This window comes from Argiope bruennichi, chromosome 3 (genome assembly GCF_947563725.1).
Source record: "Argiope bruennichi chromosome 3, qqArgBrue1.1, whole genome shotgun sequence".
Taxonomy (NCBI): Eukaryota; Metazoa; Arthropoda; class Arachnida; order Araneae; family Araneidae; genus Argiope; species Argiope bruennichi.
The window spans coordinates 20,958,104-21,246,461 of NC_079153.1; the positions used below are offsets into that span (position 1 = coordinate 20,958,104).

At 30.1% G+C, this 288,358-nt stretch overlaps 3 protein-coding genes across 8 annotated transcripts; 1 reads left to right on the top strand and 2 right to left on the bottom strand.

The window, feature by feature from the left end:
• Positions 1 to 7,780: 7,780 nt before the first annotated feature.
• Positions 7,781 to 9,514, bottom strand: LOC129962776 (piggyBac transposable element-derived protein 4-like). The gene has a single exon (XM_056076771.1). The coding sequence runs from the start codon at positions 9,512 to 9,514 to the stop codon at positions 7,781 to 7,783; it is 1,734 nt and encodes a 577-aa protein (XP_055932746.1).
• Positions 9,515 to 50,045: 40,531 nt separating this feature from the next.
• On the bottom strand, positions 50,046 to 114,440 carry LOC129964234 (uridine-cytidine kinase-like 1). Of its 6 annotated transcripts, none has more exons than XM_056078961.1 (14): positions 114,285 to 114,440; positions 73,429 to 73,682; positions 71,422 to 71,528; positions 70,626 to 70,796; positions 68,950 to 69,021; positions 67,170 to 67,359; positions 65,784 to 65,845; positions 65,419 to 65,435; positions 63,704 to 63,896; positions 59,834 to 59,896; positions 58,294 to 58,416; positions 53,355 to 53,520; positions 51,495 to 51,593; positions 50,046 to 50,756 (listed from the first exon to the last, which is right to left on the bottom strand). In XM_056078961.1, exons 1-14 carry the CDS (start codon positions 114,335 to 114,337, stop codon positions 50,716 to 50,718), a joined length of 1,611 nt encoding a protein of 536 aa, XP_055934936.1. In that variant the 5' UTR covers positions 114,338 to 114,440; the 3' UTR covers positions 50,046 to 50,715. The 6 variants fall into 6 exon arrangements, with proteins under 6 accessions (XP_055934936.1, XP_055934939.1, XP_055934937.1 ...); XM_056078964.1 differs by lacking the exon at positions 114,285 to 114,440 and adding an exon at positions 100,699 to 100,839; XM_056078962.1 differs by lacking the exon at positions 114,285 to 114,440 and adding an exon at positions 95,231 to 95,339.
• On the top strand, positions 103,199 to 152,644 carry LOC129964235 (cytochrome P450 3A21-like). Its single transcript, XM_056078966.1, has 14 exons — positions 103,199 to 103,661; positions 117,198 to 117,294; positions 118,477 to 118,535; positions 123,320 to 123,416; positions 126,725 to 126,841; positions 131,530 to 131,618; positions 134,619 to 134,764; positions 136,769 to 136,893; positions 136,985 to 137,126; positions 140,856 to 141,016; positions 142,649 to 142,737; positions 147,300 to 147,443; positions 148,852 to 149,014; positions 152,460 to 152,644. Exons 1-14 carry the CDS (start codon positions 103,594 to 103,596, stop codon positions 152,559 to 152,561), a joined length of 1,599 nt encoding a protein of 532 aa, XP_055934941.1. The 5' UTR covers positions 103,199 to 103,593; the 3' UTR covers positions 152,562 to 152,644.
• Positions 152,645 to 288,358: the final 135,714 nt, after the last annotated feature.

Consider the following 288,358-nt stretch of genomic DNA (forward strand, 5'->3'; position numbering starts at 1 on the left):
TATTTAAAGGTTTGTGTTTCAATAAATTTAAAAATATTGGTAAGTATTAATAGATATATTTTTTTTGTATTTTGTGCTACCAGATAATGTAGGTTTATAATCCAATAGTGTTTACAATGCTGACTAAAAAAAATAAGAGTTCCATTATAACTAAATACTTAACTTTCAAAATTAAAGAATTATTGCAGTCATTCGTTTAATTAGGAAATAATATTTCAGTTGCATCAGTCTTTTTTTAAGAATAAAAACAAAATACTATTCAAATTTTTATAAATATGTATTCATTTGATAAAAAGGGAAACAAAACCAAGAATATTCTAGTAGAAAATATAACATAACAACAAACAATTCAATTTTATTAAGAATTTCAATGAAATTATATATTTCAACTTATACGTAGGTATAATCAATCTGAATTCTATTCAAGATTTAACATTTTAAAAAATTCATGATGAACGGGAGGTATATATGGTAATAAATCCACCATATCCTTGTATTTTTCAGATGTAATAAATCTCCTTTTTTCTTACATAAAAGATAATTTTATATTCCTGAAATTACTTGGAATTATTTACCTTCCTCGTTGAGTTGACAAATCGATAATTTTAAATTCAAAATCTCGTTCTATCGAAGTTTTGTTGAACATTTTGTATGGTGCATCCCTTGTAAATCTGATCCAGCATATAGTTAATCAATTCACGGTTTCTCCATCGGTATTTTTCTTTCTTTTTAAAACCGCTTTTTCCAGAGATTGGGTTGAAAATAAATTTCCATGTTTAATTTGATGTACTAAAAATTTATTACGTTTCCGACAATTTTGTATTACTTTATAGTAATCCTGGGTAATATGCAAGGAACTGGTTTCTGGATTGAATAATTATTGGATTAATAATTATAATGAATAGTTATAAGATTTTGGAGTGGATAGTTCCACTCCAAAATCACGATCGTTCGGTAGAAATGAATGTCCAGACAATAAAAATTTGTGATCAATGCTATTTATTTCATTGTCACTGGACTAAATAATCGGTGATGGAAGTAAACCTTATTATCGATACACAAAATTAAGATATACTTTTTATTATTTATAAAATACTGTACAACCACTGATTTTCAATATCAAAAATAAATAAATAGAAACACCCTATATTTCAGACATGGTGTCAAATGGTCACATTTCCTTCACCACAGAGCAACCGGAGCTAAATTTTGTCGTAACATAATCGGTCTAAAGTATGTTCAATCTAAGATGGATTTGCACCACTTTCAAAATAAACAGATTTTCAATACTGTTAAGAGTTAAAACTTCCATCTCCCAAATACTAGAATCTAAATTTTTTTTACTATAAATTTTTTACTCATAAAAAGATCATAGCAAGTTTTATCTATAATTGCCATTATCTCCATTTTTTTCAAAAATTCACTTGCCTCACTTTCAAAATAAGCGGCTCATATATCGAAATTTTTTTTCAGGAACCTTGGATTTTTAATTATTAAATAGTTCTTATATATAAACAAAAATTATGTATGCCTATTATAATAAAGAGAGTCAGTGATTTCCTTCACATAAATAAAAGAAGAAAAATTCGTTTCATTGATATTTATAAGAGCAGATTTTCTAGCAAGACCAGAAGTTGATTAACGCTAGATAACAAAACTTTAATCAGTGTTACTCTGTAATTATTCAACTCATCGACAATGAATATACTTTTATATTTATTCCTCCGTATATCCTTTATTTATTTTTTTAATGAGTGTAAGGTTATTGAAGTATTGTAATACTTCAAATAAAAAATGTATAAAAGTGAAAAAAAATATCGTTTGCTTTATTGGCAGATGTTAAAATTGCTTCTTTGTAATTGCTCTTGCTGCAATAGTTGTGTACATACTTTATCATTCTATATTTATTATCATGTGAGAACATGATGTTGTTTTGGTTTGAGGTTTTTGAAGCCTCAAAATGCGTAAGCAACAAATTGGCGATTATGCTTTTGAGGCATCCAATTTTCACTTTTAGTTTGGTTTGGTTTAGTTATATTAACGTCCCCTTGTAAAGCAACACTAGGGCTATTTTGGGACGGACCTCGTCATTTTGAACCGCGGTCAGATGACGAGGACGGCTCCTGAACTGGCACCCCTCTCTCCACGCCACACCAGCGGGAGGACGTTTGGCATGACGGATTTAACGTGCAACAGACCCCCTTACACGACGGTTCTTCAGTGGAATCGGGTCGCGAACCTGAAACCCTACGGCTCACAAGCTGAGACCTTATCACCAGGCCATGGTGGCCTTTTTTCACTTTTAGGGTTATTAGAAAATAGTGCAGAAGATTGTCACATTTGGCAATTTATCGTCAGCTAAAGTTACAACTTGATTTCTAAATTATTCATTCTCTGAATTCTTACAAATTGTCTTAATTAATTTAAGTCATTAACCAGTTTAAACCAAGCACAAGACTTCTCTATCGATCTCTTCCCCCCCCCGCTCTCTTTCTAGAGACTTAATTTATTGAGACAAATTGCACTAAAATTAATTAAGACAAATGATGACTTAAATAATAATGTTCTCATATGATAACTTGAAATTTTCGATTGTAGATTTCCTTTTCTTTTAACCTTTTAGTATTTTTTTTTAATTCTGTATTTGTTTGATTTGTTCTCTAAGTCATCTTTTATATTTAAATATATATATATTTAGAACAGTATAAAATGCAGAATAAACACTAAAATACTCACAATGACCAATAATAGAATGAACAAAAACTTCAACATGTTAACATTAAATATTCAATCGTTAGTTGACGATTACAGTAAATCTCAAGAAGTAACAAATATCATCTTTAATCATCTTTAGTAATTCATTTGTTTCACCAATATGAGTGAGGTAAAATAATGCAACAGAAACATTTCGAATTCGCAAAATTATTAGTCTATTAGATGATTCCAACGTGTTTTAGATGATCCGTCTACAAGATTAAGAAAAAGCAAAAGGCACTTGCCAATGAGTCATATATCATTCATACGATAGATTTATTTCCTAACTTGTAGCGAGATTTCTTGTTCAAAATTCATTTTGATTTTAGATTTCTTACAATGAGTATGGCCCTTAAAAGTGTTGATTTTCTTTTTTATAATTACTGTAGATACAATTTAAAATGTGTTTAACATATCAAAATAAAATGAGATTCATTCACTTTCATTTTTAAAACTTATGACACAACGAGACATCATCAAAAACCAAAGTCAGAATTTTCTATATATATATTTAAGAAGAACTGTTGCCAACAAAATTAACATGAAAAAGAAGTAAAATATAATATCAATACATATTTACAAAAAAAAGTTTGAAAAGTTCATACTAAGCCATTACAAACGAAAATGTTTTAAGTAAGGAAATGAAGGATACTAAAATGAAAAATAAAGACACCATAAAAATTTATGAATTTTCAACCAGTATGATATGAAGAATTTTGAAAAAATTTTTTTGTTTGTACATTTTATACATAAATTTATTTGATAGCTTGATTCTTCTAAGTCTTTCTACCCTAAAAATGAAATATGTATATTTATTTGCATTTAGTAAGAAATCAATGCAAAATTTGTAATATATTTTTATATACATTGAAATTTCTATATTACACAGGAATTTTTTAAATTCATTGTATAGAGTTTCGATTGTAATCCTATGTTTCGATAGGAAAAAAAAACCTGTTTATTGTCTTCATTCGTTCTTTTTCTCACTATATCTTTCAATGAGATAAACGAGGTCATTTTTTTCTCCGATTGAGAATAGTTAGAGTAACTCAAACCAGAAACAAGATTTAATCACTCTCATGAGATTACCCAAGAACGAGTAATTTTTTTCAAGGTTCAGTGCTCGGGGGCCATTCACTAAATGCCTGATGCTTTACCAATGTGACCAGAGATCCCATATTAGACGAGGCAGCTCCGTTGTAAAAATCTTTATCATGGAGAGAATAAATAATTTAGAAAGAGGATAAATTTAAATACTCGTTGTTGTTGTTGTTTCTAATGGCACTTGCCATGGACAAGCTCGCTGACGAATTTTAAGCCGAGGGTGCGTCTCTTGTTTCTAGTCGCGCCAACTAGGACCAAGAGTAAGTTTTAGCTACTCACGCATCGCATTCACTTGCACAGCCCCTTTTTTCAGGTGGGCACACTCACACATCTCACGGATAGAACAGATGAAGAACAACCATGCCCGAACCAGGACTCGAACCTAGGACGCCCAGATCACGGGGAAGATAAAGCGACCCCTATGCCAGGATGCCGGCAGGTAAATATTTATCACTGAAGAATGATAATTTGAAAAAAAAAAAAACTCTGTATTGATCTATTGCTCATACTAGCCGTCTTTGGTGACCAGCTTGTTCGCCCTGATTTTTGACTTTCAAAGTGTTAAACGATTAATATGGAATATATTTTTAAAATTTTGCTTTTTATTTGATACTTGTGAAAAACGCGAATTTAACTGAATATAGAATTTATGGTAGAATCAATTAAATTCATGTTTTTTATTCAAAAACTTCATTGCACTTCGGTAGGAATTGCAATATAGGACCAAAAATTCAATAACGGTATTCGGTATTTTTTAGAATACCGGTAGTAGGAATTTTAGAAAAAGAAAGAAAACACAGGAGTTTCTTTGTTTTTTTTCTGCCAGTTTTGTTAGAGAGTGAAAATATCACATAAAGTTATATCAACTTATGGCAAATAAACAACTTTATTTGCAATAAGTTGAAATTGTAACTTATAAATTATAACAGTATATAAAGAATCACAAAATAGTAAATGAACATCTTATTTATTTAAATCACAAAAAAGTGTAAATATTACTATTCAGCCTGTGGTACTATTACAAATTTTTGAAATGGGATCTTACAAAACATAATTCAACAATTGTATCGCCATTAAACTTGGAAAGCAATTTTGTGCAAAAATGACCAGCTGTCGAAAACGCTTTTTCGGCATCTACGCTGGTTGGTGGTACTATTTGCAATGCGCGATATACTTTTTCCAAGCATTTACCTCTAAATCCCTCATCTTCAAATAAATCGATTTCTCGTCGGATGGTTTTGGATATAGCTGATTTCTGTACTGTATTTTGGTTTGTTGATTTTTCTTTTTTATTTATCGCTAATTCTAATTTCTGTTCTGCCATTTCACTATCGACATTAAAGTCGTCATAATCTTCGATAACTGTACCGAATTCTTCTGAATAAGTTTGTGGGTAAAACATTTTAAGAAAATTTACTATAAATTTGATCAGATTTGAATTGGTTAGTCTCTTTTCTTCTTTTTCATTTTCATTTTTAAAATCATTATAATTATGTAAATACCATAAGACATTTTCTATTTCAGTATGCCTTTCTTCTGAGCGATTTTTCAATGTAATATATAATTCTTCAGATAGTGATGTGTGCTGTTCTTTCAGTGACTGCAACATGAAATTTATTGTTGCATTAGCTGTTAATAAATTAAAATCTCTCCGGCATAATGCCTCAATAGTCAGTTTTATTGGAAGTAGAGCTGATACAGTTCTTGATATTAAGTCGAATTCACTATCTGAAAAATTAATTTACAGGTTTAAGTCGATTATTGCTTTTTGGATTGGATTTCTCAGTTTCAAAAACCCTCCCATCATTAGTAGTAAACTGTTCCAATGTGTTTTGGAATCTAATATGAACGTATATTCTATTTTATTTTCAGTTAGTATATATTTTAGTAATATGTCATTCTTTATAGGGGAACGTTTAAATATCTTAACAATTTTCAAACTTTATAAATTATAGGAAACAATTCTTGATAGGTTAATATTTCATCCTCATTAGCAATATCTTCTTCAACAATTACATTATTGTCATTCTCACTCTCTTTCGGAATCCGAAGTTTCTGCATCCACAGTATTTCGATTCTTCTGTTCTTTATTTTTTTGGTATAATACATATATTACTCATAATTGAATTCCATGAGCATAGCACAATTGCTGATTTGCACCAATCAACTTTCCAACTTTTTTCATAACTGTTGCTCCATCAGTCGTTATGGATACAATGTCTTCTTTCGGGATAATCCATGTTTCGCTAATTTAGATTTAAGCACTTCCACACATTTTTCGGCTGGCATACTTCCCGAGACATGTGTAACTCCTATATTCCATTTTTTTTTCTGAATGAATATTTATATTTAAATAGCATCTATTTCTTACACTTGTCTTTTCACCAAATGTAAGACTTAATTTTTCACCATTTACTTTTCATTGTATTAGCTCGTGTTTCAAAGAATTGCGAACATCTTTATTGTAGTTTATAACAGTTCTTCTTATAGTGTTTATTGATGTTGGTAGATTTTTATAACCTCTGGAGGATAGTTATTTTCTTAATTCAGTAGAAGTACAAAACACTCGAAATGGCAAACCATCTAATGCTGTCATTTTACTTAAAATTTCATCCAAATATTTTTTCAAAATAATCTAAAATCCCTGATGGCTTGGGCTTAGAAACTGTGCTTAAATTTGTGTCTTCACCGCAATTAGATTCTTTCCTCTTTAAGAAATTTGTATCATGTTTCATTTTGAAATGTGTATGGAGTCCGTTTATACTTCCTCTGTTCACTTTAATAACTCTTGAATATTTTTTACATTTTAACGCCATATTCTTTTCCTCATATAAAAAAAACAGACCGAAGTATTATCAACTGAATTTTATGTTCTTTAAAGTTATTCTTATTCATTATTAATAGTTGTTATTTATGAGTATATATATATATATATATATATATATATATATAAAATCTGAAAAATATTTTGAACCCTAAAGTATGACATGCAAATACAATGTGAATAACAAACTCACGAATTTAAAAAATATCGAAATATTACGTACTTTCTTCACAACTACAACCTTGTTTTCACAGATACGAATATCTGACTACGAATCCTGCGCGTGTGCAGTATCGCTCGGAGCTGTAATAGGATAGTTTTGACCCGCCTCTTTGAATGATTCACATATTTTATCACTTCTCTTGATTGTACGATGCAACTTTGTATTCACAGTCTAATTAATTTTGTCCGTTAGAGAGACATAAAAAAAAGACGTATGCTATTATACTATTTTGGCGATTCCTGAAATAGTGGAGACAATTAAAAAACTTTCAATTAAATGCCGAAAAAACGGTATTTAAACTTGTGAATACCGGAATTACAAAATTGTACGAATGGCTCAAAATACCGGTATTCGGTATCCCGGTATACCGGTATTGCAATCCCTACTCTACGGCAAACTTTTTAGCCTCTGAAGCGCCAATATATACACAAATATACATTCATCTTTATAGTAAGGACAAATAAAGAGGCAATTAGGCGCCTTAACCGACCAACTAGATCGCCAAGATTATTCACGTTTTAATATGTTAACCCGGCAGGACGCGCGCTGTGAAACGCAACACGAGGACGCGCATGGGGTGTCAGCACACCCCAACCATAATAAATGGCATAAAACGAAAGAAATCAATGGAATTCTATAAATTAATGAATTTTATAGTAATTATACCCTTTTTCTTTAAAAACGAATAACAAAAAAAAAATTTCATGTAAAAAAATAATAAATACACTCAACTTGTTTTTTTTCTTGATGAAGGGACTTTTAATGATATGGACTCTAAAGATTTTTTTTCTTTTTTGCTTATAATTTTCACTATAATCGAAACTTACGCATTATTGTGAATAAAAAGAGTAATATTTATTAAATTTTCAAACCTATTAGGGTGTACATGGATCAGAAACATTGGATTGTTTGCAGTTTGTACATACCGCTTCAATTACTGAATGTTCTCGACATATATTTTTTTCACACTTCAAACACGTAGTTTTTGATTTCTTGTCCTTTTCTCTTGGACTCAAGTAGCATCTACGGTAGCTTAATTTTTGCTTTTTTGCTTGTGGTTCATCCAGAAACTCTTGTTGTTTTTGCCTTGATTTCATATGAGGTTCTAAAAGTGAAAACGCTAAATCCTTCAAGAAATCCCTCCTGTTTCTGTATTTTTCAGGTGGGGTTTTGGTCGATAACAGCAAGATCCTTGAATTTATCCCCGTAATGTTTAGCAGTGAAAAGAATATCACCATAGGCCACCGGTTAGATATTCTAGCAACAGAGTAAGATCCTCCCATTTCATCGACAACATCTATTGCTCCTTTCGTCATGTTATAGAATGTTATTACCTCCGGGTTTTTTAAATCTCCTGTACTTTCGGCAATGTGATTATCATCATGCATGGTTGACAGAAGATTTACACAATTATTCTTTTTCGTCATGTAAGAAAGAATCATTATATTCTTTTGAAACCCGAAGAGAGTTGTATGTTCTTCTCTATTTTTATGCGAGGCAAATTCAGGTGGGATAACTTTTCTATTCTTACGTATTGTTCCAACAATAGAATTTTTTTGTTTTTGTAAAAATTCGGCTAATTCATAACTGGTATACCAATTATGTGTGGTGACATTTCTTCCAGAATTGTATAATGGAGCTAGCAAGCGTTTAGCTATTTCGCAGGAACTGTTATCTGTCTTGTAAGGGCCATCTAGCTGCTGACCTGCATATATTTCCATGTTGTACGTGTAAAATGTCCTAGAATCGACCAAAGCAAATATCTTCAAACCATATCTTGCTGGTTTCTTTGGCATATATTGTCGAAAGGAGCATCTGCCTCGAAAAGACTCTAGTTTTTCATCTAATGTTACGTATTCACCTACATGATATGACTTCTGACAGTTCCTGATAAAATGTTCAAACAAGTTTCTTACTGGAGCTAATTTATCAATCCTTCGTCTGTCATTCCGAGTTTTGATATCATCAAATCGCAAGACACGAAGTATAAAAAGAAATCGCTTATAGTTCATAGTTTTACGGAAAATATCTAATCCTGTGCCATCTGTCGCCCATAAGTCTCTAACATTCACATGAGAAAATTTGTGCAATCCAGCTATATATAATAGTCCTAAAAAAGCGCAAAATTCTTCTTTTACTAAAGGTTTTGCATCTCTTTCTCTTTTGAAATTACCAGAAATACTTTCTACATAAGTATTAGTGCATTTCACAATCATTTCTATTATTGAATCATCAAATATTAGTCTCCAAGCATCGATTGGCGAAGTAACATGTTGAGAAAATTGCGTATTGCCAGGCAGTTTTTTGATTATATTTTGTACAGGTATGCGTTTCTGATTTCTGAAAGGTTCTTTCTGGCACTTTGTAGTTTTATCTTTTCCGACAAAAAAGCTACTTTGTTCAGAAACTTCATCATCTGAAGATCTGCATTCTTCCTCTGATTCAGACTGGTGCTCGCTGAAAACGTCTTCATTATCTGAATCCTCTGTTTCTTCTTCAATGGTTTCTTCATCTGAGGAAACCTCTTCTAATAACTTCCGAAGTCTTTCCATTTCTTCATCATAAGTCAAACGAGGAAAAGACCGAACTGAACGACTGCAGGAAGCCATGCTATTGCACTGAAAAATTCTAACACGACCGCGCGCAAGGGGTGTCAGCACACCCCAGTTCGATCTAACAGTCTAAAAATAGTTCCCAATTTGCTGTTTACTTAAACTATCTGTGGAATGTGACCTTGGTAACAGGTACTGATAGACCCAACCACTTCGGTTCATGGGGAGGGAAGGTAGAAAAATATTTTCAGGCGTGGGGTGCCAAAACACCCCGCGCGCGTCCTGCCGGGTTAAACAATCAAATCGCTCAAAATATTCGAACTCGAGATTTGGATGAATCTCCACATTTTAGATCTCCCTAAATTCGAAAAATACATTTTTGGAAATCGTCCGTACGTCTGTTTGTGAGAAAAATAATTAAAAAAATGCTTTGATCTAGATAGATTAAATTTGGAATAAAGTACACCAAATGTGTATATTTCTATCAAATTTTGTACAAAATTTTTTCAGAGGAAGTCTGTCTGTCCGGCTGTTCGAATACCAATGAATCAATTGTATTATTATCAAGAACATATAATTTCAAAATTCCGAAACTCTATCACATACTGAAACAGTTCAAATATTAATTTCAATTTTCAACTCCTAGAAATATGAAAGAAATCGTGTTAAAAAACTGCCTGTAGAAATAAAATCATTGACCCCATTAATAAAATTGCGCATTTTACTTAAGGGGGGGGGGGAATCGTGTTTGAAACCAATAAGTCTTTCAACATTTACGAATTACTTTCGCACCGTGACTCAGCACGGCTAAAAAGGACTTGTTGTAGTTGATAATTTTCACAGGAAGGCGAGGTTGTAAATATTTCGATATTACATAGAGGCAATTGTCCCCACTGAGCTGCTAAAATGTTCCATCGGCATGTGGTCGATTGATACCCAAAACGTTTATTCTCTCCGTTAAGATATTGTTTCTATTTTCACTGTCTCGTGTACGAAGTTTAGAGAAGCAGCGTAATCGTCAAAAACTTCGAACTCGAGATTTCGACGAATCTTCTCACTTCAGATCTCCATGAATTCAAGAAACACGTTTTTGGCATTAGGTCTGTCGGTAACAAACATACCTAAAAAACACCTCTGAGCTAGACGAATGAAATTTGACATACGATCGTAATGCCAAATTTATAGATTTCTGTTAAATGTTGTGCAAAATCTCTTTAAAGGAAGTCTGTCTTACCGACTATTCGAATATAAGTTAATAAGATAACTACTAAACAAATAGAGCTAGATGGATAAAATTTGGTTCACAGATTTATCATCTATTGTCTGGATACCAATCAAATTTTGGGCCAAATCCAAAAGGATGTTGACCTCTGTTGGTCTGTACTTTCAGAAAAAAATAAACGCGATAGCTCAAGAACGCCATAATTTAAATATATCAAATTTGATATGGGATTTTGGGACGACAGTTGTAGTTTTGTGTCGAATTTTTCATTCAATAGAAACGCATCTAAAACACAAATTCGATTTTCGGATACCATTAACCGCATGCCAGGGATTAATCGCCAAAAAATTCGCCAAGGATGCTTCGATACCTTCAATAAAAATGGTAAATTCACGCTAAAAGTTGATATTTCGTAACTATTGAACGCCAATGCTATGAAGGGGGTCTTGTGGGACATGTTTATTATAAGTAAGTGAGAAAACTTTGAGGATATCCTTCCCGCTGGTTTATCTTTAAAATTACTGTTATAGATTGTGTATTAAATTGAATTAAAAGATCTATAATAAATAAATAAAAAAAAAATCGGAATCGAAATAAAATTGATGCCATTAAAAAGATATTTTTTAAAGTTTTAAGATAATGCAAATTAGAGTTGTGAGATGACAATTTCCATGGATAAGTCATAGTGATTACCAATCTAGCGGCGACTACTAATCCTACACTCACGTTCAATGAAACTTTTTGCTTGACACCTAACGTTTTATTTCTTTTACATCTTCTTTCATTTGACTGAAAAAAGTTTTTGGCGAGCTATTTTCAGAGCTTTTTTTAACAATATTTTTCAGCTCAGTTAATTAGTGAAGAGTTTAACTAAGAACATTGGTAAAAAAAAAAGTTAAATTAAGCAATCTGAATTGTTTATAAAGCGAATTGTTTACATTCGGCTGTTGCCATTCAACAATAAGTAATAAGACAGGTTTCTGTGTTAAATATGTTAGCGTTTTATATAAATAGATTTACCAGTGGAAGCGGTCTCCACGACACTTTATAGCATATTATCCGATAAATGACATTATATAGTCCCCTTCCTCCCTACATAAAAGTTATGGATTTTATGTCGCGAATGCCTAAGATTTGTACTTCTAGATTCCCGTACATAAGCGTTTTGTGCTCCTTAGAGCAATAAAGCAAACCAAATACGCATTTTGATAGTCTTTTTATCAACGGATTAGCACGGAAGTTTGAAAAGGGAATTACAATTTTTGTAACAAGACCACATGCGGAATTTCATTTGTCTAAATTTATTACTTTTTTGAATTATCGTATTTATATGCATGCGAATGTATATATCCACAAATAGTCAACACTTTGACGGATTTGTTTCCAGATCTGACACATTTTGGATAATAAAATTACGTATCAATTCTTTTTATCAAGCTTCTTGCTCTTTTGAATTGTCGGCTTCATTTGCACACCAAAATGAGACAAAGAACACCATTTTTAGTAAAATCTCATGCCGAATTTCGTTTTTCTGCACTGTTGAGATATCATGTTGTATCCAGGCAAATGCATGACCGACAGGTATCGTCAATTCCTTGACGGAATTGGTTCATGAACGGGTGTAGGTCTATATTCGGGACATTAAAATATATATATCAAATTTTATATATCTGGCTGTTTGCATTTCGGAGTTATAGCTTTCATTTGCAGTCGCGCAAATAAAACAACAGATAGACAGAAAAATCAATCCCTTGACGGATTTGAATGGGTTCATTTAATTTAAATATTAAATCTGTTATCAAATTTTATACATCTAGCTTCCTTCATTTTGTAGTTACTGTATTGTTTTATATTAGGCATTCCTCTGAACAAACGAAGCTCAAATATCTCTTCATAAACGAGAAAGTAAAAATAAGCAATATTCGAAACATAAAATTTCTTCAAATGTTATTAGTTTATGTAGAATCGTTTAACTCTTCTGCTGACTTTTACCTCTAACATATTTAAAAAAGTTCTCTGAGTGAAGGACTGATGAGCAAGAGGGTAATCTGACAGTTAGAGATGCTCAGAAATAAACTGCGGGGATAGACTTTCCAAAACATTCCTCATATACTCTCTAGAAAATGTAAATTTGTGTTTTAGACGCATTCTTTCCCAATTCAATGAAACCAAAATTTGATGATTGCAATCACAAAATCACTTACCAAATTTGATATATTTAAGTCATTGTTTTTTCGAGATATCGCATTGACACGCTTCTGAAAGTTCAAACCGACAAATAATCCATCCCTTGCCGGATTTGGCATAAAATTTGAGAAGTGGCTACTACAATGTAAATGGTAAATCTGTGCACCGAATTTTTTACATCTAGCTCTCTTTGGTTTGTAGTTAATGCGCTAACTTATATTCAAACAACCGGATAGACAGACTTTCTCTGAGTGAATTTCCTTCAAACTTTCATGAAGATCTAACAATTTGATCTGAGATAAATACAAAATTTCATACATCTAGTTCAAAAGCCTTTTTGAGTTATCTTTGTCAGAGATAGACGGGCATTTTGAAAAAATATGTGTTTCAAACTCAGGGAGGTCCAAAACGTGAAAATTCGTCAAAATTTCAAATTTGAATTTTTTGCAGATTACAATAATTTCTTCGTACTAATAAGAAAAAGTAAAAAGATTAATCAAGAGGTAATGGAAAAAATAAAAGTTCGAACCATTATCTTTGAAAAGTTTAAAGTTTTATACCTAATTTTGATTCTAAAAAAATTCATGATCGGATTATTCAAATGAATTTTCCTTTGATTTCTTTAATCTTTGTGATACAATTTCTCTTTTATTATCTAGGAGCAAATATACTTATACGTTAGCTGTCCTACATGTGCTCAACCAGATAAATAATTAGAGCAATCAACTTATGAATTATTTATTAAGAATGTAATTATGCCAGATACGATTGTATTGTATCGAGATTAAATAAATATGGAAAGAGAATTGACAAATTCACGCGAAGAATCGGAAAAAAAGGCGCACTTTCTTTTAATACTTTTTCGTATACGAAGTATAGAGAAAATATTAGAATCATCAAAAAATCGAATTCTAGATTTTGACGACTTTCCACGTTTTGGATCTTCCCAAGTTCAAAAAACACATTTTTGGATAGTGTAGGATTTTTGGATAGTGGAACTAGACTATGAAATTCTGTAAAGGGTTTTGACACCAAATTTGCGGATTTCTGTCAAATTTCGAGTAAAATCTGTTCGGGGGAAGTCCGTCTGCCTGTCTATTTGAATATACGTTAGCACGATAATTACAAAACAAGAGAAGTAGATAAATAATATTCGGCACAAAAAATTAATATCTATAGTCAAATTTGTCAAATTTTGAATGATATCCAAATACGGGTTGATTGCCTGTAGGTCTGTACTTTCAGAAGCATTTAAAATTGGCGACACAAAAATGCAATGATTTAAATATATTAAATTTGGTATATGATTTTGTAACTATAACTGTAGTTTTGCATCAAATTTTGTTTTCGATATTTGAGTGAAAACGCGTCTAAAACACACATTCGATTTTCGAATACTATTAACTGTATATCAGACATCATCGCCAAAAACTTCGCCAAGAATAACACAATAAATTCGGTAAAAATGGTATGGATTCGGATGGATGGATTTGGTATCACAGCGGATTCGGTCATTCACGATAAAGATTAATATTTAGTGTAACTATTGTACGCCAATATATGTACATTTAATTAAAGAGTATGCGAGAAAGTTTTCGGGAGAGCACTCCAACGAGTTACTTTCTCGTTTTTCTCGTCTCGTCTCGTTACTTTCTCGTAAATATACAAGGGAGAAATATCGGAGGTTTCTAAGAAATTCCTTCTATCTTGATAACACAGAGATCTAGATAGAAGATTCCTTCTAAATATGTAGATTCTTAACGTAGATATAGATTTGCATTCTATATAAGAATGCAAATCAATTTCTTTGTTTCAGATCTCTGCATTTGTATGCATCAAATATCATTTGAATGTTCGAAATTATGTACACACCTATATACATAAAAGAGCATTTTCAGAATTATGTCTATCTGTCTGTGGGCAAGATTACTCGCTGGCGCAGCGGGCTTGAAAGATGGGATTTGATATGTGGTCTTTTCATTACAACTGTTGATTTCTATCAAACTTTCAGCGAACTTCATAGAAACAAATTCAGCCCGTTTATCTGCCATCGTGTAAGAAATGATGATACCTCGAACTTGTAAGAATGGTCTCCCGAAATTGTCCCGCATATTCTAAGATAAAGGTGCTTTTCCCCTCTCCGCCCACGCATGAAATTATAAAGTCTCAGGCAAGGCTGTGTGCAATATTATAATTAAGCAATATAAACAGCCGGTGTGAATCTAGCATTTTTACAGAATCTATTATTTTATCTTTGGCAATTAATTGCTGGCATGAGTTAATGGATTAGTGCCAGAGATTCGAATATGCATTTTGGGCTCCTTTTTACCATTTGAATAAAATCGAAATTCGACATGAAACTACAATTATAGCCGCAATATCATATACCGAGTTTCATTTATTAAAACCCCTGCATTTTTGAGTTTACATGCCAACGAAAGTACATACCGACAAGCGGACAACTCTATGACAGATTTGGTTTAATATTTAATAAGAATCTACATTTTAGATATCGAAATTTTGCATCGAATTGTTTCTCGATTTACGATTTGCAGATATCACGCTCGCTAATACTTGGACATCCGCAGAGACAGACTTCTTCTGAATGCGTTTCATTCAAATCTAGTTGAATCACATCTTGAGAGAAATCTATAAATGAATATGAATACACACCTTTCTTTATCCAACTAGCTCAGAGCGATTTTGAATTATCCTTTTAATAGACAAACAGCCATAATTCCAACAAGCGGGTACTCCCCGAAGATTTCTCGCATACTCTGCAATAAATTTTTGTACCCCCCTCACTCCGCATAAAATTATGGACCCTTCATAACGCTTCGTATAATTTGCATATATTGATGATAGATCTTTGACGTGAAGCAAGAATTTTTATGAAATCTGTCATGAGAATATGTATTTTGGATTGGAGAATATGTATGTGGATAATTCTGTGTCAAATTTCCATTTTAATCTGTTTAGAAAAATGCGTCAAAATATTAAGTTTTGTAAACAAACAAAGAAAAAAAGTTGTTTGTTTATTTGAAAAATTAATATTTCGTAACTATTGTATTCAATGGCGTGCAAGGCATTCTCTGGGATAACGCCTTCATTAGAAAGATTTGGGTGAACCATACCTTCCGGTTAAATGATGTATTGAAATATAAAACTGAATGGCACCGTTGCTGAAAGACCGTACCATCATAAAATGAATTGCCAAAACATTAACCACGGATCACAAATTCGATAAAAATGGTGAATTCACGTCAGCGGTGAACATTCCGTAACTATTGTACGTCTATGCCGCTCAAGGCACTCCCTAGAATAACACCTTTATTAGAGAGTATGCAAGAAAGTTCTGAGGAGACTGATTAATCGTGTATCATACTGAACTATAAAAATGAATTCTTCTTTAAGGGAAGAGGAGATCATCATGAAATTAGCCTAGGGCCGCAAAATGCTGAAATCCGCCATCTGGATTAATAATAATAATGCGAAAGAATCGAGCAGATGAAGAAAGCGAGCATCTCCGCTGGTTTTTCCAAGAAGTGCGGGGTTAGGGAGTCCAAAAGCTGCTGGAGCTGTCCTGGCGAGACCCGATTTGCGCGTTTCGACCGAATGACCAGGATAAGTGAAGAGAAACAAAGGAAACCTGTCACGGTTGACGAGCGATACTCACGGCCCGGGCCCGTGATTGATAGATTCTTCGCTCCTCTGCCCCACCATTGGAACAGAGGCGGTTTCCGCTGGCAGAGATTACCTATGAGAACACGGATCGCACACAAATCATCCCCGATATTTCATTCGGAGGCGAAACACTCTGTGGTTCTGCGTCGGAGACGATCTTTCTATTTCCGTTTTAATTGATTTGTCACTGAAAATATAGAGCAGTTCAAATTTCAACAGGTGGTTTTAAATGTCCATAAGTTTTGTCACAATCAATATCCGTTTTTATTATTATTATTATTTCATATACGCAACATAGAAAAAGTACAGTAATCGTCAAAAAATTCCAGTTTGAAATTTTGACGAATCTCCAGGTTTTAGACCTCCTTGCGTTCAAAACAAACATTTTTGAAAAATTTCCGATGGTCTGCCTGTGACAAAGATAACTCAAAAATAGTTTTAGTTAGGTAGTTGAAATTTGGTAAACGGTCTTCAGGCCTTGTGGCATTATAAATTTCTATCAAATTTGGAGTAAAATCTATTCAAAGGCAGTCCGTCTGTCCGGCTATTCGAATGTGAATTAAAACGATAGCTATAAAACGAAGAGAGCTAGATAAATAAGATTCGGTACACAGATTTGACTACTATAGTGTACCACCCTGCAAAGTTTGAGACAAAAGCAACAATATGTTGACTGTCTGTCAGTCTGTACATTCAGAAATATGTTAACGCGATAATTCAGGAACACAATAATTTCAATAAATTGGATATGGGATTTTGTGACTACAAGATTTTTATAGTTTCGTGTCTAAACTTTGTTTCAGTCGTTTGGAAAGCGCTTCCAAAACACAATTTCGATTTTCGGATACTATTAACGGCATGCTAGGGATTAAAAGCCAAATAACTCTCCAAGGATGGCACGATAGATTCAACAAAAATGCTAAATTTCTGCCAAAATTTAATATTTCGCAACTATTGTACTCCTATGTCGTGCAAGGTGTTCTCAGGCATGACAAGTTTATTAGAAAATATGTGAGAAAAGTTTTGGGGAGCAGCAGTGGTCCTGCTGGTTGATTTTTTTAATCTTTTCAATTTTAGAAACTGGAAGTTTCGGAGTTAATTGTGAAGAGACTTTAATCGACTCATTTAGTACAATTTTAACTGATTTATGCATTGGGCATACCAGAATCACCTATCTTCACTTATTACTGGTTGAACAGCCACCACTGTGCTAGCAGTATAGCTATCAAATGTTTGTCCAACATGTGCTTATAATACCTGGCATACCAATCCCTTAATAGTGTGGTGAATAGCATATATAAGCCAGTTAACAGCTCTTCTACCGAACAATTGTTTTGGTATAATGGTTATGTTACTGGACTGCGAACCACAAGGTCCCAGGTTCTATCCTCGCGCATCCCAACCGCTACATTGCTGACCTCGGACAATGAATCTTCAACCTTCGTACAGCTGTTGTGGCGCCATCTACCCGCAACCAAAGTCGTCAGACTCACTTGACGCAGCAACCATTCACCCACACACACTCACAACTCAACTGGGTACAGGCCTATTAAAAAAAAAGCTAATAATGCATCACCACTCAACATCCATACCGTTTGTTGCACCTCCGACTCACTGGAGGGAGAGTCAGTGGTGAATAGCATATAAGCCAGTTAACAGCTCTTCTACCCCAACAATTGTTTTGGTATAATGGTTATGTTACTGGACTGCGAACCACAAGGTCCCGGGTTCTATCCTCGCGCATCCCAACCGCTACAATAGTATCCAAAAGTCGAATTGGTGTTTTAGACACATTTTCCTTAACCGATTGAAAGAAAAATTCGATACAAAACTGCACTTGCAGTCTCAAAATCCCATACCAAATTTGATATATTTAAGTCTCTGAGCTTTTCGCGTTTATAAGTTTTGAAAGAACAGACCGACAGACAGTCAACCCGTATTGGATTTGGCTCAAAATTTGACAGGTGTCTGCATTGTAAATGTTAAACCTGAGTACCGAATTTTATCTGTCTAGCTCTTTTGGTTTTGTTATTATTGTGTTAACTCATTTTGGAACAGACGGACTTTCTCTGAACAGAATTACTCTAAATTTGATAGAAATCTGCAAACCTGGTGTAAAGACCGTATACCAAATTTCAGCCGTCCGGTTCAAAACAGGACAGGCAGACAGACGGACATTTTCCGAAAATGGGTTTTTCGAATTCAGAGAGGTCTAAAATGTGGTAATTCCATAAAATATCTTGTTCGAATTTTCTGACGATTACTATACTTTCTATAAAGTACGTATCCGAGAAAGTAAAAAACAACAACAAAAAAAAAACATAAATCGACAAAAACTGAGTATTTCAGTTGCTGATGTTCTCCTAAATCAATATTATATGTTTTTCTGAGAATACTTTATATTGTTACAATTTATTACAAATGACAAGTAGTGATTGCAAATATACTGATTTATTCCATTACTGATGATTTGGTAGAATTTTCAGAAAAACTGTATAAATTACAGGGAATTAATTAAATGGCGAATATAAAATAAAAATTTATAAAAAATAAAATACTGTATTTGATTCTTTTACGCCGTGATAAAATTATATAAAAATAAACCTATCCTATGTATAAAAAGTATTTAAAAAATCGCCAATTTTATAATAAATTTTAAGCAATATTGTGAATTTAAATAATTATTCACAGTGAAAACTATTATATAGTATATATTCAGTGCAAGACCTATTTGTCAACATAGTTTTAAAAATAAACATTGTATAATAAAAAAAGCATTTTTTTAGATTCTATACTTGTTGGTCTAATAATTATTAAAGAAACAGATATTATTTAAATAAATGTCTTTCTGTTCAAAATACAAATTCTTTCTCATTGATTTTATCTGTAATTTTTTTTTGCTCCGAAAGTGAATTATCATATAGAATTTCAGTTTTTCTTTTAATCTAAAATTTGAAAATGATCAACAGAATTATTTCAAAATCGTATTTTAAAAACTTGGATTTCTTATATGCAAAATGAATGATTTTTTCTAATGAACAAACTACAAATGTTTTGTATTTCTGTAAGGTTTGCTCATATCTAGGATATTATATTCTTATTTGGGATCTATATTATAAAAAAATAGTAATATTCTGATGATATTGTTGTTTTCAAGGGGTTTTTTTAGTGTTTTTAAGATTAAATGTCCTCAACTGTGAAACATATAATTGATTAGTGTGATCTTTTATTTGATTCTTATATTTGCTCAATGAAGTATAAATACATTTTTGTCTGTTTATTTTGTGAATCGCGGTTTGTTTTTATTTCATTTTATTTGTGTGCATTTTGTGTTGCACCGTTTATTTGTGTATCTAATGGGTAACGCGCCAGTTAAACTGCATTTTTTTTTCTCTAGTGCACTTTCTAAAGTAAACAAACAACATAAAGGTAAATGTCGGTTTTTTTGTATAGTTAATTTTCGGAATCGGCAAAATTTATTATTTGGGATTTTAGCTTTGTTGGCCGTTTAGTATTTATTGTACGGATATTTATGTTCAATGAATTACGCAATAATATTTTTATTATAAGTTTACTTGCTTTATTGTATTGCTTAGCTTTATCTAAACCTTACTATATTTTTTTTATTTCGGTGCTATTAACTGGCCTATTTCTTTTGGATGATTTTACTTCGCAGAAGGGGATGGGAATAGGCAGTGAGTAAGAAAACCCATTTTCCTAAGTTCTTTTTAAGGCGCATTTTCCTTTTAGTTTTTCTGTTCTGTTGTTGATTTTCATTTTTCTAATAATAATATTTTATTTTAATTCGAAATTTGTGTATTGTTTCTATATATTGCTTGTAAAAATATAAGCGTCTTCTTCTCATCCATACTTTCATCTAATGTTTGTTTTGGTAAAATAGCAATCGATTGGCGCATGGACAAAATCGAGGTCAAGTTCTATATCTAAAAACAGATAATAGCTATAGTGAATGGCTATGTTTATACTTTCAATCACAAAGCGTCTCTATTATTGTTTACCCATCAATACTAATACTATTGCATCCGCACAAACAAGTATAAAAAAGAATTTTATAGTTGTGTACATCATATACAGAATTATCTGTAAGAATAGAATGAAATGACCTGTAAATTTTTGAGATTAAAATGTGTCATTTACCTGTGAAGCCATTCAATATTATATCATTCCTTATTCGGAAGTTTTTTTTATTTATTATTTTATTTATTTTATATTTTTTTATCTATTTCTCTTTTTCGACACTATTTTTCCTGATTAAAATGTTAAATACCATATACAAATATATATGTTTACCAAATAGGAAATGAAATCTGACCTCCAGGCCGTATATACCCATCAGTATCAGTCAAAAGAGTTCACATTTTTGAGTTATAGTTTGCAGTAAGGTAAAGGGTTTTTTTTTAGAACCGAAATCGAGTAATTGGATAACCCGATCTCTAAAATTCTGCTTCATACCGGTGTGGCGTGGTGTGGAGAGGGGGTTGCCAGCTCAGGTGTCGTCCTCGTCATCTGACCGCGGTTCAAAATGACGAGGTCCGTCAAAAATAGCCCTAGTGTTGCTTATAACGGGACGTTAATCTAACTAACTGATAACTGCCTCATACCATAGCGGTTCTAAGTTGAAATCGGATTTCGAAACCGAAATCTTCCGAGCCCTAAGGTAAAACCTTCCTGCCAAGCACTCCCAAATTTTTAGGAGTTCAAATATTTCGGATTGTTACAATTTAAATATCTTGCAGCAATTTATTTAAAAAATTGATTTTTCTTCCCAATTTCATACCACGTTTTTTTCGCAATTCATCTCGGAATAGTTCCTGGGTTAAAAGCAATGTAAAATAATGATTTTCTTGCATGATTTTGTTTAAAATTGTTAATAATTAAACGAAAAACTTTAATGCATGAATCAGAGAACAAGACACCAAGGACAGATTTCCCTTTGCACACTAGTTCTAGAAAGACAAATGTCACACTCTGAAAATTTCAATGTTTGAGACTCTTATCGCGTATTTTAGCGTTCCTTTTCTGTTTGTCTGCTTGTTTACTTTAGAATTTATTGACCCTTTTGACCATCATTTGCTGATTTCCCCCAGAGGTTATTGAACTTTATGCCACATTACAAAGAGAATATATTTCATTCATTGTTTGTATAACGCTGTTTTCTTTATAAAACTTCTTTCACTTTTCCCCCTTTCGCCTTTTTCCTCTCAAAATAACATTTTTTTATAGTTTTTAAAATAATTTTGTATTTGGATTTTGTGAAAAAAGTAACAGGTTCTTCGATTTTCAAATTTTCTTTTATTCTTTCAAATGGAGTTTACTTCCTTTTCTTGAAAAATATATTATACCAAAACACTTTTTATACGTTAGAATACAATGGTACTGCGATAATCCAGATCCTTAAGAATCTGAAATTTTGGAAGATCCATATAATATTTTTTTGAACTAATTATTTCTGAAGTTTTTTGTACTAAGCCAGTGGGAGTGGTCTTCTCCAAACTTTCACGCATATTCTCTAATAAAGATATTCCCCGCCAACAGCATAAAATTGTGTACCTTAAGAAAGGCCTTGAACAGAGTCTGACTAAGACAGAAGCATACGGGACAGTTGCCCATGACCCCAACATCAGAGAGGGGCCCCCAAATCGAATGCAAAGTTCATTTTACGTTTCCTTTTTCAAATTTTGGCTCTTCAGATGTGCTATATCATTTTAATGATGGCCATAGAATGATGGAATAGGTCAGGAAATCAATAAAATGGACAGAATGATATTTCGCCTGATCATTGGAGGGGGGGGACTTTATAGCTATTTTAGGTTCTAGTCAATTTCCTTATGATATATCTATAATGAGAAATAAAAATTACCTCCATAAAGTTCGTTCTTCATTACTAAAGTAGTAATCAGAGGGGGCCCCCAAGGAAGTTTCTGGCAGGGCCCTAATTAGGCTAAGTCGGGCCCTGGCCTTGAATACCATGAATGCTCATAATTTAAGTTCCAGACTACACACATGATAGCCAAGTGCTTGAATTTTTAGTGCTAGAGCAATACGTGAATGAATTTAAAATTTTTACTAAATCTAATGGGCGATCTTTGGCACTTAATAATTATATATGTGTTAATGCGGAAGTATTAGGAAATATTACGCGAGTATACACGTAGTAAAATATGCAAATACTGGAATATGTATTTTGGAGGCTTTTTTCCTCGACCGATTGAAACAAAAATACGGCATAAAACTCTAGTTGTAGACGCAAGATCAAGCACAAATTCATTGCGTTCTAATTTATTGCGTAACTAAGCTTTGAAAAAGTACAGACTGACAAACAGTCAATTATTTGACAGATATAGTTCAAATTTTGCTAGGAATGTATATCTAGATTCTAAAATTATGAATCAAATTTTATTTACCTAAGTTGTTGATTATTTGAATTATCGCTCTTAGAGACATGCAAAAGTACACACCGATAGATAGTCAAGCTTGTAACGGATTTGATTCTAAATTTGATACAGACCTAAAGATTAAATGATAAATCTTAATACCAAATTCTACCTATCTAGATTCCTTCATTTTATAGTTATCGTGTTCGCATCTATTCGGATAGCTGGACAGACAGATTCCCTACGAAAAGTCTAGAATTTGCCAGAAATTTTCTAATTTGATGCGAAGACTATATACTAAATTTCATCTATCTAGATTCAAAGCAATTTTGAGTTTTCGCATTCACAGACAGATAGGCAGACCTTTTCTTAAAAAAATACGTTTTTTGGATGTTTGAGAGGTCTAAAACATGACGATTCTTAAAAATCTCAAGTTTAAATGTTATTTTCTTTGTATTTCATATACGAGAAAGCAAAAATGACCGTAGAAAATAACTTATCTTCAACAGTGGCAAAAGAGCGAGAATCATGAATATAATTAGTTAGAAAATAAGCCGAAAATCAACGGAAAAAAAACTGTAAAAGGCATTTAAATTAATTTTTATTAATCAAGTTTCATTTTTACATAATGTTGCTTTTAAGTCTTTCTTCTTTACTTTTTTTTAAAAAAAAATCGTTCTATTCTTGCTCTTGATTTTTGACTTTACTTTCAAAATGTATTATATTTAAAAAATTTTAAAGTATATATATATATATATATATATATATATATATATATATATATATATATTCAAAGTTCCTTTTCACATACAAAATTTCATTTATATAAATCAATGCCTTTTCGTGTTTTTACGTTTGCATTCATGTAAAAGTAGACTGATAGATATATAATTGGGTTTTGTCCAACTCCCCCACCCCCCAAAAAAACCTTATTTTGTTCAAAATTTTATACATATCTATATTTTAGATACTAAGCTGCACGCCAAATTTTAAATATCTAACTTTTTATTTAATGTTTTTTTTTGTGTTCATTTGTCCCCGGACTGATGGGCAATTAGACTTCCTCTGATTGGAATGCGCTCAGAATTCGACAGAAACCTAACATTTTAATGTCAGGATCACAAACCAAATTTCATAAATTTAGCTCAAAATACCATGTTTATAAACAAAACATTGTGTGTGTGTGTTTTTTTTTTCAAAGCTTTGGAATCACCGTGTTTATAGACAGACAGGTGAGTAAATAATTCCAAAAGTATCCATTCCGAACTAAGGAAGGTATGAAATGTATAGATTTTTCAAAATCTTGAGGTAGAACAGTTTTGACGATTACAATACTGTGCATATTTCATACACAGGAAAATAAAAATAAAAATAACCTTCGGGATTTAGAGATAAAACTATTGTTTATTCCTAATTTAAAAGAAGTTTAAGAATGAATATAGCTCCTCAACTTGTAGAAAATAAATCGGTTATCTTCGTTCGATGTTGTGAACTAACCTGATCGACGACGTGATGTTGCGTCAGCCCTGCTCAAACATGAAATCTATCGGGGAATCGGTGAGTGCTGTCGAAAGAGCAACGTATACAAGATCGGTGAATTAATACATACTCGACTCAAGTGGATTAGAGAACAGGTAAGATCGACCTTGCCATTTTTAAATCCAGTAGGCTATATTTAGAACGCGACCTCATAATAAAAGTGAGTCTTTTTAATACACGGTCATTATCCTTAACTTGTTTTGTTTGCGTACGGCTGCACTTTACTGTGCGAATTGTTTATTCTTCCTGTACGCTGTCGCAAAGCAATAATTTACAACATATAGTATACCGAGTATATTTTACCGAATTTCCCAGATAATATGAATTTTCTGAAATTCGGACAAAGATTATTCAATTAGCTTGAATTCCTAAAGTTCCATTATAAATCATAGCTGATTACTTGGACCCACTGAATTAGAATGACCGGACGCCGCTGCAGCATTGGTGAGAATTAAGGTTGAATCCATCACCAGCCACGATGTAACCCCTCCCATAAAAAGCACATCGCGTCATCGTTAGGGAGGTAACCGCTCCACACCATTTCTGTAGCCACCAGGGTAGCGAGAATCAACCACTATTCTGGAAGCTTCTTATCCCCATATCTGATGTGTCTTCCGGAAGAAGGGGAGGATATATACTAATATATTTAACAGAATTCTAAAGAAATAACTCGGTAAAAACTCTAAACCCTTTTCCAATTTTCTTTATTAATTTAGGAATGAATTCAGAAGAGAAGAAAAAAAAGGGGGAATCGAACGACTCATTTGAAACATAGTAGCATGCTAATGATTCAGACTTAATTCGTCTATCATTATTTTTTATCATTAAAATTATCCGCCTGTGGCAATAAGTACGTTTAGGAGATTAGTCGTGTTTCATTCTTATTTTATTCCTTATGCAAAGCTTTATGTCCACGAATCCCTTAACAAGATATTTTTAATGTATTCCATTCTGATAGACATTAAAATCATGTTATTTTAACTTGAAATTATGTCACCTCTGTTGTTAACTTGACATCTGCTATATTAATTGTATGCAAAATTCATCTTTATGAAGGCATAAAATCAAAATCCCATTGTTAGGGTAATCCTACTTTCAAAATCATGGTGAATTTATTGATTAGGTATTTTCACTTTTTTTGTTCCTTATGCAAACTGCGGAAGTTTGTCAGATAAAAACTGATCAGTAGAATTTTCCTTTCTTAGGTTTCAACAATGCAAGGACATCTCATGGTTAAATGTTTGATGAAACAACGAATACGATTTGTATATTAAGAAATCTACTGTTAAAAGCGTTGCAAAAAAATGTAAAAGTAGAAGAAAGAAGTTCAAGATTGCTAAATCAGTGTCATTAGGAGCAAATTATTTGAGAATTTGATGTCCAAACTATCTGGGTAAATATCTAAAGTTAGTTTAGTTTTTAATTAATTTAAATTCTAATTAAAATTACAAAACTCGCTCCGAGATGCACATTCAGACTAACCAAAGCATATCTGTGCCATATGTAGTAAATGGTATGGTTTATAGAAAGCTAAGAGCCAGGCAGCACACACGCATAATCTCTTTTATTATTAGAAACGGTATAGATTTACTCTGAACTTAAATAGCAAAAAATTTTGAACACAAAAAATGAATTTAATAACGTCGCAATGCAAGTGAATATAAATACACTAAAATAATTAAAAGCATTGCTGTGATGTGTATTTAGAAATACGTTGAAAAATTCATTGAAATGAGAGCAAACATTCTATGGAAACAAAGATAAGAATCACAGAAAAACTTGTTTTTTTGAGTATTTCAGTGTTTTTGTGCTAATAATATACTCCGAAGTATTTAAGAATTTTGATAAATTCTTCATTAAAATTTTAAAAACGCTTTTTTTAATGAACACCTATTATTCAAACGGTAACTATCAAATAATTAAAATCAAGAATCGAAGCTGTGAAACATTATGGACGATTTTTAATCACACAGATCGCATGACGTAATTTACGAACAGTAATTATTCTAAACATTATTTTTAATCACACAGATCGCATGACGTAATTTACGAACAGTAATTATTCTAAACATTATTTTTAATCACACAGATCGCATGACGTAATTTACGAACAGTAATTATTCTAAACATTATTTTTAATCACACAGATCGCATGACGTAATTTACGAACAGTAATTATTCTAAACATTATTTTTAATCACACAGATCGCATGACGTAATTTACGAACAGTAATTATTCTAAACATTATTTTTAATCACACAGATCGCATGACGTAATTTACGAACAGTAATTATTCTAAACATTATTTTTAATCACACAGATCGCATGACGTAATTTACGAACAGTAATTATTCTAAACATTATTTTTAATCACACAGATCGCATGACGTAATTTACGAACAGTAATTATTCTAAACATTATTTTTAATCACACAGATCGCATGACGTAATTTACGAACAGTAATTATTCTAAACATTATTTTTAATCACACAGATCGCATGACGTAATTTACGAACAGTAATTATTCTAAACATTATTTTTAATCACACAGATCGCATGACGTAATTTACGAACAGTAATTATTCTAAACATTATTTTTAATCACACAGATCGCATGACGTAATTTACGAACAGTAATTATTCTAAACATTATTTTTAATCACACAGATCGCATGACGTAATTTACGAACAGTAATTATTCTAAACATTATTTTTAATCACACAGATCGCATGACGTAATTTACGAACAGTAATTATTCTAAACATTATTTTTAATCACACAGATCGCATGACGTAATTTACGAACAGTAATTATTCTAAACATTATTTTTAATCACACAGATCGCATGACGTAATTTACGAACAGTAATTATTCTAAACATTATCATGTTATAATTTATCAAAATTTATTCTCCGATTTACATCAGATAATAATATAACTTCAGCCTTCAGACCCGGACCTACAATTAGTTGCAACTGTAATGACTTCTTTTAGACTAATCAAATTTTGCTCAGAAATATTATGAAGCATAACCAGCGGGAGTGGTTTCTCTAAAACTTTATCGCATAATAAAGGTTAATTTGCGTTTTGGAAGCGTTTTTTCTCAACCGATTGAAGCAAAAATTTGTCACAAAACTACACTTGTAGTCACAAAATCCCGTACCAAATTTGATACTTTTAAATCATTGCCTGTTTGAATTATCGCGTTTACATGCTTCTAAAAGTACAGACAGACAGACGGTCAATACCTTGTTGGATTTGGCTCAAATTTTAATAGGTGTCTACAATATATATGTTAAGTCTCTGTACAGAATTTAATTCATCCAGCTCTGTTCACTTTGTAATTATCGTATTAAAGTATATTCGAACAGCTAGACGGACCGATTTTCTCTAAATAAATTATGCTCAAAATTTGATAGAAATCTACAGATTTGATATAAAGACTGTATACCAAATTTCAAACATCTAGATCAAAGCTTTTCAGTTATTCTTAACACAGATAGACAGCATTTTCCAGAAATATGTTTTTGGAATTCAGTGAAGTCTAAAACGTGGAGATTCGACAAAATCTTGAATTCGAATTTTCCGACGATTACTATATTTTTTATAGAAGAAAGTTAAAATGCTTTAGTGTGAATTTCATGGCAATAGTTATATTTTCATTAACTCGAAACTATTTTTTAATTTACTGAAAAGATTAGTTTATCTTTACTTATACTATTTCTACGAAATCAAAGCATTATAAATATTTTAAATTGGAACTCTTTTCTTTCTGAGATTTGCCACTCTCAGTGTTTAATTCAATTATTTTTGTTATTTTTTAACAATGACATATCACTAATACTCATAGCTCTTCACCATCTTTCAGTTTCGAGAGAAATCCCCAAAATAGTTTCCATATTTCGCTCCATAGGTGAAACCCTTGATAGAGTCCTCCACTCATAAGCAGTGAACAAATTTCAACAGTTTTTATTTCATATGAAAATCATGATACCTAAATACATTATCGAATGTCGTCTATCCGTTCTTTCCACCATCCAGCATTTTGAATGATATCGCAAAATAAATGATAGAACCCTAACCTCAATAATTGTGCCAGTATAACCAATTCGCATCTTGACAAGCATAGCTAGTAAGAAATCATATATCAATTTCTTCCTTTATTAAAATTTTTTTTAAACTTTTCAATTATTACTTTTACCTTTATCAATGTTATAAAGTAATGAATATAAATTCCTTATGACGAATTTTTTCAGTTGAAAGAAATTATAATTGATTTTAATTTAGTACTCTATATTTATTGAGCAAGTATAATTTAAAACGATATTCTCTTGTTCCTGTGATAAGATAGGTCTAAATTATTGCTTGTAGGTTAAACAGCTGATCGCAGAAGATGGCTCTTACTTATTAATATTTTATATTTCTTTGTAAAAAAAACAAATATTTGTTAAATGTTGTTGAATTTATAAATTTATATTCCGTCCCTTATTTTGTGCCAGAGAATAAGAGCATTTTGTATTTTTTAACTCCCACATTATTCTTTTATTGATCATAAAACTATCGTGACCTTATTTTCATCCGAAATTTATCTTTCTATTGCAAAATTGGGCGAAAGGAAGCAAATAAAAAGAGAAGACATTTAAAATCAGCAAATTTATCTAAATTAAATTAAATTAAATCAGCAAAATTTATCTAAACGTTCTAAGTCAAAATGCTTACACACACACACACACCCTTTCCCACTATGAGAAAATCTGAAAAAAAAACATGGTGCCGTAAAAAATTTCATGCTGTTGTTAAATAATTCTAAACTGCCAGTAATTTAAGAAGATCAGTTGTTATTGGTGCCAAAACTCGCCAAATGTAGCACCAAAACGTGCTAACCTATGAGAACGCTTCTAACTTAATGAAAGAGAAAAGCTTTTGTTTACGCTCTTACTCGCCAAACTCGCCAACCAATCGCCACTCTTACATCATTTTTTATTCAGTACCAGGTGATTTTCTATAAATGAATAACCGATTAAAGCAATTGCAAAATTATTGGAAATATTCGATTTTTTCCCTGTAAATTTGTTAAGTTTTTGTAAAAATAAAAATAAAATCTTCGGTTATTCATTTTTAGAATTCTAAAGAATAAATAAACAATGAATTTAAAGACAAATAACTTTAATCTGATAAATATATAAAAGTATAAAGGAAAATATAAACAACTTTATTATTAGTGAAACGAATTTTATATCATTGACAAACGATAATTCCAAAACAATTATTAACAGAAACAGAAAAGACGAAATAAAAAAAATAATAAAATTCAGTTTCTTTCTTTAATTATTTTTTTTAAATTTCAATGATTACTTTCACCTTTACCACTGTAATACAATAATAACGATTCCTTTAAGGGGCTTTTTTTATTGAAATAAAAATATAAATTTAATTGATTTTTAGTTTAATATCACCAATTCGTTTGATACGTTTTCATTCATTTGCTAATTAAAAAAAAGCCACATATGAAATAAATCAAGCAGAAAATTAACTATTATACTCCAAATAGAACAACCTCGTAAAATCAATACATTTTCATTTGAATAATTTCATCAACTAACAAAAAAAAGTAAAACCAAACAGATGGGGATTTCGAAAGAGGGGTTGCTTAATTCCCCTAAGCTCCGCGTTGTGTTCTACTCACCATTCCGCCTAAACCACTTCACTGAAAAGTTCGATTTTTTTTTTTTTTTTTCCATTATTAACTTTTACCTCCAACCCTTATCCCCCGAACAACTCATCTCAATGAATGATGTCACCAGCGTCCTGGTGGATTCACATGCATTCTGGGTAAATTAAGTACTGTTTTGAAACTACACGAACAGTTTTTAAAACCTTTTGGGTGTCCATAGCATAGAAAAAGACCATGTTTATTTTTTCACGAATAGTAAATATACATTTCATAGATAATACTGCATCGAGTTTTTGTATCTAATAATAGAATTTTTTAACCTGTTATCCAGTTATTATTGGTAAAAAAAAATTTAAAAAAATATTTATATACAATAAATAAATCGTGTATTTTCCATATTCCATTATGGATTAAAATGAAAATAAAATTTAAAAATAGAATGCTTTATCTAATTAACTACCTAAGGGGGCTCAGTTGTAATAAATGGTTGATAAAATTATCAATTAAGTATTCTATGTAGTTTGTTTTTTATAGCTTCTTCAACAAAGCATTTTTTTTAATTTTATAGGCATGGAACACTTTAAAAGAGTTATATTATTCCATTCACTGTACAATGCATATTCCTAATTTTATGCCATTTAAACTTTAATTTGAAAAGTGGAATTATTAAAACTTGCAGTAATATGAAAACTCCCTTACTAAAAGAACATTTTTATCTAAAATATAAAGAATCGTTCACTACTGAAGTTTTATATGCATTGTGCATTATATTTTCAATAAATTATATTAAAAAAATTATCCTATAAAAATGGCTTTGATTCAACAAAAAATTCATTGCATTACAATAAGAAAGCGATATTCAAGAGACGTTAATTCATTTTTATACATCCAATCCAGAGCAGCAGAGTTTAAAAATGAACACACTTGCCAACTCGTGAAGTTATTTTTTTTTTCTTGTAAAAGCAAATTTAAATTTTTTAAAAACTTTTAATTGTGGAGATATAAGTCGTATCTTCATGCTTTCATCCTCAACACGGAAAAATAATCCAAAATGTTTAATAATCCAAATATTTGTAGCAAAATGAAAATGATTTCAGTTTTACCTTAATATACGAAATGTATTGTAGTTGAATATATTTAAAATTTAGTGAAAGGCAAATTAAAAATTATACTGAAACTAAATTGACATCATTAAATTTTTTGAAATTTAAAAAAGTGTAAAAATCATTTTTATTATACTGTGATAATTTCGGAAATTATAATGAAAAAAAAAAAAAAAACATGAAAATTTTGCTTAATTTTTAATTAATGAGATTTTGTTAAAAAAAATTGTTATAAGGTGAATACCTCTACCTTCCATAGTATATTTGTATTAGATTTGATCATTCTAAGCCTTATAATTTTCTATAGAGCGCGACACACCAACACTCATTTTTATTATTGTAGAGGTTTGATAGATTGTTAAAGAGTTAATGAATAGCTGTTTTTCATGCAAAATCATAATGAATAGCTAAAAAAAAAACATTTATGAAAATTAATTAAAGTAAAAAAAAATATTATTACTTAATAAATATACAAAAAAATTAAAAATATATTTTTAAAAAACATATATTAGTAAAAGCACAAGTTTGGAAGAAAAAAATTATTAAAATATTGTGGCAAGCGCGAACTCTGAAAAGTAATGTAAATATGATCCATTGAACGATAAAACAAATAAATTTATATAAAAATCGCTAGATATCGTAAAAATATTGCAGAATTAGTACGCTAACGAAAATTTATCAATCTCCTAAATAATAAAATTTAATTCCCCAAAAGTTGAAATTCGCGGTAATGCTTCATGTCTGTATATATATAAAAGAAACTGCTGCCTAAAGGCTATTTCTAAACTAAAAAAAAAAGCTTTATAATAAAAAAGAAATGAAAATAAAAATCATGGTTTTGTTACATTTTTAGTTTGTAGTTTTGAAATGCAGTATATATATATATACCTATTTAACAGTATCCGCTTTGCATTGCTAGCTAAAATTTTCGGTTACAAAATACTATTTTAGTATATTTTTATTAAACTTAATTGGACTGGCAAATTTACTTTACAAATCTTTTAAACTGCAATAAACTTTCTGAAAATATTAATGATTTCTTTTCAATGTTATTAAAATTAAATAGTTTCAACTTTAAATTTCATAGTTTATAAATAGGTATTTTTATTTAAGATTATACTGTTTTATAAGGTGTAAATCTCTCTTTTTTTGTGTGTGTGCGCTTATTTTGTGATTCATAATTCTTTATTTTATGCATTTCCCTTTTTTTATAAATGTATTATCTTTTAGTTTTAATTAATTTAGTTTTAACTTTAATTTATCATGTGATATTGCGATTCAATTTTATTAGTAATGCGATTTCTCAAATAAATAAATAAACAAAACAAGATGTATGAAAAAATGGTTGGCATTCTCAAAATCAGGCAAGTAAAATTTCAAATTTAAGAACGATTTTCTGCACAAGTATAAATTTACTAAAGCGAATAAATTATAAAAACATTGTTATTAAAGATATAGGCCAACTCTGCAGCCTTTGTTTTCTTTTACCAATCCACTATTAATACCTACCACTTTTTCACTGTACCCTGTTTTTTAATATTATTTTCTTTCATTTTCTCACTATAGCGAGCTTAATAAAGAGGTATCTTCTCACTTTCCCAATGCAATTTCAGGACGGTCCTTTCTTCGAATTGGTATACTGTATAACCTATTAGAAAAGTGCGTAACCACTGTTCCGTGAGATCGTTAACAGTAGTTACGTCATCCTGCTTTGTTATGGTAGGTTTAGATTGAATCAGGGCATGACGTCACTTTGAAGTACGTGTGCAATGCTTCATTTTTGCTTTATCTTCGTTTCTCTATTAGTCATTTTACCACGGTAGAAGTTTTTTACCTGTTGCACATGTCAAATTCAGCTTAAAAAGATGAATTATTATTACATACCGTTTTCCCATTAGTAATTCAAAAATTATCCTGTCGATACTGCTACGTTCAGTGGTGGCAGGGTGGTCGGCTGTACGCAAAAACAAGAACAAGTAATTCAGAAATAACATTTATAATCTGTTATTTGTGTCCCTAATGTTTAACAAAAAGAAAAATTCTCTCTCTCTCTTTTTTTTTTTTTTTTTGATGCTGCTTTTAGAGCAGAAACAGTTGTAACATGTATTTTCAAAAGAGTCATTCTTTAACCGCTTTATGGAGGGGAGAAGCTCTTACTAAATAACAATATCCATTCTATGCAGTCATTAAAATAACAGGGACGCATTTTGATATTATAAAACCCTGGGCAGTTTCATATTATAAAATACTCTCTTTCAATAAGACGATAAATGTAGTTTCAAATTTCAACACATTTTTAAACTGTTAAGATTTTATTTCAGGTTAATCTTTGTCAATTTCTTTTTATCTTTTCGGATATGTATTTGCTTTTATTTATCTGTTATGACACAAGATAGACCATCATTCCAGTGTGTACACACTATTATAGACAAATGCTTGGTTTTATAAATATTCTAATAACTAAGTGAATGAAACACATAAAAATATTACCAATTGTATTTGATAAAGAGGTTGATATTATATTAATATTTTTATCATTCATACAATTTGTGATTTTTACAAAGTTATTTATTTGGTAAGTTGGGAAATAATTTTTTTAATCGACTTGTTTGTGGCCCCTTCTCAGCCAAGCTGTCCTAGGCAGCTGCCTATTTAGAAATCAGCTGCTAAGTTGCGAATCCATATTAAGTACAAAATAATGAAGCATTATTACATTACAAGTATAGACAAAAATAATTCTTATTCATTATTTAATATTCAACATACATTTGATTTTCATGCCATTAAAAATCATGCACATTTAATAAAATTTTAATTTATTGATACATATTTTCATTCAAAATAGTATTGCTAAAATGACCTACTAAAAATACATGTATTACTGATTTCATGTTTAAAAAAGAATATTTAGGTTTAAGTCATAAAATGGCTGACTAAAAATACATGTACTACTGATTTCATATTTCAAAAAGAATATTCAGGTTAAAGTCATAAAATGGCTGACTAAAAATACATGTATTAACTGATTTCATGTTTAAAAAAGAATATTCAGGTTAAAGTCATAAAATAGCCTACTAAAAATACATTTATTACTGATTTCATGTTTAAAAAAGAATATTCAGGTTAAAGTCATAAAATGGCTGACTAAAAATACATGTATTAACTGATTTCATATTTAAAAACGAATATTTAGGTTTAAGTCATAATTTTGCAGAGGTTAAGAAATCGCACATATTACCAAATATCTGAATTTCAGTCTAGGTAGAAAGTAATCAACTTTGGTAATGGAACTTTATGTAAAAATCAAGTTGATTTCATAATCTATTGTTTTTCTTCTTGATGATAATTTACTACACTTCCTCTTTAATTCACTGAATTCAATTTAGTTGAATTTCATCATTTCTTCAGCATCGAATTGATTTTTTAAAAATTTTGTTGACGCTGATTTATTTATAAGAATTTTGCATTTTTTTTTTTAAATGCGCAGAAATCTTTTCCATATCATTACTGAAACAAATCAATGAAAAAAGATTCAACATTTTTATTTCACTTTTTTAATGTTCATTAAGATGGAATTTTTCAATCTCTTTCCTCTGCGCCAGAGTTTTCAAATTTTTTTTGTACTTGAATTCTCTCGATGCTACTATTTTAATATTTTAAAAACCTTATTATCATTTAATTGATTTATTTTGTTCATTTTGATTTCACACGTGTCGGATTTAATAAAAATCAGCGCCAGTACTCTCCAAAAAAGCTTTCTCGCACACTCTCGAATAAAAGTGTTATCCCAGAAAACGTGTTGCATAGCATTGGCGTTCAGTAACGAAATATGAACCTTTGGCGTGAATTTAACACTTTTATTTAATGTATCGTGGGATCTTTGGCGTGAATTTAACACTTTTATTTAATGTATCGTGGGATCTTTGGCGTGAATTTAACACTTTTATTTAATGTATCGTGGGATCTTACGCGTGAATTTCACACTTTTATTTAATGTATCGTGGGATGTTTGGCGACTTTTTTCGGTGATTAATCCCTAGCATGCGTTAATAGTATACGAAAGTCGAATTTGTGTTGCAAATGCGTTTTTGGAAACCGATTGAAACAAAAATGTGAAACTAAACTGCATTTATAGTGATAATATCCTATAATAAACTTAATATATTTAGGTCATTACGTTTTTGAGTTATCGCATTTACATGTTTCTGACGGTACAGACCGACACACAATCAACTCTTTCTTGGTTTTGGCTCAAAATTTGATTGGTATTTATCTATACTAGAGATATTAAATCTGAGCACTCAATTTTATTCCTCACGTTCACTTCGTTTTATATTTATTGTGTTAACTTCTATTCGAACAGCCGGACGGACAGACCCTCTGAATCGATTTTGCTCAAAATGTGATGGAAACGTACAAATTTGATGTTAAAACTATACACCAAATTTCATCCAACTAGCTCAAAGAGTTTTTGTATTATTTTTTTCACATACAGACAGATAGACGAACATTTTCTAAAAACTTGTTTTGCGAACTCAGGGAGGTCTAAAATGTGGAGATTCGTAAAAATCTCGAGTTCGAATTTTTTGACGATTACAATGCTTTCTCTGTACTACGTATACGAAAAAGTAAAAATGGAAATGCCAAAAATAAGGATTTGTTATGAAAATTCCGTGCCTTCCAGATAGGTTGATTACTAAATTCCAAGCTTTATTTGCAAGCAATAATAAAACTCGCTTTCAGCAAAAAGATAATGTACGCTTTTCACAATCTGCGCTGCTATTTCGTCAGTCAGGACTCGTATCCTTCCTCATGCCACTGTTAAAATTTCAAGCGATTTAATAGAGCTACATATAGGCTGTTAAATCAATAGATATTCAAACTTCCTTTTAATATTACCTTTTATAAAATAAAGCATAATATGGCCGCCAAGAGCTCAGTCGTGTATTGGGCCAAAGTTGTGAAATGTGGTTTAATATGATTATTTCTCTCATACTTCCCCCTCCTTATTTCGAGATCCTGTCTCACCCTTCTTTTTGGTAAATATGGGCCTAGAATCGGTGAAAGAAGTGTATGGGTTGGTTCTAACCTCTGGAAATTCTCTATCTTCCTAAACCCTTATTACTATTTATACAATTGCTGAAAGGCGGAAAATGTAAATTAACTAAAGGCTTTGAACTGGTAATTGCTATTGTCTTATGTGGATTTTGTTGAATTTTATCAAACACGGTAAACAATAATCAGCAGTCAAAATGCGAATTCTTGTGTGGCACATGGGATAAATTGTAATGTAAGTAATAGTGCTTCCGAAGAGCATATCACTCCATCATTTTGAAATGTCCTGTAACAACAGATGGTAAAAACGATGGTTTTAATACAATTATTCAGCATATTCAGGTATTATTCAGCATAGGAATATTTTCTTACTTACTTACTTTTCTATACTTGCAAAAAAAAAAAAAAACTATAATAATTTCTGTATTGTCAAAATGACATGTTTGCAAGATTCGACCATTTAGAAATTAGAAAGATAAGATTTGATTATCTTGTCTGTTCATAAATGATCAAAGATGTTTAACAATAACATGAAACTTATTTTGTTGTTAAATTATCAAGTATGTGTTTACTGATACTTATTCAATATTTGTTGGCTAGATTCATATATGTAAGATTTGAGCTATTTTACAATCTTAATACTTTTGTCAGTAATATTTAACCCTTGCACTACTAATGTGACCATGAAAGTTCTATACTAATGTGCTGTTTGGGGACGGTTTCTGTTTCAAACGCGGGCTGCAGGATGAGAAAGAAGGAAAAACTAAGGATGTACTCGCTTTACATCTTGAATTCTTCGTTTAAAAACGAAACCCACTTTAAAACGATCCATTAGTATAGAACTTGCACGGCCGGGTTGAACGGGGCCTCCGAAAAAGCAATAAAATCGTTTTTATAGCGGCGACACCGGATTGAACCGGTTTAGTAGCGAGAGTGTTAATGCAGTAACAGGTGATAAGCATATAGATCAACTTCTAGTTTTACATGCAAATACATATGCATTTTGATTCATTAAAAATTGTGTGATAAAAAAACATGTATTAAATAAGGCAGTTTCATACATCGATGTATAGTCAGTTTAAAAGAATAAAAATCAACATAAAAATGTTGCAGAAAATAGGATCGATGATTTCAATAAAATTTAACGAACACGTCTCAAAACATTTTATTTTCTTCGCCAAAAAATTTCTTCAAAACAAGTTAATAATAAAAGGGGTTGCCCTCCACCAATCTTTAATGAGCCATAAAAAATGCAAGAATAGAAAAAAATTAGTTTATTAAAAGCCATTGATAAAACTTGATTACTTTTCGATTTAATCGCCGTTAAAATTATTGCATTTGTCATATTGATGGACCAGGTCTTATTTCCTTTTCGAACCAGTGATGTGAAATGGCTTCAACGTTCTTCCTTTGAATTTCTTCATTAATCTGGAAATTCTGATCTACCCATTCTTCGATTCAGAGAAGAGATGAAAATCAATGAACTACAGTCTGGATGAAAAGAGACTAGGACGCAAATCTATTTCTGCAAAAGAGCTTATTCAATGGGTTAATTAAGCAATTCGAAAGAAACGGAGCTTCCTGGAATATCAAGGAAAACGAGCTAGCTGATTAACATAACAAAATTGCGATATTGTAAGGTGAATGTTTAAATATTCCCGCTCCATTTGTTTATTTAAAAGAAAACTAAAATAAATAACATTAATGAGTTAATAGAAACGTTAATGAGAGGTTTCAAAAAACATCTAAAGGCTCATTTCAGATTGAAGCAACATTCCCCGAAATAGGGATAGGTAACCTAGTCCACCAACATGTAAAATGCTTGAAAATTCATGACTTTTACGTCGAAAAGTAAACATGTTTATACAAAGATTTTTATAATAAGTTTATTTCATTTTCTCTCTATATTTTTTATGTTCCATAGCAGATTTTTTTAAAGGCCATTGGTCTTTTATTTCTGGGTTTGCACGTGTTACTACAATACGTGTTTCATTCCAATCTGTTGCCGCCAAAATTGGCAATTCTCTTCCAAATTTGGTAATTGGCTGCTCCTCCCAAGTTCATATCTATCATAACTTTCTGATGAATCAAAATCTGAGACAACGGCGAATTTGCGACTAGGCCACTGCCAAAAGCAGCTGGGTGGAAGGTGTCCGAAGGCAGATCGATTAAAAAATATTTTGATTTATTTGCTAAATAAATAAATATGTAAAGAATTTGAATGAATTATGAATAAAAGTTTTTAAAGCTTTATGAATTATAATATTTTTTCTTCTTCACTGGCGCGATAGCCACCGGTGGATCCATTCCATGCAACCCTGATCTTGGCTGATGCTTTTTAATTTAGAATGATAAAATATTAGAGCTATACTTTGCGCTAACAATGAATTTTTAAAATTGTTATTTAATAAATTAAAATGTTATTTAATAAGTAAAATAAATTATTTATAATAAATTGGAATATTGAGGATTTAATTGATCAATTTATATTTTAGTCAATAAGTTTTATAAATAAATTAATAATTATTTATTTATAATCTGTCATAAATAAGTTAATTCTTTAATTTGTAAACAATGAATCATTGAAATCATTATTTAATAAATTAATATATTATTTAATAAATAAAGTCGTTTGTAATAAATTAGAATATTGAGCATTTAATTGTTCAATTTATATTGTTACAAACCTGTAATTTTTGTTTCCCAGTACGAATAGTGTCATCGTAAGAAAGACCGTTTTACGATCAGCCACGTGGGTGCTGATCGGGTGCCGCGTCAGTAATCTCAGAGCTTGGCGACATAATAGAAATCACTGGAAACTTTCAGAATTTTATCGATTCATCCAATAGGAACTGAGCCCCCCCCCCCCCGGAACTTTAAAAGGCCGGCAGTCACAAGCTAGAATGAATTGAATTGGAACCGGAGTTGGGAGTCATAAACAAGTAACGAGTCTGCGAAAGGATAGTGAAACAACGGCGGTATAGTCCGGTGATGTGCGTTGTGTGGAACTCAAGCGATTGCTGAACTGAGCTGTGTACTGAATCCTTGTGTTTATTGCGGAAGCAGCATCGAGTCCTCTGAGGAGTAGGGAGTCGTGTAGTAGTTTGTCGGCAGTTGGCGACGGTGCCAGAGACTAAAGCGAGGAGACAGTGGATAATTTCAGCCGTTTGGAGAGACATGAGCATGGAGGGAATCTACGAAGATTCCCTCCCCTGTTGAATTCTGTCTGGCCGTTTTGTGTGCAGTGGTTGTTATTACTACCGTTTACGACTTGTAAGCTACTTTTTGCTGTAGTGTGCTGTCCTGTGTTCGTCTCGACTGTATATATTTGTCATCTGTGTATTCCTGTTCAGTAAATGCCGTCGTTGTTTTCCACTAAAGGACTGTTTCTTTCTGCATCGACCATCAAATCTTAACCCCGACGGAGGAGGAAATAAAATCCGTAGCAATATTTCACTTGACAAATTTTATGAAGAAATTAATAATTTTTAAAGCTTTATTTGCTTACAATCCATCATAATAAATTAATACTTTTATTTGAAAGCATGGAAATCATAACCTGATACCTATGTTTAATTTGTTAATGATACCTTTTTATTTCAATAATTTACGTTTCAATGTTAATAGATTAAATAAATAAAAAAATATGAATACTATCTTCTCATTGTTTCTAATATAAAAAAATTAAATGTATTTAAATCATTAGTATGTTAAAAACTTGTTTCAAATGTGAAATAAAACTGATTAGTTATTAAAGTAGAGGTCTCATAACGTGCAGTGCCTGGGACATTCAAAATGCTTAAATCCTCAATGGTTTAAAGCATCAAATTTCAAAAGCGACTTATTCGAATATAAACTCTTTATAAGCTCGTCGACTTTTAGCTCTTTGCCTTCTGAAATCAATAGTCATTGACTCATTATTATCAATTTCTTAGTGTTAAAGCAGGCGAGGCTGATTTCTATAACATAACAATTGCTGCTTGGCATTGTTTTGAGCTTATTTTTGGAAAAGAACGGACATTTTCATTTCATTTCTGAAGTTTTGCTTATATCATACCCTAAAATAAGAAATATTCGAAATGTGAGAAAAAAAAAAATAGGGAACCGTGTAACTTCTTGTTTGTTTGTTTGTTTCTTATGGCACTTGCCACTGACAAGCCCGCTGTTACGAAGACAGCGATTTAAGCCTGAGGGGGACGTCTCTTATTTTTTATAGCAGCGCCAACTAGGGCCAAGAGTACGACTTTGCCACTCACGCATCATTCATTCGCTTGCACAACCCCTTTTTACAGGAGGGCACATTCACACACCTCACAGATAGAACAACAGAAGAACAACCATGCCCAAACCGGGACTCGAACCCGGGACGCCCAGATCACGGGGAAGACGCGCTACCCCTATGCCAGGACGCCGGCGTGTCACTTCTAGTTCAGGTATGTTGAGATAACATGAGATTTTTACAGTACGAACATTCTGCAGTCATAAGTGATGAAATGTCGAATTGCTATATTGGCCGCTTTCCTTACGACAACTGGAAGTTTCATTATAGATTGATGTCGAGATGACATAACAAATTTCATTCATTTAAATCGAAGCACTATTGTTTTTAAAGAAAACATAATTTCCAACGTGCTCGCGAAACGTGTCTTCTGATTATAAAGATGAATGCTTGCTTATGTGTGTCTCGACGTTCTATAGGTGAGATTGTTTCATCTAGAGCTACCAAATTTGACACATATTTACTTAGGAGGATGAGAATGTGCACTTCGGAATGATTTTAATTAATCCGAAAATAAGCGAGACTTTTACGTTTTTTCGCGGTAACTTGAGAAAATATTCCCGTAGAAAAATGATTTTTATACCATTTTACACTACTCCACTAGCTTGATTGGACTATTATCGTAGTGACAGCAAACTTCAGGAGCACACTGAAGTAGATTTCATCCAAAAATGGACAGAAATCTTCAATTTTAAGAACTTACATCAAATTTTCTTCTACTTTGCTTTACTTTTATCTAGAAAATATATATATTCTTAAGGATACTTTTTTAGGGCTCGTATTAAATGCGTAGATTCATTAAATCGAGACATCGAATTATTTTACTCTTAAGAATATTTTTACTTTCTCGAATAAGTAGTATAGAAAAAGTATAGTAATCGTCAAAGAATTCGAACTCCAGACTTTGATGAATCTCCACGTTTCAAACCTTTCTGAGTTCGAAAAACACATTTTTGGAAAATGCCCGTCAGTCCGTGACAAAGAAAACTAAAAAACGCTTTGAACTAAACGTTTGAAATTTGGCATACGAATCTTTACATCAAATTTGCTGATTTTTTTTAAAATAAAATTTTGAGTAAAACCTGTGCAAAAGAAGTTTGTCTATTAGGCTGTTCGAGTACAAATGAACACGATAACTACAAAACGCAAAGAACTAGACAGATAAAATTCGGTTCACAAGTTTAGAATCTAAAATATAGATACTTAAAAAATTTTGAATCAAATTTGTTAAACGATGGCTCATCTGTACCTTCGCCTACAAATAAACGCAATAATTATAAATGGATTGACTTACATCAATAGAAATCGATATATTACCTTGTGACTACAACTATCGTTCAATGTCAAATTTTGGTGCCAAGCGGCGAGCAAAAAGCCGGCCAAAACACATATTTTCACGATAGATTCAATAGAAATTGTAGATTCGTAAAGATGATTTCGTAATTATTGTTTCCAAAGATGATTTCGATATTCCAAAGATGATTTCGTAATTATTATTTCCAAAGATGATTTCGTAATTATTATTTCCAAAGATGATTTCGTAATTATTGTTCACCAATCCCAAATAAGGAATTCGCATCCTTACCGAAGGTCTACAATTTTAGAGGCATGAAAAGGGATAAAGGCATTATGCGAGAAAATTTAGAAGAGACCACTCACTCCTTTTCACAAACTTACTTAGTACATGAGAAAATTTTTAAAAAAATGCATTTATAAATATTGATATATTTTAAGTATTTGAAAAATTGTATATATGTTTCAAAATTTTGGTAATTCCAAACTTGAGATTTTTATTATAAAGTACAGTAATCGTCAAAAAATTCGAATTCCAGATTTTGAGGTATCTTCACGATTTAGACATCCATGAGATTCAAAAAACACATTTTTCGAAAATGTCCGTTTGTAACAAAAATAACTCAAAAACAATTGAACTAGACGTTGATACGGTTTTTATAGCAAATTTGTTGATTTCTATCAAATTTCCGAATAAAATATGTCCGAATATAAGTTAACGCAATAATTACAAAACGAAGACAGCTATATAGATGAAATTCGGTATGCAGATTTAACATCTATAGAATGGATATATGCGAAATTTTGTGTCTACGGGTTGACTGTCTGTCGATTTGTACTTTCAGAAACATGCAAACGCGATCATTCAAAAACATAATAACTTAAATATATGAAATTTGGTATGACGTTTTGTGATTACAAGTGCTGTTTTGTGCCAAATTTTAGTTTAAGTCGGTTGAGAAAAATGTGTCTAAAACACACATTTGATGTTTGGACACTATTGATGCATGCCAGGGATAAATCGCCAAAATATTCTATAAGTTTATTAGAGAATGTGCGAGAAAGTTTCGAGAAGACTACTCTCACTGGTTTATAAACAATTTTAAACATTTAAATTACGAAAAAAAAATCATTTAAAATATCAATTAAAGCTGGTCACAAAAATTTGCACATTTCATTCCAATTTATGGTGCATTGAACTGGAGCAAAATAACAAACAAGTAAATGGAGCAGTATTTTTTTATTATTATTATTATTTAAAGAATATTTTAAAAGAATAAGAACGAACACATTTTGTAAACAAGTCAATTTAACTTTTCAAATTGAATGACCCGTAAAAGTATTTACTATAATCAACTTTTTTAAAAAATTGAAAAAAAGTGAAAGGAAAAAGAAAAGAAAAAACCTATCTTCGTAAACAAGAGAATCTAATAAATAAAAAAAAAATATTCAGTTCATTAAATATGTTAAATAAAATAATATTGACAAATTAAAAAAAAAACAATGAAGACGATTACAGTCACGTCTGTTCCGCAAAGTTAATGAAGAGTGGTACATATTTCCACCGAAAGTTATTTATAATGTTCCTTTGACATCCAAAAAACAACAATATATTCAAATTTTTTATTTATTTATTTTTCCCTGAGAAATTAGCTTTTAAAATATGTTTTCCTCCATGCTTCACATGTTTTTTCTCCTTTAAAAAAAAAAAAGTTCCTCGTTGCGAACACAAAATAGTAAGTGGATGGTTAGTAAATAGTTTTAAAAATAGCAATGTCAAAACGAAACTTCCGTCATTTATTCTCGGTAAGGCGTTTAAATCTAGATAGTGAATCAAAACAACCTATTACAGAAATCGTAAAGCATATGATTGGGCGAAGCGCGTGTACGGTTGTAGCTAACCAAGCGAAGAAACAAGCAGGTGAACTGAAAAAAAAAACTAGTTAAGAGTGGAGAAGGCGTGGCCCGAAGAAATAGTTTACGATATCTCTTACGAAGTGTGTTAGTAGGTGAAGTTAAAAACACTACGTAACGAAAAATTTACTTAAACGTTTAATAGATTTCTGCGTTTATTGCACAGAATTGAGTATTGCATGCATGATTTGGTTTCATTTACCGTTACTGACATTTTAAGTGGACAAATGCAGCGGAAATGATGAAATATATCATTTCCTATTGTTAAGGGGACAGTGGATTCTACTAAATACCTTTGGGAATTATTTAGTCACGATTATGAAATCTTTCATGCATATGTATTATAATATAAATATGTCAAATTTCTTAACAAAATATTTTAAAATTAAATATATTTAAAAAAATTAAAAGTTGTATAGTTTTTTAAAATTTTAAAATATTCCAAACGTCTTAATTTTTAATTTTTTCTATTATTTTCTCTTATTACTCAATGTAAATTTATTTGGAACAAAACTGAGTATAAGTTTGTAATTGCAATTAAATGCTAATTTTTTTAGAAATATTTTTATGCACACTTACAGAATTTTCATAGTTTTTGTTTTTCGGAACTAAAATTGACTTTTAACGAGCTAAAAAAAAAAAAAAAGACGTATGAAATGTATGCCCCATTTTCTTTTAATGTTTGACCGAAATCTTTATTATCGATTTCATTTAATTTCTTCCAAAATTAAGACACCTAGAACATTTGAACGATATTTAAATCTAATTATAATATAACTTTGTGAAAAGTCATTAAAATGTACTTTTTTTCCTCTTACCTCTTCAAATATTTATTTTATTGAACAGTATATTTCATAACACTATTTTAGTGGAATATAAATATATATTTTGGTAATGGAACGATTAAAATAAAATTGCACATTTTTGTCCATATTTGTTTATTTTAAAGTCCACCGTCCCCTTAAATAATTCTAATGCTTTGAAATACAATGAGCCGTCTTTGGTAACTAGCAGACTCTATTGAATAAATCGTTGCTAAAAATTTCAATTTAATATCTTATGTAAATTCGATTTCATGGCTTCCTTAGGTCTCTGTTCAATATGGTTACAGAATAACATTTATACATCAAAAAATTGATATCAACTATAAATTTTAATAGGCATGTAACATATGCTAATTTAAAACTTGGCACCGTTTTGTTCATTGAGATACGCATTTCACTAATTTTCTATTTATATCTTTATACATCCAATTACATTATAGGAAAGAACAGTAGTATTTAAAAACGGATAGTCTTTTACTATTTCTTACCATTTGCTTATTCTGAAAAGCTTTCATTGTAAATACAACAAAAGTACGTTTTACTGAGCTTACTAAACACGAAACCAGAGGGGGTGGTCTCCAAAAACTTCCTCGCCTACTTTCTAATGAAAGGTGTTAAACCCTGCCAAAAAATGATGGTTTGGTTTGATTATATTAACGTCCCGTTTGAAGCAACACTAGGGCTATTTTGGGACGGACCTCGTCATTTTGAACCGCGGTCAGATGACGAGGACGACACCTGAGCTGGCACCCCCCTCTCCACACCACACCACACCAGCGCAAAAAAATGATGGATCTTGAGTAAAGTAGAGAAAACTGTGCATAGCAATGACATACAATAGTTACGAAATATTAATCTTTGGCGTGATTTTAATTTTTTTACTGAAATCGATCGTGTCATCTTTGACGATTCATTCCTGATATGTGTTAATAGTATCCGAAATTCAAATTTGTGTTTTAGACTCGTTTTTTTCCAACCGATTGAAACTAAAATTTAACACAGAACTACACTTGTAGTCACAAAATCGCATACAAAATTTGATATATTTAAGTTATTGGGTTTTGGAGTATGAGTATGACAATATTTCTCATTACTTTTCCATTATACCGGCGCAAATCTCGCCAAGCAGACATTTTTGCGACAGCACACAGTCGCTGGAACAAATCGCACCAAGCAAGAACACAGTCGCAGTGATATTTCGTTTGGCGTCCGTTGCATCATTATTGGCGACTTTATCGCCTGTGCCGTTATAAAGGAAAAGTACCTTTTTCTCTTAACGAATTCTTCTCAATAATTCCCTTTTTATGGCTTAATCATAGCAATCCTTAAAGCCACTGATGACCTCTCAAATCAGGAAAGAAAAAAATTACTGTTACTGATAGATAATTTCACCGTCCTATCAGCCTTAAAAAAATTATCTTTCCAATGACCAAGAATTATTTAGAGAACAGTCACAAGAAAACTTATTTAAAGCAAGACTGAACCAAAAGCTATTGATGTGAAAATATTGTCATATGTTACAAAAAAAAAAAAAAAAAAAAAACTTCAAATATGCGTGAAGTTTATGAAAATAACGAGTAACAGGAAATTCCTGGTACTTTCCTTCCATTTTATCCGTTATTCTATAGCTTAAAAATTAAAAAAGAGGACGTAATAACAACATGTGTAGTACGGTTGGAATTATAATCATTTGGATAGTTATCCAAATGATTATAATTCCAACCGTACTAAATAAATTCGGACTTGCATAAATAAATTGAAACAAAACTTATTGACACTCCTGCAATTAAGAAAATGATATTGACCCTATTCTGTTTGAAATATACAAATCATAGGATAAGTATAATCTAAATCAAATATTAAAAAAAAAAATGCAAAACAACAAAAAACTATTATTAATAAGCATCCTCTGCAAATTCTTCTCCGACATTACTAAAGATTTTTACGTTATATTAACTTTGATTTCTTAAAACTACAAAATTGTCATTGCTGGTAAATATACTTCAGTACTTTTTTTTTTTTTTTTTACTTTCTTGTATAAGTAGTACAAAAAGTATAGTAAACGTCAAAAAATTCGAATCGAGATTTTGACGAATCTCCACGTTTTGGATCTCCCTGAGCTTAGAAACAGACTTTTGGAAAATGTCCATTTCTTCGCCTGTGACAGATATATTTCTATCAAAATTTGAGTAATATCTGTTCAGAAGAAGTCCATCTGTCCAAATATAATTTAACAGGATAATTATAAAATGAAGAAAGCTAGGTTGATTAATTCAGTACACAAATTGAGCATCTATAATGTGGACATCGTCATTTTGATCCAAATCCAATTAAGGATTAACCGGTTGTCGGCCTATACTGTCAGAAACATGTAAACGCGATTTTTCAAAAACGCAGTGACTTAAATATATCAAATTGGTACGGGATTTTGTGACTCCAAGTACACTTTCATGCCAAATCTTTGTTTCAATCGATTGAGAAAAACGCACCAAAAAGAATTCGACTTTTAGATATTATCAACGCATTCCAGGGATTTATCGCCAATTTACTATCCCAGGATGGCACGATAGATTTAGTCAAAATGCTAAATCCACGTCAAAAGTTATTTCGTAACTAATATACGCCAAATTCATATAAGGCGTTCTGTGGCATGTCAAATTTATCAGAGTATGCGAGAATGTTCGAAGGAGACTACACCCTCTACTATTAAAAGAAATTATTAAGTATATAATGAAAAGAGTTAAGTCTTAAATTAAGAGTAGTACTTCTCATGATACTGTTAATCTTTTAAGTTAAAATTTAATCCTCTAAAAAAGCTATTCTGAACTTAAAAACTTCATGTTTCCCCTATGGCCAGTTGTATGCAGCCAGATTGACCCGAATAAAATTTTACTCGTATACACAAAATGCTTGCACAACAAGCTTTTCTTCTTTTTTTAATGAGGATTTTTTAAAATAGTAATCAATTCTGTTATGGATTCAATACAAAAACCCTACAATTTAGAAGTGTATCTGTTTTCCTTTTACACACATATATAGAGAACAATTAGATGCAGGCAGAGTTAAGAATACAACTGCAAGTAACTTTTATAATTTTTAAAAATTTTAATTCATTATTTTTTGAACTGGTTTAATTTTGTTCCTTGTAAAATTTAAGAACATATCTTGTATAAATTAAATTATTCATCCCCAAACAATTTCAGGTAATGTTTTTAATTTTGCTACTTTTCTTTAAATTTCTTTTATAAACTAATAAATTATGGCTACATATCTTCATCTTAGTCAGTTCATGAAATATCCAACAATTTTATCTATGAATCGCTATTCATTAAATCGTATGACTATTTTCAGACTACACTAATTTTTTTTTTATCGTGAAGTATTATTTGAATAATTTTGTATATCTTGTACACATACTTGCTAGTCTGCAATAATGTGTTTTATTCCCGATTTTTTAACCATAGTAGTCTTTTTAAGCCACCTAGACATAATTTCAGCAGAGAAATTGTCTTTCAATTTTATGCAATATCACAATAACACTAATTTTAAAAGAGAAAGTAGTGAACCAGTAATTGTTGCGAGAAAACTATTTATATGGATATTATAAATATTGTACTCCTGTGTATTTTGTCTATTTATCTCATTTTATTGGCTAGATTATGTTAGAACTCATATATACCTAAAAAGACTTGCCGTCTCTATAACATGAACTGGTTGCAAAAAATCTTTTAGGACTCTAAAATGTTTTTAAAAGATAAAAATGAAATTCAAAATGAAAATTAAACAAATTTGATAGTTGAAACAAGAATATTTTTTATTTTATGGTGGATGATTTTATAGTACAGGATGTATCACTTTTTTAGTACCCATAGTGCTTAACATCACAATTAGAAAACAACATATTGCACTTAAAACAGTCGAACACATGGTTGCTGGGGGGGATAGTCTGCCATCAGATAAGCTTCTATCCCCCCCTCTCCAAGATATATGAGGTATAATTCAGCATGTACATCCACAAGTGTATAAAAAAATATAGAAAGTTGTCAGTTATCATCGATACATAAAGGCCAATGGTGGCAAAACTATGCTGTTGTTGAATTATCTCCCAATAAAATTATCTTACGTTTCATTACTACATGGGAATTTGCATCACATGGTCAGCAGAAACTTTCCATGAGTGCCACATAACTCCTGCTATATATTTTTTGCTTTATTATAAAACAATTGTATTTATATATATATAATTAATGTTTAGTTCTTGATGGCCATGGCAGAGCATAAGGTTACGAGACTTAGGCTGTTTTACCTTCCTCTACCCAGATGGCAGGCTCTGCATGTAAATAGTGTACAAATTCTAAAACCTATTTGCAGTTTCAAATGCTGAATTAAAGATATTTCCAGGTTAACAACTTAAATTATATGAAGATAAAATATCAGTATCCCATATTTTTAAAAGCTTTTTGTAAATAAACCACATATCTTTGAGGTTACTCACTTTCAAAAACCATTTGTTTATATTATATATATATATATATATATATATTATATATATATTTACACACAAATTAAAAATCAAAATTTCTTTTTTAGATTAAATATTACAATTCTGTGCATATTTAAGAATTCTAAAGCCTAAACCAAAATTTCAAGAAATTCAAAGAAATGTTAACTTAAAAAAGTGAAAATCAGGTAAAATTCAATAAAATTTTATACTATTAGTTCAAAAAATTAAGCTATATGTTTTTCACTAAACTCACAAGAAAATTCCATATCGTTTATTTTGCAGAAAACTGAGTCTTAAAAAAATTTCCTTTCATTTTACAATTCAAATTAAAATATAAAGATTTTAATAATTTTCATGTAAAGATAGTGTACACACATTAATATAAATATAAAATGTAAGTGCAATTAACCTTTTGACAATGTTTGAAAAAAAAAAATGTTTAGAGCTTTTTGCCTATGAGAATGAAGATAAGTATAAATAAGACATATTAGCAATTCTCAATTTTTCTACCAGCAATACTTAAATTAGAAACAAAGCAAAACAGCTTTACGACCAAAAAAGTATTTTCTTTTTCTAATATATAAAATTTTATTATCATGAAAACGTTTTTGTATATTCATAATATTTAAACAATATTTGCTATGAGAAATGTGCAAAGCTTAGCTTAAATCAAAATTACTAAAGAATAATCTGCAATACAAAAGTTTCAGCATATAATTTTTCGTAGGAAAATAGGTAGCATTATCTAGGTGACTAAGTATGAAATTTGTATACCTGTTCTTGTTCTACAACTGGTATATATTACAAAATGTTTCAAAGTAAACTTAAATAATGAGTGGGGTATATATTTCTCATTAATGATCAAGTTGAACAAATGTGAAGCAGTTTATACACCATTAAGGCACACAAAAATCATTTTCACAGCATTTATTTTACACAAGTTAGTAATGTGGTATAGTTCTGTACAAATCTACAAATACTTCTTCCACCAATATCGGTTGAAACTTCCAAAATAATAATAATAAAAAAGATGTCCAATAATGGAATAAGTTTTTGATAAACAATTGAGAAATGCAACAAATATTGGAATTCTATAATATTTGGCATTCAAAAAAACAAATGCAAGCATATCCGTTATCCATCATTCTTTACTTTCAATACTTCTTTCTTTCCCCATTTTACTAACAGACTAGAAAGATCAACAATAAAATTTCAAGGAGGAAATATTTTCAAAACAAAGACTAGAACTTTTAAATTTCAAGAAACAATTGACAAGAATGAATTGACTGAAAAAATTATCAAAAGAAGATTTGCCTCTCCAATGAGATTTAATATTTAACTTAAACAATGATTTTTTTAACAGTTGATCACGGAAAGGCCCTGAATATCAATTGTTTTTATAATATTTAATTTTATCATATAAGATTGTGTATAGGGGGAAGAGGTCAATAACAAATTGATAAATAGAAATAAATAAATATACTTTATACAAAGTCAACACAATAGCAATTAAAGGCCAGGGTCTTGGTCAAACTTGTTTTTCCTTTATACATTACTAGTGGTCAAAAGTAGCTATCACAGTCTAAAAGGCTTCGGTTCCAAAATATCGATCACCAAAATTTCCTGGAATAACAGAAAGAAAATTTAAAAGTTACATTAAATCAATGTTTCTTTAAAAATGCAGCTTATTTTAGGCAAAATATTCAGTGTCTTCTAATGTGAAATACATATATAGTAAGTTTATAAATGATTTTTTAAATTAAACACTTTATAGGCTTTAAATAATTAGCATCTCAGTTTTAAAGCAGATGTAATAATTTGTCAACATAAAGAATATGATCATTATTATGTAATAGAAAAAATTTCAACGTATGAAATATATTATTTGTTATGAATTGCAGAGTCAAAAAGAGTAAATTACGCTGTATATATGTTTGTATTGAAGCACATAATCTCAAACTCTTTCTTTATACAGCATTCATTTCTGTAAATAATTTTACTAATAACCTTAGATAAATGCATGTGAAAAGGGAAGAAAATTCTGGAAAACAAGTAATGAGTAATATGTCAGGATCTGCTAAAAATGAGTCACATTCACTTTAATTTCCCATTTTGAATACGATAGTGCCATTCATAAATTAAATTACAGAGAAAGAAAATAAGAAACTCATTAAAATATATGACAATTCTTAAGTACAAACTGCAAAGTAGACTGTTGACTTCACATAACATCTCATCCAATAACAATTCATGTTAAACTAATTTTAAAGCTCAATGCATGGACAAGAACTCAATAATATAATTCAGAAAAATAAATATGAACACCAATAAAGTAAATAAAAATAAAGCAGAACTAATTACCAATTCCAGGCATGATATAAAACCTATCATTGACTTCAGGGTCAACTTCTGAAGTAACTATTTTCACTTTTGGAAAGGCATAAGCTATTGTATGAACTCCTGCAAGGAAACATGTAAAATGTTAACACTGCATAAATATCTTTAATAATTTGAAGATACATTTCTCTTAGAACAATATAAAATGCATCAACTGTTTCAAAAGCAACCATTATTTTTAACCAAAATAAATGGTCTATTAATATTTCTTTAAGAATAGAAATATAACATGAACACAAAACAGTATACAGGTAAAGCCGTAACTCTCCTCCCTCCCCACTTAAACTTTGATTGAAATTAACTTTAATTGCAATAATTCCCATTTCTGAGAATCCCTCCAAGAACGATTTTCTGCATTAATGAAAAGGAATACTAAAAATCTCATTTGATGTTAGTAATTTGATATCTGATTTTTATTTGATCTTTCTAAAATTTAAAATGAGAAAACTTGATTCATTTTGCAATAGAATTCAAAGAATATTAATACAACAATTATAGCATAAAATCAGCAGATAAACATGCAATATTTCATAGGACATTTATTCTCAATTTATACAGAATGATATTTCTATAGAGTTTTTAAATGATAATAACTACTCAGAATTTAATATCGAATAATGAGGTAGAGAATTAAATATAAAAAAAGAACGGAATATGGCATTATTATAAAAGATTGATATACAATACTAGGGAAGTATATCAATGTCTCCACACACACATACTTCAGAACTGCACAGAAAATATTACTAGAAACTAAAAATTAATAGTAAATGAGAAAGAAAATGTTTCAAAAACAAAACATTAATTTATTTAATAAGGATTTTTGAACATTAAAGAGTACAAATAATTAGTAACATCAGAGTAAACTAATTAAAGATTTTCATAACCAATATTCTGTGCACAATACTTTAAAGAAATAGAAGATTATTAAATTCTTTTGCAACATGGATAATTGTCTTCTATGAGCAGCTGAAAACAAAAACTCTTTCACATATGTGATAAAAACACCTATGATTTTCAGGAAAGGGTCACAAATTATGTTTACATTATTCCCATTAATTTAATTTATTCAAGGCAAAATTACTCATATTTCAGTACTATTAATAAACATTATTTCCAGTCTAGAAATTATAAATTGACAGTAATTGAATATGAAAATGTTTCAAAACAAAAAATCGATTTAATATGCACTTTACATCCGGCCACTGACATTAACAAATAGTGAGTATCAAACATGTATTTTACAATCCAATACAAAAACGGAATAAAATAAACCTCAGTTTTTGAAGAAATGGGAGCCAAATGGAATACATAATTGAAACTATTTATAACAAAAAAAAAAGGCAATACAATGGAAATCAAATTAAATTTAAATCCTTTAAGGCTACTAAAGACATCCTTGTATCTGTGTGTGTGTGTATACACTATCATCAAAATAAAAATCTGCTTAAAAAATAATAGCTGGTTATTAAAACTAACCACAATAATTATTGTTAACATATGCAGCAGTTGTTTTTTAATCATCAATTTTGACTTGCCCCAATAAATGTGTATTCTGCAAAACAGCACCTTTTGCCAAGGCTCAAAAATCAAATCAAAATCTCAAATTAAGTTAAATTTTTATATATTACAAAATTGTGCATGCAATCTGTTTAAAACTTAATAACAATTAGTAAATTATATTATAATGCCAAAAAAGGTTTTACAAATAAATTTAATCCAAAAAAATATGGCTAAATTTTTTTTGTACAAAAGTAAAAAACTATTATTCCAACAAAATGAAGCATATATTTTAATAAGTAATTTAACATAAGTATTTCATACCAGATTCAGCCATTAATAAAGAACAGAGCATTATATTTTCTTCCGGGACATCATGGTCAAGTAGAACTCGAATGGCCATCATGGCAGCAGCACCCGTTGCCACAGTAGCATCCATAAGTATTATGAAATAATCCTTAATGTCCTTAGGCAGTCGAAGGTAATACAGCTGCACAATTAATATGATAAATTAATATTAAAAATGATAAAAATAAATATTTAGCACTTAAATTTATATAAAATCCCATATGGGAATTTATATGAGATTAGTTCAAAATGCATTATAATGCATTAGCTCAATTAGTTCATAATGCATTCACAATTGCAAACTTTTCTTATCAGAACAAAAAGAAAAGTAAATATTATAAATGTAAAAATTTAGATATACTTTGAAAGAAAATTTAATATTGAATCCATAATAAAAAAAATAATTTATTACAAAACAAGTTTGTTCCAATTTAAATTCATAGGTAGAAAAAAATATGATTGCTTTTAAATAATAATACAAAGCTAATGGTCTTGGAAATCATTTAAATAAGATTTTGATTATTGTATCATACCATTTTGAGAGTTATTAAATTCAATAAGTATAATTTTCTTTGTTCGACATAAAAAAGTAATTTTATATTGAACTGGTGATTAGGTGAAATTCTTGTTATATATAATTAAATAAGTAATCAAGTATGAGAGTAACTGTAGAAAAGTACTTCAGTTACATTTTTTATAATAAAATAGCGGCAATAAAATAAAAACAATATAAAAAGAATCTCTTCTGACAGAGAGAAATGAAATTAACGTTTTCTTAAATTCAAAAATAAAGAACAGAATGTTATTAGACATTGGATATCACACAGGATTTCCAGAAACTATACTTTTGCATCTTCAGATATATAAGAAATAAATTCAGTGAATGAACATCTTAACTGGACAGATAACTAAAACTTTATCTGATGAGAGAAAAATATTCTTATTTGAATGTTATCAGTGAAGAACACAAAATAATAGATTGACTATATTTCAACTTATGCAAAGAAATACAAAGCTATTACAAATGGAAATAAAGTAACATTTTCATTTAGGGATATTTTTCTCAAAAACACATCCTTTCTTTTTCAGTAAGACTATGTTCTGGTAAAGTAAAACAAAAATACATGGTAACTATGCACATTATAACTGCGAAATTTTTAAGGATAGGCATATACTTTCCAATTGGGAAAAAAAGATCAAAATAGAGTGAACCATATTTTGTCATTTAAGTTAATAAATATGCTTCTGAAAACATGCACATAGTTAAGTCCAAATATTATTTATTCAGTTATTAAATCCTAACAGTCAAATTTAGTAAAACTCCTTAATATTCTAACATTTTACATAAAAAAAAAAAACCCCAAGGGCTTTCAAAGTGGTCTAAAATCATACACATTAATGATATTTAAAGTTTTATAATTTATTTCATTTTGATCACCGAAGAGAGAAATTTTTTCATTTAATATATTACATGCCAGGAATATCTTATTAATAGGGATTGCAATACCGGACCAAAATTTCAATACTGGTATTCGGTATTTTTTAGATCTTAATACCGGGATACCGGTTTTAATACCGGTATTAGAAATTTCAGAAAAAGAAAGAAAACAAGGTGTTTCTTTGTTTTATTTGCCAGTTTTATTAGAGAGTGTAAATATCACAAAAAATAATTTGTAACTCATAATAATAAAGAATCACTAAAAAGGAAAAAAACAACTTATTTATTTAAATCACAAAAAATTGTAAATATCACTATTCAGTCCGTGGTACTAATACAAATTTTTGAAATGCGATCTTAAAAAACATAATGCAGCAATTGTACTGTCATTAAGCCTGAAAAGTAATTTTGTGCAAAAATTACTAGCAGTTGAAAACGCTCTTTCGGCATCTATGATAGTTAGTGGTGCTGTCAGCAATGCACGATATACTTTTTCCAAGTATTTACCTCTAAATCCCTCATCTTCAAAGAAATCGATTTCTTATCGGATGGTTTTGGATATAGCTGATTTCTGTATTGTATTTTGGTTCGTTGAATTTTTCTTATTTATCGCTAATTCTAATTTTTGTTCAAGAGACAATTCCTTTTCACTATTGACATTAGAGTCATCATAATCTTCGATAACTGAACCGAATTCTTTTGAATGTGGATCGGTTTGTGGGTAAAATATTTTAAGAAAATTTATTCTAACTTAATCAGATTTGAATTGGTTATTTTCTTTTCTTCTTTTTCATTTTTAAAATCATTATAATTATGTAAAGACCATAAGACATTTTCTATTTCAATATGCCTTTCTTCTGAGTGTTTTTTCAATGTATATATATAATCTTCAGACAGCGATGTGTGCTGTTAGGAGTAAACTGTTCCAACGTGTTTTATAATCTAATATTAACATTTATTCTGTTTTATTTTCAGTTAGTATATATTTTAGTAATATATCTTTTTTATAGGGGAACGTTTAAATATCTTAAAAATTTTTCGAACTTTATAAATTATAGGAAGCAATTCTTGATAGGTTAATATTTCATCCTCATCAGCAATATCTTCTTCAACAATTTCATTGTCATTGTCTTCATTGTCAATATCACTCTCACTCTTACTCTTTTCAAAGTTGGAATCCGAAGTTTCTATATCCACAGTATTTGGATTCTCCTGTTCTTTATATTTTTGGTATAATACATCTCTTACTCCAAACTGAATTCCATGAGCATAGCACAATTGCTGATTTGCACTCATCAACTTTCCAACTTTTGTCATAACTGTTGCTCTATCAGTCATTATGGATACAATTTCTTCTTTCAGGGATAATCCATGTTTCGCTAATTTAGTTTTAAACCATTAATTAGTTAATTAATTTCGCCCGTTAGGAAGCATAAAAACGTATACTATTTTGCTATGTTGGCGATCCCTGAACTTATAGTGGAGACAATTTTAAAAATTTCTAGTAAATATCGAAAAACCGGTATTTAAACTTGTGAATACCGGTATTACAAAATTGCACAAATGGCTCAAAATACCGGTATTCGGTATCCCGGTATTGCAATTCCTACTCATTAAATATGGCTAATTTTGTATTTCTTCAGCAGTCTCTTTATTGATTTAAGTAACATTAAATATAATTCTTCGTATCTAAAAATTACCTATTAGTGTATACTTAGAATGGATATCATGTATAGTTGGAATAGTTAATTACAAACAACTACATAATAATTGAATATTACCCCATTATTTGCAATTCATCTGTTATTGAATAACTATACAATAATAGTTGAATTGCAAAGGAAATCCCTTACAGACATTGAAAGAAATTAAATTTGAAACTAATTAACAATATTTAATCACATTTATAAACCGATTAGAAACATGAATGGTATATTTCAAACAAAAGGCAATTAAGATATACCATAATTTATGGCAGGTACCAATAAATAGCAAAAAAAAAAAAAAAAAAAAAAATCAAAGCATTTGTCAGTTGAATAAAACTGACTATATTGCTGTTATTAAAAACAAATTATCTTATTAAATACTTATTAACTATAATAATTTATGCCAATCTCATCAGAATAATAAAATACGGTAACTGCATAAATTTTTTGAAATTAACATTTTTAATCTAGATAAATTTATATTAATTTCTGTATTCATATTAAATTTCCTTTAAAAATACACATAAATAATTAACATTAATAAAACATTTAATTTTTTAAAAACATATATTAGTTTCATTGCATACTTTCAGAAATGATGGACAACAAATTCTGCAATATAATTATCAATTATTCCTTAGAATATTTAAAAAAGAACTTAAAACTAATTTTGCAAATCATTTTTAATAAAAGGATGCAGAAGTCAAAGACAATTACAAATTAATAAATGCTTTTATAGTATTTAACAATTAACAGAATTTATAGTGCCAAATTTTAGGACTAGTTAAAAGAAAAACCCTTGAAAGATGGAAGAAATCTAAATCCAGAAAAATAATATAAATGTTTATACTTTATCACAGCTTAATTAAGAATTCACTCCAGTACAAATGAATTATCAAATATTTGAATATTTAAAATCAATTATAGAAAATTCGAATTTAATATTCAGCTGTTTTAATGCAATAAAAATCTTCAATAATTTACAATCCCTTTACAATAATAACAGTTTATTTTAATTTTAAAAATCAATCATAAACCAATTAAACAGTTATATCTATTTTTGCATGATAGATAGGGACTATATAAAAGAAATCACACACAAATATTCAAAAACATAAATAGCTACAACAAATAATTTTTTACTGAATATTCGAGAATTTGTTTTTTATGTGATGAAAGGAGATGGTATAAAAAATGTCTTGCTCAGTAAATCTGTTGAAAATTTACAAAATAATGAAAAAGTGCTTTCCAAATATAAAATAAATAATTAAATTACACAAGGTAGCATTTTTTTTTAATTCTCATTTTAAGCAAGGAGAAATTTTCAAAATGCACAAAATTCAATATTACTTGTCCCATTTCAAAACGTGTATCTTCTTGTGATGAACTGGTTCAAAATCACTTTCATCACTTGAAGATATTAGAGTTGATTCATTTTTGGAATATATTTTATTTTATTTTGGTATATTATAATCAGTTCATATAATATATAAATACATAGTATACTATATGCATTGTATTAGTGTGCATATGTACACAGACAGAAAACATTACAACAGTATCATAATACCAAGAACCTTAGAGTCCGTATACTACATAAAAAAAAAAATCCCACAAATATAAAATCACATAAAAACAAGTTTGACTGAATATATATTTTTTAATCAATCCCAAAGCCAACAAACATACTTCAATGCTGCCATTATAAGAGATATTTATATATTATTTCCTTATAATTTTAATGAATAAATATGTGTCATAAAATTCTTACCTCAGGTTCACCAGTATCTTGGTTAGTCTGAATGAGGATTTTACCTAACCTCACATCCTTCAAAACATCGCATAAAGCTTGTTCCATTGTTTCTCCAGCTCGCAAAATAGAAACACCACAGATCTAAAGAGGATCATAAAACGTAAATCCACTAGTATGAAAATACAATAAAGACACACAGATATCAAAAATCTTCTAAATGACATCTTATGCAAAACACTAAAAAACAATTTTTTTATGTTATTTTATTTAAGATGTCATTATATTTCCTACTAAATATTTCGTACTCAATTTAAGAACATCAAGGCAATGTATTAGAAATCTGCCTTTTGCTTTTTTTCAGTCATAAAATAGAATATTCTTGAAAAATAAAATTCTAAAAACATTTGTAATCTATCAAATTCATTTTACATTATATGCTATACATTGCACTTTTCTTCTTTATTTCTATTTACTACAAATTGTACTTGAAAGATAAGAGTAATTTTAACTCAGTACCACATATTTTTTAGATATTTATTTACATTTTTCACCTTAATTATTAAAATCTCAATAAATATACAGCAATATGGCCTAGATAAAAAAAAAAAGAGAGAAATAATTTATACCAATTTACTTAGAATCTAAAATGAAAAGTAAGGAAAGTGAAATCTAATAGACTTTCAATTTAAAATAAAATTAAAATATAAATACTTCCTTGTACAATTCCAATTCAAATAAATAAAAAAATCCAAAGAAAGCAGAAATCTGATAATGAAGATAACCATTTCAGTTTCTTTATTATCATGACATAGAGAACTATGAGAATTACATTTTACTACATCACCTGTGATAAAAATTTTACTAGGGATATCTATTTAGCAGTACTAATTTATTTCCTTTTTTTTAAAAATTATTTTATTTATTTTGCTACAAAATAAAAAAATACTAAATTGAAGCTTATAAATTAAATAATTCCTTTAGTTAAAGCAAGGCACGTTAATATAAAATTTATTTCAGATATTTTATTAAATGTAAAATTCTTTTTAAAGACACAAGCAGTCATTTTATTAACTAATTCATTCATCACAAAATAAACTAACTAATTACATAGAGCAGTTAAAAAAAATTATTGATTCACAATTTGATTGGAATAAAACAAGAATATAAATAAATTTTGGATCAAAGGAAAAAAAAAATGAAATAATATTTATAATAACAGAAATTCAAACACTTTGCGAGACCAAAACAGAAAACGAGGCCTCAATTTTCATAACATACTAAAGAGAAGATATTTTATTATTATATCCTCATTATATCCTATGTTTTCCTTCTCAAGATTTATATGTATTAATCAGAAAAGGGGGAAATGGACTTATTTTATACAAAAGATAAAGTACAACTTTTCCATTAGACAAAAATATATGTTAATCATTCCTAATCCTACAAGATTGGATTCTAAGTCTCAAAATTGTTAAACTACAAGATACATAAATATAAGTCATAACTACCCATTTCCTAAAATAAAAAAAAAAATTACATAAAAGAAAATAAATCTTACTTTTTCAGTGGCAATTCGTTTTCCCTGATAAGGAATACCTTGTGGTGTTTCAATGGTAATTGCCTAAAATTTGATCAAGTTAATAAGTTAGATCAAAATTATTAATGGAATCCCATTGAAAACCATGATGCATTTATAATCCACCCATGAAAGCATATTCATATGACATAAATAACTGATTATCATGAATATAAATCATTTAAATCAATGTTTTCCCATTCCATTAGGAGCTATGTAAAAAAATATCCAATGGAAAAAACTATTTGTTAATGCCTGCCATCAAAACTATTTCTTTTGAACTTAAAGTAACAATTCGACTTCTATCTTATAACTTTTCTTGTTAATTTTTGCATCTATTTAGTCATCAGACTGCAAGAATTTGAAATTTTTTATTGAATACTATACTGCTGTGATCAAACATTCATTTCAAAAGCATAAATGGAAAAGAAAATAACTGAATAATCTGAAAATTGTCTGTCAACAATATCTTAGTTGTGATTATCAAATATTACCTAATAAAACTTGCAATAGGAAATCTTCTGCACATTGGCAATGCTTAAGAATTACTTTTAATTGTTATTGATAGCATATTTCAGAAGTAAATATATAGAAACACTGAAAGTTTTATTTAGTTGCAATGAGATCCTTCTATCCATAATACTCATGAACACTAAAATCAAAACCAATTCCTAAAATCGATTTGAATATAAATAAAATAGTGAACTTCAGCTCATTAACATTTGCTACAATCTAGCAATAAAAAAAGCAAATTAAATGTGAAGTTTATTGTTCTATTATGTGAAGTATTTTTTACTCTTGCGCAGTTTATTTGCATATATCAACCAATTTTAAATAACAAAAAAAAAAAAAAAAAAAAAAACCTGTCTTGCAAGCCAAAATAGAAGTTGGGATTCTCAATTTAATAAAGATTCAAACCAAAAGAATGGAAATACTTTTTTGCATAGCATTTACAGATGGCAGTGAACAATTAAATATGTACCAATATTTTTATTTCAGTCAAAATGTCAAAACACAAAAGGTCCTTTTTCTTGGTAAAGAGTAAATAGAAAAGTTTCAGGCAGAAAATATAAATAAATTAAAAATTGTATAATATATGAATTTTAATATCAATTCATCTGTAGCAGTTCATTTTAATAAAGTTGCAAGAAAAAACCAATGCAAATACTTCAACTGAAAGTCAAAAAAAAAATATTTATACCAATTTTTTTCCCCCTCATAATGCATTTATCATGAATATCAAAATAAATTTTTTCAGACCACAAAATATGTAATCTAGAATAAAACAAAGAGTTTAATCTAGATTACATGCAGATTTTGAGACATGCTTTTCTCTCTCACTCTAAAATAATTATCAGCCATGAACAACAAAAGAAAAGATTAAGAAGAAAGACATTGCTGCATTAAAAAAAAAAAAAAAAAAAAAAAATTCTAAAATAACAATTTCACATTGCTGTAACTATAATAATCAATGAAAAATGAATATTTATTATGAAACCTGATACAATAAAAAAATCTTGTCTATGTAAAAAAAAATAATTTTTTTAAAAAAAACCTACCATAATTTAAATATCAATTAATTTTATATTAACATAATAGTTTTGAAAAATAGTATACAAATGATAATAATGATTTTTTTAAAATTCCATGACAGATCAGTTTTCTACTCGGAAAAAGATAGCATTTCATAATAAAAAGGAGCTATATATGTTAAGTAGTGGGAAGGGGAAAAGCATGACCCAAAAAGATTAAAATGAACTGTTTTGAAAATTTTAATTGAAATATAATTAACATCAAAACATTTTAAAAGAAATAATTAATATTAAAGATATGCAGTTATTTTTTTATTCAATGATTAGCTTAATATTCAATCTATTAATATTTTAAAATTTGGGGTGAAGTGGGGGAGAGCCAAAACTAACTATTCTTAAGTAAAACTTGATTTTCTTGTTAGAGTGCAATTCCTACAAACAGAAAAGTTTTAGATAAGTTAATATATTCACTGATTGATTAAAAATTATTACCATTTAAATTTAATAAAACATTTCCAGTACTAAATATAAATAAAAATTTTATTATGTAGTCCTATTTTGAAATTGATAATAAATAACAAATTTAAAGTGTGATGTTTAATGTAAAATAGAGAGAATGAATATTATACAGGAATGCACTGAATTAAAATTTATAATACAGGATACAAAAACACCAAATTAGAATTGATGACAAAGTCATGAATCTTGCAGAATATTAAATAATTTCATGTAAAATATATATGTAAAACACTTTTTAAGTTAGGCAAAAGTAAACACTGGTTTCATTAACAAAACATTTGATTTCTTATGGTGTTATAGAAAGAGTTTGTTTTTTATCCATTACTAAGATTTTTTTGTAATAACAAATTATTGGTTATTGATATATCATTTTGAAAATGTCGACATTGATGTAGAGGATAGTTACCAAAAATTTTATATTTGAATTTTTATAAATATAAAAACAAATAAAATTCAATATGGCTGAAATGGAAAGCAAAATTTCCTCACATGCTAACTCACCATATTTAGCAAACTAGAACATTTTATTGGCAACCTTATATAGTTAAAAGCCAAAGAATTCCATGAATGGTGACTATCGAAAGATTTGGCAAAATTGTCACAAAACTGATAACTGAACAACAAACGCCATGTTACAATTGAATTTTTATAAAATTTTTTTTTTAGACAAATAAGAACAGCAGCATTTACAAAATGGTCAGACTATAAAAAATTATCTAATCACTTCTTATTTTTAAAATTTAATTTTTTTTTAATTTTATTTTTTTACATTCCACATTTTGAAAGTTTGAAAGAAATCTGCTTTTTAACATATATGGGAAAATAAAATTCTCATTTTAGCTTTAAAAAAATTAAAAAATGAGATTGCATATTTTAAGAAATGAAAATGATTTTATAATTCCTAATTATCATAATCAAAGGAAACAAATTTACGAAGTTAAAAAAGAAGCTAGCTCAGCAATTAGTAGGAAAATGGAAAAAAAGGAAAAATGCAACTTGTAACATTCTTAAAAGGCATTTTCTAAAGCCATTGTGAGACAATATACCATACAGCCTCAAAATTTAACAACGCATATCAAGGGAGCAGTCTTGTTTAATGAAGTACTTTAAAAACCTAATTTAGAGCCCCCCCCCCCAAAAAAAAGCATTTTTTTAAAAATTACAGTATCAACAGTGGTAGAATGGTAAGTGGTAACTCAATATTTCAATGCTGTTTTTATTTTTAAGTTCATTATGATAAGTAATCATTATTAAAATAATGTCCAAATGCAAAATTTTATGTTAAATTTTAATGTTTTTCAAAAATTTCATTTATTCAAAGAAAATTGGTATGATTGAAAAGATCGAATGCATAACAGACTAAAGAGGCTTCACTGTAAATGTCAGATTTATTGAACATGAGAGAAGCTGCTTTAACTCTTTAAAACGCTAAATTCATATTTATTTTTATTTTCTGTTGTTCGAACCAATCTGAGTATTCTTCTATAACAATACATAAAATATTAGATAAGCATTTTTCAAGCATAACTGAAATAAAATGTTCATAATCTAAAATATTTAAAATTGAAATTTGAACCTTTGTTGAGTCACAGTAAGTTGATATATTTTGTATTAACTTTGGGATAACTATTCCAACATTTCAATATATGGGGATGCACATTGTTCAAAAAATGAGAGCAGGAAGGGGTGGGGGATATCTTAATATGGGTTGATTGTATTATCCATGTAAATATGCTTTCAGAATGGGTTTATATCTATAACTGAAACCAAAGACAAAAACAAATATGATGTTCAATATTACTTTGAAAGGAAGCAAAGACAGGGAGAACTCTATAAGAAGCCTCATGAGCCGTTTGGAATAGAAAATAAACTCATCACGGGAAGTATTTTTATCCCGAATGAAGGTGTAGAGGCCTTTAATTTGAGATGTGGAAGGAAGAATTGAAAGAGCTTCCGGAAGAGGTTGACCTGAATGACACTGGGCCAATTTTGTTCTGGAAAGAAAAAGAAAAGCACATATAACAAATGAATAAGTATAATAAATCTTTTCTTATATGAATTGCACTGGAAATCTTCATCATTTTATTCTTAAATATTGGTTTAAAAAAAAGAGAGAGTAAAAAGTATAGTTAAATAATGGGTAAAAAAAAAAGTTTTTAAATGAAAAAGTCTGCAATTTTTGAAATTCTCTTTCTCTCTCTTTTTTTTACTGTTTCATTAAATCTTGCTTTGATGTATATATGAAATGGCATTTTTGGCATAGATAGAGACTAAAGTAACAAGCATAAAAAATGAATATAGTCTAAATATTTAAAAAACAGTCTACAGATTTTATAAATTTATTTTAATTACAAACTAACTGAATTCTCAAAGATAATTTTTTTTTTAAAAAAAATTTGAACAACTTATATCTAATGCAGAGTTTCTTTCTTATGCATTACTCAATACAGTTGTATAAGATGTTCTAATTTCAGGTAAAGTACAAATTAGAAGCAGAAATGCCTGAACTAACTGAAGACTAACTCAGACTGAACTATTATCCTATCAGTGATAACATATAATGCGAGCAGGTGAAAATACAATTTGTCTGATCATAGTTTCAATTTCTTAATAATCAGCATAGTTCCCGAGCATGCCAAACTTCAAATCATTTATATAATATAACAAATTACAATAGCAAATTCTTTGTTGAACAAATTTAATTTTCAAAAGAACTTGTTTCATAATGCTAAAGAAAAATCTTATAAAATATTAAACAGCCATGTTTGCTGGAATAAATAAACACAAATAATTATTGCTCACATTTTTTTCATTATTATTTGCCCAACATATTCAAAATTATATTATATATATATATATGAGCAGAACTCTCTTATTACATCAAGTAAAAATAATTAATGTACAATATTTCATTTTGCATTCCTTTAACTATTGAAAAATCATGAAACCAGCTTTAAAAATTTGCAAAAGAATGTTTTCTTAAATTTAGTTGGATGAATTAAAAAAAATGATAAAACTATCATCAATTATAAGAAATCTAAACTGACATTATAATTATTGATTTAAATTGAAACTGACATAATATATACAAGTTACAAGCATACATAATTAATACTCTTACCTTTTCCTACAAAGTATTTATTGTTCAAAAAAAATATTTATTAAAGAGCAAAAAAAGATAATATTATAAAAGAAGCATTTTGAAGAAATCTGATTGCAATTTCTTTCTGAATAAATTAATAAGTATGTTTAAGAAATTAATTAATATTATTTTTAAATTAGAAATGTATTCTAATGTAAAAAAATAAAACTTAATATAATTTTTAGAACACAAAAGAAATAATAATTTTTAAAAACTATCAGAAAAATAGTAAAATTAGAACTCAAAAGGTCCTACTTGAATTCAAGAAATGTTTCTCTGCAAAAACAATAAACAAAAAGCATTTTAATTAAGAAAATATTTTTTTTTAAATTTTTACAAAACAAAAGCACTCTTAATAAATTTCAAGGGCTTACCTTAATTTAAGGCCCCTCTAAAAAGAAAAAAAGTAAAGAAAAGCTATTAGGGTGACTGTTTAAAAACTATACATATATATTTCAAAATATACAAATAAAACAGTAATGTTTGTAAATTACTTCTGCAAACAATTAGAGAATAACACACTACTTTAAAATCCATTGCAACACAATTGTGTAACAATTCTATACTGTTAATTTTAATAAGGGAATAAAGTCTTTAGAAATTTTATGTTATATCAAAATTAATATTATAAATATTTATAGTAAAAATGTACACTTTACAAAAATATGTATGAAGGAAACATAGAAAAATATTGATCTTCAAAAAAAAAAAAAAAAAAAAAATCCCTAGTTTTACTCACCAGTTGCAATTGCGTATGAACATGCTGAACAATTAGAGAAATGGCAATTTCATTTTCACCTCCTAAACAAAAAATTTAAATTGAACTTACAGGGGGAAAAAACATAACTAAGATCATTTACTACTTTTACACCATTTATTTCGAAACAATCTAATATAAATAGTATATTAAACTGGTTGTATCTGATAGATAATTATCTTCTCTGATATCTGCTTATATGCTATAGATTTAAAGCTCATAAAATATTAGGTTGGATGAAAACCTAATTTCAAACTAAGCATTACTTTTGCATATTATAAAATATTTCTTATAAAAAAAATGAAAAGTTGATAACACATGAAATAAAAATTTAATTACAGCAAAATCTTTTACAGAACAACTAAGTAGCAGTAGTTCATTAAACCTGTGACAATTGTTTCAACATTTGTGAATTAACTCTCTCTATTTTTAATAACAAGCTAAAAATTAACATGCAAGCACAATATTATAAACTTCAGTAACATAGAACATTTTTGCAGTATTGAATTTACAAACATAATGTTATTATTTTTTAATCATTTCCGAGTTATATTAATTAGTTTTCAAAATTATACTTGATATGATTTTTCTTATTTTTAATATTTATCAACATTTAACAAATTTCAAACAAATAATATTAAGATAATAATAATTGCTACCAACAATTTTATTTCAAAACAAGTATTAAATTCCTTTAAAAATCAGCATTTAATACAAAAACCACATTTTTAAAAATTTTAACCATTGCTTTATTTTAATTTTAGCAGGTCTTAAGTTCTCAATTAGGTAAGTAACATAAAAATAGCTTTCAAAACCTGCTCCTCAAAAAAGGCATTAGTATATCAAATCATACAGCAAATAAAATATTTAATACAGAGATTAAGTTAAGAAAATTAAATTTTGGTCTTTCTTCTCAAATAATACTTTCATCATCTCATTCAGTTTGATATGATAAAAAGGGATACTTAAATTCATGAAAAACAAAAAACAAGGTGTTTCTTAGATAAATATTCTTAATTAGTGATAAAAGTTTAAAAACAAAAATATTTAAAACGAAAGAAACAAGTCTTTACTTTGTCATGCCAAAGGATTCTTCATACACAAGAAAATTTAAATGAAAATAAGAAAATTGTTACAAAAAAAATTTAGTACTTTTTATTTTTGAGACTTCTTAGTCCTTTTTTTTTTTCTTTTTTTTTTTTTTTCTTTTTCCCATAAACATATAATCATTTTCAATTTCTAAATGACATGCATCACTTTCAAGGAGACTTTTAGAAATTAATGCATCTGCAGCCATTTTATTTGCTACTGACGTTTTCCTTATAGGTTTTTAATAACATAATTTAAAGAACAGATCTTTTTACTGACCTCTGGGGACGATAAGATCTGCATGAACTACAGTAGGAGCTATATAGTAGTCAAAAGCAGGTTTTACAAACTTCTCATACTGCTTTAAGACTCCTTCAAGGTCACGTCCCCTTTCCATGATATCTCGTCTCAACCTCCTGGCAAGCCGAATATCTGAGTCTGTTTCAATATACACTTTCATGTCCATCATCTAAAAGAAAAGAATAAATGTTTAGTATGCCTCTTGACTAGATATGAATATTTATTATCATAATATTTTAAAATTTTTGATTCACCAACACATATTGACATACATGAAGAGGTCACAGATCATTACATTTTTCACAATTTCCATGTGGAAAAATTTCCTTTTAATAAATCTTCAGATAATTTTAAAAAGACAATATTTTTAAAACTTTCTTTTCATAAAAATATAATAACTAAAATTCAGAAATTTTGAAATCAATGATTCTACACACAACAAAGTATCTAGCGATTAATAAATATATCTTTTCCTTTTTCACAAATTTTATTATGGAAACATTTGATTATTTTTTAGATTCTAGAAAAAATAAAAAATAAAAAAAGAGAGAAAGAAAGAAAAGGATGATTTAACATATCATAGCATACATAAAATATAACCAGATATTATTTTTGACAGAACCAACAAGGATGAGAAAAAATGCACAGTCAAACTTACTCAATACTGCAAGGCCAAAACTATATATTATAATGACAGGGCATTTTGAAGCAACCATGTCTAGCTAAAACAACATTTTACAGAACACCACAACTCCTTTATTCACGAAGGTTGCTAAGTAAGCACGCAGCATAGCAGTAATACATAATATCTAATTTATCAAAAAAGTTTGTTGAGTGTAGCTTTAACAAAATTTAGTTGGATTGAGTATATTTTTAAATTATATTCTTGGTACATATTCTTCATATCCAAAAAATAATTATCTCTTTTTAATTAAGGTAGTTGTAATATTCATGATATGAATTCAAGTGTTTTTACTAACACTGATAATGAAATTGCATATCTAAATAACAAAATATCAATGAATTCTCTCATACATTATAACATATAAAAACTAATAAAATACAAATTACATTCAATGAATTGTAGTTGTTAAAGCATAAAATGCATGGCAAATAAAAATGAACACATATCAACTAAATAATATTAGCATATCATTCATATATATTTCCAATAAATCATGTTTACATTTTAGAGATTTCAGGTACCCATAGTTAAAATATATAAATATCTTTCATATAAAAGTTCTAGTATTTCTACAGTCATGTGTTGAAATTTCTATACAAATTACTTCTTAAACTCTTAAAAGATATCACATTAAATTGCTATTTCTATAGAGTTTTTTATTTAATAATTACAATTTCACTAAAAACAACAAAATCATGAATAAAATTTTAAGGCAAAATTTTTATGTCTTACAGTATATAAAATAAATTCTTAAAGGTAAATAAACCTTTATGCTCAAATACCTTATTACAAATTGAAATACAATTGAAACACAAAACGATTAAAATTAGCAAAATGATTTAAACATCAATACAAAAAGCAAACAATATAGGGGAAAAAAAAAAAGGTATTAATTTAATGTAATAGAGAAAAAAGGAAATTTTTAAATGGCATTTCCTAAATAATGCATAAAAATTTAACAGGACTGATCATAATATGTATCAAATTAAATACTAGAATAAGAATCAAATTGTAAATAAATATTTTAAATTCCAAATATAAATTTAAATAAACTGTTTTTTAACATATACTTACTTCAATTAGTTGTTTATGGGCAAATATTAGAATGCCTTCAAAGATTATAACATTTGCACCATACATTGTCTTCTAAAAATAAAAAAAGAACACAGATTATTCATTATATTATTAGAAAATTCCTTCTTTAATTTTATTTTTTTCAAGCAGCTTTTCAGATAGATTTTAAATTTTACAATTACCATCACATTCACTAATTAAATATTTATTACACAGATAAACTAATAAGAGAACATACTTTTACAGCAAATAATCATAATAACAAACTATGTGAAGCTGATAACAAACTATTCCGAAGTAAAAGTTACTTCGGATGTATTTTTCAATGACAAAAGAAAAACACTTTATTTATAAAATCATTTTACAGGAATGCAAACAGCAGGAAAGTGGTTTAAGAAATCAAAAATACATTATGTATTAAAAATATATTGAAAAATCAATCATTCTGATTTCACGAAGTAAAACTCAAAACAATTAACTACCCCATTCCCTATAAAGTATTATTGTGAAATTCTTGCCACATATTCAGTGATATCTTGATTCATTTACTATTATTTTATTTTTAGAATTCACTTTTAATTATACAATATAGACTGATTTGTATATATATCATCGTTAAAATTCAGCAAGCATATAAGCGTGGTTGCTAAAACATTGAAAAGTACTATAAATAAGTTTACATAAAAATAAGTTAAAAATTCAAAGAAATAAGAGGAAAATTTATAAAAATAATATTGGAATTGATAAAAAGCTTATTATTATTATTTTTAAGAAATTGGGCAATAATACGATCTGAAGTTATTGAGGAAAAACATAAAATTCCAAATAAAATTTAAAATCGAATAGAAATTTTGAAAAATCTTTGTTAATGGTAACTTATTACCCAAAAAATAATTGTATCCAAAATTTGACAGCTTTAGGTACAACAATATGTCCCATAGAGCATTTAAAATGCTTTTTGCATTAAATACATTACAGCATATACACCAATATTAGTTACCAAGTCATCAGTAGCACTTCTAAAAAACATATTACATATAACATAACAATAAATTATTGAAAAATAGATACTTCCAAAAAATTTTAATTAAAAAATATATTTCCAAACATTACTCAAAATTACTTAACAGATATTTATTACTGACTAATTATATAAGAGAAATAATCTTATTTAAAAAAAAAATCACTCAAGATTTTGTTGATCTAACAAATTAACCTATTGGTATTCACATTTTTTTTTTTTTTTTTTTTAATAAATAGCTAGCATTTTTACTTTTTAAAGTCATCAATGCTCAGTTTAATATCATAACAAATTCACATTTATATTTTGGTAATCAGGGTCAACTCAAATATCTTTATATTCATGTTAGAACAAGATTTTTTTTTTGTTAAAGAATTTTTTACATTGCTGCGAGTAAGGATTTGGAAAGAAGGTATTTTGACACTTTTGTAGTTTTCAACATATAACCATAATTCTGTATTTTTCACCTAATTTCTACAGCAACTACAGAAATTCTGTACCTGTTGGAGAGTATGCAAAAGGACATAATTTCCATATTGCATGCCACTCTATAAATTGACTGATTTAAAATTCAATTAACATTCAAGTTATGTTTACTGACTTGATTTAAAGTTCAATAGATAATGAAACAACAACAGATAATGAAAAAAAATACCATTCTTTTTTCCCTGGAATGAGAGACAAAGTTATAAATGGGAACATCAACACTTCTTCCTTCCTTTAGCTTTCTCAGAGTTTCAATAAGTAAATCAAAATCAAAAGCATCTGGATGATCAAAGTTATAATCATTATTTTTGGCCTTCCTATGATGTTCTTCATCCAACACCTGGAAAAAAATTTCAGCAACTACAGCTTATAATATACAACTAAAACTATAAAACAAATGAAAAAATACAAATTTAGTCTTACAATGCAGGAAAAAAATAAATAAAGCAGAAACTAAACACTGCTTTATTTATTTATGCCATTTTTTTATGCCATTCATGTCATATTTTTTTTTATGTTATTCATGTCATATAATTTCTTATGCTATTCATGCAATATAATATTTTATGCTATTCATGCCATGTAAATTTCTGTTTTAATTTCATAACCCATCAATCAAATTTGGCTACTTCCATTTGAGGAAACAAATTATTTTTAAAATCAATTAATATAAAATAGCAACAAAAGAAAAAATTACATTAAATAAAATTACGTATTTTTTTATACATTTATTATATGCACATAATAGAAATATATATTTTTGATATTTAATATACATACATTACTTTATAAAATTATATATTCTTTGATTACAAAAGAAGCTTCTTCCATTACATTATATAAAGCTAATGTAGTAGTTATTTTCCAAAGTTTAAAGCTTCCAGTATAATTGCAACCATTTCGAAAGAACAATTTTTCATCAAGAAAAAAACATTCACAAAAAAGGTATTATTTTTAAAACTTACTTTGTAAAATGAGTCCATACTCAACAGAGTTACCCAAGGAACATCTAAAGCTTCAATCACCTTTCTGGCTACAGTTGTCTTACCAGAAGCACTGCCACCACAAATTCCTAAAAGGAAAATGTACATCAGAAATGTCAAAGTGAAAATTTCAAGCATATTTTTCAACAGGAAATGGTAAGATTATAATGCATTCCTACAACTCATTCTTTCAGTTATTATATGCATTCATTATGGTACTATGCGAACACTTCACAAAAGCTACATTATTAGAAATGTTGCTGGTGTGTGCTCTGTATTCAATTATATCTTTTTCAATACCCATTGAATTGTGTAATTATCAATTATGGCAACTATTACAGCAAAAACATGTACTCTAGAACCACTTTTATATACTTTCCAACAAATAGATTTATCAGTCATACCAGTGATTGACTGCAACTGTGTTTATGTCAACCAGTGTGGTGGTTATAATATTGTAACTGTGTTGCTCAAATGTAAATAATAAGCTTGCAATTCCAAAAAATATCTACTATTCTTTACAGGTAATTTTTCTGTCCTTCAAGCCTTGAAAAAGTTATCTATAAAATCTCCCAACAGTTATTTACAGAATAGCTAAAAAAATTCTAATTAGAGCTGATGATCTCAACCAAAAAAAAAATCTTATTCATTTGGAATCTAGGATATTCAATTATTTCTTTGAATGAAAACAAGAATTATTTCACAGAAACAGTCTTGGAATTAAACCCATACTTTGAACAGATTGCTATTGAAGATATAATCATTTACTAGAAAATCTAATTCGAAAAAATGCACCAAATTCATCAAAATAACAAATGCATAGAAACAATAGAAGATATTACATCCATTCTATCTTTTACACATGGTTTAAAAAAAATGGATATGATAACAATATACCTAATAACCTGGATGATGATTATTCCAGCTCTTCTAGAAATATTAGTATTTTATAATAACCTTGTATCTCCAGTAGCCAAGAAAATGGCATTAAATACAATATCTTGGGCAGTATTTGAAATATTCCATTTGGAACAGGCTCATTTTTAATCGCAAAGAAATTTCATCTCTTATCTAAATATCCGAAAGATTATTTTTTGTTAAATATCATCTGCACATTTTTTTTCAATCACTGAAGTGTTTTGGCATCAATAAATAGCAATTCTCTAGCATTAAAAGCCTTTGATACTAATGATCTCAATTCATCTATTTCTATAATAATAACTCAGAAGTGGCTTTAAAGATCAAGTATGATTTATAAATAATACAATCTATTTAATGGGCATATTACAATTCAATATTAGATTTACTCAAACTTTGTAAAAATTTCAATATGATGTAAAGCCCCAAAATTTTTTTTAAATAATTTTGAAGCCATTATTAATAAGAGTAATACACATAAAAAAATTATAACAATGCTTTACTAGAGAATGAGTTGCCTTTGCTAATAATCAATTCTATTTCAAGCCCATTTCAAATTATTTCTTTTAACTGAAATTAATTTATCATTAATATTCTACTTCCATGTTTGAAAATAGAAAATTATTTTCATGTTTTAATAAACTAAATGTTTTGTAAAAGCCATGATTACTATCATTCACAATGTTTAAAAGAAAAAGAAAAATTGTTTTATTACCATGAAAAAGATATTCTGCAAAATGGCAGAGAATAGGTGCCAAACACAAGTTAGAAAACATTTCTATAGTAATTCTTGTTCCTTTTTGTGGTCCATATAAATTTAGACTTGACTTACTGGTTTCTGCCAACATTTGTGATCAACATTTTTGATTTACAAAGGTATGAATGCAAAATCAAATTAATCCAAAATACCACAAAAAATTATTTAAAATTTACATAAAAAGAAAAAATACTAAGAAAATTATTTATCAAGCATCTTAAATGCATGTATCATTACACCCTAGAAAATTTATAATACACAGATAAAAAGTGCAAAAAAATTTAATTTAATAAGAACATATTTTTAATATTTACCAATTACAAATGGCTCCACCAGTTGTCCTTGAGTGTCATACCACGGTGGACGACCAGCTGTGTAGATGGTCCTCTGTCTTGTCCTGAGTACAGGCTCTCTTGATACACCTGATTTTGAAGATGACCATGTACGTTCTCGTTTCTTTACTCTGTGAGAAGGGGAAGTAATGGGGGAGAAACTGGGAGAAAGGGGGGATGATTGCATTTCATCATCAGCAGGGACATCTTCAAAGTTCAACTCATCTCCACTACCACTATTTAAGACAGAAAAGAAAAATTAGAACATTTTCTGTATATTATAAAATACATTTGTCTAATCACCAATCTGTCAAGCATATGATACATGAAATAGGTTTAAAAAAAATAAAAGCAATACATCAATATATATGAAATTAAATAATATAAAACAGTAAATTTACACAGAACTGAAATTTCTTTTAAAAAAAGATATTTTTTTCATCATATACAATTATTATTATTATATGCTTATAAGCATCTGCTAAATTTGGAATCAAGAAAATTTTATTTTTTCCTTCTTTATTTTATTTGCAAACTAAACTCCAGAAAATAACATAAATAATGGTACAAATTAATGCTAACCACACAAAATATATGATAATCTATAAAATAAGTTTTCTAATTACTTAAACAATATTTTAAATAGAATTTAATTTTTTTGATAAAATGCATTCAGTTTATTTATATTTAAAACTTATATGTAAAAATGTTACATCCAAGAATGAGGTAAAAATATACCTTCCTATTAATAACTTTCATAAAAAAAAAAAAAAATATCTTTCATGAACAATATATATACAACTCACTAAATTTTTAAAATCATTACTGAGAATGATGAAATATTTTAATGATTTTTCCACTTCTACGTGAAAAAGTAGAAAAAAATTATGCCTAGAATACAAACTTATTTCCTTACAAGTTTATGTAACACTTATGTATATCAAATACATTGTTATCAGAAAATTAAGATAATAGGCAAATTGTAAACAATTTACTCTACCAATAAACATATTTTAAAATCAAAACATGCAAAGTAATATATCTTTTATATTTTTTTATAGTAAATGAAAGATATAATAGTTTAAATAATCCTACACACAAAAATATATTTTTCAATTATTAAGAAAATTTAAAATGAAGATCTCATTTTTAATTTATACTTCTTCAAAAATTATTTTTCATACATACTTTTATGCAAATGCAATTGAAGCTAAAAGAAATAATCTCAATAAATTATCATAAATTTAAGAAACTTTAAAAAGTAGAATCAGCATTTTCCAAAATGAATGAATGCATAAATAAAAAAAATAGAATGATAAAAAAGTTCTAGTATACAAATGTATAATTTTAAATATTAAAACAATTACTCGATATTTCATTAAAATCCTCTTTCTAAATTAATGACTAATATAAATAAATAGAAGAAAAAATTTAAAAAAATTCTAGTACTGCATGAGGTATGCGGCAAGATAACCATTGTCATAAATTCTAGTTTTTTTCTCCAACTACAAATACTACTAATAAATAGAAGCTGAATATTTTTAAAAATTAAACACAAAATTACAGATATTTTTTGAATTTCACTAATTGATAAAAATTACAGTAGCATAATACTAGATTAGTAATAAAGTATAATGTTTCAAAACATATAAAAAATTAAACAATTAACCTATCGCTTCGTTGCATCGGCACATTCAAACGCGAAGAGGTACGTCTTCCGGTCATTTTCAATCCACCAAATTAATCATATGGAAAAGGTTTCTTCAAGAACATACAATTTCAATCCAAGAAAGACAAAAATAAAATTTTGCAACGCGTCATTTTACCGCATACAAACCACGTGTCTTGCCAACATCTTCTAAACGAAAAACACTAAATATTTCTCCCGAAAATACAAATTTTTATCAGCCGGTAGATAATCTTTATCAGTTCTCACTCATTACTAGAATTCTGGTATGTTTATAACACTTCGTTCTTTTTTTCCGCAGCAGAGAACAGATGTCTTTGTTGTGGGTACAACGTACATATGCAAGGTATGAAATCGATAAATCATAATTACATAAAAATACACATTAAAATATACAGAGTTGTTTTAATAATTGTGCTACATTAACTGATCGAGTATGCCGAATTTTGTACTTACTATACACGCATTTTCTAACTTCTACAGGAACAATAAAGGGATCACGAAATATTTCATCAACACAACGTGTGTTATTAACACCGCCGGGAAATCTAACCAATCACATTACAGGGATATCCCCGACCTCAATAAGAGTTCTCATTGGAAGAGGATACGGATCAGTGGAATTATGAATCACAACCTAGTATTGGTTTTGTTTTTCTAGCAGGTTTATTTTTATTTATATTGCTTTTATAATAAATTCAGAGCACAGGTGAAGGTCGTACCTATCTGAACTAGCAGAGCTAGGTGGATCGCTGAAGTATATGTTCGCCATTACCATGCAGAAAAGGAAGCACAACCTACGTCCAATTGCTAATTCTTGAGTAAAATTCGATTCAAAAAGTTGCACTTTTCGCGAGCAATTTGGCATTAGAAAATACCGGTTTATTCCAATGCTTCTTAATAAATTCAAACGAGGAAGTAGTTCAAGGGTAAAGAAGATAAAAATGGGAAAACGAAAGTGAGGCTCGGATTTCGTGTTTTACGCTTTGCGTAAAACAACTAACGGAAATAGAAAAAAACAGAAAAATTAAGAAAAAGTATACCTGCGTAACGCGCTAAAATTTGAAATTCGTTGTCGTCGAGTTATTTAAAATAACGGTTAAGTATAACCAAATCTGTTTTTAAAGAATTTTTAAGCTAGAAACTATGTTATTTTAATTTACTAAATTGATTATAAATATATTCAGGTATTGAAAAATGCTGCACTTTGATATATATAAGTATTTATGATTGTGAAATAATCGGTCAATTAAAAATAAAAAGAAATTGCCAGCACATGATTGCGGAACCATAAAAATAAATTATAATTCCTTATAATTAAAAACAATAAATAAATCAACATTTTTCGTAAAAAAAATTTTTTTTCACTTTTTGAAAAGTATTCAAATTAAAAAGTCAGTTATTCAAAAATGCATCTTTTTTCACTCAGCTTTTCATTTGTTGTTGTAAAATAAAAAATGTTTAATAGTTCTGAGCTGTCTGTTTTTACGGAAAATTTGTTTTTAAACTAGCGACAACAATTTCAGCTTGCACCTGATGGGATACAATAAAAACACATTTTGATGCAAATATGTCTTTGATTCTTAAGTTGAATACTATTCAAAACTGTTGAAAAAATAGCTGGATTTTGAAAACAATACAATAATAAATACAAATTCGTGTAAAAGTCGTTCCTTACTTAGAGAAACAGCCAATTAGTTGAAATTGATGAAAATTGACGAATGCTGATTTCAAAGAACAAAGTTATGTGAAAACTGAAATTTTGTGAGAATGTTTATTTACATTATTTATTTTTATAGTTTTTGGCGAAATTTTTAATGTTTCCGAAATAAAACTTTCAAAATAAAAGCATCAAAGGCAAGTCAGTGTTTGAGGCAACATCATCATCAACAAAAAAAATTTATATGAAATTTAAATATTATGTATCTTACAATATTATACAAAACAGTTTGAAATTTTGTGACATATAGTTGTACTACTAAAGTGACTAATTTTCCCTCAGTCCGAATTATTTATTTTAAATGACATGGTAAAGAATGTGGTGTTTTAAAGAATTTCCAAAATGTAAAGTCTGACAAAAGCATGCAGCATTACAGAATAATAAGATTTGATGTGCCAAAATGGCAGCAGCTGCTGCTCTTAAAACACATTAAAGTGGTTATTATTAGAAGTGGAGTCAATGATCAATGAAAATAAAGATGCGTTTCGTAGTTGTTGGTAGCTCTAAAAATAACCCCATTTGAGTAATGTCTCAAATGATATGTATTCTGTAATTAAAAAAAACATTAATTTTATTGACCTTTTTAAAAGGGAGTATAAAAATTTTCCTAATAATCAGGCCATTATATATTTCCTTGAAACATTTAAATTTGTAAAATAATAGAAAATAGATAGTTAATCGTAATTCTGTTTAAAACAAATTATTTTTATGAAACCTTTATACTAACAATATTTAATTAATTTTAATTTTTCACTCTATTAATAAACTTTAAATACTGAATTAGCAAAATATTCTTTTTGCCCATAAATAAGATATTTTGTAAATGTTTTATTTATATAAAGAAATATTAAAATCGTTCAAATATTTTTGAAGTATTTTATTTAAGTATTTTAATGAAGTAGAAATAAGTAAATAGTTAAAAGAACTACAAAATATAAATATTTTGTACTTTAAACATGAGTGCCTACATATAAGCAAATTAACAAATACATAATTAAAAATATCTACACTTATGAAAGAAAGTAACATGTGTGTGCAACATATATAATTAAACATAAAGCTACCTATCAAGTGATCTTTTGAAAATTTTAATTATTTACAAACTAAGCAATTTTTTTTTCTTCGTCATAAAAAATTAGCAAAAAATGGATTTTTACACCATTTTAAAATATAAAAACTTAATTCTCAACAAATACTTCTTGTTTCTTAAAACAGAATTTTTTTCTCATCAAATATTTAAACGTGCGATTTTTTTTCCATTATTAAATACTCCTAAGTATCCTCCTTAATTATCTCCATAGTTTATACAATAAATTTGAAAGTGAAATTACATTAATGCAAAAAGAAAAGAGTCAAATTTGAAATGAATTATCCAGACAAGTTTTATAGCACTATGATGTCATGGGACTCAACTCCATTAGGAGGTTCATGTACAAAATAAATAGAAAAGGTACAAGTCCGACGACGACGTTCTGGGTATTTCAACGAAGCACCTGGACTCGTAGGTCCTTAACCTCCGAAACCTTATAATAACTTTAATAATTTACTAGTATCTATGATTTAAACATGAATATTTAATTCCTGGGTATCTATTGGACTCTGTAAGGGAATATGGTTATTAAGATAAAGAAAGATAAAAAAAAAATGATAACATGCATAAAAATTTTATATTACTAATTATGATATATAACTGATTAATTTTAATTAGGTATCCATTACCTGCTGTAGGCACGCCTTCGTCGATTCTGTCCTGTCCGGTTAGGTAGTCAAAGGGTTATCAAAGGGTTAATGATAACGACCTTTAAACAAAACGACTTTATGCCTCTAATGCATAAAAATATTTTGGTGTGGGAATCATGAACATCGAGTTAAGCATAAAACATTTAATTGAAAATATAAATCAATGTCCCCTCAAACTAACTGGTCACTCAAGGCAACTAGTGTATGATATATTCATTGATACTAATACCAATGCGTTTACTTAAAATTTAATTATTCAGTTACGCATATTTAAATTCCATTTTATATAATACATTTTGGGCAGAGAAGCGAATGTTTAGATAATCACAAGTTGACTATTCCGACCGACCCTGAGGTACCTGGAAAAATATAAATGATCTAGGGCGGGAACTGAGGTTGTATCCTAAGAATCATCTCCGACCACGATACAGCACCTCCCGTGGGAGGTACGTCCCATACGCCCATGTCCATGTTTGGTGTGGTATCCGACCCCCAGCCATTTCTGTACCATCCGGGTGGCAAGAACCAACTACCATACCGGAAGCTTCTTATCCTCATGTCTGAGGGGGTGTGATGAGTGTTTAGGGGAAAGAATTTATTTTCCTTGATGGAGATTCAAGGGTTAAAATAGATCTCACATTTCGGTGTAAGGAATGTTAGCAAAATTTCATTAATCTAGTTCGAGACACTTTTGAATTATCGTACTATACATGTATATAAAATCACACCATTTCTTTCAACCTGCTTTACATCTGAAACAAAACAAATTATATAGAAAACAGTGCCTTCTTTTATTATACTTTTTTGATAGCACTTTTGGTCCAATTTTGTATGTTCTGGTAATTGGAATAAAAAATAATCTTTCTCAAGGAGTAGTTATGCGTTTACACTAGTAATAATAAACACTTATTGAAGAAAAATTTGTAAAATCTTGATATAAAACTGATTCTGTTTCCATAGTGATAAACTTTTTATAAATAAAACAAAGAGCAAATACGATTTCAAATGTGAGTAACGAAAATGGCAAATCTTTAATTTTGTGTTTTTATTTTTAAAATTATCATTTCAACTCAAGATTAAAAAACATACAAAAGTCAAATAAAAAAGAAAAGCAAACATATGTTAAAGTTGTTTAAAAATGTAAATTGAATGCAACCCTGGAATGATAAGAGTGATAAAAGAAATGAGATAAAATACACACATTTTACAGCTTTGAAGTGTGAATAAGAAATTAAACAAATTGCTAACTGCTGAAGTGATAAAAGAATGACGTTACGGAGAATTATTGACTCTTTTTTATTCATGTGTATTAGATTTGATAACGCCGAGTTTTTAACTGAGTCAGATGAGCAAAGTCTTACCTAGATACTTGGCAGCATTGGAGCAGCTGATGATAACGCCCCAATTTTTTATAACATCTTTTAACCTTAAGGTATCCGACTAGGTTGCAAAAATGCTTTTTCATGAAAAATTTGTTGTTTTTTTCCATTATTATTTGAAAATAAAAGTCCAAACTTCGCAGATTCTAAAACTTTGTTTTTTATATTGTATGATAGAACCAGAGATACAGTAGTTTCAATAATACACAACAAATAAAAATAAAATCAGAAACAGTGGTATTTTTAATCGAAAATGTGTCATTTATATTATTTTTACTGTAAAATTCTCCAAAATAATATTTGATATGAACTCTTTACCAACTCAGCCGTAGCTTGCTTAATTTTGGCTTTTCTTTTTTAAAAAAACCCTGAAAACTACATTTGTTTCTAGCGCATTTGGATGAACTAGTTTACAAGTATAATATCCAAATGCATTTTCTGAAGAATGAATATTTCACTGTGATTGATTCACGGAAAACATGATAAAAAAATCTCTCAAAATCAATATACTAAAATTTCATGAATTTTTTTATGCATGTGTCCAAAACCTTGAGGACGTCATAGACCATGGATTTTAAGATAGCATCATTTAGACATGTTTTAAAACTTTTTACTTTAAGTTCAAAACATAGACAAATTTTGACAAAAAAAAATCATTAAAGGCAACTTCAAATGCTCGAAAAATTTTTACTTATTAAAATATTTTTTATTTTGTGATCTGTTACATTTTATGCAGTTTCAGCTATATAAAAGTAAAATAAAATTTAAATATTTCTATTATTTTTAAACTTATTTTGCTTTTTCTAACATTAAAATTTTACAAAATATTCATTAAATAAGCAGGGTTTTTCCCCCTCAAAAACTAAAGCCAATGAGTGTATTTTTTTATTCTAATAATGACCTTTCAAGTCTGTTTTAGCTGTTTGGTACAATAAAAAATGTTTATGTATCATTTTTTTTTAAATTCGTCTCCGAACCCAGTCGGATACCTTAAACACTTTTGGGTTCTCACTCGGAGGCATCTTACTACTCTTAACTAGAGACTTTGGAAGCATCTAAACAACAAATGATAATGTCCTTACCATTTATTATTTCTCCCAAACGTATCCAATTATCCAAACGTATCCAATTATTAGGCGTAATTATATACTTTGCAGAATCGGAACAAATTATGCCCTTATTTTTTATTATATCTCTTACCCTTAACCACTTTTGTGTTCTCACTCGGAGGCACCATACTAACCGTAATGAGAGATTTGAAAGTATTGGGAAAACAGATAATAATAAGGGATCCTTTTATATCTCCCAACCTCAAAATTGTTGAATGAACTTTTTATGCTTGGGACCATAGGGTACTCTACAGATTTCCCCTGTAGTAATTACGGTCTTGCAAATTGAGTAAGGAATAATTTCTTTTAAAAGTTGATTATAAAATACTACATTTTTTTTTAAAAAATTTAATTATATAATTTTAATAAAAGTTTACAGATAAAAATAGCAATGGAAACAGGACGAAGTCAACTATCCATTAAGGAACAGCGATATTTCTAATAACATGACAGAATATTAGTAACATAAGAAATTTTCTATCCTTATTCCTTTGCAAATTACCCATATGTTAAAAATAATAGAAAAACTGGAGCAATTTTCTTAAATTTTTTAATTTGTTATTCCGTTAACTAAAAATTACCCATTGTCTTTTAAGTAACAGAAGGAAAAAAAAAAAAAAACCCGAGATTTTGTGGAATTTTTTAATTTTTTTTCGAGGTAACTTCTGAAAATAATCCTGCATAAAAAGGATACCAATTTTATAGCTGTTCAAAAAAAATTTCTGAATTTTGTCAATTATATATGTGGGAGCTGCTAACAATTCTCATATCCTGTATGGCGCCATGTTGCGTCATTGATCACATGACGCTTTCCCGCCATAACTGGTAGACGAGAGCTTGACGGTGAGATGTTAAGACGTACTGCTCATGCTCATGTATATTTTTTCATCTAAAGAATAAGCGACGCCCCACTAATAAATAAGAACACGAACAATAAGCGACGTCACAAGAGTAAAACAGAGAGAATTTTTCCTTTCAGAGATTTTAATATGAGATTTTGATAGAGATTTCTTTGCCATGTGTCGATTTAGGGAAGGGAATCGTAGGTATCTTTAAAAGAATCTTGTAAGCATTAGGGATTTTTATCCTTTCGCTCAGAGTTTGAGCTTACTGAATTCAGCAGTCTTATAGAGCGCGTGTAGAATTAATTTTAAAAAAGTGAGAATTGGATCAGGAAATATGAGAACGTTTTAGAATGAAATGAATACAGGCTTTATATATATATGTCTAATTTTCAACAAAGGGTTATCCAAAAATTCACACCGTTTTCTTTGCTTCTTCAAATATTTAATAGCGGGGATTTCTTCTATAGCTTAAAACGAAGACCTTGTTCACTGGATGTAAAGTGAAAAATATATAGCTTCTGTACCCGAGGGTAATTATTTTTGTAAAAGTATTTTCGTTTCTACAGTCAACAACAACAAAAATGTAGTTTTTTTTCCTTTCTTTTTTTTCTCATTTGTATATAATAAATAAATGTGTATCAAATAAATATTTTGTAAATTTAAAAATTATGCGTCCTTTTAGCGCAATTATAAACCTGCTGGGTGAAATCTGTAACATAATAATTTTTAAACAGATTTTTATTTTCGATATTCTTCTTCATAACAGCTATAACAAGGCTGAAATGAGGTTTACATTGTTATCATTTATTTCAACTCAAATGCTCTCAAGGTCATTTAATGAGGCGCTTATCTACCTTAAGCTTTTCTTTTTCTTTCTTGCCCCTTTTATCTACGCAAGCGGTTATTCTTAAACTTTTTGTCATTTCTGCATTGCAGCGTCATCAGCTGATGGATGCATTTTGCAAAAAATAAGCAAGTGGTTTAGAAAGTTTTCTTTGCAACGGAACGTAAATTCAGACACTAAAAGATAAACTAATTAATTTGGTCATCAAGACAATCGAGATTGATGAAGTGTATCTGTCCGGCTTGTTTTTAATGGCCGATTAGCAATCTGTATATAGATCAGCAATTAGTGTTTTTATTTTCTTCTATAACGAAGATACACAAAAAAGAAATTATTGTAATCGTCAAAAAAATTCGAACTCGAAATTTCGACAACACTCCACATTTAAGACATGTCAGAATAATGAAAAACACATTTTTTGAATCATCTTTGTTAATGCGATAAGTCAAAAATGCTTTGAGCTAGATGAATGAAATTTGGCATGTGGTCGTTTATCAAATTTATTGATTTCCATCAAATTTAACGAAATTTATTCTCAGGAAGTCTGCTGTCCGGGTACAAGTGAAAACAATAACGATAAAATATAAAAGATTAAATTGATAAAACTGATTACATTTGATCAAAATAGATACTTATCAAATTCTGAACAAATTCGTCAAGAAGTTGACAGTCTGTTGATCCGTACTTTCGCATGTGTAGAGTAAACAAAGAAAACTAAAAATTACAGTGGCAAGAATAAATGAAATTTGGTATATTGTTTTAGTGTCTAAAGTTTAGATCCTTACCAAATTTCGAATCAATCGAATTGTTCATCTGCTGATTCATACCTCCGCGATATAAAATTGCCAGCTCAAAAATGCACCTTGATATGCAATCTTAGTGCTAAAATAATGTGCCAAATTTTGTTTTTAATTGGTTGAACGGGACACTGAAAATAAAAATATGAGCGTGGCATTTAAGACCATTGCTCAAGGTATGCAATTTTATACGGATTGACGGGGGGGGGGGTGTTTATGTAATTTTATTATTTGTAATTTTTGTTTTCATTTAATTATTTTATTTGTATTTTTTATTCTTTTTATGGTTATTAATATAGTAAATATTAATTAGTGCTGAACATAGATGTCTCAGTATGCACTAAACCATTTGTATATTTGGAATGTGAGGGAAGCGCCTTTAAGCACCCTTTATTGTAAACACTTCAACTTGAGGGATGATGTGAAACTGGTGCAAGGAAGCACCGCTCGCTCTTTGTCAGCGGCAATTTCCATATTTAAAAATATATTTGTTATCTATGTGATCATCGTCCATGTGTGTTGTTATATATGTGTGTGTGCGAAAATAAGAGAAAGACAAGAATGGCATCTTTCCTTGGATTAAACACATACATCCAGCTACAGGGGTTATCAACACCTTTATTAGAGAATAGCAGTAGATATAAAATATCAGCGAGACCACTACTGCAAGTTGATAATGTTACTGGCTTCGCCTGAAGGGCACCTGAAAGGGCGTAACATCTTGAAGGTCAATATTATTGGCTTTAAAGTTTAGTATAATTTTTTAAATACTAAATATCTCTATCTATCTATCCTTCTATCTATCTTTATATCTATATCTATATCTATCTATCTATCTATCTATCTATATATATATATATATATATATTTGTAATTTAAATATTAATTCGCATTTAAAAAATGCTCGATTATGACATTTAAGTTCAGACAAATAACTTTTAAAGAAGTCATCATCTTATTTTATATCATACATACAAGATATTTATTTGGTCCAAGCGTTTTAAAGCAGTGGTTCTTAACCTTTTTAAGCCGCTACCCAAATTTGAGAAATATGTTCATGTCGCGACCCAAAAAAAGTCAAAATTTTTTCGTTGCTTTATTTTAGATCGTATTTTTAAAAAATCTTCAATCCTACGATGATGATTTTTTTTAACTTACAAATTTTTTATTTATTTTTTTAATAATAAAGATAAACAAAAGTACTTTTCGATCCAAGGAAAATTTAATTAATAATCAAGTGTTTTTAATAATTTTTATTGACCAAATTAAAATATATTTATAACTTTTTGAAAATAATTGACATTTTAACTTATTCCTAAAAAAAAAGAAATATCAATGCATATGTTAAGTCTTTTAAATTTTAAATGCAAGTCATTCAGTTTTAATGAGAACCTTGTGCTTGAATACATTTTGAAAGATCTTCAAGCCTCGGTTGAATGCTTGTCAAGGAGATCTTATATCTATTTCAGGATTTGACTTGTTCCGGTAATTGTTTTTGATTACACACAGAGCCGAAAAACCAGCCTCACACATATATGTTGTTGCAAAGGGCAATAATACTTTTAGGGCTTCTTTAACAATTATTGGCTTTTCGGTTTTTAATTTTAAACAGAAAGCACTTTGTATTTCTATTAATTGTTCTTGAAATGGATTAATATTAACAAATTCCTCATGCAAATCACTTACATCAAAATTAAATGGCATTCAAATATTTGGAGCGCTTCTCTTGTACGCCCTCGCCAGCTTTGTTCCATTTAGTTCTCACCGTTATTATCATCACACGTACTTTTTTTGCTCTCGCTTTTTTAATCAGCTGATATTTTTTGATCTTGTTAATCACATTCATTTTCGATTGTTGATATTTATTCAAGTCGTCATTTCTAAAATGTCTGAAATTTGGTGTATTACTAACTTTTTTGGTTTGACTCAGCGCGACCCAAGAAATATGCTTCGCGACCCAATTTTGGGTCGCGACCCATAGGTTAAGAACCGCTGTTTTAAAGCATAATTATTAAAAGTTTTGCTTTCTGAATTAGATTATCCGTTCTTAGTGAGATTTGAGAGACTCTTTAAAATACTCCATGTGTGCTCCGTGAACTCCATGAGTGCTCAGGCCTTTATTTTTGGCACATGAGAGCAGTGTGATTGTGAGTTACTCGGGTTGAGAAGGAGGGGATGCGTAAGTTTTATTTTGCTGTTTTATGCTTACTCTCCCGAAATAAGGATGGAGAGGGCTGACTAGGGGGTAGGATCATGAGCTTTCAGAAATAAAAATGAGAAAAATCTCTGTATTAGATATTTGATTAAATTGCCGTAATTAGGAAACATTGTCAATATTTTCTGCTTTTTTTTTCCAGGAAAGAATGAATTTAAAGTGTTCTAAAGCTGCACTTTGTGGAATAATATACTCAGAAGTAAAAGAAAAAAAAAAGCCGTAACATTTTCAATTTATTTTTAATTAATTCATACTTGAAAAACCATTTCTTACTGAGAAACTTCTACCCAATCAGAAACTATGAATGAAATTTGGTAACTCTAAGCAATAATTTGCTCTGTAGAGCGTTTTGTCATTTTTGTGTAATGCTACACACAATTACAATAACAACTTGTAAATATTTTCATGATAAAGAGTTTATTCCTGGGTCTTTATTGTCTGAAACATGATTCCAAAACTAGAATAAAGAACTTCTAATGCATTTAGAAAATGCCAATTATTTTTGGATAAATCAATCCAAAGACAAATTAACATATCGTTGAAGTAATATCGTATTTCTATTTTCAATTTTTATAAAAGGAAAAAAATGAAATGAATTTTCAAGACCAAAAATGTATATGATTCAGTATATTTATTATTGGTTTTGAAACAGTTTAATTTTTTTTTCTTACTCTAGTAAAATTTGAGAATTAAAATTGGTGGCATTTCTTGCTAAAAGGCGATAAACGATATTGAGAATCTGAAAGATTTTAGATGGATACTCAATCAAAAATAATAAAAAAATATCCATCTCAATAAATAAAATATTTCATCGAAATACATTTCGAAGGTAAATTTATTCATTGTGACCTAGAGAAAAGGCAGACATATCACGATTAAATGTCTGAAATGCATTGAAGGAGATCGCAGTAAATGTTGACAGTGAGTCATCTGGCCGCAAATTTTGTTTATTCTCTTTTTTTCTTTCCTGTATGAATAAACAAAGAGTGGAAACTGCACGATTGTGTTTAACTTTTCCTTTTCCACCAGATGGGAATAATGTTGTGATTCCATGTGACTAATGTTGTTTTTCAGTTAAACAAGTTCTACGAAAATACATTCACAAAGAAAAAAATTAAACGCAAACAAAACGATATTTTAAATAAAGGTCAAACAATAATGATACCGGCATTATTTATAAGTCAAAATGTTAAATAATAAATATATTAATAATTTAGAATGTTAATTTATTTATCCTTTAATGAAAAAATTTTGTTTTCATGTTTTTGAAATTTTTAACACTTATTTGATTTTCATTTTCAATTTGTATATAATTGATTTCACAAACCAGCTGCAGATGGCAATAAGAATAAACTAATTTGTCTTTTATTTTAAAAAAACCTACATTAAAATGATTTTTTTTTATATTTACAAGCCATCAACTAACAGTACAGCTAACAGGTATCAACCAAGCCAATAGGAAAACAAATTAATGAATTCTTGTTATTTTAATTGTTATTCCTCTGAAGGAAAAATCACACATATCAATATATCATTAGTATTGGTATGCATAGTATGTAATGTTCATACACTGATACGCATACGCTGATATCTATTATAGAAAAACAATTTAAAATAGCATGAGCGCATGAATATTTTAATGTTATAATGTTTGTAGATGGTACATTACGTGTAAATTGCGCCATGTGTGATGAAAAAAATTTACGGAGTAGAATTTTGAATTTAGGACTACCAAATTGGCATGAAATTACTTTTTGGGTAGGCAGTAGGTGCTCTCTAAAAATCGATTTTTTTCACATTTTAACGTCGTCTGGGTTCTGTGGTGTGAATGATTTCGAGGAGGTGGGAGGGGGGGGGCGAATGATTACATATATTTACAAATATATTATCTTAAACTTTTTTACAAATAATAAAAATGATTCTGATTTGTAAACTAGTTCCAGGTAATGTGTTTGAAAATATATGAAAATGTTAAAGCTGTTCTTTTTATAAATAGCTATAATTTTTAACCAAAAAAATCAATCGAAATTTTTAATTTTATCAACAACTTTAAACATATAATTGTACAAAAAACATTTTTTTTTTTTTTGCTCCACTCAAAAATACAAAAACTAAGCCTTACAATGATACTAAGAAAAAAAAAAGCAGATATGGATATTTAGAAAAGATAAGTGATTATAGATATTAAGATAAGAAAATATGGACAAATCAACCGGAGTGTTCTTCCTGAAAATTTCTCCATAGTCTATAATAAAGAAGTTATCACTTCTATTCTACCCCACTCAATTAAAATTGTGAATTTGGACAAAGCGGTCAACGCCAATAATGCTCCGAATTTTATTTCCATAATCCAGCACATAAGAATTGTGAGCTTTGTAGCAGAGTAAAGAAAATCGACTTTTTTTCGACCCTTTGAAACCAAAATATGACGCAGAAATACAATTTTAATAAAAAGATCACGTATCAAATTTCTTTTATATAAATCATTATGCTTTTATGTTTTGTTCCAAAATCTAGACTTTCAGACAGCCATCCCTACAACGGATTCAGTTCAAAATTCGATAAGAATATCTCTAGAATTTAGATGATGATGACGTGTACCGATTTTTAAATCCAGCTTCTCAAGTTTCGCAATTTTCGTGTTCACTTAGAATCGAACAGCTGGACAAACTGATTTCCTCTGAATGGATATTATTTAAAATTGAATAAAAATCTTCAAATTTGGGTTTAAATACATGTATCAAATTTTGTACGTCTAATTCAATAAAGTTTTGAGTTATTTAATTTTTAGCACCTCTGAAATTATTTTTTAACATGGCGTTTCAATTTTTTTTTTAAGACATGTTTTTGCTTACTTTTTCACTAAGTGTCCGATGATAAATGAAAATGGAACAAGAGAGACTGGTTCCCCCGAAACTTTCCCGAGTACTTTCTAATAAAATTTTCCTTCTCCTCTTCCTCGAATAAAAGATCGTGATACCGAGACTTCATATTGATTTTTGTTTTCATACTTGAGAGTGCTTCGTAAGGCAGCAAAGAAAACTGGTACTTGTATATTAATTACATGACAATGGTGAGCAATAGTTATGAAATATCTGTCTTTGGAATAAATCAAGTGTTTTTACTGAATGTTACACACAATCTTTAGAGATTTATTGTTGGCATGCGGTTAATACACAAGCACCAGAGAATCGAATATGTATTTTGTGTGCCTTTTTCCATCTGATTGAAACCAAAATCTGACAATAGGACTACAATTGTAGTCCCAAATCATTAACCAAATTTTATTTGTTCAAATCATTGCGTTTTTACTGTGTTTCGTATCGCGAAATTATAGATCTAAAAACTATCAACCCATCAAGGGTTTAGTTAAAAATATGATGCGAAACTACACTTTAGAAGCAAAATCTGCTCACCAAATTTTATCAATATATTTCTTAATGTTTTTAGCTATCATCTGAACAGGGATGGATTTCGTTCAAAATTTAATAAAAATGTTCAAATTTGATGTAAAGACAACATACTAAATTTTAATTTTCTGGTTAAAAAATATTGTCTAGTGTTTGAGATATCGTGTCATAAACATTCAGATTTATTGATAAATAGATAGTTAATAATTCCAAAAACGACTTTTTCGGATTCATTGCCGTTTGAAAGCTGAAGATTCAACGAAATCTCGAATTCAAATTTTCTGACCATTTCAATATTTTTTCCTTGTATATCTTAGAATATGAAAAAAATTATAAGATATTAAGAATATCTTAAAAAAATATTAAGATTTGATAAGTTCTAACTCAATTATAAAATAAGAAAAAAAGGGTAAAAAATTGACTTACTGAAAAACATAATTCTTATTATGATATATTTCGCAAATCTGAAACGATGCACTTATTTTTTTAAAAAGATATGTGTTCATTCTCAGAAGGCGATCTTTTTGTATGATCGATAGCGTATAGTGGAATAATCGATATTTTTCGATATCGATCTGTACCTTCTGATTGTATAGGTAATATTATACTTCTACTGGTTAGGATGACCTTTTTTAATGCAGAGAATATCAAATGACCAATGAAGTTGAAGTATCGATTTGTTTGCTGTAGCTGATATTTCTAAAAAAACATTAAAAAAAATGTTGAAAATAAAAAAATATTCACTTTTTTCAAAATCATTCTTCAATTCGCCAAAAATATTTGTGAACTAAAAAATATAGATGTCAAAAAGTGAGATTTTTTAAAAAAAGATTCTATGCAAATTGGAATCTGACGATAATACCTATAGGTGTTTACAAGGCCTAACGTTTTACGTGTAAGATATTCTTTTCTGATTCTTCACAAGTTACCAGAGGATAAACAGAATAAGTGTAAACGGGAAACCATTTAATACATACATAGAGAAAAATACTCACAAGAAACGGAAAAAAAAAACATTTTACAAATAAACACTATTAATATTACTAGAAGATGAGGTCTTCATTCAAAATATTTAGGTTTCTGTCATATTTTGTGTGAAATCCATTTAGAGTAAATTTATCAGTCTATTTCCTAGTGCAAGTGAGCGCGATAAGTAAAAAGTAAAAAGCTAGATGGATAAAATTTGGTCAGCAGCTTTAGTATCTAAAGTGTAGATCTGTATTAGATTTTGAGCTTAATCTTTAAAAGGGCGACCATCTAATTATTAATAAATTCGCATGCATGGAAATATAACATTTAAAAACGCAATGACTTAAATTAATGAAATTTTTCAGGGTGGCCGTCATTTCTTCTATTTAAATTTCCATCCCTTTTCTCTGATACTTCCCTGTTTTTTAAGAAATTTCCCTGACTTTTTTCGAATGCATTAAACATTCTCTGGACGTTGTAGCTTTATTTTCTTTTCTTTAACTCTTGCACAAAAAATTGTTCTACCCTTTTAATTAAAATTAATGTAAAATAAAATTTAATGCTCGAAAAAAAAACATAATTTTCACTTATTGAATTTTAGATAAGCTTCACTAATTATTAAGATATAATATTTTTGTCAAGAACTTCAAAGAACACGGTACAATTTCCACTTAGTACGGCAAAATCGAAACAAGTTAACAAAAACTCACCAAAATCCGGTCTCTTGTACTGTGTTGGTATTAACTTTCACGAGAGGTTCGTTAAAATAATCAACTTCAACGACCAACATTATTTTTAAACTGGGGCTCTTGCACATAAACAAGATGACGTATTGCTGTAAAAATCTCGTGCTTTTACGTTTTCGACAAGACATCCATACTTTTGATAAAAATATTAATCAAGAAGAATTAAAATATTACACTATGAAAAGAATTAAACTCTTTATAATTAAAATATGAATATTATTAATGCGAGCTAAAATATTTAATATTCTAGTTGCAAGTAATTAATCAGCAGCTGTAGATAAAAAGATAGTATAAATTGTTATTAATAATGAGCTCTAAAAAGGAAATGACGGTAAGGAAGAATTATCAAGCAGAAATTAACCAAGCATAATTAATAGCAATAAAGCGCGCCAAACAAAAATAGATTATGACATCACACCTCAGAGAAAATGATACAGGAAATGAAAATGATGCATATATTGGGGGGATTATTAAATAAATAATAAAACTCAATACTACTAAAATATTAAATATTCTAGCTGATAAATATGGTGTAGCGCAGAATTAAAATAATTACTTTAGTATTAAATATTATAATGCCCGAAATCGTTTTATCATCTGAAAGTGACAGCACCATTGATTAAAATTATGAGTATTTGATCAAAGTATTGAAAAAGCATTGTCGAAATTTTTTTTCTCCATATCAATAATTATATTTAATATTAGGTTGAATAAAAAGAAATCATTTATTTTTATGTGAACTTCAAGACTTTATTTAACATGTTTCGGTTTATCAATTTTGTTCAAATATGTACCGTTTTGTTCTATAACTTGTTGCTATTTTAAAGACAACTTCATAATGCCTCTCTCATAGAAGTCTTGGTCCCTATAGGCAAAAAACTCTAGTAATTGAGTTTTACAATCTTCTTTTGAAGCCATTTTCTTATCACTAAGGAAGTTTTGCAATGCAAGAAAAACATGGTAATCGCTTGGTGCCAGGTACAGACTATATGGTGAGTATATCAAAACTTCCCTACCATGCTCCCAGAGTTTCTCAAATTTTTTCAAATATATACTTGTGCGTCCTGATAGAATACCACACCTCTCTTGTCGGTCAATTCTGTCTGTTTCTGGTCAATCGCTAGCTTCAAACGGTTCAGTTGGAGACAGTAGAGATCCAAATCTTAGTGTTTTCCCATATGACCGCTTGAGCTGCTTCATTGCGTTTTGACCACGATCGTTTTTGCACAATGTTGTCATATGTGAACCATTTCTCATCCCCAGTCACCATCCGTTTAAGAAATGAGTCAATTTCATTCCGCTTGGTCAAAGCTTCGCAGATCGGAATTCTATTCATCATGTTCATCATCGTTTTTAGCATCCAAATACCTGAACGGAATCGACGAAACCAAAATAGCACGTAATTTGCTGTTACAGTATTGGGACCATAAACACCCCCTGGCTTGCATTTTCACCTTTATCAAAGAAAAACTGTAAAATGTACAGAATTTCTTCTTAGTTGATTTTGATTTTAACACCCTGTTACTCACAACTGAATAGACCAAACAAAAAACAACAAAAGAATTTTTTTTTAGTGTGAAATACTACCTTTTCAACGAGCATTTGTTTGATCGATACTTTACGAGATATGGATTACTACAACCATCTATCTAAAAAAAATAATTGATTTCTTTTCCTCCCAACTTAATACAACTTATTAATCATCTGTTTTTAAACCTTTCTTGTTTTTCTTTTTTTCTTTTTCTAACCTTTCTAAACCTTTCTTTTCTGTCTTAAACCTAGTAAATTTGACTTCTAAGACCACAAAAAGATGGGTTATAAAAATAAACTAATTCATTTAATAATTTTATCTTACTGGTTTCGACTAAAGTTTCTTTTTTATTGTCTAACAATCATGTACAGCCCTATCAACTTCTCAAATGGAATTAACCATATATAGTACACAAAATATCGTCTCCTGTCAGGGGAAGATCTTGGTCTCTTCCCTCCCCCTTGTATCCGCTCCTGTCTACATTTCCTTTCAGAAATTTCTTCCATTTCCTTACAGACGAAACTCTTATTTCTTATCGACGGTGTGAGGACGCAATAGCCCTTCCCCTAGCGTCTCGTATCTAATGACCATGGGCAGTCAATCCCGGATAAATATTAAATACTTTTGTAAGTCTCACTTCTGAAGTCAAGACGCTCGGAAAGGAAAAGCAGTGCAATCTTTGGCGAAAAAATTAATGACATAAGATAAAAACATTTTATAAATACTTTTAATAATGTATTGAAAAAGAAAAATATATTTTTTTTTTATCTGTCAGCGATCAGAATCAAAAATTGTAAAAGTGTAAGACGCGCAGAACATTAGGAGAAAAGTATAAAGCCACTATGAAATGTTATAAGAATCGAAAAATTCAAAACTTTCATTGTAGAAGAATTAAAATATATTATAAATGCTACTAAAATTCCAATTTACATAAACATTTCTATCATTTAATGAATCTTGTTTAGACCACCAGAATTTAGATGAAAAATAATTTTTTTTATAATGCTCACAAAAAAGTATTTATTAAAAAATTGTTTACGTATTACTTACTACAAGGAGATGTTTGGGTAAAGAAGTGATAAAGATGAGCCATTATCATCGATGCTAAAGCGTTTAAAACATGGATGAATATTTCAACAATTTACTTTTTTAGAGTAATCTGAACTTACTAGTTTTTAGGGCTGAAGATAAAACAGAGAATTTTTTTAATAATAATAAAAAAGATCATTTATTCATTATGAAAATTTTCTCATACACTACTTTTCAAAAAATATTTTCTTTATTATAATAAATGCTAAAATTTACATGAAATTACAATATACAATTTATAATACGCTACAATTTCAAATGCAAAAATAAAAAATAATACAAAAATAATCGATATTATAAGCACTAGTTAATAAAAAATTTCGATTAAAATTATAAACACATAAATTTTGCTTTTCGTAAATTAAAAAAAGGTACTCTTTTGTTTTTTAAATGACTCTATGTTAACAAGAAACGGACAAGGAGAATTTACAAAACTAAAGGAAACTTTCTATTGAATAGACTTGTAATAAATTGATTTAAAGTAAATTAAATCAAAATTAAATTTTAATAAATTAATTGAATTAATGGACGTAATTTGCTTAATGAAGGAAATATGAATGGGGAAATGAATACATCGAGAAAAAAAGTTTAACATGCTTTTTATGTTTTTCAAGAAACTGATTTATAAAATTACATTAAAGCATGAATTCAAGCGCAATATTCAACTCTAAACTTCCATGACATTATTAACCTTTATAGGACTTTAGTTTTCATGGATATTTTTGCATTCCAATCAGTTCATTAAACCGAGCGTGTACTGCACGAGTAGAAACAGAAATATATAAAGCATTCGCTTTTGTTTCATCTAAATATGGAAGAAAATGGTAATATTTATATGTGTTATTTATTTTCGAAGAATGAAGCATTACTACAAAAAAATGCTATGGATTAAGAATATAAAATGATTTAAAATTTCATAAATTTTAAGATAAAAAAATTTAAAACACCTGCCATCGTCTGGAGAAGAAAACTTTTTTGTTTTGTTTAATAAATGTTTTTTTATCGTTATTGCGGATTTCTACATAAATATACATTGTTATATAATCATATTTTTTTTGCAATTTATTATCATATTATCAACTTTTTAAAACATTCGATAAGAATCTTATTTTTAACCTTTTTAAACCTTTATTTAAATTGTATAAGCACACGCAGATGGAACTATTGCATAAAGAGTCATTTATGAATCTTCTGCATTTTTTTATGCCATGTGCATTATTGCAGTGATATCTTTATGCAAAATTTGTAAAGAAAAACCAAGTAGCATTTGTGACAAAAAATAATAATTTTAATGACGTCTAACATGCAAAATATTGTGTAGAGCAAATGCATTTATTAAAAAAGCCTAATAAAAATTTAATGTTATATTTTAATGAGCATGGAACAATTTGAAATTTTACAATATGCATTTCATTTAATTCTTAGCAAAAATTAAAAAAAAATAACGAAGAATTTTTTTAATCTTTTACTACCGAATAACGATTTAAAAGTTTCAAGCTAACAATTCAGAACTGCAAATAGAAAAAAAAAATTTTTTTGAGAATATTCATTCTATTTATTACATAAAATAATTACAGTATTTTTTTTTAAAGATGTAGGCCTTTAGAAAACGCACAAATGTAATTTAATAGCAATGTGCAATACAAAACTCATTTTTGTTTAACATAATTTTTTTTTTATAATTGTCACAGATAAGCACTTACTTTTTTTTCTGAGAATCATGATGGGCTTCCGACGGCATAATATGGAACCGCGCAGTTGACAGTTTCAGTCAATAATCAAACGATATTCAATTCAATGCCACAACCGTGAAAGCTGTTGCACAAACTACACGCGCTGACCCACAAAAAGAACAACGCGACGAACTGAATGTGAAAGTAAACACTCGGACGTTTTGGCCTTGGAATAATAAACAGACCTAAAAGTATTCCTTTTTTTTTCTACATTTTTTTGGGTTATTTTCTGTTTCGCCGAAGTTCAGAGCGTGAAAAAAACCCAGACATTCCAGTAAAAAGAAAATTCGAAGAAAAGAATAAATAAATAAAAAAAAGACTCGCTAGCTTATCTTTCGAACTTGAAGGTATTTGAATGGTGGAGAGGTCACTAGATTAACATATTATCGATAAGTTAAATAAATGAGAATACAGCTTATCATATTTTTTTAGAGGGGCATATTTCTTTTTTGTTATCGGTAGTGTATTTTTCATTAATTTTTTAAAAGCGAAGTATCGGTCAATGTCAGAAACACTGACATTGAAAATTTATACAGTTCCTTTCCGAAAAGGAATGTGAAATATTTTTCCAAAAAAAGTCGAGAAAATATTTTTATACAAAAAAAAAATGCTATAACTAATGCTTAATATTCTTTGCAGAGGTAATAAAATGAATTATTTGTATGAAACAAAACATTGTGTGAAAATAATAAGGAAACCCATAAAATATTTTTGATTTATTCTTAGAATTAAAAATATTTTTTGTCCCTCTCTCTCTCTTTGTATCAATGGTTGATGAAAACTGGACATGGATAATAAGATACTGCGCTGAATTCAGCACATTTCCAATAAAAAAAATTGATTAAAAGTATGTAATATGTAATAAAGAAAAATATGTAACTTCTCAATCAATTTAGTTTAATCTAGTTGAGTTACATTAATGTCCTCTTTAAAGTAGCACTAGGGCTATTTTGGGACGAACCTCGTAATTTTGAACCGCGGTCAGATGATGAGAACGATTCATGAGCTGGCACCCCCTTTTCAAACTTCCATATCACACCGGCTGGAAGAAATAAGCAATCTAATTATTTGTAATAACATAATAATATAAAAATGATTCCTTACAATTAGCATTAAAATAAAAAATAATAATTTATTTTAATATGAGGCTCATATAAATTAAGCCTCTTTCTGAAATAAAAAATATGCTTACTGACACCACTGCTTCCAACATGGCATTTATTAAACGAATTCCACAATTCATTTAACTATTTGATTAATTTTAACTCTGGCTTTGAAACAGTAGCCTAAAGTTTTAAAATACAGAAAGCAGTTTTATTTCATAATTTATTCAATTAATGATTCTATTTAATTAATTAAATTCAACAAGAGTTGGTCAGCTGAAAAATGAGTTTAAAAACCAGCAGTGAATGTTAATCGATACTAAAACTCAGAGTTGATTTTATTATGAAAATCAGTATAAAATATGTTAGATCGCTAAAATAGAATATAAAGATTCTGAAGAATAACAAAACGATAAACTCCCAATTATTCGAGGAATTGCATAATGCAATTTCGGAAAAAGGAATTCTAATGTAATCCGAATAATAATCCGAAAGTGGCTAAAAAAGGGGAAAAAAATCAAAGCAATAATGTTTTGTTTTGAAATGTTTTTGAACAATTTCGTTTTCCGTCAAGGATAATTAATATAAAATTATGTTTTACTAAGCATTAGATATGTGTATTTATAGATAAGTTTGTTGGTTTATTATATCTATAAAAAATTCGAGCAAATGTGTTTTTATTACTTCAGCATGCTAGTACTGATTATATGCTGTTATACTATATGCAAAATGCGATATGTATGATTAAAAATCCGACAAAATATTTCAAATGGGTCATTGGATTTAACTGGAAAATTTGGTAAGCAATTACTTTTTATGTAATAGGTACATTTTACTAAAGAAGTTTCACAAAGATTCCATTAGATTTTTAATAAAAAATGAATCTCAATTATAATGTTTCCTTCAATGACATTATAGCATATTAATGCCTTAAAACTATTTTTGTGTCAATTTAAAATTGAAAAAAAAATAGCTATTCATTGATATCACTTTTATTTCCAAGCTTAAAATGTTTTTTTTTTCTAATTTTAATAAAATTTTAAATATTTTGTGCATATTTTACAATATTTTTCTATTTCGTTACCGTATGACACATACATACACAATATGTCAAGTTTAAATATATATTTTTTTTTGTACACGTTGTTGCTACTTTGTAATAAAGAGTGCATTTTAAAAATAAAATAAGCATATGTACATGCGAATCAAGTCAAAAATATCAGCACACTTCGAATTTTGGACTTAACCTCGAATTCCTTTAATTGTGTTGTTAAAATGTTTCTTTAATGTATGGTTGAAATTTCTTAGAAACATTTTGGTCAAAGAAAAGCGCAGTGTACCTCGAGTTTACAGGATGAGAATTTTTAAACTAAACATAAAACATACAATTATTGAAATGAATAGCTTTTCTGGTTGGTAATGTAAACGTCAAACGAAGGACATCTATCTTCGTTATATAGACAGCTGAGAGCAGCTGCATAAGCAGAAAAAAAATTCATTACAATTCCAATAATAAATTTTAGATATGTTTTTATTTCTGTTAGAACAGTCATTGACCTAAATTCTTAACTGCTGATAATAAAGTAAATTAAATGTTTTCATTCCTGATAGTAGGATTAGTATTCAGGTGTATGTGTTTGTATTGAAAATAAAAACATATTTATATATTAGACCCGATTTGTATTATAATTTTTTAAACTGAATTAAGAAATTCAAACATTGATTAAAATGCGGAAATTTTATTTTGGTAACTTAATTTAATTTCAACACTTTTTAAACTTTCGAATTTTTTTTAATAATTTTTCTTTCAATTTCAAAAAAGGAGTTAAAAATCAGAAAAGTATTAAAAATAATTATGAATATGAAATTAATATACGATTTTAAAAAACATATTAAGTTTGCCACTTCTTTAAGCTGGAATGTTTCGTATGCGATCATAGATATTTTGGAAAATAATAATAACATCCATAAATGTTGTTAATAAATTAAAATAATTGGTCCGTGGCTGAGTTTTGATTGACCAAAAAGAATGCCTGGAAAAAGCATTTATAAAAGAATAAAAATGTAATACATGCTGAAAGTAATGTTAAGAATTCTAAACTTGTTTCAGTTAAGGGATAATAATGAATTAAAATATTTAGTTAATTTCGATTGTAAGAGATGATGACGTCAATAAAATCAAATCAGATATATAGAACATCCAATGAGATGTGCATCCAAAATAATCCAAAAAAATACATCCAATCTCACTGGATTAGAAATATTTGTTCAAAAAATACATTTTAATCAAACGCTATTTTATTTCATGAAACGTTATAAAATGTACCAAATTATATAAAAAATACTTTATTTGTAACAAATAATATAAAAAATAATTTAATTTTATATTAAAAATAATTTTAATAAAAAATAAAAATAATTTAAATAATTTATAATTTATTTATATTGCTAACAGTTCACGGAAATCCGCATTCAATAACTTGTTTGCTCTTTAACACGACCCTGTCATCCATGTCGCTGGGCTTTAGAGAGACGCCGGATTATTGAGAGTATATTATGTTCATAAACTATGTGTGAGGGTACACTATGTTCCAAAAAATATTAGAAACTTTGATTAATTTTCGACTTTACAGATTTTTTTATATTTCTGTTTCAGTTAAGTAATTTTTGAAACATGAAAGAATTTTTTTGATAATAAATAACATGAAAAATCAGATGATTCGACAAATTGGATTAATCCTTATCCACTATTGAGAAAAATAATCCGGATTTGCACCGCTATTACAACTAATTTTCATAACTTATAACGATCTGTGAAGATTCGAGTCCTGTCGACTCTTTATATGTAAAACATAATTTTTGAAACAAAATCGTGGCCGAGGACAGAGAAGAAGACTGGATTTTTAAATTCGCTTTATTGCATCCGGAGAGGCATGATTTATGAACAAGCGGAAGCGACGAGCACAACACAGAACGGCACAACACGAAATGAGGAAAAGCTAATGAAAAATGTATCCCTGTGATCAGTATATACGATGAGAATTTAATAGGGTTTTCCAACACGGGTCGACCACAGGCAAGGGAATCATGGCGATCTTTTAGAAAAATGTGCTAGGCTTGCCATTTTTTATCCTTTCACTCGGGGCGTATGAAAGTGCAACTTTAAGCATTTTTACAAAGCTGCTCTTCAGTTAATTAAACAGAAAAAGTGGAAAGAAATCAGGAAACAAGAGAATATTTTAGAATAAAGTTAATAAGTGCTGAATTGAGCTAAAAATTAGGAAATTAATTAAGTTTAAATTAGATTTTAAAATATCATTGCATAATTTATAACTCTTCTCTACATAATTTACTCTAAATGGATTTCATTCAAAATCTGATTGGAACCTAAATATTTGGAATAAAAGACCACATACCAAATTTTATTCGTTTAGTCCAAAGCGGTTTGAATTTACTGCATTCTCTAAAAGAGGACATAATTATAAAAATGCATTTTTAGGCCTCAAAGACATCTGAAACAGCAATAGATTTAATTCAAAATCTGATTAGAACCTAAATATTTGGAATAAAAGACCACATACCAAATTTAATCCATTTAATCCAAAGCGGTTTGAACGTGCTGCATTCACTAACTAAGGATATAATTATAAAAATGCATTTTTTGGCTTCAGTGACATTTGAAACAGCAATAGATTTCATTTAAAATTTGATTGGAACCTAAATATTTGGAATAAAGACAACGTACTAAAATTTTATCCATTTAGTCCAAAGCGGTTTGAACTTACTTCATTCGCTAATAGAGGACATAATTATAAAAATGCATTTTCAGACTTCAGAGATATTTGAAACAGCAATAGATTTCATTCAAAATTTGATAGGAACCTAAATATTTTGAATAAAGACCACATACCAAATTTTATTATTAGTAAATTATATTTTAGTTTACCAAATTATATTTTAGACCACATACCAAATGTATTTAGTCGAAAGCGATTTGAACTTACTGCATTCACTAATAGAGGACATAATTATAAAAATGCATTTTTAGGCCTCAGAGACATCTGAAACATGGAAATTCGTCTAGATTTCAAGGTCAAATTATTAGAAGATTATAATACTTTCTTTCTCTTTGTATATTTTTTATATGTGAAAAGGGAAAAAAAAAAAGGAAGAAATGATATCATTAAGATATATGAGGCAATTTTTTATAATTTTTCTTAGCTATACATTTGACTATGTATACAATAAGAGCACAAAAAGCACAGATAAAATATTGCAAACATGCCAAAATTCCAGGCATATTCTAGAAAGCATGAAAGATATTTTAACTATTACCTTCTTCTTGAGATAAAATTCCAAGCATTAATACAGAAGATATTTCTTTTAAGCGACTGCTATATTTACTTTGCTTTACTCAATATTGTTTACGTTCAGTCTAGAAGAAAAAAGTATCTCCAACTGGACTGATATGAAGGAGAGAACGTTCCGTGTAACAATATTTTTATCTTCTCATGAGCTCTGTTTAAGTCAACCAATTTTCATCCATTTTAATTAAGAGTTTGACATTTATTTGTTAAGTACAATTAAATATTTAGCAAGATGTTTTTGCAGACGATATTTCCGGTTCGTAAGGTTAAAGAACTTCAATGAATAGAAGTGCGTTTTAGAAAGGGACAGATATTGTTAAGCTAGATTTCTTGATTCTAAAATTGGAGCATATTCCTTAGAATTTTCATAATATTATGAAAAGAGAGAAAATCTTTTAAGAATTTTTTTTGTTTATTTCTTTCATCATGCTATCTGAGTGGTCTATGGTGTATAACGACAAGAAGATAAAATCTATATATTTTAAATAATTAAGAAAATAAAAAAAGTGCTACAACACCCTTGTTTGAAAAAAATTTAAAAAACACTACTTTTCTATACATTCTCTATGAAGAAAAGATCATGACAATGATTACCAGACCCAATCATTGCAGCGATTTCACTATTTTTCTATCATTTTATAGTTATCTTTAGGTTATCACCAATGATCCCCTTCTTCCCTTAATTCTCTTGAGGCGTCGCAAAATTAAATTTTGTGGAGCTCCCAGACTAAACAGATGGATTGATTTCGTCAATTTTTTCCCAGGCTATTTCTCCACTTTGTGTGTACATAGGTAACCAATAGGAATGCTTAAAGTTTATTGCCGAAATGTAATCCAAAAGAGCATTTTGTGTGATAAGCTATTTTATCAAAGCTGGTTGACACTACTAAATGAATATTATTATTATAGCAGGAGAAAAGCTGGTCAACGAAGATGGTTAGCCAATGATAATAATAAAATAGAATTACTGCAAAGCACTCAGATGAGTGAATTCTTTAAAGTCCTGTGGACCATCTTCTATTTCGTTTCTTGCATAACGTTTTAATCAAAAAAATATCATTCAATTCAATCCAAATTTTTAAAAAAGTGAATAATTTTTTTAAAAAAAATCTTAAACAATGAAATAATTAATTAAAAATTTTTAATAAAAATCGGAAAAAGGTAAAATACTATAGATAATATATTTTATTATAACTTTTGCAATTTTTCGTTTAAGCTATTCATTCAATTTGTATTAAGAGGGTGATTTTTCTTTACCTGGAATAATATTTCAGTACAGTGTGAGTGCGTGCTCGCGCGCATAAACACACACACACATACACAAAAACACATTTCAGATTGTTGCTACATTGAAATCCAATCTGTGTTTAAATCATTGAAAGGTGCTTTTGAAATATATATATATATATATATATATATATATATATATATATATATATTATTCTAAAAATTTCTCTTATTTTTTTATTCAAATTCCACTTTTTTATTTAATTATTTCTAACACACGCTCTAAAAAGTAGATTACTGTCGCAATCTCTCACGCACCGAAAGCAAAAGAATAAAAATAACTATAATCTAATTATACCTTTCAAAGGTATCTAAGATTCCCTTGCCTAATGTTACATATATCAAAGAAATCCCTATCAAAATCTCTTAGTAAAATCACTAAAGAGAAAAACTTCTTGCTTTTGTATCACGATGTAAACAGATGTTAAAACAGACAGAACAAACATTTTTATCATTGGCTCTTACCGTGTACAAAATATGCTTTCCGTGATAAAATAATTCGAATTTTTTTTCAAGTTTTTTCTCTGATCACGCTTTTGAAAAATTATGTTTACAATATTATTTATATTTATAAAATGGAGAAATCAAAAAATAATTAAATTTATTTAAACGGTAATTAAAAGTAATTCAAATAAAACCGATATCATTAAAAACAAAATTGAATGGTCCAAAAGTTTGTTGGAGCGTTATGAATGATGACAAAGTTTTTAGAACTCTTTTTACCGTATAGCTTTAAATGTTAATTTGTCATAAATATGCTACTTGGCAAATCTCAGTGAGTTGCTGTTTCTGGAGGTAACCAGTTTGTTTATCCAAGTACTACAAAATTCCGTTCCTCGTAGAGCATTTTGACCGATTTTTCCCCTTATTTTTCGCAATTTACGGATAGTATAACAAACTATAAACATAACTATCTCTATAATTTTACGCTCATGAATGAAAGACATGTTGCAATTCATAAATCTTTGTGCAACATAAATAGGAAGCAGAACAGGATATAAAATCAATGAAAGGAACACCAAATATTTTTATCAGCAAGTTCCGATTTGAATATTCCATTATCTTATCATATCACCCTATACAAGAAAAGCTTTTTTAATAATAGAAAGATAATGTGATTGCACTCCTTGCTTGTTTTGGACTTCATCCAAATGTAATTCTGAAAGACAGGATACACATCTTCTGTCTAGAGATAACTTGCACCAGCGCAGGACCTAGACGTAACTGCATATGAAAAATAGCTTTTCGTAGCCCCATCCGGTCCGAAAACAAATATCCGTGATTTCACGGCGAGCAGTTATTTTTCAGGAAAGAAACTTACTCGCCGCAAAAGTTATCAGCTGGATCAATACGGTTTCTGGCGTCACACAAACCACGTGTCGCATCGTGTGACATTGAAAGCAGACGATAATTTTTGTTCTTCTTGTTGACATTAAAGAAAGCGACAGAGAGAAAAAAAAGAATGAATAAAAAGAGGGATAATTGATGTAGGAGTGCCGTGTGGAAATTTGTTTAAGTTTTTACAGTAGAATTTTTCTGTCAGTGGGAGGGGACCTTATCACTTTGTGGCTCAAACATGCTTGAAAATTCTACTTATACTTGGATAATTGGTGGCCTTATAGTTCTTTTTATCTATATTAGATGGTAAGTAGATAAAGCTAATTTCTTTTTTTAAACATTTTAATGACGTCCATGATTTTCTTTGTGCTGTAATTACTTTTTTGCTTATTTTTGTCCAGATGTTAGCATTATCTCTAGACAGTTTTTTTTTTTTTTTTTGTACTGAATATGTTTTCTTTAAATTAGTTTATCTTTTCGACTTCTTTTTATTTCTGTTAACATATTCGATTTGTAACTTACTGCTAATTTTATAAGTATTCCCTTCGGTTTTTGAGGTTTGAGACAAGTTATTATCTGTCTTAAATTTATTTAACGATAAAATTTTTCGCCTCTGCATTCATAAAGATAAAATGTAAAAATAGCCTGCTTGTTAAAATATCATAAACCTAGACACAAAATAGTTATAATTCATATCATAATTTAGGAAATACTTAAACAATGAAATAATGTCAAGTTATTTATTTCATATTGTGTGTTTTAAAGGCATTCAGGAATTACGGAATTCTTAATACAGATCTTTTAAGAGATTCTTGCAAATGTAAACATTGCAATGTTATTGTTGTCGGTGTCATTTATTAAACGATTGACAAATACAGGCGAAACCATATTTTGACTCTGTAAACAGAGGGAAGGTCAATGGCGGAAGATTTTCATGCTTTATCGCATGTTTATATTTAACTTGTTTCATATTTGTAAAGATGGAGTTTCAAAACGGGGCCAGTTTGTGAAATCACTCCTTTTTGTTCTTGTCCTGGTGTACTTGATTTCTGAAATTTTATTCAGTTCCATGATTTTGATTAATATATATATATATATATATATATATATATGAAGTAAAAGCATTTTTTTACAAGTGTTCAAATTATTATGAGAGAAATACTTAAAATTAAGATTAAAATAATAGAAAATAAGTTACGTAAAAGAATTTAAAAGTATTTAGAGAGTACTTCAAAAAGTTTTTTAATTGGATATATATCACACAAAAGAATTTTTGGAAGTGTACGAATTATTGATGCATAAAAACAAAAATAATTATTATATTATGTGTTTCTTAGAAGTGTACAAATTATTCATGTATAAAAGTAAAAAAAGACTGGTATGAACTTTTTTGAAACCTGTGCAAAAATTCCAATTGAAGAATAAAATTTATTATTTCATGAATTTAAACTGGGCTACGTTTACTCTTGAGCAAATTCTTCTGTTGTAAACCTTATCATTTGCAATTTTTGTGGTGTTTTCGTTTTTCTCTATAACTAAAACACCCTTGTAAAAATAAAATAACTCTAAAATTTTCTAAATAACATATTCTCTAGTTCAGATATTGCAGAACATATTGGAAAACGTTCATGCCATGTTTGAACAAAAAATGTGCGTTAGATTTTAATCTATGAGGGTTTTAATATGAAAATTTTACCAAAGATTAGAATTTGTGAAAATTGCATCTAAAGATATAAAATTGCATTAAAATGTAAGTAAATGCAAATTTAAAAATCAGCGTAACTTCCCAAAAAATAGATTAAGAAACAAAATTTTGTTCAAATATTAAGAATATTAAATAACAAAAAATTCATAAATTCGCAAAAAAAAAAAAAAAAAAAAAAAAAAATCATCAAATTTTTAACGTAGGTATCTTAAAGTATTTCTCAAAAGAAAGTATATATCTCTAAAAGAGTTAGAAATTAGCTGTTGTGCCCCGATTAGAGTGAATATCAATATATCTGCATTAAAATGCAAACCAAGGTGATCGCAATTTTCTAATTGTGCATATCAATTAACGCCGTCATTGTAATTTCGAATCATAATTTATCGGAATAGTATCTTCAACTATGAAATAAGGAAATGTTTATTTTTAATGAAAGAATAGCTAAAAACTGTTATTTGTTTTCAAAATTTCCGAAAAAGACATGTCATTTAGTCGATGAAATATGAGCGAAATATTACTTACAACAGCATCCTGAATGTAAAATGCCATTCCATTTCCTCATTTCGAAATTTCTCTTCATTTGACTTATCAGAAGTGTTTTATTTAAACAGGCAAAGCATATTTTTTATAAACAATCGTTCTAAAAGGAACGTTTTTCCTTTTTTCCGGTAGATAACTTTGATATGATCAAGAGTGAAGATATGTTTTTAAAAGTTAGATATTCGGATGAAATCGCCATTGTGGTTAATAAATATATTGACTAATGTGTTGAAAAAAATCATTATGTCTGAAACATACTTTCAAAAATTCAGTTTTCAATAATAATAATAATAATAATAATAATTTTCAGAACTTCAAGAAAAATGATCGAGCCTCAGTAATCTTTCTATTTTGCATTATAATGGCTGATTATTAATTTAAAGTTGACAACTAAGTTAGAAAGGCGATTTTTGGCGAAACTATCAAAATTTTTTTAATTAATAATTTTTTGTTTAAAGCCGTTGAATTAAAAAAAATTTTTTATTCTTTTGAAATTAGATTATTTATATTTGCATTGTTTACGTTTTAATGCTACTTACATCTTTAAATAACATTTTACGAGATTCTAAATTTTGGTAAAATCTTCTTCTGAAAAAACACAAAAAATAAATTTTAATGCATATTCTTTTTACAAATTTGGAATAAAAATTTCCCAATGTGTTCGTCGATTCCTATGGCATCAATAAGCAATCAATTTATTTAAAATTCATTGTTTACAGATGCTTTAATTCATCATGACACGAATGAAATCGATTGATAGAAAATAGACGCATAGATAGATAGAATTGTGACCTTATTTCTTAGTTCAGAAACTAGGTAATATATTTTTATCAAAAAATTTTTTGACAACTCATTTCGCAAACTTCTAAATTGCCACGTTTTTGTTTCATATCTTCTCTATAAGACGTACAGTGAAAGTATGGCAATCGTCAAAAAATTGGAATTCGTAATTTTGATAAATCCGCACGTTTTAGATTTCTGTGACATTGTAAAACACATTTTTAGCCATATGTCTGTCCGTGTGTCTGCGACAAAGATAACTCAAAAACATTTTACACTAGAAGGATGAAATTTTGTAAACAATCTTTGCACCAAATTTGTAGATATCTATAAATTTTGAGCAAAATCTACCTGTCTCTCCGGTTGTTCCAATATAAATTAATGCAAAAACCACAAAACAAAGAGAATTGGATGCATAAAATTCAATACACAAATTTAACATCTATATTGTATGTACCTATTGAATTTTGAACCAAATCCAACAAGGGATTGGCCATCTGTTGTGTTTACTTTCAGATGTATGTAAACACGATAACTCAGAACGCAGTGACTTAAATAGATCAAATTGGGTATGAGATTTTTGTGACTGCAATTGTAATTTTTGTGACAAATTATGGTTCCAAACGGTATGGGGAAAAAAAAAACGTCTAAAGCAAAATCGATTTTTGGATGCTAGTAACTAACTGTATGCCAGGGTTTAATAGCTAAAAAAACTCACCATTAGTCACACGATAGATACAGTACAAATGATAAATTCACGGCAAAAATAAATATTTCGCATCTATGCCGAAGATCTTCTCTGCTTTACCCAAGGTCCACAATTTTTTTGCGGGGGATTGGGGATAACACCTTTATTAAAGTGTATACAAGAAACTTTTGGGAAGACTATTCTTTCAAGTTAATAATACACAGGGTATCAAAGAAAAGTGAAACAAATGTTTATTTCCTTAACTTCTGTAGTTAGACACTTTCAATTAGAAAGTTTCATCAAATAAGGCACTCAAATGTATGAAAATATTTTCTCTTCTGTACAGGAGGAAAATTAAAAATAAGAAAAATGAAAATTTTATACGATTTCTATATTGAAAAAGTGTAAAGAGTAAAACGTTTTTATTATATTCATCTATAAATACACATGCTTCTATCTTTATAATTTGCTGAGATATTAAAAAACAATTTTATTGACTTGGACCATTTTTCCATACCTCTTAATGCTGTTTGAACCAGATCTTCTTTGTAATTTTCAGGGATAATATACATATCATAAAAGATTATTAAAATACTAAATCAAAGAATAATAACATATTTATTAGTTTTCATTAAATTTTAAGAAAATGGCATCATATTTATTAGTTTTCATTAAATTTTAAGAAAATGGCAACATATTTATTAATTTTCATTAAATTTTAAGAAAATGGCAACATATTTATTAATTTTCATTAAATTTTAAGAAAATGGCAACATATTTATTAATTTTCATTAAATTTTAAGAAAAGGGCAACATATTTATTAATTTTCATTAAATTTTAAGAAAATGGCAACATATTTATTAATTTTCATTAAATTTTAAGAACATGGCCAAATAATACATTAATGGAAGTGCTTAAAAATGTGTTCAAAATGAACAACTTAGACACTTAATACAAAGCAGCAAAAGTGCAAAATAATCTATAATAAAATTCTAAAATAAAAATTAAAATAAGTTCAATCTAAAATAAAATAAGTGCAAAATAAATTATAAAATTAAAGAACAGGAAATTAAATTTTAAAATTAAACATCTTATATAACATCTTCATTCAATGTGAGTGGCAACGCACATGTTCATTTAATCTTTATAAATGTGACTCATTTTTTTATTTTAACAATCAGCTCTATTTTCTGTACATGAGAACACATCTTCCCATTGACTGACTCAAACCAATAATTTATACAAATAAGCAATTCTGATATAACTACCACATGCTAAATCTCATTAACTTAACTCACTGTGTTTTTTGAACCACCGACTTCATAGATAATCACGTCAGTGTTAGTCTTTTCGCTTTTAGTTCAATCTATAATACCAGAATTTGGAAGTTAAATAATTAGATGATCCTGATACTATTTTTATGTATATTTCGAATACGAAAAGGTAAAAGATATATCGAATATTGTACACATTATTTAAACAATTGCACCTATTATTAGTGATTATAAATTCCTTGCAAACAATGAAGGGAATAGAAATATTGAAAAAGGGAAAATCAAAGTCTTGTTTGCGTGCGTAATAATTTATTTATGTGGTTTTAATTAATCACAGGGTCAACATTTATGCAGTGCCCATTTCATACCTGACATTGCGAAGCACACGCACGCTTTGCATGTAATTATTTGAAACTGTTTCTTGTGTTTTCATTTCATTGAGATTTGTTGCAGGCTTTGTCTTAACATCCACTTCGCACGCTTTAATCGGCCGTGGATTTTCTATTAGGCAGACTAGGCTTCAGTCTAGAGCAGGGATGGCCAACCTTTATGGATCAATGCAACATTTTTTCTGAAGAAATGTTCAATGAGTTTTAGACGCGCCGTCAAATATTTTGACTTGTGATTATTGGGAAAATAATAAAATTAAGTACTAACAACTCAAAACTCTTTCTTTACTATGAAAAAATGCATTTTGCACTTTATAGTAGTAAATGTTTTAGTTATGTGTAATTTAAATTAAAGTAACGTTAGTGTGACTTCTGTTGCTGCAGATTAGATAACAAATATCTTATATTAGGATTGTAAGGTGTTACTTTTAGCAGAATGTATGCTGAATTGGGAGTCATCTGCCAAACAGTCTCTAAGCAAGTCTTTAATGTTATTCGTCTTTGTAAATAATGACTCGCAGGCATAAGTAGATGAAAATATGGTTAAAATAGCATGAGCCAGCTTCTTCAAACAGTTAAATTTGTCTGGAATCGAATTCCATGTTTCCAAAATTTCGTTACTGTCATTTTAACTTATATTGCTTGTTAATCTTTCTGTTTGAATCTATTCCAACTTTTCTCCTCTTTCAATAAATTTTTAAATCCATATTGAACTAGACTAGAAATCAATCAGTTGCATTTCAAATTCTTCTATTTCTAAACAATCGAATTGGGACAAATTCAGTTTATCAAATGAAATCACATCGGGATACATAGTAAACTTCCGATAATTCTTTGAATTGAGAAAATCTGGCTGAAAATTCCTTGAGTGAAGAATCAATTATTGAAATAAATTCTTCAATGACTTTTTTGGGGTTTCTCATACACATCTAAATTTGATTTTAATATTGATATTTTTTTCAAGTTTGGGAAGTAATATTTTTGATTTGTTTTCAAGTTTGTAGTTTTTTTTAAAAATAATATCGTTTCTGAAAACACACAGTTTAGTGGCAAAAGTGCGAATAATATCCATCATGGCGACAATTTTTTTTATTTGTGCCTTGAAGTTTTACGTTCAATTGATTGAAATATTGGGATATGTCTGTAAAAAACAGCAATTTTGAAAGCCACACATTATCCAACAATTGTAGGTATTGTTCAATTTCTCCCTCATTTTGCAGAAAGTCTGATTTCTTTCAAGCAGTCAACAAAACTTTGAAGTACGTTCCAGCGGCTCAACCAGCGAACATTATTACCCATTAGTAAGCCAGTTGCCAGTACTGAGTTGACTTCATTGAACAAAGTCTCAAACTTTCGCTTATTTAAAGCCTGTGACGGTATGAGGTTGACTATTTTTGTCACTAACGCCATTACATTATCAAAACATGTTGAACCACTCTTAGCACACAAGGCTTGTTGGTGAATAATGTAGTGAAATTCCAGAATTGAATGTCCTAATTATGTTTGAAATAAACTAATGAGACTACTTTTCCCCCCACCATATTTGGAGTACCATCAGTTGTTACTAAAACTATTCTTTTCAAATCAATTTCTTTCTCAGCACGCGATTTTTGAACATTCTTACAAATATATGTGCCCTTTGTAGTTGTTTTCTTCAAAACATAGCAATATAAAAGGAGTGGAGTTAATGTCATCTATTACATTTCCGGCCAGTTTTAATATTCTTTCTTTTATTGTGTTTCTTGATTGAGGAATATTTTTGATGCGCTGAATTATCTTACCTTTATTATCAAAATCCTCTAAAAGTGAAGACGCGCATGCTAACCAGGCTTCCTTCAAAAACTCGACCACTTGAAAAGGCTTACTATGCCAATCAATGACATTTACAGTCAAGTAACTTGCCGCGCTCATATGACAATTTTGCTAACATGTTTAATCTCAGACATTGATTGTTTATTTCTGTCTTTTATTGCACTTGAAGGGAATGGGAATACACATTCCGCCCACCGCGACCGATCATTCGCGTTTGTTCGAATTACTTCATAGTGAACTTAGTTATTTTGAACAAAAAGGCAAACTGTTTTGATCGGTGGCGTGCCCAAAATATTGTGTCGCGTGCCATCAATGGCACGTGTGCTACTGGTTCGCCATCCCTGGTCACGGCAATAAAAGGGAGCTGCAGGCAGTTCTTTAAAAAATATTAGGACTACAGTGTGAGCATACGTCAAAGATTTAAAATGATTAATTAAAAAATAAATAATTGCTTCTATATAATGTATTGGTATTTAAATTATTTATTAATGAATTATATTATATTTCTAATGAAAGGGCCTGTAAAATAAAAGTTTTCATGTTATATTTGTTTGAAATTTATTTGCTTCTTTCATAATTGTAAAATACTTATATTTGTAAATAATAAAATCCTTATCAAACAATTATAATTAATTTTTCAAGAATTGTATTATTTTACATATTTTTAGAAAATTATCAAAATAGGAAATGTCTAAAATAAATCATTAGCGTATTAAAAATGCGTTTAAATGTGAAACTAAATTAACCAGTTATTAAAAGCAGGGAGGGGGGATGTCTTCATGTGCATTGCTTAGGGCAGCAAAATGCTAAAATCGGTTGCTAATGGTGATGAATGAACTGAAAAAGCTGAAAAAAAAATGAAGAAAAGCTCAGACATGTGTATTGTTTGTGCGACCAAGAAAAGTCACATGAAACAATTATTACAGATGCATTCTTCAGCATTTTGTTCATAGTTTTTTTCTCTCTCTGTTTCCCCTATCATTATTTAGAAGAATGGTAGAGGGCATCTCTAATTGGTACAATTGTTATTTCTGTAAATATCTGTTATTGTAATTCTACACATACTTCCAAATCGAATTCAAACGCGATTCATTTCTGTTATGTATGTCAATCGGAAAGAAAATTTTGAATTTCACATTATTTTAGCTGGAAAGAAAGCAAAAGAAAAGGCTTGACCAAATTTTAATTTTGAATTTTTTATTATTACTCGTCAATCTCTTATCCAATATATGAGCCGTTTATTTTCAAAGTGAGGCAAGTCCATTTTAGAAAAAAATGGGGATAATGGCAGTTTTAGATAAAACTTGTTATGATCTTTTTATGCGTAAAAAATTTATTGTAAAATAAAATTTAGATTCTAGTATTTGGAAGGTGGAAGTTTTAGCTCTTAACAGTATTGAAAATCTGTTTATTTTGAAAGTAGTGCAAGTCCATCTTAGATTGAAATTATATTTGACCGAATATATTACAGCAAAATTTAGCTCCGGTTACTGTATGGTGAAGCAAATGTGGCCGTTTGATATCATGTCTGAAATCTAGGGTGTTTCTATTTATCTATTTTCGATATTGAAAATAGGCAATCGTAGTATTTCATAAATAATAAAAAGTATATCTTAATGTTGTGTGTCGATAGTAATATGTTTACTTCCATCACCGATTATTCAGTCCAGTGACAATGAAAAAAATATCATTGATCAGAAATTTTTATTGTCAGGACATTCATTTCTACCGAACGATCGTGATTTTGGAGTGAAACTATCCAGTAACTATTCAATCCAGAAACTAGTTCCTTTCATATTTCCCAGGATAACTATAAAGTAATACAAAATTGTCGAAAGCATAATGAATTTTAGTACATGAAATGAAGCGTGGAAATTTATTTTCAACCCAACCACTGGAAAAAGCGGTTTTAAAAAGAAAGAAAAATACCGATGGAGAAACTGTGAATGGATTAACTATATGCTGGATCAGATTTACAAGGGATGCACCATACAAAATATTCAACAAAACTTCGATAGAACGAGATTTTGAAGTTAAAATTATCGATTTGTCAACACAACGAGGAAGGTATATTATTCCAAGTAATTTCAGGAAATATAAAATTATCTTTTATGTATGAAAAAAGGAGATATATTACATCTGAAAAATACAAGGATATGATGGATTTATTATCATATATACCACCGGTCCATCATAAACATTTAAAAATGTTAAATCCTGAATAAAATTCAATTTTATTATACCTGGGTATAAACTGAAAATGTATAATTTCATAGAAATTTTTAATAAAACTGAATTACTGTTATGTTATATTTTCTACAAAAATATTCTTCGTTTTGTTTCACTTTTTATCAAATGATTAAATATTTATAAAAATTTGAATAGTATTTTGTTTTTATTATTAAAAACGGCTGTTGCAACTGAAATATTTCCCAATTAAATGTACGTTTACAATAATTCATTAATTTTGAAAGTGAGGCAAGTTCATTTAGTAATAATAAAATTCTTATTTTCTTAATCAGCATTGTAAACACTATTGGATTATAAACTTACATTTTCTGGTACCACAAGATACAAAAAATATATCTATTAATACTTAGCAATATTTTTAAATTTATTGAAACCGAAACCTTTAAATATCTCGCAATAACTAAAAAATGGACTTGCCCCATTTTCAAAATAAACAACTTATATATATATATATATATATATATATATATATATATATATATATATATATATATATATATATAAGCTAATTTAAAGAATATATATATTCTTTAAATTTAGTGTCCACATATTATATCAGTAACAATTTTACACGGAATTTAGCTTGAGTAATTAGTAAAATCAAAGGTAATGAAATTAAAAAAATAATTTCATTTTTAATATTTCATTACGATTGCAAATTTTTTCACTTCAAAAAAATTCCTATATTATGTTTTTAAATTAATTTTTCTATGCTTTGTACGTTATGGGAATTACATTTCAATATTAACCAGCATTTCAATACATTTCAATGTCCCCACTTAAAATATTGGTCCTTGAGATAATTCGTGAACGCCACGAATATTCAGATTTTTATTTGCAGAGTTCTGCACATGAGAGTTTTGCACTGCGCAGTTTAGTAAATATAACACAATATGCAATCGGAACGATTTTTTTGACTGATTAAAACCAATATTTGTCATAGAATTACCTTCTTACAATTCTAACACACTAAATTTCATTTCTCTAAATCGTTACATTTTCTGCGTCATCACGTTCGTTTGGAAGTAAATTTACAAACAGACCTTAGGAAGATTTGTTTAAGATTGTGATAATCACTTGATCTTTAAATACTAAACCTAAGTATTAAATTTTATACATGTAGCATTTGACACTTAGTAGTTGTAATCAATTGTACTGTATAGATTGCTGGACTGATAGACATTCTGTGAATGGATTTCGTTCAAATTTTAAAGGCAAATTTGGTATAAAAACCTTTCATCCGTTTAGTTCAAAGTGTTTTTAAGTTATTGTGTTCATAAACAACTAGCCATAATTAGTAAAAATGTGTTTTTCAGACTCAAGTAGGTCTTGAACGCAGAGATTCGTTAAATTCAAAATTTTCAACGATTACGATACTTTCTTTTTGTATATTTCATATTGAAGAAAGTAAAAATACGCGAGATACGAATGACTAAAAAGCAAGAAAATTTTTACAACGAATCATGAAAGGTATAAATGTTTGTACTCACGCTTTCGTAGGGACATCCGGGATGTCATCCGAAGTCTTCTTTCTCTTGCTCATGTTTCAAAATCAGCTACTTTAAAGAGCGTATCTACCCATTCGTTGCGAAACTGTTCACTTGAAAGCCAGCTTTTTCGCCCGAAAACCAATATTTATTCCATTGTGTCTGAAGGACGCGGGCAGTTGTGAGAATTATTTTATCGAGCGCAATAGGGGTTAATTTATTTTTCACTGGCTTCGAGCCGAAACTGTTCCTGTAATGCGAGAAAGGTCACAACACTGTGGATTGTGAAAAAGGAGAAAGACGACAGTGAAATTTTGCGAAAATCGTTCTGATGTCATTAATTATTTTTCTTTTGACTTTCGAGTATTTGATGTATAGTGAAAATAATGTAACCGTCAAATAAATCGAACCCGAGATTTTGATAAAACTCCACATTTTAGATCTCCGAGTTCCAAAAATAAATATTTAGCATTATGTCTACCTGTTTGTCTGTGATACAGATCGCTCAAAAATGCTTTAAGCTGGAAGGATGAAATAGGGTATAAGGTTTTTACGCCAAATATGTAGATTACTATCGAATGTAGAGCAAAATCTATTCAGAGGAAAACTGTTGTCCGGTAATTCGAATATAAGCTAACTATAGACTGAAGAGAGCTAGAAAAATTCTGTACATGGATCTATAGTGTAGACACTATTAAATTTAGAATAAAATTCAACAAAGGATTGACTGTCTGTCGGTCTGTACTTTCAGAAACATATAAATACAATAATTCAGAAACGTAATGACAAATATATCAAAAGTTGGACTACAAGTGCTTTTGTGATTACAAGTGTCGTTCTGTGACAAATTTTTGTTTCAGTGGGTTGGAAATAACACATCTTAAACATGGCATCTATTTTTGGGTACCTGTTGCTAACTGTGAGAGATTAATCGCCAAAAAACTCGCCAAGGATCACACGATAGATTCAGTAAAAATGCTAAGTTCCCACCAGAGGTTAATATTTCGTAATTATTGTAAACCAATGCAGTGGAAACCTTTATTAGAGAGTTTCCGAGACCGTTTATTGAAGACCATTTTTGCTGCTTTCATATACAAAGTATGCTATGGTAAGAAACAGTAAACATCAAAAGTTTTGTCTGCAAATTTTGATAAATCTGAATCCTAGAAACACATTTTTGTTTTAGTTAAGTGTGTCTATCTCGGAAAAAGGTAACTCAAAATTGCTGTGTATTAAACGGATGAAATTTGGTATGTCATCATTACATCAAATTTGTAAATTTCTTTCAAACTTAGAAAGAAATTCATTTTCAGGAAGTTTATCTGCCTATTTGCCTTTTTTTCCTTCAAACATCTGCTCGATTTCTTTCCGTATTAATATTCATATCGCGTGCAGTGAAATTTTATTTGTGTATTGATTATTGTCGACCAAACGATAATTTTTTTCATTCTTATGATCTTTTATGCCGCAACATATATTTTTGGGAACGTTATGCTCATTTTAATGATTCTTATGTTTTGAATTAAATCAAATGAACTACGTTACTTTGTTATTGACCTCCAGCCATTTCCTTCATCCAAGGAAAATGGAATCTACAATATATGTTTTCTTTGACAAATCTTCAGCTACGAAAATAATGCACGTTAGAACTTCCTAAAACAGAAATAATCGGAGATATACGGAAGAGAAGGTAGATTAGAAACAGCAAGTCTTCTCAAAGAGACAGATCAGGTTGCAAGCAAATGTTAAAATGAATATAGAATGAAAATAACCAGGAACTGCAAAAGAACGAGAACACAGACTGTAGTTGAATATTGAAAGGGGAAACAAGAACGTAAGCTTGAATTGCAAACTTAAAAAGAAAATCATCAAAGAAGATGGGAAATTACTAAACAACCAGAACGCAAATGTGAGACAGATATTTAAAGGGAAATGGATTGAATACAGAGAGAAAACTCGAAAGCAACATAAGTTTTCAGGTTGAAGGAAAAAGACAAGTTGAACAACAAAGAAAGTCTTGAATTTTCCGTAATGGCATATGACTATTTACAATTGTCATTCCAAGCCTGTTTTGGAATATTAAAATATTGTAACTATAGAATCAATTCCAAATATTTGTTCATCTTTCTGTGTGAATAAAGAAAGGTTTAAAGAATCAATTGCTTTGTTTCGCAGTAAATGAAAGGTGCGGCTGCTTCTGTTTCTAAAGCAGCAAAGCCTTTGAAATAGTTTATTTACTGGCAACATTTGATCAGTTGAATTCGACTACAAGGGATTCAAAAAATATTTATGTTTATATTTATTTTTTATGTTTAGGATAAAGTTAGAAACAATATTTTTAGAAAGAAGTTGAATATATAGAGCGATATATGAAAATATCTGAACACCGAACAATGCAGGGTTGTCAGTTAGCATTTAATATTATTGTATTATTATTATAATGTAATTTGGCATTTTCACTGTGAAATCAAAATAACAGATAAACATTTAATTGAATATTTTGATTGTGTTGAAAAGTTCAGGATAAAACTAATTTTAGGGTAACAATATATATATATCATTTTTGTGAAGCTGAAATCTTTGTAATTAATTTTTTATTCCTTTTCTGATATGCTATCACTTCAAAATGTTGTACATTTAAATGTTCTTGATAATACTGTTTTAATTTAATATTTTCAGATCTTGATTAATATTAATCGATTATTTTGATTAAATATTGATTCAGCACATGTGTCGCCATCTGTCGGTGAATTTTAGAAAAAAACTTAATTTAATATGCCATAAAATTCATCTTAATGAGTTCTAAATCAAACAGTGAAAAGGAGAAAACAGACAAAATAAGAAAATTCTACTTTTGAGTTCACTCCTATAAAACTGTATTTTTAAAAGTTTTTAAATTCCTGACGTATTTTACAGGTACCTTAGCAGTAACGATGACTACTGGGAGAAAAGAGGAGTGCCGTATCTCCCTCGCATGAGCTTTTGGACCTTGCTATACATGCCTTTTACAAAAGTAAAATTTGTTTAATAATTCTTTCAACTCTGAATATTATATTTGTTATCTATGTCAGTTAAACGAAGAATATTTCCCTAACATATCTATTAGTCAATATATAGAATAAATAATAGATTAAATATAAATGATATAAAAATTGCTAATACAAAATAAATAATAGATTAAAATGCAATATAATCTGCAAATTTTTTAAGAATTGTAAAGATTTATTTTCTAACAGAAATATTATTTTATTATTTATTCTTTTATTTTTGCTCTTAAATGTAAAATATAAACATTCATTTTGTTATAGTAACATTTACGATTATTTACCACTACATAGAATTAATCCCTCAAGTAAATTTCTTATTATTCGCTCCATGTAAATATGATCGAATAATATAGATTGTATATTACTATTTATAATTATTAGACAAAATATATAGTTACTATAATATTATGATTATTATAATTATTTTAGATAAAATCGCTAACATATGAAATATATTAATATTAACTGTTCTAAATTAAATGTCAACTAATTCTTCTATTGGCCCAAGGGGTTTTCAATTGATTATTCTGCCATTTGAAGATTCGAAAATAATTTTAGTCTTCATCGTTCTGCGATATTGTAAGTTAAATGCATGCGGAATTTTGAATTTAGACTTGTTTCAATAATTATTTTTATTATCTACAATTTGATTTTTTAAATACAAAAGTAATTTTCGATCATTCGGCTGATTAGAAGACTGCTGTATTTACGAAACCATTATGTTAGTGGAGGTTCCTTTAAAATAAAGACTTTTGACGGCATAACCTAAGTTCACAACACTTTCGCCTCTGGATATTATGCCTCTCCTATTCGGTTTGATAAAAATGTAGGGAGATTTCATTAGAAAATATTATACCGAATGTTAAACTGTATATCTCTATAATAAGAAATATTTTCGAAAAGCAATGTTTGTGTGTTTGTATGCTGGTGATCTACCAGGAAAACCATTCGACAGCTATCGAATACGGCAGAGATATATTTAAAAAGATGGGAATGTAAACCTCAAAGTGTCGTTTTCATTAGAATTCTGTACCACAGGCAAATGAATTAATATATAAATAAAAGAAAGATGATCATTCAACTAAGTTTTAAATATTTTTCTCTTTCTCTCACGTTTCTTAGTTTGTCTCTTTAATATCTTTTTACAGAGTATCATGGAGGTATTTGAAGATATGATGGTAAAACATGAATTAGGACGAGTATTTGGGTATGTAAGCAATTTTGATATCTTTATATTTTAGCATTATATCTCTGAATGATTTTTAAAAAAAAATCTAGTATAGTTCTCATTTTATAAGCAGTGTCTTCAAATTTTTTTGCGCTTTTTACTTCCTCGTATAAAATGTACAGAGAAAGTATAGTAATCGTTCAAAAATTTCGTTTTAGATCTCCCTGAATTAAAAAAAACAACAACTATTTTTAGAAAATGCCTGTCTGTGAGAAAGATGACTAAAAAAACGCTTTTAGCTAGATGGATGAAATTTGTTATACACCAGATTTGTAGATTTCTATCAAATTTTGAGCAAAATACACTCACAGGAAGTCTATCTGTTCAGCTATTGGAATATAATTTAACATGATAACTACAAAATGAAGATAACTAGGTATATAAAATTCGGTACACAATTTAACAACTATAAAGCAGACACGTGCCAAAGTTTGAGCCAAATCCAGTAGCTGGTTGGCCATCTGTCGGTCTGTGCTTTCAGAAACATGTAAACGGGATAATTCAAAGATGCAATGATTTGAATGTATCAATTTATAATAGGTTTTGTGACTACAAGTGCAATTTTATGTCAAATTTTTGTCTTAATCGATTAAGTATAACGCAACTAAAAGACAAATTTTGTTTTTGGTTGCTATTAACTTCATACCATGGATTAATCGCCAAGATGATTACACGACAGGTTGAGTAAAAATGTTAAATTCATCCCAAAAATTAATATTTGGTAATTGTTGTGCTCCAATTCCATACAAGCTGTTCTCAGGGATGGCACCTTTATGAGAGAATATACGAGAAAGTTTTAGGGAGACCACTGCCACTGGTTCAGAATTAGTGGATAATTAGTGGATTAATTGACTACTATTACTGCAAACTATGGTTGGAATAAATAATTTACATTCAAAATTGTTTAATAATTAAGAATTTCAAACTAATACGAAGAAAGTTTCTTACTGGTCAAAAACATAGAAGAAACAATATTGTTAAACAAGAAATGGACAATTTTTCTTGTTTTTCTCCGAATAATGTAACGTGATGTCGGTTAGGAAAAATAACATTAAAACTAAAACTGAACTCTGGTTTGTATCAATGAAAACAAGAATAACTTTTATAAAAATATTTCCAATAGACAGAACTGAATCTAATCGACTTTTCTGTATTATTATCAAAGTGCTAGTAATATTTCATGAAATGTTAAAATTAGGCTTGGCTACATTTTGCTTGAGTTGTTTAGATTTAGTACTGGAATTCCTACGCAGCTTTAAACAGCTTTAAAATGGCAATTCCGGCCATTGCCCTCTTTGCGTGTCTGGAAGTAATAGCTGTAAACAATAGTTTTCGTATTGTTTGTAATAAAGATATATGAATTTAAACGATTGACATTTTGTAGAGAATATAAATTCTGAAAGAGAAAAAGGAAAATTTACCTATTTTAGAAGTTTTTTTTTGTTTACCCGTTATTGTTCAAATAATGTGTTAGAGTTTTTTTCTTCTTTTCAATCGCTCACTTTAAACTACAAGTTCTTTTTTTTTCATTCATAATTCAGTCGAAAAACTTGCATAAAGGCTCTTGACCTTAATGGATTCATTCCATGTTTATGTATACAATTAGTCAATAACAGTAGAAGATACCCTATCCAGTTTAGTCCGTTAAACTGAAACTAAATTCAAAGGAACGTTTCAGTAAATTTCGTTTAAAATTATGTTAAAAGTGTAATGTCAAGTTTAGGATAATTGTAAAGAAAAATTAAATTTTAAAAATTATTTTTGGCTTTGATTAAAAAATTTCGAAAAGTTGTAAAAAGTCATTTTAAAAATATATCTTGCAGATAAGCATTAGAAGATTTTAAAACACAGCAAAATATGAAAAAATAAGGATTAGTTTCGCATTTCTTGCATTATTTCGAAAACAAATCAAAACGAAAAGTAGACAGGAATTTGACATTGGCATTGAGGGATAAATACTAGTTGTAAATTATTAAAGAATTTTGATTACATATGACTTGATAGAGGAATAAAAAATGAAACAATGGACTGTCTCGGATTATTCAAGTAAGTAGAATCTAGTTGACTTTTATATAGGATGCCGGATATCAGCAGATTAATTTCATATGCCTCAATATTTCGTTTCGAAACTACATGAAGTATATTTTGGAACACTCCTATTAATTTTGAACAGTATTCATATGACACCTGAAGCCACACTCCCTTTTAAACTTTCGTGCCATATCTAATCTAACCAGAAGATCGCGGTTTTATTGAATAATCATGTCCCCACGAATTTCATTATGGAGATTGAGACACACACAGAATATATTTTACTGCTTACTTCTCACACGTGGTGCCTTCTCACGGAGGTATATTTCGTCAGCAGTGATAAAATTGTTAAACAGTGACAAATACCATTAATGTACATCTAAAAACAGGCAAAAAATACTTACACTATAGTTTCTCATCCTTATATTTGAGGCGCGTATTTCGCATACATGACGAATTTGAAAAATAGATAACGCACATTTTTCCCCTCTGATTATTTGCTATTCAATGTTTCTTTTTTACATGGGACTTGTCCATAGTAAATATAACTTCCTTTCTGATTTGTTTTCTTTTTAAATAATTATCCGCACTTTATATGCTTCAATGTCTTGACAATGCAGTATATCAAGTAACATAGATGCTTTAATATAACTAATAAGTGTAGCGGTGTTTTTAGGCATTGAGAAAAGCGTTTACTTCAGTTCACGAAACGTCAAATTCATAGAGCACAATATCATATTTCTGTGACTGTAACCATGATCGCTGAATGGGCATGAAAATATCACATTTATTCAAGAGTAGATCATCTTCATAGATAGATAAGAAGAATAACATAAACGAAAATTTCGCAGTATGGACATTTTCTTTATAGGACATTGATTAATAAACACCATCAGATCACATATAGAGAACATCAGCATCAGCATTGTTTAGAGTGCCATATCGATCACATAGAGAGTCACTCATAGGATATTGCTGACAGTATTAGTCATATTTATGATATTGGCATCAACACCATTAGACAATATATTATTGCCTTAAGTAGGATTAATTCTTTACACAATCAAGCATATACATTAGAGTATTCAGCATATGTTTCTTCATCTGTGGCATTGATTAACACAAACTAAACTCATGATCAAACCGTTAGCAGAAAGATTTATTGGAAACCTCTGCAGATGAACAATATTCCGTTAATAAATCGGAAATATGAGATGCAGAACCTTCAGAACTATAATGAGGACTACTTAGAGCACTCATCATATGCAAGACAGCAATGTTTCCACACATGCTTTGCTCACCAGTTATAGCTCCTACAAATTTCTTTGCTTCCACAAAGGTGACAGTACATCGGAAAGCTTTCATTTCTCAGCTGTTTGCCGAAATCCAGAACGACATGCAGAATTTTTGGCATTCACTTGAATATTATGAAGACCATTTTCCAATAATTGAAGAAAGGTGAGAAATGATATATTGTTATATAAAATTACTATTTCGAAGATGATAACAATCAGATTTGAATTTTTAATGTAGTTTTTTTGTCAGCACATCCGACACAAAGACATTTAATACATCTACTCATCACATTGAATTATTGTCTTCCTTGATTCAAAAATAGAATGCCTTAAACTTATTTTCCAGTAATATCTTAAACAGAATGCTTCTAAAATAAAGAAGACACATTTTAAAGATAATTAAAGCTTACAGTAACCATAACAAATTTTACAATAAAATATGGGTTTGCAAACATAAAGAGTGAACATTGCAGGGCACTCTTTGTTAGTGAATAAAGCATATGGAAAGATTACACAGATTTAATGGAACACAAAATCACAATAGTACAGCAACACAGTTGCATAAAAAAACATCCTTGTAAATCATGTATAGCATTGTAGCTAGAAGATAATTACAAACCTTTAAGATTCTTAAAGTATGTCCGCAAAAGATTTGTTGTCTAAGATGCACACGTTTTGCATGTTGTCGTTGTAACGAATCTGTAATGATGTTTTTCTGCAACAGTAATATAATCGGTAGATACTGAATATATATTAAGCCAATGATCCCTGATCTTGACGACAGATATTTGAATTTTGGTCTATCTCTAATAGGAATCGAGTTCTGAAGATTTTTCTAGAAAACATTTGTGCTAGAAAACTATAAAAAACGAAGCATTCACAAGAGGTGTAATTAATAAGGAGTGTTATCGCACTGCGAGATAGTATTCCAAGCTCTGTTGTGCTATTGATGTAATTTAAGTACCAATTTAATGCCTGCCTTGTGTTGTTAATTTCTGCTAGTGCTATTTTCTGAATATGCTTCGAGTTTGTTTTCGTTGCGCTTTGTGTTTGTCTTAGAATAAAACGTCTTTTGCCATTAACTAGCTTGTTTTATTAGATTCCTTCGTACATTTATAGACAATTTCTGTAACATTTTTTATGCAACTGAGTTGGACCATTTTAAATTTGTGTTGTATTCTTTTTCTAGTGCATCATTTTCTTTTATTTAGTTCGTCTATAAAAACTTCCCTGTAGAAAATTACTGTTTTCGTTTTGATCCCATGTCCTATCATATGAATGATTTATTTCTATATGCCTAATATACCTTGAAAAGTATATTCCATGATTTTAAAATTCTTTACTTTTGTTTTCAATTCCAAATTAATCTTATGATGTTGAAGCGGTGAAAATTTTTTCGACGTATGCGGATATGTTTGTAATTTAAATCCTTTACAGTGGTTTTGAAGGCACTAAACCGAACCTCGTCGTAAATGATCCAGATCTTCTGCGAGACGTTTTGGTGAAGGATTTCCATGTTTTTCCTTATAGAAGGGTAAGATTCTAGTTCATTAATTTTTTTTTTATTCAATACACCATTAAAAAAGAAAACTTAATTTTGTATTCCGGCCAGTATATATGATGAATCTTTAGTAGGAAAAAAGTGCATCTAAAATTTCTAATCTGTGTCTTCACCAGCAGACGGTGACTGAAGACAAGAAAAAGGAATACGAGATTTATTAAAATGTTGGTAAATTTAGAGTGATTGGATATATCTCATGAATCTTAAAATCATAATAAACAATCCAAATTTTGGACAGTTCTCCTAAGTTTTATATTCGAATTGAAGAAAGAAACAAATTTATTTACGACTGCCTCATTAATAAACAACTCTTTACAATGTCGCTTCTGACTACAAGTGTGTCAAATTACAAAACATTTGATATTGTCAGTAATTAACTCAAAATATCATTAAAAAATTAATTTAAAAGAAGAAATTCGCATAGACACACTTGAATATCTCAGTTATCATTTATATTCTTTTATGAGTTAAAATAACTACATATGTATCAATTAAAATTTGTTTTCCAGTGAAAAAGTTAAATGAACTCCTAGATCAAAGGGTTTGACATATCCATGTCTGCAATATTATTGAAAACATGTAAAAAAATCCAAATAAAATTAATTAAGAATAGAAATATTACTTATGCAATAACTATCATGACACGACTTCAAAAAAGTTTTCCCCTGGTATTCATCGGATGCACAAGTTCATATATATATATATATATATATATATATATATAATATTACTTTTCGAATGCTGTCGGCTTTTTAATATGTAATATTATTTGTTGTGAAGCAGGATGCAGTTGTGACCAGCAGTGAAGAGACCTTTTAACATTTTTAAATTCTTTTTAGTATCCATTGGGAAAGCATAATTATTTACAAGCAGAGACGCGGACAAGACGTCCGCCACAGAGCAGTACAATAAGCCGAAGTGGGGAAAAAGGGCCGAAATAAATTATCCCTCGCCTTATATAACCTTAGATTTTGATAGGGAAAATATTTCTTCACAGTGCCAATATATTAATAAGATTCTGATAGGGATTTCTGACGCATGTCGATCACATGTAAGGGAAACACAGGGATCTTTTAAGAAAGAATGTGCTTACTGGACATTTTTACCCCTTCACGCCGAGCGTGTGAAGATATCGGCGTTTAGCTGACTAAGCAATTTTATGAAGCTTCTCTTGAATTAATTAAGTAGAGAAAGTGGAATTGGAGACTGAAGACTACGGCAGGTGACTATTATTTTGGTGATGATGTAAATCACCAGTGATATTTTGAAAATCTGGTTGATTCAATTTAGCACTGGAGACCACTGGCGAGTATTATATTGTGGTGATGATATAAAATGGAAATGACGTCGAGATCGGGATTATTCAGCACAGGTAAGGAGCAAGAAAATTTTTATGATGACAAGGAGCTCCAACTCTTTGAAGATATAAGGAACACACACATGACAACAGTGTTCGGATGAAGTCACAGATTGTGGAAGGCATAGGATTCAACGGGAACTGGACCGGATCCCGGACTACGGTTTGCGTGAAACAATGTGGCCGGAGGCAGCCGAAGCAGACGGCGGTGAAAACATCGCAGCTGGGCGAACCTGGACCGAAGTCATCTTTGGAGCACGGCGAGCGCATTGCAACGTTGAAGTCTGGCCAGTCGATTTAATTTTAATTCTTTTAGTTCTTTTCATAATTTTCACAGGAAACTATCCTGTCGACTTTTTAATATATAATATTACTTTTCGAATCCTGTCGACTTTTTAATATATAATATTACTTTTCGAATCCTGTCGACTTTTTAATATATAATATTACTTTTCGAATCCTGTCGACTTTTTAATATGTAATATTATTTGTGGTGAAGCATGATTCAGTTTGAAGGCAATGAAGATACTTTTAATTTCGTGACGTCGTTTTATTTCTTTTTGAAGAAGCAAGCATATGTACAAGCGACGAGCACACAGAACGACACAGAAAGGAATGAGGGAAGAGCTCTCGGACATTTTATCCCTGGTCTTATATAACCTATGAATTTGATAGGGAAAACATTTCTTCACAGTGCTAATGTATTATGAGATTTCGATAGGGATTTTCATTACAGGCGCCGTGAAGGTAGGGGAAACAAAGGGAGATTTTAAAAAAGAATTTGCTTGATCAGCGGTATGTTATCTCTTCACGCGTAGTGTGGGAAAGTTAGATTTTAGCTGATTCAACAATTTAACAAAGCTTCTCTTGAATTAATTAAGTAGAGACAGTGGAATTGGATCACAAAATAAGAGAATATTTTAGAATGAAGTTACTATGGGCTAAATTAAGATGAAGTTATTATGAAAATTAATTAAATTGAAATTAGAGTTAAAATATCATTACATATATATACATATATATATATATATATATATATATATATATAATTAAATGTCTTAATTCTCAATTATTCTTTTAAATTAACCCATATTACTTCATTTTAAAATTTTCCTTTATTTCCAAATCCAAATCCCACGTTTTTTAAAAAATTTAATTGTTTCTTACATGCACTCTTAAAATTGTTGACACTATAGTTTCTCACGCACCGATCGAAGGGATAAAAATCTTTAAAGCCTATAGTATGACTTCGAAAATACCTAGGATTCCCTTTCCTAAATCGGCAAGTGTCAAAAAAAATTTGTTAGTGAAAGCGGAACTACCAGAATCTCTTTGAAAGTGTTAAGGGAAAAATTTCACTTTTGTCCTTGTGTCACAATGTGAACAACGGATACAGAAACAATGATATTGTTTCTCCCTGTGTAGAAATTGTGCTCTCCCTTACAAAAATTAATTTAATGCAATTACAAATTTGCTTCATTTCGGCCCAAGCATTTGAAAGCAATCCCATAATTCCCTTATTATTGAAGATAAAAATATAATTGAAATGAGTAGTATTTTTGCGTTATCATAACAAACCATTTTGGAATTAAAAGTTTTTCCAAATTTCAAAGTTAGGGAATTGAAAGATATACGACTTTTATTATTTTTTTTTTAAGCTAAGCTCGGAAATGTTAAATCAATTTCATTCCCTGCCACCCTATTTCAATATCGCAGCTCCAACTCTTACGAAATAAGAGTAGAAAATGGCGGAAAGAGTCCTTGCATCTCAGAAGAAATAGAATCTTTTACCACCTTCCGGCTTGCCTACAAGAATTTCTTTATTACTTTTAAATGACAATTTGGATTTAGAAAAAATGATTATTAGAGCAGTTTTTTTAATTCTTTCTTTATTATTAGCCTCATGGTTTTGTTTATGCTTCAGTTGATACCAACTGGGGATCCAATCGCCGACAGCATGGTTACCGTGGTAACCGGAGAAGACTGGAAGCGTATAAGGACCATCATCACTCCAGCTTTCACTTCCAAGAGAATGAGACAAGTAAGTCAGGCATTAAACTACTTTTTACTTTCTCGAATACAAAGTTATACCAAAAAAAATCGCCAAAATCGAAAATTGTAATCGCTGAAACGTTTGAACTCGAGATTTTGATGAATCTCCCTATTTTCAAAATACATTTTTGTCATTAATACATTTTGTCATTAAGTCGTAAAAATAAATTTTTGTCATTAAGCCTGTTTATTGCTCTGTTTCTCAATTTGAAACTGACCAAACGAATGAAACTGAATACGAGTTTGACGTCAAATTTGAAGATTTCTATCAAAATTTAAACGAAATCATCCATGTAGAGGAAGTCTAATCGCTCATCGAAATTCAAGTTAACATGCTAGATACAAAACGGAGAGAACAGGCTAGATGAAGTTTGGTACTCAGATTTACCATCTTAAATTTAAATTCATGTTAAATATTAAGCCTAATCTTACTATGGATTGATCATCTGTCGGTCTGAACTTTCCCATGCATATTGCCGCATTGAAAAGAGGCAGTCGACTCTCCATGGCTGAATGGTCATGGCACTGATCTCATAATCAGATCGCAAGTTCGAATCCCGCTAGAGACAATGCGATTCGCTGTTTGTGTAAATATTTAATTCCTTGATTTTATCTTTTCCTCTATTTCATGTTCCAGCAGATTTTGGAACTTTCTTTAGTTTACCAGATAAGTGCTCTGAACTTTTCTTACTGTCTCCAGAAAAGTATTCAGAAATTTTCCCTGTTAGTATAAAAGCAGAAGATGTGTCAATCATTGTGTTCTCAGTTCAGGGTCAGTTCAGTTTTAGTTCTACTTCTTGTGTGTGTCATTGAGTTCCATACTAAAGTACCTACGTGACAATATAAATGCGAATTTAAGAGCGCAATAACTTGAATAAAGGAAATTTAGCACATAGTTTTAGCATCTAAAGTGTGTGCCCTATTTAAATTTTGTATCAAATCTGTCAAAATGTTGGAAACCTGTTTGTCTGTACTTATAAACATGATAGCTCAAAAACACGATGATTTAAAAAGGAAATTTAATTCGTGATCTTGTGATTACAATTATAGCTCTGTGAGAAATGTTGGTTTAAATTGTCGGGAAAAAGGCGTCCAAGATACATATTCAATTTTCTGTTACTTGTGTATGATCCCGCATCCCAGTGATTAATAATCAAATAGGATCGTCATAGATTTCATGCTCATAGGCTCTTTGATAACTGTTATTCGCTAATGGCACGTGATTAATAATACACAAGTACAAATTTCTTCACTATATGCTACGAAGATACTTCTGTGATGCTTTAAAATTAAAATATGAGCAAAGTATTCACGGTCTTATCCACAATGTACAATTTTATGCTGGTTGGGAGGATGGACAATACTTTCAGTAGGCGGTATGCAAGAAAGTTTCGGGAAGACAATTCCCGTTGGTTTTGTTGAATGACATGTAGTGAGTGATAACTCAAACAGAGAGCACCACGCAATGAATACCTCTTTTATTATTTTTTGAGAAATAATCTGAAATACGATTTGAAATATTTAAAAATAATCGATATGTGATCTATCCATTGAGCTATCGGTCAAAATTTAATTTTAAGGACCAGTAAGGACTACGCGTTTCCATGTTTAAAATGAAATGTTATTTAATTCCATGGAATAGTCGCTATCATTTTAAGACGCACAGAAACACGTATTGCGCCACTACGGATGACGGAATCTTTCATTGTAACTTATTTAGCCGAAACCGCCGGAAGTCCGAGGTGCTCCTCAGTCAAATGTGATGAGTTCGCGTGCCATTTTGATTAGTCATTATATTTTAAATGTACGCGTTGTCAACTTGAGTTGAAGAACGATTGAATTACATTTCGGTTTCAATAATAATAATAAGATGAGGAAAATTTTAATATAGCTTGAAGTAAACTTATGCAAATATTATTTTTGTGGAGGGTAAATTGTAGCTTATATTGTAAATTGTAGCTTAATTACATAGTAAAATTTATTAATTCTTTAAATGATCTCTAAGTAAGATAGGCTGATATTAAAACGCCTTACCGTTTTGCATTACTCTTGTAAAATTTTAAGAATTATTTCCATGAATTGGAAAATAGTTTAGTTTTCATTTAATTCTATACACGTTTATAAAACTATATTTTTTAGTATTTATTAAAAATTAGATTTCGAAAACATGGTATTTCCATGTTTTTGCTTACACTTCCATGATGTTCGACACTTTTTACATTCGTATGTATGTGCCTGTATGTATGTTGGCGTTCTACAGGCAGACCATTTGAATGAGAGCTACCATTGGATGGGAATATACACCTTAAAGCAATTTTTTGACTTTTTAATTAAATAAAATTAAATTGTATTTTGGCCTTTTTCTAGAATAAGTTTGAAATATTATTATACAAAAATAACTTTTACACCATTTCAATATTTAAAAAAAATGCTTTTTAATGATACCAATTGTTTTTAATGATACCAGTCAATTGCTTGTTATCATCTGAGAACATGATGTTGTTTTATTTAGGGGGTTTTGAAGCTCGTAATCGCGTGGGCAATGAATAAAACATAAATGGCAATTTTCATCATCATCTTTTAATCGCATATATTTTTTTCCTGCTTTTACCAGTATTGCATTATTATTATGTGTGCATTATTATTCTCTCTCTCTCTCTCTCTCTCTCTCTATATATATATATATATATATATATATATATATATATATATGTAGTGACGAGCGCCATCTGCTGGTTGTTAGACGGGGTTGACGCTGGTTAGACGGAGAGCAGATCAGACGGATCTGGACGAGAGTGAAGACGTGTCAGATCAGACGGATCTGGACGAAAGTAAAGACGAGACGCGACGCATTCGACGAAATCTACTGAATGTTCAATTCTATTATGTTAATGTATATATATCCTAAATGTTCTAATCGTCCTCAATGTAATTAAATGTGCGTTCTAAAATAGTAGTGATTTCTGAGTCCTACATATATATATATATATATATATATATATATATATATATATATATATATATATATATATATATATATATATATATATATATATATATATATATATATATATTTAGGGAGAGAGAGGGAGAGAAGTTTTGTGACTATTTCTAGCCGGTTTATGTTTGTTAATGACTTAAATTAATTAAGACAAATAATGACCTAAAAGATAAAATGTTCTCACATGATGACTTGAAATTTGCGATTGTAGATTTCATTTTAATTTTTATTATTATTTAAATATTGCTTCATCAAATATTCAATCGCATCATTTCCTTGCATTCTTGAAAGCTATAAAGAAGGACCCTGTTTAATAGCTGTACAGTTTACTAGACTAACAAATAAATGAAAAGTCAATACCGCAGAATTTAGAAGATAGGTGAACCATCCATTTGCATTTTACTTTCTCGTATACGAAATATTGTAATCGTCAAAAAATTCGAACTCCAGATTTTGACGAATCTCTACTTTTTAGATTTCTCTGAGTTCGAAATCCACAGTTTTTGAAAACTTCCGTTTGTCTGGGACAAAGATAACTCAAAAATGCTTTGAGCTAGATGGATGTAATTTAGTGAATACGCCAAATGTGTAGATTTCTATGAAATTTTGAGTGAAATCTGTCCAGAGAAAGTCCGTCTTGAATATAAGTTAACACGATAAGTTCGTTCGCTGCTTGAATATAAGTTAACACGATAACTACAAAACGAAGAGAGCTAAATAGAAAAAATTCTATATATGGAATTAACAACTATAGTTCTAGACATTTACCAAAATTTTTAGCCAAATCCAAAAAGGAGTTGATTATCTATTGATCTTTACTTTCGGAAACATGTATACGCGTTAACTCAAGCATGTATGACTTGAATATATCAAAGTTGTTATGGGATTTTGTGACTACAGTTTTGGTTTCAATCGGTAGGTAAAAGCCCGTATAAAACACACATTCGATTTTTGGATAGTATTAACCGCATAGTAAAGATTAATTGCCAAATAATTCGCCAAAACGACACGATAGATTCAGTAAAAATACTCATTTCACGCCAAAGGTTATTATTTTCCTAATTATTGTAGGCCATTGCTAGGCGTTCTCTTGGATATCACCCTTTTTAGAGAGTATGCGAGAAAGTTTTGGAGAGACCACTCTCGCTGGTTTAATAGCGCTTCAATATCATGCTACTATTCTCAATTATATAAGCTCCTGTACTCAATAAAGAAAACCTATATATGACAATTAAAGCCTACTATATATGAGTTTAAAGTTTTTCAATTTTACAGAATCATGGGCAATAAGTTATATCTAAACTATTTAACTGAGATTAAATATAACTAATACCCTCTGCGAACCAGTTGGTTGCCAATGGCGACTAGTACATAATATTATTATATAATAATATTTTCAGAATAAAATTACCAGTTAATTAATTTAGTTTAATAAAATGTTATTTTTATATGCGTGTCATCACTTGAGAATAAAAGGGAGAAAAATCCATTTTGAGGTTCCAAAAATGTATGTATAATCATAAATACATATATGTTTGAGAATATATGTATTTTTTATACACAAAATATACAGAATCAATAAATTATAAATTAAAAACTAAAAAGTAGAAACTAATTGAAATATAAAAAATACCTTTCAGTACTCTAATTAAAGCTGTTTTTAAAATTTTTTTCAGATGAGTGCGATTATGAACGAATGTTCAAAATCACTTATTGAAGTTTGCGAAAAGCAGTACGAGAAAGGAGAACCAGTTGACTGCAAAGGGTAGGCAAAAATGTATCTTTTCGATGCATTCTATATTCATGATTTTGTTATTATAATTTTTTGATATTTTATCTGCTTTTTTTTAAGAAAGTACTCATTAACGTTGCAAATATTTTAGAAATAAAACGTTTATAGATATATTGTGAGATTAATAAATCTCTATGTCTTCTTATTATTTTTGCATCATTTAAATAGTTATTTTACAGTGGCAGTTAAAAGTATTCGTACACTTAAATTACTAACTTCAAAATTGAATAAAAATTGAAATTGCGCAAAAATTAATAGAAATTTTCAAAAAATCTTAATGTCTTTCAAGTTGTTGCATGAATGATTTGAATTTTTAAGAGGAAATTTTTAAATTTGGTCATAAAAAGCTTCTCGATAGAGTGAGAATTTGAATTTCACCACTAAAATTTGTACTTCAAAAGTATTCGTACATCCACATTTCAAGTTGTAAAATAATAAAATTAAGACAATTTGTGCGCCAAATATTGTTTGTGGGACTATATTTGGCGAGATGTTATGTTATTCTTACTTTTATCGCGTTATCTGTGTCATTCTTATGTTTACTAGCTTTAAAACTCGCATTTTTTGTTGTTAATCATACAGCTTTAAGTTGAGATGGCTCGGAAGGGAAAAGAAACTTCTCTTGCTGAAAGAAAACTGATAATGAAACTACATAATAACTGTAACTCTTTAAGAAAGATATCACTTGCTATTGGAAGACCACGATCTACAGTTCTACAGTGCAGACTGTTATAGATCGACATTGCCAACGCAATACTGTTGAAAATATTCCATGAAGTGGACGCCCAAAAATACTCAGCAGTAATACAGACGTTTACCCGTAAGATTGATTAAGAAAAATCCAAAATTGAGTGCCCCGGCAGTTAAAGCAGAACTCCTCAAACAGGGAATTTCGATCTCGGTAAGTACTATATGCCTCACTTTTAACGAATCAGGATTCCATGGTCGAGTATCTCGAAAAAAGTTTTCTGTGTCGGAAGTTAATAGAAAGAAACGTATGTTTTTCGCCAAACAACATGTTAATAAAAATCCTGATTTCTGGAACAGGGTCATATTCTCGGATGAGAGCAAGTTTAACGTGTTTGGATTTGATGGCAGACAAATAGTGTGGCGTAAAAAGAATGCAGAGCTACAACCAAAAAATTTGAGTGCGATAGTAAAGCATGGTGGTGGTAACATTCTAGTTTGGGGATGTATGAGCGCACAGAGTGGGTAAATTGCATATCATTGATGGAATTATGGATCACAAAAAGTACATTGACATTCTAAAAAGTAATTTGAATTCTAGCGCTTCACAAATGGGTCTTCAAACTAACTACATATTTCAACAAGACAACGATCCTAAGCATACAGCTCATAATGCTAAGCTATGGGTATTATATAACACTCCCGAAAGACTCAACACACTTCCACAATCACCAGACATGAATCCTATTGAACATTTGTGGAGTATTTTAGACGACAAAATCAAAAATCGACAAGTAAAAAATAAAAATCAGCTGAAAACCGCCATATTGGAAGAATGGGCATCAATTACACCAGATATCACAAAGAAGTTAATAGATTCAATGCCAAGTCGAATGAAAGCAATAATTAAGGCGAAGGGGTATCCTTCTAAGTATTAAAATGTGATAAATTATATAATTTTAGGGGCATTTCTTAAGTGTACGAATACTTTTGACACAAAAGTTTTGATCATTAATTTCTATTTTTTATAATTTTTTTTTCTGTAATTGTTTTACAAGAAAACTTTTTTTGATGAAATTGCTCAAAAATAAAGGATACAAGGCCTGGTATCTGTGTTTAATGGCGTAATATAATAAATAAAATACTATGAAGCGATGACCACTTCAAAATTTGGTGTGCGAATACATTTGACTGCCACTGTATGTAGATATTCTTCAACCGTCATTATTATTTTTTTTACGATGATAAGCCAGCGTCCTGGCTTAGAAGTAGCGCGTCTTCTCCATGATCTGGGCGTCCCGGGTTCGAGTCTTGGCTCGGGCGTGGTTGTATTTCTCTGTGTTCTATCGGTCAGGTGTGTGAATGAGGCCCCTGTAAAAAGGAGTTGTGCAGTCATGTCTTCATTTGAGCTAGTAGTCAGACTTCGGCCCTCGGGTGCTCAAGGGTTTTTACCCTCAGATTCTACTGCACCCCTCTTTCCGTGACAACGCGGACAAGATATCATCACTATGACAACGAAATTTTGTGAAAAAAAGTTTCTTTAAAAAAAAATTTCATATTTTTTTAAAGTTTTGGATAGAGCATTGTTCTGCTTCATTCAAGTGATAATGAAACCAATTTTCATTGTTTAAATACTTTATCAAACACATATCCCCCTTTATTATCAATAATAAAGGGGGATATGTTTGTTTTGGCGCTTTATAGGTCAAACTGTTGATTCAGAGCTGCCTAATTTGGCACATTAACCTTTATTATCAATAATAAAGGGGAATATATTTGTTTTGGCCAACGGCTCTAAAACTCAAGTAATCATCTAAACGATTATGAGAACTCATTCTTACTGCAAACTGGCAAACTTGTTTGTTTTAATGCAATATTCACAAAACCTACAGACAAAAATTCCAGATGTTTAAACGATCTAATTGAAGCAGTTCTGCAAAAACTAACGCTAAATCAATTCTTTTTCTAAATCGAAGGTTGAAATTGTGTTACTCGTTCATAAAAATGTATAAAATACAAATTCTATCAATTTTACTGGAAGCAATTTAGAATTATTTTGTGACCTTAATTTTGGATATGAGTGTATTTTCTTGGGGGGGGGGGACTCATGAACATTATGTAATGCATAAGAGATTTAATTGAAAGAAACATAAACAATACTTCCAAAGGGGCTAGATTATAATATAAACTAAAAAAATTAATACATTTTAGTTTGTTTAGATAATTATCCGGTACTTTTGAAATATTTAATCAAAGTTTTTATCAAATTCTTTCTTTCCTTTGCAGGTTATTTGCCGCCTTCACAATGGATGTGATTGCCAGATCCGCTTTCGGCACTCAGATTGACGCTCACAACGATCCGCAAAACGAGTTCGTCAGGAAGGTCCGAGAGAGTTTCCTCTCCTTCACCATCCCGCGCCTTATTTTCATAAGTATGTATCGCATTAGAGGAATCTGAATTGTATAAGTGTATCCAGATAAGAAGGAGACTACAATTATATCAAAGCAATATGTGGATTTCAATCCACGCATAATATTAGACCATAGAGGCTACGAAGCATGTTTTTAAGCACCGTTTTGAAATTCGAACTCCTCAGTTCTGCAGTTTACTTTCTGCATGGCGCATTGAGTGCTTGCATCTGCTGGGTAGTTACAGACGGTTATTATAGATGAAAAGAGACTACAATTATATCAAAGCAATATTTTGATTACAATTCTGACGTAATATTATATCATAGAGGATACGAAGCATGCTTTGTAAGCACCGTTTTGAACCGACGTAGCTCTGCATCTGCCTTTCCGCGCATGCGCGTTGTGTACCTGCATCTGCTGGGTAGCTACAGATGGTCATTATAGAAGAATTTGACCTTGTTCATGTCTCTTTCAGAGTATTTAAATGTCTACTAAAAATTCCGCTAGTTATGAAATGCACTTCGACATTGGTTTTCTGATTACAAAAGATGTAAAAGCAACTGAAATTCACTGACAGATCACTGAAATGTATAAAGGAGATATTATGATCTAATGACTTGTAAGAAAATGGGTTAGACCATTTAAAGATGGTCACACGAATGCGCATGGTAAGGAACGAAGTGAACTACTTTCTGTCATTACTGATGATTTGGTGGTGAAATTTGTATGAAAAGTCAGAGAACACATGTTTTACAGTTTCATTTTTATCTAATGAATATCCTACATTTAAAAAAACATTCCATTGATTAGTACCGCAACTTTCGATTATCTCAAAGTAAACATATTTCAGTGGGCTATCATATGAAATAGTAGATTTCTATGCGAATGGGATGCAAAAACTAGTTGTACGATTTGAATTATTTTTTAATATTTGTGGATACTGTATTGAAAAGTAGATTGAATTATAGGTTTTCATCTAAGAATAGGCGCATTTGTGTGTTTTCACTTTCGAAATTGTAACTAGTTAAAAACACTCCTCGTAGTATCACAAACAAAGTGTTTGGCCTGAAAACAAGTCTTACGTAAAATTCCACTAAAATCGACGGGTTCACTGTAGTGGATATATGATGACACAGTAAACAAACCTCACTAACAAATAAGGATGCTTATTAACATGAAGGCACGGATATACACTAAACGACAAGACTATCAAACACAGCCCAAACGCACACAAACAATAAACAGCAGCATTTCCAGAAATCAACAAACCACGAGTAGTAATCGGTAGTGAACAACCAAAAAGCACACAAAACGACCAGACAGAACTCAACAGGAAGAGAGAATCCGAAGCCGTTCACTAAGGTCTCTCCAAACATCTGCTTCTCTCTACTGCCTCCTTGCATTAGCTGTATCGAACTGTCGATTCATTACTGTACGATTGGCTATTCAACACACGACTAGATGCTGCTTCAATACTTTTCTCCAAGATTATGTGCATGACTCAGTTCTCAATCCACTAATCGCTTGAGTTTCACTGGACTTATCCAATTAATTCGACGATAAATATACGACTGACGACGGCTTAGTCTGTCGGCTTTTTACAGCTTCCAGAGCAGGGTGCAGAAGTTTGTCAAACAATCAAGCATAATTCGCAACCTATTGAACCTATCACCTGAATTCCTGAAGCTCTATTATCATCCATTTTGTTGTAAAATTCGTCGCCAAGTTTGTTGCCAAGCTCCGGGGTCATTCATATGGCGTCCGATCAGCATCCAACAGAGCTGTCTATAAAATTATTTTTCCAGTGAAGGAATTAATTGTGCTAGAAAGCAACATTACAGATACATAACACAAGTTTATCTTCACTAATTCAAAAATTTCCAGACTTAATCTTCATCTAAAAGCGATATTTTCGAATTATTTAAAACAAAATTACAATTTTTGTTTATTTTAGCCTCTTTTATCATTTGCCATGTACTTTCGTAGCGCAATATCCGTTCTATTGGATTATTTTCCTTTTTTAGTGTTGATTCCATGGTGGATTTTGAAGTGGTTTCCAGCCAGCCTGAACCCGATGCGAATGGACAAAGACAATTTTTTCAAAAATGTCACGATGAAAGTCATTCAGAAAAGGAAAGAAACTGGAAGGGTAAGTGGTTTCTTCTCTCCACGCTCTCATAATCAGCTAAAAGTACATCTGTATTTCTTGGACATTTATTTATCCATCTTTTCTCTTGAAGAGGTACAATGATTTTCTGCAACTCATGATGGACGCAGCCGAAGAAAACGCTCAGTCCGAAAATAAGGAAGTGATTGAAGACGAAACGGATCGTTTTGGTAGCATCACAAGCAGCGGAATTTCATCATCTATTAAGTACAAAAGTGAGTTTCATAGCCTAATGATCGGTATATTATTAAGATAAAATCATAGCGTGTCTATAAAATAACGAAGATCAACAAGGCAAAATAAGTAAAATAATTCTCAAAAAATATTGCTCCAAATTTCAAATATATCAAATCTCGGTTAGTTTAAAAATTTTATTTGCTTTAATTTGTTTAAAAATTTACAGTATTCTAATATCATCTTAATACTAAATTTAAACCTTCGTGGAGCTCCAAGATTTTTTTAATCCTAGATTATGTTCTGTCCAAGTACAAGTTTCACTTTGCATAAATTAAATCAGTTGGGATGTTAAGTTTGGAGGAGCCATCAGATGACGTCCCAGGAGATTCCAATGGATTGAGATTCGAGAGGTTTGGGAGGTAGGGCAGTAGTTGGAATCATATGTCATATACTGCTCTTGAAACTGCGTTGACACATTCTTGATCTTATGTTGGGAACATTGCCTTTCTAGATCAGTCTGTAATCTTGAAAAAAGAAAAGACATGAATAAAGTAGCCGTTGAAACAAATAGACTATATAAATAAATGTAACTGTTATCGAATAATATTTACGTGATCCATAAATTTCAAGCTGGTCTAAGATTGATTATTTGATTATTTGCCACATCAAAGTAATTTGAGCCCCAGTACGTTTTGAGGAGCCATTTCGTAATGTCTCAGAAATATCGAATGAATTAAGTTTGAAGGAGTTTGGAAAGTAGGGCATTAGTTATAACCATGTGTCATATTCTTTTTTAACAACGTTGACGCATTCTTGGTTTTGTAAGAGGACAATGCTTTGCTGGCTCTGTCCTTGGCCCTTGAAAAAACAGACAGTATGAATAAATGTAACTGTTTTTCAATAATATTTAGATGGTCCATTGGTTTTATAGTGTCTGGCCATAGGACTGATCAGTTTCCCATAATATAAATGATTCACTGGTAAGTTTGGAAGAACTTCCACTTGATGCCCCAGAAGAACTGAATGGATTGAAATTTAAAGAGCTTGGGAGGTAGGAGTAGTTGGAACAATATGTCATACTCTCTTAAAACAATATTGATACTTTTTTGGTCTTACAGGAGGGAACGTTGCCATGTTGGATTAACCAGTTACCGTTGGGAAAGCATAAAGCATGAATAAATATAACTGTTATACTGTTATCCAAGAATATTCAGATGGCCCATAGATTTCAGGGTGACTGGCCCTAAGAGTGATCGTTTGATGTTTCCTACAGCATTATTGAGCCACCGCCATCCTGAATTGTGCTGGTTTTATAATGCCCAGTAGATGCTTCTCTGGCCGATGATTTCAGATTCTGTCTTTGATATAATTATCAGATATTTGGTTTTATTTGAAAAGAAAATAATTTCAGCTGTTCATGCGTTCATTCCAATGCTCACGAATCTACTCAAATTTGAAAGTTGTTTATTAAGTAAAGAAACCTCGATGGATAAGCGGTAGTGGAGCTTTCTATATATATATATACGAGGGTTATCCAAAAACCAAGTTTCGTTTCCAGTTTTTGCAGTGGAATCAGATATCTCTAAATCATACTTTCATCATTTTACGCATGCGCATCCACACGTTTACGCATGCGCATAGTCATTATAGCCCGCTGAGTATTGCGTCGGTTGTATGTTAAGCATTTATTACGTTAAATAACTGAATACTCACCGCATACGAGTTATTTTCTTTCAATCGTTCTCTCAATGCTAGGAACACCAATTGAAATTTACAGACAATACGCCATGAGTCATTACGCAATTCGATAGTTAGGAAGTGTATACAAAGTATCAAACAAGGGTGTGAAAATGTTCACGAAGAGAATAGTAATGAGCGGAGGTCTCTGATGATGATTTACTTACAAAAGCTGACGGGGAGAAGAACCGAAGATTCACCATTACGACTCTGTAAATGCATTTTCTACATATACATCATCATCTCAAGCGGATACTTCCTACAACCAAGTCATACAAAATATCATACCCCTCTAAAATAAATTTCAAAAATGAGACAATTATGTCGGAAAATAACCTAAGCATTGTACCTTATACAATAAAAGTGTTTTCTGCATAAGAATTATCTTTTTCATTTAATACTTAACACTTGAGCTATTTCCGAACATTTCTGCTATGCTGTGAATTAAGATCTGTGATTAACTGAGCAGTGGGATGGCAGCGACTGCACATAACGAAATACAACAGTATATGGGGCGCTTGCTGTCTTTGATGAGGTGTATTTGGCCAATGCCTTGGCTTTTGCTATCACTGTTATTAATCTATTTTTCACTATAGTGATTATTTCACTATCAGTAGGTACTTATTACCAAAGCATGAAAACAATCGAGCAACTCAACTTAGCAAATACCAATTCCAAGGTATTAGATTATGTAAATTTGTTCTTACTGAAGCTCAAATATCGGTTTTGTTCCATAATGAAAGTAAAAAAAAAAATCGATTGATACACCCGTCCTCCTATACCTGTTATTAATATTTTCATATCGAAGTGCGCGTCATTGTATCTTCAATATAATGTTGATTATGTCAAATGAGTTGATATAATATCAATGTAATTATATTCATAGATTGGCTACTATTTGAAAACTTGCGATCTATCATGCGCGATTGGACCTGCATGATATAAAAAAAATCACTTAAAATTTCAGAGCAAACCTTTGGATCTAGAGCTACCAAACTAGCATGTTGTAGCATGTTGTCTTGGGTAGTAGTGGCTCTCTAAGAAAAAAAGTTTTCAAATTTTTAATGATATTTCTAATAATCGAAAGATGACACTTTTTTCGCACTAACATAGAGGCATACTATTTTTCACAGGCTATTTTTGCATCATTTTAAAATAAAAATAAAAAAACTTTTCAGTGACGTGAGATGTATTTCCGTATATTTTTCAACTACTTTTAAGAGATTTTAAAAAAATGAAATCTATGATCGCAAATTTCAAGTTATCATGTGAGAACATTATTATTTTTAAGTCATTAACTGTCTTAATTAATTTAAGTCATTAACCAGTTTAAACTGGCTTGAAACAATCACGAGACTTCTCTATCGATCCCTATCCCTCTCTTTCTATATATAATGATAATTTTTTTAAACTTTTATTTTCAATTTTTCTAGCTGGCAAACAAAGTTTTGAAACTAGACCGATTTTGAGATGAAATAACAGCTATGATGTCATAGTTCTACGTCAGCCTTTTAAAAACGCATCTGCTATCAAAGAAGCATACGTAATAATAAATCAATACTGATAAAAGCAGTTGAACCTTTTAAAAACGCATCTGCTTTCAAAGAAGCATACATAATAATAATGTAGTACTGGTAAAAGCAGGTAAAAAAATATATGCGATTAAAAGATGATGATGAAAATTGCCATTTGTGCTTGATTCATCGCCTCCGCGATTTTGAGCTTCAATATTCATTGCCTACGCGATTTCGAGCTTCAAAACCCCCTAACTAAAACAGCATCATACTCTCACGTGATAAAAAATATTTTAAGTATATTTTACTGTGATATTTTCATTTAGTTTCAGCGTTTTTGTATACTCGGACATAGCGATGCGTTATACATTTTTCTTATGCACAGAATCGCTGTTATGTAATTAGAAGTACATTTTTAAAAATGAAATAAAGATAATCGAATCAAGCTTATAACATTATCATATTACTAAAGCTCCGGCTGAATTCAAATCGTTTATATATATATCTAATTTTTAGGTCTGACTGACGACGAACTGTTGGCTCAGTGCGTTTTATTTTTCATGGTCGGCTACGAAACAACTGCGAACATTCTCACCTTCGTCGCTTATTGCCTGGCCGTGAATCCGGAGTGGCAAGAGAAGCTGATCCGAGAAGTCGACGAGGCTTTTCGAAAGCACGTGAGTCGTTTAAGAATGATGGTAGAAAAATTAAATTTATTATTTGATGGTTTTTTTGGAACGCATACTGAGTCGTATACGATAAATGGAGGTGTTTACATTGTTTACGAAATGTTTTGGGTCTTTTCTGTAGCGGAAGTGATTCTGCTTGTCTCTTCAGTTAAAACGTTATTTGAAAGTACTTTTAGCATGACACATCACATACATAAACGACAAAGAATGTCTCAGGAAAACAGAATAAAAAGGAGTGATAAAATCACATACCAGTATATATTTATAAGAACTCTAATAAGAACAATGTATTGAGGTTTAAAATGGGAGCAAAATAAGTGCTTCGACTATAAATACTGCCCGATTACTTGTAAATGAGCTGCAAGATTTTAAATGTTACCATTTAGAACTATGCTATACTTCAAACATTCTCAAATGTGAAGGTAAAATAAGATTTTTCCGGTACTGCTATACCCGCTGTGTTTAAGGTCGTGTAAAAACTTGGCCCTTTTTGGTCATGACATGCAGTATTTGCACGAAATAGTGATCTCAAATTCATTTTTACCTGTTTTTAAATAATGTTTTAATAATGGATAAAAATGCATACTGATTGCAAGTCGTATTTTAAAAGTCTTCTTCACTGTACTTCTTCAAAAATTATGAGTTATTTAACAATTTTTTATTTTTATTTTACCGCATGGTTGTGTGTGTAACTACAAATTCCCCTAGGTTGAAGCTACATCCTTTTTGCAGCAAACCCTTCAATTGATAAGCAACCGTTTGGGAGATTTAGTTCAAATTTTGATACCTATATTTTAGATGTTGAACATGTGTATGAAGTTTAATCTACGTAACTCTTTACGTTTTGTATTTATCGAGTTCGCTTGTACTCAAATAGACAGCTTCCTAGAAATGGATTTCGCTCAAAGTTTGATAGAAATCTAAACATTTAATCATAATTCCATATACCAAATTTGAGATTTTGAGCTCTACGCGCTTTGAAGTTATTGCATTCAAAGACAGTAAAATGCCCAAAATGTGTTTTTTGATCTCAAGAGGGCATGAAACGATGAGACTCATCAAAACATCAAGTTCGAATTTTTTGACGAGTACTTCCTCTATATTTCACATACGAGAAAGTATAACTCTCGAAATTTGCCACAATCTTTTTCCTTCGGAAGGAAAGCTTTGAATGTCTATAACTGTGAGCTACTCGTCTGTATTAAATTTATTTTATGTGGATGAAACTGGGTTTGAGCTTTTGTTTTCATAATATCTTTGTCATGTTCAGCGGAAAATGGCATAATTCTTTTACATGTGCAAAATTTTAAAAACTTCTTGAAGTTTTTCAGCGTAATGATTTGGAATCGACAAGGAAAAATTCTTGTGTTGAGAAAATAATTTCAATTCATTAATTTTTTTATTCATTTCTTTATATTTTGTTTGAATCTTTGTAACTATTGTATAATTCTGTGTTAGTATCAGAAAAATCTTATAATAAGATAGTCTTTCTTAATTGCCATTTAAAGCAAGATCGCAGTAAATGATCTTAATTTAGAAATAATATATTATCCGATTAATTGTCTTTTATAATGATTATCAACGCTTGAAAGACTTCAGCTGCTTTATTTATCCTTGCAGGGAGAAATGAGTTATGACGCCGTGCGGGAAATGAAGATCTTGGATGCCGTGGTGTCTGAGACCTTGAGGATGCATCCAACCATAACTTCGTAAGTTAATCAACAGCAATCAATATCATAATTAACAAAGTTAAATAAATAGATTCAATTTGTGCTTCTTTTTAAAAGCTTCGAAGGATATTTTATATACAGGGCGATTCATATTGAACGAGACAAAAAGCATAGTACAAATTCTGCATTTGATTCATTTAGTTGAAACAAATTTATTCTGAAGCTATAATTGTATGAGTTTTATCTGGTAATAGCGAAAATTGTTCCAGTAACGAAATCAGTGCTAGAGAAGTTGATAGGAGAAAGCTTTTGTCACTACCATTATCAAAATGACATCCTCCATGCAGGAGTCTTCTGTATATTGAAATATGCTGGATTACTTTAGTTTATTTATCATTCAGATACATTTTCGTAAGATATTTGGTAATGAATTATCGCATCATCACCACATAAAACAGTGTATGAAGCAGTTTCAGGACACGAGGTGCGTATGTAAGAAAATTGATCCAGAAAAGGACAAACGTCAAAATGGAAATGGCCGAGAAAATTCATGAAATGTTTCATGAAATCCCTAAACGTCAACGTGTCGGACGAGTGCAAAGCTGAATGTGCCTCATACAACAATGTGACATGTGTTACGGAGATATTTGTTAAATGACGTATTGGATTCAGGAGATATTCCAATACGATTGTGACATGAATTGGAATACTGTAAAAATATTCGCTGTGTCTTTGGAAGTGTACAAATAGAACAGCTAAAGAAACTTGGATAATTGTAGTTTCATAATAAATTTAATTATAAGCTTCATAGGTATATTTTGTTTTTGACCCTTTTAATATGAATCATCTGATACATAACACAGGTTTTTCCATAATGATTGCATAAACTTAGCAAGATATGATTCTTTATTCTCAAAGGATGACAATTATCCAGAGTAACCTTAATACCTCTATCATTATAAAAATGATGAAATCATATCTGATCCGATGCTTTGCTTGAGACATGAAAAACAGCTGCGTATATATGAGGAATAATATTTATTGGAGAAACTTCTAATTTACCCCTCTATAAATCTAGGCAAGATTTTGCGTAGCTTGGAGAGAAAAACTGAATCCAGTCCATCAGAGAGATATTAACAGATGAGCCATTAGCAAGGGAAAGAGGAAGTAAAATTGCTTCTCATTTAATTAATGTCCGATGTATAAATTATTTGAAATGCTCTAAGGAAAAAATTCACTGTTGTAGAATTGGAACATCGCATAGCTAGTTCTCCGGGCGTCTACGTCCAGTAAGTACATTGTTCTGATTATTCAATTGAATAAATGGGTAAACCTCTGCCAATGCACCGTAATATTGTATCCGAAGATCATGCTGTTACTCTATTGATACATTGTCGAGTTGGTACTTTAACGGCAAATGCATGTTTGGAGAAATGCACATAGAATCTGATGTGAATCAGGTTGAATTATTCGATTTCATTTACGAAACTGGATGTTTGCTGACTCTCCCAACTGATGACTGATTGGAACCTCATATTATTCAATGAACACAATTTTATTTTACGATATTCGATATTTTGAATGCTGTGGAATATTTCATACAATAGCAATGTTGTGTAACATTTCCTGGTATTTCAAGACTTTTTTGAAAGTCAAGATTCCCGTCAAGTGTGACGCTAGCTTCATTTATCCACAGTTCGTGTCTAGTGCCCAGTTGTCGGCTTATGATCCCATAATATTCGCAAACAGAATTCGCTGCATCGATGGTAATTCAATTTAATTCGAAACAGACACTTCTCGAAACTCAATTCATAATATCAAATAGAACGAACATCTGTTCATATTGATTAAGTTACCTATGCCTACCTGTGACTGTATTTCAGCTTTTCGTAATGATGATTCTTAAACATTAATAAACATTAAAAACATTAATATTGCACAGTGTTGGCGTATAGTATAAAAATTGGATAAAAAACACTTCCTGTATGTCACAGTTTGTTATCTAGGATGGGAAAGGGGTTTAATATAGCAAGATGTCAACCTTTTTGTTAACGTCTCATCACGTATTTCTGTTATTCGCTATCGAGTTTATTGATATTCTCACCATATAGCCATCAGACACATTTCATTAACAATATCGTTGAAATATGCACAGTATCTTGAATTATTTGATGGATGATGCCAAGAAAAAATTTCCCTCAACACTGGCATATTCGCCAATTAATGGCGATATTCTAATTTTCCCCATCTATTTCTCTTTTCAAATTTCTATTGATTTTGCATAATGTAGATGTTTTAAGTGAACCGATTCTTGTAATTCATCTTATAAAAATACTCAGTATTGAAGATACAAGTTCGCTTAACCATGCACAGAAAGACTGAATCCATCACTCACCAATCACCATCACTAAAAAAGAACAGAACGTAGCTATTCAAGTGAATTTTTAACTTTTGCTATAAAATATGTACTAGAGCGCCATCTATTGGCCGAGCCTCAAATTATCTTTTATAATCGTTTAAAATGTCTCTTTTGCGTAAAAAAATTTTTTTGAGGTAAATGATATGTTTGGAATACCTATTATCAGATTATAAGCAAGTATTGAAATGAAAAAATAAAAACAATCTTATTTTGCGTTGGAAAAGTTAATAAACAATAAAAATTAGTATTAAATATCAAATCAGATTTAAGACGCGTTTTTCAGTAATCTAGGCTATATAATCTGTATCTGAAGCTCAGAATTGAATGCTGTAATTTGATTCACGGCAAAAGAATTATCAGTTAATCAATTAATTAATTTAAATTTGAATTTTATATTAATAGCCGTTTTACATACCTTTATTTCATTCGATTTGTTTCATACTTGTGAAGTATGAATTTTGTATCAATTTCTCATTCATTTTCTAAAAGATTAAATTTTTCTATCCTTATGTGCATATTACAAGAATATAAATATTAGTTAATCTATTCATTAAACTGAATTTAGATTCTGTATCTTTTGCATAACTTCGTAATCAAGTTGAGAAAATTTGTTTTTAAATTGGAGAAAAAAGAATTATAAACTTATCCTTATTGCTTCCAAAAAATCCAGTATTTTTTCTCATTCCTCTTGTCAAGGATGGGAAATCCACATAGATGATGTCGTTTATTAAACGATCATTTCTCAGGAATAAGTTATGTAAAAACTATTTTTTCCTTCTTTCAGCCTACGATGGATCTCAGTAAAATAGGCTATGGGGATCCATCGAAACAAATGATTATTTGAACAAATGAATGTGTTAACAAAAAAAGTGAATATATTTTGAAGGTATGTACAAACAAGATTACTTTTTGATATAATTGCCGTGAAAATTCACTCATTTGCCCTTTTGGCAGATCGGGTTTTGCGATTCACTCTGCGAAGAACGTTACTCTATTAACACAAGATATCGTACAATATCACCACGATATTGTCCGATATTTTGAATGCAGCCAAATCATGAAGATATCATAACAATGCTGCTAGGCATTTTCTGCTAATAGGGCACTGCCAGTGATGTGAATCCTTTGAATCATTCCTTTGATCCAATCCATTGGTTGATCTATTCATTTGAATCATTCCTTTGATCCAATCCATTGATTGATCCATTCATTTGAATCATTCCTTTGATCCATTCCTTTGAATCATTCCTTTGATCCATTCATTTGAATCATTCCTTTGATCCATTCCTTTGAATCATTCCTTTGATCCATTCATTTGAATCATTCCTTTGATCCATTCATTTGAATCATTGCTTTGATCCATTCCTTTGAATCATTCCTTTGATCCATTCATTTGAATCATTGCTTTGATCCATTCCTTTGAATCATTCCTTTGATCCATTTCTTTGAATCATTCATTTGAATCATTCCTTTGATCCATTCCTTTGATGCATTCCTTTGAGTCTACTTATTAGTTTTTTAAATTTCTTTTAAAGAACAAATAAAGAACAAGAACCTTCCGAACCTTCCGAAATCGCAATTTTGGATGATGATCAGAGAGTTCGTTGCTTGGGATCTCTCCATCTTCCGTTTCTTCTGAATCGATTAATGATTTGATATGATCTTCTGTTGCAATAGATTAGCAATTCTTATCTCCCTTCACCGAGAACGCTGTTTAGAGACGAGTGATTTTTTCATTCTTCCCGTGACCATTTCATTTCCCGTAATTAAAAAATAGACTAGGAGGTTAACACTTTCAGGCCATTGAGGAAATTTAAAGAAACAATCCATTTCATCTTCGATGGGGGGGATCGGAAATCTTGTCGACCAAAATGACAAATGCATGAATTTTCATGGCGAAAGTAATCTAATTTTTGGTTACAAACTCATTTTGTTCTCTACTTGTCTTTTATTTATGGTACACTGAAGATTTGAAAGTAGGAAGATATTGTAGCAAATCTATTCTCATAAATTAAAGACAACAAGAAAACAATTTAAATGAACATTTCTGCTTGCAAATATGAAATGAATATGGGTATGAATCCTGGCCAGAGCAAAACAATGTACTTCAGAATCATGGATCAGAGGATTCACTGTATTAAAAAAAATAATAATAAGCTAATAAGTGGTTTCTTTCCCGCAGAGGTGAGAGAACGGCGGTGGAAGATTACGTGCTGGGAAATACAGGTATAGTCGTAACAAAAGGCATGCGGATCCTTTTTCCCACTTTGGCCATGCATTATGACCCGGAGTTTTTCCAGGATCCTAAGACGTTTAATCCCGAGAGGTAATTCGAATTTTTATTAATTTTTTTTCAAAATTATCTAGGTTAGATTTTAGACTATCACTTACCTTTTTAAAAATGAGTACAAATCTTATTCATGAAATGTATTCTTTTTTCTCGTGGTAATTCGGTGGAAGCTTCTGTCAGGAGTCATATTTCTGTCATGTGATGGATTGTGATTTTTGATATAGTAAGATATCGTTTACTATTTGTTGTCAAAATGCTTCCAGATTCGTTTAAATTATTCTATCTATCTATCACACTATTCTATCAGATCCTATCTCATAAGTTGACTATTTATGGTAGTGTAGTAGTGGTAAAGAGAAATTAATGAGTAGGAGATTTAATGTTTTATTTGAACTGAGAACTTGCATTCTACTTCTAAATTGAACTGTTAGTCCTTAACCATTTTGAAGTGCGGTCCTATGTCTTAGATATTTCCTTCTTGTGTCTCATAAAATTCAGTCTATTATCATAAGGGTTTATTTCTTGATTTTTCTCGACAAAATTTGGGATATATATATATATGGAAAGCAGTACTTTGGAGTAATTGGGAACGGACGCTAAAATGAATTCTAAAGCAATAGGCAATAGTTTAGTATAATTTCTAATATATTATCTTCAAATCATTTCTAAGCTATGATTTAAAGTAAAAACAGGTATTCCCAATTACCCATAGTTTCTAGAGGTAATAGGAAACATACAGAGGTAATTATGAGCGTTGTTATAATTGAGATTGTTTAATTAATAAATCAATTTAAAAAACATATTGTTTATTGAACCCTCCAGAACATAAACCCTTCAGAACATAATAGAATATTTTTCATCCCATACGATAATTTCAAATCGAAGAAAATGACAAAGTCTGCAGATTTCCTTCCCAATTACTTAAATTGACTCTAGCGTAAGTGTGTAAGAAAATTTTTGTTTTTCTAATGCTGTTATTTCCGATTTTTCAATGGATTTATATTATTGCAAAACCGTTTGAATTCCCAGTATTAATATAGTATCAAACACTTCTAATAGCCATTGAAAATTATATTTTTATTAATCATCTGATCTGGCACCAGTTGAATAACATCGTCAATAATTTTTAACCTTTTTAAAAATATTAATTGGTTATTATCTTGATATAGGTTTATGAACTTAAAATAGTAAATCATCAAATATCGAATTAAATCATATAATATAAAATAATCCCTAAAGCAGATTTTTTTAATGAAATATTTTCTTGTATTTGTAATTTGATTTAAAAATTCATTGGAATGTCAAAAAATTCTGTCCAAAATCGTTCAGAAGCAAGCCACACCACAAATTAAAATATTTAATACTTGAAGTAATTTACCGTGCTTGAAAATAAAATTTTATTATTATTATGAATAATATTATTAACACCATTGATTTTTTTCAGATTTATGGATTCGTATGAACCAAAGCATCCCCAGTACGCTTATCTACCGTTTGGTGCAGGACCCAGAAACTGTCTCGGAATGCGGTTCGCTCTGCTAGAAATTAAGATGTGCATAAGCAATCTTCTCCGACATTTCAGACTAAAGCCGCACTCTACGACAAAGGTATGAATAAAAGTTCTGTATAAATCTATGAATATAAATCCGGAATAAAAATATGAAATAAATCCGAAATATGAATATAAATCCGAACTCCCAAACCAATAGAAATGGAAACTTGAAATTTAGCCGGAAATATTTTCTTAGGCAAATCTTGAGTTATCACTTAAAGAGAATTTTTCAAAATTTTTATTAATTACGATTAACTCCAAACTTTTATGCTTTTCAGCAATAACTTCATTGCATATAATTGTTCCAAAATTAATTTTATAACATCCTAAAAGTGAAAAAAAAATCAATAGCTTTATTTTCATTTTCTTACGAAGTGTTACGTAATTTTTATTATTTTTTCAAAATGCTTTCAAATATAATTCGAAAGATTACTTTCTAATGTTGTAATGAAATTGAAACCAGTTTTATGATTTCATTGAATCTTTCATTCACATGCTGCTTTGCTCGAAACATAGGTCGCTGGAATTTTCACCTTTGTCAATACTCATGATCATAATACATATATGCAATCATGTATGACATTTCATGATCATAATGAATAATGCACAGAAAAACAGACTGTAATTTCTTTTCATTTATTTATTGCCACACACGTGGTCTCCCGTTTCAATTCTGAACTATTTTCGTGACGTCACATCTACAATGCTACATCAGCGGCAGCAACGCTTTCAAATATGTAGTGGCCAGGCACATCATTTAACAAATTTTTTCCTGTATTAAATCTTTGATAAAAATATTGTTTTCTGTGGTCTAATCCTGATTGAAACTTATTGGTTGGTAATAATATTGATGATTAATGAAAATGTTGAGAACTTGACAATATGATAGACAATACAGAATTTATTGTTTTTACCTCTTTTTCTTTTTATGTTGTTTTTATTGCTTTTTCATGAAGAATTTTACTATTAAAATCAGTGAAATAGCACAAAAAATACATTTAATTTAACATTTTTTTTGGAATTGTATCGGTGACTAGATTTCTTAGGCGAAACGACAATACTGAATTGCGAATTTAAAATGAATCATTTTGGCTTAAAATTCAACTTCTGAGTCAAATCACTGGTTTATGAAAAAATGACAAGCATGAGACTTCTATAAGTTAAATGGGTTAAATATTTATCCCTAATTCTGATTTTACATATTACATGTTCTAAAGCTTTTCAAAAGGCACCAAAATAAAGAAAGCTTCCATCATTACGTCCAAAGAACAGAATGGTTATAATTAAATTTCGCCTATGAACATCATCCTACAATGCAAACGGAAGAACGGATTGCAGCGAAATTTGGTATATAGATTATAAGCGAGAGGCGCTAGTAGAATTTAAGAAAAAAAAATGTTCCAAACTGTCCACCAGAGGTGCTTTTTCCGTAAAAACATTAAATTTAGCAAAATAAATGACCAAAACGGAATGCAGAAACAATATTAACATTTATTGACTAATTTCTGATCACCTTGTCATCGAAACATAATAAGTAAAGGCAAGGAAAAAATAACAGTACGCTGTTTGGGGGGGGGGGGGGACATTTCAGGTTGCAGAAACAAGAACAGATTAGAACGAAATTACACAAGAGAAGCAGTTGTTAATCATGTCCAGGGCGATATAGAGAAAGGTGCTCCCTGTGACCACCCTCATTCGCCCGCAAAATTTATGACTTAATAGCTGTCTTGACGGCATCAACAAGCAATGATGTGACAGGTTTACTCCTATTGTCCCCGTCGCTTCAAATCTCCCAATCATGGCCCGAATACCTTTAGTAGACACTGGTCCACGTCGTAGATTCTTCAACAGAAGCATTCCCCTTGTTTCTGTAAAACAGATTCACCAATAACATACTTTCAACTAAAAAAAAAAAAAAAAAAAAAAAACGTTATTATTACAGCCTGAAACAACGACAAAAAAACCTAACAACGTCTGCAAACGTTTCATATCCCAACCCGTTTTGCATAAAACTTCCTCTTCTTCGCCAGCATGCAAATTTGGACATTTTTTCCCAAGAACTGACAGCTTTTCCCAGTTTTAAATTTTATTACTCACAATTCTTGTTCTGGATTGTTAATATGATTTCTGTACTCCGTTTTGGTCGTTTATTGTGATAAATTTAATGTTTTTCCGGAAGAGGTGCCTCTGGTGGCCATTTTGGAACTAATTTTTTTTTTTTTTTTTTTGAAATTCCGGGAGCACATCTCGTGTATAGTCTATATACCGAATTTCGTTGAAATCCGTTCATCCTAGATTTCATCACTAGATTTTCATCTATAAATATCAGAAGCTACTCACTGACTGCTTCATCAAAAAAAACTCCCAGTATCAAAGATTTGTAAATTACGATGTTGTAAGTGCTTTCCGAGCACAGACTTTTGAACACGCAATTTTTACTTTAGCCATTATTTCCTGTGCATAACGCATCATGCAATTGACAGAGAGTCAAAAATATTATCGTATAAATATAATCTGACTTTCTTTAAAATTGAAAGCAAAGAAATGATTTTTTTTAAATTAGCTGGATGAAAAGCATTTTATTTTTTCTCTGATTACTTTCATCACAATTTATAAACCTTTTGGATATAGTTGTTTTTTAATAAAATTCTCTCACTGGGTGGCAACTTTAAAATGAGGATGGAAAGCTTCCAGTATGATGGTTGTTTCTGTCCAGCCTGATGGGTACAAAAAGAAGCGGGTATTGGCTACCTCCCATCGATGATAGCACTTACTTCCCAAGGGAAGGGTTGTCACTTGTCCAATGATGGCCCTCCTTGTGCCTACGGTCGGATCCAAGTAATTAGTGAGTGATCTTAAGTTAAAATGACGATGTTGATAGACTGAATTCAGTGTATAAATTAATGTAAATTATGTTATTGATCAAAACTCGTTCTGAATTCTCTGCAAGGCAGACAGCATTGATCGAAACGTCGTTATTTCTTGCCTGTATTCATTCTTGAATAGCAGGTGCTAGAAGTAGTTTCAAAATTTTAATTAGATTTTACCTAAAATGAATCAAAATGCTAACATTTTTTATCAATCATTTTGTAAGATGTTATTGCAAACACACACACATTTTTTAACCACTTTAAAATTCAAAATATAAGTGATTCTAATTTTATTTCCGTAAAATTTTGTTTCTTTAATTTTAATAAATTTAAAATATTTAAGAATATTTTACCGCATGACTTTTCACTGTTTTAATTTTTTTGTTAATATTTACGTGCTTCTTGATGATGTTCAATTGAATTTCTTATTCCCTCCCTATCAAGGCTATAAAATTAAAATTTGAAAATTTTATAAATTTATTATAAATACTGTAGAATTATAAATTTAAAAATTAATTAAAGTTAGACGAATCAAAAGCCTAAAATGTTATTGTGTGACGGTGTTTTGTAGAAGAATTACTTTAAACCATTCATTCATTTGACTGATAACAAGTGCATTATTCTTTTCAGGTACCGCTGGAATATAAAAAAGGAATGATACTCCTTTCGATAACTGATCTTCCCCTCACTATGGAAAAAAGGACGGATGTGAGACAGTTATCTGTGATCTAAGACAAGAACAAAAGAATCAATTTAAATGACCTTAGAGCTTTTTTATTTTTACAAAAAATAAATGTTTATGTTTTTGTTTCCAACTTTCTTGCATGGATGAAATTAATAATTTAATTAATTTCATGATGATTTAAATTTTACTTCTTTGATTAAGCATGGCTATTTGTATACTTCATGTCGGACATGATGATCACTCTGATCCATGTTTTTTTTATCTACAATATAATAATCTATAATCTTCATAACGAAATAGCAAAAATATATTTATTTTGGGCAAATGAACCAATTTCCACAATATTGCATGATTCCAATCATTGACCTTGCAAATTGCCCTCTTTCCCCCAAGAATGTATAATTTTAAGAATATCATGAAATTAGAAAAAAAAGACAATGACATTCATTGCACCTATTTTGGATAATGTCACAATTTCGAACGGAATTTCATTCAACGCAATATATCCAATACTCTTTAATGATTTCAAAGGGAAAAACATAATAAGAATATGCCGGAGCAGTCTAAAAGATCCTTCTTCTAGCAAGACTTGAAAAATACTAAAATATTTGCTGATTTTTTACAATGTTTGAAAATGGATCTTAAATCTGGCAGTTGCTTTTTCAAGGAAAAATACTCGGTGTTTGAATTAAATACACTTTTATTCACTTATTTTGTGCGGTTCTGCTAGTGTGAGAATCAGCATACGTCCCGCTGGAAAATTTACTTTCTTAGAAAGTTTGTCTCAGTAACGCGTTCTGTCTTGACACCGCATAAACTGATTTTGCTTTTCTGCCGCTACAATCAAGTCTGTGTATTTACCTATCTTTTAAAATGAGAATTCCCAGATTCCCCAATGCTTGCTGCTATCTAAACACCTTTTCTCTTTCCTCGTTTTAAGTCATCGTGTTTATATGTATTTATTGAATTGACAAAATGTTTGTTCTGCGTTTGCTTTAGAAACCATCGTAATGTTTTTAGAGAAAGACTTAAAAGACGATTCAAATTCAAAGTAGTACTGAGATTCCATCTACACTATGGAGCGTGTTATAGTGGAGATTGCTATGGCAGATGGATTCAGTATGTAGGGAGAAATGCAGTTATTTTTGGTGTATCTTTGAATGAAACAGAAAAAAAATAACGAAACAGGAATCGCCATGGATCCTTCTAAAGCAACTCAGCAATCTAATTATTGTAGGCAATAAGTCCTTGTAGGAAATTTATCCTATTAGCACAAGACATTAAACGACTACTCCAAAATGTTATTGGATATTCTGAATGCTGGTTAATATCGGGTATACAGCTTAACAATCTTTTTGGGCATTTTGTGCTAGTAAAATATTATACAGACGAATGAAAAATATGCTTAGAACTTCGGTGTATATCACGCAATGCAGATTTTCCGTGGTGCAACTGTTGGAATCATGAGCATGTGAGCTTAATCGATATGGCATGAATGGCATGAAGGTGTATATGAGGAAAAGTTTGGTTTAAAGCAATTAATAGTAGTGTATCGAGGTATGAAAAAAAAAAAAACTTTGCGTCATGCACGCAGTAATCTAGTTTTTGTAGGCCATTGATACTTGAGGAACATTTACTTTCGAATGAAAAATGTGCATAGGACTGAGAATGCGTCAAGAAGAGCAGTTTTTTTTTTTTTTTTTTTTTTTTGTGTGTGTGTGTGTGTGTGTGTGATGCAGTGAATTTAAATATAAGCATGCGAACATAAACGACAAGCCAAGAAACAGGTTACGCATGAATGGTTTTGATTAATATAAAAATTATTGTATCATTAGGAAACTTCACTTCATAACATACACTCTGTATGCACAAATTCGATTGTAGTTGTCAGTTTGGCTAATATTTATTACTAAAAATAATTTATTAAATGAGTTGAAAAGACCGCCATGGTGTGACTCTTGTTTTTTTATTTACGTTCATTTAATATGCTGCAGCATTAATAACCACTTTTTATTAGGTATTTCTCAACATAAGCATCCATCTAACAGAAAAGAAAAGTTCTTTCTGCCATGTTGAATAATGTCCCTAAGTCACGGAAATACTTCCATTTTTGTGAACTTTATACAATCATATGAGTAACGGACATCACAAAATGCTTAAATTGTAATTTATTTGTTGAAAAAAGATAAAAATAATGATTTATCAACATCGTGATGATTTAACGTTACCAGAAATGCACGGATATTTAAAAACTGCAATGGCAAAAAAAGTTCAAAGAAAATTTTTAAATGAGATAGTTTTCTTGATGAATGAATTTTTAGTTTGATTGCCTGCAAATCTATGCCCAATTTATTGAAGTGTCCAGAGAATGCTGTAAAGACAACAACAATATTCATATGTTGTTTGTAAGAAGTAATGCTGAAATTGTATGAGAAAGTTAATGCTGAAACTAAGTACTCTGATGTAGTGAACAAAAACATCGAATATATGATAAAAATTCCGAATCTGGATCTTTCAACTTTGCCAGTGCTAATATCGTCCTTGTAAATTAATACTGCACCTAAGTATTTTGTTATTAATGGATGATGCATTGAATATGTAAGGAAGAATTCAGCTTTGGTACTCCCAGTTTTCAACCTCGAAAAGAAAAAATATGCAATCAAAGCTAAAAGGCTTATGTACATGTGTCAGTGTTATTTAGTGTATCTTTCAAAAAAAAAATACTTTAAATAATTTTTTGTACTTTTGTATATATGCTTTATGCTTTCAAATAAAATTTAAATTTTTATTTAAATAGTCGTTTTTGTTATACATTTGCTTTGAATATAGAGTTGTTCCAAATGTAATTTATAGAGAATTTTGTGCTGGATTATTCACTTTTAATGAAAGTGGAGGGAAAAAATGATTTAATATTTTTGAACACATTTATAATGTCACTTATAACTTCGAAGGTATTTTAAACCTAAACTTTGTATTCACAGGGTTATTTGATAGAACTGACTGACAATCTTGTTAATGACATACTTGTTTAAATTTTTTCTGATTTTAAAACAGAGACTTTTCACCAAATGACACTAACAGTTTTAATGAATTTTCCGGATTTATAGAATAATCTATTAATTTAATTTTTATTGGTTAGTAGAACTGTATACTTGAGAATAGTTCCAGCCAAAGTTCTCCAGAGAATTTCACATCAGGCATCACGAAAGTAGGAGTACCTAGGAATTTTGTCTGCATGCGTTCTTCATCTTTTCTGTCCATCAGGAAAAACCTTTGCTTCATTTTCTTTCGAAACATATCCTTTATCTCTCTTCTTTGAGTGGCAAACACATACCGCCCACAAGTAAGTAAGAAATCCAATCCACCAGAAAAACTGAGAAAGATAATAATGAGCTGAATAAACACAACATGATCTTCAGCTCGTATATTAGTGCCCACAATTAATGCCCCAAGAATTGCCATACATGAATAGAAATGGACATAAGATACAAAAAAAAGATGGCACAGAAAATATTTTAATGAGTTGTGCAGGATTGTTGATTGCTGCTTCACATTTTCAAATATCTCTATAGCTGTCCAGGACGTGACACCGATGTGATCTCTGTGGAGATCCCTGGATGGTTTGTAGTATCTCTCTTTCTTTCTTCCATCTTGTACTCATCCAACTGGTTAGATATCTCAGTGTTATAGGCAGCTGGGACACAGGATGGTGTTATGTTATGTCTGAGGACAGCGAATTCCAGCTGTGGACAACTTCTAACATTGTCTGCGATATCACCGATCCGTCTGACAAAGAATGCAAGCATAGTGAAAAATACAATAGATAAACCAGATTTGGCATACGTCGGATTTATAAAACTATGCAAGACATCTCTATCTGTGCAAGATTTCTCTATCAATTTTAGGTTGTTAATCCGAATTCTAACGTAAGAATTGATATGAATATCATATAAGTTGTGGAATCAATCTTTTTTTTTTAAAAAAACAGCTTGTCTTATTACGTCTACGGACGAGTATATGAAAGGTAAACTGTATGTTGAATTGAAAAGCAGCTTCTTAAATTTGGGGCAGACTAATGATCAATTCTTGAAAACAATTCGCAGAAGATCTGATGAATGTTCTGTTTTCTTTCTTGTGTTATACCAGATGAGAGTGCTCAAGAAATAAGAACTATCATGAAGCAGTAATAATTTCCATCGAAAAGTTCTTGCATGAATATAAATCATTGTCAATTGATATTTGCCAGAGCAAAAATACGAGAAAACACATCAAACAATATACTATTTTCAGATTCAGAAAACACATCCATTCAGCAAAACATAGCCATGAAAAACATACTTACTCGTGAAAGATTTCAAACATTGTTTAACTTTCCTATTTGTAGCCAAGCATCTCATGATATGTTCTTTTTAATTTATCTTGATCATACACGTTTTTTTCGGGCATAAATTAAAACACATCTGGCATCTCCATTCATTTCTTATCAGAAAGCATTTATCTATATCGAAGAAGTATCGATTTTATTTGTTAGAGAAACTGTTATTGTTAACATGTTTGTATATAAAAAAAAATCTAAAAAAACCAGCTTTATCACAGACGATCCCTTGCACTAATTACTTAAAATTTAATTAATTAAAATTACTGGGTGCAAATATTGATTTTTTTTGCAATCATAATACATTCGAAGTATCACTAAAATCATCCATCATTTTATTACCACACAAGTTTTTGTCCTGTTTAAAAAGATGACGAACCAGTCTTCTGAAAAAACCATTAAAACTAATTTTCCATCATTTTTAGCAGGCGAAAGTGAAATATGCGATTTCTTTCGTTAAAGTTTTAGCAAGATTTTGCTTTGCTTGTTTTCTTGAATCTCTTTAAATATTTTGGAGTCTTGAATCTCTTTAAATATTTCTTACGTCTCTTAAAAATATTTTGAACTCAAGCTGGAAAACTTAATCTATTTTTTTGCTATTATATTGGATTTTCAAAATATAATCTTAATTATAACTATCCTGTTTATGATATTCACACTTTTATTTACCATAGTGAAGTCAGATTGAAAAAATATTAAGAAGAACTTAAAAACAAAGCAAACTACTTATTTTCTTATTTCAAATAATATTGTACTTTTCTAGAACATGAAAAAAACTTTTATATAGAATTACCTGCTTAATACCTTCAATACACCTTCAAGAACTTAATCATCTAGCACTAAAAAATAGGTCAATTTATTGTTGATTAACAAAGAAAATTGTACATTTTTGAAAATCTAGTACAATAAGTTATTCAATGGAATCATATTTTTCAATGAGCATCAAATGCCATTAAGATGAAAATGTTCAACTATTTAGAAATGCAATTCATTCAAAATAATGATAAAAAATTTTAAGATTTATTTTCAAAGATAAATACATGTCCCTTTTAGAATTATTTAAAAGTACAAACATGACGTAAAAGTCATAATTTTGCTCCAACAAAGTTTTATTGAAAAAAAAGCAGTAACATAAGATATAAAATTCCTTGCATAATATGATATCACTATATACTCCACAATGATGTCATTACATGCTTATATGCCAAATGTGATAACTGGATTCTTTTGTTCAATTTGACATTATATTCGCTTTCTGTTTCAGCACCGGCCACTATATAAACAATAAAAAATTGTCGTCTACTATGGTTTTATTCTAATACACAAAAAGTGATTTAAGGTGCAAAAGTTGGGACAAATCAGCCATCGATTCCAAAACCACGTGGTGTAATTGATATTCAGAAAAATATTGCTATATTCCTGATTGTTAAATGATGCAGGAATCAAAGGTGACACTTTCAATCAGAAAAGATTTTTTTTCATTGTGCGAAATTACTAGTGCTGATTCCAAAACAGTATTCGAAATACTTCGCAAAGAAGCACTACCTTAACAAACAGAAATACGTCTTGCAAATAAGTCTGTAAATCCACATGGGATATTACTTGCTACTGGAATTTTAATACATGTACGAAAGAAGTGTATAACTAACTAGGAACGCAACTAAAATTAGAATGGTACTTCTTTTGAAATAAATAATATGGCAACCAGATAAGATAAAAACGGATCTGTCATTTAACCTTCTACCATAATCAATTTCATCTTCTCTTTCCTGAAGTAGCAATCTCTGTTCCACCTTCTTCTGAAACTCTGCTATAAATGCTTGCAACTCAACTGGCAGACCGCTCAGAATCCATAAATATGCCAGAAGGCTTAGGGCAGAGTAAGAAAAATTTAAAGAGGACCAAATTAAGTCGATCAAACTGTGTAATTCAATTAACCCTTTAAATTCAATACAGCAAGATAAGAAAGTGACCATGTAGAACAAAAAAAAAGTGAAGTAGAACGAATCCTGCAGTTTATTCAGAATGCCTCAATCTTCCGCTTGCGTCTGAAAAGATCAGCTTGTTTAGAGATGGTAAAATCTTCCGGCGAAACTTTCGAGATCTCACACGTCAAGTGTCGAATTTCGCAGCAAATCCGTCGACCCAGCAAGCAAAGAAAGAACAAAATTAGGGTAAACAATAAACGGTATAGAACATCACTGATAATGACTTGGAGAAGCAACAGCAGCATTATCATCTCAGGGGATTCAAAAAAGTTAAAAAATGTTAAAATCATTGAAACATTATAAAAAACTAAAAATATAGAAAAGAAATGACCAAAGCAAATTCCGTAGAAGAAAAAAGATGGTTTCTTCTTTACTACCCAGGGTCGAACTTATTGAAGCATTCGTAGAAGGGTGGATATGATCTTTTTCTTCAATCTCAATTCAACCAGGATCAATAATCCGCTGATGCAGTTGAACATGTAAATCCACACCTCTAGAGAAATAAAAAGATAGATCGCTATTAAAATTGCAGTGAAAACACCACAAAGAAATACTAGTAAAAAGATCGCCAAACCGGTGCGCTGAATTATCCTTCTTTTGAGAGTAGTTTCTGAATCTTCCAGAAGATCCATCCAGCAAAGCAAGTTCAGAAATACATTGGGTTCGTTTGCATATTTATGGTACCATTTGGTATTCTGTGCGTGACGTGTATTCCTGAACTGCTGTCTCTCGCCAGTCATCTGCTGAAGTATTGAATTGCTGCTTATTATTTTTAAAATAATAATTGAAATAGTAAATAGTAATAAATTATTTCTTTCACTCACTCCTCTAGTTGCTGTTTAAACAAAGACGAATTTAAGAAGATTTTTCAAAATTAATAATAAAAAAGAATCTATATGTTAGAATTTTCTTATCGTATAGCTTTACAACAATTTTTTCTAATTAAATATCATTTATGTTGAATAAAATCGTTCAAACTTTTTTTGATACCGATATATGGAATACTGGAAAAAGCTTCCGTTTGAACAACTTTGAGCAGCAGTAGAAAGATTGTGTTTTTAAATTACTTCATTTCAGTGGTTTAAAATATTTTATGATGTCTTAATAACAATTGATGGTTTAGTCATTATTCGTGAATTTTAAATTATATGTAAATGTAAAGCCAGATGGAAAAACAGAGTGTCAACTATTCAAATATTAAACATGTTTCCTAGACTTTGTTTTGCCTATTTTCGAAATATTAATGAGATTGGTACTATAAAAGACTATTTTCCTTTTCTATTAGTGGAAATTTATTTTTTTTATTCCCATTAATCATATGAGTAATACCGGAATATATTTTCATAATAAACAAGTGTCCAAACTGCATTGAACAGAGAAGAACTTTATTTCGACTGCCCTTCTTTATCATTGAAATAAATGCACGAATAAAAAGTTCAAATCAATCATTCTCAGCTGCATTCAAAACTTCTATTAAAAAAGAGACTCTTTAGTTTAAGATACTTTTAATGGATGTTTTAGAGACGTCATTAAAAATTTAGGCTCTTTTATAATATGATTCGTGATCATTCATTTCAGAATAAATCGTATTTATGGTGATAGCAATGCCTGTCGCATTAATAGGAATTATACTGATATGAAATTGAATTTGAAACTTAAAATCATCTGGACAATTAGTTCAATTCGCGCTTTTGAAAGCATATTAGTTTTAATTTAAATATTTTAATGATTGAAACAAACAAAATCTTTTACATTATAAAAGCAAATGTGATTTAAAATTTATAAATTTTATTGGAACCCAAAGTGTGGATGTTGCAAAATGGCATAAAAACTATTCGCACTACCTTTAGGTATATTCATATTAGTTCACATTAGTATAGGTGTTTAGATTAAAGGTAAGTAAATGGTGTATGTGCTGAAATTAAATGCAAAAAATTCAAACAATTGCGCACAATGGCGACCTCTTTAGGCAATTTTTTGAACTTCTAGGAGAATTGCAACAAACTTCATTATAACAGCATTGCTCATTTGGTACTTGATCAAACAAAATAAATTCCTTTTACACAGAGTAGATGATAGTCGAGTAACAGTAACCAATTCCTTTTAAAAGAAATATGATACTTCCAAATTTATTAAATGACTGTATAAATAAAGTTCCTTTCTCTTTAATAAAAACAATGTCAAAAGATGAACTTTTTAGTTCAATCTCTCCGTCAGTCCATACACAAGTACAATATATAATTTTTTACATCCGAGTGTTTCTAAAAAGTAACCAATCTTTTTAAACAGAAATATGATATTTCCAAATTTATTAAATGACTGCATAAATAAAGTTACTTTCTTTTCAATAAAAACAATGTCAAGAGATGAACATTTTAATTCAAACTCCCGTCAGTCCATCACACAAGGACAAGATAACATTTAAAAATTTGTTTATGCATGAAGTACTTTAAGAGAAACTGTCGCAATCATCGAAAAATTCGATTTCCAAATTCTGAAAAATTCTCACGTTTCAAATCCAAATTCCTGAATGAAAAAAATACATTTTTCAAAAATTATATATGGTTGTCTGTGAATTTGAGAACTCTAACATTTTTTTAAGCGAAATGGATAAAATTTGTAATATGGACTTTACACCAAATTTGTAGATTTTTCTCCAATAACGCATGAAATCTTTTCAAAAGAAATCTGTCTCTATGTGTGTGTATATAATTACAAAACGAAAAGAGCTAGATGAATAACATTTGGTGCACAAATTTATAATATAATCTGCAAATAAGTCTCAAATTTGGAGCTAAATCCACCAAGTGATTGGTGGTCTTATTGAGGTCTATATTTTCTTATGAATGTAAATACAATAATTCAAAGAGGCTGTAACTTAAATAAGTGAAATTGATATGCGACCTTCCCACTTTAATCATACCTGTATGGAAAACCCGACAGAGAACTAATATACTATAGTCTTGTGTTAGCGAAAATTCTCTAAAGGCACGGTAAAATGATTCTGTAAAATAGGTTATACTCAAGTCAAAGATCGAATTTCCATAATTATTTTCCAATAAAGATATGAATTTTAAAAAATGCAGTTCATTTTACAACGAAATGCATATCTCTCATGAGTGAAAATAAAAATCTGAGTACTCGTGGGTTCATGGTCTTTCTCAAAATCTACAATTTCTATGTTAAGGGAGGGAGATATTATCTTTATTATATGAAAGAAAATTTGGGGTTATTTTTTTTATTAGTTATGACTTGTTACTAATTTTCTTAAGTCATTAACCAAAGAAGGCCGTGCTTATAAGATCGGTGAAATGGTACAATTCGAAAGGACGAATTCGGAATGATGAATGATCCAGTATAAATTCATTTATTTTGGAATTTTAGGATCATAAATATTTTAATCCCTACTTTAATTTTAAACTCTTTAAATATTTCTTTATCTGTTATAGTTAATTTGTATTTTCGTTTTAAATTTTAAATTTTTAAATAACAAAAACAATTGTATCATTTAATTAAAAATTTCAGATAATTTCACAAAAGTTTCTTGTTGATTCTTCTGTTTTATTACTTCAAAAGTCTATTTTTTCAGCACAGTATTTTTAGATACAATTTTTATAAAGATTGCAAAAGACATAAGATGAAAAACTTTCGAAAAACGTGATAATATTTTCTACGAAAATGCAAATACAAAGGACATTGAAAGTTATAATATGCTTTTGATTCATGCCAATTTTGACTCCACACCAATAGACATATCCTGTTCCATTAGATTGTTTCTATCATTATAAATATAGGGTGCCCCAAAATTAATACAAGATTTGAATTTTCCACTATTCGTGCAGTAAAATATTTGCAACCCTATTAAAAACCATTTGATAGCTGAAAGTTTAGGGTTAGTATAAATGGAGCTTTACACGATAGAACAAAGTGTTTTGATAGTTTGAACAATATTTCAAAAATAATGAAAGTCTGAAGGCCATAATTCGGGAATTTGAGAACTGGCCACCTAGATCGTGAGATTTAACATCATTGGATTTCTTATTATGGGTTTATTTGAAGTCAAAGTTCTATGTCCAACAAACTCAAAAGTGCGCATGCATTGATGGAGGAAATTCAATGATGCATTAACTAAATTCAGCCACATTTATGCAAAGTGGTCATGCAAAATTTCGACAAAAAAAGTGCGTATGTGCCAGCAAAGCTATGGAGACCAATTGCCATATGTGTTATTCCATACATAACCCTATCCCGTGTTCTTCATGATTTAATAAAAATATAACAATTTTAAGGGGAAAAAACTGTGTATTTTTTATTTAATTCAAATCTCAGGTTATCGTGTAACACTCCAACACTCCATTAACTCTAAACTATTAGTTGCCAAATTTTTTACCTACACTTTGCTGTACGAATTTTTGCCTACACTTTACTGCACGAATGGTGGCAAATTTAAATCTTGCGTTAATTTTGAGACACCATTTATTTGTTTGAGGGACATGGCCTTTCCTCCTAACCGTGAAAAGATGTCAGTTATATGATGAACAGTCAATTCTAATGGCAATTATCTGAATCTGAGAGGAGATTTTGTTGAAAAATGAGATATTAATGTGCAAAATGTAATGTAATAAATATATAAAAAATTAAAATCAAAACTTTCACATGTATTGATCACCTAATTAATTAATTGTTCGAAATACTAGAAAATTACTTGCAATAGACGGGATCTTTCAGTTATGATGGAATTCAAGCAAAAACTTTTATTATTTCCATTTGTAACATTTTTAACACTGATTTGATTAAATAATTGGAAAAATTTTGTTAGAGCTTGTGTATTTTTTTGAAGAAGTTTGTTTTTCAGAGGTAAAATGGAGTAACAAGATTCTCAACTGAGTACATTTCTGACAAATAACAGAGGATATTACATTTTACATTGGATGCATACTATTGATATTTTTATGCTTGATTAAAATAAGTGTGTTAGTTATGATGGATGCTCCCAAGGCTAGTAAGAAATTTCTTTTGAAATATAAAATGCCGCAACCCGATGATACAAAATTTGACCTGTCATTTAACTTTTTGCCTAAAATTTATTCTTTTATAGCTACTAACTCTCAATCGGCAAAGTGCTGAGAATCTATAAATTTCGCATTAGATGGAACACAGAACATGAAAATTAAAATCGAACGAAGTTAACAAGAGCCAATCATCTTTTAAATACATTTATTTTTATTAACTTTCCAATATGAGTACAGAAAAAATAGAAATTGACCATACACAACAAAAATGCTGAGAAATAAAACAAATTTTGCAGTTCATTGAGAAGGCCGCCAATTTTTTGTTTAGAAATTGTCAATTCTTCTGGTCCATCTCTTAAGTCAATCGACCAATTTCGCAGCATGTTGTTGGCACAAGAAGCCAAAAAAAAAACGATAAATCTATGTTAGGAAGTAAAGGATATAAAACACTGTGAGTATTTGAGAAATGCTATTAATATTTGAATAACATGAATGTTATGTAAAGGTATGCTGAAAACTTTGCCACTGAAGTTTTGTAACTAGAACACTACTCCTAAATTTTGGAAATAACATGAAATAAGTAGATTCCATAGAAGAAAATAATGATTCTCTTCTTTTCTACGTAGGGTTGAATTTCTTGAAGTTTTTGCAAAAGAATGAACATGACCCCCTCCCTTTCCTGTATCATTTCTAGGGGCATGAATAACTCGCAGAAGTAATTAAACATGTCAATTAGCGATTAATGGAATCAAGTAGAATCGATGATTGCATTTAAAACTGTAATGAGAGAAACACGGAGAAATATCGATCAAAAGATATTTAAAGCGATGCGTTAAGTTACTCATTTTCTAAGAGTTGAGTCCGAATCTTCCAGCAGACCCAGCCAGCAAAGAAGAATAGAAATACATTTAAATCTTTGGCAAATTTGAGGCAACATTTATTCTTCTACTCTTCGAGAGTATTCCTTAACTGCCCTCTCTTACAAATAATATTCTATTTCTGTTATAAATGAATCAATTCTGTCAAGTTTTTTTTAAAAAAATGTTTTTAGTGATTTGTACATGCTGGATTAAGAGATGCAAGAATTAAGATAGGGAATTTCAATCTGAAAAAAAAATTTTTTGCATTATGTGAAATTACTAGAGCTGATTTCATAGCCGTACTCGAGAATTTTCAGTGAAGCATGTCTTGCAGAGGCAAAATGCTCTAATAAACAGAATATTCTAGAAAATTAATTTCTGAATCCACAGGGGATATTCTTTGCTGTCGATATTTTAATGCTTGTGCAAAAAAGACAATAAATCACAATGAAAGTCACTAGTATTAGAATGGAACTGTATGGTAAATAAGTGGTAAATATATGGAAATATATGGTAAATAAGTAATAAATATATGGTAAATATATGGAAATATATAGTAAATAAGTTTGTGATACCACATAGCATATTACTTGCGACCGAGATTTTAATGCCTGTACAAAAGAAGTGAATAAATCACAATGAACGCTGCTAAAATAAGAATGGAACTTCTCTTAAAAAATATAATATCGCACCCTGATAAAACACAAACGGGTCTGTCATTTAGCCTTCTGCCAAAATCGACTTTATCTTCGCTACCCTGAAGTATCAATCTCTGTTCTACCTTTAGCTGAAACCCAGTTATAAATGTCTGCAAATCAATAGGCAGGCCACCAAAAATCCATAAACACACCAGAAGACTTAAGGCAGAATAAGAAAGATTTAAAAAAAGGCAAACTACCACGAGGAAACTATTTTTTTCTAGGTTTGTATCTACTAACCATAAAATTTTCACACAGCAAGAAATGAAATTGTTCAAGCAGAACACAAAAGATATGAAATAAAATAAATCCTGTAGCTTATTGAGAATGTCCTCCAGCTTTTGATAGCGATTTAGAAAATCTGCTTGTTTAGAGATAGTGAAATCTGTTGGCAAAACTATTGAGATCTCACACGACAAATGGCGAATTTCGAAGGAAATCCGTCGGCATAGCAGGCAAAGAAAGAACAAAACGAAGGTCGAAAATAAGAGATATAAAACACTATTAGCAATGACAGTGAGAAATACCAACACTAAATTGAAATAAAAATTGGTTTCTATGTAATATTCAATGCGTCTAAAAATATGAAATGAGAGTAAAAATATAGAAATGAAATGAACAAAGCAGATTCCATAGAAGTAAAATGATGTTTTTATGCTTTCTGCGTAGGGCCGAACTTCTTGAAGCATTTGTAGAACACTGGATATCACCTTCTTCTTCAGTCTCATTTCGGACAGCATCAGTAATCCACTGATGCTATTGAACATGTAAATTGGCAACTGTTTCGACGTGGACTCATAGATCGCATTTAAGACAGTAAAGATAGCACCGCCTAGAAATGTTAATAAAGACATCACCAAAACCATGCGATGCGCTACCTTTCGCTTGAGAGTATTCTTAGTATCTTCCAGAAGATCCATCCAGCAAAGCAGGTTTAGAAATACATTCGGTTTATTTGCATATTTGTGGTACCATTTGGTATTCCGTACGTGGTACGTATTCCTGGTCTGCTCCCTCTCGCCAATCATGTTCTCACCAATTTGTATCAAATGCTATATAGATTTCTGACAATTATTTCATTAATACTTTTAGAGCTCCTTTGTTGAATATTCGCAAATGCCGAATTTTTCTGTAAAATGAATTGCTGACAGAGTAACTTATACAATCTGTAATTCCACAAATGTTATATTTACATACCTTATGAAATACATACATAACTTGTGTGTTACCTTTTTTAAATTAAAATATGCTGTTCCTTCTTCAGATATTGGAATTATTCAATATTAATAAATAATTTTATACATTTTTAAATTAAAAATGATCAATAAAATTTATATGCTCTCAATTTACCATGCTATAGTTTAAAAATAATCGCTTTATTTGCCGCTTAACAATGGTTGTATTGTAGAATCTACGATTTGCCATTCTAAACAAGCACATTTAATGAATTATAAAATCATTTTCGTAACAGTTACTCTAGTTTGAAGCTTTCGATATCTTTACGTGCAGTTGAGGAAACGTGAGTCAATTGTTCAAATATTAAAATGTTTAATAGATTTTACATTATCAGTATTCGGAACATTAATGAGATTGGTTCCATAAGAAATAGTCTTCCTTTTCTATTAGTGGAAAATCAGTTTATATTCGCAGTAATCATATGAGTAATAAATGAATATATTTTTTTAATGGTCAAATGTCCAATGTCTTTGAATACGAACTTCGGCTTGACTGAATAATTGATTTTTACCTCTTTATTACTGAAATGAAAAATGAAATGATTACATTTCATTCGTGAAATGATTACACGAAAGAAAAATTCAAATCAATTATTCCGAGCAACATTACAAAGTTCTAATAAAAAAAGTTTATTTTGTTTAGGATATCTTAAATGTATATTTTAGAGACTCCATTAAAAATTCAAGCAGTGTTATAATGTGATGCGTAGTTCATTTAAAAATGAAAATAAATCCTATTTATGTTGATAGCATTGCATGTCACATTAATATGAATTATATTGAAAGAAATTCAATTTGAATCGTTAAATCATCCGCATAATTAAATAAATGCGTGTTTTTAAAAACATATTAATTTTTATTTAGATATTTTATAGAAAAAAAAGCATATAAAATCTTTTTTTCGTTTAAAACAAATGAGGGCTAACATTTATAAAATTTATTTGGAGCGAAGTGAAAATGTTGAAAAATTATTGACACGGGTTTTAGGAACATTCGCACTCCCGAAGGTGTTTAGAATAACTGAGATGACTGAAAAATATTTCATTATAAATCATTAAGGGAAAAAAAGTAGTAAGGAATTTAAGTGCTGAAAGTGAAAAAGGTAAAGAATTTAAAAATATTGCACACAGAAACAACCTCATTATACGGTCATTTGAAAATATGGAAAATCACCATGTACTTCATTATAAAAAATTTAACACTTGATTAACTAAAATAAATTGCTTTTACATAAGATAGATGACATTCCAATGTTTCTAAAGAGTAAAGAATTTTTTTTAAAAGTTATATGCCACTTTCAAATCTATAAAATTACACTATATATCTAAAGATTGCTTTTTCTTCGATAATAACAATGTTAGTGGATGGACTTTGGAGTTCAAAATTCCGTCAGGCGATCGTATATTGGTAAAATATCATTTTTTCCCACTTTTTCGTGTTTGAAATATGGGAAGAAAAACTGTTGTAATGGGCAAATAATTCGAACTCCATATCTTGAAGAATTTCCGCATTTCAAATCTCCTTCAAATCCAAAAAACATTTTTTTTTAAATTATATATTTCTTCATCCATCTCTCTGTGAACACGAGAAATCAAACACTTTTTAAGCAAGAGGATAAAATTTGTCATACGAGAAAAATCACCCTAAAAATGCAGAGCTATGCCGCGTTAAAAATCCATTAATCTGTGTCCTATTTTCGGGAACTTTTGAAACGCAGTCGAAGACAAATATCTTTAGACAACCTTTTTTTTTTGTAAAAAATATTATGCAGTAGAAATAATAAATTACATAATTATTAATTTGTTTGAGTATTATTATTTTTTTTGTTTGTAATGCAACGCAATGTCCTATTTTACATAGATTCCGATGGAAAAATTGTTTTGCGTAACGAGTGTTTTGCATTAAAATTACGATTCGGAAACGGATTATGATAATTAAGTGAGGTTCCACTTTAATTGTCGTTTAATCATTCATCATATTTCCATGCGTCCACTTTTGTACAAAATATTATTGAACCAGATATTCTGTGTTTATAAATAGTTCTACAGAGAGAACTTGTTGAGACATACAAGAATCCGACCAGTCACATTTGATAAAGTAAAAATTTTATCCTAATAATATACAACATAATTCATAAAATATGAAGTGATTACTTGCTTATTTGATTTGAATACTAAGAAAATGAATATTTTTAATTAATACTCTATGATATGATGATGTTTTATGTTCTTATCATCTATGTGTCGGTAATTAACAGAGCAGTAAACGTAAAAACTGTTCCTAATAAAGTCAAAATAGAACTCCTTTGTAAATAGACGATTCCACAACCAGACATCATAAAGCTTGGTTTGTCCATCAGTTCTTTCTGAAAATATTCTTCATTTTCTTTGCCAAACAAAAAAAATCGTTCTCTCTTTTTCCTTCGAAAGGCATCCTTCAACTGATTTTCTGCAAGTGGCAATCCTCCGGCAGTCCACAAGCAAGCCAAAAGGCCAACGGATGAATTCAGGAACAACAAGAGAAGTCTAGAAAGAAAGAAATAATCCGTATAGAAAAAATCAGCATTGTAAATTAAATCCCCCAAGACAGCAATAGAAGAACAGAAATGCGCAGCTAATATCAAAAAGGAGGGAACAGAGAAAACTTCCTGTGTGAGTTGCAACAAGTCCTCGATTCTTGTTTCTTGAACAAAAATATTTACTTGTTTAGCTGGAGTGAAATTTCGAGCACTGCACTTCAAGATATTTTGAGCTAATTCGTTAATTTGGCGGCAAAAATTCCGACACAGGAAACAATATAATAGGACTACTAAATTTACACTGGTAGGGTATATGAAAAACCATAAAGAAGATCTCACAAAAATGAATATAATTCCAGAAGTTGAAGTCACGTTGAAACCATATATACTAAAAGGTGTTTCTTTGTGTAACACAACACGCTGAACCACTTTGAGACCTGAGAATAAGAAAGGTACACAACAAGTAACGCAAAAGAAAATCGCTTCTTTCCATGTAAAGATCATTTTTTGAGTCTTTGAGAGAATTCTCAACAAGCTTTTTAGATTGCATCTCCTACGTCTCATGCTGAACCAAATGAATACGCTGAGAATATCACAGCTGAGATAAGGCAGTGTCATTTTTAAATAAAAGGCATCTTCTAAACTTTTCAAACCCAGCACCAAGCTATCTATGGTTGCAAGGATGAAGATAAAAGAAATTACATGAAAGGTGATGTTCTTTTCTGAATCCGATAGCAGTCCAGTGCAACGAAAATATCTCAAAAAATGACTAAAAGTGCCATTAATTGGACACTTCTTCCGATGTGGCATCACTAATGAATTAAAAACATGAATTTTACTCCTAAATAAAGGTGAACGTTTCATCCTCTAACAGAAAATTTACCTTCTTATTGCCTGTTTAGAAAAAAAGTCATCGTAAAAGTTTTGACTTAAAGAGAAAATGCTGTTGTTTTTGGTCCATTAAAGAGTGCAAGTTCTTAGAGAAACATAAACACTGGCCGGTAAGAAATAAATAAAGCTCCAAATATCAGGAGTTAATTTAATGAGGTGTAAACACAGAATAATTTTATGGCTATAAAATAAACAAGAATCTGTATATGTAAAGCAGGCCAATGAAGTAAAAATTATTTAACGTGTAAGACTACTTCATGCGATCAGTAAATATTAGCAATCGTTCCCTCATCAACATTTGAAAGACATCCTGCAACTGGTGGAGGTTTCAAATAGTTTTTGATGTCCTACTAATAATTGATTGTTCAATAGTTATTCATGAATTTTAAATTATATGCAAATGTAAAGTCAGATGGAAAAACAGTGCGTCAATTATTCAAATTTTAACAGTTTCCTAGTTTTTGCTTTGTCGATTTTCGGCATGTTATTGAGATTAGTTCTATAAGAGAATATCTTCTTTCTCCATTGGTGGAAAGTTAGTTTTATTCACATTAATCATATGAGTCATAACTGAATATATTTTCATAATAATCAAACTTCAAAAGTGCATTGAGCTAAAAGTAGCTTCATTTCGAATAAATACTAGTTTTAACCCTTTATCGATGAAATGAATGTTGGAAAATAAGTTCAAATGAATGCTACATTATGAAGTTCTATTTAAAAAAGAGGATCTTTTATTTAAAATACTTGGAATGTATATTTTAGATATTTCATTAAAATCTGAAGAGTGTTATAACGTGATGTGCGATCATTCGTTTCAAAATAACTCCTATTTATGTTGATAGCATTGCATGTCACAATATTATGAATTATACTGAAAGAAATTAAATTTGAAACTTTAAAATCATCTGCATACTTAAATAAATTTGTGTTTTTAAAAACATACCAGTTTTGATTTACATATTTTATTGAAAAAAATAAACAAAATTGTTTTTATTGAAATCAAGCGAGGGCTAAAATTTATAAACTTCATCCGGGTCAAAATGAAAATATTTGGAAATAATCGCACTGATCTATGGAATATTCGCACTGTTTTGAATCACTGAAAATACTAACAGACATTTTATTATAGAGTATGAAGGGATAAAATTGGTAAACAATGGAAGTGCTGAAAGTGAAAAATGTAAAGAATGGAAAAATTTTGCGCACAATAAGAATGATGTTTAGATAAATATTTGAGTTCAAACATTTTGTCAGTCCATGGCATATCGACAAAATCACTTTTTTTCGTATTTGAAATATAGAAACTATTTAAAGGGCAAATAATTGGATCTTAATATTTTGATGAGTTTCCAAGTTTCAGAGCTTACTAGATCCAAAAAACACATTTTTTAATTATGTGTGTCTTTCTCTCTGTCTGTCTATGAATATTGCTGCATTGAAGAAAGACAGTCGAATCACCATGGTCGAATGGTCATGGCACTGCTATCATGATCAAGAGCCTGGGTTCGAATCTCTCTAGAGACAATGCTATTAATAGTATATGTAAATACTTAATTTCTTGTTTTGATGTTTTCCTTTATTTCATGTTCCATAAGATACTGAACTTTTCTTTAGTTTACCAGACAAGTGTTCTATACTTTTCTTACTGGCTCCAGAAGAGTATTCTGGAACTTTCTCTGCTTGTATAAAAGCAGAAGATTTGTCAGTTACTGTATTCTGAGTTCAGTTAATAGATTGGTTTAACTCTACCTCTTGTTTGTGTCATTGAGTTCTATACCATAGTAAATATGTCACAATATGAACACTCAAACACGTTTTAAGTTAGGCGGTTGAAATTTCGTACATGGACTTCACACGGAATGTGTAGATTCCTCTCAAATTATGAATGAAATCAATTCAGAGGAAATCTGCCACTCCTGTTGTGTCAGTATATTTACAAAATGAAAAAGGACTGGAAGGATAATATTTGGTGCAGAAATTTATCATCTAAGCTGTGGCTCCGTTTCAAATTTGTATCGGAACCCGACAAGTGATCGACCGTCTGACGATCTGAACTTTCTCATTAATGTAAATGCGATGATTCAATAACGCAGTAACTTAAATAAAAAGTTTGGTGTGTGATCATGCGATTGTAATCGTAGTTCTATATCAATTTTAGTTTGAACCTTGTCTTGCGTTTGATTCTTCTACCTGTCTATATTCGATTTTCTTGTACCTGTGTCGGCGATTATTTGCCAAAGCCACGATAGATTGATTCGGTGAAAAATTTTAGACTGATTTAGAAAATTGAATTTCCATAATTATTTCCCCTTAATCATATGCATTTAATATATATGTACAGTACATTTCACGACAGCAGAAATGAAGCTTTCATGCCATAAAAGAAAAATCTGTGAACTCGTGCCGTTCATGGCTTTTTCGAAGTTCTACAAATTCTATATTGGAGGAAGGAAGTTGATTAGTTGATAGTTTGGTGCAAAGCCAAATTTGACCATACTATATCAAACATACGACACTGTATTAACCTTGTAAATGAGATGTAAATTATTTTAAAGTATTGGCAATTGATATAAAAACATGGAAAAGGTTTTAAAAAACTGATTAGCACAAAAGTAAAATGAAGAATCTCAGCTAATACAATTGCGCAATCAAATATGAGGAAATTTTTATAACTAAAGTTAGTTTTTCCCAGAATTAAATTATAAAGAGTAAAAATGTCAAAGAAGACAAAGAAATTGGTATTTGGAATATTTCTAAATGTTTTGTTAGAATAAAAGGGAAAACGTAGCAAGCACAGACAAGCAAAAATTATACATTTTTTAGTTCGTTGGAAGAATATATTGAAGCTTTTGTTTTGTTGCTATAGGAGTAGGGGGAGGAGGTGTATTAACATTTGAAGATGTCTCCTCTACGTCCTCACTAATGCTGTATTCCAGGATGTCCTCCGAAGCATTCAAAATTCTCATTTCTTCATCTTCTTCCAAAACTTCAGCCCCCCTTATTATAGGAGCATTTTGAGAGTCTGGATCATTAATTATTAACATGAGAAATACCTTTATCAGTAACTGTTATTTTATTCATTGGAAATTTAGAGGAAGGGTTAGCCTGTTGGGAAATCGTATTTGAAATTTGTTTGAGTGAAGTTTTCCGAAACTTAGAAACGTATTTATTATCTGAACTGAGTTGGATGCTGCACCACTATGCGCAGTTTTATAAAATTCTGATGTTTTATCCACCTTTTAGGGCAAATTATTGCTAATGTTCACGTAATTTTTTTTTCAGTTTCTTTTTCTTTCTTAATTCTCTTTCTTGAACTCTTCAGCAGATTTAGAGCAGGTTTCGCAAGTTCTTGCATAGCTAATCTCATGTGACGGCAAACGGGTTTTGACATTTCGCTTTGCTTCTGCGTACGTTATTTGTTTCATCACTTTTTCTGAGATGACTTCCTTTTCAAATATCTGAGTGGGGTATGAACGAGAAAAAGAAGTATGAGGACCTTTGCAATTTGTGCACTTTTCAACCGCAGTACAAGCACAATTTTATGGCTTACTTCCGCACAAGGGGCACAAGTAAGAGTCCCACGGCAAGAAACTATAGAGTAGTTGGCATTTAAAACATCGTAAGAGTTTCGAAATATAATGCTGACTGGCCGGTTTCATGGAATCTGCTTTTATAGATTGTGGTGTTTTGCAGACATGAAATGTGAACTCTAAATGTTTACTGTCAAACAATTGTCATCTTTTCGTATCGTAAAATATCGGACATTAGTTGGTCCTTGACTTCTAAGCTTTTCAGTAATTTCTTCAATTGGTGTATGAAACTATTCACCCCGCGAAATAACTCCCCTGGCAAAAGTTAACCGTTTCATGTGCACTGACGGTAACAGGAATGCGCCAAAGATTATTTAATTTTAATACTGTCTGGGCTTGCTTTGGGGTATTGACCTCGACAACAAAGTCGCCAGAACGAAATTTCCTTACTGAGGGAACTTCGCCCAATATATCAAGAGATAGCATTTTCTATTTAAAAAAAATTGAGAGACTGTATGGAATGTCTCGTTAGATGAAGACTTTCGTTTAATAATGAAAAATGTGTCAAAATGTTCTTTCGAAATTTTTTGTTCACATTGACGCCTATTGAAGGCAGATTTCTTTGATTTACTCGAACTCAAGATAAAAGCAATTCAGGTCCTCATATCATCACCCACTATGGAGTCCAACAATTGATGGTAGTTACCTCCTATGAAATTTCACAACATTGCCTTAGTGTTAACCACACATTGCCTTAGTGTTCGACATTGCCCTTAGTGTTAACCGGAACCTATACGCTCAGAGTCTGCTCCAGGAACGTTGACTTCCCTTAATACCAAGTCCCAGATAATGACGATTTCTCTTGAACCCTTCAGCTTCCTTTATTATAGGAGCATTTTTAGAATCTGGATCATTATGAACATGAGAAGTACCTTCATCAGGAACTGTTATTTTATTCATTGGAGATTTAAAGGAAGGGTTAGATCCCGATGGCACCATCCAACACGGAGTTTAACACTGGAAGGTAGTCACTGCTTCCCAGGCTCGACATTGTCTTAGTGCTTGCCGTAACCTATACGCTCTGATTCATCTTGGAACGTTGACCATCCTTAATGCCATGTCCCAGGGAATCCCTTTCGCTTGATCCCTAGCAGACTAAACATTCAAATGGCTACTACCGGCCGATTGATGTATCGAGGACCACAATGCACCGCCCGTCTAATGGGTGCCCAAGTACGGTTAACACGAGGGGTTTGAGGCTGTCTATGAGAAGCAAGAATCAAGCAGAGCGAAGACAGCTTTTCATGGGCAGTCCCTCACTTACCGTCGAGGGAAGGAAGGAAGACAGCTGAAAGCACCATACAGAGAGGGGAGGAATCTGGAAGGCAGACTAGATCACTAAGGTATTTCCGGGTCGTGAAGCCCATCACACCTGAGGAAGGCGTGCGGTGGAGCAAAAAGGATAATTTCTTTATTATAAAGTATGAAAGAATGTTTCGGGGAAACCATTCACTTTTGTTTTATATTAGATTTGGTTCGAAACTGTTGCTGCTTTTCTTAATTGAGTAATCTAAGAAAACTTCTCTTATAAGATCGGTGAAATGGTACAACTCGAAAAGGCAAATTCGGAATGATGAATGATCCAGTATAAATTCACAGATGGTGGGATCTTAATCTCATGAACATTAATGGATATTGTAGACCTACCTTGGCTTTAAAATCTTTTAAACCCTTTATTTAATTACTATAGTTAATATTGCTTTTAAGTTTTATATGGTTTAAACAAAAACAATCGCATTTTTTAAATAAAAATGTTAGATAATTTTCACAAAATTTTTTTTTGATTCTTTTGATTTCTATATATTTATTCGCTTCTTCACTTTCCCTGTTCTCTCCCCTAAAGGTGTCATTTTTGTAAGGGGAAATTCACTTTTATTATATATCTCTTGTACATAAGCAAACCTGTGAAGGAATTCCAATTAGAAAACTCGTTCATTCTAGAAATTCTTTCCATTTGTAAAGTTCTTAGCACTGATCCCATTGAAGAATACGAAAAACTTAGTAAAAGCAGTTCTATGAGAAAAAAAATGCCGTAACAGAATTTTCAACATAATACATTTCTTATTAGCAACATGGGATATCACGTTTCACACTGGATATTAAAAGTTACTGATATTTTGATGCTTTATTAAAATAAGTGTACAAATTATAAATGATGGTGCTAAACCCAGGTTGAAATTTCTTTTGAAATAAATAATGCCTCATCCTGATATCAAAGTTTCTGATTAGCCTTTTTAGGAAATCGATTTCATCTTCCCTGCTCCTTCTTTTACGGAAACTCTTTTCTAAATGCTATAATCTAAATCGGACTTCCCAAAATCCATAAATATGCCAGGAGAATTAGGACAGAACATGAAAAATTGGAATCAAACGAAATTAGCATAAGCCAGTCATTTATCAAATATATTTGTTTCTTTTAACCATCCAATCTATAAAAGCAGGAACAGAAATTGACCACGCACAACAAAAATGCCATCTATATTTCGCTTGAGATTTAGAATAGCCGCCTCTTAAGAAATTGTCCATTTTACTGGTGAAATTTAAGTCCCGTAAGTCAAGTGATGAACTTAGCAGTAAAAACGTTGGCACAACAAGCAAAGAATAAACATAACTATGTTATTTAATAAAGGATATAAAATACTATGAGCAAGGCGTTAATCAAAACATCAACGGTCGGCGTCCTGGTACAGGGAAAGCGCGTCTTCCCGTGATCTGGCCATCCTGGGTTCGAGTCCCGGTTCGGGCATGGTTGTTCTTCATCTGTTCTATCTGTGAGATGTGTGAATGTGTCCCCTCCCCCTGTAAACAGGGGTTGTGCAAGCGAATGTGATGTGTGAGTAGCAAAGTTGTACTCTTGGCCCTAGTTGGCCCTACTGAAAACAAGAGACGCTCTCTCTCGGCTTAAAATCACTAAATTCGAAATGAGAGAGCTTGTCCATGACAAGTGCCATCAGAAACAATAGCAAATATCAACAACATTTGTATATCATGAACCTTTATTTATTTATTACAAATGCCCAAAAGATTAGCTATGACGTCAATAGATTTCTAGCCTTTCAATATTTCTGAACTTTACAGTTTAAAAACTCATGTGCAGAGCACGAGTCAACATGAGTAGCATCAAAAATTTGATGTTGCCGCACAGAGAACATAAGGAAGAATCATAAGTATGCGGGCAAACAGTCATGGTCTGGAGTAAGGCAGAAAAGTGGCACAGCTGCACTTTAAGGACAATCTGGAATCAACTGTGCATAAATCAAGCAGTGAGGCCCATTGTTTACCAGCAGAATCACACAGTGATCTCTGCTTTATCCTGAAAGCATATCTTCTTTCTATCAGAAGTTTGACTGAATAAAATGAGAGGCTTTTCAAAGGTCTCTGGAGGCCAAACAGTTTCCAGGATTTCCGCAGTGAGTTGGGATGCAATGGAAAGAAACCGAGATTGACGTTGAGAGTTCTTTGCACTCCAGTATGCGGGTATTATCTGTTTATTGCCTATTTGGAAGAGATTGGAGAGAAGACAGATATCATTAATGTTAAATAAAGGTAAGCTAAAAATTAACCATTTCAAGTTTGTAACTGGGACATGCCAACAAAATTTTGGAAATGTGATGAAACAAGTAGATTCCATAGAAGGTAATATAGTTTCTCCTCTTTTCTTGATAGGTTTGAATTTCTTGAAGTATTCGCAGAAAGATGATTCCTCCCTTTTTCCTGTCTCATTTCCGCGAACAGAAATTATTCAGAGATGTAACTGAACCTGTCAATTAGTGTTTTTTGCAAAATTTGCAGAGTTTAGTTTAATTACGTTAACGTCCTGGTTTAAAGCCACACTAGAGCTGTTTTGGGACGTCGCCATTTTGAACTGTGGTCAGATGAAGAGAACGATACCTGAGCTGGCTCCCCTTCTCCACACTACACCAATGAGAGGACGTTTCGCCCCGATGGATTTAGCGTACACCAGACCCACTTACAGGACCTGTTCTTCGGTTGAATTGGGTCTCCAATCAGAAACCCTCCTGTTCCGAAACCGAAACCTTACCAGCAGGCCACATCGGCATGTTGTAAAATTTGCAGAGTTGAATCAAAGATCGCATTTAAAGTGTTGATGCGAAAAACATTGAGAAACACCGATCAGATAATTAAAACGATGCGATGAGTAGCTCTTCTTCTGAGAGTTGAGTCCGAATCTTAGAGCAAGTCATTCCAAGAAAATAAGAATATAAATAGATTTGATTCTTTAGCAAATTTGCAGTTTCGAAAGATTCCTTAATTGCTGTATCTGAATAATCATATTCTATTTCTATTATAGATTAATCAAGGCAGTCAAGGATATTTTTAGATGTTTTAATACCTTTGTCTTTCTAGGATTAAATTTCCATTTTTCTAAGATTAAATTTCCATACTGGTGGTAAACTATTTAACAATTCCAAATTTTTGAAAATAAAATATACAAAAATCATTATTGATATTTTTTCTATTTACGGATTCAAAAACAAATGCTTTTGAATTAAACATCTGATTGTAGCTAGAAGAAAAGTCGAATTATAGGAATTTTTTATCATTAAAATTGATTTATGGATCCTACATATTAGAAATTCTAATGGCATATATTAAAAACTATTGCTTTGTTTGCAAAAATTATTTAAAGTTTGTTTTTCAAAGAGGTATTTACTGCATTTACGTCGTTTGGTCTCTCGCATGAAACTATTCATAAATTATTAAATTTTCTGGCCATAATTATTGTAATTAGGATTTTATCTTATGCTAACTATAATAATTACATTTTTTAGATACCGTATTATGTAAATAAGTAAAATATTTTCTTTTCAGAAACTGGGAGCAGTGGAAGATAAATATGTATTTCAAACTATTTAGTGTCAGCTATTAAAATGGACCGTCTAAATTTTCGTGAGAATGGCTGTAATTTTGCGAACGAACCTTTTTCAAATGGAAGGTAGGACATATTATAATATGCTAATTGTAAAATGAAAAACTAGTCAACCATTCATTGAAATTTCTGATTCCAATTATAATATGTAACCTCAATTATGTCTTATTAATTTTCGAAATTTCAATGAAATGACTTCTATAAGAAAAACCCACCCTATGTATTAGTTGAAAACTAATTTTAATAAGCCTGTATTCACTAATTAACTGTCGTAAGTTTAACTAATGTCGTAACCATAGCGAACAGAGAACAACTCCATTTATATTGAATATTGGGTTTTTAAATATATTTTTTTATCATTAATATGTATGAATTAATAAAAAGATGAACTCAATTGTGTTAAGTTAGATTATAATGAGGATCTTTTGTAGGACATATTTTTGATACAGATTTTAGAGAATTTTTTTCAAAACCAGCACTGTAGCCGAATATAACTAAATTCGTCGCTAATCAAAATTCGTTTTATTGCATGCTAATAAACAAACGTAATGTTGAATATATTATTATTAGATATACTGATGTGAAATGGATTTAAAACAATGAAAATCGTCTACTTAAGGTATAAACCTACCTTCGGAGACTTTTTTTTAAAAATATTTAAATTTTTAATAAACAAAAGATGTTTTTATTTAAAATAGGGCATAAAACTTTAAATTTAAATTTAATTTGTTTGAAATTATAATTAATTTTTGAAATATTGGCCATTTTTAGTCAAATTTTAGCAAAAAATGACACTTACGGTAAACTTTCTACTATAAATTCTAATAAATATATTTCAATAATATTTATGAGCTAAATAAATGACACCCTTATCTGTGTTATGAACTAAAAGATTTGCAAAATTTTGAAAAGTTTTTGAACTATTTGAAATTTTGTGTCAAAAAAACCCAGTTTTTTTAAGAAAAGACTCCTGTTTTTTTCACAAAAAAAGCAATAAAATGAAAAAAAATGAAGTAGGAGATTAGATTTTAGTTCATAACACAGATAAAATATATTTAAGCCTTTTCGAAAAATTTCAAATCAATATCTTAAAAAGATGTGTTTTGGTGATGTTTAGCGTAAAACAAAATATTGAAAAACACAGTTTTTCAGAAAACACATTTAAAGATTTTAATGCACCATTAAAAAATTTTAACTCCTTTTTTACTCTTAAAATTCACCATATTTGTAGGTCAAACCCTCTTTCACTTCATTTTTAACTAATTTTGATTACTTTTTAGCTTTCAGCTTTTTTCTGATCAGTTTAGTGGAGGGCAATGTTTCACGTCACGGTTTCTTAATGCGCTCATCATCGATTCCCGTATAGATTTTTAAAGTCAGAGGATTAATAGAAATTTCCAATTGTTTAAAAATAGGTAATAGTCCTATATAGCCAGAATTAAACAATATGGCTGCCACATATGCACCTAAAAACAAAGTTTCTTGTTCCACAAAATGATCTTTAGGTAATATTGACCACAAGAGGCTGTTGAAACTCTCATTATTGTTCTGTGTCATACCATGCAAGCATTTTTTTAATAACTCTCTATTACAGAGTTCTAAATATGTAGATTTTACCACTTTCATGACAGAACTAGGAAGACCTGGTGATTTTTCTGAATATTCTGATCCGTTGCTCATAGCTTGCTGATATCGACATCAGCTGTCACTCCCTCTGGACACTGCCTATGCATTAAGTTTCTACTGCTAGAACAGCAGTCAAAGAAAGCAGCTACAACAGCAGATTGCATTTTTCAAATATCTCCATCATTACTACGTATAGCATTTCCATAGTAATTTTGAAGTTTATCGATAAATTTATCAGTTAATTTTCCTTTTCCACCGAGTCCTTTGATCATTTTTAATTTCCTAAGTCGTAACACTACTCTTTTTTTGAACGTGCCTTACACATTCAAGTTTTGTGACTGTATCATTTCCATAGACATCCTTTACTTCCAGAAATGCCTTAGAGTCACCATCACCAAAATATTCGGTGTATTGTAACTCTCGTTTCAATACTGATCTTTCAAAAATTCTGTAAGCCCCAACAGCTACCATATTTCCTGATAACCCCTTGTATAAAAAGAATTATGCTAAAATTTTGAACAAATCGATTGAAAATAAGACAAACGGTTTGAATTACGAGTATAAACATGCTACAAACGATAACAGTATTGTCGCTCAGTTACTGAAACTTGAATTAAAAAAATTACTGCCAGATTTTAAAAAATAATTAAAAAATGAAAAAAGAAACGTTTATTTATATTTTTAAAAAAGATTTTGGCATTTACATTGATTAAAAATTACAAAATAGACGCGTAAATGTATTGTTTACATTTTTGCGTCCCTTTAAATTCCCACTTCCGGTTGCAAAAAATCAACTTCCGGTTTATTAATTAGGCTGTAACTTTGCTTCTAATTAACGAAAGAACAAAATTGAAACAGTTCTGGAATCGCAAATGTATGGGCTATAAAATGAGCACATAATAAAAATTTCGATAATTTTCACGAAAACGCTTATTTTAGGGTAGGCACATACCTTAACTAAAACAATGCGCATTTTAAAAACATATTACTTTTTATTTAGATATATTAATGAATAATATAACTTCTTTTTTCATTATAAGCATTTGAGAACTAAAATCAAGATATCTTCCTGAAAACAGTTTTTATTTTTAATATTGAAACAAGTGATTAAGAGATTTGATTCATAATAAAGCAATTTGAATTGCAAAGCAGAAAAAAAAAGACAAGGCAAATGAGTTTGCAGAAACTGAAAAATTGTAAATTGCAACAAGCGAAGCAGTTGTTAATCGTATGTGTTGCGATGAAGTGAAATATGTATAATATGCCCTCAGAAATTTCAAATCGGCTTAAAATAGTTGATAAGTTTTGAACTGTTAAAAAATAAATGAATTTTAGACTTATAAAATAAGGTATATTTCATTCATTTTGGAAATGCGTAATATATATAAGTTTAAAAATTCCAAAGGTCATGAAGTAACTTGTTTGAATGTAAACAGAAGTCTGTCAGGTAAAACGGTACAAATTTTGCATTTTCTTAAAAATTCTTAGATTTAGTTACACCCAGATAAAATTCTTTTCCTTATTTCTATATTCTTCTCCTTATTTCTATACGAAACCTAACTATAACTATTTATAACTATAAAATTTATATATATTATACATGTATTAAATTTATTTATATTTAATTATGGGCAAATATGCATTTTTAAAATGGTGTTTTACTGTTTTATTATTTTTGAATGCTTTCAAAGTTTTTTAGCTGTAGAAGATTTATGATATTCAAATACAAATAAGATCATTGTAATAATTGAATTTTTTTTTATATACTAGTCGCCTTTGATGACCGCCTTTAAATTTAATTTCAGTCAAATCGTTTATATAATTTTATGTGAACAATTCCGTTACAGTGTAGGACTTTAAAGCCGTGTTATTTCATTTGTCTTACTTTTGCCTACAGTACACATGAATGTTTCTAATGTAGACAAGTTCTTTGACATCGCAGAATGATTAGAAACATGAATATGCGTTTCATCTCTCTTTAACATTCGACTTACTGCAACTTTTGTTTTTCATTAGTATTGTAAACTACACCAATATAAAAAAGAAATTTGTTTTCAATAGCTTTCAAAAATAAAATAAAATCATGCCATTCAATATTTGATGAAACAACGAAAACGATTTGAATTTCACTGCTCTCTTATTACCAACTTTTGGAAATCAGTAAGTTCTTGGAATTCAAAAAAATGTTCATGTATATTAAATTTTAGTAAATAGAAAGGAAATTTTTGAAATTTTGAGACTATGCAAAATTTATTTTTATGCATTAATGTTTTCAGAAACATTAAAACATTCCAATCTTTTTTATGCACACTATATTATATTTTAGGTATAATTTTCATTTGAGAAATCTCTCTTACTTCTATATTTCAAAATTTCTCAACATTTTTTTTTCTTGAGAATGAATCGATTTCTTTAATAGCTAATTTAACTATGATATGATGATATATTATGTTTTGATATGATGGGTTTGATATGATGTATCACTCATACAGAATAATAAAGTCCTTCAATTCAACAATCATTGTAAAAAATTTACGATAAAGCATTACAATCTCTTGCTCACAATTAGAAATCGCACGGAGTTTTATTAAATTCTTAAAAATGTATTCGTTTTTTATTAGTTATCTAATGTGACACCAGACTTCCAGACAACCATGTTCGTATAAAATATTATTAAAGCAGATTTACGGTATTTATCAATTCTAAAATTATAGAGAGCGTATAAGAATTAAGACATATTCCAATTACATTTGATAAAGTATTAATTCTATCCTAATAGTACATAATTCATAAAATTTATACTTTTTACGAATTTATTTATTTGAAAACTAGGAAAATAATTTTTTTTAAATTTATGCTCTATGATATGATGAGGTTTTATGTTCTTATCCTCTTCGTTTTGGAAATTAAAAGAGCAGTATCTGTAAGAACAGTTCTCAATAAATTCAGACTAGAGCTCCCTTGGAAATGAACGATTAAATACCGAGACATCATAAAAATTGGTTTTTCCATCAGTTCCTTTTGAAAATATTCTTCCTTTTCTTTGCAAACCCAAAGCAATCTTTTGAAGGGAAGCCTCCTTTCCCTTCAAATGGCATATTTCAATTTTTTCCCCTGCAAATGGCAATCCTCCAGCAGTCCACAAGCAAGCCAAATGCCCCTTGAATGAATGCAGGGACAGTAAGAGAAGTTGAGAAAGAGCGCCGTTGTCCATTTCGAAACAGTTAATATTCAGAATTCCCCATTGCAGCAATAGAAGCACAGATGCGTAGTCGAAATCAAAAAGAATGGACCAGAGAGCTCTTTTTGAGTGAGATGTAACAAATCCCCGATTCTTATTTCTTGAGCAGCGCGCCAGTTTATATTTGCTTAGCAAAGACTTTTGCACATTTTTCAAAATCTACAACATTGACTTAATCTGTAAAATCATGCTCTTCAATTAACATCAAAAGCGTTTAAGATGACAATGCCTGGGAATTCATCTTACACATAATAATAATTAAATGCGTCAGATTTATTTGCAAGGATAAATATGTTTCGTTTTTAGAATAACTTAAATTTACATTCATGACGTAAAATTCATAATTTTGATTCAATCTAGTTTCTTTGGACAAAAAAAAAAAAAAAAAAAAAAAAAAAAAAAACTAACTGGAAAGATAAAATTTCATTTATTATATATTTTCACTATATTCTCGGTACCATAAAAAGATGTCACTATTCTTTCAAACAACATAATTGAATTCTTTTCTTCAATTTTACTGTAAAAGAAAGTTTAACACAACTTGTCATAAGCTAATTTTTATTCTTGGTTAAATATATTGCCAAAATACATTCCAAAATTTATTTTCTGCACAATTACGATGTACTGTTACGAACTGTTGCTGCTGTCCTTTGAAATGAAGCCAATTTCTTTTCCAGTCGGGGATCGTAATCGTATTTAATGTTTCAGTCTAGAAATGTTCATTCCAGCCTCAGAGATATTGAAATTACATTCGCTTGATATTTTAGCACCTGGCACCTTTTTACGCCCACCTGCTCTCAGCGTTGCTCGAAGACCACCTGTCTCTACTCTTTCTTCCTCCAAATGCAATCTCTGAATCCAGTTCTTTTTTATTAATCTGTTTTCAATACTTTTCAGAACGTTTATTCAGATTAACAATCCACTTTAAAAAATGGGAAAGCGACGTAATATATTAATGTCCGGAGATTTATTACAGTCAGTGAATTATGGTGCAATGACTGTAATACATATTTTTATCATTGATAATTTTACTGAAAATTGAATTTAAATTATTTTGGCGAATGCACAGTTGTGAAAAAATAAAGAGATTCCAACAAAATCTAATGAGCGAAAAATTCGCTGGTTTTAAAATTAGATTAATCTTATTTTTTTAACACAATATTTCAAACTGGATTATTTTTAATTCAACGGAACATTCAATTCAATCAAATGTAAAGATAATCATTATTACAGACAACTAAATAGTGATTGAATCATAAATATTCAATAGCGTTTGAATCATTTCTTTTTATTTCATAGATATTCTTGCACTTTCCATTTTAATTATTAGACTCTTTAAATGATAAAAGGTGCATCACTTATGTAAAGTTTGAGACAGTTTAAGAAAAAAACTTTTGATTTGATTTCTGCATTTTGTTCTCCAAAAGTTAATTTTCCAAATCTCATTTTTCGATATACTTTTCTTACCTTAAAAAATATAAATACTCTTGTAACAAGAAAAGTGTCTTCTGATATGCTTTTGTTGTAGTTTACAAATAGGAATTTGAAGCGCAAATTTAGGAAAAACTCAGTCATCGGTTCCAAGACAGATTAATTGATATTTAGAAAATTATTGCAATGCTCAGAATTGCTGCATGATGCTAGAATTAAGGGAGACACTTAGCATCTGAAAGCTATTTTTTTCAGCAGATGAAATTACTAGATTACATAGCAGTATTTCAAAACTTTTATTGTAATATGATTTGCATAGAAACACTTACTTAACAAACAGAATATTCTGGTAAATAAGTTTGTGATTCCACATGGTATATCCCTTGCTGTCGATATTTTAATCCTTGTAAAAAAGAAGGCAATAAATCACAATGAATGTTGCTAGAATTAGAATGGAACTTCTTTTAAAATATATAATATGGCACCCTGATAAAACAAAAACGGATCTGTCATTTTGTCTTCTACTTAAGTCGACTTCATCTTCCCTGCCCTGAAGTATCAATCTTTGTTCCACCTTCTGCTGAAACTCAGTTATAAATGCCTGCAACTCAATCGGCAGGCCACCCAAAATCCATAAATACGCCAAGAGGCTCAAGACAGAATAAGAAAAGTTTAAAAAGAACAAATCCCCCCCGAGTGAATTATTCATGTTTTTTAATAAGTGCATTAACCTACCAAATTTAGTGCAGCAAGAAAAGAAAGTGACCATGCAGAACAAAAAAGACGTAAAATAGAGCGAATCCTGCAGCTTATTCAGAATGTCCTCAATTTTCCGCTTGCGTCTTAACAGATCTGCTTGTCTAGAGATGGTAAAATCTTTCGGTAAAACTTTCGAGATCTCACACGTCAAGTGTCGAATTTCGAAACAAATCCGTCGGCACACCAAGCAAAGAAAGAACAAAACTAGGGATGAAAATAAGGGATATAAAACAGTTTTAGCAATAATATTGAGAAATAGCAACAGTTGTTGTAGATAACGAACATTCGAAGAGTTACTGTGCGTTAAAAAATAAATTTCTTGAGCACTACGCGATATTTCGGGTAAAATTCTAGAAATTATATGAGAAAGGCAGATTCCACAGAAGAAAATATATATTTTTTTCTTCACTGCGTTGGGTCGAACTTCTTGAAGCATTCGTAAAAGGGCGGATATGGCCTTCTTCTTCAATCTCAATTCAACTAGGATCAGTAATCCGTTAATGAAGTTAAACATGTTAATTAGCATTGCTGGTGAAGTAAAAAGAAAAACTTCAGTGAAACCACCTACAAGAAATGCTAATAAAAAGATCGCCAAAACGGTGCGCTGAATTATCCTTCTTTTTAGAGTAGTTTCTGAATCTTCCAGAAGATCCATCCAGCAAAGCAAGTTCAGAAATACATTTGGTTCGTTTGCATATTTGTGGTACCATTTGGTATTTTGTACGTGAAAAGTATTCATAAATTGCTCTCTCTCGCCAATCATATTCAGCTGCTGTATCAAATACTAAATAAATTGCTGGAAATTATTTTATTAACATTTTTAGAGCTCCTTTGTTGAATATTCGAAAATGCAGAATTTTCCAACGAACTGAATTGCTATCATAGTAATTTATATAATCAATTAATCTTTGAAATTTAATATTCCATACGTTGTGAAATAGACTTAAAAATTTCGAATTCTTGAAAATTATTTTGAAGATACTGCCTTCGCTTGTCAGACTAATAATGCGTTGAAATAATAAATGATTATAATTTTTTTCTTTAGTTTATTTGTTTTGTTGCATTTAAAAAAAATAGGCGAATTTTAGAATTAGTTTTAAATTAAAAATGACGTGTGGAATCTATATGTTCGATATTGCTTTGTTTGCAACAATTATTTCCCGTATTTTTTCGAACACATAATAAAAGTAGGGTTGCAGAATCTATTATTTGCCATCTTAAATAATCACATTTGCTGAATTATGAAACTGTTTTTGTAACAGTTTCTCTAATTTAATGTCATATATGTCATTAATATCATAATAAAATCCTTTTGATATCGTGATATGTTGAAGAGGAAAATCTTCAATAGTAGCAGAGGTCCGATTGTGTTTTAAATTATTTAATTTCAATGGTTTCAAATAGTATGTTTTATGACTTGTTGGGATTCTTTCAATTATTTTTCGTGAATTTTAAATGAAATGAATATGTAAAATCAAATGTGAAAAAAGAGTGTCAATTGTTCAAATATTAATGTTTTCAAAAAATAAAATCAATTTTCATATACTTTAATAATATGAGTAATAACTCAATTTATTTTCTTAATAATCAAATGTCCAAAGAGCATTGAAAAAAAACTTCATTTCGACTGAATAATTGTTTTTGTCCCTTTATCTTTGAAATGAATGCACGAATGGAAAGTTCAAATCAATCATTCCGAGCTACATTACGAAGTTCTATTAAAAAAGAGAATCTTTTGTTTAGGATACTTTTAATGTATATTTTAGAAACTTCATTAAAAATTTAGGTGGTGTTATAATGTGATTCATGATAGTTCATTTCAAAATAAATCCTATTCATGTTGATATCTTTGCATGACACATTAATATGAATTGTGTTGATAGAATTTGAATTTGAAACATTAAATCGCTTACTTGATTAATTCATATGTGATTATCGAATATGGCAGTTTCTATTTAAATTTTTTATTGAAAAAATAAATATAATATTTTTTACTGAAAGCAAATGAGGGCTAAAATTTATAAACTTTATCAGGCTCAAAACGGAAATATTGGGAAATATTCGCACTAGTCAAAGGAACATTAGTACTAAAAACGGTTTTTTGAATTACTGAAATTATTAACAGGCATTTTATTACAAAGTATTAAGGGATAAAAGTGGTAAATAATATAAGTGCTGAAAGGGGAAATTGTAAAGAATGAAAAATTTAACGCAAAGTAGCAGCCTCATTATACGGTATTTTGAATATATAGAAAAACTGTCATGTACTTCACTATAAACACATTTGACACGTGGTCAAGTAATATAAAATACCTTTACACAATACAGAATGACATTCGAGTGTTTCTAAACAACAAAGAATGTTTCTAAAATATTATATGACGTTTTCAACTCTGTTAAATGACTATATATTAATATGAAATATTACTTTTTCTTCAATAATAACAATGATAATAGATGGAGTTCAAAATTCCGTCAGATCATCGCATATTGGCAATATATCATTTTTTTTTTTTTTTTTTTTTTAACTTTTTTGTGTTTGAAATATAGGGAAAAAATTATTGCAATGGGCAAATAATTCGATTTCGATATCATGATGCGTTTCTGCATTTTAAATCCCCTTGAATCCGAAAAACTTTTTTTAATTATGTATTTCTGCATGTTCATTGATCTGCGAACACAAGAAATCAAACACGCTTTAAGCAAGAGGATAAAATTTGGCTTACGAATTTTACACCCAATTTGTAGATTTTTCTCGAATTTCAGACGAAATCCATTCAGATGAAGTCTACCTTACCGGCTGCGCCATTATATTTACAAAATGAAAAGAACTAGACTCATAATATTTGGTGCACATATTTAACATTTAAACTGTAGATCCGTTTCATATTTGGACCTTGTCCGTCAATTGATTGACCGTCTGTCTATCTGTACTTTCTTACAAATATAAACGTTATAATCTACAAAAACACAATAACTTAAATACAAGAAGTTTGGCAAGTGAACTTGCGATTACAATTGCAATTCTATGCCAAATTTCTGCTTGAATATCTCTTGGAAAAAGACATCGAAAATACGCATTAGATTTTCATGTACCTATGCTGGCGATTATTCGCCAAAGGCACGATAGAACTGATTCAGTAAAAAAGTTCAGAATCACATCGAATACCGAATTTCCATAATTATTTTTCGCCAATGACATGCATTTATGACACTAGTACTTGCTGAATTCACTGCGAAAGCATACTATCCTCATGTGTGAAAATAAAAATATGTGCACACAAGGCCTTTCCCAAGATCTACAATCTCTATGTCAGGGAATAGAATAACATATCTATGAAATAATATGCGAGAAAGTTTAGGGTTTTTTTTATTATTACAGTTGATTGTAACTTATTACTAATTTTCTTAAGAGAATAATCTAAGAAAACAGCGCTTATAAAATCGATGAAATGGTACACCTTGAAAGGACGAATTCGGAGGGGCGAATGACTCAGTATAAATTCACCAATTGATCATTTTAATTTCAAGACTCTTAATATATATATACTACTCTGTATAGGCTTTATATCTACTTTAAATTTCTATTTAATTATAATAATTAAAATTTCAATTAAATTTTAGATTCTTTAAATTATAAAACAATGCATTATTTAATTTCAAATTTTTTATTTCTTCACAAAATCTTTTTAATTTTTTCCTGTTTTCTCTGTTTTGTTCTTCAAAGTTATATATTTTCAATTCACTTTTTAAGATACACCTCTCTTTCATCATTAAAAGTTATTTTCTTAAAGTAAAATTCACTTCTGATATGCATCTTTTTTTGTACATAAGCAAAGGAATTTATGTTGCAAAATTTTTGAAAAACACGATCATAACTTTCAGTAAAATGGAACTCATCATAACAATCAAATTCATCCAACTGTGAAAGGAATCAAATAGTCCATTTTATTAACAATTGTAATAGAATACTGACTAAAATCTATGACGGGAGTTAGGTAATTATGTTCCCTTTTTCGCATATTTAAAAAATGGGCTTAGATATTAATGTGATATTTGTGACATTTTCGGGAAGTGTTAATCATTCATTAAACCAGTGAAATTACAAACATTATTGTCGTCAATTTCTCTTTTATATGGACTGAAGATGAATGTCAAAATGAAGTAAAAAAGCGTCTGATTAAAGTGCATGAAAATATGCAATTTTTAATTACGAAGAATCTTCGGTTTTATCGAAAATCTGTGTCTCTTTGTAAATTATTTTAAGCATTCAAGCTTTGGGACACAGTAAATTCTAATATGCTTTTGGATCAAACAATTCTTCTTCTGTATACCAATGGAAGGTATAATTTTCATCTGTGTCTCATTTTCATCTAAGACTCTCCTATATGTATAATTCAAAATTTCGTGGATTTTTATTCTTGAGAACGATTAAGTTTCTTTAATAGAGCATTTAACTTTTTTGATATGATGTTTCGCATATTTAGAATAATAGAGTCCTTCGTTTCAGTAATTGTAATGACAAATCTAACGATAAAAAATTTCTACATTCTGGATCGCACAATTGGAAAACGCATGGCGTCTTAATAACTTTGTGAAAATATATAGTCAATCCTCACTAAAAGAATAATTCGCATAAAGAGCAAAATAAAATATAAAAAAGTGATGACTTGTTTAACGAGCGATGTTTCGCAGAACTACAGGAAAAGGTACTACTATGTGGCGTCACGTCCGGAATTGGCTTGCATCACTGTGTTGAACACTTGTTTGAAGAGGACACATGGAACAGGTTTTCGCCAAATATCGTTATCGAACATAATTCCGAGATATTTGAGCAAGTACCTGTGGAGCTTTAATCAAAGAAATTGTGTCTCTGGTTGAGATTATGGAGCTAGAGGTGGATAGCAGTGACATCGATGAGTTGGTAGCAGAACATAGCCAGAACTACTGAAGAACTTATGGAGTTGCATTTCCCATCTACTGAAATATTAGAGATGCACAAAACATTGGAAATTATTGCAACATACTTTGAAAAAGCATTATCCTAATAAAGTAGAACTCTGCAGCGTTAAAAATTCTTTTAACAATAAAGCTGTATGCCATTTTCGCGAAATTTAAAAATGTAGCTGAAAACAATTATCTGCATACAATTTTTATTTTACAAAACAAAAATAAAAAACAAAAAACATTATAAATATTAAATTACATAATTATAAAGTTATTTGAGCATTATTGTTTGCTTGGATTGGAATGCTATTTTACATGGATTCCTATGGAAAAAATTGCTTTCCTTAACGAGTGTTTCGCATTACGATTAAGATTCGGAAACGAATTATTGTAGTTAATTAAGGTTCCACTGTATTTATCTTTCAATCATTCATCATATTTCAGGGCATCTACTTTTGTACAGAATATACGGTGTTATAAATATTCTACAAACAGAGTGAATTTGTTGAGACATACAAGAATCCGACCAGTCACATTTGACAAAGTATTAATTTTATCCTAATAATATACAGCATAATTCATAGAATATAAAATTATTACTAGCTTATTTATTTAAAAACTAGGAAAATAAATATTTTTAATTAATGTTCTATGATATGATGATGTTTTATGTTCTTATCTCTATGTTTTAGAAATTAAAAGAGCAGTATACGTAAGAACTGTTCCCAATAAAGTCAAAATAGAACTCCTTTGGAAATAAACAATTCCACAACCAGACATCATAAAGCTTGGTTTGTCCATCAGTGCCTTCTGAAAATATTCTTCATTTTCTTTGCTAACCAAAAGCAATCGTTCATTCTTTTTCCTTCGGAAGTTATCCTTCAGTTCGTTTTCTTCAAGTGGCAATCCTCCGGCAGTCCATAAGCAAGCCAGAAGACCACCGGATGAATTCAGAAATAGCAAGATAAGTTGACAAAGCATACCGTAATCCGTTTCGAAAAAATTAATATTCAAAATTAAATTCCCCAAGACAGCAACAGAAGCACAGAAATGAGTTGCGGATATCAAAAATGATGGAACAGAGAACACTTTCTGTGCGAGATGCAACAAGTCAACGATTCTTATTTCTTGCGCAAAAATAGTTTCTTGTTTAGATAGGGTGAAATTTCGAGCACTGCACTCCAAGATATTTTGAGCTAATTCGTTAATTTGGCGGCAAAAATTCCGACACAGGAAGCAATATAACAGGACTACTAAATTTACACTGGTGGGGTATATGAAACCCCATAAAGAAGATCTCACGAAAATGAATATAATTCCAGGAGTTGAAGTCATGTTGAAACCATATACACTAAAAGTTGTTTCTTTGTCTAACACAACATGCTGAACCACATTGAGACTTGAGAATAACAAAGGTACGCAGCAAATAACGCAAAAGAAAATCGCTTCTATCCATGTAAAGGTCAATTTTTGAGCTTCTGAGAGAATTCTCAACAGGCCTTTTAGATTGCATCTCCTACGTCTCATGCTGAACCAAATGAATGCGCTGAAAATATAACAACAAAGATAAAGCAATATCGTTTTTAAATAAACAGGATCTTCTAAATATATCCAAGACATCACCAAGCTATCTATGTTTGCAAGGATGAAGAAAAGAGAAATTACGTGAAAGGTGATGTTCTTTTCTGAATCCGATAGCAGTCCAGTGCAACGAAAATATCTCAAAAAATGACTGAAAGTGTCATTAATTGGACACTTCTTCCGATGTGGCATCACTAATGAATTAAAAACATGAATTTTATTCTTATATGGTGGTGAATCTTTCATTACCTAATTTAAAGTTGAACTGCTTATTACCTAGATAAAAAATCGTAATTGCCTGGTAAAAAGTCGTAAACTGTTTCACTTAAAAAAGTGCCGCTGCTTTTATTCCATGCTCGAGTACAAGTTCTTAGAGAAACAGAAATGTTTGCCGTTAAGAAATAAATAAAACTTCAAGCATGAAGAGTTATTTTAACTAGGAGGAAAAAAAGAATAATTTTGTCCCTTTAAAGTAAACAAGAAGCTATATATATAATGCAGGCAGATAGTATGAAAACTATTGGACATGCACGAACTATGTGATCAATAAAACAAATATTCCGAACATAATTATTCTCTAATTTAAGCACATAATATTATGTGTTTATCTAGTTTGCATTACAACGCCTATTAAAACTTTAAAGGTGCTGAATCGTTAAAAATAATTTGCTTTCACTTTTCAAGAAAATTGAATGAAAAATATCCGCACTCGTTTACTTTTAAGGTTTACTTGGCGATTTCTAGATTACGCCAAGGCCGCGAAGCTCCATTATGCATAAAACGCCAAGATGATTGCATTCCGTGACTTATGGAAATTTCCAAATTATACAAAGATTACCAGCTCAGAGTTGCTAGTTGCCAAGTTTGCTACTGTTTGCCATTTTGTTGATTTATCTTCGGAACCGTTAAAATAAACTAATACTAAAACATGCTTGTTTTTCCTATATTTTAATTACCAGAAAATATATTTTAGAAATTTGCATGCTCATTGAAAAGTTTTCGTTGCGGAGAAAAAATTTAAGTAGACCAATACCTCTATCCAATCATATTTTAGGATCGATTTTCAATGTTTATTTTAATTTTAAATTCTTTTAATCATATAGCAACGGTAACAAGGACACAAAAATAAATTTGTCACCATCTCAACGCACGTGAGCATAAAAGTAGAATTTGAAGTAATGAAAAGATTATTGTAAAATATATTTAAAGATATCTTTAAAAATTCATCAAATTGGAGAAAAAAAATTGTATGGAAACACACACAAACACATTCATCTTTATTATCTATAAATATTATTAAATATATTTGTTTATGTATAGCATGTTGCTACTTTTATATTGCTTTAGATAAAAGACTTTGTTAAACATGATGTTGACATATTTTGTACACACACACACGATTAAAAGCCCCATTATTATATTCTTCAAAAAAGTGAGAACCTGCTTACACACACTGCTACTTCTCATCTCCATATTTGAGGTGCCTCTTCTCCAGTGAGACGGTAAAACTAAATAATCTAATTGCGTCATGCTACGAAATATTAAAGAATAGAAATAATATATTAGATTTACACTTATTTTTAATACGAATAGTAAACAATAAAAAACTTTTAATTTTAAAAGTGATTTGTTTTCAATGGCCACTTTTCTTCGACTTTCTCAATGTCTCTGTTTCTTCCAGTTTCTTGCGAATGTAATGTCAGAAAAAATTGTTTTATTTTATATTTTGGAGTAAAAAAGATTTAGCACTCAAAAAATTATTCCCTTTATAAATCTATGTAATTCTTTCGCTAACATAATCTTTTGTTGATTCCTTTCTACTGCGACCAAAATTCCATTTCTCCTAACAACATGCATCATTAATTCGTTTTGTCCATTGTTGCCTTTAAAAACGGCATTTAAATCAACATTCTTTATTCCAAGTTCATTCATAGATGGCAGCACGAGTAAAACTTTAGAAATATTGCTATTAACGGGCTTATACCGCCTTTATGCCAAGAACTTCTATATAATTCAACAAATTGGATTTTGCTTTTTACTTTATTTAATAGGGGAAGCAGAAATTATCCCGTTTGGCAAATTTTAATTGCAGTGATAAAGAAATAATTTTAATAAATTAAAAAATACACGCACACAATATAATCAAATAGCAATTTAGATTTATTTAAGTCAGTGTGTTTTTAAATTATTACTCTTATATGCATGCGAAAATACAAACGGACAGATAATCCACCTTTTGACAGATTTAGTTCAAAATTTGATCAAAATATATCAAGGTTTTACATACTAAATCAATGTACCAAATTTCATATATTTATCTCTTTCTACTCAATTCACAGCAAATTCATTTGTAATGGAACAAACCAATTTCCTCTGAATGGGATATCGTTCAAAATTCGATTGATAGTTTTTTCCTTTATTTTACGAGAAAGCATTATATAGATTTTTTAAATCATTTTATTTATTTATCTACGAATTACCATATGCAATGTTGATGAATTTCATCAATCTCTAAAAAGTAATAAAAAATTTAAAGCAAATTTCAACTTTTAATCGCAACACGATAATTTTTTTAGGCTTGATTCATCGATTTATTTATCTAATTTTTAAATTTGTTCTCAATTAAATATCAAAAATAACGTGTGCTCAAAATATTTATTGAATATCGGCAGTCGTAATAATAAATGAAGAAACTAAAGTAATAAAATTTATTGCTAAGATATATACTTATAATATTTGTATGATTATTAAAATCAGGGAAGATTATACTGAAATAAAATGACATCTCTAAAAAACTTTTGAATTTTAAAATGGTTCAGAAGCAGTTTTTATTCATTAATATGTTTCAAATTATTTTTAAATTAATTTTAAATTAATTCTAATTAAGTTTTAATTAAAAATTCAGCTAAAAATTTGAATATTTGAGGATTTACACCTAGGAAATAACTATGTGCTGAATGTAGTAACTGTAAATTCAAAGTTCTGCTTGATATAGCGTTTTACTAGTTTTCATACTAAATCAATGCCTTTCTTTTACCACGCATGTTGTACTAACTTTGTACCTTATAATCAATCTAAAATTAGTTTTCGGTGATTTTTAAAAATCGCTTGGCGCAGTCAGCAATGTTTCCATTAAACTACGAGGCTTTAAAGTCGTTTGGTACAACTATTATCTTCATTTTAATTAAAAATAATATCGGTGACAAACACAGCATTGCATGTATGTAATATTTAATACGAAAGTACTTTTTTTCAATATACTACTCATGCTGGCGGCCAGCTGGTACTCCAGTATATTGTTTACATCTGCTTTCAGAGATATCGTTTAGATATTATTTTTTTGTCCATGATTCCAAATCATTGACTGATTAGCCGCGAATTTACTAGCCACCGTGTTACTTTAATTGTCTTACATAAGTTTTGTTCATTCTATATGCTTGAATATTTCTAATGGAGGCCAGTCCCGTGACGTCATACGACTATTAAAAATGATTATATCAGGTTCATCTATCTTCATCTAACTTTCACGTTATTGTCATATCACTTTTTATGTCTTGTAAATACACAGATATGAAACAGAATTTTTCTTCTTTAGTTTTCAAAGATGGAATGAAAACACGCCATGAAATATTTGGTGAAAACGATGTAAAGGATTTAAATTTCAGGATTAGAAACTCGAAATTAGAAAAAAAAAATATTTTTAAAAAATTGCTAAAATTTAGGAAAAGTTTTTGCGATTTTAAAATCTATGTCATTAAAAAAGGCAATTTTTAAAAGTTTAAAACGGCGAAAAATTCATTTTTCAATAATATTTTCAAATTTATTTTTTCAATATAATTTTGCAATAATATTTTCGGGATTTGTCACGAAAAAACTCTAAAATGAAGGTTAATTTTTAATTTATTAAGATAGAAATTAAAATTTTAAAAAATTGCTCCGAGATACATATTTTCATTCTCTAAAGTATCTAAGCGCCAAATTTGGTAGCTGTATATCAAACAGTCTGTATAGGAGAACACCTCATATAGTTTTTTTCATATTTCATCTATACAATTTTAGATCTTCGAAAATTAGAAATAAAATAAATTTTCCTAGCAAACACCAGATATATCAGACAATAATCGATATTTGGCATTTATTATTTTCTGTATGAGGCATCCCCATCTTCTTAAACATTTGCAAAGCGACTGCAAATAGAGGCACTGATCGATTTTCAATGAGCGTCTGAATCACTGCAAAGAGGAAGTTTTCTCCAAGCAGACGGAGATTTTGTTTGTTTAGGGAAAAGCAGATCGTCTGAAGTATTTCTTTGAATCTGTGAGCTAAAACTATTTCTCTGCTGAAAGGAAACGATTCGAATTTCGGAAACATACTTTTCCGAAAATTCTAATTTCTCCTTCTACTATTTTTAAAACTTCTTCAATTGGGGGATTTTCAATATGATGTCCAGATTTGTTGCCAAATATTTTGACATGGATATTTTAGGATACTTCAAAAAGATTTCAGAAGATGCAATAGTTTCTAACTGTATATGAGAAAAGATGGCAACATAACTTTGCCGTTGATAAAAAAAAGGATATTTTAAGAGTGGGGGATTACATTAAAAATCAAATTCGATGGAAACGGGATTTTTTTTTAATTCATTTTTTTTTGAATTATTGAACAGTTTTCTTTATAAAGGCTCATGAATTTTGTTTCATTTTTTTTTAATTCTACATTTTTTTATATTTGCATATTATGTTATTTTACTTAATGTTATTTAACTTTTTTAAATGATAATTTGTAATAATTAACTTTAAATAATAAGTTTTTGTAAAATCTTTCGAAATATTTTATAATTTAAAAACTAACGAATATTTTCTGTTCCAAATGGGCATAATAATTTTTTAAAATATTTTGTATTCACAGAACTGCGTGGTAAGCGATCAGTTCCAGATTTCGTTCCGATTCAGATTTTGCAGTTGTTTCACTGATTCACAATGGAGTTGAAATACTATGCTTTGATTCATTAATGAAAATCTCTTCATGTTTATAAATCGAAATCCAGTAATTAACCCTTAGCACTCCACTGGCGACATGTTAGATTGCATGTATACTGTTGTCTTAAAGCACTTAAAATTCATTTTTTATTCGTAATCACGATGCAGAAATTTTTTAAAAAAAATCAAAAATAGTAATTTGACCTCCATAAAATCTGTCAATATTGTTTGAATAAAAAGTTTAATTATACATGTTTTATGCTTAACCCTTTCATTACTTTTCCGGCCTAACCGGCTGTTCAAATTCTGTTCCTGGTAGGCCAGTTTCTGTTTCAAAGGCGAGGTGCAGGATGTAAAGCAAACTATCATCAAGGATGTTCTCGCTTTGCATCTTGCACCTCGCGTTTGAAGCCTGAACGGCCCTTCAGGAAAAAAATTTTACATCCGGTTAAGCCGGAACAGTAATAAAAGGGTTAAAATATGCATGAAATCCAACATTGCCGTATAGTACCAATGGTGTGCTAAGGGTTAAAGATTTGATTTTTAAAAAAAGCTTTTTTGTATCCCTCCCCCACCCCCCAATCACAAAAAACCCCTTTTTGTATCACTATCTCCTCAACCCCCCCCCAAAAAAAAAGCAATTTTCAAAGCAGTTTTGATTTTTTTCCTCATATACTTTAGTTTCATAGGTGTTGCTTCTCTATATTTTAAATAAAAATTCAAAAAAAAAAAGAATATTGAATCAATTTTTCAAATAATTTTTCCCGAACTTAGTCACATGCTTTAAGATGTCAAAGCACTCGTAGAGATAAAGATAAAATTGATAAACATGAAATCGTTATTATCATTCTTGTATATTTTTATAATAGAAACAGTTTTTTGAAAATTCACTTTTATTAAGGCTCTTGAAGGAACAAATTATATTAATTATTTCCCTCTCTTTAGCCTTTCATTTATAATTCATAATAGAAAATTATATAAGATCCTGTAATAATCATTTTCTTCAAATTTGTAAGAAGATAAATCGATTCCCTGATAATTATCCAACTACTGATCCCGCGAATTCATCTGAATGGAATTACTAATACGTTTTTCATGCTAATATATTTTACTATTGCAGATTGAATTATTATCAAATAGCATTTAGTAACAGTTCTCTCCGTTATAAAAGTATTTGAACTTGTTTATAAATATTGTTACGAAATTTCCAGGGGTTCATTTGGATAGTGGGAGATATATGGTGTGGAGAACGCTCAATCAGCAGGCAGCAGAAGAAAATAAAACAACGACGTTTATTTACACGAAGACACACAGGACAGCACAAAGATGACAACTATATACAGCACAGAAGACGATTATCTTCAGCCGAGACGTGCAGTATACAACAGCATACACAGCAGCTCGACTCCGTCGCTGCTCCGCTAGTCCCTGGAAGACCAGTTCTTCACCGCCGATTCCGACTACTCTTCACTCTGTCGCTTCCGGCTACAACTCTCCGATCACGACCACTGTGGCAACTTCCTTTTATAGGTCTCAGGAGGCGGGGCTAGAAGCCTCTCAACCAATCAGGAACGTTCAAGGCGTATCTCGGTTCCTACTGGACGGAACTGGAAAATTCTCGATGTTTCGGGTATAATTTTGGCGCCAAAGTCGAAAAATTCGTCGTCAAGTCGCCAAATGGTCGCCAAGCTCCGGGACTTCCTTTGGAACCAACTATGCTTTGAAGCCGCATCACATATTCGTAACAATATTATGTCTTAACAGTAGTCTAAAGAAATCAGCATTCAGAGGGTCGAATTCGGTGGATAATAAAATAATATACTGTTATCTAAAGCATCTGTTTTGCGATCGAAATGTACAAAATTCTGAATTTCTAGGTCATTCAAGAACTGAGTGACAAATCTTTTCAAAAATTCCTTTTTTGCAGATATTATAGACACAAATCAGATTAAACAAAAGTTTATAAAAACTTGTATACATCCACACAACAGTCAAGCTTCTACTAATAAATACGTATGAAAAATAGTAGCTCATGCATAATATGCATTGCAAAATAGCATATGAGTTCATATGAGCATTCAATTTTTGATAGTTTTTGACAACATCTGTTAAAATTTTTTCCTTACCTGGAAAATTACTATGTAATTAAGACAATATTAAAAATCAGTAACAATTCTCAATATCACAATATATATATAAAAAAAATCTATGCATCATCTTAAGGCTAGTTCAAATATTGATATTCTATTTATTATCAAATCATACATATTGTTTGGCATCTGTAATTCTGGGTTAAAAATAGCAATAATATAAAGTTAAAAATAGTCCATATTATTTTATTGCCTCAACAAAATGACGAATGTGTCAAAATAAGAATTTTCTCTTTTCAAGATTAACAAACAAATGATTAAATGTCTTGCTATATCTGTAAGCAGAAAGCTGGTATCAAATGAATCTGAAACATCTGTTAAGGTGTATATACACACTTGAAACTTCGAAAATTGTTCAAAATATCGAATATTTTTTTATTGCTTAATAATGTTCTTTGATCCTTTAGCTTTCAAACGATACCAAGATGTTGTCAGTATTCAAAATATTTCTTGAGTTATAATTATTTTTCTTGAGGTGCTTTCATTAAAATCTCTAGTTACGGTGTTTTTAAAACTTATTTTATGAAAAATGATATTTTTCCACTATGTTGCTTCATTCAAACAATCATAACTCAACAAGAAATTAACCAAATACAGTTATTTATATATCAAAATAATCTGTATGAAATAGCGGATTTTTTGTGCCTCCATCAAAATTATATTTATGGAAATAAATTTTTAATAACTGTTTAAATGTTAAAAGTACAGAAAAAATCTCGCTTTTTCTATTCATCGTTAATGAAAAAATTGTTTAAAAAAAACTATTTATTTTTATAACTTGTTTGAGGCAGACAACATGAAGACTGATATTAGGCATCATTTCCAACTAGAGTTGTGTGTCTGTACAAATTTGATTTTAAGATATCATGTTTTAAAAAATAGGCTAATTAGCTCATTAAATATTATTTAATTAATTAATAATTAGTGTAATATGGTTTTCTCTCACTGAAATGAGTTTAAACATATATTAATAACCTACTGTGAAAAAACTGTATTTTTAAAGTTAAAATTTAAAAAAAAATCTTCGTGTACGTACACCTTAAGCTGTGCTGATTTTCCTAGCTTTGAATACAAAAAAAGGGCCAATTATGTGCTTTTTCACCTTTTATATTTTTACTTTCCTATAATGAATTATATGAGTAGGAGATATTGTAATACTCTGTCTGTAAATATGTAAAACGCAAACACATTAAATATGACATAGCTCAAGGGAGAACACTTCTATTGGATATGAAAAACAATATATGTGTGTGTTCTTTCGTTGGTAATATTAATTTCTTATATTGTTGAAGCATGTACAAGTAATGAAAGATATCATAGATAGATAATATTAAAGAAATCGGCCAGTGGATGTATGGCGAATGAAATCCAACCGGTTAGATAATGTTAAATGTTGCTTTATTCCTGAAGGAAATTCCAAGCTTAAGTATTTAAAGAAATAATCTTTGCGTATCTATAGAGTATCTTTTGTAGAAACTCTGCAATCTGCACTCCAAACTCAGAGCCTGAGAGTGAATGGAATTTTCCAGAAGAACCTACAGATCTTGATTCCTAACATATATAAAGGCCAAATTCTTACTTCTCTTAGAATCTTTATTTTTGCCATCAAATTGCTGCTAGATTTGTCTCCCAGAACAGGAATCACTACTAATTTGGAACTAATCAGAACAGTAATCACTACTAATTTGGAACTAATCAGAACAGGAATCACTATTATTTTGTAAATCTCTCCTTCCAACCACGACCTTAACATTGCAGAAAAACTTAATTACAGATTTTTTTTTTTTTTTTTTTTTTTTATTTTTAACAATGCACTTTCAAACGGTAGGTAAGAAGAACCTATATTTTTAACATTAGAAGGCCATGATTTATTTAAAACATACAAGAAAAAAAAGTGATATTTGTAATTTCTTTTCAAACAGTTCCGTAATTTTAAGCAGTGATAAATGTCCATTTAAAATTTTTACTTCGCTTTTATACAAGACTCTTAATTTGCCTTCAATACAGTTCTATTTTTCTATAAACCTTAGCTTCGAATCTCAATATATTTTGAATTAAAACCCTCGAAGCATGGCTTTCTTTGTAAAATTAATAAAACATTTATGAATTTTATATTCATCGCCATATTTTATAAATAATGCAAACAGTTTCCGGCAGAAGAATATATCTCTGACAACAGTATTGAAATGACTGAACAATGCTAATTTATTCTGAAACACTTCGTTTAACCCCGATAAATATTGAATAAATCGAATTTGCATTGCCTTTTCTCATTAAAAGAGAATTCTCGGTAATCCTCTGTGAATGGAGATAACAATAGGACACAGTAATTTATATTTCATGAAGAGAAGATGAACTGATAATATAAAAAGAAAAACACCTTTAAAGCGTGTCTACAGTCCTCTTTTATACCATACAATGCAATACTATTCGCAATGAAATTAATAAAGTTGACAGCACAATAGAATGGATGCGCCCTGGAAAGAACGATCAACACCATTTCATTTTGATTCGTGATTATATAAATATGTGACATTAATGTTTGTGATTTGTTTCCAAATGGTATTAAAAAACGCCAAGAAAAAATTTCGCCAAATTATAAAAATATACTTAAGTGCATAAATATATATATTATAAATATGTACATGAATATAGATCGAATCATGTGCGAATCACATGCTGCCAACTAAAATCGCCAAATTGGCGAAATTTTTTCTTGGCGCATGAGTTGATTTTCTTTTCAAAGAAAAAAAAAATGTGTACATTTTTGCTCTAAAAGAAGCATTAGAGATTACTTTCTGGATATTTCTTAGTTTTTTTACAGGTAATTTACATTTATATGCAAAATAATAAAAACTTATATTACTTAAGAAAGACACCCAGTGATGTATTGATGCTATGTATTGAATTAATATTCCGATGAAATCTGCGCTTATAAGAGCAGTTTAATTGCCGAAGATAGCATACGAAAAGGCCCTTTCGTAACTATTTTTCGTTAATGGCCCGTGGTTTACAATACACTACCAATTTTATTTACTATACAAGTCAGCCATCTAACTCTCCGACCCGCCACGAAGGCACACGGATTTAAACCATAAAAACTGAATGACCGGACCGCCGCAACAGCAACATCGGCGGGAACTGTGGTTGAGACCTAAAGGCGCCACTGGTCACGGTGCAACCCTCCCCGAAAGAAGTACGTCCCGTCATCAATCGGAGGAGTCAGATCCCCACCTATTAGTGTACCCTCCAGGGTGGTGGGATCCAACCACCATGCCGGAAGCATCTCATCCTCATTTCGAGGTGCCCCCCGGGGGATTCTTTCTTTACTATATAAAGAAAATCCCAACTCTCATATGAGAGACTTAGAAAATAAAAAGCTGAGCACTTATGGAGTTCAATGCCATCTATCCAAGGTCTACAATTTTATACGCGGTGAGGAGGGGGAAAACACATTTATAAGCGAGTATGAGAGAACGTTTCTAGGAGACTACACTCGGAAACTTTTTAATCTACGCAAAAATGAAAGAAGGATATCTGTGACCACAAAGTGTTATGAAGTTAATTGAAAAACGAAAAAAATTGAAATTTCCAAATTTTTGAAACAAATAGACATTGGTTTTTCTTTATCCTTGGCTCTTCAATTGCTTTTCATGTGAAGTTTGTTTAGTAAGTTGAGTTTATTGTGAAATGCCTTTAATTTTAAATGGATGACTCATTTAAATAGAAGAAGTTAAAAGTATTTCACTTATCAAACTGAAATTTAGTCTTGAAAGTTAATGAATTTCCTGATTTATGAATTAAATCCCATAATAGAATTTATTAATGCCTTTCCGGTATTCAATGAATGTCTCGTCCATTTGATTTCGAAATTTATTGCTGATCTTGCAGGAGATAAAAGGACTTATCATCACAGCACTGCTTAAAACAACGTATTGTAAGATAAAGAAATGCATCTCAGTTAACTTTTATTGAAAGATGAGCCGCCTTTGGCAACTAGTCGGCACTTCGGGTTTAGTAATTACGAAAAAAAAAGTTAAATCCTTTACTCAGGAGGTGTGTTTCAAGACAAGAGTTTCTAAATTTCTAATTTTGATAGATATGGAAATCTTATTTTTTAGAAATCTGACGCAAGTATGTTTATTATGCTTTGTGCCTTCCTAATTTACTGCCATTTCACCTAAATTTTGAGCATTAAATTTATGCAAAGTTTATCCAAAAATCAATTAATATGAGAACTTATTTATTTCATAAAAAATGTAAGGATAAATAAATAGAATCATTTAGTGTTTTTATGTACGATAGAATATATTTCCTGATTTGAAATATTTGAGTGAATAATTCAATAAAAAGGTTCTCTGATTCGGTAAAAAAATTCAGCGTTCTACTGTAAGATAGTAAAGCTTCAAGCTAAAAAAAAAAACGGCAATGCATTTTTTTTACATCCAATTAAAATAAAGGAAAAGCGAACAATGCTTAAACATTTATCACGTCGCTTATTTTTGTAGTTAAATCTTGGTTAACAAATCACATAATTAAAAGCCAGTGGGAGTTCTTTCCCCAAAACTTTCTCGACTTTTCTTTATACAATTGTCTTGCCAGAGAACGCCTACATGGTGACTAGCATAAAACAGTCACAAAATATTTTCAGTGTGAAATCAGCATTTTTTACTGAATATATCGTGTCATCTTTGGTGATGAATTCTTGGATGCATTAATAGTAACCAAAATTCAAATTTGTATTTTAGACACGTTTTTCTCAATCAATTGAAACAAAACTTTGACTCAAAACTGCACTTGTAGGAACAAAATCCCATACCAAATTTGAAGTATTTAATTTCATTGAGTTTTTGAGTTATCGAGTTTACTTATTTCTAAATAAACAGACTGACAGATTGTTAATCCGTTGTTGGATTTGGCTTAAATTTTTAACAAGGTTTTACACTATAAATGTTAAATCTGTATACCGAATTTTATCCACCTAGCTTTCGTCTTTTCGTAATTGCCATGTTAATTTATATTCGAACAGCAGGACAGACAGACTTCCTCTGAACAGATTTTGATAGAAATCTGTAAACTAGATACAAAGACTGTATGCTAAATTTCAGCAGCTTTGCTCACATCGTTTTTAAATTATTTTTGTCACAGACAGATAGACAGATGGACATTTCCTAAAAATGTGTTTTTCAAACTCAGGAAGATCTAAAATGTGGAAATTCGTCAAATTCTCGAGTTCGAAATTTTTGATGATTACAATACTTTCTCTATACTGTGTATACGAAAAAATAAAAATTAAACTTTTATTAAAAATAATTCTGTAAACAGAAATCTATTCAACATGGAAAAATAAACTAACCTTAAAAACTGGATTATCAACAATGAAACAAAAATCCAGGAAAATATATTAATAGCAATAATTAAAACAATTTGAATTTTTATTACAGCAATGAAATTTTTTTAATAAAATATATCTAAAAGCATTTTTCTAAAATGTGAAATAAAAATCAATCAAAAATATTCTATGGTATTAAATTGGTATCGTTGAACGGATAAATAATTCGAATTCTAAAATAATAAAAAATCTTTTGCATGCCTTATCAATCTGTGCTTGTCTAATTTTTTTATTTCTGAGTTTTTCTTTGTATAAACCACATACTAAATTTTACCTCTTTTAACTTGTTTTTTAACATTTTTTTCATTTATTACATTTTTTAGCTGTTCTGATCTCAAACATGGCCCGTAGGAGGTAATATCTCAATATCAAATTTCTTGAGAATTGCAACATTTTCCCTTTGTATACTAAAAAATAAAAAAGATTTAAAAAAAGTCTAGTCTAGAAGTTCCAATGGAATCTTACTACTTCGATTGTCTGTGAATTCTGTTAATGCGAAATTTTGTTACAAAACTGATAGATAACACACTGAGTTTTTGTAAAATTTTCTTTGTACGCACAAAGTCCAACCCCTTTCTTTTACCGGTTTTACTCGTGATATAGCATCGAGAATTTTCAGAAAAAAGCTTTTTTAATTTAAAAAAAATCTTCGTCTTAAATGAAAGACTTTTCTTTTAAAGCTAGACGTTCATTGCGCAAATCTTGCTTTTAAAATCCTTCTCCTGCTGGTTGAGAATATCTTGTATATGACAGCTTTTCTACTTCACAATTAGGGTATTCAAGCAAACTTGACTATTATTATGTAAGTTTTACAACACAAGCATTCATTTTACAGATTTCAGAAACATCTGCCTCGTCTACTGTTCTCTGCTGAGCAGATGTCGAACGCACAAAAGGAATCTGGTTTCAAGGGTATTTAAATTCTTTGTTAAGAGTCACCTCGAGTGCTTTCCGAAATAACGCAGTAGGATATCAGTTGAGTAAAAACAGATGCTTGTCCTTGTGAAATGATGTCATTGAACGTAGTGATGGATTTCCAACAAATTTCAGTTTAATATCGAAGGGGAATTTCGCTTCATTTATTTATTTTTAAAGAAAGGCGGGTGCAACGTGACTTTTCACCTTCTCGGCTTCTAACTATACGATGGAAATTAATTGTAATTGACGAAAAGTTCACTATGATTTGAATGAATCTCTTCATTTTAAACTTCTCCCAATTGATTGCTTAGTAGTAACAGAAGGATAAGAACTGTTATCTGGTTTTTATATTAAATCAAAATTGCATATTCTTATATCTAGCAACTATTATCTTATATAGGTAGGATTTTCAGTAACTAAATATTATTTTGGTTAATTGTAAAGGCTGGATTATTTTTTCATGAGACAGACGTTAGTATAAGAATAACCCAACTTTCCTGAACAGCGCCATCTATGGTGTTGATAAAAGATCGCGACGTTTCCGTCGAAGCCAGAGGCAGACTAACTTTTGAGCTGAAAGCATGCTTTAGCGCCGTGCGCGTCACTTTGCCCTAAAAACTATAGGAATAGATTAATTAACTATTTTAATTATTTTCTTTCTATTGTATTCCCCAAATAATTAACAGCATATCTATCCTGTTGAGAACGATCTAGTTTACTTGGCATTGTATTTCCATGCATAAAACCCATTTAAGTCTGTAAATATTTGCCCTCTGTAAATCTTACCCTATCCTAAATAAATGTTTGTTTAAATTTAGAAATGACTCCGCATCCTTTACTTGTATTGTTTAATTTGTGCTTGTTTTGTTTGATTTGTTACTTGTACTGTACGGCAGATTTTGGATTTTTATCCATAAAAAATCAAGTCTGTTCACCTGTTGCAGGACGGGGACTTAGAGGTCCGTAAAACGTTTGCACTTCAGTTCCTTTCTCGAATGGTGGTTGACATAACTTGGCCATGGAACATTCTGTGGAGTGATGAGGCCCACTTTTGCCTCAACACCCACAACTGTCGAATTTGTGCAGGGGAAAACCCTCACGTTATCCAGGAACAATCCTTGCATCTTGAAAAAGTGACAGCATGGTGTGGGTTTTCAGCTACCTTTATCATTGGACCGTATTTCTTTGAAAAGATAATTTCAAATGGAAACCTGTTCGGTCTCAGAACAACGATACCATGTTATACTGAGGGATTTTGTAGTATCAACTCTTCTACAGCGTGGGTGCCTTCAAGACATCATTCTCGTGTCAATCAATTGTTAATACAGCATTTCACAGAAGCACGAGTTTTCAGCCGTCATTGACCAATAGCATGGCCTCCTCGCTCGTCGGACACCACCCCTTGCGACTTTTGGTTGTGGGGTTATTTGAAGGACAATATCTACCGTCAAAGACCATCATCTCCACCAGATCTGAAGAAGAACATTCGGAGCCATATTCTTAATATTACGTCAGACTCACTCCGGTCATCTATAGAAAATATGGTTCTACGATTAGAGCATATTGTTGAAAATGAAGGAGGATATATTGAGAAATTTTAATTGTACTTTATTTGTCAAATTGTGCCAGCTCAAGTGTCGTCCTCATCATCTGATCGCAGTTCCAAATTACGATGTCCATCCCAAAATAGCCCTAGTGTTGCTTTAAAACGGTGCATTAATATAGCTAAACTAAAACTAAACCCAGAGAACGCCTTGCATGCATACGATAGTTAACCATTGGGGATTTTGAGTTTGGGCTTTAGATGCTTTTTATCCCAAACGATTGAAACAGAAATTACACTCGCAGTCACAAAATCTCATAAGAAACTTTGATATATTTAATTCATTGCGTTTTTGCAATGACTTGTGTAAAAACTTATCGCGTTCGCGTGAAAATATAGACCAATAGACGATGATCCCTTTGTTGGATTTGGTACAAAATTTAATAAGTGTCTACTCTATGGATTACATCTGTGTACCAAATTTTATCTATCTTCGTTTTGTAGTTATTGTGTTAATTCATATTCGGACAACCAGACGGGCAAACTTCTCCTGAACACAGTTTGCTCAAAATATGACAGAAATTTGCAAATTTGTTGTAAAGACCATATACCAAATTTCAACTGTCTAGCTCAGGGCATTTTTGAATTATTTTTGTCACAGACAAACACATATTTTCAAAAAGGAGTTTTTTGAATTCAGGGATATCTGAAGCATGGAGATTAGTCAAATCTAGAGTTCTTTTTTATTGAAAGATTTTTCATGATTAGAGTACTTTCTCTATACTTCATAAATGAGAAAGTAAAAATGAGTGTTACTTTCCATAGAAGGAATGTGGAAATAAAATTCAAACGGTTTTATAAAAAAAGCTGTTTACAAATTAAGAATATTAAATTTTAAAGATTCGTTACATTTACAAAATATCTTTTAACATACTTATTTATTTTAAGATAAGTAATCATCACTTAACAATAAAAAAGGCGAAAGTGAAAGGAAAATATATTCACATGTGCCCTATATATTTTTTTATTATTATTCAAAAGCTTCGGGCCACGCCTGAAATAGCAGGAACAAAAATGCATTGTTCTTCTGTAGACTTACTTTGTCTCGTCCAAGATCCAGTCTCCAACTTCTCGATATCGATCTCAATCGATTTTAGGGTCGTTGGGAATATCATGTGAAAGGTTTTATACTTACCAGACAGTCTCAAGAAGTTGGGTGGGAAAATATCTGTGGCTAAATATATCTGGGGAAATTCTAGCTTTTTGATTCGTGGGTAGAATTTTGCAAGAAATTTCGTAATGTTGAAAAGTTTGTCCATGATTATTTCTAGACAGATGATTGACTAATAGCAAGTAATTTTTATTTTCTCCTACACCAAATATATAGCACCACGGGAGGGAGGGGGGGGGGATTTCCTCGTAATTCAGGATGGAAAGCTTCCGGTATGGTGGTTAAATCTCTCCACACTTATGAGTACACGAAAATAAGGAGATCTGGCTCCTCCCATCGATGAAGGGACACACTTCCTTAGGGAAGGGTTGTACCGTGGCCGGTGATGGCCTTTAGGACTCAACCAAGCTCTCGCCAGTATTGCTGCTGAGGCGGTCCGGTCATTTGAGTTCTTCTGTGTGCCATCCGGCGGGTCGGACTAGACAGTTGTGGTTGTGGTACACTAAATATATAAAGAGTAAGTATTGTAACTGTTAAAAAATTCGAAGCCAATATTCAGCTAAACGAATGAAATACGATATATGGAGTTAAACCAATTTTGCTCATTTACAGCAAATTTTGAATGTACGCCATTCATAGAAAGACTATCCCTCCGGCTGTATGAGGACGGAATTCTGGTAGTAATTCTTTGAACATATATGTGATTCTTAATTTTTCACAAATAGCTGGTATTATTTTTTACCGAATTCAATAACATAATTAATTTTTTCAAAAAAAAAAAAGCTTAATCTTTATTCTTAAATATAAGTAGCAAGTATGTACGAACACCAAAAAACAACACAAACAAGAATATAAACGCTGACCTTTTATCAGAATTCTGTAAGAATACAAAAAGGAAAGTTTAAACCAGTGGAACTCTTAAATTTATAGTTAAAAAATAATAGTTAAACAATAGATAAATATATTATATATCGATAAATAGATAAATATATCTATAGTTAAACAATAGATAAATATATTGTTTTCCATGACATACATGAACGATTTTTTCTTATTAAATTTATGATAAAAGATTTAAAAAGCAAAATCTTAAATTATAAAGAAAAAAAATGTTGTAAATAGATATTTAATCCCTTGTACACAGATTAATGTATTAACTTGAATAAAAGCAAGTAAATTCAATGATGCATGAAATATATTTATATTAAGATTATAATTTCTTAAACATCATTTTTATTAGTTTCTTTTTTTTAATTCTCCTTTACATAAAGAACATTAAACGTAGGAAGCAAAGCCTATAATTTATAAACTAAATGACACATTTATAATGTCAAGTATGGTTTGTTTCCCAAAGCCTTAAACAAAGACAAAAGAAATCAGTTTTCTTTCGATGTTTTGCTTAATTTTCATTCGCTGTTAATAATGTGTTTATACGATGGCACGAAAAAAAATTCTGAATGCTCTACTTGTATGTTCATTCTTTACAGAACGAAAATAAGTAGTTACGCATGTATGGATCGAAGCAAAATATTTATCTGCAAACTCTTTTAGCGAAATTCTTCAGAAGAAATTTTGCCTGAGGGACATAAAAAACTAAATTCTGTCTCTCAGAAAAATTGAACTATTTCATCTTTCATATTTAAAGAAAATAAATATATTTCAGAAGAAAAAGAAAGGTTAAAACGTTGAACAAAATGTGCATTATTTTTTTTCAAAAATAAGAATATTTTCTGTAAAAATATCGTTTACTATTCATCACGAAATTTAGTTTACATTCAGGAGTTTCCTCAGTTCCAAGCATAAATTTTTAAAATCTTTCTATTTAGAAAATGGAGTGAACGCTACTTTTTATAATCTCTGCTAATAATAAAGTTGAACATATATGTGTGTATGTTGATAGGCCAGATTGTTCTAACTAGAGCTACAAACTCACTATCTGTATACTTTTGAGAGCGGAAATGTGAACCTTGAAGCATTTCCTGAAATTTAATTAGAATTTTAGTTAATTAAAAATTAACACTTATTCTGATATCTTTCTGCGATCATTTTTGAAATTGTTGCAGCCGAAAAAAATTTTTAACAACAAAAATATAATTCAAAAATTTCTAATTTCAATGATAACAATTTGTTATCCGTATTATTAATTCAATTTTTTATATTTCCGATATTTTAATTATTTTTAACCAAACAATTCATTGTGGAAGTGAAGTTTCTAATTGTTTTGCATGGTTGCTATTATAATTTCATTTTTTTTTCACAGATACTGATCAAGATAGATTTGATTTGTCTTATTTTACTTTATTGTGTATGTTTCAGTATAGGTATGGTCTTAGTAAAAGTTTTGAAATTTGTAATACTTACATATAAGATTTAAATTTAGAATCATCGTAATGATGAAAACTTTATAAAGTGTATCTATTTCGAAAACTACTCTTTTCTGTAATATAATTGAATTAGGGAAATGCATAGGGAAAAATTAGGGAAATGCATAGTACAAAAAATAGAACGATGTAAAGTTCCTAATAGTATTCCTAATACCTTCCGATGTAAAGTATAGATCATATATCCATTAAGAGTTGAAACAAAAATATGTCGTTATAATATTAAATTAAAAATACAACGCAATTCATTCCACAAAAAGATCTTGCGCCGGAATAATACCCACATCAATCAAAAATATTTCGTAGAGGAAACCTTTAAAACATAGCGTCACAAAATATTTAATTGAAATGTTTACTAACCATTAGTCTCGGCAAACCACTTGGTCTCCAACGAAGGTGGCTATTGAAAAATATTTAAATGATTCTGATTATCTCTATTATTAATAAGTAGAATGCACGTGCTCTGGCGCTTTGCAGATCAGACATCTGAAGCTACAATTACGAAATTTGTCAAAAAACATGCTTTAAAGAAAATGAAGTTATTTTGGGAAGATTTTAATTAATTAAAAATTAAATGAATTTTTTGGGGAAGATTTTAATTAATTAAAAAAAATTAAATGAATTTTTTGGGTTTCTTTTGGAAGACTTCCAAAAATATTCTATACACAAAACAGATTTTTACACCATTCAAAAATATCTTACTACTGCTGAACTTTGCAAATTATGCCTTATAACAATATTTTACGTATATTTTGCAATAATATTTTTTTATTGTTAAAATGCCATTCTGATCATTGTTATTGTTACTACAAGTATTTTTTCTCCTATTTTCTTCTATTATTGATAACCAATGTATAAGACGTATGAATGTTTATAATTTAATTGTATGATCATTATAGATAAAGTATTACTTCAAAAATAAGAAATAAAGAGAATTTTTAAAGTTTGTATATTCTTAAATATTTCTGCTGTATCTTTAATATAATCACATGTATATAAATGTCTTACAGCCCTTTTAGCTTGAAGTTGAGTTTTCTTATTGGAGGTGCTTTTATTTTTTTATTCAATCAGCCATCAAAAATTCATGTACAAATTACGAACACGTTCGATATAAAAAAAATTTAACCAATAATGATTGGTTTCACTTAAATATCTTGAAACCATTTCGAATAAGTTATTGTTTCTAATGGCACTTTTCTCAGACAATCTCACTGACTTTAGAGGTCAGTGATTTTAAGCAAAGAGTGCGCCTCATGTTTTTTCTGCAGCGCCATCTAGGGCCAAGAGTACGACTTAGCCACACACACACACGTCACTACCCTTTTTACAGGTCAGACGTCATTCATGCATTTCATTCACTCAGCCACAGATCGTAATTTAGACCTGAGACAGAGAATGATCACCCCTGATCCAGGACCCCCAGTGGTATTACTCTCGACTCGGAGGACAGATTTATATGTGCGGCAGCCACCACACACACAGAGTCTTCCGCCGGCAGGGTTCGAACTCGCAACATAAGAGACGCGAATCCAACGCCCTACAGACCAGGCTATCACGGCCCTTTAGGTCAGTGTATTAATTCATTTTCCATTTTAGATCAAGGCCCGGATTTGAGATAAAATTGCATATAAAGAGAATTGGCAAGTGACAAAATGGGCAAGTGGCAATGAACAAAATAAATACAAGACTACAAAAATGGGAAACGTTGCATATCTATCAAAATAATTTGAAATTTAAAAATGCTTTATGAGTTAATTGTAATATCACTTTTTTTATTACTTTCTCGTATATGAAGTATAGAGAAAGTATTGCAATCGTCAAGAATTTCGAAATTCAAATTTTAATTAATCTTCACGTTTTAGTCCTCCCGGAGTTCGAAAAATATATTTCAGAAAAATGTCCGTTTGTCTGTCTGTGACACATATATCTCAAAGACAATTTGAGCTACACGTATATGATTTGGTGTATGGTCTTTAAACTAAATTTGTAAATTTTTATTAAATCTTGAACAAACCCGTTCATAGGAAGTCAGTCTGTCCGGTTTCTGTTAGCATAATAATTAATAAACGAAGAGATTCAGATAGATAAAATTCGGTACACAGCTTTAACCTCTATCTTGTAGACACCTATCAAGTGTTGAGCCAAATAGAACAAGTGGTTGACTGTCTGTCGGTCTGTACTTTCAGAAGCATCTAAACGTGATACTCAAAAGGCAATGACTTAAATATATCCAATATGATACCTGATTTTGTGACTAATAATTTGTAATTCTACTTATGTTTTAGTTTCAAACTATTGAGAAAAACGCGTCTAATATACGAATTCGATTTTGGAAACCTATTAACCGTATGCAAAAAAAAAAAAAAAAACCTTACCAAGGATCACATGATCGATTCAGTAAATGCTAAATGCATGCATTCTAAAGTTAATATTTCGGCAATGTCATGTAAGACGATCTCTGTTTTATACAAGATTTGCAATTTTTGAGGGAGAGGACAGAGTGTGAGAAAGTTTTTTTGAGACCACTCCCGCTGGTTTATAAACATGAAACAATTCCTTTTCTTTTTAAACTAATATTTATTGCTATAAGTGAACAAGTTGTAAAAATATTCGAATTTAAAATACACCAGACATTTTTTCGGGTTTATAGAAAAAAGGAAGAACACCAGCTTCTTTGCAAGTGTAAACAAGACGGCACTTATAATGAGACGTTTTAATATTCTCAAACTTTCATGAAAAGACTATGCAGTTCCAGCTCTTCTTTCAGACTCATAAAAAGAGAAAATAATAGTTTTAAATTGGACTAATTATTTTGAAATGGGTTTATTGATTTAAATAAAGTAAATAAATTACTGAGCTGATCTATTTGTCATAAGTAAATAAAATTCTCAAACAATTATTTGAAAATTTAAAGGAACAATAGAGAATTTAGGTTGAGGCAATTAATTATGCCATTATTTAGAATGATCTAATTACAATAATTTCATTTGGACGAAAAAAAATATATAAAGAACAGTAAACGGAAACCAGCGGAAGGGTCTCTACGAAATTTTCGCCTGCTACATAATAAAGGTGTTACCCCCCCCCTCTCATACTCACATAAAAATGGGTCATTGGATAAAGCCGTGAGCGCCATGACTCGAACGGATTGAAAGCAAACTGTGATACAGAACTGCAGTTTTAGTAACAAGGTCACATACTTCTTACATATACTGACGACCAACCCGCCATTACAAAATGAAGCAGTATTGACAGAATTTGTTGAGGAGACTGCTGTCTTTATCAAACAATTCATAGAAACACATCTTCAAAAATCATATGAAATTGTAGGAAGCCACTAAACTAAGAAACTAAACAGAGAACTAAAATTGTTCGCAAGCACTTTACAAGCCTTTCAGTGCAATAAACGCATAGTTATGACGCAAAGGACGCATTTCGATGATTTTTTACTGGTAGAATTATCGGCCTTCTGGAATGTAGGCGTACCTAGCTGGAAGTATCCGAGGAACTTGGAATCGCCCAGAGTGTCATCGCCAGGCTTTGATAACAATTCCAAAATGATGGTAATGTGAGTAGACGTTACAGCACTGGTCGCCCCCGAGTTACAACGCCGAATGAGTGCCGGTATTTGGCAGTTACTGCCAAAAGAAACAGACGGAGCACAGCATCAGACCAGTCTCGTCAGCTCTCTTCAGCCAATGGTACTACAGTTTCAAGTCAGACCATGTACAGACGCTTAAGGCAGATTGGTCTATATGCTCGTAGGCCTGTCAGAAGTGTTTCACTTACTGCAACTCACTGTCGCCTGCGGTTATCCTGGAGAAGAGAACATGAATTATGGAAACTGCAACAGTGGGCTTGTGTAATGCTTCCCGACTAGTCCAGGTTTAGCTTGCAGTCTGATTCTCGACAGACTTCCATATGCAGAACGCAAGGTACCCGTTACTACCAAGAGTACATCATTGAACGACACTGTTACGGTGGTTCAATATTACGTTCAGAGGAATTATTCTGGGTTCCAGAACTGACATGTACGTTCAAATTGGAACTATGACAGGCCAAATCTATCGGGACATCATTCTGGAACAACACGTAAGTTTGTTTCGGCTCGCCATGGATGCAGAATTCGTGTTTATGAATAGCAACGCCCGTCCTCACTGTGCAAACATCGTAAACGAATGCCTTCGATCGGAAGATATCACCCGTATGGACTGACCAGCATTCTCACAGGACTTGAATCCAGCAGAGCATGTGTGGAACATATTTGTTCCACACTGCCGATGAGTTGCAGCCCGTCAACCCCCTCCTATATGCCTACCGGAACTTCGGAGAGCATTGCTTGATGAGTGGTGTAATATTAATAATATCAAACGTATAGCATCTTTTTTACTCTTTACATTTTGTTTAATAAATAGGCTTTACAAATAAGTCACATTTGTTTTGCTTCTGACTCTTTCTTTTCCTGAACTTGTATTATATTTAATTTATGGATATGAATGTATTTTCCAGAATTCTTCCAAATCTTTGGAACCATGCGGGAAATCTTTCATGTCCTTATATAATTTGTATTATTAGTGAATGATAGTATCTTGTTTTTATTTATGCAAGATAACATACTAAATACCTTTTATCTCAGTCATTACGGTTTTGAGCTATTGCTTTTAAATGCATGTTTAAACATGTACAGACAGATGGTAAGTCCGTTCGCGAATCTGATTCAAAATTTGACAAGAATTTAAATTTAAAACGTAAAAACTGTGATAGAATTTTATTATCTCTCCTTATCATTTTATAAAAATCATGTTCTATTAGACTCGTAATAATAGCAATGAGACAAATATTTTGATAATGGATTTCATTCAAAATTTGATACAAATTACAATATCAGTACCAAATGCCAAATTTCAACTATCTGGTTTAAAATGATTTTTAGTTGTCGATTTAGAAATGGTCAGATATAATTCCGAAAACGTGTTCTTCGGAATGAGGGAAGTATGAAACTTGGAAAATCGTCAAAATCTGGGTTCCGAATTTTTGACGATTACATTATGACGATGTTTTTCTTGTTTCTGAAAAATATAAAAACAGAATCACTGAGGTGTTTTTAAGGAAGAAATTTCGTATGTAACAGCATAAACCTAAAGTTTAACACATATATAGGGTGATTAAGAAATAACAGGAGGCGTTCGGAGCCTTGTAGCTTGTGATATACTGGGCGAAATATAACAAAATTTGACCATACACATTAAAGTACACGGTTTCGATTTGTCAGGAAAAAAAAAAATTAGTACCAAAAACGCCGAAGGGAAAATTCTGGCTCTACGATCGAAAACTTCATTATGTAATTTGCATATACGAGTACTTCGTGATACGATATCGCGGATAAAAAGAAGAGTTGCCGGAATTTAAGTCATTCTGCAAAAATTCGTCCGTAGATGGCGCTGTCTCTACGTGAGCGTGCCATATTAATCAAGCTGTTTTATCAGCGGACAATGCCAGTGTTGCTCTTCGCGAATACCAGCGGTTAAAACAGTTACATTGAGGACCGATGACCATAATTAACTTACGAAGAATGGTTGAAAGATTTGAAGCAACAAGAATTCTTAGTGTGCAACCATACCGAGGACGTAAAGATTTCTTCAGACCGAAGACGATTTCTGGTTATGGGGCTACTTAAAAGGCTTTGTGTATCAATGATATATTCCTGACACTCCTACTTTAAAATATCAAATAATGTTACATGTCAGACGAATGCCGATATGCTGCGAGCCACCGTCGAAAACCTCGTGTACCGCATACAATTATTGGAACATCAGGCTAGTGGTCGCTTTGAATCAAATTTGTAAGTTGCTATAATAAACGTTTTTTTTATTGGTATTTGGTATGTTGCTATTTACTGTTTTCATTGGCACTTGTGTATTCTTTCTTTCACACATTATGCGCTTACAGCGCCAGAATTTCCCCTATCGGTGTTTTTGGGTACTTTTTTTGACAAATTGAAACAGCATACTTTAATGTATATGGTGGGGAAATTTAGTTATATTTCGTCCAGTACATAACACATTACAGGGCTCCAAACACCTCCTGTTATTTCTTGATCACCCTGTATGAAAATTTAGGTAAAATAAATTTATGAGGTAACCATTTGTATAATGATCGTAATGCAGGAGATTGGAATGAGAAATTTGTACTAAAATGATTGATCAGTTTCTAATTTCGGACTAATTTACCCGACGGAAAAACTTTTCAAAATTGCACAATCGATTCTTTTCATTATGTGATGAAGGCAAAGCACGCAATATTTTGGAAATACATGAGAATGTTAAGTGTCAAACATTTACTATTAATAATTTAAAGAGTCATTTTTCTGACTAATAACAAAAATTAGATAACAGTTTCAAATAAGTATCTAATTTTCATAAATTCAATTCTTGCAAGTATTCCACGCGATCATTGATAAATTGCATATAGTCACGCCATTTATTCAGTGGAAGTTTGTTTTAGATCTTTTTACAAATAACCCTTTGAAATTTGTTCGTATATAGTATAGTTTATTATGTTTTCGTATATTTCCTACTATCCACCACCTTAGTTTGATTGTAGAACAATTGGATAGGCTTGATTGGTCTTTTATTATAGTACTTTTCAATGTTTGCTATACATTATATTGCACATTTTAAAATATACCTATTTCTGGAAAAGGGAGACAAAAAAATTATTTTACACATTTTAAGATGCATCTTACAATTATTAACTTTTTGAGAAAGAGTGTAAAATCTTGTTTTTGTTTTACAGTTTGAATACAGACACTTTACAACACTTAGTTTCACTTACTTTATCCCAAAAATCTATCTTCGCTTATCACTTCAGAGAAATGCGAGAGTGCAATTTTCGAAATTTTTTCTCTCCTGCTATCTGATATATTCTTGTCCTTCCCGTCACATAGAAGTTCCGTGAAATCCGCGCATTCTTGTATCTAAACTTTCAGAGTCTTGCACCTGAGCATGTCAAATGGCCGCAAAAATGTTAACAATATTGACTGACTTTTGTTCCTCTGTCTTTTATAGTTTCCTTGATAGGACAAAGAAGTTTCTAGAAAAATCTTTACAGCTCGCCTCCAATAGTGCCTATTACCTGAATTCTTGTAAATTCTTTAATATTCGATTTTGCCTCCAAATGCGCCAAATTCATCGCCAAGACTAGAGGTGATTGATCCGGCATTCATTCAGCATTTATCAGAGCTATATGCAAAACTATCTTTTTTTGTAGGAGACCTACTGCAGTGAGTAGCAATATTAGAAATTCGTAACAATATATAGAATAAGCTCGAAGAACAGTTTGAGTAAAAGTATATTTCATGAGGCAAGAACAACCGCAACACCGAAAATTCGGAATCACTCAGACCTTCAACTTCAAATCCAATAACACCTCCGCTAGATACATCTTTTTTACTTTCTTCCTGATTATATATAAGATAAAATTCTAGTTGTAATATCACAAACTCTAATGCCATTTAAAGAAACATAAAACAATGATGGACCATCAGTATTTTAGTCGTAGAAAAAAGTCACAAACACTATAAGATACTTTGAACAATAATCTTTATATCATCAATTCCGGATTTTAAGTGCTCCAAAATACCAAAATTATAAAAGTTCTCCTGAAACCCCCCCCCCCCCCTAAATCTCTAGGAATACTGTTATTCTGTACTTTTAAGTATCCACATAGATATTCAAAAAACTTTCCAAAACATCTATTTTGATGATTTCTTATATAAAATATTATGAAAGATTACATGTTTAAATATTAGAAAGTTATTCAAATGGTAAGAAAAATACGGTTTTGGGAGAATAATTTTCAAAGGACGAATTTATCCCCGTTCTAGGCAAAACTGGATTATTCTATTGTAAAACTATATATCGTTATTTCTGAAAATTACTCCGTTTGGAAGTACACAGGAGTTATGTAAACAAGTCCACTATTTGAAAAGAATTATATTCTGTTACATATAATAATGATGTGAATACGTATATATTTTGAAAGCTTATGCAATTATCCTTAAAAGATAGCTCGGATTTAGTTTAGTTATATTAACGTCACGTTTTTAAAGCAAAACTAGGGCTGTTTTGGGATGGATCTCGTAATTTTGAACCGCTGTCATATGACGAGGGTAACACTTTAGCAGGCACAATTTGACAAATAAATGTGGGGAGGGCATTCGATCCTTTTATATTTCATATTCTGTCGATTCTAAAGACATTCATAAGAGTTCATTCCAATGCAGTCCTTTCCCCTGCACCTCCTTAACTCCGACCCTGGCCAAGGCATTTAACAGGTAAAGATTATAACAAATATGGTCCAAAATCTATTAATGGATGCGAAAAATTTCGCTAACAGAAAAAAACTATAATATTAATTTACTATAAAAATATAATGTTTATTTTACTATAAAATTATAATATTAATTTTAAGGTATAATATTAACTAAATATATTAATTTTATAGAAATTCGAATGTGAAGTGATAATTAAAAACAAAATATTAAAAACAAATCAAAAACAATATTATACTTTTCTTCATTAGAGAGAAATTGAGATAATGAAGAGAAGTATAATATTAATTAACTACATTAATTTTACAGAAGCTTGAATGTTAAATGATAATTAAAAACAAAATATTAAAAACAAATCAAAAACAATATTATACTTTTCTTCATTAGAGGGAAATTGAGCTAATGAAGAGAAGTACAATATTAATTTTACTACAAAAGTATAATATTCATTTTACTATAAAAGTATAATATTAATTAACTATATTAATTTTACAGAAACTTGAATGTGAAATGATAATTAAAAACAAAATATTAAAAACAAATCAAAAACAATATTATACTTTTCTTCATTAAAGAGAAATTGAGCTAATGAAGAGAAGTATAATATTAATTTTACTACAAAAGCATAAAATTTATTTTACTATAAAAGTATAATATTAATTAACTACATTAATTTTACAGAAACTTGAATGTGAAATGATAATTAAAAACAAAATATTAAAAACAAATCAAAAACAATATTATACTTTTCTTCATTAGAGGGAAATTGAGCTAATGAAGAGAAGTATAATATTAATTAACTACATTAATTTAACAGAAACTTGAATATTAAATGATAATTAAAAACAAAATATTAAAAACAAATCAAAAATAATATTATACTTTTCTTCATTAGAGAGAAATTGAGCTAATGAAGAGAAGTATAATATTAATTTTACTACAAAAGCATTAAATTTATTTTACTATAAAAGTATAATATTAATTAACTACATTAATTTTACAGAAACTTGAATGTGAAATGATGATTAAAAACAAAATATTAAAAACAAATCATAAACAATATTATACTTTTCTTCATTAGAGGGAAATTGAGCTAATGAAGAGAAGTATGATATTAATTTTACTACAAAAGCATAATATTTATTTTACTATAAAAGTATAATATTAATTAACTATATTAATTTTACAGAAACTTGAATGTGAAATGATAATTAAAAATTAAAAATAATCGAACAGAATTGTTTAAGCACAAGAATTTTATGTAAATATCCTATTTGAAACAAATTTGTGAAAATCGTTAAAAATATGTGCCAATTAACTTAGGGATTTTTACAAAAAAAAATTTTATGCTTATACCTTGTATATGATCCATTATACTAAAGTTCGTTAGTTTAAGCATTATTAAACTGCATCATTGAATTAACTAGCTTAAATTACTTAACTTAGAACTACTTAAATGACCCTTAGATTTAAAAAAGTAAAAAACAGTGAAAATACAAATTAAAAATAAACTTTTTTGCAACTTTGTCATACAAACTTGGTTTACAAAATCATTACAGTATCATAAGAGAAATACGTATACATTTAAAAATGAGATTTCGTACAAAATTTAAAATGTACAAAGTCTGCTTTTGCTGTTTTCGAAAGAATAAATTCATAAAAAACTATTTTTAAAAACATTTATTTCGTGACTACGTTACTACTTTCGTTATAAAGTTTTAGTTTATTTTCTACTTTTCGGTTAAATTTATAATTCATAAGTTTACTTTCTACTTTTTAGTTAATTTACAAATACTATAATTTTTGAAATCAATTTTTTCTCCATGTATCTTACGCACTATTGGTATGTAATATAAAATTAATTATTTTGATCAACTGGTTAGTCTGAAAACATTAAAATAGAGTATTATCAATATAAAAATTTATGTGGTCAGTTTAAAAATTCTAATTTATCAAGAAGTGGATTAAATATCGTTTGCGACACCTCATTTTTATAGGAATATGACAAATCAAGATAAATCTGTGTAATCATATTAAAAACTTTTTAAATTTTGACTTAAGTTAGGACTAACATTTAAAACCAAATCTACAATATATTTAGGAAAAAAAATGTTGCAATAATAAATTTAACAAGCGTATTCTAAACTTTTAAAAAAGCTTTTCCAAAACATTTCAATGGATAGTTTTTGAGAATAAAAGAAAATGTAATTTTTTCAAATCAAATTTTTATAATTATTTATATGAATACCTATTTAATTTTGAGATTTTTCAAAATTGTAGTTCAGTATAAAATGGTTCTTAATATTCTGTACGGATGCTTTTTAGATAGATTCAAAAAATTCCAGATGCATATGTTTTATAATAAATCTGAATCGCCTGTATCAGTTGAGTCATTTCACCCGCCAGATGTGTTTGTATCATAAATATTATATTTATAAAATATATTTTGACAATTTTTTATATTTGTTGTAGTCATAATGTGCTTCATTTGTCTAGTCCAATTATTCCAGCAGATGTTTAGTAACAAACACAAAGTTAAAAATTTAACATAAATCAAAATTTTAATTATGCATATAAATACCGAAAATCGACCTCCCGAAGTGTGAAATATGATATGAAATTCAAAAATTACTTAATTATTTTTCTAAATATTTAAGGAACAAAATTATACGTAGTATTACTCATTGCAATTAACGTTTTAAACATGCGTTTTAAAATACTGAAATAAATTAGCAGTGCGCTGAAAGAAAATTGTTTTATTTGCAAGAGTTAAATCGATCAAGCCGAATTTCGAGAAATAATTTCACAGTTCGACAGAATAAAAATATTTTGATAAGTATGTTGCAAGGAAAAAAATATTAAACAAAAGCTTTTAATTTATAAAAATTAGAAATTATATTATTTTTATAAACTTTTAATTTATAAAAATAAGACTATTAAGACTATTAAAAATAAGAAAGTGAACATGTTAATAATTTATTTCTGTAACGTAAAACTTAAAAATCAAGTATTTCTTAAAAACATTCAAACTTCTACATTTTCAATCGATATTATTATCTCTCTCTTCCTAAACACAGAAAGAAAAATACTCTTAGATATCGAAAGACTGAATGAACAGCAGCATCTGTCACAAACACCATGTGTTCTCTAATTGCCTCACCGCAGCAGGATTGAACTCGACGCAAATCCTTTTGTGCGAACCCTGACACTTTTAGGGTAAACTTGTTATTCAGCCGTGACGCGTTCGGTAACTATAGCAACCTCAATACTGCTGACGAGAGGGTTAAGAAACAGATTATTCAATAGTTGGACATTTTAAGAACATATAAAAATAAAAAGGAAATTAAAATTATCCTTACTATTAAGGCAACTATTCGATATTTTCCTATAAATAAACAGTGATTCATTAAAAAGTTTATATAAATTTTTTATTTAAATTCTGTGAAAATTAAATTGCTTAAAAAAGTTAAATTTTGCTATTATGTTACAGACTTATTCATATTGTCGAGTCCTTCGTGTTCCATCATTCAAAGTGATGTTGATCAGGCATAATGACCAAATAATGATTCCTCAAATTTGAAGGAACTTTTGATGAATGGATTCTTGATCGGAAGCTGATAGATTGGCACGAAGCAATCAATCATTCTCAGTCGAAAAAAATAATTAATCAAATAAATAACAATATATTAAATGATTAATGATTGATTAATTATTTAATATATATATTTATTCAAGCATCCAACAAGCTTGAATTTTCCCTGCAAATTATCTCTTAGAATATGAACATTTTTTATCATGTGAGAACATGTTGTTTGGTTTGATGTTTTTGAAACCTCAAAATGTGTAGATAACAAATTATTCAAGACTCAAAATGCATAGGCAACAAATTGGCGATTTATCGCTTTCGAGGTTAATTTTTGAGGATATCAATGGTTCGCTTTTAGGGTTATTAGAAAATAATGCAGAAGGTTGCCACATTTGGCGATTTATCGCTAACTAAAGTTACAATTTGATTTCCATATTACATTTATTTATTTTTTAATGAGATTAATGCTAGTAGCTTCAGATAAAATAAACACTAATTTTCACTTACGTCAGAGTTTTAATCCAAAAACGAATCTTCACTAAACATTTTAAAGCCATAAACAGAATTAATTTTCAATTGCGAGTCTTTAAAATCAGCACTTCTGATTCTTACGGATATTTCTTTAACATTGAAAATTATCTATACTCTACACAAAAAGTCACGAAATTTTTTATCATTGCCAAAATTAAAACATAAAAATTATAGAGGTTCCAATCGTCGATTTTTCATTTTTTTTTTTTTTTTTGTCACATAAGTGCTTGAGAGAACGGGTATTTGTGTAAAATTTATTGATACACATAACAATTTTATGCATAAAAAATGTATATTCCACACATAACTAAATAATATTCCACACATAATAAAATTCCACAAAATCATATTCCACACATAACTAAAAATATTTAAGATACCTCTTACAAATATACCATTTTTTTAATTAAAATAATTTGCTCATTACTATTAGCGAAAAAACCTTCTGAGAGATTTCATATATTTTATCTTTAGATCTTATTCTAATAATTAATAAAATAAGTTATTAAAAATGAAGCATTTGACAAATATAAAGAATTGTTGAAAGTGTTATTTATCATAATTATATTTTCATTTTTGTAAATTCAATTCCGGCTAATAATATTGTGTGATAAATAGGAATTACTTGTAAAAATTTAATATCAATCATCATTTTTTTTTCACCTATAACTTTATTTTTAACTTTGAAATACACGATTGTAATCTCAAGGGGAACAATCGTTATTATATTTTGCATATGAAATATTTCAAAGTAAATGCGAAAACTAACGAGAAAATAGAGAAAAATGAATATTTCTGTATTCTAATATAGGAAATTGTTAACATACTCTAATTGCCATAGTTGATTGCTTAGATTGAATTTCAAATTCATTTTTTTTCAAATATTTCAATTTTACATTTCAATCAAATATTGCTATATTAACCAAATACATTCGAATAATAATAATAAAGCGAAATATTAATTAATTTTCAAATTTCATTTAAGAAAATTCTATTTACTTGAAAAAGAAGAACGATTTCAGTAGTAAGTCAACTATTCAAGATTTTGCAATGCATGTGGGAATTTTTTTTTTTACTTTATAGCACACTTCGTATGCTATAAGAACTATTGTAAAAGCCAAAAAATTCGAACTTTTAAATTTTGACGGACATCCAGGCTTTAGATTTCACTGAGACCGAAAAACACACTTTGAAATGATGTCTGTGAGTTTGTATATGCATACGATAACACAAAAACTCTTTAAGCTAGGTGTCTTAAATTTGATACATGGAATTGCTGCGAAATTTGTAGACATCTATCAAATTTTGAACGAAATCCATTTACAGAAAGTCTGCCACTCTGGAGGATCGGGTACAAGTGAACTCTATAACAGTAAAATATAAGGAGCTAAGTAGATATGCAGGTTTAGCATCAAAAATAAAGTAGATAAATTTGATATTCATTTGTTTAGCATCTAACATATGAATGTTTATCAAATATAGAACTAAATTAGTTAAGTTGTTGACCGTCATTCGGACGCAAGCACGTAAATGCAAAATGAATAATTTTCGCTTGCAATGAAATTTGGTATGTAATCGTGTGTCAACAACTGGAATTTTGTGTCAAATTTCAGTGTCAATCAGCCGAGGAAACGACGTCCAAATGCAAGATCTACACCAAAAATCAACATTCCGCAATTATTGTTCGCCCATTCTACGCAAAGAAAATGTTCAGAACTCGAGGTTCAAAATTTTATACAGAGGAAGAAAGATAAGACATTTATTGGAGAATATGTGAGAAAGTTTTGGGGAGAAAACTTCCTCTGGTTTTATGACAAATTTTGTAAAAACTTGGAAAATGTAAACAGGTGGTTTTAAAGTTGTTGATGTAAAATGTGATCAACTACGTCGAGAATCCAAGGGAAAAAAATTAAATTCTTAGCATCTGTGATATTAGATATTAAGTATTCGACCATTTCAATTATGTATGAATTTCTCATCAAATGACTGCTCACCATATGGAATATATCCCAGTTTCACTCCGTCTGGTGTAATAACTGGGTCACTCATTTATTACATCATATTTCACAAATTTAGTTGGTAGAGATGCTGAGTGTCTATCTGCATTGACCTGGAATTCCAAGATATGTTTGATGAGGGATTAAAATAAGCTTTTCAACTATATTCAGAATAACCTCTTGTTGTCGTTGAGTAAGGCCTGGAAAAAATATTTTGGATTCATAGAGGACAGACAGGAATTCATTAATCGTAAGTAATGCCCAAAAGTATAACTGTTTTAATAATAGATAATGCAGCTCAGCAATCTATATTAGTAACTCATATATTTATTTAAAAAAGGGATGCTTAGCATTTCACATTCATAAATAGATAACTACCTTTTAGTAAATCAAAGTTCCCTATATACTCAATTTACGAAATGCAAATCATTCCGAGGAAAATGTTAAAAATATTATGAAGAGACATTGGAAAATGACTGTTTAGACTTTCCTGCTCAAAGTTTTTGCCTCCAATTAAAACTCAACTCTTAGACTAATGAGGTGCTTCAAAGGAAAAAAAAGTAAGCATGTTTCCGCATGTCTAATCATATATCTAAAAATAATAATGATTATACATAATTTTATGATAAAAATTTATTTTGTTCTTTAGTTTCCTTTTTTAAAGATAAATCGAGAATAAAAAAAATGGCTGAAGTAATCACTTCAGAATTTTCTTATATACACTTTAATAAAGATGATATCCACTCCACCAGCATAAAATTCTGGATTTGGGGTAAAATTGGAATTTTATGCATGGCATTGACGAGTAATAGTTACGAATTATTGATCTTTAGTATAAATTTAGTATTGTTACTGAATCCATTTTGTAATCTTCGGTGACCATTTTAGCGATTAATCCCGGTTTAAGGCGGTTAACGGTACCCAAAAATTAATTTTGTAATTTTCCAGAATTTTAATTTTCCAACCGAAATTTGTCATAAAACTACAATTATAGTTACAAAATCCTATATCGAATTTGTTATATTTCAATAATTGGATTTTTCAGTTTTCTCGTTTACATGCTTCTTAAAGTACAAACCGACAGACAATCGACTTTTTGTTGAATTTGGTTCGAAATTTTAAAGATGTCTACATTTCAAATGTTACATTTGTAGACTAAGTTTTATCCGTGTAATTCTCTTTATTTTGTGGATTTGTGTTAACTCATATTCGAACAGCCGGAGAGAGAAAATTCTTCAGATTGGATTTTGCTCGAGAGTGAATAGAAATCTACAAAGTTGGGGTAAAGATCATGTACCAAAATTCATTCGTCTAGATCAAAGCGTTTTTGAATTATCTTTGTCTCAGACAGACATAATACCAAATTTTTCTTTCAAGCTTAGAGATGTCTGAAACATAGAAATCACATTCAAATATTTTGACGTTCACAATACTCTTTTTATACTTACTATAAGAGAAAGTAAAAAAAAATCAAACGATAAAAAGTGGCGAAAAATATAATAAATATCACAAATGTGGTTCAATGCGATTATTTTATAAAGAATTTATAAGCTTAATTAAATCACCAAATAAACCATTTTCTTCTTAATATCTTTTTAAATTATACTAATCTACAATTCAAGCGGCTGCAATATCCAATTAAATATAAATAAAATCAATCGATATAAAATTATCTTTAATTATTACACAATTATTGCACTTCCGAATACCATTCAGGAATTCGAAAATTATTTTCACTAAGTGCTTTTTCTTATGAAAAAGAAAAATGCTGTTACTTATGCTTTAATCTTAGTTACTTATGTTTTAATCTTGTTATTGTTACTTATGCTTTAATCTTAGTTACTTATGTTTTAATCTTGTTACTGTTATTTATGTTTTAATCTTGTTACTGTTACTTATGTTTTAATCTTGTTACTGTTATTTATGTTTTAATCTTGTTACTGTTACTTATGTTTTAATCTTAGACAAGAAAAAAATGTTAAATTTTGAGTGCCCATCTAAACACTATTATGAATATTGAATAATTCCCCAAATGAATTAAATTTCGTTTATACAACTCAAAACAAGTGAAACATAGCAGACGTTCAGCATAAAATATTGCAATTATTACAGATAATGTCCTTAAGTGAATTAGAGCATAGTAAAGAATTTTAAAACCATTTTCCTTGTGGATTTCCCAAATGCGACATTCACCCATTCAAATTCTATAATGAAATATATAATTTCTTCACTTTATATGGCGCGACTAATTAGGATCAGAAAGCTTAAAATGTAGAAATCCCATTAGGGCACAATTTCAAATTTCCTATGACAAAAGAATAGTAATACATTATAAATTTTTATCTTACTAAGGAAGTCTGTCTGCGTAATCTAAACAAATCTCTGGCACTTGGATCTATGACATTTTGATCGCAGTAGACGTAATAGTGACTGCATGCACCTTGAGACCTGAATTTTAAAAATTTTATATATACATTTTTTATTTAATATTTTGTGTATTTTGGAGGATTTTCTGCACTTATTTTCCTATAATATCTTTTTTAGTTGTTGAGGTAATGACAAAGGAAAATGGTGCTTTAATCGAACCTTCGATGAGAACAAATCATTGCTATTTTAAAGAAATATTTTTCATTTTAAATGTAATTTACTGAATTTTGAAATGTTTTCCCAAACTTTTTTGAATGGAAATTAAAATTTTGCATTTCAATGTCTTTATTTTCTGCAATTGTTCAGGTAATCAGTCGAACATTTTGTTCTAATTTAAATCAAGAATGATTAAATTGGAGAATTATTAAAATTGGTACAACTGAAAAGCCAATTTTGTGAATTTTTAAAGTAGTGCCAAGATGTTCTTTATGCGATGATAAAACAAAATTTTTGTCAACAGAAAACGTTAACATTAGGATTAATTTTTTAAAGACTGTTTAAAAATTTTGAAAACCTTTTTTCAATGAATATTTACTTTCCAAGAAGTAATCAAATACTAAATTTGATAGCTTTAGATCAAAAGGTCTGTTCATTCGAATGTTTTAACCAATTCTTGTCTGACGCTATCAACAGTTGTATGCCAACCTATAAAGACATATTCTAAAAACTCAAAAATTATATTTCATAACATAACAAAGTTTGAAGGCAGGAATATTATTTGCAAATCATGCGATAAGACATGCATGATTTAAATGACGTTCAAGGCGTACTGGTTACAAAATTTAGTACACAGTTTCTTATTGAGCAATTAACATTCATTAAGAAAATAGTTTTTCAAAATTTTAATCGCATCGTTTAATTACAAATATATGGACATTTTAAAGTTTTTTATTAATAACTTTGGAGAATGTTATTGCACAAAAATACTTTTTATATTACTTTAGAGTTTAAAAAAAGAATGTTTAATTTATACTTACCACAATACTTCCATTTTTGTACTTTCTCATATGCTAAGTATACGAAGAAAATGTACTCTAATCATCAGAAAATTCGAATGAGAGATTTTGTCGAATATCCACATTTCAGTTTACACTGAGTCTTACTTTTATTTCACACAATAACTGTAACAACGTCTTTAAAGTAATAATGAGGAAATTCAAATTCATCCATCGAAATATTTAGTTGTGTGCTTTTGCTAATATCAGACTTAAAATTAAAAATATTTAATTAATTATGAATCCTTTATTTAGACAATAACTCCGAAGCATGCTCACTTCTACTATTATTTCACATCACGCCCTCTGGTGGGGCCACCTCAGAAATGATGATGTGAAGTTTCCTATATGGTGGTTGCTTTTCGCCTTCGTGATAGAGACAGAAAAAGGTGAGAATCGGCGACCTCGCATCGATGATAGAGCGTACTTCTCATGGGAAAGGTTGTACCGTGATGTCCTTCAGGACTCAACCACAGTTCCCACCAGTGTTGATGTCGCGGTGGTCCGGTCAATTAATTTTTTCCTTGTGTCTTCGAGTGGGCAGGAGTAGTGATTTGTTTCACATAATACATATTATTCACTTTGTAAGCGCACTAATTTAAGTAGACTGATAAAATTAAAGTTTTTCAATCTTATGAAATAGTGCTGTAAAATTTTAAAAAATACAATCCATATTATGAATTTAGCTGTGAAAGTTATTATGCTTATTAATTTAATCGCGAAAGGCGACTAGTATATATATATACTAGTCTATATATATACACAAATATATAGTCTATATATATATATAAATATATATATATATAAATATATATATATATATATTTGTATATATATATATATATATATATATATATATATATATATATATATACACAAATTATATATATATATATACAATTCCACTTCCGGTTTAATTAATTCCTCTGTAAAACTAATGCGCCATCAGTACTACGTATCAAATGAAAGTGATACTTCCGTTGCCCTTGTCAAAGGTCAACATATGTATTCCATCGGCACGTGGCCGGAAATCCCATGTTATATAAGACTAGTGATCATTTGTTCACCCCTTTTTTTCTTACTTCTGCTTTTGTGCCGCGCTGCGTCTTCTTGTAAATAATTATGCTTTCCTGGATGAGGGTAGAGAGAGAATAAAACGAAATTAAAAATACAATGTCTCGTCTACGTCTTCAAACCTGCCTTCTGCATATATATATATATATATATATATATATATATATATGACGTTTCGCCTTTTCATTTTCATAAATGCCAAGTGGAGAAACAAATAGTATTGTAATCGTTGGATTTGATCTCGACAGTTTCATGAACCTCACAGTTACAAACATTAAAAATGTTTTAATTTTTTTTTTTAAGAAAATTTTTATTGTGGATCTTTATCGGACTGCCTAGTTGTGAATACGATAACTGTGTTACCTGTGCCTCGTGAATTCCTGCAAAATAATACGCCGTTATCTATTACTGAGCCTGTTGGATTTATTACTGCACGTCCATTGAACAACTTATTCAGTAACAATTCATGTATTATTACTGCACGTCCATTGAACAACTTATTCAGTAACAATTCATGTATTATTACTGCACGTCCATTGAACAACTTATTCAGTAACAATTTATGTATTATTACTGCACGTCCATTGAACAACTTATTCAGTAACAATCGATTCAAGATAAAAGAAAGAAAGCTGTTGAAAAAAATATTTCAAACTCAAATTATGTCCCATTAGAAAAAATTACCACATTTAAATTGAATCTGAAATGATTATTTTAATTCAGAAAGATATAAATATTTTAAATTCAGTTTAAATAAAATTTTTATCAACAGGATTAGTGCATGTGGAGAGGGATAGAACCACCAGCCGACATCTGATAATAGAAGTTATTTTTAAATAATATTTACCCAAAGCGAGCAGGCAATTTGGCATCACTTTCTGTCAGAAAATTTTACTTCCACGGGGGATTTGGAAATAATCCCATCATTAATCGTCAGATTGATTGTAATTTATCTCAGTGTTGCTAAGAAACCGTGACAAATATGACGATAATTATAATTTGGTGCAGGTACTATCAAATTTTGGAGTGAATATAGTACGCACAGTTACAATGTACCTCTCTATATATAATAGATATAATTAAACTCCGTATTAAATTTCGCATAATTATATTTTTATATATTGAAATATAATTGTACGAAACAGAACATTTGTGCTGCTAGAATACGGTGAAAAGTGTAAATAACTTATATTGAAGAATACTTATTTGCACGAAACACGGGTTACAAAAATTTTATATGATGCCTTACATAAATCAGCACTTGCAGAAATCAACAATACACAAGTAGAATTATAAAATAATTAAGTAACAATAATTAAATTATTAAATATTAAATAACTATTAAATAATAATAATTAAATAACTATTAAATAATAATAATTAAATAATTATTAAATAAAAATAATTAAATAATTATTACATAACATATACTTCTTAAATAATCTCAACAACATAAGGCGCTCCAAGAGAAATTGCTAGATATCAACATCCCAAAGAGTAACTTAACAACACTCTATTCACTCAACTAACTACTCTCGTGTGTGCCTCTGCGTTTGTAGCTCCAGTAATACGGCAATGAAACTTCGAGGCATCCGAGTTCTAATGGAGTTGTTGCCAAGATTCGCGAATATTCAGGACCATTTTTGTCACTAAATTTATTGTTGTGTCGCCAAATGGCCGCCAAGGTTATCGCAAGGCGAGTTATCATGGACCTGACATCTATTAACATATTTTTAAAACTTTCTTCCTTACCATGAAACTGACTAACTAACAGGCAAGCAATAACAAATTGACTAATATATTTTGAGAATGAGTGGGCTATGTGAAGCGGTGATGATGAATCAGGGGGTACATAAGATTCAAATGTGTATTGGATTCTATTCATAGCACTCTAATGCTCAATATTATTGAGTATAACTCTACATATGTACCAGAAATTGGAGAAGAAAACACGTAACTTGTTTGAATGTTTATTTATTTTTTATGTAAAAACTAGCCCAGGTTTAAATGCAGATTAAGTTGATTTTTGAGGGGGGGGGGGAAATATTGGAGTTTCAGTGATGTACACGAGTTCTTATTTTAAAATTTATAAGTATATATTTAATGTCTTCACCAATTAGTGATATACTTCAATTTCGAAATGATACGGCATGCACTCTTATGAATGTGCTTTAACGCCATCTCTATTCATCTATAATGGAAATGATTTAATGAATAATTCTAATTGAGTTTATTATCAGTATTTTTATGTACGCTGTATTAATGTCTGCTGATATTAGTTTCGAGAGAAATGTTTCCTTTTTTTATTCTTTTTAATATATCGTTCTGTAATGCACCTCAAAATTGTTTATAACACTTCCTCTAACACTAAAAAATTTTACTAAACACGAAAAAATGTAAGATAGTAGATTCATTTCATTATTATCATATAATCACTTCGGAATGAAAAAAGTAGCAAAAAGAGAAATATTTCCACCTTTAATAGCGATATTTAGCAATAGCTTTATGTTCTTTCAGAATTCTTGTATGATCTTTTTTTTTTTTCATTCTTCTTCGCACGGAATTGTCACGTGTTTTTATATTTTAGTTAGCGTTTACTTAAATGCTTTTCATTTGAAAATAAAGAGCGATATGTAAATATTGTAAAAAAAAATTTTACTAATTGTTCATTTGCTGTTTTCTAAGTTGAGTTTCATAGTAAATGCTATTAATCAGAACTATAGTGGTGATTTAATACCATGATTATAATACTAGTTTCTCATTAGAACCATTTCGACTAATGAAAGTGTGAATAAAAAATTTGTTGGGATCTGATATTTGAAATATTGGATGCCAGCAAATTCGACTACAGCAAAAAAAAGGTCATGAAAAAAAATCAATGATCTTGAAAACATCATTGGTTTTTTTTTGTGCATGCTTTTACAGAAACGATTTATTAATCCTAGATAGAAATTTTTTGAGGATATTATTTTTATTAACACAGGATGCCATAAAAAAAGCGCAAAATGCGACAAATATTACTTAATGAACAAATTAGTGTTTTTTGAAGCGTATATAATAATTTCTAAGAAATCAATTGTTTATTGAACAAAAGGTATGAATTTATTGAAGCATATAAATCTGATTGTTATGGAATCACATCGAAAGAAAAATGAATGGTTTAGCATTCACATCCGTGAGCATTATATATGTTTTTATTTTGCATTAAAAATAATAAATTTAAAAAGAAAAATTTACATTATTAACTAGCCGCATTTAGCGACCAGTTGGTTCGCCTGGCTTAATGATCACTAAAATTTGTAATTAAATATTTTATTTTATTTAGTTTTAATGTCCTCCTTCGCAAAATAGTTTTAAGTTTCGAATTTTGGAAAATGTATCATTTATACTATTTTAGAAGCTGTGTGCTCATCTGTTAATTTCATTATGCATTTTCCTTATTTTCTGTCAGCTCCCATAAAATTCGTACAAAAATGGATACACTTTGCTATTTTTTTTGACAACTATTTGTAGCTTAAATTATAATTAAAAAATAAAAATTTCGCATTTTTCATACTGATAATAATGATATTTTAAATATAAATTTCACTCTTTTACAGATTCTTCCTAGAATTAAATAAAATATATCGTTTGCGTTCCTGAAATCTATTTGCTGATAATGATTAGAGTTGGATAGTAATTCTGATTTTAAATTAAACACAAAAAAAATATTTGCAATTGCAAAAATGATGTTTATCAATAAGTCTGCTGCTCTTCCAAAATTCTTACTTTTTTATAATATTATTTGTGATACTTTTAATATTTGCTCAGAATTTTTCCGATACTTTTTGGAAAATGTGTTTAAAATAAAAAAAAATTAAATATAGAAAAAAATATTTATATGACAAAAATGAGGCTGATAAATTGATAACGTCATTGGAAAGATAATTTTTGAATTTTAACGTGATGTAAAAATCATTTTTGCATTACATAATTTATTTCAGAAAAACGTCAAAATTTAGAGTAATTGTCATTTTTGGCATTTTAATTTACAATTTCAACCAAATATATCACTCCGAAGTATGCATTATCATTGTCCGAAATATATGTGTGCCAAATTTGGCATATCTAGGTGAAACGATCCACACTGAGAGCAATAGCACAAACACCAGAATACATTCATTTTTTTATAATAAGTAAAGATAAACTTAATCCTGAAATTTTCAATGTTTTTCATAATTTTTTCTTTTATTGAAAGTTTCAAATCTTATTGTCACATGTATTTTTGTATTTATTTAACACTTTTATTAAATACTTTTCACAATGAATATTAGACATGGAACATGGAATATCTGTTTTTGCAAAATAAAATTGAATTTGTGTTCTTTTTTTGTTGTTGTTGTTGCTCTTTTAGTTTACGTTTTCAAGGTAAACGATTCTTTTGTCTTTTTTAAATGCTTTTCTTTTCAGTCTTTTCACATTGGAAAAAATTTAAATATGTCAGTGCTATTTAAAAACGAAATTAATTGTTCAATGGCTAAAGTATAGAAATATTTAGAAATTTTTAAATATATACATTTCACACCTCAACGTAAATTAGCTCAGAAAAATCTTTTTTATGCAGGTTCCTAAATATTCGATTAAAATTCTTTTAAAACCTCGAGGAGATACATTTTCAGTTTTTAATTCCATAAGCTTCTTGAACATTTCTTTTATCATCGTCAAAAATGAATTAAAACTCGAGATTCAATTTGCTCACATTCTAAAAGATAAAAGCAGAACGGTTTAGAAGGAAGAATATAGCGAAAACGATTTAACTGATTCCACCTACAAGACTATTATAAAGTATGAGCTCAAAAATTTGATTTAGTTTTTGCATAGAAATGTAGACATGTAGGTGTTTTTTTCATTTCTTTCTTACATTTTTAAACGAACCTTTCCTACTCGTTTTAATTGAATGCATAAGAAAAATTGAAATGCCGCGATCAGTTTTAATCTTTCAAAAATATAATCGTGAAATTTTCAAAGCATCGATATATTTTGCGATTATTTTTATTCCTAAACAAATGTCTTTTGTTCTGAAAAATAAAAATTACACAATTTATGTCATCAATTATTGTTATATGATAAATATCGTTTGCTTTTAAAAATGAATTTAATAAATAATTCAAATAAAGACAGGTGGGTGTGTTATTTTAAAAGAGATTGAATGTGTTTATTCAGTTGCCATTTTTCTTTATATTAATCTCTTCGATGTAATTCTTGGAACAAGATTCCAATATGCAGTAATCTCTCAATACCAGAGAGCAATACTCTAGAGCAATACCGGATTAGTGGAGTTATATTTAAATCTAGTTAATATACACGAATGTTGTACAGTATTAAAAATCCTTTCATGCATAATATTTTTAATGTCGGAACTACTTTTATATTAAATATTATAATATATAAAGTTCTTTTATCTGAAATTAATTTTTAGCTTATAATCTGACCAGTTTTATCCAAATTAATCAGAAGACAATAGTCCAGACAATTTTTAAAAACTTCTGATAGCTAATTTTCTTGGCAAGTTATTAATATTTGTTGCATTAGTATTAAAAATTTTGTTCACAAATGTTCAAGTATATGAAAAACTGGTTTCATTTGAGCGATTGATTAAGTTTAATTTTAAACATGGTTAAACCACTTCTTTAAGACCAAGGAAATAAGTGCAAAAGACGATTTAAAACAGAAAAGAAATTTTGAAAAAAATAATGATAGAGTAGTTTAAAGTGATAAAAAATGTTAATTTCTAATTAATTGAATGTTTAATTAATTTTTGTACTTTGAAAAGTTGAAAAAGTATAATCTGGCTGAATTTGACCTACTTGCTTAAGGAACACACACACACATACATATATTTATATACATACATAGAGCGACAAATTTTTTTTTATTTATTTGTATTAAGATAAATTATCTTTCAAAATTTTTACTCATTGCAGAAAATCGCATTATGTATAATAATTAAACAATCTAAGTAGACATTTAGGGTTTATGTAGTGCCAACATCATTGATATGTTGTAACTTGCTTTCCCTGCATTTTATTTGTCTAGGAATAACACTAGGGAAACGCCGTGGATCTTTTGATTAATATCCTTTTGATTTGATTTCATCTAATGCTACAAACTCATATAAAATACGCGTAAAGAACAAAAACACAAAAATAACGACAAATCCGGCTGTTGTAAGACTATCAAAGCGGGATGATAGGCATCGCTTAACGTCAGCTACTATTATCTCTCTTTCTTTTTTTTCTTGACTCATTCTGTTGGTGAAACTGTGGTCATATTCAGTCACCAGATGGCGCTTTTGTTTCACTCTTCTTACGCTTTACATTCGCCCATCTGAAAAATGCTCTAAGATTGGACCAACAAGCTGTCGGATGATACAGATACTATTTGGCGATCGGTGATTGAATTTATATCCGGATATTTGAATTAGCAAAATGATGGATAATAAATAGGTTCATTGTATTTGGCGAATAGTATTGAATTTATTTGCAGATTTCCAAAATAGCAAAGTGAAAGAGGATTATCACTATTTGATAAGTCAGGTCCGCATTGTGGCACTCGGAAAAATCTCAATGACCGGGCGTCGTAACAACTTAAGTGGAAATTAAAATTGATTCCTAAGGGCATCACCGCCCACGGTACACACGTTTCAAATCTCCTTACATATTAAGATCCCATTTTTGGAAGTATGTGCTGTTGCTTGCGAATATAATAATTCAAATACAAAGATCTATAGATTTGCAATCGAGTATGTGACATTTTCACGCCATTTAAAGAATTATGACAAATTATGGAAAATATCTGTTTATGAGAGACATGTCTGTCCGTTCGTTTATCTCTCTCTTTATCTATCTATCTATATATATGTGTAACATTATTTTGGTTGAAGCAAAGTGCAGGTTTGAAGACATAGACGAGACGTTGTATTTTTAATTTCGTTTTATTCTCTCTTTAATATCCATCTCGGGAAAGCAATGTATTTACAAGCAGACGCAGCGCGCCCCAAAAGCAGAAGTAAGAAAGAAGCGCGAAACAAATGTTCACTAGTCTTATATAACATGGGATTCCGGCCACGTGCCAATTCAATACAGTGGTGACCTTTGACACCTTTTCAAGGGCACTGAAGTGATTACTTTCATTTGAGACGTAGATTGATTGCGCAGTAATTTTTACAAAGGAATTAATTAAACCGAAAGTGGATTTGGATCAAGAAATAAGAGAATATTTTTAGAATAAAGTTACTATGGGCTTCAAAATTTCTCAGATAAAATCTTAGAAATTAATTTAATTGAAATTAGAATTAAAATATCATTACATACATATGAATACCAATTCGAATTTGTAATACCTCTTCCCTCTATATTATATATTTATAGTACATAATATGGAAGGGAGATTTCCAAAGATTGTAAAGGAATGATAGGTGAATGATTGGCGACGTTGGCGACGAATTTAGCCAGCAATAATGAATGTTCTGGAAAAATGTAAGAATGAAATCTCTATCGTTTTTAAGAATCGATAGATGTTTTTTCTTTCTGAGAAATTTCATGTAACCTCACATTTTATAGAGAGGTTATAAAAATCGAGACGGTCACAAGAGAAACTAATTATTTTTTTAGAGGACTGATCACAGAAAGAATTTTCTGTCTAGTTTCACTGAGTGTTATTATTCTTTCTTATTTCTTATATTGTTAGTGACTATAAGCGTGGTTCTTTCTTATATCTTATATCTTGGCTGATTTTCTTTTGATTTGATCCATGCTTTCCAGAATTAAACCATCGTTTTTAATTATTTAGCCTTTTGGATTTTATTTACTTCACCCATCAGATGAGATTTTGAGATTTTATACACAATATTACAACTGATAAAAGGAAATAGTAGCGAGATAAAATCATTCTATCGAAGAGAATGGTCTTTACATTTGGGAATATATGAACGCTGTAATTTGAAAACGTAACGATTTAAACTAATGAAATTTGGCTTGTGGTATTGTCACCTTATATTATATTATCATCTGAATTATATCACCATTGCTTTCAATCTGTGTAAAATTTTAGACTCAAATGGTGAAAAAGGAGATATCCAAAATCTATACTCAGTCTTTTTCAGTATTTTATAAATGTTACACTTCATAGTTTTTAATTCTTCTTAGAATGATTTTTTTTTTCTTTTCTTTTTTGTGAATTAAATCAGGGTAATATACTTCATATCTAGAAATGTTTTTAAAAACTCCTAGTATAAATATATAATATAAAATAATTTTTTAAAGTATGGTGAAAATATCCATCATCATGCAAATTTATATGTTAAGCTCAGTACAAAATCTTCAATGTCTCTCTCTTCAAAATTTCTGCACTCATTATCGTTTTTATTAGCAAAAAAATTTCTCAAATTAGTTATAAAAAAGTATTCAAGAAATCCCGCGTTTCTTCCAACACAACAAACAGCGGAATGACAAGTTTAATTCCGATATAATGATTGTGACATTTGTTTTTGACAGCTACGCTCCTTATTATGCAATAATTATTTAAAAAAGTTGCCAGCAGCAACTAATTTATAATACACTTGTTTTAAGTACAACTTCTTGTTCAGTGGATGTTATGATGGAAATTTCCATCACCATGTAAAGAAGGGATACTATACAAGGAAGTCGAGAACATACACTCTTGTCGACTTGATTTTACTACTGTTACCCATCTCATTCTATGACACATATAAAATGAATAGCGGCTAGAGTTTCAGATTAAGCATTCTTCATAGATATTCCCATTTAATCAAATTATTCTAACTAATTAAAATTTGAAACTATCTTGAAATGACTTATTAAGGATTACAGCATCTTACGAAGCAATTACAGTTGGCAATTACAAGTTTTTTAATCTTTGTTATTATCTGATTGTTTGGTTTGATAGTAAGGTCTCGACTTTGGAACCGGGGAGTTTCAGGTTCGAGACCTGATTCCACCGAGGAACCGTCTCCATAAGTCGTCCGGATCAAACATCCTTCCGCTGGTGTGGTGTGGAGAGAGAAGCGCCAGCTCATGTATTGCCCTCGTCCACTAACCGAGGGTCAAAATTACGAGGTCTGTCCCAAAATAGCCACAGTGTTGCTTTAAAACGGGACGTTAATATAATTAAAGTAGCTGATGGTTCAATTAGAATTCTTGAACTTAGAATGCATTTTGAGGGTAATTTAACTCATAATCTTGAAATGGCTAGCGCTAACAAAATTGGCGACCTAGTTATCAGTGCGCATAAATATCAAATATCTAATTCATTCAATGTTATGAAATGATATAAAATCCAATAATCTGATCGTATACGGTTATGTGATGCAAACAAACTTGTTCAGTCTTTGTTATAATAAAACCGGATTTTTGATTGTGCAATTAATTGTTTTATCAAATACTATGAAAATCTGAAAAATTTCGAAAAAAATAACGGAAAAAAACTAAATAGCGTTTGTAATTTCAAAAATTAATATTAAATTTTAATGCATATTGTTACAGATTTCACCGAATTCGCTTGTAGTGGGTGTATGGTGTGAGAACACAATCAGCAGGCCTAGTAGAAAACAACGTTTATTTACACGAAGAACACGAACACACCGAAAACAAATATTTACAGCCGAGACGAACACAGGACAGCATACAGCAACTCACTACAGCAGACAGTAGTCACAAGTAGTAATCGACAACAGCACGCAAAGCGGCCGGACAGAATCCAGCAGGAGAAGGGATCCTCGGAGCTTCGCTCTATAGTCTCTCCAACGGCTGAACTTCTCACTTTAGCTACCGATTCATTACTTCTCCCAACTGGCTACTACACACAACACGACGCTGCTTCTACAGTAGTCAACAGGACTCGGCACTCAGCAATTCAGCACTCGCCCCACACAACGCTGGCATTCCGCCGTTGCTCTCGAAGACTCATTACTTATTTATGACTCCGACTACGTTTGAACTCACCACACACTTTGCAGCTTGAGACTGCCGTCCTTTTATAGTTCCCGGGAGGCGGGCTCAAAACCTGCTGCGCCAATCAGGAGTATCTGGGCGGATCTCAGTTCCTATTGGATGGATCGTGAAAATTCTCGAAGTTTCCAGCATTATCCATTTTGTTGCCTAAGTCACCAGATTCGTCGCCAAGCTCTGAGGTCACTGACACGGCACCCGATCAGCCCCTACAGGGTTGATCGTACTACAGTTTTTCTTACGATGACACTATTCGTGCTGGGAAGCAAAATTAAAGGTTTGTAACAATATTTATTTTAAAAAATTAATATATTTTTAAAGATTCCACTCATATTGATCTTAAAAATTTAATACATATTAATTTTTAAAATTTATGCTTGTGTACCGTTGCTTATTGCAATGCTGTTCTTATGTACACTCGGCTATCTTTTGCCATTTTGTATTCTTGTTTTCGTTTAGAATAAAATATCTTCATTCGTTAATGAGACGGTTGATCTTTTTCACTTTACGTCCACCGGATTTGGATATTTTCCTTGGCAGTTTTCAATCGTGTAGCTTCTAACATTGTGGCCATGACCTGTTGAGAAATCTTAAATACCTTAATGAGTGAATGAATTATTTTCAGTATTTATAGTCCCATACAATTAAACTAAAATTATTCAAATAATAAAAAGAGTCATTTAGATTCGAACATGAATGCGAATGCATTTACAGAAATACAGAAGACAATTTAGTTTCATTTCTGTCATTATCTCGTTATTGATATCAATTTCTATCAGCCGACCTTCGACTTCAACTAATGATTTCGCCATTTTTAGAAAAACAAGAAATCAAAACTGTTATTAAACACTCCCTCATACCTGAATTTTCTTGTCTAAAAATCAAGGCAAATAGAGACATTTTCACAATTCTGGGTCATTCCAAAAAAAGACACTGGCTTTCTCTTTAATAATGCTATACGTCCAGTAGTTTTAATATTATGCGTTCTTCCTTTGTTCGAGGGATTGAAATGGCTTTTCTCTTTAATTTTGAGGCATCACACATGGCTGATTAAGGCATCTACCCTTCTTCCCGGAAACGCGCTCGTTTTGCATATATATTAAAAATGGAACAGATTTCCAAGAACAGGATAGCATCCTGAAAGGAGTGCTCGGCAGGACACCCTCGTAATGGAACCTCGGTAAATATTTACTTTGGTCTTCCCCGAGTGAAGGGAATTAAGTGAGAACAATGGTTGGTCTTAAGGAAGGGTAGAGTTAACGATTTCGGCTATGGTTTTATAGTCTCCGGCGGGTTATGCAATTCAAATCGATAGGTCTTTTGGTTAATAAGTTGCGTCATGGAAAGTTCTGTTTAGCAATAGTGCTTAATAAAAATGAATCACCCTGCAGCTGAGTTTCAAATATACATATGAGAACAGCATTGGAATTATGGGATAGGTTTATGAAGTTATGTTTCTCTCATGCTATTAATTTGTTGCTAATCTTTTGTTGTAATTTTTATATATAAATTTATTTCGTGTCTCTCGAAAACTGCTCTAATAATTTGGATCAAATTTTATATTTTGATTAGGTTTTGCTTTTTAAGTTTGTCTATATAGGTGTCTTTCCTGAAAAAACACGAATTTACACATATACACAAACTAATATTTTTTTTATAACTAAATGTTGACGCGTGGCTATACATGAGGGGTGTAAGCGTATCAGAGTTTGAAGGTGTGGTTAGGGCTTCGGTCTCTCATGCATTTTTCTCATGCTGGATCCCGCGTTTGCAGTTTAATTAAAATTCATTTATAATTTAAACAAGCCATATGAGAGGATTTTATTACGATTTTACAAAAGGAAAAAAAAACTGCCAAGCGAAGCTTGATCTCCCATGCGCTAAAGAGGCCACGGTGGGCTGGTGGTGAGGTCTCAACTTCAGATCCGTAAGGTTTTAGGCTCGAGACTCGATTCTGCAGAAGAACTCTTGTGTAAGCGGAGCTGGTGCACTCCAAATACCTACAGGCCAAACGTCCTCCCACTGGTGCATTGTGGAAGCTTGGAGAGGGGGTGCCAGCCCAAGCGTTGCCGAAGTCGCCTGACTGCAGCTCAAGATTTCGAGATCCAGCTCAAAATAGCCCTAGTGCTATTTTAAAACAGGACGTTAATATAACTGAACTGAATCCAGGTGCTAAAGATCAAATGGACTGATTTGTGAAACAAGGAAAGATCTTATTAAATTGAAGCACGGAATTGACACATTTTGGAGTGATTAATTCATTTGATTAATGCCCCATTTGGGAGTTATTTTTGATTGCTGTCATCCTTTTAAGACTCGTTTAGGATCAGCGGGATTTTGCTTTCCTTGGACTTTTTTGTATTTGTATACTATAAGTTGCACTTTATGTTTTGTAATTCTTCAAATAGTGAAAAGTCTGCAGTTGGTATTCTTCTCTTTAACTAATGGGTAAAAAAAAATCATACCAATTTACAATTATGTTGCTGTTACTTTTGCCGCTTAGGCAAACTCGCTGATGAAGTCAGCGATTTTAAGCCGAGTTTGTACAGTAGCTTCTGAGGGCAAAGGCCCATGAGCACCGGAGGACAGAAGTCTGACTTCTAGCTCATATGAAAATAGCTCCTAGCTCATCTCACACTCACTCTCACTCTCAATTCTTCTAGCTCATTTCACACTCACACATTCGCTTGCAAAACCTCTTTTAACAGGGGAGGGGTCTCTTTAAACACCTCAAGGGTAGAACAATCATGCTCGAACCAGCACCCGAACCCAGGTCCCCAGATTAAGGGGGGGGGGGGGTGAGACGCGCTACCCCTAGGCCAGGACGCCGGCTGTTTCAATTCTAGCATAAAGATTAGATATCAAATTTTGAGTTTCGTTTTAGTTACATATTTGATGCATCACATTCACAAACAGATAGACGGAAAGAAAGTACTTTGACTTATTATGTCCAAATTTTTATACACATCTACACATATGGTGATAAACAATATACCGAATTTCATCCACACAGGAATCATACGTTCATATGCTTGCAAAAGTTAAGACTTATTTTTTTAAATGCTGCGTCTTATTACCCTATTTTATTCTATTTAGTCCCCCCTCCCCTTTTTTTTTAGATTCTCACGAGGGGGCACTTCGTAATTGAGGATGAAAAGATTCTGGTGTGGTGGTTGGTTCTCACCACCCTAGTGGGTACGGATAAAGTTGAGGGTCGGCTGCTTCTCTTCGATGACGGGACGTACTTCCTTAGGGAAGGGTTGTACCGTGACCGGTGATGGCCCTTAGGACTTAACCACAATTCCCGCCATAGCTGACGTAGCGCCGGTCCTGTCATTCCACTTTTTCCATGTTCCTTCGGGCGGGTCTGAGTAGTCAGTCTATGATTTCTTTTTTTTCTAACTAACATGTTCACTTGTATTCTAAGTAGTAATTCCTTTAAAATTCTTCTAATTCCTCTAAAAGGATTCCGTTCATAATTTGATAACAATCTACAAATTTGATTGTAAGTCAATATACCGAATTTCATCAGTTTAGATCTAAACATTTTAAAATAAACTTATTCACAGAAAAATAGACATAATCCAAAAATGAGGTTTGAGTTTCTGGAAGGTCTGAAATGCGGGGAATTCGTCAAAATCTGGAGTTCACATTTTTGATCGATTACAATATTTTCTTTTTATATATTTAATATAAATGAAAATTGGAAAACAAGATGCTCAAGGTAAAAATTAAAAATCTTGTGCAGTTCCTGCAAGACAACAAAGAATTGATCTCCCAAGACTCAAGCCCTGAATAAATTTTGTCTTGTTCCACAATCAAGTCCTTCTCCAAGAAATAATAACTTCAATAGAATTCCTGAGCTCATACTTCCCACCTAACACCCCCTTCATCATCATTGTATTTTATATAATTATTATTTTGTGCATTGTATGTATATTTTCTTCTTAATAATTCCTTCCATGTATATCCATTCAAGTAACAGGGAATCCCGGAGAATCCAAGTTCGGGGATATTCTGTGGCGAAAGAAAGAAAGTATAAATAAAAATAAAAATGCTATATTGTCTAGATATGCGGGAGTATCGATCGCTAGTTTCATTTTAATCCCTTGCATTTTGTGTGTTCTCTCCCTTTATTTCCGTCCCCTCAGCCAATTAATGCACTTACCACACTGCTGGAATCGGATCTAAATGATCAGAAAAGATCAGATCACTCTTTTCAGTATAGCTTCTCAAAGTACCATTGACGCTAATTGAACTCTGTTCCACCGGTTACTCTGTATTACATCACACACGCTCATTCCGCATCTTCAGTAGCAATTGGTGACAAATGAGTTTCCCATTCTCTCTGGGAAGAGCTTAAAAACAAATTTTTGCGCGGTTTTGCGTCTCCTGAAGAGTTCTTGTTGCGTTTCGAAGAGCCCCCGATTCTCTCTCCAGCACGTTTTGCTAACTCGCCAAGTTCAAGGTCCCTCAAGGACGGCAACAAGTGGATTTCGAGACTGTCTCCGAGAGTGGTATCGGCAGTTTCATTTTAATTACCGGGATTTCATAACTCAATTGTCTGCAGACAATGAGGGAATAGTTATTCGGATGCAGCACTAAGAAATACTTGAAATTTTAATACAAATGGTGGTTTTCAGAAGAGTTTATACTAACTGTTCATATGTTTGATAAATTATTATATTTTTACTTAATCGTGTACGCAGTACAGAGAAAATATAATAATTGTCAAATAAATCGAAATCGAGATTTTGACGAATCTCCACGTTTTAGACATCCTTGAGTTCGAAAAATACATTTTTGAAAAATGCTCCGTCTTTCTATCTGTGACAAAGATTACTAACTGAAAAACTCTTTGAGCTAGACGGGCGAAATTCAGTACAGGATCTTTATGCTAAATGTACAGATTTTTATTAAATTTTGAGTAAAATCTGCTTAGATAAAGTTCATTTATCCGGTTGTTCAAATATGAGTTCACACGATAATTACAAAACGAAAAGAATTGGATAGATAAAATTCGGTACATAAATTTAGTATCTATAGTGTTGAAACATGTTATATTTTGCGCCAAATCCAACTACGGATTTTACTGTTTGTTGGTCAGCACTTTCAGAAACAAGTAAACGTGAAAATTCAAAAGAGCAATGATTAAATATATCATATTTGATATGGGATTTTGTGAATACAAGTGCAGTTTTGAGTCTAATTTTCTTTTCAATCGGAAGAGGAAAATGTATTTAAAACGAAAATTCTATTTTTGGCTACTATTAATGCATGCCAAGGATTCATCGTCAAATAAATCGCGGAAGATGACATGATAGATCCAGCAAAAATTCTGAATTCACACCAATGGTTAATATTGGTAAATATTGTACACCAATATAATGTAAGACGTTCTCTGGCATGAACAAGTTTATTAGAGAGTATGCGAGAAAGTTTGGGAGGCCATAACCACTGGTTAAACTAAAGTATTAACGATATTTATATTCTCGGTACCATTATAGAGTGATGTATTAACTCTCCCGGAGAACAGGCCTTGCCTTGTAATAAGGTCTGAGTTTCGAGAGTAGAGAGCTCTAGGTTGGAACCTGGATTCCACGAAAGATCTGTTTTAATATGTGGCCCCTGGTGCGCTCTAAATTTCTGACGTCTTTTCCCCGACATAATCCCGCGATGTAGAGAAAGTGAAAGTTAAGATGTAATTTTTTTCTTCTGTCTTGGACTCAAAAATGGGAAATCCATCCCAAACAGTCCTGGAATCGCTTTCAAACAGGGTGTTAGCTAAACTGATTTTTTCTGAAATATTAAAAAAAATAGATCCATGTCTTCTAATTACAGATGTCAAATATTTATTTTTATTTGAAATTAAGCTAAAAATAATCAAATGCTTCTTGTAATATTAGCACATTGTTTGGAAAAGACAATTTAGAAAAAACTTTTTTTGAATGGCATAATTTTATCCGCATTTAGGTGATACATCAAGTTCCTTTTTAATCAGTTGATAATAAAACAAACGAAAGAAGCGAATCAATATTAATATTTTTTGGGATTAATAAAAAAAAATCTAAATAAGTTTCAATGCTTTTGTTAACTATTAAAAGACAAAAGTGTCTAAATAAATATTTCGGTACAAATTTAGGATTAGTTAATGCCTTTACACCTTCGTTTTCACATCTCACATCTTGATTCACAAAAATAATTAAGCTTTTTTTCCTCTACTAACTTTTAATTATAATAGAGAAAAGATCCTCTAATTAGATGAGAATCACAGCCGTCAATCAAGTTATATCGGCGGCAGCTTATATGCTAAAAGTTTAACGGACAAAGAGAAGAAGTTGCTCAATTTCTGAGCAACTTGCTTTATAACAATTTTATTTTATTAATTTATGCTGAAAAAATTTGACATTCGTTCGAGACTTTTTGATTTTAGAAGAATAGATAATTATGATAAAAAAATGTAAATTTTAAAATTATTTCGAGCGTAATATAATATGACATAAAAACATGTTTTCAGTGTTTTGTAAAATTTAAGTTTAATCGATTTTGTATCAAATCTAGAATATCTTGACTCTTAAAAAAATTATTGCACTAAAATTGGGGGGGGGGGGTCAGTGTAAAAGTATTCGAAAAGTATTTTTTTCCAGAATTCAAATATTTGAGCTTTTATCAATTTATGATCATAGAAATTAAAAGATTCAAGATTAGAACGGAAGTGAGATGTGATTGGAGTAATGTCTAGAACTTCGATTTTCAGTAAATTCTATAAATATATTTAAAATATCTTAGAAGGTTTATAGAAGGCAAAGTTTAAAGGAGGATAAACATGCAGAAATATTTCATTTTTTAAAATTAAAAAATTAAAACATAAAAGCTTGAGAGTGTCAGCAAATAATAATAATAAAAAAAGATAAAGATAAAGATAAAATGCATTACAACTGTCTAATATAATATATATTTGCAATATAAAAAAGCCTAGTTACATTGAGAAACATATGAAACGTGTATCGCTTTTGACTACAAGGCCTGTAAATACTTTAAGAACTTCAAAGACTGTTATTGTTACAACGGCCATCATAGCTGCCTTGCTAAATACGATTAGTATTGCTGGAGGTCCTGGATAGCCTGGTTGTTTGGACGATGGATTCACGTCCCTTGATTTGCGAGTTCGAACCACGACAGCCGAAGACACTCCGTGTGTGTGGTGGCTGGCGCACGTACAAATCTGTCGTGGTCACAAAGTCCTCATGTCCGGAGTAATAACAATGGGGGTACTGGATCGGGAGATATCGTTCTCTCATTCAGGTCTAAGTTACGGTCTGTGGATGAGTACTTGCAATTCTTGAATGAAGTCCACCTCGTAAAAAGAGTTGCGACATGTATGCAGCAAAGTCGTACTCTTGTCCCTAGATGGCGCTACTGAAAAAACAAGAGACGCACCCTTGGCTTAAAATCACTGACTTCTAAAGTCAGTGATCTTGTCTATGACAAGTGCCATTAGAAACAAAAACAATGTTCCTATTCATGTACCTGAATTTCCGAGCTGTTCTTAATTAGTATACCATAAAATTGATGTTGTATGTTTTATCCGGTATATCTTTTACTTAAGAATGGCTGGAAATAGAAAAGCTCTTTATATCTAACATCGTCACTCTCAAAAACTTTTAATGTCGTAATTTAAGTTGTAGAATGCAAGATTGTTCTGTAAAATGTTGGCCCTCTTTTCCCTTGGGACCCTATGTTCTGTAGACAAAATTATTTCTTTTCCTGTCATGTTTTAGGATATCATTTTCTAAAAAAAAAGTATTCGAAACAGTTTAAAATATCAACAAATAAATTGCTATTATGAAGCGAAAAGATAAAGATATATAAACGAATTATTCTTTTCAGGCAATTGTTGCCAATCCTTATGATAACAAAAGTTCAATTTTAAATCAGAGGGTGCGGTCTCCCAGAAATTGTCTCGCTTATTCTCCAATAAATACTCTCCAATAAATCCGCATACAAATTATGAATATTGAACAAAATCATAAATGCCATAAGTATTCATGCTATTATTTTCAGAGTTCTGCACATGAGCATTTAGTGCTCCGTAATACACTGATAAAAACTGAATGTACAATTTGAACAATTTTTATCGATTGATTGAAACCGAGCTACAATTGACACAGAGCAACAATTTTGGTAGCTGGCTTAAATATCAAATTTTATTACTTATATTTTTGAATTATCCCTCACATGTATACGAGTGGTCCGGGATAACCTGGTTGGTAGGGCGTTGGATTCACATACCCTGGGTTGTGAGTACGAAACCCGCCGGTCGAAGACTCTCCGTGTGTGTGGACGTTGGCACAGGTATAAGTCTGTCGTGTTCAAAAAGTCCTCTATGTCGAGAGTAATACCACTGGGTGATCGTTCAACAGGGACGATCGTTCTCTGATTTAAGTCTAAATTGCGATCTGCGGTTGGGTGAATGAAATGCATGAATGAAGACCGCCCCGTAAAAAGGGTTGTGACGCGTGAGTAGCTAAGACGTACTCTTAGCCCTAGATGGCGCTACTGAAAAACTAGAGAAGCTCTCGCGGCTTAAATAAGCTGCCTTTGTCAGCGGGTTTGTCTATTACAAGTACCATTAGGAACTGCAACATGTATACGAAACAAATCATATGTATACTGGATGGATTTGGATTAAATTTTGATATAAATCAAAGCCTTATATTTTAAAACTGTGCGCCAAATTTCATGAATTTTAATTATCGTGTTCAGTTGCTCTCATACAAATTTTCTGCGACTAATTTTGCTCGAAATTTGATAGAAATCTGCAACTTTCTAAATGCATATTTGGCGTCAAAACTCGCTTTAAATTTCGTTCATCTGGTTCAAAATGTTACTGCGTCATCATATTCATAGAAATGACGACATATTTCTAAAAAAAGCGTTTTACGGATTCAAAGTAGTTTGAAAAGTGGAGTTTGAAAAAAAAATCTCTAGTTCCATTTTTTTAACATTCGTAATATTTGCGATTGAAGAAAAAAGGAGAAAAAATTGAAATCACAATTTTAATCAATATTTTTACATTTTATCATCTATTGCATTTTTAAACAACTGGGCTTTCTAATTAGACGCCATCTTGTGTTTGGAGAATATTATCGTTCCAATGGCAACTTGACTTATTTATAGATTCCCCATAATTATATCGATTTTTAATGTCAATTAAATATTTATTTGTTTAACTGCATGATTTGAAGATGTCATAATTCCACGCACATGTGACTCAAGTGGAAATTAATTAATTGATAAATATAAATACCATTTTTCTTTAATTAATGCCTACGAAAAAGACTTGAAAAAGAGGAGTAACCCTTCATTAATATCGACATACTTTCTGGCAGGAGGAGCTTTCAACTCAACTCTAATTGCCTTAAAATATAACTGAAACCTTTCACAAATTCTTTTCAAATTCGAGTGACTGTTTCGCTTCTTTTGTTAAAAGCTGCTTTTATTAAACTTGTTCCTGATTAGTTTAATTGCGCGTTTTAATGCTTGGCACTAATGCTATTAAAACATTAATCGAACATTTTCATTTTTGAGAATTCTGCTTTATCCGTTTTCAAATGTACACAAGTACAATAAGTTCATCGAAACTACTACTCCGTAATACCAAATTTATCTTTTGGCTTTATAGAGTTATTTTGACCCTCAGGGTAACGAACGTTTCAACAAAAGTAGGACTAGAAACACGCTGAAATGGAGGAATGGAGGAATTGAAGTGTAATAATGAAATTCATAATGTTGCAAGGGTTATAAGGATTCTTGATAAAAACCATAAAAATAAATTTTGAAATGCTTACAATTTAAATGAATTAAATTAACTTTATAATATACAAAAATTCAATAGAAACTTTACAAAAGTTTACATAATTTTATGTGGAGGAAGAGGGACAAGACCTTTATTGAAGAATATGCGAGAAAGTTTCAGGGAGACCATTGGCACTTAAAATGGTTGATCTTCTGTGTTCTATCTGTGAGGTGTGTGAATGTGCCCCCCTGTAAAAAGCGGTTGTGTAAACGAGTGTGACGCATGACGTAGCTAAATCGTACTCTTGGCCTTAGTTGGCGCTACTGAAAAAACAAGAGACGCTTAAATTGCTGACAAATAACTGTCAGCGGGCTTGTAAAGTGAGATAAGTCACAACAACACAACATTTGATAACTCTCAGCGGGCTTGTAAAGTGAGATACGTCACAACAACACAACACAACATTTGAATTCTTAGATTATAATGTTTCATTATCATCCAAAAATGACCATACTTATGATGCTTAACTATTTACATTTACCAGCTCAATTCTTTAAAGGACAGCTTAACAGTAAATAACTAAAATTAAGAACTGCATCCTCAATAAGGTTCTGCCTATATCATTAAAATAAAAAATCATATTTTATTTGCTTTAAACCTGAAACATTTAAGTTACTCAGTGACCCATAGCGGTGCCTGTAGAAAACTAAAATTAATTTTTTTTTCATTTGACTATACATATATTTTAAATTTTAAATGCTTTTTTTATGTTTTCAGGATTTAAACATATAGCTTATATGCATTATTTGCGTTTGATGTTTATTTTATAATTTTTAATTGCAGTTTTTACTTTCTCTTATACGTAGCACAGAGAAAGTATTTTAATCTTCAGAAATGCGTACTCGAGATTTTGACGAATCTCCACGTTTTAGACCTTCTCTGAGTTCGAAAAATACATTTTCGGAAAATATCAATCTGTCTATGACAAATATAACTCAAACACGACTTAAGTTAGACTGGTGAAATTTGGTATACTATCTTTCTACCAAATCTATAGATTTCTATCAAATTTTGAACAAATTCTGTTCACAGGAAGTTCGTATGTAAGGCTGATCGAATATAAGAACATGAGGACTACGAGACGAAGGGAGCTATATAGATAAAATTCGGTACACATATTTAACATCTATAGAGTAGGCATTTATTAGTTTTGAACCATATCCAATGAAGGGTTGACCGTCTATTCGTCTGCTTTTTTAAAAGCATGTAAACGCAATAACAAAGAAGCAATGACTTAAAAATATAAAATTTAGTATGGGATTTTTTGCAATAACAAATGTAGCTCTGAGTCAATTTTTTATTTCAATCCTTTGGAAAACACGTGTATAAAACACAAATACGTTTTTCGGATACTATTATTTTATACCAGAGATTAATCGCCAAATCCCTCGCCAAGAATCACACAATAGATTCAGTAAAAATGCTATATTTATGCCGAAGGTTAATATTTCATAACTATGGTACACCAATGCTTTGAAAAGCATTTTCCAGGATAACACTTTAACTAAAGAGTATGGGAGAAAGTTTTGGAAAGATCACTTCCAATGGTTCTAAACCGTAATTTATAGTTTTGTGATCTTTTTAGGAATCACTACTTAATCTTTATATTGTTTTGTTTACCTTTGATATTTATTTTTTAAATGCAAGTTTTCTTCTACTGAGTATTCCTCTTTCAAATAATAAAATATAATTCTAAAAATGGGGCTTACTTCGAATATTTTAAATCGTAAAGGTTTATCAAAAAATCGAAATTGAATTTCTGATGATTGCATTATCTTTTTTTCTTTTTTAACAAGAAAATTATAACAAATCTGGTCGTCTGACACCATTCCAAAGATTTGGATTAAAAAATTTAATTATTTTCCCCATAATCCTTAAACTTACTCATGTAAATTATCAAAACTGTAATTTGATAATTTATAAATTCGAAATGATGCAAATGATTCTTTATGCAATAACTGATTTTAAGTTCGAATATCATATTCTGTGGACAGAATGTAGGAAACAATCCTCTGCAATCAGAGAATAGATCTCACCTCTTGACTTTTTAGCATATTCATACAGTATAGTGCGTTCTATTCATTTCACTAACGGCCTGCATCCGGTGACGTAATCACAGAGGAAGCGCTCATTTCCGCAAGTGCTTCATATACCGACTAACGCAATAAACTCGACGTATCTGATATTATCAGCAGAATAGTTCTCCAACGGCCTTTGAGCTTGTTGGATTCGCTATACATTGTAGCACAATGAAGGCCAGGGAGAGTGGTCTCCAAGACACTTTCTCGCACACTCTCCAATAAATTTTTTCCCCTCTTATTCCACATAAAATTGTGAACATTGAGTGCGGCCATGAATACCTAGCATGATAATGATGAGCGATAGTTACGAAATGCAAATCTTTGACTTGAATCTAGCATTTTCACCGAATGTATCATGTATTTTCGACTGTACCAAGAATGTTTATTTTCGATATATATATATACCGAGAATATGTATTTTCGACTGTTTTGGCGAGATTGAAACCAATATTTGACGCGGAATTAAGGTTGAAGTCACCAGATAGCATACCGAATTTCATTGATTTAAATCATTGCTATTATAAGTTACTGCGCTTAAGTGCATACGTAAAAGCAGACTGACAGACGGTTAATCTTTTGATAAATTTAATTCAAAATTTGACAAGAATCTAAATTTTAGACACTAAACCTCTGTGCCAAATTTTATCTACTTTAGCTGTTTGCGTTTTTTAGTTATCCTGTTAAATTGTAATAACTAATCAGGGAAACATTCTGTGAATGCATTTTGTTCAAAATTTAATAGAAATTTACAAATTTGGTCTAAACACCATGTATCATTTTCAGCATAAATCAGCATTCCAAAAGTTATCTGTATAACTCCTTGTATTTTTAAGTTATCGTGTTCACATGCGTATAGAAAGACAGATAGACATTCCATCAAAATTCGTTTGAAAATTTGATGCAAATCTTTACATTTGGTATTTACAAATTTGCTATTAAGATAAACGTTTCGTCAACATCTTGCAATTGAATTTTTTGACGAATTTTTGCTCTCAATTTACATATTTCTTGCAAAAGAAATGTATCAGAGAAGTAGTCTCTCCGAAACTTTCTTGCATAATTCGTAATAAAATTGTAGGAATGAAAAAGACATTCTAACAATTTAATAATAAATATAAATAAAATAATAATACCGCATAAAATTTTGCTTTTTGGATAAAGTCGTGAACGCTACTACTACTCAGATTTTTATTTTCAGAGTTCCATACAGAAGTGTTTTGAGATTCTTTAAATGATGAAAACCGAGTATAAATTTTAAAAGCCCTTTTTTGACCAATTTAAACCAAAAATGGGCACACAACTATAATTTCAGTTGCAGGATCGCATGACAAATTTTATTTATATAAGCTCTGAAATATGCTGTTTACATGCATATGAACTTACAGATACGTTCACAACATTTGACACATTTTGTTTAAAATCCGGTAGAGATCAATATTTTAAATGTTAAATCTGTTCTGCTGAGATCCAAATTTTGTCCCTCTAGCTCTTTACATTTTGTAGTTATTGTATTTACTTGAATTGGGATACACAGACTTCTTCTAAACTGATTTCATTCACAACTTGATAGAATTTTAAAAATTTGTTGTCAAGGATACATATCAAATTATATCCATGTAGTTCAGAACTTCTTTGAATGATCATTTTCACAAACATATACAGATATATAATTCTATAAATACGTTTCTCTGACTCCGGTAGGTCTAAGACATGCAAATTCTTCCAAATCTTGAATTAAATTCTCTTTGTGTAGGTTGTATTCGAAAAAGTAATCATGGGGAGTGATCTTCTCAAAATGTCCTCGCATACTCTCTAATAAATGTGAATTTGCGTTTCAGCATTCTTTTTTTTCCCAGTCGACTGAAATCATAATTTTCCTTTGAATTACGACTGCAGTCTGAAAAATTCACACATCAAATTTGATATATTTAACGCATTGAATTTTTGCGTTGCCACTTTTGCATAACCTGCAGGGAGGCACCTCTAAAAGAGGATGAGATGCTTCCGGTATGGTGGTTGGTTCTCGCCACCCTGGAGGGTACACAAAAAGGTGGGGGATCTGGCTCCTTCCCTCGATGACTGGACATACTTCCTTAGGGAAGGGTTGTACCTTGGCCAGTGATCGCCCTTAGGACTCAACCACAGTTCCCACCAGTGTGGCTGTTGCGGCGGTCCGGTCATTCAGTTTTCTTTATTCGTGTGCCTACCGTGATATGAGTCAGTGATATGACTTACCACTTTTGCATGCTTCTGAAAGTTCAGACCTACAGACATTCAACCCTTTATTTTATTTCGTTGAAAATTTTATAGGTGCCAACACTATAGATGTTAAATCTCAGCACCGAATTTTATGCATATAACTCTCTTCGTATTGTAGCTACCATGTTAATTTGCCTTCGAACATCCAGATAGAACAATCTTTCCCTGAATTGATTTTGCTCAAAATTCGACAGAAATCTATAAATTTAATATTAACATCAAGTACCAAATTTCATCCGTCTAGTTCAAGTCGTTTTTTATCAATTATCTTTGTCACAGACAGATAGGCAGAAATTTTCCAAAAATGTGTCTTTTTAACTTAGGGGATTCGACAAATTCTTAAAGGAATTCAATTCAAATAGGAATTTTTGACGATTATAAAACCTTCTCTACACGTCGCAAATGAGAGAGCAAACATAAGCTTTCAATAAGCTATATCTACAAGGATACTTATATACTGAAAGCTTTTAAACAGTTGGTTAAATATTGACCTAGCAATAAGAAGAAATGGAATGCCGCACTTAAATTGGATTATTAAGTAATACAGACTAAGTGAGGTGTAAAATGATTGATTGGAAATGGCAGTTTATAATTAATGTCATATACTAGAAGTGAAATTAAATATGTATAAAATTAGATGATAAATATTTAATTTTCCGAACAGAAAATTAAAATTTCTTTTTCTATTAAAATTTGAGATGTGACATTGTGATTAAATTTCAGCGGTCACTTACCCTCTGCCGCCACCATCTCCACCCCTCCTCCTTTTTGTATCAAGTTTCATTTCAATTTTGTATCTCGATGTGTAACATGATAGTTGATGTAATTCGATTATATTTTTTTATTGTTATTGTTAGGCAACGCTAGAAGAATTGAAAAATATGGAAAAGAGGACAACGGAAAAAGAATCATAGAGAAATATCAAGAAATAAAGTTTAGATTTACAAAGAAATTTGAAAGAGAAAATTAATCAGAAAGTGAAATATTAGAAGTTTTTGAATACAGTAAATCATACATTTCAAAGATTGCATACAGATTTTACATGTATCATGTATCCATCATATCCAGAACGCAATTTTATCATCAATCTTCTTTAGATTATCATGAGAAATTATGGAGCTGATTTCAAATTTCAAATTTGTCAAGTAATTTCTTTTTTATTTACCGGTTAATTTTGACATCAAAAGCGGAATAAATTATAGGGATAATGTTACTTAATATTTTCTAAATTTTATAAAGACATTTACGTAATATTTTAATGAGATTTCTTTATTTATATTTCATTTTTATTACTAAAATCTCAATAAACCTTTTTTTATTACTTGCAATTCAGATAATAGCTAGGAAAAAATTTCAACTATTATCTGTATTAAAATAAAAGCAGAAAAAAATTTTGATAAATTATGCTCAAAAAACAAACCAAACAGGTGCAATTTGCACAAAAGTTACAGTTATTAATTTTAAATTATATAAAATTTTTGAGCAATCAATTAAGAAATAGCATTTTAATTTGTTAATATTTCGTTTCGATTATATGTATGAGTTATTTGAGAATGAGGTACATAATTTCTAACAATAATCTTAATTAAAGCAACAACTGAGAAAAATTCTTATAATTAAATTTTTACACCACACTAACATATAGATAAATAAGTTTTCACAAGCTCAATATGCGACGACACCTCGATGAATCAAAGTCTTCTAAAGGATATATATAAGTATAATATCACTATTTTAACTTGAAGCCTTGTTTTATTAATGTAGTACTTTAATTTATTTATTGGAACAGAGAAATTCTTATTAAATAATTATCTGAATATTACTTAAATCAAGAAACATATTCTATAGGTCTTCTAGAAGCTCAATGTTAAATGATTCTGTTTTCTGTCCTCACATTTTTTTACAAATGTGCTTCAATTCAGAAAACAGGCTTTTAAGCACCTGATATTTAAATAATTCACGTTTAAATTTTAAATAAAAGAACGAGTATCATAGTTGAAGAAACTGTATAAGGCTTCTAACATTCAATATTTTACATGACTAGCAGAATTTAAAGTTTAAAAATACATTAATGATGACGGGCAAATGTTATAACAAAATAAAAGGTATCCCAAAGTTAACGCAAGATTTGAATTTGACACTCTCCGTGGAATAAAGTGCTGGCAATCCTACTAAAAAAAATACCGCACTTGATGGCTGATAGTTTAGAGTTAGTAAAATGGAGCGTTTTACAACAGAACATCATGTGAACGTATAATTTCTATTAAATAAACAGTTTTTTTTTCCTTTTAAATTATTATATTTTTATTGAATCCGATAGTACAATGGATAGGGCTATATAAGGAATAGCATGTAGGGCAAACGTTTTCCATGGATTTGCTGGCACATACGCACTCTTTTGTCGAAATTTGCCATGACCATTTCTCATAAATGTGGTTGAATTTTATTGATGTAGAGTTGAAGTTCCTCCTTTAATGCAAGCGTACTTTTCGATTTGTTGGCATAGACCTACCTCTGACTCCAAATTATCCCATAAAAAGAAATTCAATGGTGTTAAAGTAAAGTAACATGATCTAGGCGGCCAATTCTCAAATTTTCGAACTGTGGCGGACAGAGTTTCATTATTTATGAAATATTGTTCAACAATGAAAATACATTGTTCGATCGTGTATTGCGCCATTTTTACTAATACTAAATATCAGGTGTCAAATGTTTTTTTTAAACGGGTTGCCAACACAACTGTATGAATGATAAAAATTCAAATCTTGCGTTAAGTTTTGGACACCATTTATAAAATTGAAATTTTCTGAATCTAATAGTTCCGAAAATGTCTGCATTAAGATGATGACAAAATTTTCTCTTAATAAATTCTCTTATGTAAAAATTCTTCTATAAACGACATTTTACAGTTAAAATTTATTCAGTAGAATATTAATTAACCATGCTTTCCTAAAGATAGGCCTCTCATACTTTTTTAAACTTTCAAAATAACATTTTATTTCCAGGAGCCTTACACAGTTTCTTGTATATAAATTATTCGGTCTTCTTTTATAACTTATTACTACTTATTAAATCAGAAATCGGATTTTATATTGATAATTAACTTGGAAAGGATTGTCCATATGGGAATTGCTTAAAATTGTTTAAATGTATGAATTAATATTGCTAGCGATATTTCATTACTTCCCTATTGCATTAGACCGTGCCAGAAACATATGGGAATGGATGCGACATCGGAAATACGATTCAATGTGAACAAGAACACAGGAAAATATTAAATTTCAAAGAATTATTATATCAGGAAATCATTTCTGTCTGAGATAAATGCAGAATTCCTTTGAAATCCCTTTTAGTCGATGATTCAGTCGTAATTATTATCCATAGCTTTCCCTCGTGAATTCTAAGAGAAGATATTACAACACACAAAGCGTATAGTTTACCTAATATATAATTTCCAAAAATTTTCAACGAGTTTCGATAATTGCATTAATTAGCAATTAGAACTCCTCGGGGAGAATTTAGATGCGATCGTTCCAGTCGAAAACTACATAATTGGCGATGATTAAATTAATGAATTAAAGAAACGTAAACTGGACATAAGATCTTTGCTGGTATTTCTAATAGTATGTTACAAATTGCAATTGTAAGACAATCCACCAAAGTACCAGAAAACATTAATTCACGAGCTCAAAGTTAATGCGCAACAATTAATTCATTTCTTTCTAAGTACAGGCGCAGCAATTAATTTCTGCGACCGATTATTGGAAATATCAGAGAGGTATTTATATATAATGATTACTAGTGGGTTTTCAGATAATTGAGCTAGCTCTATCCAAGAAGAAACGTTCTTTTGGAAAAATTGCAATCTCCTAGAGGTAGCATATTTATAAATATACTATAATTCAGTTTTTCATGTTATAGTGTAAAATGATAGTCAGTCACAACCTGCTAGATTGTTTTCTCTTGTGTTCCACCAAGACAGAAATAATATGATATTTTAACCAGATAATACTTATATTCTAATATGATGTCTGCTAATTACGTCATGCATTCATTTTCAGTAAGGCATTTTAACGCGATAACATTCATAGTTTGCATACTATTTGTAAGTTGACATTATACAGACAAAATTGGACTGGACAAAATATTTATAGTCTGCATACTATTTGCAAATAGTCAGACATACTTCTGACATACTATTAGCAAATTTCATCATCCATGCATACCCAATGTGGCATTTTAACTCGGTTATATTTATAGGTTAGCATATGGGTTGTCATATATATAAGCAGAGTATGGCATTTTAACTCGAATATATATATATATAGTCAGACATGTTATCTGCAATTTGCCTCATGTTCGCATACATAATATGGCGTTACCCCCCCCCCGGGAGCACCTCAAAATGACAATGAGAAGCTTCCAGCAGGATAATTGGTTCTTGGCACCCTGGTGGGTTCACGAAAGGGTGAGGATCTGGCTCCTCCCATTGATGACTGGACATACTTCCTTAGGGAAGGGCTGTACCGTGGCCGATGATGACCCTTAGAACTTAATCACAGTTCCCGCCAGTGTTGCAGAAGCGGTGGTCCTGTCATTCAGTTATTTTACCCGTGTGCCTTCGGACGGGTCGGAGAGTCAGTGATATGACTTACATAATATGACATTTTAAAGGGACAATATTCTTAGCTTGGCATATTATCTACAAATTGCGACATAATGCAGCCAAAATATGGCATTTCAACAAGATAATATTTGTATTCTGACGTACTATTTGCAAACTTTATCATCCATGCATGCAAAATATGGCATTTTAACTCTGTAATAATTATAGATTTACATGTTACCTGCAAAATTGCCCAGAATATAGTATTTTGATAATATTTAAAGTTAAACTTGATATATGCAAATAGTGTCATCTATGCATTCCCGTTATGGCATTCTAACTCGTTACTATTCATAAGGTATCATGCGTCATGTATGAATGCACAATATGGCATTCTAATGCGATAATATTTAGGTCTGACATGTTATTTATGATGCAGTCAGAATCCATGCATTAAAAATATGGCAATTCAACTAGGGAATAATAATAGGTTTACATGCTCCCTGCAAATTGCACCAGAATATAGTATTTTGATAATATTTATAGTTTAACTTGATATCTGAAAATTGCGTCATCAATGCATTCCCGTTATGGCATTCTAACTAGATACTATTTATAAGGTATCATGTGTCATGTATGAATGCACAATATGGCATTCTAATGTGATAATATTTAGGTCTGACATATTATTTATGATGCAGTCAGAATGCTTTACATGGCAGACCTTTAGACTTACAATAATGAAGGTTTTTTAAACACTTAACTATAAGTATATTCATTAAAACCTTAAAATTTGATTAATTAAAGTATGGAAATATTTTCATTCTTTACAATGGCGAGTGTATCAGCTAGAATTCCACTGAAAACAGCGGACAGTAGCACAGGTGAAAATGAAGTCATATTTTAATTTGAAAGGCGTAAAAGGAAGTCTAGTCGAATTTCTCCAAAAGACCGACAGAGAATTTCACTAGTGTTTCAACACACAATAGCAAAATCTGTGAAGATTTCTCGGCTTTTCATGACTGATTTTTTTTAAAAAAGCACAGAAAAAAACCAGGGCAATGTTGCAAAATAATTCGGTGAATAAAGATAGATTATTTACAGAAAGAAAAGATCTTTGATTGACACAATTTATTAGTTATTAAAATTTAAATTAATGCATTGTAATGTTTGAATTTAAATTAATGCACTTAATTAATGCAGGATTTAAATTAATGCATTTTAAGCATATTCAATGAAAAGTGCTTTAATGATTTTCATTTAAGAAAATAATTTATTTTATGTAATAAAATAATGATATATATCATTAGTGAGATGCATACGTTTTTTGGTTCTGTTCAGTCTATGAGAGCCTAAATGAAAAGCTATTTCAATTTAATTTTGGGAAAATTACTTTCTGAAACTATATACGCTTTGAATGCTTTCCCATAATCGATTTTTCCTGCATTCTCCCCTACCATTCGAGCTGCGTCGCTTCCTGGTCATGACATGATAAATAAATTATAATCTTTACTGATAGAAAATCACGTTTCTTAATCATGAAGAAAATAATTCGTTTTAAAAAAATTCATCGTCGTTAAGGTCATGAATATGATACTAAAATGATTTTTAAATCTACAATAATTTGCATAAAATGCTTTAGTCTCTAATCAGAAATATCAAGCAAGGCATAGATGATTTTATAAAAATAAAATGCAATTAAATAATTTTGATGAATCATTTGATTAAACCATTTGACTAATTTTTTATATAATATGGCACTTTTTAAAGAATCAAATCAATTAATAAATTGTTAAATAACATCTTCGTCAATCCAGGCGCAAAGCCTACACCTAAGGCCCTTTTAATAAAAAAAATAAAATAAAAGAACATTGCTGATAAATTAGCAATGATTTGTTCAGAAACTCTAGAATCAGATTTCTGCTTCTAAATGCAGTAAAACTCCGGTTAATCGAACTTAATAACTCCGGTTAATCGAAAGCAATAGTTCATGTCAAAGTCAAATCACCCTCATATCTCTTAGACTCATTTAATATTTACTAAGAAGTCCCACTATAAAATTTGTCTTTTCACACTGCCCTAACAAAACATTTACCTTACATTCATTGGTCCGCGATATCCTGGTGGTAAGGTCTCGGCTTCGGAACCGGAGGGTTTTAGGTTTATGACCCGATTCCACCGATGAGTCGTCGTGTAAGTGGTTCTGGTGCACGTTAAATCCAAACGTTCTCCTGCTGGTGTGGTATGGAGAAGGGGGCGCCAGCTCAGGTGTCGTCCTCGTCATCTGACCGCGATTCAAAATTATGAGGTCCATCCCTAGTGTTGCTTTAAAACGGGACGTTAATATAACTAAACTAAAAAAAATCCTTACATTCATTAATAAAATCGTTTGATAAAATCAGAATGGGACTCTGTCATTTAACATTACTTTAATGATTTTATGATTTTTCGTGCTATGTCTAAAGCAAAAAAATGAACATAACTTCAAATAGACAGAACTTCAAATAAATAGTTTCTTAGATGAGCAGAGGTACCTTGAGAGAAGTTCATGCTACAATTTTGAGTATTTACACTTAAATTGCGGTTTCCCAACAAGCGTTTAACAAATAAATTTAGAACATGAAGACGAAATGCTTCTGAAGATGCAAATCAAAAAAACTTTGCTCTGTACGTAAAAATTTTATGATGGGCTTGAAACTCATAAAGTTGTCTTTTAGGGGTGCAGCTTTGAGATTAAAACTGAACTCGGAAACCATACCACCAAGAATCAGTTTAACAAAGATAGTTTTAAATTGCATTTAAAATGTTTTGCAATCAAAAATTCATTTTTCAAAACCAATTCGTTTTTCATTCATTTTTTTTCAAAATATTTTGTATTCAAAACGTTTCAGAACTGCATTCATTAATTAGATACAAAATAATAAAGTGATAGATGTGAATGTGTTAACCGTAAATATCACTAATCAGAACTGTTCCTCCTCCCCTACTTTAGCTTGGTTAATCGAGGTTGTACAATAAGACAGAAAAAAAAATTCATATAATAGTATAAGTTTCCAAGGGTTTTAAAAGGAACTTTGCATTTAAAACTAAATTTTGGAATGGATTTTTTTTTTAATTTAACTAAAAAAATTCAAAATATTTTATCAGTGTTCCTTGAATAATAAAAACGGGGGCTTTAGATATGAATTCAGCGCCAACTAAAGAATTTTAACTAATCCCTCCCCCCCCCCTTCTCTATTGAGGAGGATTCATAGGATGCATCACTTGTACCAGACACACTCATAAAATTTTGTTCCATTTTGAGCCACAGACCTGTTTCTACAGCCTTCTAAATTGGCAAACTTTAATTATAACAGAACTGTAGTTCCATTTTATATATTATATTTATATATTGCTGGAAAAGTTCCATATATTCTATTCGACGAAGTATTTCTATTTCTGTGTTCTATTTCTATGATTAAAGAAGCATTTTCTGTGTCTAGACGGAGAAACGTACTGTAATTATAGGTTTAGTTTTCAACCAGCTCACTTAAGGGAAAAATTAAAGTGAATAGAAAAGTGCAGAGAAACGATTTCAATTACCTTTCCATATATATATATGAAAGTCTTTCAAAGTTTGAGGACTTTATTCAAAATAAGTCATATCTCTTTCATGAAAAGGAAAAGAACCAGCGGGAGTAGTCTCCTTGAAACTTTTTCGCTTACTCTCTAATAAAACTATTATGCTCTCTTCCCACATAAAATTGTGGACATTCGTTAAGGTTGCGAAAGTCACATGATCAGAATCCAGCACATAAGAGACTGTGATTCGTAGTATAGAAAAATCCGATACTTCTGTATTAACCGCATTATTAGAGAACAATAGTAAAGAATCTATTAATAGGGTGGCCTTAGTGCCTTTTACAAGCGATTAATAGTGAACATGCAATGAATACACAAGAGTCAGAACAAAAAAAAAAAAATTTCAGTTGTGTAATGGTTTCGTAACATAATTCGAATATGCATTCGTAAGTTTGATACCTATCTCTAGTTTAGATTCTAAATTTGTATTCCAAATTTTATGTTTTGTTGTTATTGCGTTCCAGTTTTTATGTTTTGTTGTTATTGTGTTCCAATTTTTATTTTGTTGTTATTGTGTTCCAATCTTTATGTTTTGTTGTTATTGCGTTCCAGTCTTTATGTTTTGTTGTTATTGTGTTCCAATCTTTATGTTTTGTTGTTATTGTGTTCCAATCTTTATGTTTTCTTCATATCGTGTTCCACTCTTTATGTTTTGTTGTTATTGTGTTCCACTCTTTATGTTTTGTTGTTATTGTGTTCCAATCTTTATGTTTTGTTCACATAGTGTTCCAATCTTTATGTTTCGTTGTTATTGTGTTCCAGTCTTTATGTTTTGTTGTTATTGTGTTCCAATCTTTATGTTTTGTTGTTATTGTGTTCCAATCTTTATGTTTTGTTGTTATTGTGTTCCACTCTTTATGTTTTGTTGTTATTGTGTTCCAATCTTTATGTTTTGTTGTTATTGTGTTCCAATCTTTATGTTTTGTTGTTATTGTGTTCCAATCTTTATGTTTTGTTCATACGTGTTCACTTTTTTACTTTCAAGTATAGTATAGTAATTGCAAAAAAAAAATTTCGAGCAATTATATATTAAAAAAATCGAGTTTACCGAATATCGACGTTTTTTATCTTTCTGAGATAAAAAAAAACACGTTTTTGGAAAATGACCTTCCGTTTGTCTGACTGTGGCAAAGATAACTCAAAAACGCTCTGAGTTAGACGAATGAAATTTGGCATACGATCTTTATACTAAGTTTGCAGATTTCTATCAAATTGAGTGAAATTTGTTCAGAAGAAGACCAACCATTCGAAATAAGTTAACACGATATTCGGTACACAGTTTTGACATTTATAGTGTAAAACGTGCTAAATTTTGAGATAAATCCAACAACGGGCTGACTGTTTGTCGGTCTGTACTTTTGGAAATATGTAAAGGCGCTAACTCAAAAATGAAGAGACAAATATATCAAATTTGGTATGGAATTCTGTGATAACAAGTAAAGTTTTATGTCAAATCTTTGTTTCATTCGGTTCAGAAAAACAGTACACATTTTTTTCTGAACAAATTCCATTCAGTAAGTACAAATTCCAATTTTTCCTATTATTAACTCATTCCAGGAATTAATTGCCAAATAATTCACCAAAAGTGGCATGATAGATACAGTAAAAATGCTAAATTCAATAAGCTCACTAAATATAATATCTGAAGAGATTATCTTAATCCTATAGAATTCAAATTTCAAATAAATTGATTTATGCCTTTTAATTAGAATTTCATTTCCTTAAAGATGACTTAACGAAAGGGGATCCCAAACTTTGAAACATTACGACAGACATTTTAGAAACCGAACATATAGAGACATGTTTCATCTTTTTGACCTTCTGAAAAAAATTCAGAAGGGCAAAAGGTCATTAGCACAGACGATATATCTCGATGTTAAAATCTGATTGTCGCCAACCATAATTGTAATATGTACACTTTAAAAACTTTAATTCTTATTGTATGCTTTCTAAACAGTTGTTTCCTAAGCAACTGTATCCTATTCATTCAAATTTCTTTGTGTTTATGAGCAACATTATCCGCCTTTTTCATTTACGCCTAACTTCGGGTTATTACTGCATCATAAGTGAGGACACAATTGCAATTGTTAAAGAGCAAAAGTGATACCTATGTAGAGTGCCCCAGAGTTTATAATAGGGAGGTAGAGAATACCATTAGGAATCATAACGATATTCTCTTCCTACGAAACGGAAAGCATATTCAGAAATGCCAAGCTCAAGTAATAAGAGATAATGGAGGGGCTGTAATGACATAATACAGAAAACAATGCAAAGTTCTTTATTACATAAATAATGGACGAAAAGCAATTACAGGAATTGCTGGATATATTAAAAACATTACCAATTGCATTGACTCGACACTAAAGGCGAATTGAATTGTCAAATATTGTAAAAGATGAAGGTGTTCCACAGAAAATAGCAATAGTAAATGTAAATTCGTACTACCAGGAACATAGAACCTATTGGTTTTTCATAAACGACAGAGAAGAAAAATCAAGAAAAGATAAATCAGATGAGTGAAGACGTACTATGGAATATCTAAGCTCATTTCATGCATCTCCAAATCATTTCAGAAATTCATACAATGAAGTTATGACGAGATGAGATGCAGTTCCCTCAATATTATGAAGGAACTTGGATTCATAATATGAAGTCACCATGTTCAAACACGTTCTGATACCTATCAAGGAACATCTGGTGATTTGGTACGTGTCTCGTTTGAATTCTTTTCCGATATAATTTACAGCAAGTCATATATTTCCATTTGTTTAGCCATATACAAAGCAAATATCGCTAATTCTGCGTTCGTAAAGTGATTCAAATTGACCTCATATCGACGTCTACAATGCACAGCCTGCGCTTGTTGATCATGAGAAATCATGTAAGGCAACCTTTGTCCATTTCCATTCGTACGTCCCTATGAGTTCATGATTTCTATCTATGTTTACGATTTCCCCTCCAATTATTATTACTATTAAGCTACTATTGTTATCCTGTAATGGTATATTGGTATACTGATATTATATTGTTATCCTGCGGTTGATAAAGAAATCATTTTCTTCAGTTAATTCTAGAACTTGTAGAAACTTTGCATCAATCTATTCTGAAAATAAGAATTTTCTTACTCCTGTTGTAAGTAATGTATGAACTACAAAAATTTTTTAAGTATACCGAGAGACCAAATACATCTTTTTAGAGGATAAGATGTATTAATTTTCTGAAAGGATTTCCGTTCTGTTTTCGTTTTGTAATTTATAATATAGAAATTATATTATCTATATGCAATATTATTAAAGAGCACTGATTTCACAGAATAAATGTTATTATTATTTTTTTTTACTGAAATCTACTTTAACAAATTTCAAGTTATCATGCGATAATGCTTTTCTTTTATAATATAAATTTTAATTACCAAGAGTTGACTTTTTAAAACTGTAAATGGTTTCAGGAATTGCATTGCTAAATTAAGTCACCGGAAATATTTTAAAATAAAAAATTAAATTCAGAGTTATTTCATAATCTTTTCGTGAAAGAGTACTCAATATTTCTATATGATGTAAAAGGTTCTGATTTAGAATCCAAACAAAAAAATTAGATAATCGTAAAAGATTTCTCGTTTTTTTTTTTTTTTTTCATTTCCAGAGTTTTTACTGTAAAGTAATTTCTTGTTTTAACAGTAATTTCTTTTTTTTTTTTCTACTCTTATTTTACTGGGCTCAACCTAGATTTCGATTTTTTTTTATTCTGATAATTTCTCTCCCGTTGATTTGTTTTTACGTCAACAGTCTCAAGAGATTCAAATATCTTCCATTTTTCAACTTAGTATTTTCTTTCAACTTCTAGCTGTTTTTTTTTTATATATATATTTTCGTGATAAGGCTTTTGTGTTTATTTTTGAACAGCTTCTCGTCTTCATTCTTCAGATGATAATCCTCAGGACTTTTAGTATATATATTGTCATGAAGAAAATAAAGTTTAAAAAAAATAAGTTAAAAAAATAAGGATTTATCTCAAAACGTAAAATGAAGACAAAACTGAAATAAAAGCTCGCAATCTCGCTTAAGGCTAAAGATTAAAAAAATAATACAACCAAAAGCACTAAAGCACTTACGGAATCGCGCAGCTTCTGGAATTTTCTGGAGCAGATAATTTTTTAAATAATATTTGATAATAAATTTCTCTGTTCTTTTATGTATTTTGAAATAAATATTAAATTAAAGTTAACTGATTTACCTCAAACTACTGATTTTGGTCTATGTGCATTTAATCTTTTTCAAAATAAAGAAGAAAACTTTATCATTTGTATTTTCTCATATACGTAGTATAGAGAAAGTACCATAATCGTCAATTCAAATTCGAGATTTTGTCAAATCGCCACGTTTTAGAACTTCTTGACTCGGAAAATACTATTTTGTAAAATGTCCGTCTGTCTGTGACAAAAATAACTCAAAACGCATTGAGCTAGACGGTTGGAAATTGGTATATCATCTTTACACTAAATTTGACCATTCCTATCCTATTTTGAATACAATCGTTTCAGAAGTCCATCTGTCCGGTTTTCAATATTGTCACGTAGATACTTTAGTGTGGAACGCAATGACACACACAAGAAGTAGAGCTAAACCAATTTATTAACTCAACTCAGAACTGAGAACACAGTGACTGACAAATCTTCTGCTTTTATACTAGCAGGGAAAGTTCCAAAATACTTTTCTGGAGACAGTAAGAAAAGTCCAGAACACTTGTCTGGTAAACTAAAGAAAGGTCCTGAATCTTCTGGAACATGAAATAAATGAAAACATAAAATCAAGGAATTAAATATTTACACAGACTGTGAATCGCATTGTCTCTAGCGGGATTCTAACTCACAAACTTTTGATTATGAGATCAGTGCTATGACCATTCGGCCATGGAGAGTTGACTGCCTTGTTTCAATGCGGCAATATAAATTAACAGGATAACTACAAAACGGAGAAAGCTAGATAGATAAATTCAGTACAAAGACCTAGCATCTATAGAATAGACATCTATCACAACTTGTGACAATAACAACATAGGTTGATTATCTCTCAGTTTATACTTTTAGAAATAAGCAAACGCGATAATTCAAAAATGTAATGACTTAAATATATCAAATTTGGTATGAGAACTTGTGACTACAAGTCAAATTTTTTGTTTCAAGCGGTTGCATTTTTAAAACACAAATTCGATTTTTTGATATTATTTACGCATGCCAGGAATTAATCGCCAAATCGCCATAAAGTATCTGCCGAAAGAATAAAAAAATGCTAAATTCAAGACACAAATTAATATTTCGTAAATATTGTACACCAGTGCCATGCAAGGCATTCTCTGGCATGGCAAATTTATTAGAGAGCATGCGAGGAAGTTTAAGGGAGACCACTCCCTCTGGTTTAATGGGGAAATATTTATAATTTGGCAATTTATATGGGCAATTATATATACTATTGTACATGGATAATTATGTACAAAATATGGATAGTGGCAATTTATATGAAGAATTACATATTTCATTTTTCAATATATATGGATATTTTTTCCATATTACATTATATACAAATCCTATTCCCAAAACAATACCATATTCTTACATGGTATGTTATTTATCTATTATATACAGTATTTATATTAAAATTTTACTTCTTTGGCAATAAATTATTATCCTAAGATTACATTATCTTTTAGATGGCGCTGAAGATTCAATAAAAACTTTTAAAACCAAACTATAATTTTTAACTCATTTCGCTTAATTTGTTCCTTACAATTGTGTTATTAAATTAAAGTAAATAAATTTTATGACGCTTTGCCTTTTTCTTACTGATAGCATTAATTTTTATTTGAAAATTGTAAATATATTCTTTAAAGAGTTAATTTCTAGTAATCCTCTCCTTAGCCAATTAAAATTTCTCTTCTAATATAATTTTTTTATATAGATTTAGAAAATGGTTATTGTTAAATTCATTAAACAAAGCAATGAACTGAAAAATTTAATCTATGTCAAGCAAAAAAGAATTGTGATCGATCATTCGATTAGAGCAAACGATTTAATTCTCTTTTCCAGTAATTTTCATAATACATATTACAATTATATCAATTGTTACATTCTAGAGATTCTTTCTCTAACAAAGCTTTTATGTTATGAATATTTAAAATGTTCAAAGTACGATTGTTTATCAAGACAAACGAAACACATGCCATTCTTTTCTGTCTAGAATAAAATAGAATCGATTAAACAATTCTATTGTCTCTTTGCGTTTAGTATCAATTAATTTGTATTCTCTTTTATTACGTTATGTTAATGTAGTCATATTCATTCAGTTAAAATTTGATAAAAATGTTTTCGTCCATAGTTGATAACAATTACGTTATTTAATCGTTTAATTGACTCAGCTGTTCAGTAGCAACACGTGTTTTATATACTCTTATGCGAGAACCACAATTTTAAATGCTCTACAGAGGCATTGGAAGAATGTCTTCATAAATAGATTATTTGGTATTCATTAAAATAAATAAATTTTTAAAAATTGAAATCAGCTATCGCAAATTTCAAGTTATCATGTGAGAACCTTATTTGTTTATGTTCCGTGGTATCAATCCGTCAGAAAAACATTACATTCTCTCATGTTTCACAATCACCAACATTTAAAAAAAGCGATGACTGCGATTTTAAGATGAAGAAAAAAATCATCGCTTTTCTAAAAGTTGACGACTGCACAATCCAATAGTCCTGTGATTGTTTACGGACTGTTTAAACTGGTTTTTCACGAAAAAAAAATTCTGGCCACGAGAAAAAAATTTCAGAACTCGATTCATTTTGAGATGGTTAAAAAAGCGATGGTTTTTGAACAGTTTAAACAGTCCGTAAACAATCACAGGACTATTGGATTGTGCAGTCGTCAACTTTTAGAAAAGCGATGATTTTTTTCTTCATCTTAAAATTGTTCAAGCTCCAATATATATATATATATATATATATATATATATATATATATATATATATATATATATATATATATATATATATATATATATATATATATATATATATATATATATATATATATATATATCACCAGTATTCTGCCCGTGCATTTTGAGGCTCCAAATATCTGAAACCAAAACAACATCATTTTTTTTCACATGATAAGTAAATTAAAATAAATTTATGAAAGTTAATTGAATTAAAAGGAATTAATTAAAATAAATTTCTAAGAACACTGAAATATGTTATTCATATCTTATTTTTTAAGCGCTCTCAGAAACAATTTTTTATTGCAATTTTTCGTCATTTGTGAATTAAAGGGTTCATTTCTTGGTTGATATGATTCATGGTAATGATATTTTAGAAACTACAAAAGAGATGTTTTAAAACTATTCTAGCAATTTTGAACCGTCAACCAAATCACAATAATATCAAATCCAGCATTCCATTTTCGAAAAAAATTCCACACCAAGCCAACACCCTGTATGACACTTCATACTAAAAGATGATATTTATATTAAAAATCAGCCAGAAAATAATATCAGGGCTCTTTTGAAGAAGGAACAAAACTCAACAATTTTAATTTATTATAATGAAACATGTAAAAACAAAATATAATAACTGCCGAAAAATTATTTTTCGAAATTTGAATGAATCTTCATATTTCAGTCATTTTGGAAGTTTAAGAAAGCACTTTTAAGCAAAAAACTAAATTCCAAAATTGCCATTATGTCTGTATGTCAAAACGACAATGAAAAACCTTATGAATGTCCCCTTATTACGTAAGTTTTACGAAATCGAAATACAATAAATTATTCTTTCGATTCATAAAGATTGTTTCAAGGCCCCACAAATCAACTTTGAAACAGGTACCATTTTTGAACTCCAGGATCTAAATGTCCGCTGTGTATATTCTGTTCTGAAATCTATGCATCTCTCTTTGAGACACATGTAAGATAATTTTATCGCCCTCCCCTAAGTGCATCTGCCTTTGATGAAGGTCGTAGTCTCATTATTGATTGCATCATGGGATAGCTAAAGCACTTGAAGGATCTCGCACTGTTTTAGAACTTTATTTCTGGTTACAAGTAAATTTCTTAGAAGAATTCATATATTAAATCATCTTATGAGAATCTTAACTGACTTTATGAGGGAATAGAGATATCATCACTGCTTCGGACAATTCCATCATTATATTAAGGTAGATGATGACGTTGAAAAAAAATATTTTTTAAAGAAAGTATAAAATATACTTTTGTTCAAAGTTCTTAATTTCTGAACAATCTTTTCCTATAAAATCGCTTGTATCTTACTTATGCATTCATTCTTTTAAAGTTCTATTGATTATTTTTATATTTGTGTAGTGGGTTGGAAACGACAAAATTGAAAAACTCTTTTTAACTTAACCTTTTTTAAACAGCATAATTTTTATTTCATTAATTTTACAGTGTTAATTGTATGATTATTATTTCTACTTAAACATGAGATCAATTGTAACTGTGATACAAAACGTTTTTACTCGCTCCAGCTTGGCTTGATTTTATTCGTCTTCTCTGTGATATTTTCATATGCTCGATGTTTTTTGGCAATTGATGAAACTATTTTTTAAAGTTAAAATGATTAAGACGCGTTTTGTTTAAACACGTTTATTTTTAATTATGAACTAAATTTTTAGAAGCTAACATCTACATTTAATATGAAGATCATAAATACCCAAACTCCATATTGGTGACCCGGATGTAATCTGAATATGAAACCTAATCTGATCTGAATGTACATTTTAATGCTATTTAAAATTTTATATATTGTTTTCTGATATTCAAAATTTCTGTAAAATCTTTCCACAAAAAAAATTCAAAAATTAAAATTTTATGCATGTTGTTACTTTAATATTGTATTATAATTTCTTAATATGTTCTTTGTTTCCTGAAATACAAGATAAACAATCTGATAATTAAAAAAGATGTTACAATTTTTTAAAGCTTTATTATGGGAGGGGTTGAAATTCTCCTCATGCTATTTATTAGCCGAACACCAATACTTAAATATTAAATAGAAACACAACTTGTTTTTTCCCTCAAAAACTAAGTGATATATCCGTTATCTTATATTCAATAATATTAGAAACAAATCTTCGGAAAACTTCTAAACTCGAAGTATTTTTACTTTATATTTATTTTAGTAAAACAATTCCATATTTTTTCAATTTTGATATTTGATAGTGATATAATAAAACAAATAAAACATAATAAAAACTGTTAAACATACGACGGAAAATAAAATCTTATTCAAAGAAATGTAACTATACTCAGCTTTAGTAGCCTCCCCATCCATCCATTAAAACATCCTTGCATCCTTTCTAATAAGTTATTTGCTCATTCCCCATTCAAGTCTGGATCTTGGACAAAGCCACGAATGCCTTGCATAAACTCGGCTGACTTTAATTCTAAAATATTGATCTTTGGTATGAATTTAGCAGTTTTGCAGAATCTGCTTGTGATCTTTGGGTATTAACCCTTAACTGGGGACGTGCGGTCTGTGAGATCTCTAGTGATGGATTTTCGGTCACCCCTATTCTATTTTTAGCTCAATTGAATGCATTGACCCTGTAGCTTCCTGTTTTGTGACCTTCAATACACGTGCACTTTTTCAACCGATTTCAGTGGATAATTTTTTAAATAATTCAGTTATATCTTTGAGCTCGGTCTCTAAGACCGCACCTCCCTGTTAGTGTCCCAGTGATAAACAAGGCTTAGCAGATGGCGCTAAAACTTTTGCCCCGAAATATCATCCAACTTACTGATCCTATTATGAAGCAGTGCTCCAAACACTTTTAAATGAAGCAGAAAGTGATTTTAGTGATAATGATAATTGTACAGAAGAGTTTTTCGATGAAAGTTCGCATTCAACTGATTCTGATATGTATCTTCAAACATAATCAATTGTTTTAGTGATAATGTATTTTGAAAAATTTATAAAATATATTAATATACCAAGAGATATATATACAGAATTTATAGGTTGATTTTTATATTAGTTCTTAACCTGCATGTTTAAAATGCCCTAGAAAACCATGCTATGAAAGTCACACAAGCAGATAAAAAAAGCAATTTTACCGATTGTCATTTTTTATTTATTTTCCATATAATTGTTGAATTTTACATTATATTGTCTTCTATATACCTTCATATACTGTAAAAATAAATATGATTTAAAAAGTAAAAATTAACATGTTTTTTCAAGAATATTATTTATTGTAACATGTAATTTGAGAAGAAAATGCATGTTCCAACGCATTTACTTTTTTCAATGATAATATATTTTGAAAAATTTCTAAAACATATCTATATATCAAGAAAAAAATCTGCAAAATATATTGGCAGTTTTTCATACTTATACATTTATTAGAAAATTTAATATCAGTTTAAATGAAATGAGGTCTCGTAGACCGCACCTCCCCAATTGAGTCTTAAAATTTCACCTCCCCAGTTAAGGGTTGAACCTTGGTTTGCGGTTAACAGTATGCGAAAATCAATTTTATGTTTTAGACTCATTTTTCTGAAAAAATTGAAGCCAAAATTTAACATAGAATTACAGTTGTAGTTAAAAAAATTAAATACCATATTTGATGTATTTAAGTCATTGCATTTTGATTATCGCTTTTACATGCTTGTAAAATAAATAAAATAATGGCCATTGACGGATTTTTTTCTTCAAAAATTTGATGCATATATACTTTAAAAAATAAATCTGCATACCAAATTTTATCCGTCTAATTCTCTTCTTTTTGTGCTATTATGCTTAATTATATTCGCACAGACGGAACAGACAGACTTTTGAATAGATTTAGCTTAGCATTTGACAAAAATCTACAAATTTGGTATAAAAACCATATATCAAATTTTATCCATCCCAAATTTTATAAATCTATCCATTTTATCCAATGCGTTTTTGTGTTATCTTTGTCACATTCATGCAGACATAATGCCAAAAGCATATTTATCGAACTCAGGGTGAGAACAGGAGAACGATAAAAAAAATAATGGTAAAAAGATCAATGATATGTCAGTTGATTACATAAAAATCTTAAAGACAAAAAAAAATGAAAGAAATAATGGCAAATACTTGAAGAAGTTGCGACAGTTTTTAAAAGACAGTATTTAATGGTGAATTATACCAAACACATAATAACATTTAGTTGACTACATATTATAAGTAAAAAAAATATCTATAGAAAGCACTTTAAAATTGTCGTTGACAAAATCACTCGAATTATATATATTTAACAGTGAAATAGATTTAATATTTGGAAACAAAAATAGAGTTTTTGTAAGTTATGTTTAAATTAAATTTGGAAAATGACTAGCATTAAAGAAAAAATAGAACTAAAATGAAATTTTTGCTAATATTTGTAAATTTAAAATCTAGTGTTTGTAAATTTAAGATGATATAAATCATTTTTTTCTGCGAGGTAATTTTCTGAAGTTTTGGTGGGAAAACGGAAAATCTTCAAGAAGATTTTAAAGTTTTATGCGGCAAAGATGGAATATCCTGTTTCTTAAAGTAGATGTATGTGAGAAAATTTGGAGAAGACCATTATTGCTGTTAACTTATTTTATTTATGTTGAAATTCCTCAAGATATTCCAAAAGGAGTAAAATGAGAAAAGCGATTTTAACCTCTCGAAATATAATTGTATATCATTAAAACTTTTTTCGTTCTAATATCATTTTATTTAAAAAAAAATTCCCTTAATTATGTAGCTGCTTCGACATGCAGAAAAAATACCTTTATAATATCGTTGCAATGCGCGTTAATATAAATCCAAAAAAGAAAGCGGCGAGAAGATTTGTTGTAAAATAGAATGTATTTGAAAATTAAAAATAAAGAAAAAAATTGGGAAATAATATTTTAAAAAATATATTTTGAATTTTAATGTTGTTTTTTTTTTGCAATAATATATGGATTTTGATTGAATTCCAATTCAAAATATAACAAATTTTCTCAAAATTATCTTTTATTGCAAACATTCTCTCCCCCTTAAAAAACTAATTACTGACCAAATATGATAACTATCCGGTAGACAACTGTGAAAATTTTGTAACATTCATGTCACAATCTGTAACTATAAACATTAGGAAAACTAGCCTATGAACGTTATCATATAAAAAGTTAAAAATTATAAAACTGAAAAAAAATTATTTTCTCGGCGATTTTTTTTTTAAAGTTTTGTTTTAAATGCGAAACGGACAGTTAATTTCTTAAACTTTTGTATATAATTTTTCATTTTGAAATTTTTTGAATTTTTTTGAAAAAGAATAAGAGGTTGGCATAAATTAGTCCTTATTGGCTAGCATACATAATAAACTGAAACTATCAAGAAAAATCGAAATAATAATTTTTTCAAGCATTATCGTGTTTAATTATGAAGGCCTCATTTTGTGTTAAGGAAATTATAAGAAATCGATAACAAAAATTTTAAAAATACATATATTTTATAAAAGAAATAACGCTGAGTCTCAGGTAATAAATGGCGATTAACAAATCAAAATATTTTCCATTAATTACGTAATAAGTTTCCATTTATTATTTTAAACTGAAAATTGTTTGAAGATATTTATGTATATATAAAACACAAAGAAAAATTGAGAAATATGTAAAAGGATTTTTAATAGAGGATTTTGAAGATATTTTAATATAGGATTTTCAGCATATTTGTTACTATTTTCTTGTTTTTCTGCTGTATTTAAAATATTTTAATAACCAAACTTTTTTTCTATTTTTAAGATAGTGGTTAACTTAAATATATCAGTTACTGAGTCATTTCCCCCCATTATTAACCGCTTAACTGTTCTATTCGAGTATCATCTGTGCATCGATTTATCGAATTTTGATAATTGTAGGCAAAAACTAAACCATTCATAACGATTATAATTCAATATTAAAATAACTTCGAATAGATAAGTCAAGTATTTAGTGGATTTCCATTTGAATCAAAAAAAGAAAATATCCCCAAAATAGAAGGTATCATCTTATTAGATAGTAAAGAAAATCAAACAGTTAAGGGGTTAAAACTCATATTAAAAATCTTTTATATTTAATCTTTATCAGTTTTTAAAATATTTTTACATACACTATATATGAAATAATAAATTTAATGCATTTTAAATATTTTTAATTTAGATATTTAAAGGCAATTTTTTTTTTTTTTTTTTTTTTTTTTTTGTTGTCTGTAGTTTATGACTATTATGAAAAAAAAAACAAAAAAAAACTTGCAGATAATTATTTCTACGCGTCGTTTATTTATGTGAATATCATTTAATCATTTTCTTTAAAAAATTTAATTAGCGAATGTAGATAGTTGTAATTCTAAGTAGTTAAAACATTCAATCTAATATTCGAAAATTAATCAAATAGTAATAAAAATTTTCAAATCCCGATGGTTATCTATACTTATATATAAAGCTCAATGTGTGTGTTTGTGTGTGTTGGCGCTCTACAGGCCAGACCGTTTGACCTACAACTACCAAATTTGGTACATGTATACCTTGGAGGTGCACCTTGTATGTATACCTTGGAGGTGAATGTGCACCTGGGGTCCCTTTTTTGAATTTTTAATTAAAATTTTAATTATTAATAAAAAAACTAACGTTCCCGTCAAAAAAATCTCTTCATTTTCCCCACCGCCAAATGAGTAAGGCTTCAGTTTTTTTCTCAACAGTAATGAGGCTAGGTTTAAGATTTTTCGGCCGATTATTTCAAACGATTCTGTTTATTTTCTTAATGTTTGATGCATTTAAAATTAAACACTGTTAATTAATCGATCTTTCAGATTCATTTTCAAGTACTTTTGAATTAAAATAAAACAGAATAAAGGAAATTAAAAATGTATAATCTGCATAGCGTTACCCCAACTGGCTTACAAAAATTCACGCATTTGCGTTAACTAACTGGCGTTAAAAATTCACGCATGCGCATTGTGTTCTGATTATTGACATGACAACCATTATCAACGGATGATTTTAATTATTTTTAGGTTAGTTGCATGCTTTTGTAATTAAATTGTATTTATATTAGCTATATATTTTTTCTGGTCATGATGAATCTGAGAAAATTTTGTTGACAAATTCTTGAAATATTACATAAATTAAGAAAGATATTCTTTAGTGCCCATAAAGTTGAAACGCTCAGTGACTGTTTTCAGTAATCATATTACAAAAAAAATACTGGGCGGATCCTAGCACAGCCCACCTCTTGGCGTCTTTTTGAATTCTCGCCCAAACGAGTGGCGATAACGTCGCCAATGTGACAACCTACAAGGATTATGGAGGAGAACTGTCTAGCATATTATAGAATCTTAATTTTTTTATTTATTAATATTAACTATATATTATATATATATATATATATATATATATATATATATTGTTAATTTTTTAAATTTATTATTATTAATTATTTATTAATTATTTTTTTAAAATTAAATTTTTAAAAAAATATTATTATTATATCTGGGCTTCAAGTATCGTATTTCAATTGAAAATTAATAATAATAACAAATATTCAATTAGTAGTCAACTTGGCGAGATTTCAAGGCGTCAAGAAGTGGGCCCATTTAGGATTTTACCAAAATACTTTGTTTCAGTAAAAAATATTATTATATTAATTTCAGATTAATCCTTTCCACTTTAATTTAAAGTATAAATTCTACGGGAGCTAACAGAAAATTAGAGAGATACATATGACGTTATGACTGAAGGCGTTTATAATATTATGAGTGAACTATATGACTATCAAAATTTGAAGTTTTAAAATATTTTGATGAAGAAGCTATTAAAGTAGGAATTGCATAAAATATTTAATTATTAAAATTTTAACGAACATTAAGATTGGCGAACCTACTGGTCGCCAAAGGCGGCTAGTGAATGTAATAAACATAAAACGTTTTTTTTAAAGAAGCAACCCTTGAATGTGGGATACAAAATGCGTCGGTGCGTGGGCGTATATTTATTTGAATTCGGAGAATATGTGCCAAAGTTGTTGTTGTTATTGTTTCTTATGGCACTTGTCATAGACAAGCCCACTGACGAAACCAGCGATTTTATGCCTAGAGAGCGTCTCTTGTCTTACAGTAGCGCCATCTAGGGCCAAGAGTACAACTTAGATACTCACGCGTCACAACCCTTTTTACGGGGCGGATTTCATTCATGCATTTCATTCACTCATCCACAGATCGTAATCTAGACCTGAATCAGAGAACGATCACCTCTGAACCAGTACCCCCAGTGGTATTACTCTCGACATGGAGGACTTTGTGACCACGATAGATTTATACGTCCGCCAGCCACCACACACACAGATAGTCTTCGTGCGGAAGTGAATGCATTTAATACTTGTTTTCGTTTAAATATTATAAAACATTTATTTAATCTTACCAAAAAATTCTTTGCTACAGAATACTAAATAACTCTTTTACGCTGAATTACATCCTGCTTAAAAATGAGGTATATTTTATTTATTTATTAAAATTTTTATTTCGTAGTACATCAATAGAAAGTAGTGCAACTACTAAAAATTTGCACTTGAAGATTTAAAATAATTAGGTTGTAACATTCCCAAATTCTCAAAGCATATGTTTATTGTCTCTTATATAATATATACAAAGAGAAAGTGCTGTACAAAGAAAAAAAAATACCACCTCGAGATTTTGACAAATTTGAACTTCACAGACCTCCCTAAGACAGAAAATATACAACTTTGAATTGTGTTTGTCTCCCTGTTAACTAATTAACTGAAAAACTTTTTGAGTTAATTTGTTCTAGACCGAGGAATTTGATATTTAACGTACATTGAATGTGGATTAACACCAAATTTGTATAGTCCTTTCAATTGTTGAACGAAACCTATCCTCAGAAAGTCTATCTGCCTGAATGTGTCCGAGTACAGGTTGACGCAACAGGCTTCAAAACGAATATAATTAGATAGATAAATATTAGAACACAGATTTAGCTTCCAAAATACAGTTCTGCAGGAAATTTTGAATTAAATCCGTCAAAGGGTTGACCGTCTGTCGGTCTGTACTTTAGTATTCAAATAAACGCGGTAGCTCAAATGCTCAACAACTTGGAGAGATGAAATTTAGTTTGTTATCTCATTAGTGAATTTGTAGTTCGGTACCAAATTTCAGTTTGAATCATTCTTAAAAAAAGATATTTAAATTACAATTTTGGTTTCCTTTGTTATACTACAAAGCACAAAATTCTCATTCAAGGGCCTCAGAAAGTAAAACTGTGCACTCGAAGTAAGGCTTTGAATTTGACAAAAAATATTGAAAAATGAAAGCAACACTCTTACCAAAAATGACGCCAAAATATTCATACCGAATTGTAATATTAAAAAGAAAATCAAAATTTTCTACGCATCTAAACGAACGCTATTACGAATTCGTAATATTACTTCCCTTCTCAGTTGTTTTCCTAGTAAAGAAAAGAATTTCACAAATATCTCTAACGGATGCTGATCGAGAATAGAATTTTCAAGAATCTTGGCGATAGCTCAATTAGGACTCGAGTTCTGTCTTTTGTTTTAGAACATTCAGTGCCCCGCTATGGGAGGTATATAAACCAAAAGCGCACAGATGAGATGGTGAGAGCTAAATGAAATCTCTCTTCAGAGTATTGATCTCCAACGAGTGCTCTTTGAGCACTTTGTATTCTAGCGATTGTTTAATAATGATTTGTTGCTTGTGTGTTGTTGATTTCTGCCAATGTTGTTTTATGTACGCTTCATCTATTTTTTGTTATCTATGTATCTTATTATCATGTTGAATAAGACCTCTTATCTGTTACTTGTATTATGTGCCCAAATGAAAAGATATCTACAATTGTATGTAAGGAAATTTTAATTACAATATTACAATTACCGTTCAAGTGAAGCATTACAATTATAAATAATCAGCATTGACATGGAAGCACCTATTCCACCACATAGGAAGGACTGAATAACATTAATATGCAAACTTCTGGGTTGCTGACGTGGTCACTTTTCCACTGTTTCTTTTTTCCAATTTGCCAATGCCAAGTTTTTTGTGGGTTATGTGACGCGTAATTCCTTTGCTTTGCAAAAGTTTAACAGTAATTTCACGTGTTGTGATCTAGTGGCTCTGACTTAAGAGCTCCTCCGCAGTCGAAATCATAGCACCGTAAGTCACAATGTGGGCCTGTCCAGGATATGGCAAGTCCTTGATGTTTACGCATGCCACTTAATTATGCTGGCACCAATGGAATATGGTGGAACCATGTGAGACACCGTACACTTTCTCATATACGAAGTATAAAGAAACTAATGTAATTGTCAAAAAATTCGAACTCGAGATTTTATCGAATTTTTACATTTTAGATCCCTTTGAGTTCGAAAAAAAAAACATTATATCGGTCTGTCTGTGAAAAAAATAACTCAAAAACCTTTTGAACTAGACTGCTGAAATTAAGTATATGGTTTTTACACCAAATTTATAGATTTCTGAAAATTTTTGAATAAAATCCATTTTCAGGAAAATTACCTGCCTGGTTGTTCGAATATGAATTAACATGGGAGATATGAGACGAAGAGAACTATATTGATAAAATTTGGTATATAGGTTAAGCATCCATAATGTCACATAGTGTCCACTTATCACATTTTGAGCTAAATTTCACAAGGTTGATCGCCTGTCTCTCTGTACTTTCAGAAACCTGTAAACACGATACCACAAAAAAGCAATGACCTAAATATATGGAATTTGGTATGATATGATCAATACAATTATAATTTTGTGTCAATTTTTTTTAGTTGATTGGAAAAATATTTGTTTTTCCAACTGGAAAACAAACTGAACTTTCCAAACTGGTTGGAAAAACGTTTCAATCAGTTAGGATGAATTTTTGTTTTTTGTTAATGTCTAAATCAAAAATGCATCTTTGTTAGAGAGTATGAAAGAAAGTTTTGGAGCTATCAGAAATATTTCCATACTTTCACTGTTTTCATCCAGCGATAAGTTTGCGAAGCAGCTCTCTTTCTGCGTGAAAAAAATGGATAAATGCTCTTTATGCTGATTGGAAGGAATCCATAATGCAACGAATTGCGGAAACAACTCTCCAGAAGTGACTATCTCGGAGAAAACCGTTATCTATGCATTTGTAATTGGAAATATCACCGCGTCCACCTATCAGTTAACATAATAACTCACGTGTATTTTAATACAACGCCGCTGGAGATAAGGTCTTTTTGTTATTATTTTTTGGGGGGGACACCTTATAAGAGTTTCATATTTAATTTTTGTTTCAATTCAATCGAAAGTTTTCAGCAGACGATAGTTAGAAAAACAGTTGTTTGAAACCACAGCTATTTTTTATAATTAATATATTGCAAGAAAGAATGAATGAAATGAGCTAAATGAATGTAATAATCAAAAATTAAAATAAAATTTATAGAAGCTTTATGTTCGTCAGAGTTCTCACTTGAAGCGTTGAAAAATACAAAAGAAAGCAACTTCTTTAAAACTAAATATATTTAAATCTGAACCATTAATGGTATATGATTTTTTAAATATAGGCTTTTAATCCATATATTTTAAAAGCAATACCAGAAGCCAAACTTTTGAAATCTCGTTCAATTGTATGCGAAATATTCTTTAAACTAATAACATACTACAGACGACATCTGACTCGTTTATATACGTGGAGAGAAAATGATCGATTTTTTCTCTTTATTATATTTTATTCTATTTATATAAACTCCCTTTAAATTTGAAACAAGGAAACAAACTAAAAAAATACTTATATGTATATATTCTCACACACGATGCATGGAGAAAGTATAGTAATTGTCAAAAAAATTCGAACTCGAGATTTTGACGAATCTCCTTATTTTAGAGCACCCTGAGTTCGAAAAACCCATTTCAAGGAATGTACGTTTATCTGCCTCTGAAAACGATTGCTCAAAAACGACTTAAGCTAGACGAGTAAAATTTGGTATACAGCTTAAAACTAATTTTGGAAATTTCTAGCAAATTTGGAGCGAAATTCGTTCAGTGGTAGTCTGTCTGTCCCTCTGTTCAAATATAAGTTTTCACGATAACTACAAAATGAAAATTAGATAGACAAAATTAAATATACAGATTTAACATCTTCAGCATAATGCCTATTAAATATTGAGAGAAGTCCAATAAGGTGTTGGCATTTTGTCTGTCTGTACTTTCAGAAACATGCAAACGCGATAATTCAAAAACGCAATGACTTAAATATGTCAAATTTGATAACATTTTCTGACTACAACTGAAGTTTTAGTTCAAATTTTTGTTTATATTGGTCGTGGAAAAAGCATCTAAAACGCTCATTCGAATTTTCGATAGTATTAATCGTTTGCCAGGGATTAATCGCCAAAAAAAACTCTTCAGGGATGATACGATCGATTGAATAAAAATGCTAAATTCACATCAAAGATTAAACTTTTGTTGTTATTGTACGTCATTGCTATGCAAGGGGTTCATTAGGGTAGCATCTTTATTAGAGCGTACGCGAGGAAGTGTAGGGAACCAATTCCACTGGTTTAAAAAAAAATCTGGGAAAAGAGGTGAAGTCTAATTCAATATACTACTTAATTTTTTCTCCAATTCGGTGACCCAAACTAACTATCAGTGTAATTCTTCTAATAGTCGTATTGCTAATTTCATTGGGCGCGGTAGCCTGGTGGTAAGGTCTGGAGCTGGAGGGTTTCAGAAGACCCGATTTCTTCGGGGAACCGTCATATAAGCGGGTCTGGTGTACGTTAAATCCGTCGCTATCAAACGCCCTCCCGCTAGTGTGGTGTGGAAGTCTGGATAGGGGGTACCAGCTCAGGTGTCGACCTCTATATCTGACCGCGGTTCAAAGTTACGAGGGCCGTCACAACTTAGACCTAGCACTACTTTAAAATTAGACGTTAATTAATACACTAAAACTTAACTAAACTAAGATGATTTCTTTACTAATACTTTACTTCGCAAAATTGTAAACCAGACACTTTATCGACAGTAATGTTGACATCTTGGCGCTGTAAAAGGGCACGTTGAAATCAATTTCAATTACCGAGAAATTGAATATCGAATTAAGCGCATTAAAAATATATCCAAACAACACGAAAGCTTAGAAACTGAACGTATTTTGCTTTTGTATGATCCTACATTTACTTAGACACAGGGAAAAAATGTTACAGGAATTATAAATGAAAATAAGTCAGTATTTCCTTGAAATATAAATATTTGAAGGAAAGTTAAAACACTTGATTCATTGTATAAACATAACAGCTGTGATTTTCAAGTTTATACAAAAGGGAAAAAAAGTATAGCAATTCGTTATATGGTCCAAAATTAAACAAACACAAATAGCAAATACTTTTACACATAAACAATATTGTTTAACTAAAGCTTTCTTTCGCATTTCAAACATGTCGCAATATTATGTAACAACGCACAAATCTGTAGTAATTTCCTTTCATTTTATTACAAAAGCTATCATTAATTTAATTTTCTAGACTGTTTGTATAATCATGTTGATTATTAGAAGAAACAACTTTCAAAAGCGCCATCTGTCGGATTTCATAACAACATGGACAATTCCACTTAATTACTGAGAGAACGTATCAGAAAGGTACATAAACTGCCAAAACAATATTAAAAATAAAAATAAAAATATATGATTTCTAAGAATTAGAATTAAAGAGAAATTAAACAGAAATGGTGCAGACGATTCCGATGGCAATTGCATGTTCCGGATATAATTGGGAATCGTTATCGTAAATACGAAGGGGAAACCGATATTCGTAAAAATTAATTTTGATACGAATTCCTAAATATTTTAAATGTAAGATCATAGTTTCGTTAAATTATCTTCAAGTAATTAAGATCATTTTATCCGGAATATGAGATGACGTCGATTCGTTTCCTAGCGGTGCATTTATTCGAAATTAAATGAGACATTAAAGAATTCGATTACCAAAACAGGAAATTAAAGATTGCATGTGAGCAGTTCCTTTTGATTAAAATAGCGACTGTTCTGTTTTTGAGACATTTCAAACTAAAAAGGCACATTTCTATTTTTGACAATTTTTCTGTTATTTTTAGCTTTCTTTTGTACTAGTTGAAATAATACTTTTTAACATAATTATTTTATAGTTGACATATTATCTATAAATAGCGTTATTCTAATGCAATATTAATTTGAAAAAAATTCAGAACGTTTTAAAGAGCATGAAATTAGATAATGAACTTCTTAATTTGCCATCTAGTTATTTCTTGGACAATAATTATTCTATAAAAAAATAATTTTTTTCAAAATTTAAATTAAATTTTTATTTAAAATTATTTAAAATTTTAATGTTTTTAATCGGTAATTTGGAAAATATTATTTCACATTACTTTATAATTTAAATCCATTTTTCTACGTCCTTAAATAAAAAATTAAAGCTTTTTTCAGTACTTGTACTACTGAAAAAAACAAATCCATAGATTTAATCAAATTTTAATAATTTTTTTTAAAAAAATTGGGCATATTTTGTGGCAATACTTTTTATAGTTTTAGTTATTGATGGAATATTAACGCCCATTAAATACATATTTCGTATGTATATTATCATTAATATATAACTAAATTATATAAATAAATAAATCGGGGAATCAAACCTTCAGTAAAATTATAACTAAAAAACCCACATTCCTTGTATTTTTTTTCTTTTTTTCTTACTTTTCATAATATATCAACGAAGTATTTATAGAGCCGACATATAGTAATAAGAATAAATAATTAAGAAAAAAATCAAAAGATTTTCATTCAAAATACAAAAGAAAAATTTTTTTAAATGCATTCATTCAAAGAATTTTTTAAAAAGTAGATTTTATTTTTAATACAATATTTTTATCCATTTCAAAAATTTTATTTTTAATTTAAAAGTATGTTGAAACTAAAAGAAATTAGAATAAATATGTTTTGCTCCCATTTGTGTAAACCATGTCAATTTAAGAAGTTATTTCAATATCAATTTAAAAAGTTGCTTTCTGCATTCTGAAAAATCTATTTAGATATAAAAACTAAGAATGGCGTCACTCTGTGAGCCTGTATTATTATTACATAATGATATTACCCACATCAAAAAAATGTATTGTTACATATTCTTCCCTTTTTTCAGAAAAAAAAAATTATGTATATATATAATATTGAAATAGGGATTCTAATAAATAAAAGTTGTTTTTACCTTTATTAAGTTAAAAAAAAATCTCCTTTAAAGGTGGCACAACTAAAACAGAGTGAATGTTTTAAAAAAAGCTAAGAAATTCTTATGTTTTAGATGTTTTGCATAAAATCGATTTAAAAAATATCACATAATCTTGTTTTTATTGTTAGAAATGTATTACCTAGTTCCTGAACTAAAAAAATAAGCTGCATTTCTATCCTATCTAAAAATATTGGGTTCCGCAATAAATTAGATAAGATTTTTTATATCTTTTGAATTTTGGTGCATCAAAATAACTATAAAATATTTCTAAATGAATATATTTCTTATTTACTACTTCCAGAACTGTTCACTAGTTCAAGAAAATGTTTTTATTCTTAATTTGAACAAAACATATATAGTAAGAAAGTTTTACAAACAATTAGAATTTGAGAAAATAGAATTAGAAAATGTAAAATAGTATTAAAAAATGTATTATTCAAATTTAAAAATCAATATAACTTTCTAAATAATGATTTTAGAAATGAGATTCAAATCGTTTTATTTAGAAAACTGTTCATAAATTATGAATATTAAATTTTTAAAAAAATGTTTGATACTTCGGCAAAAAAAATCAACTTTTCAACATAGTCACCTATTTTAAATATCTCTGTCTGATGATCCTATTCATTTAGACCAGCCAACCTACCTATTCATTTAGATGCTCCTTATTTTAAAAAAAATGAAAATTGACAAGATTACAAAAAAAAGGAAAATATTTGTGGACGAAATAATTACAATCCACGATGAACTAAGAATACTCCTGCCCCAAGAAATAATCTTTTTCTATCTCAACGTTCTTTGAAATGAACTTGGGTTTTAAAAATGTGATTATCTATTAAATTTTAGTTATACCTTACTTTTGGTTGTAGATATTAAGAACTAGTATAATTATAAATCGAGACTGCACGTTTAAATTCAAAACTAGCCGCCTTTGGCGACTAGCTTTTTGCCCATCATCTATATGTCTAAAATGATTAGCAAAATCAAATAAATGTCCCCCGACTTCAAATGCTGTAACAATTTCATCAGATTTTATTTCATGAAATGAATGCCTTCAATAGTCTGAATTTCTTAGTAAGTCAAGGTGCCCTTTTACCATCGTCCATTTCAGAAACATGTTTAAAAAGCATTACTTCATTGTATATTCAGTGGGGGGGGGAGGGATTCGATAGAGTTTGTCAGTCTCAAACTTTAAATAAAATTATTATGTACCGATATTATGTATTTAACCAATGCTGTATGAATTAGCTGCATGTAATTTAGCTAATATTTATTTTGTACTTTATCCTCCAATTCCTAGATATGGCATCAAGGATCATCTGCTTTTCTATTTCCAAAATTAAAAATGATAATAAAATGTAGCACCCCCAACATCATCTAGACTGATTTCGCCACTTTTCATCTCAATGTATTTTACCATATTGCAAGTACTGATAATCAGTCAGAATTATCTATCATTATTAATAATATTTAAATAGTTCTTTCTTTTAGTTTGATAATACGCATAATTATAATATTATTAATACAATTACCGAAGGCTAATATTATTAATAATAATTTAATCAAATCAGTAAATTTTAGGGAATTTCATCTTATCACATTGAAATCTAATATAAGTAAAAATTGCACAACAATGATAAGCTATTCTGAATATTTAATTGTACTTCAAAATGATAAAATTGTTTATTGGACGAAATCTTTCCAACTCTTGAAACTGAAGACTGTGTCACAATTTTATTTTCCAATATATCTTGAAGAAACGGATAGGAGAGACCATTGATGACGTTTGGAGGGGTCATGAGCTTTCATATGACTCAAAGCTTTTAGAAATCGGTTCAGTGATTGAGGTTGCCGAACACTTTTACGGGATTTCTCCATAGAGATTGTGCATTTTTTTTTCTTCCGATAGGGAAGGGTGGAAGATAGCAAGCGACCTTTGAAGACCTTAGAGGTCATGAGCTTCTGTATAAAAAAAATTGGCAAAATCGAAAGTTTGGGGGCTGGGCGACTGATTCATTGATTTCCCTTATTATTTTAAATATGTAAGATGACCGGTAATGCCCTTTTAAGTTCTTTAAATTCAAAACGACATTTCGCATATCCAAGGAAATGACTATGCTGAATTTATTGAGACAGGTTACAGCTCCTCCATTGACCAAGTAAGGAAATATAAAAAAGTATCTAAAAGATAAAGGTAATCGGCCAAGTCCCTTAGAAAAAGCATTATGGTAATAGTGATTCAATTGAGTTATATTAACGCCCCGTTTTAAAGAAACACTAGAGACGTATATTTTGCGACTGACCTCGTAATTTGGAACTGCGATTAGTTGACCAGTGAGACACCTGAACTGGCACTCCTTCACCAAATTTCCAACCGCACTAGCGGGAGGACATTTAGCCCTGAAGGATTTAATATATACCATGTTGGCTTACACGGCGATTCTTCGGTGGAATCGGGTCTTGAACTGGAATTATCCAGCCCCGAGATCGAGACCATGGCTCTATGGTAATACTGGACAACAATGCATGAAAATACTGGTGAAAAAAAATTAATTTTATACGACCCCTTTTTCAAATCAGAGAAAGCTTATAATTTTAATCGCAAATACTTCAGCCAGTTTTAGGGGTAACTCCATCAAATGTTTCCCGTGTTCTTATTGTGATATATCATACGTTTTTCTTCTTGAACTTTTAGGGCGAATTCCTTATTTTTTTTAGTTTTTTTTATAACTTTCTTACTTCACAGCTAGAGCCGCTGTAATCTGTCTCAATAAATTTAGCATAGTTACTTTACTATAAATAAAGTTTACTTCCCTGGTAATCTGAGACGTCCCTTTGAATTTAAAGGACTTTATCGATCACCCTGTATAGATATTCATTCCGTTTACTATAAACACATTAAATGAAGAGTCTTGACATTCCGAAAGTGAGTAATATGTGAAATCATTATTATTTATTATCATTATTCAATTAATCTTTCTTTTATTTTTTTCGTATAGAATATTTACAAAAAGAAAGTATTTAAATCGACGAAAAATTCGTCCTTGAAATCTGGGCAGATCTCCATGTTTAGAAACTCTACAGACTAATAATAAAAGAGAAAAATAACCAATGACAGTAGAGAAGCAACAGAAAGCAAAACATTTTATTGTGTTTCACAAATTTTTTACTTGACCTACTTCAACCACGATGACACTTTGCATGTGGCAGGTGGTACCTAGAGCCAAAGTACGTACCGTGCTCAAAGGAATCTCTTGAACTTCACGTCTCTGTTAGACATATCACAGTTGTTCTCTCTTCTTTTCATTAGTCTGCCTAGCTCTGGTGATTTTCGTGCTACAGGTATCCTTCCAAGGTTATTTATTTACTTGCTAAGGAGAATACATTCTAATTTTTAAAAAATGGTGTTGCCATTCGAAAATATTGAAATATTGTCATTTTAGCCGTATCTGTTAGAGTTGTATTGCTGTTTTTCATATCAGTTTTGAGAGCATACCTCAAAATATCTTGAATCAAAATTTTATTCCTTTCCTGTGAACGGTATGATAATTATGGATTCATATATCGGGATAGTTTTTTTTTATAATCTCAAGGTATAATGGATGTATACACACACAGTCTGGCGAATATTCTGAATTATACCTGCAAAGATTTTTAAAAGCTGCAAAGTGCAAGAACCAGAACTATTTTCTCAATCAACGTCCACATGTCATGAGTAGGAGTAGTATCCGGAAATGAGATCTCCATTTTCATGTCGAAAAGTTCATCATTTCATTCGAGTTAATCTTGATTTAAATGCGAGATTTCTGAAGTCTATTTCACACAATTTTTATTGATAATTTGTTGACGCATCGCATAGCAGCAAAACCTATCCTTCGTCCCTTGACTGATGATCAAAGCATGAATCGTATCAAAGCTAATGTCAGTAGTTAGACAGTTCAAATGTAGAAAATACCTTTCAAGACTTATTGTATAACTTGTCGTATTTGATTCTCTTCA

Bases quoted from the DNA above. Each gene is read 5' to 3' on its own strand.
- LOC129962776 (XM_056076771.1), bottom strand. From the start codon at position 9,514: ATGGCTTCCTGCAGTCGTTCAGTTCGGTCTTTTCCTCGTTTGACTTAT.
- LOC129964235 (XM_056078966.1), top strand. From the start codon at position 103,594: ATGCTTGAAAATTCTACTTATACTTGGATAATTGGTGGCCTTATAGTT. The intron at 123,417-126,724 runs GTAAGATTCTAG...TTTATGCTTCAG, and splicing joins ATGTTTTTCCTTATAGAAGG to TTGATACCAACTGGGGATCC. The intron at 147,444-148,851 runs GTAATTCGAATT...GATTTTTTTCAG, and splicing joins AAGACGTTTAATCCCGAGAG to ATTTATGGATTCGTATGAAC.
- LOC129964234 (XM_056078959.1), bottom strand. From the start codon at position 76,001: ATGCCAAATTGCTCGCGAAAAGTGCAACTTTTTGAATCGAATTTTACT. The intron at 67,360-68,949 runs GTAAGTATATGT...CTTTTCTTTTAG, and splicing joins CCCATAAACAACTAATTGAA to ATGATGGACATGAAAGTGTA. The intron at 58,417-59,833 runs GTAAGATTTATT...GATCCTCTTTAG, and splicing joins AACGAATTGCCACTGAAAAA to ATCTGTGGTGTTTCTATTTT.